Genomic DNA, 288,358 nt, shown 5'->3' on the forward strand with positions numbered 1-288,358 from the left:
ATAGTTCTTTGTGAATTTCATTGGTGAACCAGACGGGATAAGAACGTAAGCACTTAGGAGAGAAGGGAACGTAACAAGGAAGAAGATCAGATAAAATGGTATAGAAAGTGTTGCCTACTTGGTCACCCGTAAATGGAGAGAGGAGGTGGACCCAGTTGATTGATTTTAGGGCCGGGTTCAGACCTTGGAAGTTCGCCTTACGAAAGTTGAACTTGGTAGGCTTGCGAGCGACAGGAGAGTGGAGTCGGGATATCTTAGCACCGAACTCGAGAGCAGGATGATGGGCGTCAGGGACAACGTAAGACGGAGCATGAAAGGATTGGGAAAAACAAGGCACAGGAAGGTTAGAGAGGCTAAGGTCAAGAGTGCGATCTGAGTGGTTTTTGGAAAGGTAAAACTGGAGGGCGTCACATGTGTACATGAAAGTGGATAGAGGGAGGGAAGGGTGGGTCAAGTTATTAAGGGGGAGGGAAGGCCAGGGTGTAATGGGCCAGGAGAGCATAGGAGGATTAAAGACCTCTTATAATCTGTCGAAGAAATTCTCATACAGAGAAGACGGGCTTAGGCAGGGAAAATATACACACGATATGATAAAGGGACATACATTTAGCGGAAAGACACATATGGAGACAGAATCGTATGAGGAGGAGGAATAGATGATTTCGACACAGAGAGGGGACTTAACAGTTATTAGGGCTCTTACGCCAGTTGTCTTTCCAAGCGCAACTCAGTCTCTGTCACAACGAAAGACAGAGTAAACCTTCGAGGAGCTCAGAATCTAAAATCCTGTAAAAAATAGGCGATGACGGCTTTACGGTTTTTTACCAGGCCAGAGGCAACTCGTCAGACGCTGCCTCACCTCTGCCCTGGGAGCAGCGTGACCGAAGCGGCTCGTAGATGTTGAGTGCTCCGTTATATACTTCGCAGAACACTACATGACTACGAATTATATTGAGCGCAAATCCGCATTATTAGCCAGAACTTGACCAGAGCTGAAAATATAAATGAATAAATAAATTCCCAAAAAAATACGAAAATCCAGTCATCCAGCCAGGTTTCAGAACTGCAGATGACATGATTTTGGAATGCTAAGCCAGACAATTTTAAATCCGACAGCTTGGTCCTTAGACCCCTTACATTTTGATAAAATAGCGTATAGTTGTTGGAATCGTTCAAGTTCGGCGAGGCAGGCGGGCGAGCCGGAAATTTTCACAAAAGTTAGTCCTCTGATAAAATTTAACGAAGACCCCCTGTGGCCAAAAGGAAGGTTGGACGATAGCATTGAAGTCGTGGGGATATGTCACTTTGAAGGAAGCTATCACTCGGTCAGGAGAGCCATCCTTCGTCAGTTTCACACATGAAAGAGGTGACAAAGTTGAGTTGGTTTTGCTTCTGATATAGGCCAGAATTTAGTTGGACATGGTGGTCAAAGAGTAGTGTAGGTCCTAAGGCGAAACGTGGATTGGTACCCACGATGGAGCATAAAACCTGGGAAATGTCTGCTGAACCAACACCAACAGCTCTACTACCAAACCCTATCTCCACCTTCACGTGGTGACCGCTGGGAGCTCTTTCTAAACGAAAAGCTGTAAACGGAGAAGAATAAAGGCGAGTCTCCCCCGCCTAAAAACGGGACAAATTGTACCAACTGGGTTGGGGTTGGGTAGGGCTGACAACCCTACGCAGAAAACAACTTCTTACGAAGCGGCAACAGGTGCCTCAGACTGGACGGATTACACAACGACGAACCCGGCAACGACCACAGAATAGCCATTTGCGCATTTTCTCATGGAACGTGCGCTCCCTGTACAGAGATGGAGCTGACAAGCAGATAGCCGATACCCTGTCCCAATATAGGGCTGATGTAAAAGCGTTACAGGAGATGCGATGGACAGGGACCGGTTTCCTGGAGAAGAACCGCTACACCATATATTATAGTGGCCATCCAGTAAACCATGTTCTTGGAGTAGGTTTCTTAGTGAGCCAAAAAATGAAACCTGCTGTTATCGGCTTTGAAAACATAAGCGAACGGCTATGCACTTCGCACTCTGCGTTTAGAAATATAAGCCTCATTAACGTTCACGCCCCTACAGAGGAGACTACACTGAAACGAACCCTCAAAGCCTGTCCCAGATATGATATCAAAATCATACTTGGGGATTTTAACAGCCAAGTAGGGAAGGAGCCCGTATTCAGATGATACGTTGACTTCCATAGCTTACACCAAAATACAAATGATAACGGACTGCGGATTATTCAATTAGCAGTATCACACGAAATGGTTGTAGGATGTACCTGATTTGCGCGAAAAACGGTCCACAAACATACATGGGCCTCTCCAGACAGAACCACTTTTCAACTAAATTGACCACGTGTTGATGGAACGCCGTCACCTCTCAGCCTTCATGAATGTCAGAACATATAGGGGGAAACTCGGATTACTATCTCGTTGGCATGGTGTTCCGGGCTCGAATAGCAACCCCACCCAGAATCCTCTCTGACAATCAGGTGAGAGTAAACACTGAAACCATCCACAACACAGCCCTCCGCAACACCTATAAGAGGGAAATGGATGCCGCAATAACCGCAGTCAACAGAGGTCCTGGAGATGAAGCATCAATAAATGATCTCCACAACCACCTGAAGAACGTTATCATTGATACGGCCACAAACATGCTCGGCCCCAGCCGCAAAAGGAATCAGAACGGCTGGTTTGACGAAGAATGCAAGCTAGCAACGCAACGGAAGAATGCTGCATACCGAGTAATGTTGCATTCTCATATGAAAGACACGATCCACAAAGCGGCCTCTGCAACCCTCGGGGTCACCAAGCCGGGTAAGCGGTACATCAACCGAGATACTTGGCTTTGGAATGATGATGTTGAAATGAAAGTCCGTGAAAAGAAACGCCTCTACCACAAATTTCTCGACGATAAAACGCCTGCTAATTGGCAAATTTATAAAATGCCAACCGGGAAGCAAAGAAAGTGGCCGCTGTCACCCGAGCGAACCATTTCAAAAATCTTCACGATAAACTGGACACTCGGGATGGCGAGAGAGATCTGTATCGACTTGCTAAAAGCCGTGATGAACGCACACAGGATATCGAACACTTCTGTTGTGTTAATGACAAGAACAGTACTTTGCTTACCAACCGTCGAGCCGCAACGGATAGATGGCGAGAGTACTTCGAGCAGATTTCAACTGAAGAATTTGCTCATCCTCCACTTCCACAATCATTGAACTGAAGTCGAGGAGGCAATAAAACAAATAAAATCGGGGAAAGCAACAGGACCTGACGACATCGCATCTGACCTCTGGAAAGCGAAGAGCTGAGACCCAACACTGTGGCTCTGTGAATTCTTTAACCGGGTTATTCAGGAAGGAAGAACACCATCTGACTGGCAAGAAAGTACCACTGTTCCAATATGGAAAAAGAAAGGTAGTCCAACAGAATGTTGAAATTACCGTCCGATCCGGTTACTTTCCCATACCATGAAGATTTTTGAACGCATTCTTGACAACCGTATTCGCGAAATGGTTGAAATAACAGTGAATCAAGCCGGATTTGTCAAGAACTGCGGAACTACTGACGCAATACACACTGCGCGGTTACTCATGGAGAAACACCGTGAGAAGCATCGCCCTCTTTACATTGCCTTTCTGGATCTAGAGAAAGCGTTTGACCGTGTACCACACGAACTCATCTGGTATGCTTTACGACAACACTTCGTGCCAGAAGAACTCGTACGCTGGGTTCAATTGCTCTACCACGATCCGAAAAGTAAAGTTCGAAGTATGGCGGGTGTATCAGAACCGCTTCGTGTCTCTGTTGGAGTTCATCAAGGAAGTGCCCTCTCACCACTCCTTTTTGTCCTTGTTATGGACACCATCACACGGGATATCCAACATCCAGCCCCCTACACACTGCTTTATGCAGATGATGTTTTCCTAGCATCTGATGAAAATGATCTCGAGCAACTTGTTCAAAAATGGAATGATCGCCTCATGCAACACGGTCTCAGATTGAATTTAAACAAAACTGAATTTTTGACGACCGATCCTCATGAAACAGGCACAATCACTGTCAGCGGCAGTGATCTTTCCAGAACTGAGCGATTTAAACACCTCGGGTCAACGCTATCAGCCAATGGAGAACTGCGTTATGAAATTGCTTTACGCATTAACGCAACCTGGATGAAGTGGCGTTCCACAACTGGTTTTCTTTGTGATCGACGTATCAACGAACGTCTCAAATCTAAAATTTACCGCAATGTCGTCCGTCCAGTCGCTTTCTATGGTTCTGAGTGTTTGCCGACCATAAAAGACAATGAACGACGTCTTACGGTAATGGAGACGAAGATGCTACGTTGGACTAGTGGCGTCACACGTTTAGATCACATCCGAAATGAGGATAACCGCGATCGTTATGGGATTGCACCGATCGTGGAAAAGTTGCGAGAGAGGCGTCTTCGATGGTATGGTCACGCAATTCGTGCAAACGAGAATTCACTTGCCAAGATTGGTCTGAACATCGAAGTCGATGGTAAACGACCAAAAGGCAGACCTAAGCAACGGTGGCTTGATACGCTGGATGGGGATTTGAAAACCTCGAGATTGCACTCAGATCAGGCATTCGATAGAGCCAAATGGCGAAGCCGATCACGACGAGCCGACCCCGCTTGTGAACGGCACAAGGGCTGAAGAAAAATAAGAAGTTGCATTCTCAAAGGACGCGGGTACGAGACAAAGAGGGAAATCTGATTTCCGACAGAATGGGCATATTGGAGCAATGGGTTGAGTACTTTGATGAACTACTGAACAACCAGAACATCGGCGAGTTGGAAGTCCCGCCAACTGAAAACGACGGCCAAATACTGTCACCACCAAGTTTAGGAGAAACAGTCCGTGCAATTCATCGGCTAAAAAATCATAAGTCGCTAGGAGTTGATGGAATTACAGCCGAATTGATTAAATATGGAAACGACCAGTTACACTAAGTGGTAAATCAATTTGTGCTCAAGGTATGGGACAGCGAACCAATGCCTGACGAATGGCAACGAGGCATTATCTGTCTCATACATAAAAAGGGAGATATCACACAGTGCAGCAATTATAGAGGTATCACGTCGCTGAGTACCATCTGTAAGATATTCTCCGCTATCTTGCTAGGCCGGATAGTCCCATACGCCCAGAACATCACTTGTCCATTCCAAAGAGGCTTCACTCCAGGCAAATCAGCAACATATCAGATTTTCTCTCTGCGGCAAATGATGGAAAACCTGTTGCAATATGGACAACAGTTGCACCATCTATTCATCGACTTTAAAGCCGTCTATGATAGCATAGCCAGGGTAAAACTGTACACGGCCATGAGAGAATTAGGTATCCCGACGAAATTAATAAGACTGACTAGGCTGACCCTGACCAATGTGCGAGGCCAGATAAAAGCAGCAGGATCACTCTCAAGACCATTCGACATCAACAACGGTCTACAACAAGGGAATGCCCTATCATGCGTCCTCTTTAACCTGGCCCTCGAGAAAGTGATCCGCGATGCTGAGGTAAATGCAAGAAGTACGATCCTCTTTAAGTCCACCCAACTACTGGCCTATGCTGACGATATCCACATCGTAGGAAGAACCACGCACAAGGTACAAACTGATCGAGCAGGCGGTAATCGGCGCGAGATCTTGGGCTGCTCATCAATGAAGCCAAGACAAAATGTATGGTGGCAACGTCAGCGCCAAAAACCAACCAGCTAACAACATCAAACCGCACTGATCAAACAGGAAGAATAAAGATAGGATAATACAACTTTGAGACCGTTGATAACTTCTCCTATCTAGGGTCGAAAATGACAACCGATAACAGCTACGATGATGAAATCCGTGCACGGTTGTTGTCAGCCAACAGAGCCTATTTCAGCTTACAAAAACTGTTCCGCTCGAAACGTCTCACCATAGGGTCAAAGCTCTTACTGTACAAGACAATGATCTTGCCAAGCCTCATGTATTCCTCAGAAACTTGGGTTCTTAGCAAGAAAAATGTTTGGCCCCCTACATGAGGATGGACGATTCCGTAGTCTATGAGGGATACCATGACCGACCGGTTATGGATAAAATCCGGCTCAATAGGTTACGGTGGGCAGGTCACTTAATCCATATGGATGAGGATGATCCAGCCCGGAAAGTCTATAAGGGCAATATCTATAGTAGAAAAAGAAGACAAGGCAGACCCTGCCTAAGATGCAGGGATGGCGTAGGCGAGGACGCCAGACAGCTTTTGGAGATATCGAATTGGTGGACCTCGGCGCAAAACCGGGATGTCTGGAGTTCCTTATTAAAGCAGGCCTAGACCGGATACCGGTTGTTGCACCGTTGATGATCTTAATGGCGGAGCACTCTAGCCTTGCCCGAACAGCTGTTTAGGCGGCGAGGCGACGTTCAATTGGGGGCGGCTCGGGCGACATGAGGTCGGAAACGCCTGCAGTTCAGCGGTGGCGGGCGTCGATGATGCACAGGAGGAAACGTGTGGTGGTGCTAATGCAGCGACTGATGTTGGAACTTCCCCAGCATATGTGGTGATCGTTGAGATCACATCCTGCTATTACCCCCATGTGCACGGACGACCATGATTTTTTCAGATTTTTAGCCTGTGTAGTTTAGTTTCTGAAATCGGGTCCTTAAAATAATTGACCCATTTTGAACTCCCGCACTCTTCTCCTTTGCAGCGAATGTCAAAACTAATACCGGTTTTGGAAAGTGCTCATCGAGACCTTTCCTTTGATACCCCACATGACTATATTCAGTGAAAAGAATTTACCTCTCTCCCCCCACCCCTTTTACGTGTATAGGGACCCCACTAAACTCAATGTGAAACGATATTACTCACCGCATGCAAGGGGATTCACAGTTCCCACCCTTGCACCAAATTCCGTATCAATAGGGGTAACTGTTATAAGGAAATGGATGTCACAGGCAGACGGACGAGCAGATAGAGAGTAAACCGATTTTAATAAGATTTTGCCTTCAATAAAACCGTAAAAATGTTCAGGACAAGAAATTAAAATCTGCAATTTTGACCTTAGACCTTAGACTTTAACAATTTAAGGCGCCCGTGACGACATGCTACGAACTCACGTACCTCATTGCCCTCAATCTTCAGAAAACCAGAAGTCTCTTTGGACTCACATATCCACGCATATGAGCATACATATTTGCGGCACTGATTGACATCCTATGTGGATTCTAAAGAGCTAAGTCTCGATGTAGTCAATGAATGCATAATGGCACAAGACGCGATGCACTTTTAACCCCGAATGTGTCATGCAACCAACACTACCTGCATGAAACCCGACCGGGTTGCAATTTGGAAGGCGCACTTTCAAGAGTTTATCTTGGATGTGATCTTTTCTAGCAGAGTGAAAACTGTATGTGTATTTTAGTATAGCGAAGAGTGATATGACGTTGAACGGCACACTCAAAAGAATTGTTTGTTCCTTGAGAAGTGGCTGGCTGCCCCTGCCTCTGGCTCGAGCTGGGTGACTGGCTGGTTGGCCGCCTGCTTGCAGCCAGTCAACTTCATCATCATCTCAACACTCAACAATGAATTTCGACTTGGACTTTCATTCAGTCTGTTTTCGAGTGTCTTTTGCTAAGGGTGTTCGCTCGTCTTTAGTCTAGCGACTTGCAAGAAGCAAATAAACACGCGCTCTTTCGTCGATCCGTATTGTGTGCGTGTTGTTATAGGCCTAGTGCTTGTGGTTTTAGCAAATTCCCTGTTTCTTTCACACACGGTGGATATGAATTAATGCTCCCTAATCTGCCGTAACACAAATGTCCCCCATGTGATTCGAATACTATAGTTACAGCAAGCCCACTCGCCTGTAGGATCGTCTAATCCGGGTGGTTCGTGACGACGCGTCGGCTTCCGTTACTATTATTGATAAAGTGTTTAATTTGTGGCTTGAATCGAATTCGTTCTGTAACATGACGGGAACGTGTGCTTGTGATGCGAAATTTCTACGAGAAATAGAAGAGTAGCGCGAAAGGTCACATAAAATTTATTTGTTTATTTTGAAATTGCCGCCAAAATTATGCCCGCCTGAATTTCAAATTCAGAAATAAAAATAGAGGCCACGACGAATTCCCCGGTGCGCTTTGATTGCATGTCTTCAGTGAATGGTTCCACTCGTTCAGCGGCAAAAAAGAAGGACTTTCCAATTTGATCGCAGAACATACCTGCATTTCGTGTTCTTCTGGCGCCTCCATTGACGGAATGGCGATATCATTTCATCAGATCTCGATAGCTGACTGGCGTGACATTCACTTTGGTTAAAAGTCTACACATGTTAATCCCTTCGCTATCAAAAAGAAACGGTGCAAGTGGAAGGAGAACATTTTCCGGTACTCCAAGTCAGATTTCACCCCAATATCTAAAAACCCAATATCGTCACAAAATAGACCACGATCTATTCTAAGCATTCATCAAAATCACAAAATCCAGAGAACGGCCAGATAAACCATGGGAACCTTCCTGAAAAATTTTAAAACCCACAGAAAATTGAATTTGTTCAAATGCCCAAAATTCTACCGAACTAATTGTGATCTTCTAATTATCTCGATATTTCTGCAGATTTTTCTGCTCCTAGTGACCGTTATAAATTGTAGTGAATTTTATTTAATAGGTGGTAGCGGCAAATCGCTTGATTCGTCTATTAGTTATAGTGCCAATAGTAATAATAATATTCGAGTGAATAACATTAACAGTAACAATAGACCTGGCAGTGGTAACTTGCTGCTGCCTGTAGATGCCCAAGGCTCTTCGCCCTTACCTGTTGCCTCAAGCCATAGTACAATCCCAAATCCAAGATCTGTAACTATAGATACAAATAAAAAGAGTAATTTAAATACAGATAATATGCCTAGTAATTACCAGAGCAACCATAGCGATAAAAAAAGACTGATAGTTTTTAACAGTCACGAAGAAATCGAAATTGCCGTGGCCCACGAATCTCAACTTGAAAGTAACAAGGAATACAGCCAGAGGCTTTCAGCAATCACCGAAGTAGACTCAAGTATTTTGGACAGTACTAGGGAAGTAGACAAACAGGATGCTAACAGGAATAGCCATCATATGGACAGGGACAACAACGAGAAGCAGAAAATCGACCCAGATGATGAGGAGGACGAGGATAACGATGAATTGGATGCGGTCAAATTACAACAGATTATCATGCAAGGGCTTGGACTGAAGACATTACCTGATGCAAGTAAGGTATGGTTTTTTCATTTTTGAGTAGTTTTCAAACATGTTTCGAACCCTAAAATTACATTCGAATACCGATCAGAGGACAAGTAGCTAGTGTGAATTATGTAAATTTATTTGACCTAACTACATTCGTTAGCCCACAATGCTTGCTCCTTTGATCAAATCTATCGGATATAATCTCTGTTACTTAAAACTAAAAATAGCCACGGTGTTATCTATTCTGTTTGATTTGCTTAAGCTGCGTTATCTACTCTCCTCGATTTGCATAAACTGGAACGATTTCTAAAAGACAGATCTTCCTAACTTGGTTTAATTTTTCTTCAATTCTGAGTGCATCATCTGAACTGCAAAATATTGTATACGGTAATTAATTGATTGGCTAGTGAAGCTGCTGATACTTTACTTCCGGAAACAACCAAGTATATAAAAGTTTATTTTGATTTGGTTACCATAAAACCCCCAGTCAGCCAGGTATTTATGACTGCATCCATATTTTTTCGTGTATCCGGATGACTCAGGTAGTTAGGGCGCTAGTCTGTCGTAGTGGTTCAAATCTTTGATTTGTTATCGTGGCGGATGTCGGATTGTTGTGGAATCATATTTATTTGAAAAAATATTTGACAGTTGAATGTATATTAAATACAGTTGTAGTAAACTTAATTGTTAATTCACACTATGTATTACATTTAATGGTTAGTTCACACTGTTACATTTCTCCTTCCTTCAGTAATTTTATAATACATCTCTTCGACTAGTCTCTTGGGTCGATTTCTTAGCCGTTGGCTTCGCCGTACTGGATGTTCAATTTGTTGTGCTTCGGTGTGTTGTCCTTGTTCACTCATGTTTCCGTTTTCATGCGACGGTATAGCGGGCTGCATAGACTGCTGATGTTCCTGTTCATCATTTGCTGTCGGGCTTGCAGATTGGTAATGGAAACTGTTTCGCTTAAAATCTGAGACATCCCGGAAGTCGATTGATGGTGGTATTACCCTCCGTTCTCGGATATGATCTGCATGTCGTCTTCTTTCTACACCGTCCTTTGTTCGAACACGGTAGGAATATCGATTTGTTCTTTCGACTATGTTGGCTGGTTCCCACATTTTCTCGATGTCTGTCTTTACGAATACTGGTTGTGCTGGTTGGAACTCTCTGTTAGACTGCTCTGCTTGAAAATTTTGTTTTACATGTTTAAAATGCATCTCTCGCCGTACATTAGGCTTCAGATTGTCAAATAAAGTTCGCAGGCGCCGACCTAGCAAAAATTCAGATGGTGCCTTCCCTGTAAAGGAGTGTGGTGTGTTTCGATATGTAAATAGAAATGTACGCAAGCGCTGACGTTGTGATAAACCATCATATTCACTGGCTTTATGCGCTCCTTGAATGTTCGTACGAATCGTTCGGCTAGTCCGTTGGTTTTCGGATGGTACGATGAAGACGTTACATGTTTTATTCCATGACTTTGACAATAATTTCGAAACTCTTCTGACGTAAATTGACTACCATTATCCGACACGATAATTTCCGGATAACCAAATGTTATAAACTTCTCCTCTAGGAATTCGCACAAAGTTCTTGTGGTGGCAGCATAAAGTACATCTGCTTCTACCTACTTTGATAAAGCATCAACAAGCACAATCCACATTTTTCCTTCGAAGGGACCTGCAAAGTCCACATGCAGTCGTTGCCAATAATGCTCTGGCAGGGACCAAAAGTAGATTGGCAGTTCAGATTGTTTTGGGCGTTGCCGTTGACATGCCATGCATGATTTCACTGTATGTTCCACGTCCTTGTCGATGTTCGGCCACCATACATAGTACCTCGCTGACGCACGCATAGAGCCAATGCCTGGATGCCCTCTATGAAGATGCCTCAATGTTACTTCTTGAAGATTATCGGGCAGGATAATTCGTCCTTGCCACATAAAAATACCGTTTTCGTATGATAGTTCCTCCCGTTTGTCGTAGTATGGTTTCAGCTCGTTGTTGATACACTTCGTGTCTGGCCAGTGACGCTCAATTAACTCAATTACTCGTCGTAATATTAGGTTATGTTTCGTCTGCTTCCTAAGTTCCTGTTCTGTTAGTACAATATCATCAAGCTTCCGTGTTTGAATTACCGCATAAATTTTATGAATCTTCTGCGCTTCCTCCGAAATTGCTTCATGTGCGTTTGGTAAGCGTGATAAGCAATCAGCTAGAATATTGTATTTGCCTTGACGATACTGTATATCGTAATTGTATGCACCTAACATTAGTGCCCATCTCGTCAGACGGTTGTTTACGATTTTTTGCAAATTTCGTTTGTCTCCCAACAGGTGTTGAAGCGGCTTGTGATCCGTAATTAATGTAAACTTTGTCCCACGTAAAATATGGATCAAATTTCTTCACGGCGAAAAATATTGCTAATGCCTCCTTGTCAATGGTAGCGTATTTTTGTTCTGCTTCGTTCAATTTTCGTGACGCGTAGGCGATAGGTAACTCGTTGTTAGCCTCGTCCTGATATAAAACAGCACCAAGGCCTACATCGGATGCGTCTGTTGCCAAATAAAGCGGTTTTGTGTGATCGTAAGGAGTTAGATGACGGGCGCTAGCTATCATATGTTTAACATTATCAAATTGTTTCTGTTCCTTTATTGACCATCGCCATTGCGACTTTGTACCAGTTAATGCGTGTAGTTCGGAACATGCTCCATGTAAGTTGGGTATGAATTTCTCGTAAAAATTGACCAATCCCAGAAAGGATCGTAACTCCTTCTTGTTAGTGGGTATTGCAGCATTTTTTTATTGCTATCAGCTTGTCTTCCACTGGATAGATCCCTTTTCGATTGAATTGATGGCCCAAATAGTCGATACTGTCTTGAAAAAAACTACATTTGTTCTTTTCGATACGAAAACCAGCTTCACGCAGACGTTTAAAAACTTCTCTTAATGATCTTAAATGGCTATCTTCATCTGGACCTGTAATGCCTATGTCGTCGAAATAGATTGCAACGTTGGGTATGCCAGCAAGTAGATTTTCCATATAATTTTGAAATGTTCCGGGTGCACTCGATTTACCAGGAGTCATACGGTTATACTGAAAATACCCTTTGTGTGTGGATATGATTAGGTATTTTCTTGACTCTGGACTAATCTCGAATTGTAGATAGGCATCGCGTAGATCTAATTTCGTGTACTTCTCACCCTTGGCAAGCTGCTGACGGATGTTTTCGAATGTTGGTACTGGATGTCGTATTGTTACTAGTGCTGGAAAATCACCACAAATACGTATATTTCCGTTTCGTTTAACCACGTTGACAGTGGGTGTTGCCCATTCGATCGGTGTTTCGTTGGGGTCAACAGGTGAGATAATTCCAAGCTGCTGTAACCTTTCAAGTTCGAATTCCACGCTTTTTTGAATTCCGAATCGGACTGGCCTGGCTGGAATATGTATTGGTGTTGCTGTTTCCTTTACGTGAATTTTAACTTGGTAGTTATTAATTTTTCCCAGTCCTTCTTCGAATAGCTGCTTGTTCTGTTCCAATATGTCATTTAACTTCTGATGCAGTGGTTTCGTTGTTGGCTGCACGTGATTGTTGACACGATCTACGTTGTACACTAGTTCGGGCAGTGGCAAATTGAAGGCTTCATTCCACTCTAAGCCAAATAACATTGGATTCGCGTTGTCCACCACGACTACTTTCAAAGATCGCGTTCGCTTGTTCAGCGTCACTGTCACTGTAGCTTCCCCTTGGCAAGGTAAATCGAAATTGCCATAAGCCCGTAGTTTTGGCTTCCCTTTAAGCGTTGGTGGTCCGATCTGTTTCCAAAAATCTGTACTTATAATGGAAACTGACGCGCCCGGATCCCAGTCCATCGTACACGTGACACCGTTTATCTTAACGTCAATGTTTCTTTTCTTAGCAATGGCACTCATTACTTTAAAAACTTGCTCACAACTCGAAATAGATGTATCACTATTTTTTACGTTGTAAATACGCTGTTGTTTCTTTTTGTCTCTCGCGATCAATTTAGCTCTGCCTTTTCTTATACAGCACGACCCGTAATGTCCACGTTTGCCACACGCTTCACAATTGTGATTCGCCGCCTTGCAGTTGTCTTTTGAATGTCTTTCACGCGCACCACATCTTAAACATTGTTCTTCCGACAAAATTCGGATCTGCTTACCGATTTTCGCACGACGTTTTACTATCTTTTTCACTTCCGCGCATTCACTTTCTACAATGTCTTTTTCCGCCAACTCTCTTGATAGCGCTATTTTGAAAACTTCCGCGAACGACACTTCGTTTTCTATGCCTTCAATATCATCGAATGTTTTTAGCTCTGGCCACCTTTGTTTCAATTCCACTTCAAGTCGGGGATGGTTGAGACCCGTTGCAAACCGATCACGTAATTGACGTTCTAGCATGTCGCCGTCGTAGCCACAATCGCGACTTATGTCTTTTAGCCTGTTCGCGTAAGATTCGAATGACTCATCTTTTTTCCTCACACAATTCCAAAAATTCGTTAGAGCTTTGAAGCGCGTGGTTTTTCGTTCAAAAAGCTCCACGAATTTTTCCGCGATTTCCGTGTAAGTCAGGTTTTCAAATTTTTTCTTTGCGTCCGCAAATGCAATTTTTAGTTCACGATAGGTTTCCGGCTTTAGACATGATACGAATAATTCTCTTTTCGAACTTATATCATCCGCGATTCCCCACATGTGGCACTGGGCTTCAAAATAATCTACGAAAACACTAGCCGTTGTAACGCCATCATATTTCTCACATTTAAAGTTTTTTAGGATGTTTTGTTTTTTTACCTCTGTAGAGATGTTTTCTCTACCAACCGTCACGGTAGCGAAATTTTCAAGAATTTTTAGGATGGCGGTTTGTTGCTCCGCCTGCACACGTAAAAATTCGGCAAACTGTGTGGCGTCCATATTTAACTCGCGCTCGGAAAAACGAAAAACACGACCGTCCTCGTCGCCAGTATGTTGTGGAATCATATTTATTTGAAAAAATATTTGACAGTTGAATGTATATTAAATACAGTTGTAGTAAACTTAATTGTTAATTCACACTATGTATTACATTTAATGGTTAGTTCACACTGTTACACGGATGCCAGTCGAGTCAGCTGTGAATGAGTACCTGAGTTAAGTCAGGGTAATGATCTCGGGTCACCGCAATGCTGACCACATTGTCTACAGTGTACTGGAGTGTATCGTTACCGTCTTGAATGAAGTGATCTAACAAACTTCAAGGCCCTGGTTCAATATGGATTGCTGCGCCAAGCGATTATTATGCATTTTTTTTAATTTCCATGTCTTATTATTATTAATCAAGTTGTGCACTACGCCCTGATGAACTACGTATATTATACCCCTTCGAAGTGTTTTTTTTTTTTATGGATGGAGGTGGAAATCTTAGAAAGACGCTGCTGCGCCAGGTTGCAGCAGTGTGTGGGATTCGAACCCACTAAAACCACCCCCACTCTTCCGCCCCTCCCCGCCGGACCACCGTCAAGTATTACTTCGCAGGGGAGACTCTGATTCGCTATACCAGCTCGTCCATGTTACGTCTCCGTCGCGCCGCCTTCCGAGCTCGATCCAACTCCAGGAGATTTGTCTGCACCACGGTTACTGCCTCAATTTACCGCCATCCAGTTTTCCTCCGACTTCAGCATCTCTTCCACCAGGTTGGAGGGCTCGATGTCCGCCCCTAAGATGCTGTTCAACCTCCTTTTCTGTTGCAGAAATCTGGGATTGATAAGCTTCAGCAGCTATAATTTTTATATTAATATCCGGATTTCCATGTCCAATCAGAGAAGGCCGTATGGCTCGCGATACCATCTTCTATGCTGCTACAAAATTTAATATTCCTGGGATGAAATTAAGGGACATTTTTTGGTCAATTTCAATAAATTTATTAGAATTATGCGGGATACTATCTTCTATGCTAGGGGAGGTTTCCGGTCAACTTCCGATAAGTTGGTAATAAGTTTATTTGAGCATGTATCGGAATGGAACATATATATTTTGAGGGCTAAATTTTCATATAAGTGCATCGTTCTCAGTTTTCTCAGATTTAGAGTTGGGTAGTTTCTGAAAATGAGTTATGTCTCTTTTAAAATATGCACCCCCTCACTTACCCATTTTTCAATTTATGTCAAAGCTATATGAGTATGAGCTTGTGATAGTACCAATCGAGACCTTTCCTTTGATACCACACACGAGTGAAAAAAATTTATACCCCCGGCCCCTTTGCATGTATTGTGAGCCCTCCCTTAAACTCCATTTAAATTTATGAGAATTACTGAATGCATGGGATTTTAAGGTTCCCATACGTCCCAAAAGTTTGGTTTGAATCGATGCAGCCGATTTGGAGAAAAGCGCATGTGACGTTGAACTGATTTTAATAAGGTTTTGTTTTACACAAAGCCTTAAAAATGGCATTTATTTTACTGCAGCCTCGAATAAAATTAAGCGTTAGTAATGTATCTCGCAATGTGCAACACGATTAAATCTATGTGTAAACAACTGCAAGAAAGGTTAACGATTGTTTTTGAAATGTTAGAACATTTCTATATTAATCTTCAAAATATTTAAAAAATTTTGTTTTTCGGTAAGAAAGAGTTTTATAAATAAAATTGGGAAACAAAATTATCATTTTAAAAATTAAAAAATTAATATCCTATCGTAAAGCCTATTCAGCTTACTTCAGCTTACAAAAACTATTCCGTTCGAAACGTCTCACCATAGGGTCAAGCTCTTACTGTATAAGGCAATAATCTTGCCAGTCCTCATGTATTCCTCAGAGACTTGGGATCTTAGCAAGAAAAATTGCGAATTTTTGGCCCTCTACATGAGGATGGACGATTCCGTAGCCTACATAACGACGAAATGTATTGTTTGCTCAGGACGACAACTGTCTTGTTGACCGAAATCATTTTTTACTAGAGAATACTGATGAATACTGGACCGCTACCAAGAGTTTCCATTTCTGGAGCGCTAGTTAAACTTTTGGTTACGTCCCGAAGGGTGGTGAGTAATTGCGAAAACGTCAAGATAAACGGGGAAGTACCACACTGTTGGTCAAGAAAGTAGATACCACTGATTTAACTAGTATATTCTGCATCCGAATTCTTATTGCAAATGCCCGTAGACCCTCTGAGTCCTTTAGAGGTAGCGCTGCACCCACTATGACGATCAGCTTGAGAGATAGGGTAAAAGGATCCCTACAGCAACCATTCCCAAAGGTGTAGTATCTAGTGAAGTTCCATTCCATGTGAACGAAATGGCCAGTCACCGCGTGTGTGCAGAGGGACATAACCGAGAAACTATGTAATAGCTATTATTTGCATTCTCGATAATGAAATGGTTAGTAGTAGTGTATCCTGTTTAGTCCTCATTGGAGTATAGGGCATCCCCAGAGTCAGACAGTGCTTCAGTTTCACTTTCATCACACTTGAGGCTGTGCAAGTGGTAAGTTCACAGCACTGACAAAAATACAAGGCGACCAGATACACCTATAACGACTGGGGCTCGAACCCAGAGCAGCAAGATTGAGAGGCTAATGCTATACATCTTAACTATCGCCCCGTTAAGGTTTATGAGTAGTTTAGAAGTCAAGTATCTGCGTTATTGGTATTTTCAGTAGTAGTATCAGGTATAGTGTAGAACCGTCAAACAAAGTAGAAATGAATACTTTCTTCCTCAAGAATAAAGTGATGGGGACAGAACGCAGTTTTCAATCCCCTGAGCTGACTTTGGCGAAGCCTTCTCGAAAGCGATGCGTACTGCTTAAAGAAGTGGTTTGAGAGCTGTCTACATGGACTTTGGATGGTGTATTCCATATTCTTTCCGGATATCAAGAAAGAGAATTTCAGTGGGTCACGAATGAATTCCTTTGCCAGATAACAAGAGAGCAATAAGGCGGAGTGACTGAATGAATATTTTTGACGTCTATTCTGTCTCGACGCACTGTGCATTTCGTCGTTATTTTGAACCGTGTTCAATGCTTCTTGCAAAAAACGGTTTAGGGGCTACAGAAGTTACGATGAAAAGTAAAGATTGAGCCCATTAACTTTTAGAAGACGCCTGAACTTCCGTTATATTTTAACGTAGCATCGCGATTACTATGCGGTTATTTGGCATTTGCCTCACTATCTATGGAAGCGTGAATATGTTTGGATTTTATACGTGCTCTCACGTTGAGTTTCAATGTGGCTGGATGAAGCTTATTCACAGAAATTCATATGCACGTTCATCCATGGCTGAAGTTTTTGGCCAATAGAAACAATTAGAACAAATATTAGGGGAATTTCCACTATGAGATAAAGTTTTCTCGTTTTCAATTTGGAGTTTGCTGAAGTTACAATTCCAAATTGACGCGATGAAAACGGGAATGCGAATTGTGTTGCTTACAGTTAAAGTCCAGTGGGATTATGGACCAGTTTTGAGTAATGCAGGATTTGAGGGCTACCTTTGTGTGTTCAGCGATGAGCAAGTTTCGAGGACAGTTGCGATTGTTTGGGGGTGGGTGCTTTATTACTTATCACAGTTTTCCTTCCAACTACTGGTTTTGCAGCTCGAAGTTCAACTTAGAGAGATTGAATTTTTTCAGGATCTAGTGAGGGGAGCGTTACTCAAAATTGTTTGGGTTATATTAAGAATCAGCAGTGTCACACAGATGACGGAGCCGAGTAGAGAAGGAGTGTACCCTTCTCGGGAGCTTTAGAGAGGACATACCATCAATACAGAAACGCTATCGTGCAGGTGTGGTCGATAGACTATGCCCTATTTAGGGGCAATGGAATAAACAAATAAGAAAAAGTACTCCCAACGATAAAAAAACCGCACTGTATTTTGTTTTATTTTTGGCAGCGTGAAAAAACGTTAATAAAATTAAACTGAATCGTCCCAATTTCAAACAAAAGTTCGCACGTTGATTCATTCAAAACAAAACTATAAAGTAGCACCGCATTCAGGACAGTTGGGAGACTCGTCCAACTCGAAGCGATGCAAGTACTTCCTATAGCCACCATGTCCCGTAAGGAACTGTGTCAGATGGTAATTCAATTCTCCGTGCTTTCGGTTGACCCATTTCTCGATACACTGGATCAATGTATGGGTCCACCGGCCCTTGTCGGAGTTATCCCATCGTTGTTGCCACTTGCCACACAACTCTCTCCTGATGGCTTTCCGGAAATCCGCATTCACCTCGGCTGGATTTGCCTTCCGTTTTTCGTAGAGCCAGTGTGCCTCGCCCGCTAGAAGATCTATAGGGATCATTCCTGCCATGACACACACGGCCTCCGTCGACGCCGTCCTAAATGCCCTGCACACCCTTAGCGCAATTGGCCGGTATGCCGAACTTATCTTCTTCCGGTTGACAGCGTGGTTGAACGCTCCCGCCCAGACAGGGGCCGCGTATAGCAGGATCGACCTCACCACTCCTGCGATGAGTAGCCTGCGACTATACTTCGGCCCTCCCACGTTAGGCATCATCCTTGCAAGAGATGAGCTGGCATTTGCTACCTTCTCCCTCGCATAATCCAAGTGTCCCTTGAAACTCAGCTTGGCATCGATCATCACCCCCAGGTATTTGACAACCGATTTTGAGACAACCTCACGATTACCAACCTGGATGGTAACCGTGTTGTTCTTCCTACGGTTGGTAATGAGGACCGCCTCCGTCTTTTCGTCCGCCAGGTCCAGCTTGGCCATTCGTACCCATGACTTGATGGTATGAATGGCTTCATTTGCATAAAACTCCACGTCCTCGGGATACTTTGCAATTGCAACTACCGCCAGGTCGTCCGCAAAACCAATCAGCGTTGTCTCCTCCGGCACGCGAAGGCCAAGCACTCCATCGTACATTATGTTCCACAGCAGCGGTCCCAATACAGAACCTTGAGGCACACCTGCTGTCACAATGTACTCCTTCGGCCCGTCGTCCGTCTCTTACCAGATAAGTCTGTCCGAAAAGTAACTCTCGATGAGCCGAGCCAAGTGGCTAGGAACACCCAGTTTGGCCAAAGTGCCCTTAAACTAGCCCCAGTTTGCTGAGTTAAAAGCATTTTTGACGTCCAGCGTCACCAGAGTACAGCATTTGCCCATGGCCATTGCATTTCGAGCCAATTCCACGACCTTTGCTACTGCATCGATCGTAGAACGGGTTCGCCGAAACCCATATTGCCGCTCTGAAAGACCACCCGCAAGCTCGATGAACGGGAGCAGCCTGTTGTATATCACCCTCTCCAACATCTTCCCCATGGTGTCTAAGAGACAAATAGGGCGATATGGAGAGGGCACGCCGGGTGGTTTTCGGAGCTTCGGTAGCAACACCAGCTTCTGCCTCTTCCACTGGGCGGGAAACACTCCTTCCGCCATGCACGATTCGAATGTGCTTGCGAACCACCTTGGTCTGGCCTTGACCGCCACCTTCAGAGCCCTGTTCGGAATTTCTTCCAATCCCGGAGCCTTGCTGTCCCCAATACGTCTGCAGATTTCCCAAAGTTCCTCTTCGGTAACATCAGGAATCGAGAAGACGTCCTGCTGAGCTGCCAGTTGGGGTTCTCTTTCGTCCTGCTCCTTCTGTGAGAAAAGAGTTGTAATTATTTGCAATAAGAGCCGTGGGCATGTCACTTGAGGTGATTTTCGCTCGCGGATCTCCTTCATTATAACTTGGTAGGCTGTACCCCACGGATTCGTACTAGCCTCCATGCAGAGCTTCTGGTAGCATTCCCGCTTGCTTCTCCGAATGGCCTTCTTAAGGTTGCTTCGCAGATCCCTGTATTCCTGTATCCCTGTATTCCCTGTATTGTGCTAAGGTTACACTAGGAGGAGCGTAGCAGCTGTAAATATGGACACCGTTGACCTTCACCCTTATAAAACCGACCGGCGGGGGGGCCATGACTTCCTGAATGGCCTGTCTTCCGCACGCCCAGATTGCGGCGTTGCCAGACGCATCCACCGCCCAAGTCGCACCGCCGTGGTTTCTGTACGGCTCGCAAATAACCGCGACATCGACATTCGACTCTCGAATGGTTTGCGAGAGCAGGTCCTGAGCTGCCTCACAGTGATTGAGATTGATTTGTATCAATCTCATTTGCCTGTACGGTTCAGCTCCCTCCTATCTACCGGACATCTGCTGCTTCCCGCAACATGCCGGTTGTCCACGCCCTCTTTTCCACTACATAGCATACACCGTGGAGCTCCGGTGCAATCTTTGTTGAGGTGGCCCTCTTCCCCACACTTCCTGCAACTCCTCGACCTATCATGCTGGCTAGTGCATGCCGCCGCAAAATGGCCGAATTCGAGACATCTCAAGCATCTCTTTAGAGATATTTGCTCCCTGAGCCTGCACACGACCCAACCTACTCTTACCTTGCCCGCGGTAATTAACTTAATAGCTGATTCCGCCGGCAAACTAATAATAGCGGTCTGTGTGCCGCCATATGCCTTCTTCATCTTTTTTATGGCACTCTGGTATATATCGCTAAGGTTGAACTGTTGCTTTAGCGCAGCACAGATGTCCTCCCGTGAGGTGACCTCATCTAGGTCCTTGCATTCAACCACTATGTCCTGTTTCCGAGCTCTTACCTCAGCTTCCTCTCCTAGTACACTTTCCACCTTCCCGCGGAAGTCATCGGCCGACTTGTCGGCGGATCTACTTAACTCCTGCATCAGATCCCCTCTCTGTGTTCGCCTGATATGGCTCACACTATCCCCCAAATCCTTCAAATCCGGGTCTGACTTCACTTTTCGGAGGATGTCGGCATAGGACATATTTCCCTTCTTGGAAATAATTATTATTTCCGGGCGGAGCTTCTTTTTGTCCTTTTTCCTTGCTCACCTTAGTCCATTGTTCAGGCCTCCGGGCGTTGGTTTCTTGCACTTTTGTAGGTCTTGTGGCTGCAATCGTGAGATTACCGACTTTCGCGGGTACTCTCGCCGGCTCCGCCTTCTTTGGTGAAGAGGCTTTTTTCTTCTTCGGGACTTGCTGTGGTCCAAGAGACTCGCTGGTACCGTCTCTAGCCCGTTTTCCTGTCTTCCCGCCTGCCTTATCATGGGGAGACGTCACCTGCGTTTCCCTTGTGACCTTGCCAACTGACGCTTGGGAATTCTTTTCTTCGAGTGTCAATTTAGAGAGACAATTTAATGCCTCTTATCAAGGCTCGAATATTTTGGTGGATATTCCGCCTCTCCTTGATAAACTCGCACAGTTCACAGTTCCCCGAGTGTAACGAATGCCATTCCGGTATGTTCCCGTTTGCTTTCGCGCCTTGCGCCACAAGGAATGATGTCGATTAAGGGACTTTTCGTGTTTCTTTCAGAGTCCCGCGACGAATCTCGACTACCAAAAAGAACCATTGTTCTCGGTGATGATCTCCCAAGCTTCGAACTCCTCCTAAAAGGATCTGGTGTGGACCTAATTTCCACTCCACCATTATCTCTTGTAGCATTAGATGCCACAGTAGCCAAGTTTCCCACTACTGAGGCACTGCAGTCGTTGGATATCGACAGCCGGGAGCCCGCTTGCTCACTCCCAAAAACCGCCGGCACTGGGTTTCCGAAGCCCTGCACCGTAAAAAAACTACTTTTCTCCTCTTCCATATTTGGTTTAATTTCTGGGTGTCCTTCCCATAGCCAATTTTGATCCACGGGTGGGCGTTTACTTCCCACCTACCCGGCCTGCGCATAAGCATGCCCATACACGCACATCTCCGGGTGCGTGCATGTGCATGCCCATGACAAATTCGCCGAGCATTCCCTTATCCGCACGAAGGGACGCGCCTGATAGGAGATTTGGCAACTCCGCACAGGCAGGCGAAGTGGACATATATCAACTATAATGTATGTATGTTATTGAATTAATTAAGTAACCGACAGAAATTTTAGTATTCCACCTACTTTTAAGTACTTCAGCAAGTTGTCTCGTATTTTTGTTAGGCTCTTCTTCTTTTTCTTCAGCGTTTGTCCCGTTCACAAGCGGGGTCGGCTCGTCGTGATCGGTTTCGCCATTTGGCTCTATCGAATGCCTGATCTGGGTGCAATCTCGAGGCTTTCAAATCCCCACCCAGCGTATCAAGCCATCGTTGTTTAGACCTGCCTTTTGGTCGTTTACCATCGACTTCGATGTTCAGACCAATCATGGCAACTGAATTCTCGTTAGCACGAATTACGTGACCATACCATCGAAGACGCCTCTCTCGCAACTTTTCTACGATCGGTGCAACCCCATAACGATCGCGGATATCCTCATTTCGGATGTGATCAAAACATGTCACGCCACTAGTCCAAGGCAACATCTTCGTCTCCATTACCGCAAGACGCCGTTCATTTTCTTTTATAGTCGGCCAACACTCAGAAACATAAAGAGCGACAGGACGGACGACATTGAGATAAATTTTCAACTTGAGACGCTCGTTAATACGTCGATCACAAAGAATACCAGTTGTGGCACGCCACTTCGTCCAGGCTGCGTTAATGCGTGAAGCATTTTCATAACGCAGTTCTCCATTGGCTGATATCCGAGATATTTGAATCGCTCAGTTCTGGGCAGATCACTGCCGCCGACAGTGATTGTGCCTGTTTCATGGGGATCGGTCGTCTAAAATTCTGCTTTGTTTAGATTCAATCTGAGACCGTGTTGCATGAGGCGATCATGCCATTTTTGGCGGAGTAGTTTGGTAGAGCAATTGAACCCAGCGCATAAGTTCTTCTGGCACTAAGTGTTGTCGGAAAGCATACCAGATGGGTTTGTGTGCCACACGGTCAAATGCTTTCTTTATATCCAGAAATGCAATGTAAAGAGGGCGATGTTTCTCACGGTGTTTCTCCATGAGTAATTGCGCAGCGTGTATTGCGTCAATAGTTCCACAGTTTTTGACAAAGTTATTTCAACGATTTCGCGAATACGGTTGTCAAGAATGTGTTCGAAAATCTTCATGGTATGAGAAAGTAATCGGATCGGACGGTAATATGAATATTCTGCTGGACTACCTTTCTGTTTCCATATTGGAACTGTGGTACTTTCTTGCCAGTCAGATGGTGTTCTTCCTTAATAAATAACCCGATTAAAGAATTCACTGAGCCACAGTGTTGGATCCCATCTCTTCGCTTTCCAGAGCTCAGATGCGATGTCGTCAGGTCTTGTGGCTTTCCCCGATTTCATTCGTTCCTCGCCGTCAGTTGCGCTGACAGTTAAGTCCTTGAAGGTTTTACGTGAGCACCTGTCTGGAAGACTTAATCCCACGGTCTTCTTAGGACACGGATTGATTTTGTGATCACAAACAGAGCCCCGCTGTGACAAGCAACAACGGTACCAGTCTATACCAAGTGCATGGCTGAGCATTCGTACTGGTGGATGCAAGACCTACTTAAATCTCTACCGAACTAAGGAGTATGGCACCCGTGTTGAAACGCAACACCACGCCGAGGCCCAAAGGTCTCATCTCGCTTGATCATCACCACAACCCCCATGAAGCTCGCACTAGGGGGCCAACCGCAAACAACCGAGCTGTACTCACATACAACGAGAGTTCACCCGAAGTATGAGAGTCGTGAGGCTATCCCGGTTCTCATGGTACCAGTATACCCCCGTTTCGTGACTAATTTGCAACTTCAGACTCGGGTCTGATCGCCCTGATTAGGCCTTTGGAGCATTCGCCTACTGTATCATGGCCGGCAAGCCAAAGTGAGTACAGCGTCTCCCGGTGCCACCACTATGGAGGTTCTCCTCGGCCACTTGGTTTTGGTTAGGCCGACAGGGTTGCCGCCTCGTCTTCCTCACCGCCACCTCTGAGCACCAGTTGCGCTGACAGGTGGAACTGATCCAAATGTCGGCAATGATTGTGGGAGTGGAGGATGAGCAAATTCTTCAGTTGAAATCTGTTCGAAGTATTCTCGCCATCTATCTGTTGCGGCTCGACGGTTGGTAAGCAAAGTACCGTTCTTGTCATTAACGCAACAGAAGTGTTCGATATCCTGTGTAAGTTCGTTACGGCTTTTAGCAAGTCGATACAGATCTCTCTCGACATCCCGAGTGTCCAGTTTATCGTAAAGATTTTTGTAATGGTTCACTCGGGTGACAGTGACTGCTTTCTTTGCTTCTCGGTTGGCATTCTTATAAATTTGTTAGGCTACCGGATATAAATTCCTGCCATTCACGACAATTGGATATTAGCCCAGAATGTGTATAAAGATTTCACCGCCCTCTTGGTAGAACTTGTAGATAACGTTTTCTCAGTTTGCTTCAGTAATAGCTTAGACTGAAGTACCCAGTGGGTATACCTAGTTTTTTGTTCGTGCACGAAAGTGTAAAACTCTCGTTCGACACTACCGGGTTTGCCTCTGTTACTAAGAGAGCAGGGCGTTGCATCACCCTGGCAGCAAGGCCGTCAATCAACCAAACTCTCCTAACAAGTTTGCCAGTCGTGAGCACTGACTGCGCACCGAACGGCACGAGTTGCAGCTTACCCGAATACTAGCAGTTCGCAGATGAGAGCCGGGCTTCTTGGTTCTCAAATATAATCTCCCTGTCAAGATGCAGAGATTTTACTCGCATACCTAGACTCAATAGTCAAAAAAAACTAAACCCACCCGGGATAGGCTACTCTAATAGAGACATGAAGTATCAAGGCTGGTTGATACCACCCAAAAATTTCTTCAAATGAGTTAAATTGCTAAACGTTCTGATAAGGAAGGGGACAAAATCTCAAAAAAGCTAACATACGCAGGATGGACGAGGAAGGCCTAGCCCTTAGCGGATTCTGCCCCCTACGCGACGAATAACCCACTCTTCCTTTCTTTTTCAAGGGTGGTCTGATAACATAGTGGCCCTGTGGCGACCCATCCCCACCTAAATGTTCACCCTCTGCCGCTTTAAACATAATGGGAAAACCCTAATTATCCGGGAGGACTGAGGCTTTCCTGGAAGTGGCTAGAACAACATTTTGTTTTTCTACATATTATGGTAGTTTATATTGTTAATGCAACATAAGTAAACTAGTTACTAGTACAATAAATTATCGAAATAATTCCGATAAATGAAATAAGAAGTCGGAATCCGGTGATTCAGGTATCAAGGTTTTGTGTTCATCTTATGTGAGCAACTCTCTATCAATGTTTTTCCATTCATAGATAGCTAAGAAAGCAAATCATTCCACCATATATTGCCAAACAAAATATAGATATATACATGCAAATTAAAGACATAAATATTATGCACAAAATTGATCTCCACGCATTTCCATTTTACTATATGCAGCTTACATATGTACATACATGTCCATCTTATTGAACATTACCCGCAAATTTTATTAGCATATACGTATACACACACATGCCTGTCTCCAGTAATTGATAGTAATATTCAAATAACTAAAAAAATAGCTCAAAAAGAAAAGCGAACCGGCGTTTCATATAAATTCATTTTATACATATGATGATGACGTCATACACGTCCTAGAATGCAATAAATTTTCATGAAATGCAATAATTTGATTTCCGATAATTTTGTTAATAATAGCTCGGATAGCGTTCAGAATTATGTCCCCTATCTTCTAGGATGAACTTAAAGGGTTTTTTTGGGTAAATTTCTAAAACATAGTAATATATTATTATTAACTTTGTTTGTGTACATATCAGAACGGGATGTATTTTGAGGCCTAGATTTTGCAAAGCTGCAAGGCTGTGAATTTTTCAGCTTTTCGGTTGGAAAGGTACTGAAAACGGGACCTGTTTCACTTTTTGAGGCACATATTTGAGCCATTCACTCCCCTATGTTTCATCTAATATCAGAAATGAGATCAGTTTCGGAAAGGACTAATCGAGCCCTTTGATTTGACCATACTCCGTGACATTTTTTTTTTTTATTTACAGTGCATTCCCTAGGAATTTGAGTCCCAATTAAATAGAGGAGAAGGTCTAAATGTGGTCCCCCCTTTTGTTTTTCGAGCATGAAAAGAAAAATGAAGATCGGCATGTCAAGTTTCATGTGCTATGCATTTCAATATTCTCCTGGTCATTGATTCGTAAGGAAAAAACATGATAAAATTCCATATATAAATCGTATATTTCGACGTATCCAAAATTTTGGTTTTGATGTAAAGTGTGGGTAATATGGCACCCAGGGGGCCATATTGGAAGTATGAAAAATTCTTTAAAAAATATTCTCCAAAACTTAACAATTAAGTAAAAAATAAACAATAAATTACCTTCTTTTCTTAAAATTAAATCCATTAATAAAAAAATAATAATGAACATAATAAAAACGAAATCAAGATAAAATACATATAAAATAAAGTTATCGGCAAAAATCGCAAATATAATAATCTCCTTCGTTTCCCGCACAAACGCAATGAGCCCATAAATTGCATCCCTGGCATTGAATCCACTCCTCCCCTTGTTGGTCATTTGAATACCTTGCATCACAAAATAAGCATTCTGCATCTAAGCTCGTTGGTATTTTATCCTTCGTCGAAGCTGTCAGATTGTGTGTCTAAATGATTTTCATCTGAGACAGTGGTTTTCCCTCCACGGCTACGACTTTGGATATTGTCAGGATTCTGATTTCCATCTGAAGCACTTGATGTACCTGCCAGGTGTGTTCTATATGTAGAAGAAGTGAGTACTTTTGGTGTGGTATGTTTTCGCCCTCGATTCTAAGTTTTATTTTTAGGTTTTGGTATTGGTTGAATAATTTCTGGTGAAACTATGATGTTTAACTGATGATGCAACAACTCATCTCTTTGCGATGCAGTCAAATTTTCCTGTGTGTTGCTCCCTGGGCGGTTTTCGGAAGTGTTTTCATCGTTATAAACTTGAGCTTCTGTTAAAAAATCTGCGTCAGAAAAAATCTGCGGATTAAAGGGGTAGATTCCGGTGACGCGAAATCCATTTGCAGCGATTTCTCCTGTTGAGCTTCGTAGATAGGCTCGACCAAACAATTCGGCGATATCGTAGAGTTTAAGCAACCGATCGGAATGCAACAAGAAATTTCGGATTTCTTCACTATAATAGGTTTTTAGTGCCCCCATAAAGGTTTTATCCAGGGGCTGCAATTTATGCGTGGTGTGAGGTGGAAGAGTAACTATTGTTACATAGTTCTCATGAGCTAACTCCAGAAGTTCAATGTTACGAGTGTGGCTGTAATGCCCGTCGAGTATTAACAGTACAGGCGACTCCTTAGTTGGATTTGTTTTAGAAAGAAAATGACGAAACCAATCGGTGAATAAATTCGTTTGAATCCAGCCGGATGGGTGGACTTTGCCGATAGCACCATGCGGAGCTCCTTTCATAAGTATATCGGAATAATTTTTTCTGGGGAAAATCATCATGGGTGGTATAAAAAACCCGGAAACATTCATACAGCAAACCACGGTCATCAATGATCCTCGTTCCGCAGCAGTTAAAGCACCTATTTGTTTTTTGCCTTTCTTCCCAATTATTTGAGGAACTTTAGATTGAACGATTGTCAGCCCGGTCTCGTCAACGTTGAAAATGCGATCAGGAGGGTATCGAATTTTTTCCATTTCCGCCTTCAAAATCTCAAAAAAATCCTTTACTGCCTCACGGTTAAAGCCTTGAACACGGGCAAAAGATGTTCCTAATGGTTTCCTTAAAGAAAGTTCGTGTTTGTGTCTTCGTAGAAAAAGGTCTAACCACGAACGCCCTGCTATTTCCTTTGTAAAATTGTTGGATATGTTATTTTTCAAAGCTAACTGATAGGCCATTCGCCGAACATCTATTCGTGTTAGACCATAGTATTTCGCTTCCATTAGAAGAATATACTCCACGAGTTTCTTTTCTATATTAGGTGGAAGTACAGTTTTCCTGCCTAGCGGTTTTTCAACAATTTTTTCAGACTCTCCTAGATCGTGCACCAATCTTCTTAATGTAGTCCTCGGTACGCCAAACATTTTTACGCCTTTTTTGTAACCCATCGTCTTACTCCTGACTGCATCTATAGCTTTTTTCATTTGTTCCGGGTCCCATGTTTTACTCTTTTTGGCTACGGTTAACATAATGCTGTTCCGGGGCATCTATAGGAAACAATACAGCAGATTATGGCCCCCGGAGGCCATAATCGAAACCGAACGGGGGGCCATATTAGACTTATGCAATCACAGAAAAAAAAAGCAAAAAATAAAACGAAAAGTAAGCCGTGCTTCAGCATTACCTTGATATGTAATACTGCTGAACCTGTAAAAACTTTTTAGCACAAAACACCATTTAAACATGCCACATTTACAGGAATACCGACAACAAATATCTTCTTGGAAGAAAGTTAGAAGAACACAAAGAACAGAAACTAGAATACCATTTGTCATTTAAATGACATATGGATACATGAAAAAACAGCTGTTAAGATTGTGGTTGTTGCACAGTGGCGTTTTTATCTGTGGCTGTTTTGTGTCGCGTAGAATCGTAGGGGGCCAAAATACCAGCAGGGGCCAAATTTAGACCTTCTCCTCTAATATAAAACAGAAACTTCCAACTGATATGCATAGTAATAATGCTTTTCTTTTTATAGAAATTTTAAAGTAAAAAAAAAATATTCATAGTAAAATAGCAATAGTAACCTTTTATCCTGCATTTTTATTCGCCGGGTTCCGTGAATATTGTGTGTGCTTGCGATCGTGTTTGTTTTCACTTGTGGAGCGTTGGCTTCTAATCTGTGACTGTAAATGATCGGCGTTAAAGCTGTATTTTGAGGCTCTTGGTTCATAACTTTTCTATCCATCCATCCATGGCTGCGTCCCACGTGGGTGACTACAAGCAGCGGCCACTGGCGGCGCCCGAAAAATCAACAAAACTCGACAAGAGAGATTAATTAATGAAGGCAACCTTCTCGGCTACGAACCGTGACTTCAGCTCGACAGCAGCCCTGGCCTTTTCTTGCGAAAAGTAAGGGCGAATTGACAGAAATGGTTTTGGATTCCCAACAAACTTTGATTGCAAATCGCACAAGCCCTACACCGGGGATGGCAACGCAAGTCTGGTGGTTGCCGCAAAAAGGACCCATTCGCGTGGTTTCTACGCTTTTAGTCTGGTCTTCCTACGCAATTGAAAACACTAGTAATTCACCCGACCCCTCCGGACGGGAGCAAAACCGGTGCTTGCTATCCAAATGCTTTGTCGTTTGCCATTGGCATCGTGGATCCCGTTGTTCACTGCCACGGACTTCGCGTCGACTTTCGGTCAACGCACAATTCTGCTCGTTCCGCCTTCGAAATCGAACAGAAATCAAAAAGGTCCGCTGATACGGCGCCCAAGAAAATGAGGAATATTTCACTTTCTCTGTCATTAAAAAATATCCAACAACACTTCACCGTCCGTTCGCCATCGACCTTACACATTTTCTGCCCCTTGTGCCTCCTGCAGGCACAACAATAAATTTCCCTTCCGTAACCGAATTTTGACGACCCAAATTTGAGTCTTCAAACCTCGCATGCCGGCAAGAAAATTACATCGATGTGACAGCTCTCAGCCTCTAATAAAGTCTCCTTTTCCGAAAAATTATCTCGCAGTATAGTGATTTGATTATACCACCAATAGTTAGGTTGCGTACCGGGGAGCCCTGCAATATTGAACTCTAATAAGTCTGAAGTGTGAGACAAAATCGCTTACGTCGACCTGCACCGAGATCTGCACTTTATGGTCGCGTACCTTAACCTTCACGTTTATTGGCAGCCTTGAAACCTTACTGGTCGGCTAACAGGAGGCTTAGGCTACCATCAAAAGTCCTCTCTTCTATGGGACAAGTTGTTGGTTACTTCCCAAAAAGGTGACATATATGTACCTCGATTCAGGTATAAAGGTTTTGTGCTCATCTTTTATGATTAGCTTTCTGTGCAAGTTTTCATACTCATATATTGCCAAACTCAAAGATACACGTAGGTACATATTAAAGGCATGAATATTCTACTCATCCTAAACAAACAGCCATCCTCTATTAACACATACTGATGTATACATATATATGTATACATTTAAATTGGTCGAACGCATCCATAACCTACATAACGACGAAATCTATCAGCGATATCATGACCGTCAGATTGTGGATAAATAAAATCCGGCTTAGTAGGTTACGGTGGGCGGGTCACTTAATCCGTATGGATGAGGATGATCCAGTCCGGAAAGTCTATAAGGGCAATAACGATGGTAGAAAAAGCAGCCGAGACAGACCCTGCCTGAGATGGAGCGATGGCGTAGGTCATAACGCCAGACAACTTTTAGGGATATGGAATGTCGATATTTGCAGTTCCTTATTAAGGCAGGCCTAGATCGAAAACCGCATCCAAATATTTCCGCATTACGCGGAGAACAAAAGCATACATATATGTAAATAAATTGAATAATATTAATAATCGTTGGCACAATAATCCCTATTGGATCAAGGCTTAGAAGTGTGTTAGAGCACTTCATTCAAAACCGTAACGGCACACTACAGTACACTGTAGGAGGCAATGTGGTCAGCACTACGCTCGTCCGAGATTATTACCCTGCTTTGACTCAGGTACTCATTCACAGCTGACTCGACTGGTATCCGGCATCCATCAGTGAGATTTGAACCACAACCTTCCGCTACGATAGCCCAGCGTGAATTGAATAGCTAAAAAACAAACATATTTATTTTAACCTATAAAAATACAATTCTAAATTAACCTAACTCATGTACTACCTTAACAGCCTAGCTTAATCTAAGGTATAATCTATGGCTTAAACTAACTTATCGCTAAGGAATAAAAGGAAAAAATACATATTATGATATCTGGGGGAAAAGTCGAAAAAAACCTCCATTAATTAATTTTTTTATAAAAGCGGGCGGTCGGGGAAGGAACTAGGATGTGGGTTGGGATGGGGGGCATGCGGGAGGGGTTTGGGAAAGGAAGCTAGGAGTGGCGCTAAGGATGGGTAGGTTTTGAAAACTGGGATGAGGAGTATATACCGTTGTAGAAGATTACTCTACCGCCAGGGTCGAAAAGGAGGTTACGGGCCTGGAGAGATAAAAGGATTTGTGGGAACAGATGAGTTCGAAGATTCTCTTCGACGATCTCGATCTGCATGGCCTGAGAGATAAGTGGATTTGGGTGGGATATGGCTTTTTCAAGGAATTTGAGGGCATGACGGGCTAGGACGGCGTCAATGCGGAGCGTTTGAGAGGAGTCGTAGAGGATCTGGTTGGAGATGTATTTGGAACGGTCTTCATTCTTATATATGTTGGTGCAGTGGCGGAGGATTCTGCGTTCTTTGAGGCGGATTCGTTCGATTTGGTGAGGGAAAGCGTCGGACCAGAAGATGAAGCCGAAAACGAGGAGGGGACGGATAAGCTGTTTGTAGCAAAACAGCTTAACTTTCTGGGGTGTTGGGCTTGTGTATTTCAGGATTGGGTAGAGGGATTTGAAGGCACCTGTTGCACGGTTCAGTGCCTTCCTGATATGAAGGACGTGGGATAGGCGGGAATTGATTGTCACCCCAAGGTAGGTGACTTCTTTGACGGTTGGGATGGTGTCGTTGTGGATCTTTAGGGATAGGGTTGAAATGTCGTTCTTCATTTTCGGCGTCATCTTAGCGGTACCACGGAATACGATGGTTTCGCATTTTTGTGGATTTAGGGACAGTTTCCAGCGGGTGAAATACCGGTAGAGTTCGTCCAAATAGGAATTCAGGCGGGCTTCACCGGCAGGGATGTTTCTGGTGGAGGTGTAGAGGATGAGATCATCCGCGTATTGAAGGATTCGGATTGGATTTGGGTGTGGAGGTGTAGAGGATGAGATCATCCGCGTATTGAAGGATTCGGATTGGATTTGGGTGTGGAGTTGGTTTAGGAAGGTCTGCAGTAAACAGGGAAAAGAGGGTAGCGGAGAGGCTAGAATATGGGGAGGAGAGGTGTTCACGGAGTTGGACTTGGGATTTCCGCCCATCAAGAAAGCTAAGGATTAGCTTGCAGAGGTGCGGATGGAACTGGAGGACTTCAGAAAGCTTGTATGCAAGTCCGTATTACCATACGGAGTCGAAAGCCTTTTTTATGTCGAGGAGACGGCTATGGTCGGAGCGTTCCTGTTGAGGCCGAGGAGGACGTCCGATTTGAGCACGAGTAGCTCATGCTCAACTGAGTGTTTGGGGCGGTTGGCGAATTGGAATTGTGGGATTGATTGATTGGAGTCACAGTGCTCGTCGATAGTGGTTTTGATGACCCGCTCGAAAATCTTGGCGGAGGATGAGAGGATTGAGATAGGCCTGTAGCTATCGGGATTTAGTGGGTTTTGGATTTTCTTGGGGATAGGAACAATTCGAGCACTCTTCCAATCTGTTGGGAAGTGGGCGTTGATAAGGCAGTGGTTGATGATGAAGGACATAATGGGGGCAATGCTTGGGGCGCATTTCTTAAGGACGAAGGATGGGATTTTGTCAAGTCCAACCGATTTCTTGTTTTTGGAGGCGACGATGACCGCCCTGACGGAGTCTGGACTGACAAAGTGGATGGGGAGGATATTCTCTCGCTGACTTGGGTCGGCGAGGGCATGGGTGAAGGGATTTTGTGTGTGTTGGGGAATGAGGTAGGAAGGTTGGGTTAGGAGTTGGGAGATCTTTCCGTTTACCTCGTTATCGAAACTTGGTTCACGGAAGTGGAGGGTGCAGTGGTGGGCTTGCAGGAAGTGGTCAGCGAGGACTTTCACTTTTTCTGTGGGTGGGATGTTTTGGGGAAGGATCGCGTTTTGTTGGACTGATTTGCCCAAACGCGGGCAGGTCTTTCTGAGTTCCCTGTATGTGCCAGGGTTTAGCTCAGTGTTGGAGAGGGTGTATAGGGTGAGGATTCGTTCGCGAATGGACTTGTCCAGTTCGCGGATTTCGGTGAGGAGGTGAGAGGATTGCGGAGAGTATCCATCCCTAAATAATCTCCGCCTGAGGGTCTTTTTATATTGGATGTCGGATAGGATATCGTCGGGAAGGGTGATTAGGTTGCGATAATTTAAGGGACGGGAAGGGATCAATTCGTCGCATACTTGCCGAACAGCTTCGGTGTATTGACGAACTGTGAGGTCGATGGATTCGTTGGGAACTGTACGGTTGGATGGGAGTAGGAGAGGTTGAAGTTTGGTTTTGAGGGCAAGGTTGATATGTTCCCAGTTTGCACGCTGGAAGTCAGGAACTAAGGGTGGGGTGGACCGAACGACTCTATCCGGGAGTCTTATGTTGAGGATAACGGCATCGTGATCACTGATGCCGGGGACCGTTTCGAGGAAGGGGAAGGTATTCGGGTTGGGGATGACAGCCAGGTTACTGCTGATCAGGAAGTGGTCTAGGTAGGAATGGTAGTGTGGTTTGTTGAAGGTCGGGAGTGCCGGACTGAAGTGGGCTAGGTTGATGTTGGGATTTGAGGTTGTCAGGAACAGGTGGAGCTGATCCCCGTTGTGGTTCGACCGTGCATCGAACCAGGACGGATGTCTGGCGTTGGGGTCACCACCTATGATCAGGGAAAATTGTTTACCGGGAGAGCGGTGTAGGGACGCGCCGTAGGATTTGATGCGGAGAAAGTCTTGTGTGTCGAGGGATTGGTTGGGACAGTATACAGAGGCAACGAAGACCGAGGTTGAGTGGGATTCGAAGGAGATCAGTGAGATTTCCATGGATTTGAAGGTGTTCAGAGGTGAGTGGATTTGGGTGACTAGGAATTTGTCGGAGATAAGGACGGCCGTTCCACCATAGGTGCCGCGGCCTTGAGGATTGGACTGAGGTCGGTCAGTCCGGAAGAGGTTGAAGTTGGGAAAGGAAGGATTGTATCTATAGTTCAACCTAGTTTCACATAGGAGAACTATATCGGGTTTGTGCTCGCCAAGGAACAGTTCGAACTCATGTCTGCGGGCACGGCCGATGATTGAGTTGATGTTCAACTCAATTATCTTAACGTCCATTAATGGATGCCAAGATACCCACCATTGAGTTGAACTTCTGCAAGAATTCTTGCGATTTCCTGGCGAACTCAAGGAAGTCTGGATTGGAGATGGTAGTGGGTTGGACTACGTTGTTGGGAGTCCGGGGAGAGGTTCCACTTCGTTCGGCGTCGGCGAAGGACACGGACGGACGGGTGAAGGCTGGGTTCGTGATAGGATGACCAGCTGGGCGGGAGGTAGTTGAGGGGAGAGGGCGGGAGGGAAGGACACGTTTTTGTGCGTTCCTCCTTGCCACCACCTGGATGAACCGTGGGCACTTCCAGTAGTTGGCGGGGTGATCATTGCCCCCGCAGTTGACACACTTCGGTGCCTGCTCCACTGTTTTGGCGCATTCGCCAGGGCCGTGTAGTTGGTCACACTTGACGCACCTATAGATGAGGTGGCAGTTGGTTGCCGCGTGCCCGATGCGCTGGCAGTTCTTGCATTGCAGCACTTGCTTGTTATGGATTTGTTCGAAACGAACCACCATGTGCTGTACGGCTTTCACCTCGCGCAGCTGCTCCTCGTTGAAGGTTGCATCAAAGGTGACCAACCACAAGTCGAGGTTCACGTTGTTATTTCTTGCCCAGGTCGTGGCAAAGAGTTTCGCGCTCAGGGTGCTTGAGACTCCCTGAGCTCTCAATTCATCGACGATCTCCTGAGGGGAGAACGTCGATTCGAGGCCTCGTAGGATGAGGCTGGTCGTCTTATCCGATGGGAGGGTGTACGTGAAGAATTTATTGTTGTTCTCCACGAGGACCTTCTTTGTGGTAGCGTAATCCTCTGGTGTTTTAGTTAGGATTTGATGTGAACTACCTGATTTCTTTATCAGGTAGTTGGATTGAATAGCTTTGGTATTAACGTACATACATATCCTTTTTAATTAGACACTATCCGCAAACTTTATTAAAATATACTTATACATATGGCTGTTGGAAATAATTGATACTGACATACAAATGACCAGAAGTTTGACGCTTCAAGTATGAAAGGTTTTGTGTTTCCCTTCCGTGTGTACATAGTTAAAAATTCCATTGACCTCTATTTTTTAGAAAGCCATTTAAATAAATAATTTTATGGATATCACTGTATTGACAGCGGTCAACCTCATACGCTTTACACTCAGAGTTTAATATTATTAGCAAATGTGAATAACTTAACCTACAACAGATACAAAAGAGGGCTGGCTAGAAGTTGATTCCCCATGAATGGAATTTTAATATTCAATCGAATGCCAATTCTTCTCAGTAATTATGACGTCGGCATCTTATTTGTGTGGCTTAGGTTACGGTGAATTCGCAAGAAATTGATAAGTTTGAACTGTCAAAGTTATGCCACTAATAGTCTGATTTCCATGAAACTTGAGATGCATATGCACGATACTGTCCTCTATGCCGGTGCATTTAGTACTCGTAGGATGAACTTGGGGTTTTTCACTCAATTTCTAAAAGTTAAAAAAGTTAAAAAGGGCTGGGGAGAAGTAGACTCTTTTTAAATGCGACTTTAATATTTCACGCGAATGTCAATTATTCTCGTTATTTATGAAGTCAGCATCTTATTTGTATGACTTTAGAAGCAATAAATTCGTGTGAAATTGCTTCGAAGTTCGAATTGGTATATCGTTCGCGTTAATGGCTAGATTTTCATAAAATTTGGCACGTGTATGCGGAATATTATTCTCTATGTTGATGCTGCTGGTAGTCCTAGGATGAATTTAAGGGGATTTTCAGTCAATTTCCTAAAGCTGGCAATATACTATTAGTAAGTTTATTGGAGCAGATATCGGAATGGAATATATTTCAAGGCCTAGATTTCATCTAAGCGCACCTTCCTAATTTTTTTCGGATGTTTGGGTTGGGTAGTCTCCGAAAATGAGTCCTGTCTCACTTTTTAAGTGTGTACATTTTCACTGCTTACTCGCGCACTGTAGAATTCATGTCAAAACTAATGTCAGTTTCGGAAAGTACTAATTGATACCTTTCATTTGATATCCCACATGATATATATTATATTCGGTGAAAATTTTTACATGTAAAAATTTTTAAATTTATGTCACTCACTGTATGCGTGGGATTTCATAGTTTCCATATGTCCACCAAATTTCGTTTGGATGGTTTTAGCCGCTTTGGAAAAAAAATCCTGTGGCAAACAGGCAAACAGTGAATCGGCTTGTTTTAAGCAAAACCTTAAAAAAGGAAAACTAACATTTTCCCATGAACCTTGTCGTTTGCATGTGCTTTGCTTTATATGACGATGACATCATACAAGTCTTGGCCTCTATTCCTTTCGATCCAGCACCAGGCGTTTCGGATCCGCACAGACGCAGCACAGGACAGAATTCTTGCAAAGAATATGTTTTCCTGTGTTGGAAAGTGTCCCAGTAGCGAAATTGAAAAGCTATTCGATTGGAAGCGAAGAAGCAGAGACATGCACATTAGGTTTTTAAAAATTATTCCGTTGGAGGCCGATCTACATATATCAAAATATACCTTTTAAGAATTAAGTATAACCTTTAAAAATAGATATAAAGTGGTTCTATATCTATGTAGAGTGCAATGCGAACTTCTATTTTATCTATAATTGCGCAAAGATAAATAGTATTGTTGTCCCAAATCGTTCTTTTTTCAAGCTGAAAGAATGGTAGTTGCCTTTGTCAATACAAATTTTACATGCATTCATTTTTAAGGTTTTGTCTACAACAAAACCTTATTAACATCGGTTTACCGTCTGTCTGATTGTCTGTCACACGTGTTTTACTCGGAGACGGTTATAGCGACTGACACCAAATTTGGTGGAAAGGTGGGAACTGTGAACGCTTCCGCATACAACATTACCTCCCTTTACGTCGAATTTAAGAGGGGGAGGTGCCCATACATGCAAAAAGGGCATGTAATTTTTTTCCACCAAATATATTTATGTGGGTATCAAATGGAAGTACTTTCCGAAGCCGGTTTTAATTTTGACATTTGTTGGAAAGGTGGGGATTGCGAGGGGTCGAAAGTGATCATTTATTTAACAGGCCCATTCTCAGAAAATATCCAACCGAAAAATCTGAAAAAAAATCAAGAAGCTGACACTCTATGGTGCTTAAGCTCCGAAATACCTTCCATACCGATATCCCTTCGAATAAAGTTAATAATAGTATATTACTATAATTTTTAGTCTTCTTCTTTTTCTTCAGCCTTTGTCCCGTTCACAAGCGGAGTCGGCTCATCGTGATCGGCTTCGCCATTTGGCTCCATCGGATGCCTGATCGGGGTGCAATCTCGAGGCTTTCAAATCCCCATCCAGCGTCTCAAGCCACCGTTGCTTAGGTCTGGCTTTTGGTCGTTTACCATCGACTTCGATGTTCAGACCAATCTTTGCAAGTAAATTCTCGTTTGCACGAATTGCGTGACCATACCATCGAAGACGCCTCTCTCGCAACTTTTCCACGATCAGTGCAACCCCATAACGATCGCGGATATCCTCATTTCGGATGTGATCTAAACGTGTGACGCCACTAGTCCAACGTAGCATCTTCGTCTCCATTACCGCAAGACGCCGTTCATTGTCTTTTATGGTCGGCCAACACTCAGAACCATAGAGAGCGACTGGACGGACGACATTGGGGTAAATTTTAGATTTAAGACGTTCGTTGATACGTTGGTCACAAAGGACACCAGTTGTGAACGCCACTTCATCCAGGTTGCGTTAATGCGTGAAGCAATTTCATAACGCAGCTCTCCATTGGCTGATAGCGTTGACCCGAGGTATTTAAATCGTTCAGTTCTGGGCAGATCACTGCCGCTGACAGTGATTGTGCCTGTTTCATGGGGATCGGTCTTCAAAAATTCAGTTTTGTTTAAATTCAATCTGAGATCGTGTTGCATGAGGCGATCATTCCATTTTTGAACAAGTTGCTCGAGATCATTTTTGCTATCAGATGCTAGGAAAACATCATCTGCATAAAGCAGTGTGTAGGGCGCTGGACGTTGGATATCCCGTGTGACGGTGTCCATAACAAGGACAAAGAGGAGGAGTGGTGAGAGGGCACTTCCTTGATGAACTCCAACAGAGACACGAAGCGGTTTTGATACACCCGCCATACTTCGAACTTTACTTTTCGGATCGTGGTAGAGCAATTGAACCCAGCGCACGAGTTCTTCTGGCACGAAGTGTTGTCGTAAAGCATACCAGATGAGTTCGTGTGGTACACGGTCAAATGCTTTCTCTAGATCCAGAAAGGCAATGTAAAGAGGGCGATGCTTCTCACGATGTTTCTTCATGAGTAACCGCGCAGCGTGTATTGCGTCAGTAGTTTCGCAGTTCTTGACAAATCCGGCTTGATTCACGGTTATTTCAACGATTTCGCGAATACGGTTGTCAAGAATGCGTTCAAAAATCTTCATGGTATGGGAAAGTAACCGGATCGGACGGTAATTTGAACATTCTGCTGGGCTACCTTTCTTTTTCCATATTGGAACAATGGTACTTTCATGCCAGCCAGATGGTGTTCTTCCTTCCTGAATAACCCGGTTAAAGAATTCACTGAGCCACAGTGTTGGGTCCCAGCTCTTCGCTTTCCAGAGCTCAGATGCGATGTCGTCAGGTCCTGTTGCTTTCCCCGATTTCATTTGTTTTATTGCCTCCTCGACTTCAGTTGCGCTGACTGGTGGAACTGCTCCAAATGTCGGGAATGATTGTGGAAGTGGAGGATGAGCAAATTCTTCAGTTGAAATCTGCTCGAACTATTCTCGCCATCTATCCGTTGCGGCTCGACGGTTGGTAAGCAAAGTATCGTTCTTGTCATTAACACAACAGAAGTGTTCGATATCCTGTATGCGTTCATCAATCGTATGAGTGAGACCGTTTCTTCTTTCTTCTCACCAAGTCGCCACCATTTAATGCGCGGCGGGACAGTGCGTTCCTCACGCCGTTTTATCGCTGGCTTAATTCGCAGGACAGCAATCAACGGCCGATGTTGAGGTGCGATGGTCTCATAGGGAACGACTTTGCAATCAGTGACAGTGGTAAAATGTTGGCGTCTTATGAGAATATAGTCGATTTGCGTTTTATTGTTCTCACTATAAAATGTGGGAAGATGAGACAATCGTTTGATGAACCATGTATTCATAAGTACAAGGTCATGGGTGTCCGCAAAATCGATTATACGCTCGCCACCTTCATTGCGCGCTCCGAACCCCTTTCCCCCATGGCACCTGTTACCGTCTGCCTTTCCACCCACATGAACTTTAAGGTCGCCGGCAATGATTATGTAATCGTCAGCAGGCACGTGACAAGTCTTTTCATCGAGAGGTTGCCATAAGGCATCTTTCTCGGCATCAGGTCGGCCTGTCTGTGGTGCATACGCGGTGAAGAGGTGAATAGTGCGATCAGCTGATATAATGGTGAGCTTCATCAGCCGATCATCAAATCGTTCGACTTCTTTAATGGCATCACGGAAACCCTCTGAGATGGCAATGCCAACACCATATTGAGTGTGTGGGTTACTTTCTTGCAGAACGCAGATGTCAATGCACCTTTTCCGAAGGGCTCTTGCGAGTTCCTCCGTCTTTCCAGTTACGGTACCAACATTTAGCGTGCAGACACGTATTTGTTTTGTTCGTTGTGTGCGGACTAACTTGCTTACGTCCTGACGCCGTCCATGCGTCAAGAACCCTTGCCCATTTCTCGACAGGACCGGGGCCCGTCCTCCGCGTCGACTGAGGTGGACGCCCTAGCATTTCTCCGAGGCCTGTGACTTAATCCGATCATCATGTTTGTAACGACATTGTATGCATTTTCTTGGTCGACCTATCGCGGGGCCTGTCACCAAGAGAGATCAGGTAGGATTTAGCATAGTAGAATAACTCCAACTATACTCTATTTATCTCTTTCCCTGATCTCAGCATTTTATTTTTGTTTTACTGAGGATAGTACAGAGTACGTTGCCTCAAACCCTCCTCCTTTACCTGGGCTTGGGACCAGCATACTATGTTAATAGCATGGCGAAGTTATTACTATAATTTTTAGTAATTGGCTGCAAAACTCCCATTAAGTTCATCCTCGTACTACGAATGTAATGTTGGTTATAAGAGAGAGCATGATCCTACCAAGTTTGGTGGAAATCGCACTATTACTAACAGAGATATAATAGGTCAAAGTTGTCGTTTCTTTACAAATTTCAATCTATGAGTGTCAATATCACCCGAAAGTGGACACTTTCACATAATATATGCATATATTGCGTACTACGTACTAATGGGGCAAATGCACACTTAAATGTCTTTATATAAGAAATATACCATACGTTTCATACCTGAAGCGTCCAGCTTCCAGTTTCCCGACTTGTTCATTAGTTTGCCTTGATGGAATCATTGATGCAAGAACAAAATACTTGCACAAAGCCCCACTGGCATGTACGAGTACATGCGTAATAATTTTCGACCACCATAAAATTCAAGCCGAGAGACGAGTGTTCTTGGCTTTTACGATGTCGTGTCTGACACGCTCCATGCTGGACACGTATGAATACTCTTATAGTAAATGTATGAAACAATTCTTTTGTGTCTGATACCTTTGGTGCTGGACACACTACCTGCTGATAAGTACGAAGACTTTCATCTGTGCTGTGCTGAAAACGCTCTGTGCGCAGATTGTATTAAAGAATATCTTTAAAGCTTAATTGATAAAGAACAAGCTGGTTTTTGCTCTGGATCCACCTGCGCTGGCCACAATAACAATATGCGAATCATCCTGAAGCAATATGCGGAATTAAGATCCCTGCTTCATTTGCACGACGGGCACTTTAGAGACACCAATAAATGTTATCAGCAACATACGAATATAGCGACGAAAAATGTCATGTGCCGCATTAAGGTAAGATTTTTGAGAAATTTGAAGTCTTACACAGCTGCTTATCATCGCCGATATTGTTGCTTCTTCTTATCGGTGACATCCTCCTTGCTGCATTGTCTGGAGGCTTTGGAGAGCTGAAGGGGACAGTGACTTCTTTTTTCAAACAGCTCGGCTATGCTGAAGACATCTGCTCGTTCTTTCACCAGGTCATGAATTAAAGATAAGCGGGAATAAAATCAGAGTCTCCGTGTGACAGGTCATCGCATTTTCCTTTTTTGCAACAAGGAGCAGAATATTCCAGGTGTCGATTAACTCATTTATCTTGATACCGTTGTTTCTGCTAATAGGCGTTACTCACCCTAGAATACGTGATGCGTAAAAGTAGAGTAGTGTTAGCTTCTCGGGAAGACTTAGGTTGAGTTGTGGTTGACCCTATTTCGAAGATAATGTCAACCATTTATCATTCACGATTTGCGTTACAATCTCTATGAACTCCGGGTACCTGTTGCCGTCTGTAATGTACCTATGGTTCACACTCTACTTCTCTTTGAATAAGGTACAATTTGAGTCGGCTCCGTAGTCCTTACTGATGTAAGCCTCCGTTCCACCTTTTCCGCATTACTTGGAACTGGCATACGCGTTGGTATATGCTTTCGCTATATAAACAAGGCATTTGAAGCATCACTTCCATACTACTTTTCCCCGATACCGATACGTAACCTAGTCTTTTATTAATCTCCCTGCGGCTAATAATGTGTGCGCTGTCGCCTTCTGGTAGGTAGATGATAACAATGTAAATTCCCCAGTATTTAGTGGTTTTCTAACAAAAAATATAAAACAAACGGTTTCGTCCAGGGCAGAGGCAACCCGTCAGACGCTGCCTCATCTCTGCTCTGGGAGCAGCGTGGCCGGTTTTCTAACGTTGATTCCGGTAAGATGGAATTCCTTTTTCAAGACTTGCGAAATTTCTACTTTGTACTGATCTCAACTACGTTTTTGCGCTCTAACAAGATCTTCCGCCTATTAGCCCATATTTCTACTCCCCCCAGTCTTAAGGTCTTGGATTTGTTAATGCGGTTAACATATCCCCCGAGATCGGTGAGTTTTGAATCCACATTCATTCATCTGAAAATCTGGGTGTGTAGTCCTTCATCTTATTCGGAGATGCGTGGTCCTCTCCTTTTCTAATTCATTGCATCATCTGTTCTACTTTCCTAGGAATTAAGTCTTTTTATCTCGTGAGGTTTCGGCGTTATATTGATTCGCTTAACCGTTCTCAAAGTTGGCCCCAATTTTCTTCTATTCCGTATTTTGAGTAAACATCGCTTGTGTTACCTTGCTAGCTTGCTTAGCTTACCGCTCGACGCTTTTACAACTCTTTCGCCCTGAATCTGACCGACAACTTGATGCTCCATACCATAGCCCTTATATTGTGGTGAATGTTTCTACCTTCCTTAATAAATTTGAAGAGCATCGTAATCTTATTACCGAATGCAATAAAGGCGGCTTTCAATTGGTCGAGCCGCCTAGGCGGTCAAGCGTTATAATTTTCTTTTTTTGGTTTCTTCCTGGTGTACTCTCCCCCTCGCCCGGGGGCAGGGATCTACGAATAATAGAACTTTTTCCGAACAAATATGGTGAGGTGGTGGGCGCCTGCTTTGGAGCCATCGGTGTAAAATACCTCAGCATATCCCCCCGCACATTCTTCCGGTTCGCCCTAGTTTTGTCTAGTTATGAGTGTAGCTATATTTTCCACCAAAGAGATGTATGGAAATCCGAGAATCAGCAGACAATATAAGAAATGGATTCAGTTCTCCCAATATTCCTTGCTCTTCGCTATTTCCCTATCTATGAGTAACAGAAATGATCTAGTCTATGAGCTGCTGTCAGTGCAGTGCTCTGAATATATATATATATACATTTTTTTGTGCGTACAAACCGAACGGCGGAACAACAGCGGGCGCGTGTGGGATTCGCACCCACTAAAAACCACCCCCGGTCTCTCCAGCCCCAGCCCCGCGGGACCACCATTGAGGTATTACTTCGCAGGGTAGGTTTGCTCTTAGGCACTCATTCTTCTCCTATTTGCAGCTTTCCTCCTTCTTTGTTCCTTCTGCAACTCCTTTTGCATTTGGATGATTGCGGAGCCAACCGCAAGCCACTTCTCCTCGGACTCCAGCAGTAACCAAGCTCTCCGGGGTCCCGCTCCTGCCCAGCACCTGGTTTAAGCTCCTTCTCTCCATCGCAGATACTGCCTGTAGCAACCACCGTGTCCCGTGAGGAACTGGGTAATGTGGTAGTTGGTATCCCCATGTTTTCGCTCAAGCCACACCCTAATGTTGGGAATGAGCCTGTGCGTCCACCGACCTTTCGCAGACTCGTCCCATCTGCGTTGCCAGAGATCAAGCGACTCTGACCTTGCCGCATTTCTACGCTGTGCATGCCCCTCCATATGTCTTGCATTGTACAGGACACTCATTTCGTTGGCCAGAATGTCAACCGGGATCATGCCTGCCACCACCAATACTGCCTCATCTGATGTGGTTCTAAAAGCACTGCAAACCCTCAAAGCCATCCGCCGGTAAACCGAGTTCACCTGCTTCCGTCTCTGAGAGTTTGCAAGCGCCTCTGCCCACACAGGCGACGAATAGAGCAGGATGGAGCGCACCACTCCGGCTAGCACCAACCTCCGGCAATGTTTCGGCCCGTCAATATTTGGCAACATTTTTGCAAGTGCCGTGGTGGCACTGGCTGCCTTTTGGCATGCATACTCTAGGTGCTCCCTAAAACTCAATTTGGTGTCAATTATTACCCCCAGGTATTTGATAGCCGGCTTTGATACGACCGTATGTCCACCGACCTCCACTTTTACAGTGTTATTTTTCCTGCGTTTCGTTATCAAGACCGCTTCCGTTTTCGCGTCCGCCAAGGTCAGCCCGGCTGAGAGTCGCTCAACAACATCAAGGGCTCTTCGGGTTTTGGCGGCTATGCCGTCAACCACCAGGGACGGAAGACTTAGGGGTCGTATGGTTTGGACGAACCAACTTAATGAATTTATCGTCCGCGCCTATTATCGTGTCATTGATCTGGAACAAAATCCATCAGGATACAGACACCGACTACATCACGCGTTCATAAACCGATTTCCGAAACTAAGTCATGTTCCGGAACAGAACGTCGTCAACCAGTACCGGGTGATAGTGAACAACAACCGAGTTACCCTGTCAACTAAAAATAAATCTTGCACGAAGTTTTACTTGAGCTCGGTTTGGAGTCAACTTAGCGGATTCGTCAATGGAGCAAGACAAGTTACACCACCTTCCATGAACTCATTATTCAGGAGAAGCTTTAGTAACTGGGAATGTCGATTCAATTTATAATAAGGCTTTGACCGCATTCCAGATCGCATTCACAGAATATGCTGAGGTTCTCCCAGACGCTGGGCCAAAGATCCCAAAACTGAAGTTTACTTCGGCAACTACTAACATCATTGCTGCCGTTGACAGAATTTTGGCTGATCGTTTGGCTAGCGAGATTACTGCTACAGAGGTTCACAGCCTGATCTACGTTGCAGCTGCCACGGTTATTCGTCTCCATAATCAACATCTTAGAGCGAATAACAGAGGTATGCGTAGAAGGACTTTACCGTTCTGGGTGTTTCGACTCAACAAAAGAATTGAAAATTTCCGAAAGGAAATTGGTCGTGTCACGCAAGTACTTCCATTCATCCATCACCAAGAGTGCGCAGATTGGTTGCCAATATCCTTGAAACCGCCATCTGTCCAATGACGTGCCAGTCGAAGAAATCCTCGAGATGTGAAACCAGAAACTTGCGGTATGCTCCAGTCGCATCCGCAGGTAACAAAAGATCTAGATCAGGCAGAAGACTACTTGAGAAGTGTTTGAAGCGTACCTTGCCGTTGCAATTTAGAAGCAGCGTGCCTCCCACACCTCATGCATTCATGCGAGACCCTCCCCGAAATGGCCATGCCTGACATAACTGAATCTGACGTAGAAGTAAAACTTGAAAAGGCAGGTAATTGGAAGGCGCCAGGAATTGATAAGATGCACAAATTCTGGCTGAAGCCAAGGGCCCTCACAGAGTATTGGCAAATCATTTTAATCAGATGATTGTCTATCAAAAAGTAGTTGCACAGTTTTCACCAAGGGGACAAGGGGAGTTTTCTCATTCCCAAGGAAATGTCTTCCTACCATTTACAAGGTTCTCACTTCAATTTTCTGCGCGAGCATCTCAAAACATCTTGATGTTGATAAACTGATAGCTGAGGGGCAAACAGATGCTCAAAAGGCTTCCGAGGCTTTAAGGAGTACCTTATAATCGATGCAGTAGCTGTAAAGTAGGCTGTCCACCAAAAACGAAATATCTCAACTGCCTACATCGATTATAAACCAACCTTTGATTCCATATCACATTCGTGGTTACTACAAGTATTACGCTTGTACAAAATCAACGTAAATCTCGTTTTTCTCCTGAGAAGAGAGGTGAAGAATTGGAGCACGAAACTATCGGTATTCTCACAAACATCAGGAGAGATACCAATCAGACGTGGTATTTTGGTGGTTCTGTTTGGCTTTGAATTCGTTATCCCATCTTTTGCATGAAAGCAACTACGGGCTCCAAATTAAACATGACATATTGTAAAAATGTACATTATATCACTGACGTCATCAAATTGTATCCCAAAGACAAAGAATGAACTTCGCTCCTTGTTGGACATCACCATCCAGTTCAGAAGGGACATTGCCATGCGGTTGATTTTGGAAAACTGTCGCATCAAAACAATTGTTCGGGGAAAACACACCGACAACGAAGGATACAGCGATAATAACCTCCAAATTGAGGGTATGAATTCGAAAGGCCTCTACACATAGCAAGTGGCGCCGGCATACATGTGAAAGGTGTTTGTAAAATGGTAAAATGGAATATGGTCATGTTTGGCATCAAATGAAAGGGTTCGATTAGTACTTTTCGAAATTGATCTTATTTCTGATATCGGGTGAAACTTAGAGGAATGGCTCAAAATTTGCCCCCCAAAAAGTGAACCAGGTCTCGTTCTCAGAACCTAAAGATCGGACAAAAATCACAGTCCTGCGTCTATACGAAATCTAGGTCAGATCCATACGGTTTTATATCTGCATAAACCAAGTTATTAATAGTATGTTACTATATTTTGTAAATTTGCCCGTCGTGTATGACGTCATCATCGTATGAAGTGAACTTACATGAACAGCGGGTTCTGTGGGGATAATTTCGCTTTTCCTTTTTAGCTTTTTCCATTTATTTGAAGATTAGCATCAATTACAAACATGCAGAGTAAAGTGGAAATGCGACAAGATGCCTACATATATATCTACGCATCAATATACGGTGATAGGCAATGCTTGGATGGACACAATATTTATGTCTTTAATATGTAATGTGTACATATGTAGATACGTATATTTTGTTTGGCAATAGATGAAGAAATATTTTGCATTCTTAAATATATACGAATGGAAAAACTTGCTCACATGAGATGAAAACAAAATCTTTATACCTGAAACCCCGAGTTTCCGGCATTCCGTCTGTTTCTGTTGTAGATTAACTTCTTCGCATTTGCTATTGAACTCCTAGTGTGAAATGTATGAAGTTGACTAGTATCAATACAGTCCTTTCCAGATCAAATTACTTGTGTAAATTGCGTTTTAAAAAATGGAGGACAATTGAACTATGTACACATGGAACTGTGATGCACTCATCGTTCCTCACATAAGGAAACACAAAACCTTTTATCCCTGGAGCGTCTAGCTTCCAGTTTCCAGACTTGTTTGTTATTTGATCGATTTCTCCGTTCGTAATTGGTAAACAAGTCGAAAAACTAGACGCTGGGCGCTTCAAGTAAAAGGTTTTGTGGTCATCTTATGTTAGCAACTCTCTATGGACGTTTTTCTATTCGTACTTAGCTAAGAATATAAGATATTCCTTCATATTTTGCCAAACCACAAGATACACATGTATGTACAATACATATCAAAGGTATATGTAAATATTGTGTTCATCCTAAATAAACAAACATTCCATCTAATTGATCTAACTCATCTTGGTGCATTCCCACTTTATGCACGAAAGCATATGTTACATACGTACACCCATGTCGAACTTATTGAACTCTACCCGCAAACTCCATTAGCACATACATATTCATATACTTGCCTACCACCAGTAATTGATACTGACATTCAAATTGTTAAAAACAGCTAAAAAAATGAAAATGAGCCCAGATATTGGAAGGGGGTGTATTTTGAGGCTTAGATTTTGTATAGGTCCATCACTGTGATTTTTTCAAATTTTTCGGTTGGATAGGTTCTGAGAACGAGACATGCTTCACTTTTTGGGGGTCACATTTTGAACCCACACTCATCTATAGGGCCTTAAATTTGAAGCTTTATTGTGAAAAAATGGTTATACATTCATTGTTCAAAGTATTGCCCATCGCTAGCCACAACTTTCTTCCATCTTTCAGACAATTCATAGATACCATCGCGCCAAAAATTGGCCTGCTTGGCCGCTATCCATTCATCGAGCCATTTTTTGAGTTCGTCGTAATTGGAGAAGTGCTGGTCAGCCAAGCCATGCTGCATCGACCGGAACAAATGGTAATCAGAAGGAGCAATGTCTGGAGAGTACAGCGGGTGGGGTAGGACTTCCCATTTCAACGTTTCTAGATATGTTTTAACGGGCTGTGCAACATGTGGACGAGCATCGTCATGTTGCAAAATAACTTTATCATGCCTTTGCTGGTATTGCGGCCGTTTTTTCTTGAGTTCGCGGCTCAAACGCATCATTTGACGTCGGTAGAGTTTACCCGTGACCATTTCGTTCGGTTTTAGCAGCTCATAGTATACCACACCCAGCTGGTCCCACCATATACACGGCATGATCTTCTCACCATGAAGATTCGCTTTGGCCGTCGATGATGAGGCATGGCCGGGGTATCCCCACGTTGCCAAACGCTTGGGATTATCGTAATGGATCCACTTTTCATCGCCAGTAACTATTCGATGCAGAAAACCCTTCCTTTCTTGTCGTTGGAGCAGATGTTCGCACGTGAAAAAACGGCGTTCGACGCTTCAATTCATACGGAACCCAACTTCCGATCTTTCGGATCATTCCCGTTGCTTTTAAACGGTTGGGAATGGCTTGCTGAGTGACTCCAAGTGTTTTTCCAAGTTCTTCTTGCGTTTGCAATGGATCGTGGTCGAGCAATGCCTCTAATTCTTCATCTTCAAAAATTGTTGGCCGTCCGGCGCGCTCTTCGTCTTCTAAGTCAAAATTGCCACTTTTAAACCGTCCAAACCACCTCTGACACGTTCGTTCAGATAGAACATGGTCACCATAAACTTCCACCAAAATGCGATGACTTTCGGTTGCTTTTTTCTTCATATTGAAATAATGAAGTAGAACTCCCCGCAAAAACACATTTGGTACAAAATTGGCCATTTTCGTTGATGAAAAAAGTATTGTTGTTTACACTTCAATTAAATAATTTATACTGACGTTTGTGCCTATTGACAGTAGCTTTCCGATGAATGTTTGGACATGTGGATCAATGGAATAAAAAACAAGCTACGCCATCTATTGTGAAAACCGACAGAACTTATTTGTAGGCCTAATATGTTTCATCTAATATCAAAAGTAAGAAGGTTTTCGAAAAGTACTAATCGAGCCCTTTCGTTTGATACTCGATATGACCATACATTTACACAGAAGCAACAACTTTGACCAACCATCCACCAAATTTGGTAGGACCATCTTCTATTCTGGTTACTAAAAATTAAAGTAACATACTATTATTAACTTTGTTTGAACAGATATCGGTATGAATGGTATTTCGAGGCCCAGACACCATTTTGATGATGATTTTTTTCAGATTTTTTGGTTGGGTGGGTTCTGAGAATGGGTCCGTGAAAGAAAAGATCACTTTCGCCCCCCCTCCCCACACAGCCCGACTTTTCCACAAACGTCAAAATAAGACTGGCTTCGGAAAGTACTAACCGAGAGCTTTCATCTGATACCCTTAAATTGGACGTAGAATGATTCACAGTTTCCACTCTGCCATCAGTTTTAGTGTCAGCAGCTGTAACTACTTACCAGAAAAATGCGGGTCACAGACGGACAAACAGACATAGTATCAGTACTCCTAGGATAAACTCAAGGGTGGTTTCAGTCAATTTCTAAAAGTTGTTAATATACTATTAGTAATTTTATTTGAACAGATACCGAGTGGGACATATTTTGAGGTCTATATTTCATATAAGAGTTTTACAGAAAACCTTAAAAAGAGCTGGAGAGAAGTAGATTTTTCATAAATAGGACTTTAACATTTCACGCGAATGTCAATTATTCTGGTGAATTATGACGTCAGCATCTTATTTGTCGTAAGATGCAGTAAATTCGCGTGAAGTCGATAAGATACTACCCTCTCTATTCTGTTGCAAAGTTTGGTACTCCTAGGATGAACTTAAGGGGGATTTTCAAGGCAACTTAGAAAAGTTAGTAATATACTATAAGCAGGTTTATTTGAATAGATATTGGAGTAGGACATATTTTTAAGCCTAGATTTCGTATAAGCGCATCATCCTGATTCTTTCCAGATTTTTGGGTTGGGTATTTTCCGAAAATGGATCCTGTCTCATTTTAAGTGAGCAAATTGTTGGTTTCTTACTCGCACATTTTGTAATTTATGCCGAAACTAATACCAGTATACGATAGTAATCATCGGTTCCTTTCATTTGATACCCCACGTGACTATATAAGGTGAAAAAAATGGTTGCATCTCCTCTTTGCATGTATGGGGAGCCCGCTTTTGAACTGCACGTAAATTGATGCCACTCACTATATGTCCAAATTTCGTTTGAATCGGTCTAGCCATTTTGGAGAAAAGTGCGTGTATCAGACAGACAGTAAATCGATTTTAAAAGAAACGGGCAATACATACTACATGAAAATATTACTATATTATAGAATAAAATGTTATTATTATTATTCTGTTAAGGAAAAGTAGCACCGTGTCCTTAAAGAACTATTGTGTCCATTTTACTGGTTATAGTGTACCTGTTGATCATAGTATCTCAAGCAGGCCTGTAACCGTTAGGAACTTTAGTATGTTCCCCACTTCCAGAAGTTTCAGCTTTGCATCTGGTATTAAGTGTTCTCACAGATGTATCGACTTACTTTACACAAGTGCCGGACACTGTCCCAGGACGTGCATAGAGGTTTCGTCCTCCTCCTCACAGAACCTGCAGGCAGTGTCCGTAGATATCCCTAGCTTCCCTAGGTGATAGTTCAGCCGACAATGACCAGTGAGAATTCCCACTATGATTCGGAGGTTCCTTTTGGTGAGGTTTAAGCAATCTTTTGTGCGCATGGGTTCGTATCTCCCAATAAGCACCCTGGACTGCTCCATTCCTGGTAGGCCCGCCCAATATAGTTCCCTCAACCGTTTCTCTTCGTTTCTTAGATTCATAGCCATGAAACCGTTTCCGATTCCACAGAAGGGTTCTGGCCCGTGTAAAGGCATCCCTGCTCCCTTCTTGGCTAGTTCATCCCCTGCCTCATTGCCTTCCAACCCAGCATGGCCTGGAACCCAAAGTATCCAGACCTTGTTGGACGAGCCGAGTGTATTCAGTCCAGTTTAGAGTTCACCTGGTTGGACCTAAGTGCCTTGATTGCTGCTTGGCTATCGCTGAGAATAGCTATGTTCTGCCCCCTGTAGTTCCTTTGCAGATTAAAGGAGCCACATTTGTCTATGGCGTAAATTTCCGCCTGGAATATGCTAGTGTACCTGCCCATTGGCTCAAAGTACATTTTCCTTGGACCAATGACACCGGCACCCGCTCCCTCTGCTGTGAGGAATCCGTCAGTGTACCAAGTAATCAGTTGCTGGTTTAAGCCGTATGTCGAGCTCTTCTCCACTGTCGGAGTGTCACCCTCCTCCTCCGACATGGCGCTTTCTTGCGCGTCGCTGTCCACCCCGAGCCCTAGGAGTCCTAGGTCTAGGTCGTCCTGTTTCTGCTCTTCACTGGGCAGCAGGTCTATTTCCCTGGTTGATCCAGTTCTTTCCGCCTCTATGGCTTCCGCGACTTCTTCAGGGACCTCGGTAAGTTTTCCACCCGATGCCTCCTCCGAGGTCTCTTTCCTTGGCTTTTCCTTGTGCACATGCACGGGTATGTTGCCAAATCGGTAGTTGATATGACAATTCCGAACTTTAATTGCCTCCAGGGATCGGTCATCTACCCCGATCGTGAGGAGTTTACCCTTTCCCTCCACCTTGCTTCTGAAGACTCTCCATAGTCGAGTATGGAGATCTTCATTCTGAGCAATTAGGAGTCTCATAAGGTCTTCTGTTACTATTGCCGCGGCCTTTGGCAAAAAAACTGTCACCATGTGGGCTCCTGGTGTATCATCTCCAGCACATGTTGACAGTTCCACCCCTTCCCAGCCTGGCAATCTAGGAATTATGGTTCTAATCCATTCTGCGGTACCTTCCGTCGCGCAGTCCACCAGTATAACGCCTGGTCGAAAGCGTATCCCGGTGAACAGCAGTTTCGACGTCCAACCCTTGATCATCTGCTTGACGAGAAGTTCCTCAATGATTTCCTGTTCCTCCCGAGTGAGTATTTGCTCGGGAAACCTTTTTGGCAGTATGGCCAGTCGAATGCCCTTGATCGCACTAGGATAGCTAATGCCGGGCTTCCTGGGTCCTGCCTTCACTCCTGACCTGCCGTGGGTTCAGGTCTGGGTTTTTTGGGAGCATTCCCTTCATGCGAGCTGATCTCTGCTGCTCCTCGCTTTCTCGGTTCCGGTAGAGATGGCTTAGGTCTGTTCTGAGCCTTCTTAAGGGCCTCTTCTGGTTTCAGGCCTTCCTTCAGATAGCGCAGGTACCATTTAACCCCGGCGCCACTGAGACCTGTCTCCTTCCTGACGTCTGTTATATTTATCTCAGACGTGCTTTTGCTGGTCCCTGCTCTTTGAGCAGTGGTGTTCGTTGGCTGTAGTCCACGCAGTATACCAATGCTCACCTTGGATTCACTGCTTGACGTCCCAACTTCTCCCTTCTTGGGTGTAGTCACCTGGCTTTCAGTAATTCGGAGACATGCCTCCGCCTGATTAACCAGTTTTGGTGCGGTACGGGGCCCCGCTTTTTTGGTTTTTGTTTTCTTTTCTAGTTTTGTACTCATTTGATTCCCACCGTCCCAGAAGAGAGACAACCCATCCTTAGAGAAAGATAGGTTGGCCTCAGGGAGCTATGTTCCGCATCAGTCTATCCTGCAGTGCACTGCTTGACCCCGAATAAAATGTTAAGAATATTTGCTGAAAATTTCAGGGAAAAATATTAAAATGTAAGCCGTTGGCAGCAAATATTCGGAGACGTCTCCCAAAAAAAAGTCGGTGACGGTTGTAACTCATGACTCGATCATTTAAAGCAAAAACCAAAGTGATTCTATTGGTATATAAGTTTCTTCAAGGAACGCTCTCGAAATTTTCTTTTCCTAATGATTTTTCAATTTTTGGTAACACTGGAAAGTCAAAAACCGTGATTTTCCCTTAAAAAATCTGCATATTTGCTACTGTAAATTAAACAAGTCGGGAAACCGGAAGCTGGACGCTTCAGGTACGAAAGGTTTTGTGTATTTCTTAGTACGTAGCACGTAATATATCCATATATTATGTGAGAGTATCCACTTTCGGGTGATATTAACATTCATAGTCTTCAATTTTCAAAGAAGCAACAAATCTGAGGTATTATAACTTTGTTAGTTATAGTGCGATTTTCACTAAACTTGGTAAGATCATGCTCTATATTATAGCCTATACCACTGCATTCATGGTACTAGGATGAACTTAAGGGGGGTTTCTAACCAATTACAAAAAATTGTAGTAATATACTATTATTAACTTTATTTAAACAAATATCGGCATGGAAGGTATTTCGGAGCCCAGGCACCATACAGTGGCAGCCTCCTGATTTTCTTCAGATTTTTCGGTTTGGTAGTTTCTGAGAATGGCCCCCTTAAAGAAGTGATCACTTTCAACCCCCGCACTCCCCACCCTTCCAACGAATGTCAAAACTAAAAACTGCTTTGAAAAGTACTAATCGAGACCTTTAATTTGATACCCCACATGACTTTATTCGATGAAAAAAAATTTTACACCCCTCTTTTGCATGTATGGGGACCCCCCCTTAAATTCGACGTAAAAGGATGTAATTCACTCTATGCGTGAGCGTTCATAGTTCCCACCTTTCTACCAAATTTGGTGTCAATCGCTATAACCGTCTCCGAGAAAAATGCGTGTGGCAGACAGACAGACAGTAAACCGAAACCGAACCGAAAAAGTAACAACAAATCTAAAAAAGTCGACAGCGTTGCCTCGTGAATGATATAAGGAAAATTTGTTCCAAATTTCAAAAAGATCGGTGCAATAGATTTTAAACTACAGCCGTCGCCTTTTAAAACGTATGGGAAAAAAAATCGGTTCAAAGTCAAACAAATCGAGGGGAGCGACTCAGATTTTCGAATGGTTAAAATTTCATATCTTCATTAGTTTTGCTCCAATCGCTTTGAAAGTTATTTGACACAATATTCCTGAGAATATCTCAGGAGGCGCATTCATAAAAAAATATGCGGAAAAAAAAGTCCATCCCCTAGTTTGATTCCTCTCAAATGGCCCGTGGATTGCACGTTATAGCATGTGAAGACCAATTCTCCAGGGACTTTTTCGGTTCGTGCGTCGCTAAGATCAGTGACGCCTGGGAGGGCGTAAAGCTCAACGTCATCCCCCATGACAAATTTCCCAGGAGGCCGGTTGCTCGTATCTGGTTACCGAAGATCCGGATAAATAAGGACAAGTTCGTCCAATCCCTGTGCCTCCATAACGCCAGGATTCCCATGGACGACTGGGTAGTTATGAAGGAGGAAGAACCTCAGAGAAACAGCTCTGCTCCAGATAAACGGATCGACGCTGCCAACGAGCTGTTGGAGGAGATGGGGATCGACGGTCCACACGCAAGCATGCTAAGGGTAATACAGATAAATCTGCAGCCCTCGACGTGCGCCTAAGCTAATCCGCTTGTCTTCCTCCTAGAGGAATACATCGACATTGCACTAATACAGGAACCTTGGGTCGGAGGCGACAGAACCATCGAAGAGCTCCAAAGCAAATATTATAATTTATTCTACAGCACAGGAGACGCTGATCAGGACAGACCTAAAGCATGTATCCTCGCGCGGAAGAGTCTGTACGCTTTTCTGTGCCCGGGTCTGATTTCCAGCGACCTAATCGTGGTCAAACTGGAGCAGCTGGGGGAAGAGAACGTATATATTTCCGGCTTAAATGGTGGACGACCGATCAACACCGCCAGAAGAACTACAACATATGGCGAGCACCATAGCAACAAAGAAGGCCAACCTGAAGGCTGCCACGCCAATGCAAGGCAGACGCTTTAGGATAGCTCGGAAGTCAACGAGACAGTTGAGTGATTATTCGATTTTATTGTTACTACAAAACCTGTCGATGGGTAACAGGGGCACTACACCAACCTTCCATTTCCCCAGCTCGGAGAACTGTGATGGTTGGGAGTAGGTCCTTGATATCAGCCTACTAAGCGACAATGGGATTCTTAGGGTGGAGAACTGGAGAGTCTGATTAGAGATCTTTCTCAGATCAGATTTAGACACTTTTCAGTCTGGATCGCACCGTAGCGGCACTGCTAAATACATAAAAAAAACACTACCACTGTGGCGGAATGAAGATCTCTCCAGCGTAAGAAAGCTGACCAGAAAAATCTTCAACATCTGCTACAGACATAAATATTGGCAGCCATACAAGAACTGCCTGAAGAAGTACAAGTCGACCGTCCACGCCGCCAAGAGGCGGTCTTGGTTGGACTATTGTCAGAACTGATTAAATATGGATATGACCAACTACCATCAACTTCTGCTCCAGGTTTTGGACAGCGAATCAATCCCTGCCAACGAGGCATTATCTGTAGCATAGATTAAACTGAGGATATGGCACAGTGCGGCAATAATAGGGGTATCTCGTTCCTGAGTACCATTCGCCCATAAGTTGCATCATCTCTTACTTCAAGGCCGCCTATGATAGGATAGCCAAGGTAAAATTATAGATGAGTGAATTCAGCATTCCGACTAAATTGATTAGACTAACTTGGCTAACTGTTACCAATTTGTGAGGCAAAAACAGCAGTATCGCTCATGAGGCCCTTCATCATCAACAATGATCTAGGATATTGGTAATTCTCTAATATACGTCCTTTTTAACGTGGCCTTTGCAAAAGTGGGCCATAATGCTGATGTAAACGCGAGAGGCACTATCATAATGGGAAGCATAATCTAACTGTACAAGCTGTCTTCATCCAGTTCGAGCAGGGGATGATCGGTGCGAAACTTCGACTGCATATTATTGAAGGCAAAACGGAGACGGAAACTATCCAAACCCAAAACTCTGAAAAAAACAGGGTGTATGAAATCTAAGCCTCAAAATATGTTCCATTCCGATATCTGCTCAAATAAACTTCCTAATAGTATATTACCAGGTTTAACAAATTGACTGAAAAGCCCCCTTAAGTTTATCCTGCGAGTCTAGGGAATTCAGTGTCGCGCATAATATTGTCAAGTTTCATAGAAATCTGGCTATTAGTCTCAAAGTTATCGCAGTTCAAACATACAATTTCAAATTCAGTGCATCCTAAGCCATGCAAATAAGATGCTGATACTGCTAATTAACGAGAATAATTGTCACTCGACCCAAATATTGAAATTTAATTTATGAAGAATCTACTCAGTCTCAACTTTGCTATTTAATTCACAAAGGGGTAGGAAGGGGGCTGAAAAATGGTCATCTCTTTCACGGACCCATTCTCAGAATCTAAACCTACCCAAAAATACCCTAAATACCCGCCATACCGATATCTGTTCAAATAAAGTTAATAAAACTACAATATAGTAGGTTTTGTGTAAAACAAAAAAATAGGTTTTGTGTAAAACAAAACCTTATTAAAATCGATCCACGGTCTGTCTGTCTGTCTGCCACATACAGTTTTCTCCAAAACAGAACCGACGCATACAGTGAGTGACATAAATTTACGTGGAATTTAAAGGGGGGGGGGGGGGGTCCTCATATATGCAAAGGGGGGATACAATTTTTTGCCCAACCAATGTTCTCATGTGGAACATCAAATGAAAAGCCTCAATTAGTACTTTCCGAAACGGATATAAGTTGATGCACTTGCACACTTAAAGTGAGACAGGACTCATTCTCCGTAACATCCCAACGCAAAAAACAGGGTCATCTAGGCCTCAAAACATGTCCCACTCCGATATCTTTTTAAATAAACTTACAAATAATATATTAACAACTTTTAGAAACTGACTGAAAGATCCCCCCCCCCTCCTAATTTCATCATAGCAGTACTAAGTTTTGCACGTTTCATGGGAAATCCGGGTATTAGTGTCAAAGTTATACCAGTTCAAACTTATTAATTTCGGGCGAATTTATCGCATTCCAAGCCATGCAAATAAGATGCTGACGTCATAATTAACGGGAATAATTGACATTCGAGTGAAATATTAAAATTCCATTCATGAAGAATCCACTTCTTCACAGTCCTTTTTGTATCTGTTGTAGGTTATCTTCTTCATATTTGTTAATAGTATTGAACTCCTAGTGTGAAGCGTATAAGGTTGACTACTGTCAATACAGTGCTTTCCAGATCAAATTATTTGTATAAAAAAATAGGGGGCAATTGTATTTTTAACTTCCGGTTTTCTGACTGCAAAAGCCCCCTTAAGTTCATCCTGGAACTATGAAATTTTGCAGCAATTTTTAATATAGAACATGATCCTACCAAGTTTTGCGGAAATCGCACTAATATTAATAAGTCAAAGTTGTCGTTTCTGCGCAAATTCTAAGACTTTGAATTTTAGTAGCACGCAAAAGTGAATACTCTGACATATTATGTGCATATACATAATGTGCTAGGTGCTAATAGGACGAATGTACACAAACGATTTTATAAAAGAAATACACAAAACCTTTCATCGATTTCGATGTTCAGACCAATCTTTGCAAGTGAATTCTCGTTTGCACGAATTGCGTGACCATACCATCAAAGACGCCTCTCTCGCAACTTTTCCTAAGCAACGGTGGCTTGATACGCTGGATGGGGATTTGAAAGCCTCGAGATTGCACCCAGATCAGGCATCCGATAGAGCCAAATGGCGAAGTCGATCACGACGAGCCGACCCCGCTTGTGAACGGGACAAATAATAATAATAATCGTTGGCGCAACAATCCATGTTGGATCAGGGCCTTGAAGTGTGTTAGAGCACTTCATTCAAGACCGTAACGATACACTAGGAGGCAATGTGGTCAGCATTGCGCTCGCCCGAGATTATTACCCTGATTTGACTCAGGTACTCATTCACAGCTGAGTCGACTGGTGTCCGACGTCAAATCACGATACAAATTCCACTGCCACCAGTGAGATTTGAACGGGACAAAGGCTGAAGAAAAAGAAGAAGAAGACACAAAACCTTTCATACCAGCTTCCGGTTTTCCGACTTGTTTGGACATTTTCACATTTGCTAATAATATTGCACTCCTGTGAAGCATATGAGGTTGACTATTACCAATACAGTGTCTTGCAGATTAAATTATTTGTGTAAATGGTGTTTTAAATAGAGGACAGTTGAATTTTTAACTGTGCACCCATGGAAAGGGAAACACAGAACCTTTTATACCTGAAGCGTCTAGTTTCCGGACTTGTCTACTGGTTTAACAATAACAAAACCACTTAAATTCACACTTTCGCGGAAAGCTTCGTCGCTTCTACATTTGAATAAACTCTTCTTCTTTTTCTTCAGCCTTTGTCCCGTTCACAAGCGGGGTCGGCTCGTCGTGATCGGCTTCGCCATTTGGCTCTATCGAATGCCTGATCTGGGTGCAATCTCGAGGCTTTCAAATCCCCATCCAGCGTATCAAGCCACCGTTGCTTAGGTCTGCCTTTTGGTCGTTTACCATCGACTTCGATGTTCAGACCAATCTTTGCAAGTGAATTCTCGTTTGCACGAATTGCGTGACCATACCATCGAAGACGCCTCTCTCGCAACTTTTCCACGATCGGTGCAACCCCATAACGATCGCGGATATCCTCATTTCGGATGTGATCTAAACGTGTGACGCCACTAGTCCAACGTAGCATCTTCGTCTCCATTACCGCGAGACGTCGTTCATTGTCTTTTATGGTCGGCCAACACTCAGAACCATAGAGAGCGACTGGACGGACAACATTGCGGTAAATTTTAGATTTGAGACGTTCGTTGATACGTCGATCACAAAGGACACCAGTTGTGGAACGCCACTTCATCCAGGTTGCGTTAATGCGTGAAGCAATTTCATAACGCAGTTCTCCATTGGCTGATAGCGTTGACCCGAGGTATTTAAATCGCTCAGATCTGGGCAGATCACTGCCGCTGACAGTGATTGTGCCTGTTTCATGGGGATCGGTCGTCAAAAATTCAGTTTTGTTTAAATTCAATCTGAGACCGTGTTGCATGAGGCGATCATTCCATTTTTGAACAAGTTGCTCGAGATCATTTTTGCTATCAGATGCTAGGAAAACATCATCTGCATAAAGCAGTGTGTAGGGCGCTGGACGTTGGATATCCCGTGTGACGGTGTCCATAACAAGGACAAAGAGGAGTGGTGAGAGGGCACTTCCTTGATGAACTCCAACAGAGACACGAAGCGGTTTTGATACACCCGCCATACTTCGAACTTTACTTTTCGGATCGTGGTAGAGCAATTGAACCCAGCGCACGAGTTCTTCTGGCACGAAGTGTTGTCGTAAAGCATACCAGATGAGTTCGTGTGGTACACGGTCAAACGCTTTCTCTAGATCCAGAAAGGCAATGTAAAGAGGGCGATGCTTCTCACGGTGTTTCTCCATTAGTAACCGCGCAGCGTGTATTGCGTCAGTAGTTCCGCAGTTCTTGACAAATCCGGCTTGATTCACGGTTATTTCAACGATTTCGCGAATACGGTTGTCAAGAATGCGTTCAAAAATCTTCATGGTATGGGAAAGTAACCGGATCGGACGGTAATTTGAACATTCTGCTGGACTACCTTTCTTTTTCCATATTAGAACAGTGGTACTTTCTTGCCAGTCAGATGGTGTTCTTCCTTCCTGAATAACCCGGTTAAAGAATTCACTCAGCCACGGTGTTGGGTCCCAGCTCTTTGCTTTCCAGAGCTCAGATGCGATGTCGTCAGGTCCTGTTGCTTTCCCCGATTTCATTTGTTTTATTGCCTCCTCGACTTCAGTTACGCTGACTGGTGGAACTGCTCCAAACGTCGGCAATGATTGTGGAAGTGGAGGATGAGCAAATTCTTCAGTTGAAATCTGCTCGAAGTATTCTCGCCATCTATCCGTCGCGGCTCGACGATCAGTAAGCAAAGTACCGTTCTTGTCATTAACACAACAGAAGTGTTCGATATCCTGTGTGCGTTCATCACGGCTTTTAGCAAGTCGGTATAGATCTCTCTCGCCATCCCGAGTGTCCAGTTTATCGTAAAGATTTTTGAAATGGTTCGCTCGGGTGACAGCGACCGCTTTCTTTGCTTCCCGGTTGGCATTCTTATAAATTTGCCAATTAGCAGGCGTTTTATCGTCGAGAAATTTGTGGTAGAGGCGTTTCTTTTCACGGACCTTCATTTCAACATCATCATTCCAAAGCCAAGTATCTCGGTTGATGTACCGCTTACCCGGCTTGGTGACCCCGAGGGTTGCAGAGGCCGCTTTGTGGATCATGTCTTTCATTTGGTTCCATGTTTCTTCCGCATTCGTAATGGTTGGCAATCGTATGAGTAAAACCGTTTCTTCTTTCTTCTCACCAAATCGCCACCATTTAATGCGCGGCGGGCCAGTGCGTTCCTCACGCCGTTTTATCGGTGGCTTAATTCGCAGGACAGCAATCAACGGCCGATGTTGAGGTGCGATGGTCTCATAGGGAACGACTTTGCAATCAATGACAGTGGTAAAATGTTGACGTCTTATGAGAATATAGTCGATTTGCGTTTTATTGTTCCCACTATAAAATGTGGGAAGATGAGACAATCGTTTGATGAACCATGTATTCATAAGTACAAGGTCATGAGTGTCCGCAAAATCGATTATACGCTCGCCACCTTCGTTGCGCGTTCCGAACCCCTTTCCCCCATGGCACCTGTTACCGTCTGCCTTTTCACCCACATGACCATTAAGGTCGCCGGCAATGATTATGTAATCGTCAGCAGGCACGTGACAAGTCTTTTCATCGAGAAGTTGCCAGAAGGCATCTTTCTCGGCATCAGGTCGGCCTGTCTGTGGTGCATACGCGGTGAAGAAGTGAATAGTGCGATCAGCTGATATAATGGTGAGCTTCATCAGCCGATCATCAAATCGTTCGACTTCTTTAATGGCATCACGGAAACCCTCTGAGATGGCAATGCCAACACCATATTGAGTGTGTGGGTTACCAAAATAGAGAAGTTTGTAGCCATTTTTACCGCGTTCGCGTTCAATGTCGCAGCTTTTGGAACCAGACCATCGGGTTTCTTGCAGAGCGCAGATGTCAATGCACCTTTTCCGAAGGGCTCTTGCGAGTTCCTCGGTCTTTCCAGTTAGGGTACCAACATTTAGCGTGCAGACACGTATTTGTTTTGTTCGTTGTGTGCGGACTAACTTGCTTACGTCCTGACGCCGTCCATGCATCAAGAACCCTTGCCCATTTCTCGACAGGACCGGGGCCCGTCCTGCCGCGTCGACTGAGGTGGACGCCCTAGCATTTCTCCGAGGCCTGTGACTTATTCCGATCATCATGTTTGTAACGACATTCTATGCATTTTCTTGGTCGACCTGTCGCGGGGCCTGTCACCAAGAGAGATCAGGTAGGATTTAGCATAGTAGAATAACTCCAACTATACTCTATTTATCTCTTTCCCTGATCTCAGCATTTTATTTTTGTTTTACTGAGGATAGTACAGAGTACGTTGCCTCAAACCCTCCTCCTTTACCTGGGCTTGGGACCAGCATACTATGTTAATAGCATGGCGGAGTTCTACATTTGAATAAACTCCGGTAAAAATAAAAGCATTACCATTATCCGTGAGAATTTAAAGATTTTAAGCAGCTACTTGTCTACAGCCAGCACTTCTTATCCCTATTTCGTCCTTATTTCATAGTTCTATCTTGAAACGTTCAGGACCAACAACTAACTAGGTGAACTTATGATAATTTGGAATTCAGCCAGAGCCAGAGAGCCAGATATTAAGAAAACAAATGGAAAACCGGAAACTAGGCACTTCAGGTATGAAAGCCTTTGTGTATTTCTTATAGTACTATATTTGAGAGCACATTCCATTTGTACGTAGCTACTTATATACTGCGTACAGGCCTGGAACCTGTAACCGTTGTGATCGGAAGACGGAAGTGGCAGTGGATAGGTAACACATTAAGGAGAGGCAACAATTGCGCTGCTAGCTATGCCATGTGGTAGAACCTACTCTCCCAAGATGGCCGACGAGCGGGTCGCACCAAAGGCATTTGGTGCAGAACAGTAGAGAAAGAATGCAGTTATCTCCAGGAATCTTATGGAGAGCTGAATCGCATTTCAGGTAACCGCGAACGATAGTGCATAGGTGCGGTTGACGCTTTAAACCGCACTAAGCGGTAAATGGCAACCATATATATATATATAACTTCGGCAGTAATAATAGGATTTTCACCAAATTTATTAGTATCATGTTTTATATTATAGCCTCGATTACTGAATTTCCTGCCTCTAGGAGGGATCCTTTCCATTAAATTTCCAACAAAATAGTTATTTATTATTATTAACTTCATCTCTTCAGATTGGTATGGAGGGTATTTTGAGGCCTAGATTTCGGCTGGGTAATTTCTAAGAATGGGTCCGTGAAATACTTGATCATTTTCTAGTCCCCGCATTACCCCTTTTAAGATGAATGCCAAAACTAATACCAGTTTCGTTTAGTAATAATCGAACCTTTTCATGCGATACCTCACATGACAATATTCTGTAAAAAAATTGTACACCTGGATGAAGTGGCGTTCCACAACTGGTGTTCTTTGTGATCGACGTATCAACGAACGTCTCAAATCTAAAATTTACCGCAATGTTGTCCATCCTGTCGCTTCGAAGATGTTACGTTGGACTAGTGGCGTGACACGTTTTGATCACATCCGAAATGAGGATATCCGCGAACGTTATGGGGTTGCACCGATTGGGGGAAAAGTGCGAAAGAGGTGTCTTCAATGGTATGGTCACGCAATTCGTGCTAACGAGGATTTACTTGCCAAGATTGGTTTGAACTCTAAGTCGATGGTAAACGACCAAAAGGCAGGGCGAAACAACGGTGGCTTGATGCGCTGGATGGGGATTTAAATGCCTCGAGATTGCACCCAGATCAGGCGTTCGACCCCACTTGTCAACGGGAAAAAGGCTGAAGAAAAAGAAGAAGAAGAAGAGGTCGAGGTCCCTTTTACCTTAAGGGGTTAGGCCACTGTAGAAAAATCAAGTCTGATCAAATTCTTGTTTTTTTTTGCTGAAAGATTATCCCAACGCATTAAGTATGACATACTTAACGGATTCAAATGGAGAAAATATCTAAATACTTGAATTTTGAATTTTGGCGCAACCCCTCTTCATCCGATGGAAACATACCAATAACTTCAGACCCGTTTTTCTCGAATCTTCATGTTTCAAGGTGGCCGAGCTCATAACTCGAACAAATTTTGACCAATTAATTTGAAATTTTAACTGTATATTTGTAATTACATTCTGCGTGAAATTACTATAGATTTGTAAATTTTTTTTTTTTAATAAATAATTTCCCGACGTTTTTGGTCGGAAACGCGCGGTTTTTGTAGAAACCTGTATATCGAAAAATTCTCGTGAACTTCGCTAGCTATGTATGTGTACAATAGAAAAAAAAGTTTTTTGTTCACCCTAAATTAAAAATTGTAGGTGAAATTGGTTTGGGGGCGGGACCTTCAAAAAAGTCGTACAGTGATTGTATTCATTGCATCCTCAGGCGTTTGCAATATCAACCTTTCCACAAAATTTCGTTTCAATAGGTGTGATAATTTCTGAGAAAAGTGTGTGTGTGATAAAAAGACACGCGGAAAAACAGGGGGCAGGGAGGCAGGCAACCAATGAAACGATTTTAATAAGTTTTTGTTTCACACGAAATCTTGTCCCGGATCCACATGCATTACACTTGCCGCAAACTCCAAACATCCATAAAAAAAGTTTGACTTGATTGTGGGGAATCCGGCACGTTCTGTGCTGGACACTCTCCTCTCTGGTAAGTATGAATAGACTTTAATACGAATTTGGTCTGAAAATCCGCATGGGTAGCAACTTCGTCAACCTACATTGTTTTCTGTCAGAAGATAATTTTCGAATCCGCATATCGTTGTAAAATATAGTAAAATAGAATCCACTACCGCCAAGGTCAATTAACAAATATTTCAAGTACTTGGGAATCATCTTCAGGCTTGAAAACAGATTATAATCTCTACAGTAATTGTATCTATCATTCTATTCTTGTAACGCACATTACCGAACACATTTTTTGTTGTTCAGTTTCTAATGATCATTCCGCATATGAGATGGCATTATAAAGCAAAACATACCATAGCAGGTCCGTGGTCGAAACAGGTTTCTTGGAAGATAGCTATCAAATGATCATAAAACAGTACAGAACAAACATGAATGAGAGTAAGATAAAGACATTAGGCGACATAACAACAGTAAATGATTGAAATCTTAGAGAGACGGTACTGGTCAAATTACTTTTTTTTAGTTGTTTCTTGAAGACCAAAAAGGTGAAGACAAAAAACAAATAAGAAAATAATAATAGTAAAAAACGAGCACTTAGCCACTCACATACTGGGCCTTGTACATTTAGAAGTGCATATAGAGAGCATGGCTTTTGTCGTAATGATGGGACTAGTGAAGACACAAGTGCACATAGCAAAAAAACGTGCCCTCAACCTTGCATTCCACCTTGCTTCAATCTCGCATTGTTTTTTAAGGTTTTGTGTGAAACAAAACCTTATTGAAATCGATTTAATGTCCATCTGTCCGTTTGTCTGTCTGTCCGTCTGTCACATGAGATTTACACCGAAACGGTACGAAATTCGGTGAGACTATGTAGTCTCCGAACTGCTACACAGGCAACGAGGTATATCATTTTGTGTTGTCTTTAAAGAGGGGCTTCTCATATATGTGAAAGTGATGAGCGAAATGTTTTTTCACAGAATATGGTTATGTAGAGTATCACATGAAAGGGCTCAATGAGGATTTTTCGGAAAGGAGCTTATTTCTGATATTGGGTGAAACGCAAGAGAGTGAGGTACTTTTCATGTATTTCATGTATTATCAATTATTATACACTCATTACCAATTGGAGACACACATGCTTGAACCCTACAGCACAAATCATTCCATTACGTCACCAACTACTGGCAGGCTTCACGGTAATCGTATTGAAACCAATAAAGCTATAATACATCAAATCAATGCTTTTCGTCGGAGAATTATCACTACTATACACTCATTACTAATTGAAGGTACACATACTGGAACTACACCACGAGTCATTCCATACATCACCAACTACTACTTGGTGTTTATAACGCGATGTCGGGTTAAGCACTGTGGGTTCTAGTCTTTTGATGGGAGCCGTAAGAAACACCTTGAAATGAATATCGGGTATATTCAACGTATATACACTACAAGCTATATATAAGTGAAATCACCCTTTAGTCAAATAACACATCGTTCAATAAGTCCCGGGACTAACTATGAAAACAACATTTTATCGGCAAAATTCTTTATTATTCATCAACATAATCTCCTTCAAGGGTTATACAATCATTCCAACGCTTCTCTAACTTTTCAATGCCATGTTTGTAGAACGATTTGTCTTTTGACTCAAAATGAGCCTCAGTAGCAGCGATCATCTCCTCATTTGAGCCAAATCTTTTTCCTTGGAGTATCTTTTTGAGATCCGCAAAGAGCCAGCAGTCGCTGGGGGCCAGATCCGGCGAGTACGGAGGATGAGGAAGCAGTTGGAAGCCTAATTCGTTGAATTTGGTCATCGTTTTGATTGACTTGTGCGTTGTCTTGATGAAAGATGACTTTCTTCTTCTTCATGTGTGGGCGTTTTTTCGCTATTTCGGCCTTCACACGATCCAATAACACTATGTAGTAGTCGCTATTGATGGTTTTTCCTTTATCGAGGTAGTCAATGAAAATTATATCATTCGCATCCCAGAATACGGACCCCATCACTTTGCCGGCCGACTGTTGTGTTTTTGGACGCTTCGGGTGGCTTTTACCGGTCGTACGCCATTCAGCTGACTGCCGACTTGACTCCGGAGTAAAATGTTGAATCCATGTTTCGTCCACTGTCTCATATCGACGCAAAAAATTCTGTTTATTGCGAGTAAACAGTGCCAAACAGCTCTCCGAATCATTGATACGTTGTTGCTTTTGTTCCATTGTGAGCAAACCCGGCAGCCATTTGGAAAAAAAACCTTTTTCATAGCCAATTTTTGGTGCAAAATAGTAAATGCACTACTAGTTGATATGTTCACCATCTTAGCTATCTCGCGCACTTTCATTTTGCGGTCACCCATCACGATTTTCAATACTTGCTTGGTGTTTTCAGGAGTTACTGCCTCATTTGGCCGACCCGAACGTTCCGCATCATTTGTATCAGCACGACCGCGTTTCATGTCGAAAACCACCGACAAATGGTTGTTTTCGACGGAGTAGAGTTCGGATAACGTTTTTCAAGCCATTGCTGAGCTTGAACAGTGTTTTTTCCCCATTAGAAAACAATGTTTTATCAACACACGAAACCCGTTTTGGTCCATTTTTTCACGATTGCAAAGGTAGCGTCAGTTTAACCACTATAGCTTTCTTGGTTATGTTTCAAATTACATCAAATTTTGACACATCTTATCCGAAGGTTGGTACTTCTGAACCTTGGTATATAAATGGCATTATTAGCGCCATTTCTACGCTAGTCCCGGGACTTATTGAACGATGTGTTATTCTTACCTAAAAAATCAACAAAATATTTCATACCTGAATCATCGGACTTCCGGTTCCCAACTTGTTTTTGTTTTTACTCAATTATCAAATGAATTCATAAGAAAATAAATAGTACCCTCAAGTTTGATATGAATTCTACTACTATTAGCCAAATTATAACGTCAAATTCGTCTACTTCGTATGCACTTACTGCATTGTAAAAGATCAAAAAATATCAGCACTAGATTGAAGCCAATCTTGTGAAATATACTATACCAAAGTCTTGCTCATATAAAAGCCGAAAATGACCTTATTACCTGTAAACTATTGGAAAATTTCTTTAAAACGCTTTTAGTTGAAACAATTTACTAAATATATTAATTATTATGAGTAAACCCTATTTCTGAATTGGACAGGAAAAGACAATTACCAATTTCATACATGTTATTATTTAATACTAAACCAATTAAGGGGGTCAGCCCGTGTGAAAGCCGTTTTTTTTCGCTTTTTTTAGAAATTTTTTGGGAATAATTGGATAAACAGATATATTTATTAATATCTTGAGTATGCATAGTAATTTTTTCAGCCCAATAGCATAGTCCGTTATTATCTCCAAACAAGTCGGGAAAGCTTAACGCTTAAGGTATAAAAGGTTTTGTATTTCCCTATGTGAGGAACATAACGCAGTTCTTCATTGGCTGATAGCATTGACCCGAGATATTTAAATCGCTCAGTTCTGGGCAGGTTACTGCCATTGCCAGAACTGAGCGATTTAGATATCTCGAGGGGCAGGTTATTGCCATTGCCAGAACTGAGCGATTTAGATATCTCGAGGGGCAGGTTATTGCCATTGCCAGAACTGAGCGATTTAAATATCTCGAGCCAACGCTATCAGCCAATGGAGAACTGGGTAATGAAATTGCTTCACGCATTAACGCAACCTGGATAAAGTGGCATTCCACAACTGGTGTTCTTTGTGATCGACGTATCAGCGCACGTCCCAAAACTAAAATTTACTGTAATGTCGTCCGTCTGCCGCTCTGTACAGTTCTGAGTGTTGGCCGACTATAAAAGACAATGAACGGCGTCTTGCGGTAATGGTGGCATGACACGTTTTGATCACGTCTGAAATGAGAATATCCGCGATCGTTATGGGTTTGCACCGATTGTGGAAAAACTGCGAGAGAGGTGTTTTCGATGGTGTGGCCACGTAATTCACGCTAATGAGAATTCACTCACCAATATTGTCTGAATATCGAAGTCAATGCTAACCAACCAAAAATCCAGCCGAAAAAACGGTGGCTTGATACGCTGGATGGGGATTTCAAGGCCTCGCGATTACATCCTGATCAGGCATTTGATGAAATTAAATGACGAAACCGATCACGAGGAGTCGATCCACAAAGCGGCCTCTGCAACCCTCGGGGTCACCAAGCCGGGTAAGCGGTACATCAATCGAGATACTTGGCTTTGGAATGATGATGTTGAAATGAAGGTCCGTGAAAAGAAACGCCTCTACCACAAATTTCTCGACGATAAAACGCTTGCTAATTGGCAAATTTATAAGAATGCCAACCGGGAAGCAAAGAAAGCGGTCGCTGTCACCCGAGCGAACCATTTCAAAAATCTTTACGATAAACTGGACACTCGGGATGGCGAGAGAGATCTGTATCGACTTGCTAAAAGCCGTGATGAACGCACACAGGATATCGAACACTTCTGTTGTGTTAATGACAAGAACGGTACTTTGCTTACCAACCGTCGAGCCGCAACGGATAGATGGCGAGAATACTTCGAGCAGATTTCAACTGAAGAATTTGCTCATCCTCCACTTCCACAATCATTGCCGACATTTGGAGCAGTTCCACCAGTCAGCGCAACTGAAGTCGAGGAGGCAATAAAACAAATGAAATCGGGGAAAACAACAGGACCTGACGACATCGCATCTGAGCTCTGGAAAGCGAAGAGCTGGGACCCAACACTGTGGCTCAGTGAATTCTTTAACCGGGTTATTCAGGAAGGAAGAACACCATCTGACTGGCAAGAAAGTACCACTGTTCCAATATGGAAAAAGAAAGGTAGCCCAGCAGAATGTTCAAATTACCGTCCGATCCGGTTACTTTCCCATACCATGAAGATTTTTGAAAGCATTCTTGACAACCGTATTCGCGAAATCGTTGAAATAACCGTGAATCAAGCCGGATTTGTCAAGAACTGCGGAACTACTGACGCAACACACGCTGCGCGGTTACTCATGGAGAAACACCGTGAGAAACATCGCCCTCTTTACATTGCCTTTCTGGATCTAGAGAAAGCGTTTGACCGTGTACCACACGAACTCATCTGGTATGCTTTACGACAACACTTCGTGCCAGAAGAACTCGTGCACTGGGTTCAATTGCTCTACCACGATCCGAAAAGTAAAGTTCGAAGTATGGCGGGTGTATCAAAACCGCTTCGTGTCTCTGTTGGAGTTCATCAAGGAAGTGCCCTCTCACCACTCCTCTTTGTCCTTGTTATGGACACCGTCACACGGGATATCCAACGTCCAGCGCCCTACACACTGCTTTATGCAGATGATGTTTTCCTAGCATCTGATAGCAAAAATGATCTCGAGCAACTTGTTCAAAAATAGAATGATCGCCTCATGCAACACGGTCTCAGATTGAATTTAAACAAAACTGAATTTTTGACGACCGATCCCCATGAAACAGGCACAATCACTGTCAGCGGCAGTGATCTGCCCAGAACTGAGCGATTTAAATACCTCGGGTCAACGCTATCAGCCAATGGAGAGCTGCGTTATGAAATTGCTTCACGCATTAACGCAACCTGGATGAAGTGGCGTTCCACAACTGGTGTCCTTTGTGATCGACGTATCAACGAACGTCTCAAATCTAAAATTTACCGCAATGTCGTCCGTCCAGTCGCTCTCTATGGTTCTGAGTGTTGGCCGACCATAAAAGACAATGAACGGCGCCTCGCGGTAATGGAGACGAAGATGCTACGTTGGACTAGTGGCGTCACACGTTTAGATCACATCCGAAATGAGGATATCCGCGATCGTTATGGGGTTGCACCGATCGTGGAAAAGTTGCGAGAGAGGCGTCTTCGATGGTATGGTCACGCAATTCGTGCAAACGAGAATTCACTTGCAAAGATTGGTCTGAACATCGATGTCGATGGTAAACGACCAAAAGGCAGACCTAAACAACGGTGGCTTAATACGCTGGATGGGGATTTGAAAGCCTCGAGATTGCACCCAGATCAGGCATTCGATAGAGCCAAATGGCGAAGCCGATCACGACGAGCCGACCCCGCTTGTGAACGGGACAAAGGCTGAAGAAAAAGAAGAAGAAGAAGTAAATTTATTTGAGCAGATACCGGAATGAGACATGTCTCGAAGATTAGATTTCACATAAGTCTTTTACACAAAACCTTCAAAAGGGCTGCAGATAGGTAGATTTTTCATAAATGCGACTTTAATATTCGTTGTGAGAATGATGGGGTCCTAAGTCCGTATCAACTTAATGCTGGACCGGACCAAATGGGGAGCAACTTACTCCCTCTTTCCTGGTCCACGGACCCCTCGCTTAGGGCTTGCACCCAAACTTTTTAAAAAAAGTCAAGCGATGACGGCTTTACGGTTTCTTACCAGGGCAGAGGCAAATCGTCAGACGCTACCTCACCGATGCCCTGCGCTCAATACGCGCTACGAATTATAGCCATGTCGTGTTATACGAATTATATAAAGGAGCACTCAACATCTGCGAGCCGCTACGGTCACGCTGCTCCCAGGGCAAAGGTGAGGCGGCGTCTGACGATTTGCCTCTGCCCTGGTAAGAAACCGTAAAACCGTCATCGCTTGACTTTTTTGCGACTTTAATATTCCACGCGAATGTCAATTATTCCCGTTAACTATGACGTCGGCACCTTATCTGCATGGTTTTAAAAGTAGTTAATTCGCGCGACATTGCTAAGTTTGAACTGTTATAACTTTTCCATGAAATTTAGCATGTGTTTACGAAATATTATCCTCTATGCAGGTGCAAAATTCGGAAGTCCTAGGATGAATTTAAGGGGGTTTTTTCAGTAAATTTCTAAAAGTTAGTAATATACTATTAGTAAGTTTATTTGAGCAGATATCGGAATGGGACATATTTTGAGGCCTAGATTTCATCACCACCCTGATTTTTTTCGGATTTTTAGGTTGGGTAGTTTCCGAAAATGAGTCCTGTCGCACTTTAAGTGCATACATTTTGACTCCTTACTCATGCACTTTGCAATTCACGCCAAAACTAATGTCAGTTTCGGAAAGTACAAATCGATATCCTTCATTTGATACCCTACACGACTATATCCAGTGAAAACATTTTTTGAATCCTCCGTTTGCATGTATAGGAAACCCCCTTGGAACTCCACGTAAATTTACGCCACTCGCTGTATGCGTGGGATTTCATAGTTCCCATCTGTCCACCAAATTTCGTTTGGATCGGTTCGACCGTTTTGGAGAAAAGTGCGTGTGTTTTACACAAAACCTTAACAAGATGTTTTTCTATTGCCACGCTATAGGGCGCTGTGATCATCTTAAAAAAAAGTAAACGGCATTTTAACATACGGACTTAACCACAGTCCGCAAACTAGGATTATTAAAAAATTCTGAAAGGTAAATTTTTGCTGCCTTGCTAAACTTTTTTTTTTGTAAATTTTGGTGTTTTTTAAGGCTTTTTTAATGAATAAGAAAAAACTACCGAACGAATTGCAATTATCCTAGCTGGCGGGCCGTAGAAATATGTTCTGAATAAGTCGTGAAGATTTCAAAGAATTTCGTTAGCTAGATCTTGGGCTGGCAGCAGATTTTTAACATGCAGTTTCGAGAAAAACGCATTTAAAATGTAGAATCCGATTTGTAACCATAAAATCTTAATTGACCGTTAATCGGCTATACCTAGTCCATCAACACAGGTAAAGCCTTGGCTTCAATTATTATGATTTTACCGAAGTCATTCTAACGTCATTCGGGCCGATAAAAACGCGCTTTATTACGACAATCGACATAAACCTGGCATGTGACATTTACCTGTTTAATACTGTAATTTCCGAACGACTCCGAATATCAAAAAATCACTTTGCTTAGATACAATTGATGTCAAAAAAAAATTCGATTCCTCGGATCCGACACACGGGATGACCCCCTTAAGAGATGTTTGCCTTTTTTCGCTTTTCTGATTTTTATTGAGGTTTTGTGTCAAACTAAACAAAATGGGAAGTTGTGAAAGAATTTCAACTATTTACAAAGTTATAGAGGGTAAAATTTATCTATTTTATATGAATTGATTGCACATTAAGACCTGTATGACGTCATAGGCTAATCTGAAAAGCAGGAAGCATATGAATATCTTATTTTTACCTTTTTGAGCTTTTCTTAGTTATTTGTAAATCAGCATCAGTTAATCGAACCAGACACCCGTAGGTATATTCTAATGGACTTGTGGGTAGTGCCCAAATTAAATTGATATACATATTGTACGATACCACCAGCGGTATTCAATTTATTTTGCGCGCTGTGTGCATGCATATATACATACACATAACAGAAAAAGTCTGCTCTAATTTTTCCTTAAATTTCTGGTTTCTCAGTTTTTAAGCAAAAAGGCGACATTGAAATTTGAAGATAAAAAACCAACGTCTATTGTTAAGAAAGGAATTAAACACAATTATATACAAACACAACGGTTTTTTCAGCAGAAAAAGTCTGCCTTCCGTTCTTAGTATTCAGATTCCCATTAATTTAAATTCACTATCAGCTGAGGAAAATGTTGAAGAATGTATCATTTGAAGATTTTTTTGGAGATAAACAGTACCGTTTTATAAAATGGCTTTTATTTTCCATTATAATGGAAAATAAAAGCCATGAAATTTGTGTCGATGACCGGCAAATTATTGTTGAATTTTGGAAAGAAGGCAAAAAGTTCTGACAAATTGCTAAAGATATTGGTCGTCGATATTCGACTGTGCAGGTAGTTATACATAATTCCAAAGAAGACAAATGCACCTCACAGTGACCGCCTTCAATCCAAGGATGTGATATTGTCAACCAGGTGAAAGTTAACCCAAGAATAATAGCCTCCCAAATAGCTGAATACATTACCAACAAAATTAAAAAGAAATATGTCCTGACACCGTACGGAAATTTTTGAAAAAAGCAAGTATCAAAGCCGGGTTTCTAGAAAGAAGCACTAAATACACTAAAAAGATGAAGCTTTCAAGAGTTATTTTCTGCGATGAGAGTAAATTGTGTATATTTGAAATCAAGGGTAGAAAACTTGTTTGGAGAAGAGCTTGTACAGCCTATGAAAAACAAAATTTAATTCCAACGGCAAAACATGATAGTGAAGGTGTAATCTTTTGGGAGTACATGGGTAGTAATGGTGTCGGAAAACATGAATTTATGCAAGATTTTTTTGGATTAGAGTAGGTGAATGCATTTACGCATACAGTGTTGGACTCTCGGTTCGGTACGCCGTCGGACTACCAACTAAACACCTCCCCATCGTCAGAGAGCTAGGCTGGAACCGTGTGTCATATTACTTCGGGCTAGTCCCCGAACTCTCCCGCCTCGCGGAGCCTTCAAATCAGCAAATTCCTTTCACCAACGGGAGGGGAGAGGAGGACGGGAACTGTCAGTTCAAGGAACCCCCCGCCATCAGGCTTCTCCACCGGTCGAGCTCTATCTTCTTAGCAACGAGAAGAGCTCTACCTATCTGCATTCCCCAGCATCTCTTCGACAATGTTGTCTGAAGAGAGCTCCCCTATGTTTAAATACAGTTGCTGACGAACCCCATCCCACCTTCCACAAGAAAAAGTCGTTCACAACTCCATTGCAAAACACACAATCCGGAGATCGCGCCTATCAAATCTTGTGCAGGTAAGACTGAAAACTTCCATGCCCAGTTAAAAATTGGGTAAGGAAATAGTCAGTCTCCATGCTTCCGCAGTCCACCTGCCTCTAGTTTCATTTTGCCACGAGAGCTGCCACTCGTCTAGAGTGCGTTGCCGTTCTTCGCGAGCAACGACCTTCCTTGGCTCCTCTCCCTTGCACTTGTATATGGCCTGACGCTCCTTAGCAAGAAGGGCAACGCGGATCACTCCCGTGATCACCATCACGGCCGGTTCAGAGACAGTGCGGTACGCAGACACCACCCGCAAAGCTCCCCGTCTTTGTACTTGCGCGAGACGTTTACGATATACCTCCTTGCTAAGAGCGTCAACCCATACCTCTGCTCCGTAGAGCAGAACAGACTACGTTGAACTCATCAGGAGATGTCGCCTACTAGACGTAGGACCCCCAATGTTTGCCATTAGCCTACTTAACGCCGAAACTCCAGCTGCGGCCTTGTTCACTGCTGCTTTGATTTGCTCAGAAAAGCTCATATTTGAGTCAAGAGTCAACCGCTGATTTTGACTCGATTATCGACTTGCCGAACGATATGGGATGCAGGGTTGGAATTCTCTTTTTAGTCAGGATGACTACTTCGGTTTTTTCCCAGCGCAAGGTTGAAACCATGAGTAGTCTTCCATCCGCTTACCCGTCGCATTAATACGCGCTTGTTCGACAGTGCTTCCAGCAGCAATCACCGCGACATCATCTGCAGGCGCGACTCTTCTGGCATGTCGAGTTTAAGCAAACTATCAGTGTTTCATAGAGCAGGGAGCGGTTCCTCAGATAGTCCCTCCATATCCGTAAGAAATAGTTCGGCACGTTGAAAGTATTGGCTAATGTGCCTAGAATGTCTTTCCATCTTACAGAATTGAAGGCGTTTCTGACGTCAAGCGTTACGAGGAGCACCACCCGTCGAGTTCGGTGGCTATGTGCCTCCGCTCGTCGAACGACGTCCACGACTTGCATGACAGCATCAATTGTCGATCTCCCTGCTCTAAAACCAAACTGCCGGGGAGATAAATGGGAGATAAATCTCCAACAGCGCGTATCGCTTCAGCGAGTCTACTTCTGATGAGCTTTTCGAGCACTTTCCCAGCAGTGTCAAGCATACATAGTGGGCGGTATGAAGACGGCAATTCCCTTTATGGATCAGCGCAAGCCTCGCAACCTTCCAACGAGCAGGGAAAATGCCCTCTTTCAGACAAGCATTGAATGCGCCGAGCAGTAGGTCTGTCCGGTGTTAGAATACCAGTTTGTATACCTCTGTTGGAATACCATCGGGTCGTGGTGCCTTCTTGCTGTTCATAGGGAGGACTGTCTGTTCCAACTCTTTTATAGAGAAAAGTAGACAGTCCTCTGCGCTCTCCGCGCCGACGTCATCATCCCATACGGGGTCCGCAGGGAAGAGTGCCCTTACAATGCGGTCCAACTGCTCGGCCTTAAGTGAACAGGGTTTCCGCAGAGCTCCGATTTTTCGGGTTACCAGTTTGTAACCGAGTCCCCACGGGTCCCTATTCACCTCATCGACCAGATCTTGCCAGCAGCGAGCTTTGCCCTTGTTTATCGCGCTGCGGAGTCTCCTTTTGGCTGATTTGTAGTCCGTCATTATGGTACATGCCTCCTCCCGGTCGTTTAGACGTTGTGTTAAGCGGTGGAGCCTGTGACACTCCTTCCGGAGCTCTGCGATTTCCACTGCATGGAGGCTCCGCAGACCGTCGTTATTAGGTTCATAACTGAATTTACGACAGTGTTAGCTGCGGCGCCACCGTCCCGACGAGTACCCTCCAGCGTGGCCCCACCTGTTCCCAGAGTTTCGACAAACTTCCCGGTGTTCACCTTCGCGGCGTTCCATGCACAGAAAGATCGCCGGGCACACACCGAGAGTTTGTGTCCACCACTTCGAAAGCAATGTATTGGTGGTCGCTTGCCGAGAAGTCTTCCAGAACTCGCCACCCGTCCACCAGTGATTGCGACGCGAATGTTACATCTGGAATGTTTCCCTCGCAGCCCGGGCGCCGGAACGTTGGGGTGGATCCGATCTTTAGAACTACCAGTCCTTTTCTCGCCGCCATTTCCAGAATTCGTTTCCCTCTGGAGTCTGCATGAGGTATGCCCCATTCAAGTGCCTTAGCACTGAAGTCACCCCCGACCAGGATCCGCCCATCTGTGCCTAAGATAACGTCCTCCAAATTTATGCAAGATAAATATGTACCATGCTCCCAGGTAACTCCGAACACTGCCACAATCATTAGATCTCAATCCCATAGATCATCACTGGAAAAAAAATGTGCCAGCATAGAATTTCTAGCAAGAATATGTTGAAAAACGTCTTTAAGGTGGTGGGATAAAATAAATGCACAGGAGACTGCAACATTAGTTAAGTCCATGCAAAGACGTCTGGTAGAAGTTACTGAACGCAGAGCCTATCTGACAAGCTACTAAATAATAGATTTTAGCAAAATTGAATTGTTTCAATTGAAATACTAACAAGTGAGCGCAAAGTTTTTCTGTGGGAAAAACGGTTGTTTTTTATATAATTCCATTTAATTTGTTCTTTCTTAATAACAAATGTTAATTTTTTATTTCGAAATTCATTCTTGCTTTTTTACTTGAAATAAATAAGAAAATAGAAATCAGTTTCAGGAAAAATTATGAGCAATTTAGGAAAAATTTAGTGGGTGACCGCAGACTTTTTCTGCTAAGTGTATCTTTGCATCAGTATGCGGTAGTAGAATATGTTTGCTGGTTCGGGATGCACTATATTTATGACTTCAATATGTAAATATGTATATTTTGCAGTTTGGAAATATAAGAGGAGCCATTTTGAATTTTTAGCTATGTACGAATGGAATTCGCACAAAACCTTAAACAAAGCGGAATACCGTAAGCTTCAGGTTTAAAGGTCCTGCGTTCATCTCATGTGAGCAACTCTCTACGCACGTTTTTCCATTCCTCCATAGCTAAGAATATAAAAATCTTCAACATCTTCTACAAGCAAAAATACTGGCAGCCATATAAGGACTGCCTGAAAAAGTACAAGTCGGTTATTAGGACCGCTGAGAGGCGATCTTGGTTGGACTATTGTCAGATCATCGAAAGCTCAAGTGAATCCGCGAGGCTCGGTAAGATTCTGTCCAAGGAACACAAGAGCCCATTCTTTCTTAAAAAGTCGGAAGGCTCCTGGAGGGACTCTTCTAGCGAAACCCTGCAGCTACTGATTCCAACGCACTTTCCCTCCAGCGAGGAGGACTGTGAGTCAGAACCTTGCTTGGAGGGTTTGCGGCAACCCCAGCCATACGAGATTATCAAATCGGTAATTACCGAGGATAGGGTCGGCTGGGCTATAAACAGCTTCTCCGCATACAAATCTCCAGGCCCAGTTGGCATAATGCCAGTCATGCTACAAAAGCAGCAGGGAAGGGTTGTGCCGTGGCTTGTTTAAGATACGTACCGCAGTCCTGGAGGCGCGCACGAGTGGTCTTCATACCGAAAGCGGGCGGACGTGGTCATGAGTCCGCGGAGGACTTTCGACCAATCAGCCTGACCTCTTTCGTGCTGAAGACCCTAGAACGCGTCCTGGACCTTCACTTGAGGACGATCAAGTCCCAGCATGCCCACCTCAAAGGAAAATTCACAGAAACCGCCCTCCACGAGGTAATAGGCACGGTTGAGTGGTCGCTGCAGTACAAGCAGTATATCCTAGCTGCCTTCTTGGATATAGAGGGAGCTTTTAACAACGTCAGTACCAACGCTATCAAAGAAGCCTTGACCGGTATTGGATTGGAAGGGTATCTCACGCATTGGATTAAATCCATGCTAAGTACCAGGATAATCCAGTCGGATCTGGGAGGCAACCACTCGACCAGAGCTGTGAACAGAGGCACGCCCCAGGGTGGCGCCATCTCACCGGTTCTCTGGTTAATAGTAATGAACAAAATTTTACGTACATTGGACAGCAGCGGGGTGAAGGTGGTGACGTATGTCGACGGCTTGGTGATATTAGTATCAGGGATGTTTCTGCCCATTATGATGGAAGGAGCGTTGCGAAAGGTGTGCCTGTGGCCGCAAGATGCGGACTCAGCATAAACCCAAGCATAACGCAGCGGATGCTATTCACCACCAAGACAAGGATACCTGAATTCCATCTACCACGACTGAATGAACAAAGATTGGTTCTTTCCTCTAATGGAAAGTATCTGGGTGTAATCCAGAATCCTAAGCTAAATTGGAGGTTGAATATAGAACTGAGGGTTAAGAAGGCCTGTATAGCCTTCTATGTCTGCAAGAGAACCTTTGCAAAGAAATGGGGTCTCCGGCCGAGGATGGTTCTCTGGATGTACACCGCTGTAGTGCGTCCGATCCTAACGTACGGCTCTATTGTATGGTGGTAGGTTTTGAAGAAAAAATACAATAGAACGAAGCTAAACAGGATTCAAAATACCGCGTGTGCAGGTGCTACGGGGGCTCTGCAGTCGTGCCCAGCAGATGCTCTCAATGTACTCCTGCATCTCCTCCCCCTAGACCTCCACATCAAATATGTTGCAGCGTGCAGTGCCGTCAGACTACGTTAGTCCGGATGCTGGGCAGCGAAGTCCTACGGCCACAGCAATATTCTAGATGAAATACCTCGGGAAATCTGGGCATCCCCAACAGACTATGTCACACGCAAGCTGAACTTCACGAGAAACTTTGCTGTGTACCTTCCAACCAGGGCAAAGTGGAAGACCGGCGGTATGTTGCAAGACTGTGGCACGGCAAGATTCGCGGCGTTCGAAATTTAGGAGTTTGTGGCATCAAAAGCGCTAATTGGGCTCCTCGGAGCGGCCACTGATACCTACCCACCTACCTACATAAAAGACATATTCCTTCATATGTTGCCAAACTCTAATATATAAATATGTACATACATATTGAAACAAAAACAAAAATTGCGTATTATGCATCTCCACTCTAATTAACCCCGTGCACAAAAGCATACACATGCACTTAAGTTAAAGGGGTCATCCCGTGTGAAGGCCGTTTTTTTTTTGTTTTTTTAGAAATTCTTTGTGAAGAACTGGATATAGATACAAATAGAAATTTTTCACTAGATTTATTAATATCTTGAGCGTGCATTGTTCGTTATTGAAATACAGAGCAATTTATACACCCATCTCCAAAAAAAGGTGTTTTTCTGCTGCCACGTTAGAAAGCGCTGCCATCATCTTAAAGAAAAAAAAGTAAACGGCGTTGTAACGTACAGACTTGACTTAAAATATTAAAAGCTAAGTTTTTGGTGCCGTGTTGAATTTTTTTTTGTGAATTTTGGTGTTTTTCAAGGTTTCTTCAATGAATAAAAAAAAAACTACTGATTGAATCGCAATTATTCTAGTTTGCGGACCGTGGAAATATGTTCTGAATAAGTCCTGAAAATTTCAAAGAATTTCGTTGGATAGATTTTGAGCCGATTTTCAACATGCAGTTTCAAGAAAAACGCATTTAAAAAATTGAATGCGATTTTTAGCCATAAAACCTTAACTGGCCATTAATCTGCTATAGCTAATCCATAAACCTTAGGTTTCTAAATACGAGCTTTACGGCGATCGACACAAATCTGGCATGTGACTTGTCACGTGTTTAACACTATAATTTCCGAACAACTCCGAATATCAAAAAATCACTTTGCCAAAATATTCTCCACTATATATAGATACAATTTATGCCGAAAAAAAATTCGATTCCGCGGATCCGACACACGGGATGACCCCCTTAAATACTAATTGGTACTAACGTATGCACATGTCCGTCTTATTGTACACTATCCGCCAATTTCATTAGCACATACATATAAATACACATGTCTATCTGCAGTAATTAATACTGATATACCTAAAAAAGCTAAGAAAAGAGAACTAAAATATCTGAAAGCGTTCACTTTATCCGGTAATGACGTCATACACGTCTTAGAAAGCAATAAATTTACGTGAACTGCGAAACTTTGGCCTTCTGTAACGATTATGCTGCTACCACTAGAGTAAACTTGAGGGGGATTTCCGGTAAATTCTTAAAATATGGTAATAATATTATTAATTTTATTTGTGCAGATATCGGAACGGGATGAATTTTAAGACTAGATTTCATATAAATTCACCATTGTAATTTTTTTCAAATTTTACGGTAGTAGAGATTCTGGAAACGAGACCTGTTTCAAGCAGATGCATTCCCCAGTTATTGATTCTATCGAAATTTAAGGGGGTCATCCCGTGTGAAGGCTGTTTTTTTGCCTTTTTTTGAAAAATTATTTTGGAGGGTTGGATAAAGATAGAAACGTGATTTTTTTACCATATGTTTATTGATATCGCTAGTTTATGTGATAAATTTTTCAGCTTGATATCATAGCTAGTTTTCGAAATACGTGTCAATTTATGCACCCATCTCCAAAAAAGGTGTTTTTCTGCTGCCACGCTGGAGGGTGCTGTGTTCATCTGAGGAAAAGAAACTAAACGGGATTTTAATGTGGACAATATTCCACGGTCCGCAAACTAGGATAATTAGAAAATATTAAAAGGTAAATTTTTAATAATAATAATCGTTGGCGCAACAATCCATATTGGATCAGGGCCTTGAAGTGTGTTAGAGCACTTCATTCAAGACCGAAACGGTACACCACAGTACACTGTGGGAGGCAATGTGGTCAGCATTGCGCTCGCCCGAGATTATTACCCTGATTTGACTCAGGTACTCATTCACAGCTGAGTCGACTGGTGTCCGACATCCAGTCACGATAACAAATTCCTCTGCCCCCAGCGAGATTTGAACCGCGACCTTCCGCTACGACAGCCCAGCGCTCTAACCACTTGAGCCATCCGGAATTTTTGGTGGGCTTTTAATTAATTTTTTGGATTTTGGTGTTTTTTTACGGCTTTTTTTATGAATAAAAAAAAACGACCCGTCCGATTGCAATTATCCTAGTTAGCGGACCGTAGAAATATGTATTAAGGAAGTCGTGAAAATTTCAAAGAATTTGATTGGACAGATTTTGAGCTATGGTGGCAGCCGATTTTCAAGATGCAGTTTCGAGAAAAATGCATTTGAAAATTTAAATGTGATTATCAACAGTAAAATTTTAACTCACCATTAATCTGCTATACCTGGTCCACAGAGAGAACCCTCCGTTTCTTCAAAAAAGTCTTGTAAGGTCGATTGTTGCTCTCTGATTTCAATTCTGGCTCTTTTAGCGAGGTCAGTCGATCGTCGTTCGGACCGCCAAATTCGCGCTTCATTACGGCGGTCGACATAAACCTGACATATGTGACCAACTTGATCATAAAATAATCACAACCAGAAAAGTGGCTATTTCTACGACCTTGGCCCCAGAATGAAGGTGTTTAGGAGCGAAAGTCCAGATCAATGCATTTAACGACTCAGGATTTTCGTCTGTAGAACATTTATTTAAGAAAGTTTCCCAAATTTCTTGCTTCATTCCCTCTATCGAATTTGCGTGTCGACGAATAGCCAGTCCAAAAAATGTAGTGAGGTCCTTATCAGTAAGTTTTCCAGCCCCTTTTCCACCAATGCCTTTGTGATTCTTCTTTGAATTTCTAAGCCGCGTTCACATTCTTTTCTCGACATGTTCTACGCATTCCTTTTTTACTACTACGTATATTTTATTATTTGCGGAAATTTGCAGAAATATCGGAGAAAATTCCAGCAAAATCCAATATACAATATACAAAACTTGTCGCAATTGGAACATCCATGTTCATGCTTGCTAAAAGTTTCTTTGCTGATGTTGATGCGAAGTCCTTTTTCTTCTCTGATAAGTATCGATTCCCATGAAATACTCGTTTTTTAGTGCGAGCATGACGTTGATCGTTGAAGCGATCTCCTTTCGTACGATCCATTTAAAAAAATCACTGAACACACAAATAGCACAATACTTACAACAAAATATGACTGAGTGTAGCTTGAAAGCCTTTCAGTGCTCACTCTAGACTGGATTATCCTTTTTATTCCAAACAGCAAATAAGTTTTGACAATTGATTGGTTTTCCATCTTTTTATATTTATACCTGTGTTCGAATTTATAAGGCTCAGGCAAAAAACTAACAGATAAAAAAAGATTCGATGCTCTTTCTCATCGAGTACTCTAGCCGCGGCTGCAAACTCCTTACCTGTTTAACACTGTAATTTTTGAACGACTCGGAATATCGGAAAATCCCTTTGCCCACATGTTCTTCACTATATATAGATACAATTCATGCAAAAAACAATCGATTTCTCCAACCCGACACACGGGATGACCCCCTTAAGCCAACAATACGAAGAAGAAAGAGAAGAATCGTTTATGAACCTTTCTAGAGTTTTTCGTCTAGTAGTTATGTCTATGTCTATGCACTCAAATGTTGTCAGCTCCCGCCCATCCCGACACACTCCTGTAAAGTTTGACTCTGCTACCATTGTCTATATCTGATAACAAACTTCGACATTCCCTGCTCCCGCCCACGGCTCAACTGACGAGAGCGATGGCATGGTAATTATCACAAAACTCCAGATGACTCCCTTCTGACGCAATCAATCGCAGGTAATGTTTTTTACACGACGAAGCCATGTTTAACATAAACAACGGTGCTGATGATAGTCAAAGGGTTTTCTTGTTCTCGATGCAATCTACGGCAAGGCTGTCGGTGAGGTCACTGGCGTGCTGGCCAACTACAGCGAATAAATACCTGACCCTGAAAGACTATATTCTGCTACGGTCCGCCGGGCCCGAGGAAAAGAAACATCACAGTATACTAACGGACCTGCTATTAAGCAACGTGAGGTCTTCGCAACTTTAACGAATCGCCAGTGAAACATTACTAGTTAAATAGAAATCTTGCAATGCGGAGAGTCTGCTGAAGATTCAACCCACAGGAAACTGATAATCTGCTAAACAGTGAACCCCAGACCAAACTAACAGGGTAATAATAAATAATACCAGGGTAGTTTTCCATGTTCCATTTAATTTAGCCCTCAATCGTTCATATACCACTGCGGGAATCCTGGCAGGCTACAGTCTGGCAGGTCAGCTTCCAGATACCGCAAACGATCAAACGCAGAAGGCCAGAATTAATTGAAAACCCGACAAGGGCATGAATTACATCGATTGGAACCGCCTGGTTTGCACCTAGACTGGCTTTAGTTAACACAATAAAATTTTGTTTAAGCGAAGTATGGCGGGTGTATCAAAACCGCTTCGTGTCTCTGTTGGTGTTCATCAAGGAAGTGCCCTCTCACCACTCCTCTTTGTCCTTGTTATGGACACCGTCACACGGGATATCCAACCTCCAGCGCCCTACACACTGCTTTATGCAGATGATGTTTTCCTAGCATCTGATAGCAAAAATGATCTCGAGCAACTTGTTCAAAAATGGAATGATCGCCTCATGCAACACGGTCTCAGATTGAATTTAAACAAAACTGAATTTTTGACGACCGATCCCCATGAAACAGACGCAATCATCTGCGCAATCATCTGCCTGATCTGCCCAGAACTGAGCGATTTAAATACCTCGGGTCAACGCTATCAGCCAATGGAGAACTGCGTTATGAAATTGCTTCACGCATTAACGCAACCTGGATGAAGTGGCGTTCCACAACTGGTGTCCTTTGTGATCAACGTATCAACGAACGTCTCAAATCTAAAATTTACCGCAATGTCGTCCGTCTAGTCGCTCTCTATGGTTCCGAGTGTTGGCCGACCATAAAAGACAATGAACAGCGTCTTGCGGTAATGGAGAGGAAAATGCTACGTTGGACTAGTGGCGTCACAGTTTAGATCACATCCGAAATGAGGATATCCGCGATTGTTATGGGGTTGCACCGATCGTGGAAAAGTTGCGAGAGAGGCGTTTTCGATGGTATGATCACGCAATTCGTGCAAAGGAAAATTCACTTGCCAAGATTGGTCTGAACATCAAAGTCGATGGTAAACGACCAAAAGGCAGACCTAATCAACGGTGGCTTGATACGCTGGATGGGGATTTGAAAGCCTCGAGATTGCACCCAGATCAGGTATTCGATAGAGCCAAATGATCGAAGCCGATCACGACGAGCCGACCCCGCTTGTAAACGGGACAAAGACTGAAGAAAAAGAAGAATAAAATTTTGTTTAAGAATGAGTTATCCTGAGCCCGCCATCCGTCTGCCTGTCTATTTGGTGGGAAGTTATCGCTTCAAATATCTACTCAAATGTTTTTAGCGTCCATTTTCAGGAGACAATTTAGTTATATTATCGCCTCTGGTCGCACAGTGTTTTCTATTGTATTGTATAGTTCACATATTGAACTACATGATCACGTAAGAATTACTTGTAGATAGTTGTGGATGGCAACGTTAGTTTTTTTTTTTAATAAAGCCACAAAAGAAAAAATCTAATTTTGTTTCAAATGCAATAAAGATTAGTTTTATGTGCACTTGGTTCTTTATATTTAATAATTACGACTCGTAGATATCTTTACGACGCACGCAAGACTTGCCTAATTTTTATGAAAAATGCGTATATCTGGGAAACCACTTGGTGTCCTATTATTGTGATAACTGAAGAAATTTCAAACAATGATTTAAGAGGTCTATGAAAGAAAAATGATCATTAGCCCATAGAAAAAAAGCAAGCATTCACTTGAAGATTCTAGTGAGAAGATCACTGAAGAAGAACACAAGAATTCCGTTCTTTATTTGATGATGACTTCACCCTTTTGGGAGCTCAAACAACACTGCAGGGTCGAAAAAAGAGAGAAGTTTAAAATCTAATCGGAAGAAAATTACAACGATGTCAGCCCTAGCAATGTTCGTTCAAGGGGATTTTATTAGACGACTTTATGAATATAATTGAAAATACCAAAAAATCCTTTTTTTACCCAAAGATTGTATGAAGCTTGTGATCTTCTTGTCCAGAAATTCCAGGAGTGTGATAGGACCCAACAAGCCAAATATAACCTAAAATTTGACGATGACGTTGCCTCTAAGGCACATACATATCATATATTTTTTACATTTACAATTAGAATACTGCGTGGCAAAGAATTAAGTAATTTGGCAAAACTCCTAGAACCCGCTAAACCGAGATATTGCAGACCAATACGAGTTAGGTTTGTCATAGAAACTACCGATACTGCAAACGAGGAAAAACTTCCAATGAGTAAAAACATACTGAACTAACATGGGCGGAAGTTTTACCAACAAGTCAGCAGGATGAAGCCTTATACACCTCAATGCTCATCCTGACGAGACAAAGAGGGAAATCTGATTTCCGACAGAATGGGCATATTGGAGCGATGGGTTGAATACTTTGATGAGGAGGTCCCGTCAATTGAATACAAGGACAAATAGTGCCATCAACCCGTATAGGAGAAACAGTCCGTGCAATTCATCGGCTTAAAAATCATAAGTCGCCAGGAGCCGATGGAATTACAGCGGAATTGGTTAAATATGGAGGTGGTTCATCAACTTGTGCTCAAGGTATGGGACAGCGAATCAATGCCTGACGATTGACAACGAGGATTTATCTGTCTCATACATAAAAAGGGAGATAGCACACAGTGCAGCAATTATAGAGGTATCACGTTGCTGAGTACCATCTATAAGATATTCTCTATCTTCCTAGGCCGGATAGTCCCATACGCCCAGAACATCATTGGCCTATACCAAAGAGGCTTCACTCCAGGCAAATCAGCAACAGATCAGATTTTCTCTCTGCGGCAAATGATGGAAAAACTGTTAGAATATGGACAACAGTTAAACCATCTATTCATCGACGAAGCCGCCTATGATAGCATAGCCAAGGTAAAGCTGTATACAGCCATGAGGGAATTCGGTATCCCGACGAAGTTAATAAGACTAACTAGGCTGACCCTGACCAATGTACGAGGCCAGATAAAAGCAGCAGGATCACTCTCAAAACCATTAGACATTAAAAACGATCTATCATGCGTCTTCTTTAACCTGGCTCGAGAAAGTGATCCGTAATGCCGAGGTAAATGCAAGAGGTACGATCCTCTTTAAGTCCACCCAACTACTGGCCTATGCTGACGATATCGACATCATGGGAAGAACCACCCGAGACGTACAAACTACCTTCATCCAGATTGAGCAGGGGGCGCGAGATCTTGGGCTGCACATCAATGAAGGCAAGACAAAATATATGGTGGCAACGTCAGCACCGAAAACCAACCAACCAACAACACCAAACGGCACTGGTCAAACGGGAAGAATAAAGATAGGAGAATACAACTTTGAAACTGTTGATAATTTCTCCTATCTAGGAATGAAAATCACAACCGATAACAGCTACGATGATGAAATCCGCGCACGGATGTTGTCTCCCAATAGAGCCTATTTCAGCTTACAAAAACTGTTCCGCTCGAAACGTCTCAGGGTCAAAGCTCTTACTGTACAAGACAATGATCTTGCCAGTCCTCATGTATTCCCCGAAGACTTGGGTTCTTAGCAAGAAGAATTGCGAACTCTTGGCCGCGTTCGAGAGAAGAATCCTTCGAAGAATTTTTGGTCCCTTACATGAGGATGGACGATTACGTAGCCTACATAACCACGAAATCTATGAGCGATACCATAACCGCCAGGATGAGGATGATCCAGCCCGGAAAGTCTATAAGGGCAATATCTATGGTAGAAAAAGAAGACGAAGCAGACCCTGCCTAAGATGGAGCGATGTCGTAGGTCAGGACGCCAGACAGCTTTTAGGGATATCGAATCGGTGGGCCTCGGCGCAAAACCGGGATGTCTGGAGTTCCTTATTAAGGCAGGCCTAGACCGGACACCGGTTGTTGCGCCGTTGATGATGATGATGATGAATTCAATGAGCCACTGCTTGGTAACACTCTATCCAGTAGAAGCGTCCTTTGATTTTCTCTCTTGTTTTTTTTTTTGACGACCAAATGATGTCTAGTTTCGACATAATATAACTCTTGTAGTATTTATTTTCCATTTGGGAACTACTGGTAACTTTCTTAAAGTCTCGCTTTCTACACTTTTCCAAATCTAATTCATGCTGTTCCGGGTACTTAACTTAAGAGGCTTTTACCAGAAAATGCTTTCTTGCCTGTTTTTAATACAGTTTCCTTGCCCTGAATGAACTTCATCAAGGCGAAATTGGATTCCTAGATGTTTGAAGACGGTGCCCCTTTATTCAGTTCTCTCGCAATAATAGCATTTGGGTTTCCTAGAACATCGGTGTTTCCATGACTAATACCTTTTCGGTGCTATATAGTGCTCTTTTGCTGTATTTTCCATGCGCTAATGAATACACGTCGTCAACAAGAATTTGTTTATATTTTTCTCGGTTAAATAATAGGTCAAACTTGATCAATAGCGTCTGTTATATTTAAATCAATTGATATACCAATATTTCACTCCATTTACAAAAATTTTGGAATGATCATAAAGAATTGAATTGATTGAACTTTCCGTAATTATTCTTTATCGTTCGGTTTGTTCAATCACAGTTTCTTATTACAAATTACACTCACTGCGTCAATAAGCCTATTAACATAAATTATAAGACGCTTGAAACAAAATGAATTCACACAGGCCCGATGTGTTCTATGTCACGGTTGGAGGCTTATTTCCCTGCGGTCCTTTCTGTCCCAACCAACGGCACTTTCTCACGGCTAATTCTTCACTCCCGCGGCGAGTTCTAAAGTGAGCGCGCCATCTACCCGTCCGCATCGGCAACATTTGAAAAAAATTTCAAATGCTGCGGATCCTGCCGCGCCACACTCTCGTGATCTGTCCTACATGACATTTGAACTGTTACAGTTCTGCTCAACGGCTTGCTAAAATATCCAAACTCTCTATATTCCAACCTTAATGGATTGTGAAAAGATCCCTGCACTTCCAACCTTGCTAGCATGTTTTTCTGGAAATCCGATATTTCAGGATTGGTGCTACACACATGCGATTAATCCTCCCATCAATAATCTCATTGAAGGGGAAGTTATTTTTTTCAACACTAAAAAACTAGAAAAAATTTGACTCAGCCAAAAATGAAAGAATCCTATGGAACAAAGGGTAAAGCTTTAAATATCTTGTCCCGTATGTGAGTTGGGGTTGAAAAGTACACTTAAAGCGTTTGCTGCTTATCGTAAAAGACGACCAAAAGGGGCCGAAATGTGTGGGCTAGCTATCTGCAAATTTTGAAGTGGCCTTGTTGCCGAAGCCTGAACAACACCTTAAAGAGAAATTGACCTCATAGCCATGAACATGGGATAGAAGCTGGCCTAAGCGAACTATTATTGTAGAACTCGCGAGAGTACTCCTCTCCAAATTGCGGCACGGGTAGGTAGGTAGATATCAGTGGCCGCTCCGAGGAGCCCAATTAGCGCTTTGGTGCGCCGTTTTGATGCCACAAACTCCTAAGACCGTGACTGTTGTTATAGGAATAGGGAAACGGAGTCCAGCTGGCTCGGATCTTCAGAGCCAGCCCGTAGCATTCACGAAGGAAAGCAGCTCTCCGACCCTGAAGCTAGAAATCTCACTGCGGTCCCCAAAGAATGGTTTACCCAGTGTCCGCAGCCTGACTCGAGCCAGAGCTGGGCAATCGCAGAGAAAGTGCATGAGGGTTTCCCTTCCTTCTCCGCAGCTTCGGCAATGCGAGTTGTAGGGTAAGGCGAGCCTAGCGGCATGGTCCCCTACGGGCCAGTGCCCCGTGCAGACCGCCGTAATCTTGAATGCATTTGCGCGAGTCTGGCACAGGAGCTCTCGTGATCGGGCTATGTTATAAGCGGGCCAAATTCTCCTTGATTTGGCACAGCTTGTAAGCCTTCGCCATCTCAGGCCCGCGGCTGTTAGGTAGTGCGAGTAGACTCGGCCCCCGACAGCCGCCAGCGGAACACCGACTGTATTCCCCGAGAGACTGCCAAGAGCAGAGCCTTGCCTGGCCAATCCGTCAGCCCGCTCATTCCCCTCTATGTTCCTATGCTCGGGAACCCAGAGGAGAGTGATCTTGAGCGTGCCGCCCAGATGGTTGAGCGTGTCTCTGCACTGCGCCACCAACCGGGAAGATATCGTCGTTGAGTACAAGGCCTTGATGGCCGCTTGGCTGTCGGTCAGAATGGCTATGCTACGCTTGGGGCTCGAATCACGCTCCAGCCATCGACAGACTTCCAATATCGCCAGTACTTCCGCCTGGAATATACTGGTGAAATCTGGGAGACCATACGACTTGGATATACCGTGTGTATTCGAGAAAACCCCCGCGCCGACTCCATAGGCCATCTTTGATCCGTCCGTAAAGAATACCGTGTCATAGTCTTGCAACACGCCGCTGGTCTTCCACTTTGCCCTGGTTGGAAGGTCCACAGCAAAGTTTCTCGTGAAGTTCAGCTTGCGTGTGACATAGTCCGTGAGGGATGCCCAGATTTCTCGAGGTATTTCATCTAGAATGTTGCTGTGGCCGTAGGACTTCGCTGCCCAGCATCCGGACTCACGTAGTCTGACGGCACTGCACGCTGCAACATATTTGATGTGGAGGTCTAGGGGGAGGAGATGCAGGAGTACATTGAGAGCATCTGCCGGGCAGGACTGCCGAGCCCTCGTAGCACCTGCACACGCAGTTCTTTGAATCCTATTAAGCTTCGTTCTATTGTATTTTTTCTTCAAAGCCTGCGACCATACAATAGATCCGTACGTCAGGATCGGACGCACTACAGCGGTGTACATCCAGAGAACCATCCTCGGCCGGAGACCCCATTTCTTTGCAAAGGTTCTCTTGCAGACATAGAAGGCTATACAGGCCTTCTTAACCCTCAGTTCTATGTTCAACCTCCAATTTAGCTTAGGATCCAGGATTACACCCAGATACTTTACATTAGAGGAAAGAACCAATCTTTGTTCATTCAGTCGTGGTAGATGGAATTCAGGTATCCTTGTCTTGGTGGTGAATAGCATCAGTTGGGTTTATGCTGAGTCCGCATTTTGCGGCCCACAGGCACACCTTTCGCAACGCTCCTTCCATGATGTCGCTCATAATGGACAGAAACATCCCCGATACTAATACCACCAAGTCGTCGGCATACGCCACCACCTTCACCCCGCTGCTGTCCAATGTACGTAAAATTTTGTCCATTACTATTAACCAAAGCACCGATGGGGCATGCCTCTGTTCACAGCTCTGATCAAGTGGTTGCCTCCCAGATCGGACTGGATTATCCTGGTACTCAGCATGGATATAATCCAATGCGTGAGATACCCCTCCAATCCAATACCGGTCAAGGCTTCCTTGATGGCGTTGGTACTGACGTTATTGAAAGCTCCTTCTATATCCAAGAAGGCAGCAAGGGTATACTGCTTGTACTGCAGCGACCGCCCAACCGTGCCAATTACCTCGTGGAGGGCGGTTTCTGTGGATTTTCCTTTGAGGTAAGCATGCTGGGACTTAGAGATAGGCGTTCTCTCCATAATCGTCCTTAAGTGAATGTCCAGGACGCGTTCTAGGGTCTTCAACACGAAAGAGGTCAAGTTGATTGGCCGAAAGTCCTTCGCAGACTCATGACCTCGCCTGCCCGCTTTCGGTATGAAAACCACCCGTGCACGCCTCCAGGACTGCGGTACGTATCCTAAAGTGATGCAGCTCCGGTAAATCTCAACAGCTGGGGTTGCCGCAAACCCTCCAAGCGAGGTTCTGACTCACAGTCCTCCTCGATGGAGGGAAAGTGCGTTTGCACCAGCAGCTCCAAGGTTTCGCTAGAAGATTCCGTCCAGGAACCTTCCGACTTTTTAAGGAAGGATGGACTCTTATGTTCCTTGGACAGAATCTTATTGAGCCTCGCGGAGTCGCTAGTGCTTTCAATGTTCTGACAATAGTCTAGCCAAGACCGCCTCTTGGCGGTCCTGATGGCCGACTGTACTTCTTTAGGCAGTCCTTGTATGGCTGCCAGTATTTTTGCCTGTAGCAGATGTTGAAGATTTCTCTGGTCAGCTTCCTGAGACTAGAGAGATCTTCGTTCCACCATGGTGGCAGGGTCTTTTTGCGGCACAGTGCTGTTTATTCTGGGAAGCCTCTCGCTGGCGGCTACCGTCAGACGCAATCTCATAACCTGGTATCCGATTTCTAACAGAGCCTTACCTGCGAAATTCCAAGTTAGGGAATATTACAATTATCCAGTATTATGCACGAGCGGAAATTTCCGATTTAGAGGAAAAGGATACTTTCTATGAGCAATTACATGCAATTCAGGGAAACATTCCTAAAGACGACATTGCGATGATGATGGATGATCAGACTGTCAAGGTAGGCTCTGACAAAAACTTGCTCGAGCATGTGATGGGAAAACATGGTCTGGTGGCCGTAGCATCATCGGTGATAGGGTTGTAGGCTTCTTCGCTTCATCATTGGTGGCAAACTCTTCGAACGCACGGCCTGCCACGGTCAGTTGGGTTTCAACTAAGCGATAATGCGATCAGCAGTAGATTTAGAAATTCTCTACTGAATATGGACTACAAAAAGCTTCTGACTTCGACATTCAACTCGAAAGGGACCATGATCCAATAGTCGCGTGGCACAACCCGCAGCGCAGTTGGCACCCTTTCTCATGTGTGACCGCCCTATTGCCACTTCTGCCTTCTGATCTGAGTATCTGGCCCCTGTCAACGTAGTTCTTCCTTTGTTGTTACCTCAGGCCAAAGTACCCTGATGACACGACGCAGACATGTGTTCATGAAACTGGACGTTTTGAAATAATGAGTTTTGATTAATTTCCACGTATGTCTCCCTCATAGCAACACAGAGAAAATATTGTTGCAGGACAGGCCTAGCTTGATAGTGATGTAGACCCAGCGAATGTGATGTCCCGTCAAATTGAGATGTTTTTGATATTAATAGTTAATTTAATTTCTTGCATCTACTCGTTAAAAAAGTGAAAACTCCAAAGCATCGATTTGATGCTGCCAACAAGCAATTCTAGCTTTTTGTGTGGCTGCACCTAAAAGTAGTATTTACGGTGACGAAGATTCGGGATTCTATACACACCTACGCTAGAGTAGTGAGGTTATCCATTATAAATGGCTGTAACTTAGAAACAAACCTTCCAACCTAATACTCGTTATGAAATTTGGTGATTTCCCGGCTATAACAACTATATATAACCCCTTAATAAAGATTGGGGAAAAAAGACACCACTCAATAATGGGCTACTGAAATCAATAAAATTTGTTTCCAACTGATGACCCAGTGAGCCAGTGAGCAGTGGAAACTCTCGGAACTCTTTTGGAAAGGTGATGCCAGACCCAGTTGATGTACTCTCACGTGAGCCAGCTTGTTTACGCGCACAGATATCTGGCGGGGGAAGAGGAAGTCATGTGGGATGTCAATGGAAAAAGATTAAATAAGAATTTCTAATTTTGCATTTCTCGAATTTTTACGATAAAGACGTGTAGGAAGAGGGATCTAGAATCTTTGAGTCAGAAAGTTCGTACAGAATTCTCACATTTAAACTTCCGTAACACCAGCAAAATAGTTTTCTGTTATTTCTTCTTCTTCTGGAGCAATCATGTATCTCATCCACGTATCCATTCACACCTGCGATTTCAAAAACGTATTGGGTTATTGGTGGTTTTTATACTCAAACGAAAATAAATATAACATCCAAGATTTCGGGCATATCGGCATGGTCGCCACCGCAAAAATCCACTTCGAATATATTTTGTAGGTAAATAAATTTTCTCCAGTGCGATGTGGTACTAATCCAGCTAGATGTGTTGACGGGCTGATGGCGGGATATTGGATGCATTCTCAAATAGAAGAAAATGTTTTATGACGATACCAATTACGAAAGCACAATACTAAGCCGTAGTAGTGGTACGAATCGTTTGGTACCTTAAATATAGGAGCAATTTGTTTAGATATATACAATTATAATGGGGGAGCTATGCAGCATTTGGAGATAAACAGACTGGATGTGATTCAATTAGGAGCTTGACGAAATAGATCAATAGCAAGTTGTACAAAAAAGGTTCCATTTGGAATTTCAAAAAAATTAATATTTCCAGTTTTCCCTCTAAAATCAAAATATTCCCCCTTTTTAAGGTTTTGTGTGACACAAAAACTTATTAGAATCGATGCAATATCTGCCCGAACGTCTGTCTGTCTCTCTGTCACACTCGATTTACTCCGAAACGCCTGAAGCTATTATCACAAAATGTGGGGCGAACCTGCGGTCTATGAGTCCCTTTACATACAAGGAGTGACACCATTTTGGGTTTAATGGGGGGGTGGGCGTTAGACAGAATATAATCGTGCGTATCAAAGGTTGGTGGTTGGAAATACATTTATCTTGTCAGGATGTTTTGAATATTTAGGAATTCTCACACAAAACCTTTATGTCCGAAGCGTCCAATTTCCGGTATTCGGACTTGTTTCTCTCTAAAATGCTATTTCAATTCCCCAAAACTTAAGATCCTGGCCTAATTCACTTATAAATCTTAAAATATACAATGTTTATTCATTTTATTATGGGGCTATATTTTTTGAATAATTCCTGATGAGGATCATTTATAATTTATGACTGCTTTGAAAAATCATCGAAACTCAAGGGGAAAACCCTTTAATTGCAAGCACACTCTTAAATGCTACTTATAAATCCACACCATTTACTCATTCCATTCCGCCCTGCATTAAAATTCAAAGAATTCCATCCAGACCTCACCATATCTATATACCTCATCTATTCATAAAAGTAAATATTCCACATTGAAACACACTCTCGCATCCATACAAATTCACATACGATGAATTGAAAATCGTTTAAATATAATCTCGAGGAAAATCTATTATTATATGATTTTACGCTATTTTTAGCACAATTCCACATGATTTTCTTTTTTATTATTGACATTATTGTTGTTATTTTTAAGTATCCAGATATACATATATTTATATTTATAATAAAGTGGCGCCCACATACTCTTAGAATGCTCCCTCTTTAATATCTTTGCTGGCTAGAGGCATCTAAACATTGTGCTATATGTTATCTAGAAACCCAAAGAGAAAACCCACAAAAATTCCCGAGTTTATGGGAAAATTTATTAGGAAAACCAAAAAAAAAAAGAACCAACAAAATGTGTTTGAATGTATGTATATACAAATCAAAAAAGAAAGTGGAAAACAACTTGAAAAAATTGAAAAACTTTAAAGGAAACACCAACTAGGTTCTGTCGTACTCTAAGTGGATGAGATAGAAGATGGAAATGTTGCAATTTTCATATTTCGTTATGTTGAGCAAACTTTTCTCATCTTAAATTCATTCAATGAAAAAATTGAATATATTGTTAATTTTTATATCTGCACATTTATATAGATAATTATTGTGCTAAAAATGGCTTTGAAAAATTATATGTGACTTCATACCCCATAAGAAATTAGAGGGAATATTTAGTTATGATAAACATGCTCTACACAGTATATACAGATGGCATTATTAAGGATTTTCTAAATCAAAAGAAGATAGTTTCTGGCAAAATTTTTTCGAATTTTTGTAAGAAATTTACCAAGGTACGCCTTCAGAGTCCGTCCGGTTTAAATAACAGAAGAGGACACGGGGGGCGGTTATTTTTGTACTTTTGCAGAATGTGCTTCAGTCATATTTCGTGGGTAGGTAGCTGTGATATTATGAACTGGTAAGACCATGACTGCTGTGACAAGAGCCGGCTCAGATCTTCAGAGCCAACCCGTCGCATTCACGAAGGAAAGTAACTCTCCCAATCTGCAGCTAGAAATCTTTCTGAAGCCCTCATAGAATGGTTTCCCAAATGTCGCTAGAGCTGAGCTGAGCTCTTGCAAAGAAAATGATTGAGAGTTTCTCCCTCTTCTTCACAGCTTTTGCATGGTCTCCTACAGGCTAGTGTCCCGTGCAGATCGCCATACTTTTGTATCCCCCTTGTCTTAACGCAAGTGGTAAGCCCTCTCCTTTGGCTATGAAGTGCTAAGTGGAAGTTGATTGCACGCTTAACAGTCACCAGCGGGACACAGACTGTGCCCACTGAAGGACTATCAAGAACAAAGCCACGCTTCACCAGTCTGTCACCTTGACGGTGACCTTGAGCATGCCGCCCCAGACTATTCAGAGCTTTTATGCAGCGCCTCATCGGCCTGGAGGTTTTTGTCGCTGAGTACAAGACCTTAATGACCACTTGGCTGTCAGTCTGTGGGGAATACTCAGAGTTCCCGAGGTACTTCATCTAGGATGTTACTAACGCCGTAAGGCTTCACTGCGCACCATTTTCCTTTTTTTTTTTGGGTAGGGCAGGTGAATGCATTTACGCACACAGTGTTGGACTGCCGATTCGGTACGTCGTCGGACTACCAACTAAATACCTCCCCATCGTCAGAGAGCTAGCCTGGAATCGTTTGTCACATTACTTCGGGCCAGTCCCCGAACTCGCCCGCCTTGCGGAGTGTTCAAATCAGGTAATTCCTTTCACCAACGGGAGGGGAGAGGAGGACGGGAACTGTCAGTTCAAGGAACCCCCTGCCATCCGGCTCCTCCACCGGTCGAGTTCTATCTTCTTAGCAACGAGAAGGGCCCGAACGTAATGGGCAACACGGTTCCACCTGTCAGCAGTCCTCAGCATCTCTTCCACAATGTTGTCTGGAGGGAGCTGCTGACGAACCCCATCCCACCTTCCACAAAAAAAAAGTTTGGTGGGCGTCGCCCACAACTCCATTGCAAAACACACAATCCGGAGCACGCGCCTTTCCAATCTTGTGCAGGTAAGACTGAAAACTTCCTTGCCCACTTAAAAAATTGGGTAAGGAAATAGTCAGTCTCACCATGCTTCCGATTCAGCCACGCACCTAAGTTGCCGATGAGCCCTATTAAGCTTCGTTCTATTGTACTTTTTTCTCTGCGCCTGCGACTAGACAATAATACCGTACGTTAGGATGGGACGCACCACGAGAACTGTCTTCGCCCCGAGATTTGACCTCCTTGCAAAAGTCCTTTTTAACCCTCCCTTCTATGTTCACGATTATACGATTTAGCTTCGGACCCAGGATTACACCCTGATACTTTACATTGGAGTAAAGAACCAATTTTTTGCTCATTTAGCCGCGGAGATTGAACTCGGGTATCCTTGGCTTGGTGGTGAATAGCATCAACTCCGGTTTGGTTGGAATTCGGCACCTTTCCTAGCGAAGTAACTCATAATAGGGGAAAACATCCATGTCAACAATATCGCCAAGTCGTCGGCATATGCCACCAGAGAGAAGAGAAAGAGTATCAGTCAAGTGGCAACCTCGCAGATTGGACTGGATTATCCTAGTTCTTAGCATGGATATTATGGTACCAATGTTGTTGAATGCTCTCTCTATACCCTCAAATGCCTATAAAGTATCATCCTTGTATTGTAGTGACCGCTCAACCGTGCCAGTTACCCCGTGGGGAGCGATTTTTGTTAATTTTCCTCTGAGGTATGCGTGCTGGAACTTAGAGAAAGGCGTCCCTTCCGTAATCGTCTCTCAGTGGATGTCCAGGACGCTCGCTCTAGTGGCTTCAACACGAAAGAGATGAGGCTGATTAGTCGAAAGACCTTCACGGAGTCATGGCCGCGCCTGTCCGCTTTCGCTCTGAAAACCATGCGCGCGCATCTCCAAGATTGTGGTACATATCCCAAGAAGATACAGCTCCAGTACATTTCGACAAGCTACGGTACAACCCTTTTTTGCTGCTTCTGTAGACTGACTAGAATTATACCTTCTGGACTTGGAGATTTATATGCGGTATATTCTCCGCATTGATATGCTTACAGCCCAGCGGATCCTATCCTCTGAGTCTCGCTGACGGGGAAGCGCGCTTGAACCAGGAGCTCCAGAATTTCACCAGAAGATTCGATCCAGGAGTTTTCCGACTCCTATGCTCCTTAAACAGAATCTTATTGAGTCTCGCAAATTAGCTGGTGCTTTCATTGTTCTGACAACAGTCTAAACAGGACCACTTAGCAGTCTTGATGGAAGACTAGTACTTCTGCAGGCAGTTCTTGCATAGTTGGCAACATTTGTACCTGCAGCAGATGTTGAAGATCTCCCTGGTCAACTTTCCGAGGTTGGGCAGACCTTCATTGTATTTAGCAGGGCACGAGACGTTTTCCAGAGCACCGACCTTTGACTCCAGTTCGTCTGTCGTGCCAATCGTATCGAATGGTGCATTTCCTTAAGTCGACCCTCCTGAAATCTGTGAGAAGGTTGAAAATCTCTGCAGCGAATTTTAGACTGAAAAGTATCCAATTGTGGTCTGAGACAGTTCTCCAAGCTGGGAAAATGGTGTAATGCTCCTGTTACACCCCGATAGATTTGTATTAATAGTATATTCAAAGAATGTCTCACCTCTTTTGTTGATTTTCTTTGTTGCTATGGTGCTCGTCAAATGTTGTTATTCTTCTGGCGGAGCTGAGCGGTCTTGAGCCATGTAAGCCGAGGGAATATATACGTTCTCTGCCCCCGTCTGCTCCAGTTTCACCACGGTTAGGTCGCTGAAACCCCGGTCCGCACACAGAAAAGCGTGCCGGGGTTCTTGCTTCTCAAATATCATCTCCCTTTCAGGATACAGAGATGTTATCACGTGACTTGACTCAGTAGTCAACAAAACTAAACCCACCCGGGGTAAAGACGTGAAGTCCCGAGACGGATTAATACCACCGAAGATTTCATTCTCAAAGAAACTACACTGCCTAACGTTGCTAAGTACCATCTATAAGATATTCTCCGCTATCTTGCTAGGTCGGATAGCCCCCATACGCCCAGAACATCATTGGCCCATACCAAAGAGGCTTCACTCCAGGCAAATCAGCAACAGATCAGATTTTCTCTCTACGGCAATCGATGGAAAAACTGCTGGAATATGGACATCAGTTCCGCCATCTTTCCATCGACTTTAAAGCCGCCTATGATAGCATAGCCAGGGTAAAACTGTACACGGTCGTGCGAGAATTCGGTATCCCCACGAAATTGATAAGACTGATTAGGCTGACTCAGACCAATATGCGAGGCCAGATAAAAGTAGCAGGATCACTCTCGAGACCATTCAATATCAATAACGGTCTACGACAAAGGGATGCCCTACTATGCGTCCTCTTTAACCTGGCCTTCGAGAAAGTGATCCGTGATACTGATGTAAATGCAAGGGGTACGATCCTCTTTAAGTCCACCCAACTACTGGCCTACGCTGACGATATCGACATCATGGGAAGAACAACCCGAGATGTGCAGTCTATCTTCATCCAGATCGAGCAGGTGGCGCGAGGACTTGGGCTGCACAATAATGAAGGCAAGACGAAGTACATGGTGGCAACGTCAGCGCCAAATCCGAAAGAACGAACAACATTGAATCGCACTGGTGAAACGAAAACAATGAAGCTAGAACACTACAACTTTGAGACCGTTGAAAATTTCTCCTATCTAGGGTCAAAAATCAGAACGGATGACAGCTATGACGATGAAATCCGCACGCGGTTTTTGGCTGCCAACAGCCTATTTCAGCTTACAAAAACTGTTCCGCTCGAAACCATAAGGTCAAAGTTCTTACTGTACAAGACAATGATCCTGCCAGTCCTTATTTATTCCTCGGAGACTTGGGTTCTTAGCAAAAAGAATTGCGAACTCTTGGCCGCGTTCGAGAGAAGAATCCTCCGAAGAATTTTTGGCTCCCTACATGAGGGATGGACGATTCCGTAACCTACAGAACGACGAAATCTATAAGGGATACCACGACCTTCAGGTTATGGATAAAATCCGGTGGGCGGGTCATTGAACCCGCATGGATGAGGATGATCCAGCCCGGAAAGTATATAAGTATATTTCGTGCTACGTACTAATGGGCCAAATGCGCACTTAGATGCCTTTATGAAAGGAATACACAAAATCTTTCATACCTGAAGCATCCAGCAAATCTTTCCTTGATTTGAACTTTTTAAGCTAATTTATTCAAAGTAGGAAACAATTACAGTATTTTCTGTATATTCTCGATAATTTGGCACATTTTTCCCCAAAATTTTAATCATAAGTACGACTAGTACAAAGATGCTATACGCAGCAACACAAATTCGTATAAATAGGCATTTAGCATTGATTCAACTATCTCCCTAAATCTTCTTCCAGATTTTAATTTTTCCATGAAGCTGTAAACCAACGTCAATGTGTTTTCCCGTCGGTAAACTTCACAAGGCGCACGGGCTTAAATTGGTTCCTGTTTAGATATTAACTTCCGCGTATATGCAAAATCATCAGCAAAATTTCCAATTTTTCCCCAAACTACTAAAGTTTGAACTATGCAAGACTCCATCCCCCACGATCGAGATGTCCACTCTCTAACACAGCCGCAACAAAACTCTCTTCTCTTCCTCCCCCAACCGGATTCCCCAGCCATGTTGCGCGGCAAACAGAGCAGGGCAGCCACCACGATAAATTTCTCTTGCGTGCCCGAAACTTGACTCAAACTTGAAATTTCAAATTTGAATATTCAAAGCTCGAAAGCGGCCAGCAAAATTGTATCGAAGTAACAGAGAACTTTCACCCTTACACCTTCCCAGGCGTCGTTGTTCGATAATTATCTCCGACAGCCTGGCCTCAACCACACCTCCGACAATAGTTTCTCACTAGTGGAATTACCATTCGCAAGCGTCACAAGTAAATGACTCCTAGCCAAGGCATATTGCAGTTCCTGATTCGTCGACTGGTTGTTGCTGCATACCTGTTTGCAGGGGTTGTTTGGCGTCCAAGCCCTTGGTTTGCCTTCTGCTAGTTTCCCAGGCCATTGTTGTTATATTTATCAAGAATCGCCTGGTATTTAGCCAGATCGGTTTCATCCCGCTCGCTGACAGTACCGACCTCCTTCTATTTCGCAATCGCAAGAATATATATGGAATTCTGGTACTGGCTCGTGAGCAGGGCTCAAATGGACCTCCGCTTCTTTGCCGATTTCCGGTGACCGATATCCTTGCCAGCCCTTGCTTTTGATGGGATCACCGACGTAGACAGTTTCCTGTTAAGAGTACTATGTCTGGTACTCGCTACACTCAGCTCGGCGGTAGCGGATTCCAGTCTGGAAGCCACTAGCCCGTCTCGCTCCGGGAGGCCCCTGCTATTGCTTTCAGCACAATGGTTGTACGTAGCACCGACTGTACCGCCCTCGACGACTGGATCCGAAACAGCTCGTCCTCTGATGATACGCTTGGCATCACAATCTCTTCTTTTATCGTCTTTTTAGGGTCTTACGTGAAACAAAACCTCATTAAAATCCATTCAATGTCTGCCGGTCTGTCCGGCTGTCACATTCGATTTACTCGAAAGCAGCTGAACCAATTGTACCGAAATTTGATGAGAAGATGTGATTTTGTGTTGAGTTCGAAAGGGGCTCTCCATAAATGGGAAAGGGCGTGCATATTTTTTTCCACAGAATATGGCCATGTGAGATATCATAAAAAGGGCTCAATTAGTGCTTTTCGAAACTGATCTTATTTCAAATAAAGGATGAAACATAGGGAAGTGAGGGCTCAACATGTGTGCCCAAAAAGTGAAACAGATCTTTTTCTCAGGACCCATTCAACCGAAAAGTCCGAAAGAAATCAGAATTGTGCATCTATATTAAATCTATGCCGCTCAAATCAAGTTAATGATAGCATATGAGTTTACCCGAAAACCCCCAAGATCCCAAGATAATATAAGGCATAAGTTTGAGAAGTTTGAATGGAATCCAACTATTATTAATAAAGTTATAGAAGGTCAAAGTTTTGCATTTCACCTACATTGCACTCTAGGGCATGTATGACGTCATCATTATATAAAGTGAACTTATATAAACGACGGCGTCCATGGTAGCATTTTAATTTTCCTGTTTTAGCTTCTCTTGGTTATTTCCATATGGGTATGGATTACTCGGGACAGATATATGTATGTATACGTATGTGGTAATGAAGTTTGCGAGTAGTTTCTTCATTTAGTATTAGCAGAATTTTTGTCTCTATTATGTATGTATATTAGGTGTTTAGCAATTAACTAGGGAATATTTTGCATTTTTAGCTATGTATGAACGGAAAACAGTACATAAAAAGTTCGTCACATAAGATGAATACAAAACCTTTCTGCCCGAAACGCCCAGCTTCCGGTACCCTTACTTCTTTTGTGCTTGGTCGAGTCCATGGCTTGGTCCAACGATTAGTCCGGGGAATATGTCGGCCCTGGCTAGCCTGGCCACCATGGTAAGGGTCTTATGTGAAACGAAAGGTGCCCAAGATATGCATTTTTTTTTTTGTTTGGGGTAGGGTAGGTGAATACATTTACGCACACAGTGTTGTACTCCCGATTCGGTACGTCGTCGGATTACCAACTAAACATCTCCCCATCGTCAGAGAACTAGCCTGGAACCGTTTGCCACATTACTTCGGGCTAGTCCCCGAACTCTCCCGCTTTGCGGAGCCTTCAAATCAGGGAATTCCTTTCACCAACGGGAGGGGAGAGGAGGAAGGGAACTGTCAGTTCGAGCTCGAGTTCTATCTTCTTAGCAACGAGAAGGGCCCGAACGTACTGGGCAACACGGTTCCACCTGTCAGCAGTCCTCAGTACCTCTTCGACAATGCTGGGGAGAGATCCCCTGTGTTTAAATAGAGCTGCTGACGAACCGCATTCCACCTTCCACAAGAAAAAAAAGTATGGTGGCCGCCGTCCACAACTCCATTGCAAAACACACAATCCGGAGAACGCGCCTTTCCAATCTTGTGCAGGTAAGACTGAAAACCTCCATGCCCACTTACAAATTGGGTAAGGAAATATAATAGTTAGTCTCACCATGCTTCCGATTCAGCCACGCACCTAAGTTGCCGATGAGCCGCGCAGTCCATTTGCCTCTAGTTTAATTTTGCCAAGAGAGCTCCCATTCGTCTAGAGTGTGTTGCCGTTCTTCGCGAGCAACCACCTCCCTTGGCTCATCTCCCTTGCGCTTGTATATGGCCTGACGCTCCCTAGCAAGAAGGGCAACGGGAATAACTCCCGCGATCACCATCACGGCCGGTTCAGAGACAGTGCGGTACGCAAACGCCACCCGCAAAGCTCCCCGTCTCTGTACTTGCGCGAGGCGTTTACGATATACCTCCTTTTTAAGAGCGCCAGCCCATACCTCTGCGCCGTAGAGCAGGACAGACTGCGTTGAGCTCATCAGGAGACGTCGTCTACTAGACGTAGGACCCCCAATGTTTGCCATTAGCCTACTTAACGCCGAAACTCCAGCCGCAGCCTTGTTCGCTGCTGCTTGGATTTGCTCAGAAAAGCTCATCTTTGAGTCAAGAGTCAACCCGAGGTACTTTACCGCTGATTTTGACTCGATGATCGACTCGCCGAACGATATGGGACGCAGGGCCGGAATTCTCTTTTTAGTCCGGATGACTACTTCGGTTTTTTCCAGTGCAAGGTTGAAACCATCAGTAGTCATCCATCCGCTTACCCGTTGCATCAATATGCCGAGTCTGCTTTGCGCCTGTTCGACAGTGCGTCCAGCAACAAGCGCTGCGACATCATCTGCGTAGCCGACCAGGCCCGACTCTTCTGGCATGTCGAGTTTAAGCAGACTGTCATAGGTAGCGTTCCAGAGGTCCGGCCCTAGGATGGATCCCTGTGCTACCCCCGACGTGGCCTCCATCCACCTTTGACCCTCTAGTGTTTCATAGAGCAGGGAGCGGTTCCTCAGATAGTCCCTCAAAATCCGTAAGAGATAGTTCGGCACGTTGAAGGTATTGTCTAGTATGCCTAGAATGTCTTTCCATCTTATGAAATTGAAGGCGTTTCTGACGTCAAGCGTTACGAGGAGCACCACCCGTCGAGTTCGGCGGCTATGTGCCTCTGCTCGTCGAACGACGTCCACGACTAGCATGACCGCATCAATTGTGGATCTCCCTGCCCTAAAACCAAACTGCCTGAGAAATAAATCTCCGGCAGCGCGTATCGCTTCAGCGAGTCTACTTCTGATGAGCTTTTCGAGCACTTTCCCAGCAGTATCAAGCATACATAGTGGACGGTATGAAGACGGCAATTCGGGGTCGCCTTTCCCTTTATGGATCAGCGTAAGCCTCGCAACTTTCCAACGAGCAGGGAAAATGCCCTCTTTCAGGCAAGCGTTGAATGCGCCGAGCAGTAGGTCTGGCCGGTGTTGGAATACCAGTTTGTACACCTCTGCTGGAATACCATCGGGTCCTGGCGCCTTCTTGTTTTTCATAGAGATGACTGCCTGTTCCAACTCTTTTATCGAGAAAAGTGGACAGTCCTCTGCGCTCTCCGCGCCGACGTCACCATTCCATACGGGGTGCGCAGGGAAGAGTGCCCTTACGATGCGGTCCATCTGCGCGGCCTTAAGTGAACAGGGTTTCCGCGGAGCGGAAGCCCAAGATATGCATAGTCCGCATACTATAGACCCAGCTCCTCACTAGCCACGCAGGCGTGGGCGTATGCTGTTCCGTTTGAGGTCCATTTAGGACCTTTTCCAGTGCAGGGGGGGGCGAAACCCGGGCTGTTGCTCTGGCAGATCCGGTTGCCCTAACGCATGACCAGCAAGCAAACAGATCCTCATCAGTTGGATGGGTCTACTCCTAGCCCAGTCCTACATACTTGGCCCGTCCGAGGATGGTTTCCGGCGGCCACCCTGAGGAAGTCATGTGAGGACTTGCCGTTTTATTCAGCCTTAACCTGAAGCATAATCAAACCATGCCGTCACCGTATTGGGTATTTAGTCTCTTGTCAAAAGGATAATATGTGCTTTTGCGCTGTCAGCGAAGTTCCAAGTACTCATACTGGTACTGGTGTCCGACATCCTGTCACGATAAAAAATCCCTTCGCCATCAGTGAGATTTGAACCGCGGCCTTACTTAAATAATAAATAGGACAATTTATTACATTCAGTTAGTTTTGTTGTAAGAATAGAATAAAGTTGTTGTATGTAAAATATAGTGTTTATACCAACTCCCGATTCCAGACGCCTTGGATGAATTCCCGCTGAACACGCTTTCAGCTCGCTTCCTCCTTGTTCTGGTAATTAGGCTTCGACTCCTTTCTGCAGATTAAAGCTGGAAATACAATAGATGTGTGCGTAGTGCGCACGAGACAAGCTCCTATCTGGACGCAGCTTCAATGTACAATGAAAATTTCAGGTCGGCAAGGTTCAAATTATCAAAGGACCAATCTCAGGGTTCACGATCCTTGAGAGTGTGGTATTTTTACCCATTAAAACGACTAGCTACGACTGAGATAACCCCGTCTAGCAGGTTTCTTTGCATATTTAGATTTTGAGAGAAGACCCAGTGGTCCACCCCAGCTCTTTGGTTGGTTTCGCTAAGGAACTCTCCACTCGTCAGTAGCTTATATCTTTAGGTATCCGCTTGGTTCTACTCTTTTCAGTCGTCTCACTGTATTAGCGATATCAGTCAATTTTCGGACTTCGCTATTCTCATGTGTAATTGCTTGGTCATTGATGACTTCACTTACCAACTGTACTTCCAGGTCCTTATGCAAGTCCTCATTACGAACGAACCAGGGCGTGTCTACTATGCTTCTAAGCACTGTATTTTGGAACGTTTGCGTGACCTTCAGGTTTAGCTCTTTGGCACAGCTCCAGAGCTAAATACCGAACGTCCACATCTGCCTTAGGATCTGCTTATAGATTAGCAGCTTGTTGTCGATGGTTACCTGGCACTTCCTCCCCAATAGCCAATACATCTGTCAGCATTTGGTCCTTCTTTCGTAGGATGTGTCTTTTCCAGCTGAGCTTAGCATCGAGTGTCATACCTAAATATTTGTTATCACTCGCCTGTGGCACATCTTGTCTCTTTATGACAATTTGAGCTGGATTCTCTTTTTTTTGTGAAGTTAATGTATTTTGATTTACTTTCGATTAATTTTATTTTCCCTTTCTTGGTCCATTCTACAATGTTGTCAATGTTGTTTGTAACTTTATTGCTGCTTTTTCCGAAGTTTTACCTATGACAAGGATATGTCGCTATTTTGGTTTCTTCATGGCAAGGTATATCATTGAAATACAGGAGAAACAATTTTGGGCCCAAGACACTACTCAGCGATATAAACACAAAACCTTATTAGAATCGAGTCGATGTCTGTCTGCTGCCGAGCACACCCTTAGGACTGTTCTTCTGTAGATTGAACTCAGTTTGTTAGCGTTAAATGCAACCTGCAATGACTTTCCCTAAACTGGAACTGTATAGAGCAGGAACACACTACCCTAGCTATAAGCAACCTGGAAGCATGCCGTGGCCCGCCCACGTTCGGCATCATCCTTGTCAGGGCCACACTTGCAGTGGATGCTTTGTCATAAGCATACTGCAGGTGTTGCATATAACTAAGCTTGCCGTCTATCATCACTCCCAAGTATTTAATGGCAGGCTTAGAAGTGATGATATGATTCCCAATTCGAATTTGGTGATGAGGACCGCTTCCATTTTTTCCTCCGCAAGTGTCAGACCAGAACTTTCTAGCCAACCCTTAACAGCACTGATCGCTTCGCATGAGTATAACTCAACATCTTCGAGATGCTTTACGACCACAACCAGCGCTATATCGTCGGCGTAGCCCACCACCGTGGCTTCCTCCGGAAGAGGAAGATTAAGTACATCGTTGTACATGATGTTCCACAGCAGTGGGTCCAGTACAGAGCCCTGTGTGACACCAGCGGAGACAACGTACTCCTGGGGTCCGTCATCGGTGTCATACCAAAGCCTCCCTTCTTGTAAATAGCTGTTGACAATAGCTGCAAGATAAGCGGGAATACCAATCTTCGCCAGAGATACCCGTATTAGGCCCCAATTGGCCGAATTGAATACATTTCTCACATCCAGGGTCACCACCACGCAATATTTGCTGGTACAACCCCTTCCGTGAATTGCATTGTCGGCCAAGCTAGCAACCATTTTGATGGCATCAATGGTTGATCTGGCTTTACGGAACCCATACTGCCGATCTGAAAGGCCCTCCAGGCTCTCAACAACCGGTACTAATCTATCCAGCATTTTGCCCACAGTGTTCAAAAGACAAATAGGTCTATAAGAGGTTGGGCTCACCTGGAGGTTTGCCAGCCTTAGGCAGTAGCACCAACTTCTGTCGTTTCCATAATGCAGGAAATATTCCCTCGAACATGCACGCTGCGAACAACTCAGCGAACATGTCCGATGTGGATTTCACGGCAAGTTTAAGGGCCCTATTCGGAACGCCATCCAGACTTTGTTATCTCCTATTTTAGCGCGGATCTTCAGCAACTCGTCACTGGTGACTGGTGGTATTGCCGTCACATTCAGAGGTCGCTGGAAGCTGTCTATGCCCTCCTCTTGCTGGAGGAATAACCCTTGGATAATTTTTAACAAGAGTGAAGGTCACGTGATCTGCGGAGATGATCGGCCTCAGAATCGGCCCATCAAGATTCTATAGGCGCTCCCCCACGGGTTTACGTCCGCTTCCGAACAGAGCTCCTTAAAGCTTTCCCTCTTGCTGCGCTGGATGGTGAGCTTGAGGATTTTGCGGGCTTCCTTATAGGCGCGCTCTTTTTGCCCTTGGTCGATTCTGTCTATCGCTCTCTGAGCCGCTGTTCTGGCTCGGTGACAGGCCAATCCAAGGCTGGCCAGTTCAGTATTCCACCAGTAGTTTGGTCTTCTACTGGGGAATGAGGACCTCCTAGGCATGGACGCGTCACATACTTTGGTGATGCCAGATGGACGAGGCGCTTGCTTTATCAGGTTGATCTAACCACACCTCTACGAAGGTCTGCTCATCCAAAGATTTTGTAGAACAACCTGAAATCTTTTTCGGTTTCGGGCGTGATAGCTCTTTGCCCTGTGGCTCTACACATGTCTCAACGAAGATTGCCTGGTGATCGCTGTGGGTGTAACGTTCGCTAACGCACCAGGACATACCACGCGCCAGCGCAGGGCTGACAAAGGTCAGGTCTACAACCGAGCCTGACCCCCCTTTTTGAAAGATGTTTAAAGCACCTTCGTTAGGTGGGTGTTATCCCAGTTTTCGTTGTCCAACGATCTGCCTTCAGTTCATCTTTGTTTGGTCTTGTTACTGGTGTTCTCGGTAAGGTCGTCCTTCGCTTAAACACCTCCTTCTCCAGATCCAAATCACTTATATGCCAAGATGGTCAAGTTGTCCACCACCGAGGCACTGCGGTTGAGGGATATCGACACTTGCTCACTGCAAAAAGCCCTGGCCCGTAAGTTTTCTCCTTCCCTCGTCTTCCATGATAGTTTGATGTTCTGGGTATCCTTCATGGGTCCACCCCCATTCACAGTCAGAAAAGAAAAGTGCATGCGTGCGTCCGTCAGTCCGTGCGTGCGTCCGTCCGTCCGTGCGTCCGTCTGTCCGTCCGTCCGTGCATGCGTGCGTACGTGCGTGCGTCCGTGCGTACGTACGTGCGTGCATGCGTCCGTCCATGCGTCCGTGCGTACGTACGTGCGTGCATGCGTCCGTCCGTACGTGCGTCCGTGCGTACGTACGTGCGCACATGCGTCCGTCCGTCCGTGTGTACATGCGTGCGTGCGTCCGTCCATCCGTATGTGCGTGCGTACGTGCGTGCGTCCGTGCGTGCATGCGTCCGTCCGTCGGTCCGTGCGTACGTGCGTGCATGCGTCCGTCCGTCCGTGCGTATGTGCGTGCGTCCGTGCGTACATACGTGCGTGCATGCGTCCGTCCGTACGTGCGTCCGCCTGTCCATGTGTACATGCGTGCGTGCGTCCGTCAGTCCGTGCGTGCGCCCGTCCGTCCGTCCGTGCGTCCGTCCGTCCGTGCGTACGTGCGTGCATGCGTCCGTCCGTCCGTGCGTACGTACCTGCGTGCGTCCGTCCGTCCGTGCGTACGTGCGTACGTACGTGCGTACGTACGTGCGTGCATGCGTCCGTGCGTACGCACGTGCGTGCATGCGTGCATGCGTCCGTGCGTACGCACGTGCGTGCATGCGTCCGTCCGTCCGTCCGTCCGTGCGTACGTACCTGCGTCCGTCCGTCCGTCCGTGCGTACGTGCGTCCGTCCGTCCATGCGTACGTGCATACGTCCGTCCGTCCGCTCGTCCTGTACATGTGAATGGGGGGTGCAACAGTTTTTTTCATAAAATGTGGCCATGTGTACTTTTTGAAACTGGTTCCGTATTAGATATCAGGTGAAACATAGGGCTCAAAATATGACCACCAAAAAGTGTAACAGATCTCGTTCTCAGAATCTATCCAACCGAAAAATCTGAAAAAAGTCACAGTGTCATCACATCATACCAATCACGGTCACATCTCTGCAAAATCTAGGTCTCAAAATACATCCCGTTCCGATATCTGCATAAATAAAGTTAATCCGAGGTACATTAGCATTTTTAGAAATTTAGCATTTGTGTAAAGGACGACCATAAGGCACAATTTGGTCAATTTTGAACAAAATCCAACTATTATTAACAAAGTTATAGAGGGTGAAACTTTGCCATTTGCTGCGAATTTCGTGCATTCTACAACGTGTATGACGTCATCGTCCCATATCAATTCGTCAATACCACAACAAAGTCAGCTGATATGAATGGGGCGGTCACAATGGAACATTTTATTTTAAGTTTTTGGGTCATTTGTATATAAATATCAATTACTCCAGGGGGACATGTGTGCATGTAGTATGTATGCGTGCTAATGAAGTTTGCGGGTAGGTAATCCAGGCAGATATATTTCCACGGAAATCGACGTATTTTAATCTGAAAGCTGCATTTATTTGTAATAATTTGACTAGACCCTTTTTTGGCGATTCTTTTAGTATTCTCCTGTAATAACTTCATAGCAAGTAGCTTTGTTAGAAGGCACATTTGTTTTAATTTCTGTCACTCAGCTCATTCAGTTTTACAAGGAAAACGGCTTGTAATGGGTAATGGTCCACTTTTCTGACTGGCTTTAAGCATGTAGAGCTTGTGTATGGAACCACTTTCACGTATTACATCATGGAGCGGAGTTAGCTTACTTTAGCTAGGCCTCTTTCTGTCTACCCGCGGGGTACGTAACCGCGCCTTCCTCACTTCTACTTTTCATAGTTTATCCTGGATTGCTGCGATCATCCCAGTTGATCGCATCCCAATCATCTTGGCAAGCTCCCATTCTCCGGACAAAATTTTCTGATGATAGCACGTCACCTAGAATTTCCTCTAGTTTCCTCCTTTCTTGCACGAACCTAGGATATTGGAAGAATACGTTCGCTGGGTCTCCTAGGACCCCGTCGCAGTTTGGACAATCAGGTGAGGTGTCCAATTTAAACATGGACAGGTATTGACGGTATTCTGCATGGCCGGTCAGAAACTGGGTGGGATTATAATTGACCTCCCCATACTTTTTCTCCAGCCACCCCCGAAAGGAAGGAATGAACATGTAAATCCAACGACCCTTTTCTGGCTGGTCCCATCGCTTATGGATCTCTCCCTTTCGTCTTTTGCGCTAAAAGAGTGATGGACCTGGTGTTATATATATTCTTCATCTTAGTTGCCAGGATGTCAATCGGCATCATTCCCGAGATGACGAACGCTGCGTCATCTGAGACGGTCCTGAAGGCAGAACATGCCCTTAAGGCTGGTCTTCAATTCAATTTATATTCATTGCCTAAAACATGCAGCGCTTTCCCCAAACTGGGACTGCATACAACAAGATAGAACTCACCGCCTTGACTATGAGGACCCTGCAAGTAAGCCGCGGCTCTCCTGCATTCAGCATCATCGTTGCCAGAGCCCTGTCACCCGTGGAGGCAATGCACTCCTTGAGGGCATCATCGATATTATACCAGAGCGTCCGTTATTGCAAGCAGCTATCAACAATAGAGGTGGGAGATAGGTGGGAACACCAATCGCCATCGCCAATTGACCGAGTTGAATGCATTCCTCACGTCCAGGATCACCACCACAAAATATTTGCTTTTACAACCCGTTTCGTGAATTGCATTTTCGGTCAAGCCAGTAACCATTTTGATGGCATCAATGGTTGATCTGGCTGATTTGGCTCTGGACGACCTGGTGTGCTCCATTATAAATTATTTGCTCCAACATTTTCCTCATAGCGGAGACATATGGGTCGGACGGTTCCCCTGGAGGTTTGCCAGCCCTATGAAGCAGAACCAACTTCTGTCGCTCTAATGGTGCAGGAAAGATACGCTCGGACATGCGCGCTTCGAAAAACTGGGCGAACATATACGGTCTACATTTGACGGCAAGCTGAGGGCCTTATTCACTATGCCGTCCAGACCCGAGGCTTTGTTGTCGCCTATTCAACTGCAGATCTTCAGCAACTCGTCCCTGGTGACCGGTGGCGTCCCAGTCAAGGACGCTGGAAGCTGTCAGTACCCCCTTCTTGCTGGGGAAATAATCCCTGGGTTATTTTTAACAAAGGTATATAAATGAACGGCCTCTGAGTCGTCCTGTCACGATTTTATAGGCGCCACCCCATGAATTTATGCCCGCTTACTCTGCTGAATGGCGAGCTTGAGGCTCTTGCAAGCTTGCCTATAGGCATGCTCCTTTCGCCTTGATCGATCCTACTTGCTGTTCGTCTCGCTCGGTGACAAATTTTTCGAAACTTGGTTAGTTCACTATTACACCTTGGGTCTTCTAGTGGGGATAAGCACCTTCCTAGGCATCGAGGCGTCACATGCTTTAGAGATGCTTTGTGCGGCATGGAGAGCTCTATTGGTGGTGGTGCATGTTTTGCTAGGAAGGTCTAGCCATACCTCCACGAATCTCTGTTCATCTATCGCTTTTGCAGACCATCCTGGTTTTCTTTTGGATTTCGGCTTCTGAGGAGGGGTGTCCCGCCCTGCGGCTCCATTTTTTAGTTCAAGGGTGATTGCTTGCTGATCGCTGTACGTGAAGTCCGCGCTTACTTGCCAGGACATATCACGTGTCAGCACAGAGCTGACAAAAGTCAGATTTTCAACTGAACTAGATACCCCTTTCCGATGAGTGTTTACATCACCTTCGTTGGTCAACTGGGCGAATGCTTCTAATAAACACCTCCTCCTTGCGTTAGCCTCTTTGCTGCCCCACTCGGTGGCCTACGCATTAAAGTCACTTTTGGACCTCGTCCTCTTGTGACGTAAACGAGATCGTTTAACAGGTCTTCAAACTCCGGCGGTTTGAAGTTCGGTGGGGCGTAGCCGCTGTATACGAAAATATCGCTTATTTTTGCCCACACAAAGACACTAGTCGCCTGACCACTGAGCATTTTGTATTGAGTTTAAGGAGGGCTCCCTATACATGCGAAAAAGGGGTGCAGCATTTTTTCACAGAATATGGCCATATGGGGTATCGAGTGAAAGGGCTTAATCAGTGCTTTTCGAAACTGGTCCAATATTTGGTATCGGGTGAAACGTAGGAGAGTAAGGGCTTAAAATATGACTATCGAAAAGTGCAACAGGTCTCTTTCTCCGAACCTATCCAACCGAAAAATCTGAAAAAAATCACAATTGCGTATATAAACTAAAGTCCTCAAAATACATCCTGTGAAGCTTTGGGGTAATTCAGGTAGATATATTTGTACATTAAACCAGGGCTGTTCAATATACGTACTGTATATGTATATATACATATATATCTGTGTGAGTCAAAACCTTCTTAGAATCTATTCAATGCCTGTCTGCCTGTCTGTCATACGTGATTTATTCGGAAACGGTTAAAGCTATTGCCAGGAAATTTAATGAGAACGTGTGGTCTATGAGTCCCTTCGCATCCAGTGAGTGGCATTATTTTGCACTAGGTTTGAGGGGGTGGGGAGCTTTCCATACATACGAAAGGGGGTGAGAATTTTTTTTCCCACAGACAGCCGCGGGGCTCTGCCCACTGAGCCATCCGAACACAACAAAGTTATAGGAGATCAACTTTGTATTTGATGTGAATTTATTCCACCCTAAGACGTGTATGACGTCATTATCACCAGCGTATAAAGTTTTTTTTTTGTTTTTTTATTTAAGTCCGCATTAGGGTTTATTGGTTCTACGCTACATATTGTCTGACAAAAGCATAAAATTCAAATTCATTTTGGATGTATTCAGATTAGTTTATTTTGTTTATTCATTATTGCAAATTTTTATTTGACATATGTTCGCACTAACTATAGTGCCCAATTTCTAACAATAGCGATCCAATTTGTTTTTAAAATGATGTGTCAATTGGACCAGAGAATAACCCTAGCCGCAACCATAATATCAAGCAAAAACTGAATTTAGAATAATTTTCAGAAAAGCAAGAAATAGGAACGGCGATATTAATAAATATTTTTGACTGCAACGTAACATAGCAATAAACAAAGTATGCGTGCTTTATTTACCAGAAATGATTATATTATGACGATGATTCGGTAAAATCCCGTTTAATTCATTCAAGGAAACTGTAATGTACACATGGTTAGTGATTAAAAGATATTTCTTTTGCTTTTTCTTTTGTTTCTTTGACGGACAATATTGGAATTTAAAAGCAGAAAATCATAAAATCTGTTGTTTATATTCTTGGAATTCAAGGAATGCTTCAATAATTATTACATTTTAGCACCCAACAAAATTTTTAAGATGCTCGATATTACTCTTACGGCGCACTTAACTCTCATGTTAGACCCGAAATTCCTATCAAATATTGCATATTATATGAAATCTAACATAACATAATAACCGACTTTTGTTTTCTATAAGGGCCAGGTAGCTTATTTAAGATAATGTCTTCAATTTTGCCCGCAAATCGCACTGAAATAATACAAATCTGTTAAAAAGATAATTGATCCAACTCACGACGGTCCATCTAAAACGGTAGATTGTATTTTAAGAAATAGCAATAACTCCATCGCTGGTTATGTTATCCAATTAAATCTACTATACCAGAATAGGTAACGAGTGGGTCACCCTAGAAACATGTGGTGCAGAACATTGAAGGGGGGCTGTATGCTCCCTGGGAAGGCTTGCAAGGAATTGAAGTACATTTCTAGTAAGTGATAGCGATGGTGCGTAGGTGTGGGTAATACAATCTGCCCATTCAGGAGATACCGTCAACCATATAAATAATTTTCACGTAGATTGGCTAATTGGATCACTGAACAAAGTTCTGCTTTTGGCGAAAAAAAAAGAAAAACAGAAAATGAAGGTCATTTTGACTTTAACGAGTATGTAAGTAAGTAAAATTGTCATATGTGAACTACTGGAATTCCAAAAATATTAGTATTGAACAACCACCACGTATAATTATATACAGAACAGTAGCGCAGTACTGCGTTATTCGATCTTTCAGTTTCCTACTGTAGATGTCAATGGATGGACAACGTCGGCAATTGTGGAAACCCATCTTCAAGAAAGCCAGGGAGTGTTATTTCCTACAACCATCTAAATTTATTGTGCTTCTCATTATTTCCTGAAACAAGTCGGGAAACCGAAAGCTAGACGCTGTAGGTATTAAAAGTTTTGTGTATTTCTTTCATAAAAGGATTTGAGTGGACATATGTCCCATTAGTACCTAGCACGTAATATATCATCATCATCAACGGCGCAACAACCGGTACCCGGTCTAGGCCTGCCTTAGTAAGGAACTCCAGACATCCCGGTTTTGCGCCGAGGTCCACCAATTCGATATCCCTAAAAGCTGTCTGGCGTCCTGGCCGATGCCATCGCTCCATCTTAGGCATAGGCCAGTAGTTGGGTGGACTTGAAGAGGATCATACCTCTTGCATTCACCTCAGCATCACGGATCACTTTCTCGAGGGCCAGGTTAAAGAGGACGCATGATAGCGCATCCCCTTGTTGTAGACCGTTGTTGATGTCGAATGGTCTTGAGAGTGATCCTGCTGCTTTTATCTGGCCTCGCACATTGGTCAGGGTCAGCCTAGTCAGTCTTATTAATTTCGTCGGGATACCGAATTCTCTCATTGCCGTGTACAGTTTTACCCTGGCTATGTTATCATAGGCGGCTTTAAAGTGAATGAACAGATGGTGCAACTGTTGTCCATATTCCAACAGTTTTTCCATCGCTTGCCGCAGAGAGAAAATCTGATCCGTTGCTGATTTGCCTCGAGTAAAGCCTCTTTGGTATGAGCCAATGATGTTCTGGGCGTATGGGGCTATCCGGCCTAGCAAGATAGTGGAGAATATCTTATAGATGGTACTTAGCAACGTGGTACCTCTATAATTGCTGCACTGTGTGATATCTCCCTTTTTATGTATGAGACAGATAATGCCTCGTTGCCAATCGTCAGGCATTGATTCGCTGTCCCATACCTTGAGCACAAGTTGATGAACCACTTGGTGTAACTGGTCGCCTCCATAGTTAAACAATTCGGCTGTAATTCCATCGGCTCCTGGCGACTTATGATTTTTTAGCCGATGAATTGCACGGACTGTTTTTCCTAAACTTGGTGGTGACAGTATTTGTCAGTCGTCTTCAGTTGGCGGGACCTCCAACTCGCCAATGTTCTGGTTGTTCAGTAGCTCATCAAAGTACTTAACCCATCACTCTAATATGCCCATTCTGTCCGAAATCAGATTTCCCTCTTTGTCTCGGCAGGATGAGCATCGAAGTGTGTAAGGCTTCATCCTGCTGACTTGTTGGTAAAACTTGCGCGCCTGGTGCGGTTGCTCCCTGTATTTTTCAAGTTCGCAGACTTTTTGGTTCTCCCAGGCTTCATTTTTCCTTGCGTGAAATCGCTTCTCCGCTCGATGGAGTTCGTGATAAGTCTCTACGCCTGCCCGCGTTCTTTGAGAATGCAACATTACTCGGTATGCGGCATTCTTCCGTTCCGTTGCTAGCTTACATTCATCGTCAAACCAGCCGTTCCTACTCCTTTTGCGGCTGGGGCCAAGTATGCTCGTGGTCGTATCCATGATAACTTCAGGTTCTTCAGGTGATTGTGAAGATATTTGTTGATGCTTCATCTCCAGGTCCTCTAGGTCCTCTATTGACTGCGGTTATTGCGGCATCCATTTCCCTCTTATAGGTGTCGCGGAGGGTTGTGTTGTGGATGGCTTCAGTGTTCACTCTCACCTGATTGTCAGAGGGGATTCTAGGTGGTATTGTCATTCGAGCTCGGAGCACCATGCCAACGAGATAGTGATCCGAGTCTATATTGGCCCCCTATATGTTCTGACATTCATCAAGGCTGAGAGGCGGCGGCTTTCGATCAACACGTGGTCAATTTGGTTGAAAGTGGCCCCGTCTGAAGAGGCCCACGCATGTTTGTGGACCGCTTTCCGCGCAAACCAGGTACTTCCAACAACCATTTCGTGTGACCCTGCTAATTGAATAATCCGCAATCCGTTATCATTTGTTTTTTCGTGTAAGCTATGGGAGCCAACGTATCGCCTGAATACGGACTCCTTCCCTATTTGGCTGTTAAAATCCCCAAGTATGATTTTGATGTCATATCTGGGACAAGCTTCGAGGGTTCGTTCTACTGCCTCGTAGAAGGTATCCTTCTCCGACTCTGCAGTCTCCTCTGTAGGGGCGTGAACGTTTATGAGGCTTATATTTCTAAACTTGCCTCGCAAGCGCAGAGTGCATAGCCGTTCGTTTATGTTTTCAAAAGCGATAACTGCAGGTTTCATTTTTCGGCTGACTAAGAAACTGACTCCGAGCACATGGTTTACTGGATGACCGCTATAAAATACGGTGTAGTGGCTCTTCTCCAGGAAACCGGTCCCTGTCCATCGCATCTCTTGTAACGCTGTTATATCAGCCCTATATTGGGACAGGGTATCGGTTAGCTGCTCATCAGCTTCATCTCTGTACAGGGAGCGCACGTTCCATGAGAAAATGCGCAAATCGTTATTCCGTTGTCGTTGCCGGGTCCGCCGTTTTAAAGTCCGTCCAGTCCGAGGCTCCTGTTGTGGCTTCGTAACAAGTTGTTTTCCGTGTAGGGTTGTCAACCCTACCCAACCCCCAACCTGGAGGACCAGTTGGTACAATTTGCCCCGTTTTCAGGCGCGGGAGACTCGCCTTCATCCTTCTCCGTCTGCAGCTTTTCGTTAAGAAATAGCTCCCAGCGGTCACCACGTGGAGGTGGAGAAAGGGTTTGATAGTAGAGCTGTTGGTGTTGGTTCAGCAGGCATTTCCCAGGTTTTATGCTCCATCGTGGGTACCAATCCACGTTTCGCCCTGGGACCTATAATACCCTTTGACTACCTTGCATAGAATTGACAAATTTGACCTATTATAATTTTGTTAGTGTGATTTCCACAAAATTCGATAGTATCATAATAATAATCGTTGGCGCTGCAATCCATATTGGATCAGGGCATTAAAGTGAGTTAGAGCACTTCGTTCAAGACCGCAACGGTAGACTACAGTATACTGTAGGAGGCAATGTGGTCAGCATTGCGCTCGCCCAAGATTATTACCCTGATTTGACTCAGGTACTCATTCACAGCTGAGTCGACTGGTATCCGACGTCAAATCACGATACAAATTCCACTCCACCAATGGGATTTGAACCGCGACCTTCCGTACGACAGCCTTGTGCTCTAACCACTCAGCTATCCGGACACGGTACGAGCATGCTCCATGTTATAGCCTAGATTGCTGCAAAATAGCGTTATTCTAGGATGAACCGAAGGGAGTTTTGTAGTCAAATATTAAAAAATATAGTAATATACTATTATTAACTTTATTCGAACAGATGTCGGTACGGATGGTATTTCGGAGCCTCTTGATTTTTTTTCAGATTGTTCGGTTAAAAAAAGAAATGCCCCCCGCACTCCGAACCTTTGCAAGAAATGTCAAAGCTTAGACCGGTTCCGGAAAGTACTAACTGAGTCCTTTCATTTGCTGTCCCATATGACTACATTTGACGAAAAAAATGTACACCCTCTTCCCTTAATTTCGACGTAGAATGATGTAACTCATTGTATGCGTGAGCGTTAACAGTTCATACCTTTCCCTCAGATTGGGTGTCAATCACTATTGCCGTTTCTGAGAAAAATGTGTGTGACTGACTGACAGAGAGACAGTAAGTCGATTTTAATAAGGTTTTGTTTTATACAAAACTTTAAAAAGACTAATTACAGAAATTCAGCTCTAGTGTGGATCAGAGATCTCAAATCAGTTGTCTTGTCTGCAATGATGAAACGTCACTTTCTAGGTATGTCTTCGTCCATTGTCTCAAAGGAGGGGAAACTTCTTCCAAGTTTCAGAACGTTGCATCATTTGAAGCTTTCTGACCCTAACGAGAATAGTTAAAGTAAAGTCTGGATGTTATTTCTTGAACTTTCAAATCTTGGGCAGGTAAAGAAATCGTATTCCGCATCATTAACTACACTTTCGCACATTGATGATGATAATTCATTCAAACTGAAACAGTGAAGATACGTCCTTAGAGCACCGTGTCCACCTAAGAATCCCATCAAAACCTAGCTCGTCTCGCCGTGCAGTCTCTACGACCATTCTTCGCCTGATCCTGTACTGTTTGCCACCTAACCAGTAGCCTCATTTGCTCAGTTACTTTATCTATCTTTGCTTGTTGTTCTTTATACCGGGTGCGGCAGCATAACTTCCTTTTTTAAAATGCGCGCCACTCAGTTAGTTGATGTCATAGCGGAGCGCTAGTGGTCTCGTTCAAGAGGGGATACTGTAAAGTTTTGTCCCGACACGGTTCAGTCGCCATCATGCGTTGGAATAGTGAGGAGCGTGCCTTTGCCGTTGAGGTTTACTTTTCAAGCGAATGTTCGGTTATTGCAACACAGCGTGCATTTCGGAATCGCTTTAATTTAGCCCCGTTGGCTCCCGTCCCAGACCGCAAATCAATTGTTACATGGGTCACTACATTCAGACAAACTGCAACTGCGACAAAAGGAAGAACTGGAGTCCCTCGGCCCGTTAGATCACCTGAGAACATTGAAGCAATGAGAGCGTCAATGTTGCGATCGCCACGGCGTTCTGCGCGCAAACACGCATCTGCCCTTGGACTATCCGATCGTTCTGTGAGAAGAATTCTTCGTGATGATCTTCATTTTCATCCCTATAAGATGGCGATAGTGCAGGAACTTTCAGAACGTGACTTCAATTCTCGGATGAACGCGTGTGAGCTTCTTCTTGATGTCGTTCCCGAGGGTGCTATTGTTTTTTTTAGCGATGAAGCCCATTTTCATTTGTGTGAGTCGGTTAACAAACAAAACATGCGCTACTGGGCTGACACCAACCCTCGAGAATTGCATCAAACGCTTTTGCATTAACCCAAAGTCACAGTGTGGTGTGCAATTTCCTCAGCTGGAATTATTTTTCCCAGGTTTTTTGAGGAAAATGAGGTTACAGTGACAGTGAATTCGGACCGGTAGGTAAACATGCTACAGAATTTTTTTTCCCATGGCTAGAAAATTTGGATTTGGGGGACACTTGGTTCCAACAAGACGGTGCAACAGCACACACTTCAAGAGCATCGATGGCTGTTTTGAGGGAACACTTTCCAAAGCGCCTTATCTCAATTAGAGGCGATTTGGAATGGCCGGCACGCTCTCCCGATCTGTCCCCTTGTGATTTTTTTCTATGGGGTTTTTTGAAATCCCGTGTTTATGTGAACCGTCCAAGAAGCCTCCAAGATTTGAAGACCAACATCCAAGAAGTAATTGCCAACATAACACCTGCTATGCTAACAAGAGTCATGACAAACGCCAGAAATCGGTTTACGCAATGTATGGAGAATGGGGACGTCACCTAACAGATTTGATCTTCAAAACAATGTAAATAAAAACTTTAGACATGTACCTACATTATAAAAAATAAATAAATATTTTCCGATGCATACAATAGTTTTTATTGAGTTTTGAAAAAAGGAAGTTATGCTGCCGCACTCTGTACATGGTCAAGAATATATCGGGTTTCGTGGAGGCATCGAGTGTACTACATTATATCACATTATATGGATATGTATTACATATAAAATATTTTGGGCTATTGCTAAATCGATTTAACATGCGGCGGGTGGCTGCCTGGCTAGGTTCCGTAATCGTTGATATAACGGCTTTTCGACCCTTATTTACGTTAGCTCAACTTGTGCTGGGCTCTTTAACAATCTGGACCGGCTGGTACGTATTGGCTGACGAAAAATGACTAACAGGAGTACCATTCCCTCATAGCAATAAGGTGTCGGTGTGCTGTGGGTTGAGTTTCCAAAGTAATCCTAATATACTTCGTATCCAGCTCGTCGTAATAATCCGCTGCCGTTAAGTAGGTGGAGTCGCCGATTCGACTCGCCTAAACCAGCCACTCATCTCGTTAACTGCACTGATTACAGACTTTAGTTTCCCGCCAAATTCTTGCAGTCGATCAGAGACCGCTGAATGGTATCCCTCTACCCAAGCGCTCAGTAGGACTACTGAAGACCCACGATGATCGTTCCCGCTGTACATCTTGTGATTTACTCCGAAGAGAGCGGTAAGAAGCTTCCTTATTAACCTCTCCTTTTCTCTCTTTGCTGCCGAGACGTTGAGCACTTCCTCGACCTTCCGGACGATATCTTGTAATGAAATCGCTGGGTAGAATAATCAGATCGATCATCCTAAGTGGCCGACAACGACCTAGAGGGCAGAGCTATCCCAGAAACCTAAAAAAAAAATTGGCTAAGTTGACCGTGAAGGTCCGCCCGCAAAGATCGAAGCTCCATCAAAGTGCTCGCTCGACACATTCTTGCACGCCTCTGTGCTAGCCAGGCTCGGGAATGTGGGGGGGGGGGGGGGGGGTCCTTTGAGCGCTTTGTTCCTTCACGCTTCATTACTACAAATCAACGTGTCTATTCCGATGCGTGGGTCCGCACCGGATTCCGAAATAGACATTAATAAGGACTTCGCGACGGCCTATCGAATAATAACCAGAACGCGACTAAAATGGGAAAGTAAATAAAAAAAAACGGCTCGACCGCGCGCGTGGAGCCGTAAGTCTCCGGACCCGAGTGCCGCGATCAAGGAGGGGAAGATCCATGACGGATCACAATCCCAATTATTGCCTCTTCCGCCTCAGATCTCGTATGAGGCGCGGCCCCTGAGGCTCCCACTCTTCCTCGACATCCTCAGGCCAGTTTATCATTTTTGAGGATGTCCCTTTTGATAGAGGGTCTGCGGGAGCACGGAGGAAAAGAGAGGGAGGAAGTCCCCAAATTACGCCAGAGTTACTCAAAAATCATTTTGTATTACCATTCAAAAAAATAAAAAATAAAAACAAACATATAAATATAAATAATAACAAAGTAAAAAATTCAAGGAAGAAAAAAAACTAAAAGAAAAAAAAAATTTACCGAAAACCAAAAGAAAATTAAAAGAAAAAACTTACGCAGGTCGTCACTCCGAGCTCGATCCTATGAAAATTCTAAAATAATTTATAAAAAATTAATTCATTGATTGTGATTCTTCTCTGTTTATTTATTTTATTATCTACCGAATCCGCCAGGCGAATGTGTAGTTGAGGGCAAGGCTCCCCGAAAATTTCACCTCCACTGGAGGCGCCTCTTCTCCTTTCTTCTGCGGTTTCCTGATGCGGTCTCGAAGGCTTCCTTTGTCCGGAAGAGAGACGACAACGGGTTCGTGCCGTTCACGTCCCCGCCAACAGTGCACACAAAAAAAAAACAGCCTTCCTGGTCTTAGGCCTCTCCTTTTTCTTTTCTTCTCCAACCGATCACCCAAAAACAAAGAACTCTCGTTTTCTTCTGCCAACCGATTTCTTTTCCCAGCACCGCTCCCCTCCTCTTTTTTTCCAGCACCGCTTCATTGCCACTACATTGCCTTCAACTCTCTCTAGGCAATGTTGCGGCAACATGCGTATGCGCCTGCGGATGCGGCAAATCATTCGCCTCTTGTCAAGATCAATTCGCCCGAATGCATTCAATAATGTGCAATCTGCGGCGAACATTAGGGCAATTGCACATTATTAAATGCATTATTTAAACAAATTAATTAAGAAAGAGCCGAATGAGATTCCGCTCCCGTCGCGCAGCCGCAGTCACTACAATCTTCATGTCTGAATAGTAAATATGGCAACAGATCATCACAGGGAGTGGTTGACGCAATCCTTGGAAGTTTCCTTACACATCCTTCTGGTTGGCTCCAGGGCCTCCGTCATATCTTGGTGATCCTTGATGATCACCCGCATCGGAAAGTCCACCTCAATCCTCAGGCTTCCACGAACCACTTTTGAATTTCCCAGCTCTTCCACATAAAGTCCAACCTGCAGTGTTCATAGCTTGTAGTTGCTCGTCGTCATGTTTAACATCAACATCGTTCCGACTGATAACATTAGTATGGTTAGGTTAAGTAGTGCAGATACGCAGAAACACGGCGCTATCCTCGGACTGACTGTCGTCAGATTGCTGTGAAGTTTTCGTTTGACAGGATTCGGGATGGGCCGTGGTGCAGACCGCTTTAACTTAGTAGGGATTGCCCCGCAATATCCCCCATGGTTCTTTGACCCAAGCATAGTGCACCCACCCTTCAGTTCTCTGATCTTGCGTCCATTAGGATCGTGGTGGAAGAGTGTGCAAATACTCCTGAGACCACCTCTTCCAAAACGTTTGGTGACTTGTCTTAAGCTGCTGCCATCATTCATAAAGGCCCCGTTGAGTGCGATCCTCCGGGAGTGTATTAACTGGTCGTTGAGTTAGAAAGTGGCAAAGAATCAAAGCCTCAACGTCTTCCGGATTGCTGGAGAATGGAACGGGCGGAGAGTTCAGGCATGCCTGGATGTGGCGTAGTACAGTAGTGTATTATTCGAAGGCTGGAACAATTTTTGTTTCACCAATTACGCGTTTCAAGTCGTGTTTTGCAGCTTGTAACGACCGGAATGAACTTCCAAGTAACATCTTTGGCTGTCACAGTTGTTATCTTCTGTGATGTTGCTGTTATTGCTTCTTTCATTTCCTTATCAATTTGGGGTTCCGCTCCGGCAAAATTGGTCCCGTGATCGCTATAAATGTCGGAATACAGGTCTTGCCTTGCAATAAATCGTATGAACGCAACAAGAAATACCTCTGTGGAAAGATCGCCCACTAATTTGAGACGTACTGCCTTCGTAACCATGCATACAAAGCCATACCCCTTTAATGTATTTGAAGCTCAGCCTTTCGACATTCGTGTCCTGAAAGGGCTCGCATAATCCACTCCGCAGTGCAGAAAAGGAGGACTTGGCGGAACACAGACGGCCGGCAGTTACCCATGAACCGCTAATTTCATTGACTCGAGTATTTCGCACATGTAAGGCAACTGTGCAGCTCGTTTCGTATCACCTTGTGACCGTTGAGGATCCAATACCCATCCGTTAAATTCATTAGCAGGGATACGTAGATTTATTCAGTACTACCTGACCCGGCAGACTTCGTACTGCCTCAATCGATTTGTTAGCTCAAATGATAATATTATGGCTATCAGATGGCATCCGATCCAATGCTATTTTAAACATGTTTACTAAATTGTTATTCTGATGAAGAAACATTTGTAATTCATGGACAATGGTTCTCTTCACTGTTGTATTGTGAGCACAACGATTATCAACTTCCGCATCTGAATTGGCCATCAAATAAATTTGTAAAAATTGACAATCTGCATCAGGTACCGGTAACAGTGTCCCCAATAAGTGATAAATTTGTCCTTGTATCTGTAATTTTTAAAAATTGGATTAATTATTTACGATACATACATTTTAGTACATATTGAATATTATAAAAAAATATTCTGGTATGTAATACCTTGAAGTTGTCCTGTATAATATGTGTAGCGCCAAATGATGTCATCTGGAAACAGCTTTTATATTTCTGAATGTTGGCCAAGAAGTGCTTAGAATCATTTCCAATCCCAGAAACTAAAGATCGTAAAGGATCTGGTGGTGGGAGCAATTGTGGCAATTTTACTTTGCCTCCAGCACAACATAATCCAGTAGATTCATGAGTGTATTTTAACGCCTTACAATATTTACAAATTATTTTCATTTCCTCAATTGTTACCGATTTGTCGGCACTATAATCAATTGCCGGATCATAGTGGAATGCAGCTCGTTCAAGAATCACAGGAGCATTCCGTCTGCGGATTCGATCAATTTCATTATGTCCTGATTGCTGTTGTTGTGTTTGATGTGCACAAACTCGTTGCATTCTAAGCCTATCTACTTCATTATCACTCACTAAATAACGCAATTCTGACATAGCAATACGACTATTTTCTTGATCTGTCTCTCTCTGGTCATCAGTGCGGTTAGCACTCTTCGCACATTTGATTGACTGCGACGACCTAAGTCAGGTCGTCTTCTCCTCGGCATTGTAAATTGTAAATAATCAAAGTGAGAAAATTTTTCGCTCACTTAGCAGTAAAGTGTCACAAACGAAAAATATAAAAAAAAAAGAGCACATTTCCTGGAATGTCACTATCACAAAGGATCGCCAAAGTAAAGAAAGTTCTCGCGCACTCATAGATATCGTAATACTTCTTTTCGTGTTCTAAAGTGCAACAGGATGGATTGACATATTAGTTGGTTGTCAAATCTAATGTCAAATATTATCGTTGCGTTCAGAAATATAATTTGTAACAAAACTTAATATCTAGTCTAGGTCTAGGTAGTCTAGTTTGGTCTTGAAATATTTATGGAAATTCAGAGAAGGTTTAAACGATGAGAAACAAAAGTACTAAAAACAGAAATTCTATTTTCCAATACAACATGTTCTGAGCTGTGAAACATTTGATGTCTTTTGTCTTTTTAGAAATAAAAGATCGTCACTTGGTTGTAATATGAGGTCCAATGAACACAGTGAGTGATCGAACTTTATTGAATATCAATAAAGTTCAAATTGATTCTAAATTTTATTTAGAAAAAAACGTTTATATGGGAAGAAGAAAAGTGCTGTTTTTAGGGTTTTACCGGCAATTATTCGAATTTTTCTCACCTTCCCTAGACCTCCACTGACATTTCAAAACCAAGATAAGATAAATCCGTTCAGTCGTTCTCGAGTTTTAGCGCGACTAACGAACAGCAATTGATTTTTATATATAAGATATATTTATATATATTTATTTAGCACACATCTATAGAAACATGGACTTCGTCTATCTCATATCTCATTTAATTATCATAATAAATTCATTTACATGCCCTATAAGCATAATTCTTCATTGGGTTATTTACCCAATTGCTAAATTTGCAAATTAAATACACCGACCGGAAATATTTTACATATTAATATTACCTGAATGTGCAATTTTAGGTACAACTACTCGTGTTTTGCTTCCTACCAAAAATAAGTACATTGACCAACATTTGGATGAGCACAAATTTTAAGGTATTATGCGTTGACTGTAAATTTGCTGATTTGTAATTATTGAATTAATATAAATATTGTACGTAGCATTAAGAACATCAGTGCGAAATAAATAATTAAGCATTCAATAGCGGTATTTTTCTGGCAGGTTTTGCCATTAATTATAAAAAGATATTCTCTGAAATAACATTGAGACATCATCATCATCATCATCATCAATGGCGCAACAACCGGTATGCGGTCTAGGCCTGCCTTAATAAGGAACTCCAGACATCCCGGTTTTGCGCCGAGGTCCACCAATTCGATATCCCTAAAAGCTGTCTGGCGTCCTGACCTACGCCGTCGCTCCATCTTAGGCAGGGTCTGCCTCGTCTTCTTTTTCTACCATACATATTGCCCTTATAGACTTTCGGGGTGGAATCATCCTCATCCATACGGATTAAGTGACCCGCCCACCGTAACCTATTGAGCCGGATTTTATCTACAACCTGACGGTCATGGTATCGCTCATAGATTTCGTCGTTATGTAGGCTACGGCATTGTCCATCCTCCCCATTGTCCTTCGGACGATTCTTCTCTCGAACGGGGCCAAGAGCTCGCAATTCTTCTTGCTAAGAACCCAAGTTTCCGAGGAATACATGAGGACTGGCAAGATCATTATCTTGTACAGTAGGAGCTTTGACCCTATGGTGAGACGTTTCGAGCGGAACAGTTTTTGTAAGCTGAAACGGGATCAACAACCATGCGCGGATTTCATCATCGTAGCTGTTATCGGTTGTGATTTTCAACCATAGATAGGAGAAATTGTCAACCGTCTCAAAGTTGTATTCTCCTATCTTTATTCTTCCCTTTTGACCAGTGCGGTTTGATGTTGTTGGTTGGTTGGTTTTCGATGCTGACGTTGCCACCATATACTTTGTCTTGCGTTCATTGATGTGCAGCCCAAGATTTCGCGCCGCCAGCTCGATCTGGATGAAGGCAGTTTGTACCTCTCGGGTGGTTCTTCCCATGATGTCGATATCGTCAGCATAGGCCAGTAGTTTGTAATGATAAGAGTGTTCGGGCGCCCGCAACCGAAACAAAAGACTTTGGGATCCTCCCAACAGTCTTCAAACAAATGGCGCTCAACGTGGGGCCCAACATTTCCTGGATTCAGGTTTGCAGGTTTTCTGAATCAAGTGGAAGATAGCCTATTCCGGCTCACAACTTCGTTTGGTGGTGTCGGACAGAGAATCAATAGATTCTCAATATTGTTCCCGGCTAGGCTCCACGTACACTTGCCTTCAGATTTCTAGTTTTAGGTTTCACGCCTTTTTCCCCGGAAGCAAGTGTTCCTAAGCCTCAATTTCCTTTTCCATCTTGTAACGTAGAGTTTCCTGTCCTATCCTTGGTAGAATACCATAAGAGCTAGTCGTTTGTTGTGTTTGTCTTGAGATTTAACGTCTCGTAGGTGATTGCCTTCCAGAAGCCTCTGGATCTACGGGCCTTTGCGGCTATAAGCTGAAAGGTATTGCCGTCCGAGCTTCTGAGGAGTGTCCTTCCCTACCTTTATGTGAAACGGCTCTCTTCGTTTCAGAATTTGAAGAAAATTAAATATTCTTTCTTCTTCGTAGGGATGAAGTGACGGGTGAGATGGATCCTTGATGGAATACGGAGGTAGTCGGCTCTATGCTGTGCCGTTCCGTCCTCAATGATTCATCTTCACTTTGTTCTCTGACTCCAGACGAGAAAGATTGAATTCTCGCGATCCCTTTTTGCTTGTTTTTTTTATTAATATTCTTCGACGGGGAGCAACTCGATTGTTGTCTCTTCATGAAAAAAAACTTCCGCACACAGATGGAAAAAAATTTATGAGGTTGGGATGGCATTTTGATCATCCGAGAGTTCTGCGGGAATTGAATGTGGAGTTGACAATTTAGAGAGAGGGGAGTCCTCGTAATTCATTTTTCTTTCTTCTTTTACATTATTTTCTTTCTTTTGCCTTGTTTTTTTTCTTTTCTTTTTCTTTTCGTTCGTTCCACGCTACCTCCAGGTCAGCTGACCTGCCAACACGCCGTGACGACTGACGGTGGCATGAGGCGGCGAGGAGAGATCCTGTGGGTTGGGTTGATCCTTCCACGCGGGATGCTAGGGCGACAGAGACTTCATAAGTTGAAGGATTGGTTCGAGAGCAATTTGTTCCGGTTCGAGACTCGAACCCAAACACGCACTCAGTGCATCAAGCAGCTCATCATCAGCCTGCTTCAACTCGTGCAGTGCATTTTGCAGACAGACGTGACTATGGACAGAATAATGACAATTTTTACATACATGACCATAGACGTGACGTTGGTTTTTACGGACTTGACGACAGGTCCGGATCCGAGAACTTTCAACGACCTGACGACAGATCCGGACTCGACTATATGTACGACTTTATAGATTCTGACAAGGACGATTCGCCGTATGGATGCCAGGCACGACCGCTTAGTACCATGTCAGCGGATCATGTTTATTCAATTTTGGCATCCTGGAACTTGGTTTTGATGGCACATCGAAAACTTTGCCCATCAACCAATTCTTCAGAGTGAAATTATGCGGTGTTTCCAACGATTAATTAATTGAAATAATAAAACTTGTTGTTTCTTTTTCGTTGGTGTTGGTTTGTATTCTTGCAAATACCGATATTTCGGGAACCACTTGTTCCCTTCATCAGTGCAAACAAGTCGGTATTTGCAAGAATACAAACCAACACCAACGAAAAAGAAACAACAAGTTTTATTATTTCAACCAATTCTTGTTCCGCGTGGAGGCTTTGACCAACACAACCTTACAGGGGGATTTCGGCCTGCTGTGTACTTATGTACACACCCTTTTCAGAGACAGAGCAGCAGATTGGTACTGGGATTACCACCAGTCTGTCGGACGAATCGAGTAGGCCTCTTTTCGTGAGGCTCTTCGCCATGAGTTTAAGGATTCTCTAGATGACTGGGATATCCTTGAACTGATGAGGGAGCGCATGCAAGGCCCAACCGAAGATTTCGACAGTTACTATAAAGCTGTGCGTTCGTTAGCCAATAGGCAAGAAAATTCCTTAACGGAAGACAAGTTGGTAGAGTTGCTACGTCGCGGGCTGAGACCCGACGTTCAGAGGCAACTTCTCTATTTTCCGGCTAGTACGGTTCGCGAGCTGCGTAAGTTAGTGCAGCAGAGCGAAATTTTAGAGGAGCGTCTCTCAAGCAGGCTCTCTCACCAATTACATAGCTATTCTGCTGAATCTGAAGAGGGTATTGACATAAAGAACATCTCAGGTGATCATCAGTCTGAGATTCATGATCGTGATTTGGACTTGGTCTGCTGGAATTGTCGGCAGATTGGACATTTATTTGAAGACTGTTCGGAGGATCCCAAAGTCTTTTGTTTCGGTTGCGGGCGCCCGAACACTCTTATCATTACAAGTTGGGTGCCTTTCTTAAACTTCCTTTCTTTGTTGTGTGTGTGTGCTTTCTTGTTGTTTGTTTTGTACATCGCGCGACAGCGAGAGAATTCGTAGTCTCGTAGCTCGAAGGACAAAATGACAACGTGAGCTGCTGTAACTTTATTAGTAATAGTGCGATTTTGACCAAATTTGGGTACATCATGCTGCATACTATAGTCTATATTACTCTATTTTTGTAACTCTAGGATAAACTTAAGGGAGGTTTCTAGTCAATTTCCCCAAAAAATGGTGATATACTATTGTCAACTTAATTTGAGTAGATATTGATATGGAGGGTATTTTGAAGACACCATATAGAGGTATAGAGCCGTTTCTGAGAAAAGTGCGTATAACAGATAGACATGGAGCCGATTTTACTAAGGTTTTGTTTTACAATCATTCAATCCGGAATCAATTTGGATGACCGACCTCATACAGGGCCCAAGCTGCATTATCGCCTGGCTACGATAATGTTGAGATGGAGGCAGTATGGTTCATCAGATATTAAGATGTTCCACATGATTAACATGCATCCATGTCATTATCAAATTAAGTTCAATTGAACTCCATGAAATAATGAGAGAAGCAACTATTGCCAACTAGGATTATTGTGGAATCCATCGAAGGATGACTTCGGATTCAATCCCAGCTAAGCGGAAAATGTTATCAAACATTGCTGCCAACTACGATCCACTGCAGTGGCTTGTACTGCAATGACGATAGGGATTAACATCCCCCCTGCAGAAGATTTGGCAATCTGAAGTTGACTGGAATCACCTCCCCCCGGAAGATATATTGACAGAGCGGCGACGGTATGAAGCCGAGCTTCCAGAGATAGAATCCATTCGGATGCCGCGCCGGATTCATTATTCACAGAAGTATCGGTGCGAACTTCATGGTTTTTGTGATGCCTCGGAAGCAGCCTATGAGGCGGTTATCTATAGCAAGACAAAAATAGTCATGAAAAGGTTTCTGTATTATGATGGAAAGCAGAAGTGAATTGCTGGTGAGATTCAACGATGTTCTTGGATTAGATAAAAAGGGACCCAGAAAAGTTGAATAGTGATATCAGCAAAGAGATGAGCCACATAAAAGCTCTTGGAGAATATTCCTGGACTTGGGGCTCCATCAAGTCAAAAGACAACCCAGCAGATAGTCCTTCTAGAGGTCATTGCCAGTTTGATGGATCATCCATTATGGTGAAAGGGGCCACAATGACTAGCAGACAAGAAGAACACTCAAGAGGTCATCAGTTTCACCAGTGTCAATGCCAACTTTGATTTGTTGGAACGATTTTCAAGTTTTTCACTGTTGATGTTGTTACATTCTTTGGTTCAAAATACAACTGAGAAATCGAATTTCGCCGCAAGAATATGAGCAGAGTCGACTTCAGGTTCTCCGATTTGTACAGAGAACTGATTTCACTAAAAATATCGAAGATATCATAAAGGGAATTTCCAATTCCATACAAAAAAGGCTAGGAAACTTGCACCCATTCATAGATAACTAAAGGTTGTTAAGAGTAGGGGGGTAGACTGCGAAATGCAACGTCACAAATGACCATAAGCACCCAATACTCTTACTTCGAAATCATTACGCCACATTCCTGATAATACGAGAGGGTCATAAGAATACTTTGATTTGATTCGAAGCGAACTTTATCGTTGTTTGGCATGTGTTTGATATGCAAACCGAACTCAACAGCTGATGGCAGATATTCTTGCGGTTCGCATCATCCCAACCCACGGTTTTTGCATTGCGGAGTATACCACACAGGTTCATTCAGGACACGGATGTCCAAGAGTGCTGTCCTAAAGGGTTGTGTTTGCGTATTGATACGCATGGTGACCACGGCTGTGCACTTGGAAGTAGTAAGCGATCTATCGACCGCGGCGTTCGTGGCAGCTTTTAAAAGATTAACTGCAAGAAAAGGTCTCCACTCCGAGATCTACAGCGATCACGGTACTAATTTTGTGGGTGCAAGCAACCAGGTAGACAAGGATATAAGTGGCATCAAAGAAGATCTCAGCTATATTCGCGAAGGAGAATACCAGTTGAAAATTTATTCCGGTGGCTACCCCGCACTTCGGCGGTCAGCTAAGCAACATCTGAAGTGCGTACTCGACGAAGCAAATATTATTTCCACATTCGAATAATTTACGACTTTGCTGTGCCTGGTTGAGGCTCGCCTGATTCCAATGTCGAATGATTCTGACGATTTTGGAGCCTTGACGCCAGGTCATCCTTTGGTCCAACGACCATTGTTAGCAGTTCCTGAGGTTGATAACGGAGTCTCTACGAAAGGTTGCAGGTGGACCAGTGCATGTATACAGAATTTGGGGGCGAGAATAAAGTGGATTGACGATAGCTACGAATACAAGGACTGGATAGCTTATTCTTTTCTGGGAACGCGATATTCCGTCCACAAATGGTCCGTTAGCACAAATCCTGAAGATCCATCCATGAGATGACGGGAGAGTTCGAATCGTCACCGTCCACCGCAGCAATCTGATTCTGGTACAAGTGGTGGCTGGTGGTGGGCAAAACGTCCGAAGAAAGTATGAGTAGCTTCAGGCACCTGAGCACAAACATTGCTAAATATTACTATTTTGTCACTGTCGTTCGGGCTGGTGCTCTGAGGTGGCGGGGAGGAAGGAGCGGCAATCCTACCGGCTGAATCAAAACCAAGTGGCCGAGGAGAACCTCCACGTGGTGGCACCGGGAAACGCTGTATCGCATTGGCTTGCCGGCCGTGATGCAGTAGGCGAATGCTCCAAGGCCTAATTAGGGCGATCAAACTCGAGTCTGCACGGGGACTCATCTGAAGTGGCTTCGGCCACAAAACCTTACCAGGGGTATACTGGTACCATGGGAACCGGGGTAGCCCCTGGACTCATATACTTCGGGAGAATTCCTGTCCTATATGAGTACAGCTCGGTTGTTTGCGGGGTTGTTTCATGGGGGCTGTTGGTGATGCTCAAGCGAGAAGAGACCTTCGGGCCTCGGCGTAGTGTTGTATCTCAACACGGGTGCCGTACTCCTTAGTTCGGTAGAGATTTAAGTAGGTCTTGCATCCACCAGTATGAATGCTAAGCCATGCACTTGCATAAACTGGTGTCGTTGTTGCTTGTCACAGCGGGGCTCTGATTGTGGTCCCAAAATCAATCCGTGTCTTAAGAAGACCGTAGGATTAAGTCTCCACGACAGGTACCTACGTTAAAACCCCAAGGACTTAACTGTCGTTCGGGCTAATGTTCGCGCAGAACAATTCTACGAGCAAATATGAAATATGGAGCCCTCGTGTTGGGTACCACGTCGAAAAGCTTGGTCAAGCTAGAGTTATCCGAGCTAATCTGAGATTACAGCTCAACTTTGCAATTGAATCTTGACGTGACATGCCAGATGTATTCGGGTACTGAAGCGTTAAGTCAAACAACCCGTTGCCATAGCTTGGTTAAGCATCTTGCCTGTAAACAAAATTATCTTCCCCGTAAAATTGACGAGCTTCTGAATATACCAACTAGGTTCAAAATAGGTTTACTGGGGAAGGTATGGCCATCTGTATTTGGAGCCATTGAAGAAGTCTACGACGGCATCGATACTCTCCGGCATGATCAGCTTGCATTGGTACAAACGATGACCAACTGAATCTGCTGCTGAACAAGTGGATAGAAGCTTACAATTCCTCCAGCGCCCACAGGTTCCAACCAATTTGCTGAGAAAATGAATGAGATAATCAAGTTAGTGAATGACGTGGGCAAATGGTACATATAAGAAAGTCCGTCATGGAAGTTTAGGCATTCAGTTCGTATCTGGCAGTAGAATATTACGACGAACTGGATACTAAGTATGATAAGCTGATTGCTGCACTATATGGCCATAGGAATATTCTGAACCTGGTGACAATGGAGATACTGGTTAGCACCATCAACGAAGTGTTATCAAAAGGGCCCTTCTATTTTCTCTTTTATCTCTAAAAGACGAGTATCATCGACATGGAGACCAACCTGGCCACTGGACTAAGCTGAAACAGAACAAAGCACGTCCCTCATCCTGGTGAATTCATTAACAGAGAAACGTAGATTTATTTAATATAATCATATAGATTGATTTATTTAACACACATTCATAGATACAAAGATTTCGTTTATCTCATATATCATTTAATCGTAATACTAAATTCATTTACATGCCCTGTTAAGCATTCTTTATTCGGGCTTGAAAATCCTGTCTGACTGAAGCGGTCAAACAGGAAGTTTTCATCACCACCTTCATATAGTTTCGTACTGTGGAAAAGCCACGATGCAAGGTCAAGAAGAGAATGCAAGTTTTGCAACCTCTTCATGACTAAATGGCGGCAGCGCATATGGGTCCTTTCCTCCCAGTGATGAATGGGTATACGAAAGCCAAGACCTTTACCAGCTTTAAAAACGTTGACTAGCCCTCCAATAGATTTCATTTGTCGGCAATGCCATTTCATTGGCATTAGATTATCCTCTTGAAAGCTCGTCCGTCTTCAAGCCACGAAGTCCCCTGCCACTATAACTGATGGTTTAACAATTCAGTAGGGGAGAAGCGCAGTCCGCAGGTTTCTCCCTTAACTGGATATGATCCCAAACCCATGATTGCCCACTGAGTTTCCAGGTTTAAGCAACCCGTATGCGACACAGCTCTCTAATTCTGCAGGTTCGTTTTTAATCCATGCCAATCCGATTCTAAAGTCGGACCAAGAGCACACAGTACTTTCGTTTAGTTGTAACGTTAACCTCACATACTGCATCACTACATCAAGCAGCAAGGCAGCGTTCAGTTCCAGCTTCGGTAAGGTTTTGATGGCTTCACTTCTATTCTTGGCGCAGATCAAGGATATGGTCGCTTTCCCATTAGATTCGATAATCCCACAATACACCACAGCCGAACGGGGATTCTACCAGTATCCCTTCCGAAGAAACTCCATCCCAACCTATTCCCGATTTCCAGATCCTATGCACTAGGATTTTTGCCGCAACCGTTACCATTGAAGGGGGTCGAAAATTCCGGCAATATTTGATAAAAGACATCTCAACTTGCTTGATATATCATTCTTCGTGATTTTTAGATGAAAGTCATCCTTGGTTGGATTCCATATCAGGCCAAGAGCAGTGACCGTATAATCTTGTATAATCTCGTGTAACCCCATTTTCTTAGATTCCTCGAGAATTTCGCTGGAAGGGCGGGGATTATTCGGTACCTACTTGGGTAGGTTGAATCGTCCTGAGCTAAATATGTCCGACATTTGTTCGATCAGAACTCTCGTCCTCTGTCTGGTACATGCGCTACTTAGAAAGTTGCCAATATAGAAGCTGGTCCTCAACTTCTTTGATGCAAGCCAGAACCTCGTTTCCTAACCTTCAGCAAGTTGTAGGTTCTAACGGATAAAAATGTAGCAGGGGCCTCTTCAAATTAAACAGTTGTTAGTTTATACTCCTGGGCTGGCACATCCCTGAATGGCCTGTATAGGATACGTTGAAAATCCTGATGGTAACGGGATGGTGGGGAAGATAATACACGTCCCGATCTTCCCCAATATCCAATTGGATAAGCAAGCGAACGCTTGTTTCTGAACAATTGAACAATGCCACAATCTGGCTCCACACCGTAATTTGGCCAGTAAAGGTTGAAATCTGAACCGGCGGTAGTTTCGGTATCCCTTGGTAGGCCAAGGCTGACTTGCTGGCGTTGTAAGGATTTTCAGATGTGCAGCAAGGCATTGCGCCTGATCTTTCATGATTGCTCGCGTCGCCTCCATATCCACCTTAATGCTAAAGTACGAGTCTTCGGCTGGCAGACTTCGCCCCAACTTTTGGTGACTTCAGGAATTGGTCGCCATAAGTTCCTCGAGCTTTCCCGAAGTCTAGCGGACTGCTTCGTCCTTATAATTTTTCGACTTTATAGAAAGAATTAAGAAGGATGGTGTAGAAAATTTTTTGTCAAACCACCTCGATGGACCAAATGTTGAAAGCTTAGCTCCGTACCACTCCGGTATCTAAGTTAAGCTTCCTGGGAAATTAATACTATTTCCAATGGTTTCAGGAAACAATATCAATGATAAGCATAGGGTAGGATTGACGTGCGAACTATCTGTTTGTATTTAACGCTTTATTCACACTCGTTTCTTAATTCTAACTTATTCTATATATAGCCAAAGAATCGATTTGGTTATAGTTGATGTTGCCACGAATTCCAATAAATTGGTTGGCCAGGTTATGTTCCACAAGCAGTGCCACTCTTTAAATTAAATTAAACAGTGACACACTTTAAACTGCACAATCAGTGACATGTCTACAATATCATCATGCGGAACCCCCGGCTAATTCATACTTAGCGCGTGCTATGAGGGCACTGCACGAGTATTTCATGCCTGTATAGAAGAAGTATTATAATACATGGTCAAGAACATATCCGGTTTCTTACGAGCTTCGAGTCTACTACATTACAGAATTTTAACTGTAATTGTATGAATGATAAAAAAGAAATCATTCATCCAATTATATGGATAACATATGTATTACATTTAGAATATTTTAGATTAATGTTAAATGAATTTAACACTGTGCTACGAAAATTGGACTTCTGTTTCGCCGACTCAGATGACATCCCTTCCATCGAGTTCGAGCTTTTGGCACATCTCGAGTGTATTTTTCACAGCCTCTTTGACAATGGCCTAATTCTTAACGTTGCCGGTTTTTCATGCAGCAGGCGAAATTTCTGGACCATTACGTCACCCCTGACGGTATGCAACCCGACCCAGGCAAAGTGCAAGCGATCGCAAGCTTCCCGGTGTCAAAGACGGCCAAAGGTTTTAGAAGGTTCTTGCGTATGGCAAACTCCTAGTGTTGTTTCCTGCCCGAAGTCGCTCTCTACCAGCCCTTACTTAACGCCTTCCGGCCTGGTCTTACAACCAACGAATCTTAGAAAGTCTTGTGGTCTTCAGAAGCCGTCCAGGCGTTTGAAACAACCAAGAAACGCTGGTAGAAGCTACAATTTTGGCATCCCCTAAACAGGATGCACCTCTAGTCGTCGATGTCTCAGACATCGCAGTAATTGTTGCTTTTCACCAGATGGTGAACCAAAGCTGGCAACCGTTGGGTTTCTCCCCAAAGCAGTTGAATCCCCCTCAACAGAATTACAAGGTCCGTGCTCGTGAATAACTAGTACTTTCAATTTTTCCTTGAAGGCCGGTAACAACTATGTGCTTCCACAATATCTACCTCGATATTGTGGTGCCTTTGCGAGACTCGCACAGCTGCAAGTGTTGTCTCACAATCATTGATCGTTTTATACGTTGGCCTGAGGTCGTCTGTCGCAAGTGAATTCCGTGATTTGGTGCCCCCACCGTAATTATCGCAGAACTGCAGGTGGTCCATCTAGACTCCACTTTGTTCCGCGAAAGATATCTTCGTGCTTTACAAGCACCAGATTGAAACGCTTCTCAAACTGTAAGGTGAGGCAAAACTGACTGGATTTGATCGCATCCAATTTCCCAATATTAGTGAATAAGTCAGCAATATTGATTTCTCGGGTATCATCCTTGCACTGCGCTAACGTCTGCGTTGTCTCTTTTTTTACCTCCATTTTTACCTCCGGTGAAGATGAGGCGTGGCGTGAGAATCCTATGAGGTATTTGCATATAATATTGCAGAGGGATGCCGAAGTAAGCGGAGGGGACACCTCAGACCGCACCACACGCACAGCGGAAGCAAAAGAAATATCGATCGCGGAATTAGGTTATCAGGTATTCTCATTACCGCGTGCAGTAGGGCGCTAATATGCGGTCGATTGTCGTTACTTTCTATGGCTTAACGATAGCGCCGCAGTTGGCGTCAGACAGCCCTGATGGTCCTTCATAACAGCAGGCATAACACCATCCAGCGTTTTTTTAAGCCCTATGCTCGGATTTGTTCCAGCTTATTTGATATTTTAGCTGCTGTTCTTTCAATCGTGAATACTTTGAAATTCTGTATCTCCACGGTTGGCGCTGGTTTCACGCTGAATGTTCGGGCTTCACTTTTCAAGCTCGCAAGCGGACTTCGTGTTCCGGTTTTTCCGATTCCACTTATCGTTATTGTGGCCTGTTTGAAGGCGGGGTTTTCAACACTTCCCCAAAATTGAGCGATTTTACTGGAGTAATGACTAATACTTTGCTTTTGGATTTTGGCTTTTCGGATGGGTTCACGATATTCCGTGGGTCATCTCTTTTCTTGCTTTGGTGGCCTTCTTCTATTCTGGCACTTGTTTACGTATCTTTCTCGAGGTTTGTTCCCTTATTTTTTTATGTAAAGACGTTTTCCGTTTCTTTTTCGGCTCGCCTCGACTCCACATTTTCCTGGAAGTTTTCACGATATGATAATAAACGATATGGATTTGTTTTTGTCACGATTAGGTCTTTAATATAAGTTTGGACTGGAAATCTTTTTCAGCAATATTGTCGTCCTGGCTTCTGTGAATAGTAGCTTTATTCCGGTTGGAGCTTGTTCAGATTCCTTCTGAAGTGTGGCCGCTGGCAACGTATGATGTGGAGTCCTTCCCCTTCATATGCTTGCCTTTTTTGGCCATCAGTGTCCTCATCAACATTTGGCGAATTGGGACGGTTTCCCTACTTGACGGGCGATATTTCAACCTTTTTAAGGTTTCGTGTGAAGCAAAACCTTATTAAAATAGGTTGTCTGTCTGTCCGCTGGAGCTATCGTCACGAAATTCGGTGAGAATATGTGGTCTAACCGCTAGACGTGCGACGAGGTGTATCAATTTGTGTTGGGCTCAAATAGTACCTTTCGAAACTGGTTTTATTTCTAAAATTGGGCTGAAGGCAAGGTAGTGAGGGCTCAAAATGTTGTTGTCGTTCTCAGAACCTATCCAACTGAAAAATCTGAAAAAAATCTGAGATGTATCTATAAAAAATCTAGGCCTCAAAATACATCCCATTATGAAATCTGCACAAATTAAGTTAATGATAGCATATTACGAACCCCCTTAAGTTTAGAAGGTTAAAGTTTTGCATTTCACGTGAATCTATTGCTCTCTAAGACATGTATGCCATCATCATCATATAAAGTGAACTCATATGAATGGCGGAGTTTGAGTTTGGAGACATATCCAGGAATATTTTGAGTTTTTAGAAGTGTACGGGTAGAAAAACGTACGTAAAAAGTTTCTCACACAAGATGAACACGAGACCCGAAACGTCCAGTTTCTGGTATTCCGACTTGTTTAAGGGTTTGTATAACACAAAAACTCATTAAAATAGATTCAATGACTGTCTGCTGTCTGTGTGTCACATCCGATTTACTCAGAAACGGCTGAAGCTATTGTCACGAACTTTGACAAGCTGGACTGCGAATCCCTTTGTATACAGTAGACAGCGCCATTTTGTATTGAATTTGAACGGAAAAACAACAGTATAAGGGTTGCCGGTAGGCAGATTTTTAAAAAATATGCATCCATTTTTCCCTCCAAGAATACCACCTTACCCACGCCACCCGCCCCGTAACAGTCACCCACCATTACACTTCCCTCACCATATACATACAAAAGCGATTTGAGTTTGCTCAGAACTAGCTTTTGAATAAAACGTTTTGTAATGATGTACTCTTTGTCGGTGAGTCTAAATTTAATGTATTCTTCAGGATTGGGAAAGTATTATGCAAAAGTTGAGGAAGTCTTACACAAAACTGGAGCCGAAAAATCTGAAAATCACAGTAAAATACGAACTGTTACTGTGCGGTACTGTTACGGAAATAAATGCCATGGGTAATGTGGCATTCATAGAAGGGATTATGCGAATATATACATTGATATTTTTAAAAAACTCTGCGAGAGAAATTGGGTATTTGTCAAACATTCAAGATATGGCAAAACAGTCTCCCGAACATAAAGCGTGAAAAACACGCATGTGTTAGTATTTAATTGTCCGAAGCTACTCAAAATCTCTCCACAATCCTCGGACTGCAATATTATTGAAAGTCTGCGGAATTATGTCGATGATACGCTTCGCGAAGGTCCCATTTCGAACAAAAAATACTTAAGGGAACGTCTTCTCGAATAATGGATAAAAAATGCAGCTGAATATATTTAAGATTTCGTCAAATCCACGCCACAGGATGTACATCATGCTAAAAGTCTCCATAGTTTTAGCTAGTCATTTTTTAAATTTTTTAATGTCATTATTAACTCCGTCCGGATTTCAATTTTGCCTACGAAAATAGAGTTTTTTTTTGTTTTTCCCCCTCCGCAAGGTCTGTACGTTGCGTTCTGGCAAAAAATGGCAATAAAAATAAATGTGACCATATTTTTTTCAATCCTGTTATATGCTATTACCGAAGTCTTGAATTATGATACATTTTCAATTGACGAATTTGATAATCGTTTCCATTTGTCTTTTACGGTCAAAGTCGGCTTGTCTAAAAAAGTGGCTTATTGCTGGGAAGCACATTCCCATTTGTAGTAACCTGAAACCAACATTCAAGCGTTTTCTTCTTCTGTGTGTTTATCTCAATCGTCCAAAGCACGATTATAATTTTACCTTCATCATCATCAACGGCGCAACAACTGGTATCTGGTCTAGGCCTGCCTTAATAAGGAACTCCAGACATCCCGTCTATCTAGCGTCCTGACCTACGCAATCGCTCCATCTCAGGCAGGCTCTGCCTCGTCTTTTTTTCTACCATAGATATTGCCTTTATAGACTGTCCCAGCTGGATCATCCTCATCCATACAGATTAAGTAACCCGCCCAACGTAACCTATTCAGCCGGATTTTATCCACAACCGGACGGTCATGGTATCGCTCATAGATTTCGTCGTTATGTAGGCTACGGAATCGTCCATCCTCATGTAGGGGGCCAAAAATTCTTCGGAAGATTCTTCTCTCGAACGCGGCCAAGTGCTCGCATGAGGACTGACAAGATCATCTTGTCTTGTACAGTAAGAGCTTTGACCCTGACATTTCGAGCGGAACAGTTTTTGTAACCTGAAATAGGCTCTGTTGGTTGACATCAACCGTGCGTAGATTTCATCATCGTAGCTGTTATCGGTTGTGATTTTCGACCCTAGATAGGAGAAATTATCAACGGTCTCAAAGCTCTATTCTCCTATCTTTATTCTTCCCGTTTGAACAGTGCGGTTTGATGTCTTTGATTGGTTGGTTTTCGGTGCTAACGTTGCCACCATATATTTTGTCTTGCCTTCATTGATGTGCAGCCCAAGATCTCACGCCGTTCACCGCCTGCTCGATCTGGATGAAGGCAGTTTGTACGTCTGGGATCGTTCTACCCATGATATCGATAACGTCAGCATATGCCAGTAGTTGGGTGGACTTAAAGAGGATCGTACCCCTCGCATTTACCTCATCATCACGGATCACTTTTTCTAGGGCCAGGTTAAAGAGGACGCATGATAGGGCATCCCTTTGTCGTAGACCGTTGTTGATGTTAAATGGTCTTGATAGTGATCCTGCTGCTTTTATCTGGCCTCGCACATTGGTCAGGGTCAGCCTAGTCAGTTTTATTAATTTCGTCGGAATACCGAATTCTCTCATGGCCGTGTACAGTTTTACCCTGGCTATGCTATCATAGGCGATTTGAAAGTCGATGAATAGATGGTGCAACTGGTGTCCATATTCCAACAGTTTTTCCATCGCTTGCCGCATAGAGAAAATCTGATATGTTGCTGATTTGTCTGGAGTTAAGCCTCTTTGCTATGGGACCAATGATGTTGTGGGCGTATGGGGCTAGCCGGCCTAGCAAGAGACTTTTTTTGCGACTGGGGCCAAGTATCTTTCTAGCCGTATCAATGATAACGTTATTCAGGTGGTTGTGGAGATCATTTGTTGATGCTTCATCTCCAGGACCTCTGTTAGCTGCGGTTATTGCGGCATCTATTTCCCTCTTATAGGTGTCGCGGAGGGCTGTGTTGTGGATAGCTTCAGTATTCACTCTCACCTGATTGACCGAGGGGATTGTAGGTGGTATTGTTTTTCGAGCTCGGAGCACCATGCCAACGAGATAATGGTCCGAGTCTATGTTGGCCGCCTATATGTTCTGACATTCATCAAGGCTGAGAGGTGGCGGCGTTCAATCAATATGTGGTCAATTTGGTTGAAAGTGGTCCTGTCTGGAGGGGCCCATGTATGTTTGTGAACCGCTTTCTGCGCAAACCAGGTACTTCCAACAACCATTTCGTGTGACACTGTTAATTGAAAAATCCGCAGTCCGTTATCATTTGTATTTTGGTGTAAGCTGTGGGAGCCAACGTATCGCCTGAATACGGGCTCCTTTCCTACTTGATTGTTAAAATCCCCAAGTATGATTTTGATATCATATCTGGTACAGGCTTCGAGGGTTCGTTCTACTGCCTCGTAGAAGGTATCCTTCTTCGAAACTGCAGTCTCCTCTGTAGGGGCGTGAACGTTAATGAGGCTTATATTTCTAAACTTGCCTCGCAAGTGCAGAGTTCATAGCCGTTCGCTTATGTTTTCAAAGCCAATAACAGCAAGTTTCATTTTTTGACTAACTAAGGAACCTAGATAGTGGTCCGAGTCTATATTGGCCCCCTATATATTCTGACATTCATCAAGGCTGGGAGGTGGCGGCGTTCAATCAGCACGTGGTCAATTTGGTTGAAAGTGGTCCCGTCTGGAGAGGCCCACGTATGTTTGTGAACCGCTTTCCGCGCAAACCAGGTACTTCCAACAACCATTTCGGGTGATACTATCAACTGGATAATGCGCAAACTGTTATCATTGGTATCCCTATGTAAGCTATGGGAGCCAACGTATCGTCTGAATACCGGTTCCATCCCTACTTGACTGTTGAAATCTCCAAGTATGACTTTGATATCATACTTGGGACACGCTTCGAGGGTCCGCTCAACTGCCTCGTAGAAGGTATCCTTTTCCGACTCTGCAGTCTCCTCTGTAGGGGCGTGAACGTTAATGAGGCTTATATTTCTAAACTTGCCTCGCAAAAGCAGAGTGCATAGCCTTTCCTTTATATTTTCAAAGCCGATAACAGCAGGTTTCATTTTTTGGTTGACTAAGAAACCTACTACAAGAAGATGGTTTACTGGATGGCCACGAGAATATATGTTGTAACGACTCTTCTCCAGGAAATCGGTCCCTGTCCACCGCATCTCTTGTAACGCTGTTACATCAACCTTATATTGGGACAGGGTGTCGGCTAACTGCTCAACAGCATTCGTTCTGTACAGGGAGGGCACGTTCCATGAGAAAATGTGCAAATCATTAATCCGTTGTCGTTGCCGGGTTCGTCGTTGTGAGATCCATCCTGTCCGAGGCTCCTTTCGTGGCTTCGTAACATTGGTTTTCCGTGTAGGGTTGTCAGCCCTACCCGACCCCCAACCTGGAGGACCAGTTGGTACATTTTGTCCCGTTTTTAGGCGCAGGAGACTCACCTTCATCCTTCTCCGTCTGCAGCTTTTCGTTAAGAAAGAGCTCCAAGCGGCCACCACATGCAGGTGGAGATAGGGTTTGGTAGCAGAGCTGTTGGTGTTGGCTCAGCAGGTATTTCCCAGGTATTATGCTCCTTCGTGGGTACCACGTTTTACCCTGGGACCTATACTACCCTTTGACCACCTTACTGAATATTAAATAGCGGGGTTGTAGATCATCTTAAAAAATCGAGCGAATTTCCTATTCAAAATCAAGAATGAAAGCAACAAATTCTTAACGAAAATGCATAACCGTGGCTCAAACCAGAACTACCAATCTGTAGAATTTTGTGCAAAAATTTCAGCCCGATCGGTTGGACAGAATTTAAATTGTGCCTCCCACTACTTGAACATTTTCGCTTTGTTTACTCGTGCTCTTCTATTTGCTGTAATGTAATCTCGGGTTGAAATTTTTGCAGTGTACTCCCAACATATTCTGTTATCAAAATACATACAAAGGAGAAAATCGAGAAAATGGAAACCTTCACGGTTTGATCTGCTGTGAGACACTTGTTACTCTTGGTTTGCATTTAAAAGTGCGGATGGTTTATCCGGGGTCACTATTTAGATAGAAGAATCGTACGTTCAACATCTCATCGACCGCGAACTTTCTTTCTACTAGATCTAGTACTTAGTATATCTGCCCACTCTGATAAGCATAGCCATCGTTTTCGGAGGAGTCGGAACGGCTGGTTTGACGATGCATGCAAGCTAGCAACGGAATGGAAGAAGGCCGCATACCGAGTAATGTTCTCAAAGAACGCGGGCACGCGCAGAGACTTATCACGAACCCCGTCGAACGGAGAAGCGGCTTCACAGACGGAAAAAGGAAGCTTGGGAGAACCAATAAGTCTGTGAACTAGAAAATTACAGGGAGCAACCGCACCAGGCGCGGAAGTTTTACCAACAAGTTACCAGGATGAAGCCTTATACACCTCGATGCTGATCCTGCCGAGACAAAGAAGGAAATCTGATTTCCGACAGAATGGGCATATTGGAGCGATGGGTCGAGTACTTTGATGAGCTACTGAACAACGAGAACATCGGCGAGTTGGAGGTCCTGCCAACTAAAGGCGACGGACATATACTGCCACCACCAAGTTTAGGAGAAACAGTCTGTGCAACAAATCGGCAAAAAAATCATAAGTCGCCAGGAGCCGATGGAATTACAGCCGAATTGGTTAAATATGGAGGCGACCAGTTACACCAAGTGGTTCATCAACTTGTACTCAAGGTATGGGACAGCGAATCAATGCCTGACGATTGGCAACGAGGCATAATCTGTCTCATACATAAAAAGGGAGATATCACATAGTGTAGCAATTATAGAGGTATCACGTTGCTGAGTACCATCTATAAGATATTCTCCGCTATCTTGGTAAGCCGGATAGCGCCATACGCCCAGAACATCATTGGCCTATACCAAAGAGGCTTCACTCCAGGCAAATCAGCAACAGATCAGATTTTCTCTCTGCGGAAAGCGATGGAAAAACTGTTGGAATATGGACAACAGTTGCACCATCTGTTCATCGACTTTAAAGCCACCTATGATAGCATAGCCAGAGTAAAACTGTACACGGCCATGACAGAATTCGGTACCCCGACGAAATTAATAAGACTGACTAGGCTGACCCTGACCAATGTACGAGGCCAGATAAAAGCAGCAGGATCACTCTCAAGACCATTCGACATCAGCAACGGTCTACGACAAGGAGATGCCCTATCATGCGTCATCTTTAACCTGGCCCTCGAGAAAGTGATCCGTGATGCTGAGGTAAATGTAAGAGGTACGATCCTCTTCAAGTCCACCCAACTACTGGGCTATGCTGACGATATCGACATCATGGGAAGAACCACCCGAGACGTACAAACTGCCTTCATTCAGATCGAGCAGGCGGCAATTGGCGCGAGATCTTGAGCTGCACATCAATGAAGGCAAGACAAAATATATGGTGGCAACGTCAGCACCGAAGAAGAATCAACCAACAACATGAAACCGCACTGGTAGGGTCGAAAATCACAACCGATAACAGCTACGATGATGAAATCAGCGCACGGTTGTTGTCAGCCAACAGAGCCTATTTCAGCTTACAAAAACTGTTCCCTTCAAAACGTCTCACCATAGGGTTAAAGCTCTTACTGTACAAGACTATGATCTTGCCAGTCCTCATGTATTCCTCGGAAACTTGGGTTCTTAGCAAGAAAAATTGCGAACTCTTGGCCGCGTTTGAGAGAAGAATCCTCCGAAGAATTTTTGGTCCCCTACATGAGGATGGACGATTCCGTAGCCTACACAATGACGAAATCTATGAGCGATACCATGACCGTCCGGTTGTGGATAAAATCCGGCTCAATAAGTTACGGTGGGCGGGTCACTTAATCCGTATGGATGAGGATGGTCCCACCCGGAAAGTCTATAAGGCCAATATCTATGGTAGAAAAAGAAGACGAGACAGACCCTGCCTAAGATGGAGCGATGGCGTAGGTCAGGACGCCAGACAGCTTTTAGGGATATCGAATTGGTGGACCTCGGCGCAAAACTGGGATGTCTGGAGTTCCTTATTAATGCAGGCCTAGACCAGATACCGGTTGTTGCGCCGTTGATGATGATGATGATGATGCATCTTATCTAAAACAACAGAGGTCATCGTACGACTACTTAAACCATTCCGCCTTTCCTTTATTCTAAGTGAACTGCATAGCAATGCGATCAGTCCCAACGCAGTGGTCGCGAAGGAATATCTACAAGGAGTGTAAATGTGTAATTCCGTCTACAAAAAGTAAAAGGAAACACACTTCGACTGATTTTAGACAAGGTGTGATTAATTCGTGGGTTTATGATAAGAAAATATTATCGGAAATCATTTAAATCACAGAAAAACAACACGAAGTCAAAAGTCCAATAAATCGTGGAAAGTTATAAAGAAACGGGAACAGTGCAATATAAACAAAGGACAGGGCGCGCTTGTAAGTTATCTGAAAAGGAAACAAGTCGAGAAACGGGAAACTGGACGCCCGCTGCGGGGCAGGCTTTGAGAAAGAATATTTCCCCTCTGCCATTCATACCCCACTTTCCACCTGTGGGGATGGGATTCATAGTTAAAATTTACCGTTTCAACAATTCCAATTTGAAGTGCCATAATTTTTTAAGTGGGGATGGCCATCGTAATCTTTTGACGCAATTAGAGGACAGTCCTTTCTCTTTCTCTTGCATATCCCTTCACCCTTTATTCTTGAGGGGGTATGGTGGAAAATTAAAATATTACCGTGACGACATATCAAAAAGCTACTTTGAAGGGAAATAACTCTTTAAGGGGGGTGACCTAAATTTTCTTTCAACAGGATCGATAGGGATCGCCGCTCTCCCCTAAATAAACTTCCCAGCCTCTATGGGGCTGGGGTTGAAAATTCACTATAATTTTCATGGCGATCGGAGGAATAGTGTAGAAGTTACTCTGTCGTAGCGCCATCTAGTGGCGAGCTACAACAGGATGGATGGGACCAGAATATTTACATGCGGAAAACAAATTGCCTCAATTTTTATGGCAACCGAGTGTACGGTGTAGAAATTGATCCTGTGCAGCGTCATCTACCGGCGAATTAGGGCAAAGTTTATAGTGTATAAACCTTCCCTATTAAAAAATACATAAATATATGTAGCAATTTTCATATCGATCAGTTGAACCGTTTCGTAGTTTATTGATTACAAATAGATGTATATACCAACAGCATCCATTTTTAAGGTTTTTTTGTGAAACAAAACCTTACTAAAATCGGTTCAATGTCTGTTTACTTGTCTGTTCGTCTGTCACATGAGATTTGCTCCGTAAGGGCTGCACCTATCGTTAAGAAATTCTGTTAGAATAGGGAGTCTGTGAACCACTACACGTGCAATGAGTGGCATTATTTTGTGTTGGCTTTAAAGGGAGCTCCCCATATGTTCGAAAAGGGGGTGCGAAATTTTTTCTTCACAGAATATGGTCATGCGAATGAAAGGGCTCAATTAGTACTTATCTGACTCTTACTTATCTAAGGTCAGAAGGTCAAATAATAATGACAACATTTGTATTTCACGTGAGTTCATTGTATTCCAATAGCTCTGAGCCCGCCATTTACTAATGGCAGGTTGCGTTAATTTGTGAGAAGCAACTTGCACCGCTCTTCCATAGATTACGGGCTCAGGACCGCACTTCGCTAAAGAAAACTAGTTGTATTAGGTGAAACCTGTCGCTTTCGGACAATATGATTTGTACCCTTGTCCGGTTTTGAATTAAACAAAAAAAAGGCAAAATGGAGTGATCCTCTGTAACCTCCCTTTCACAACGCGATAATGAATGCCCTACCAATAAGTGTATTATTGCTACGGAAACAGCCCATTTTCGGGGTGCTATAACCTTTCAGCGGATTATAAACGCCACAATTCATCGAGGATATTAGGCAAGGGCTATCTTTCAACCGCCACGAGTTTTCAACGGATTTGAGCAGGGGGGACCTCTCCACAATAGAGTTTTCACCCCCTCCATAGATGGGGCTGAAAATCTGAAAATTATAGGAAATCTCACCCACAAAATCGAACTTTAAAAGATCATCTAGGTATGCATGGTAACTGTCAGTCAGTAAAACTGCTGAAGTATGTGGAGAAGAAGGCTCACAACTGATCAGGTCTAATCAGAGCCACTGTTTCAAGAGCTGCATAATCCGAGAACCTGCAAGTTTAAGTTTTCACCTCAAAGTGTAGCGAAACATATGAACAACGTTGTATAAGAATTGCAAATCTTCGAGTAAAATCGTCCACTTTCAGAGTTGCTGCAGTTAGCGATACTCAACATTGTGGCGCTGAACGTTCACTACAGGTTCCATCAATATCGAGACTCGATCCCCATAAAGCAGCATTCAATGACAATCACACTCACATTCAAAGTGCAAAGATAGTTATATCAGTAGTTTCTGCAAACACACATACTTGCAGAACAGGGACTGCCGGGTTCAGCGAGTCTATGATAAAACAAGTCGGAATACCGGAAGCTCGGCGCTTCAGATATGAAGGTTTTGTGTTCATCTTATTCTTATTATTTGTACATAACTAAGAATGCAAAATATATTGCCAGACAAAATATACATATGTATATATATATATTTTTTTTTTGTATGGATGGAGGTGGAAATCTTAGAAAGACGCTGCTGCGCCATGTTGCAGCAGTGTGTAGGATTCGCACCCACTAAAACCACCCCCACTCTTCCGCCCCTACCCGCGGGACCACCGTGAAGTATTACTTCGCGGGGGAGGCTCTGGTTCGCTATACCAGCTCGTCCATGTCGCATCTCCGCCGCGCCGCCTTCCGAGCTCGATCCAACTCCAGGAGTTTCGTCTGCACCACGGCTACTGCCTCATTTACCGCCATCCAATTTTCCACCAGCTTCGAAGGCTCGATGTCCGCTCCTAAGATGCTGTTCAACCTCCCTTTCTGCTGCAAAAATCTGCGACAATGGAACATAACGTGCTCCGGGTCCTCGGGTGTAGCACTGCATTCAGGACAGTTTGGAGACTCGTCCAACTCGAAGCGATGCAAGTACTTCCTATAGCCACCGTGTCCCGTAAGGAACTGTGTCAGGTGGAAATCCAATTCTCCGTGCTTTCGGTCGACCCATTTCTCGATACGCGGGATCAATGTATGGGTCCACCGGCCCTTGTCGGAGTTATCCCACCTTTGTTGCCACTTGCCACACAATTCTCTCCTGATGGCTTTTCGGAAATCCGCATTCACCTCGGCTGGATTTACCTTGCGTTTTTCGTAGAGCCAGTGTGCCTCGCTCGCTAGAAGATCTATAGGGATCATTCCTGCGATGACACACACTGTCTCCGTCGACGCCATCCTAAATGCGCTGCACACCCTTAGCGCAATTGGCCGGTATGCCGGTTGACAGCGTGGTTCAACGCTCCCGCCTAGACAGGGGCCGTGTATAGCAGGATCGACCTCACCATTCCCGCGATGAGTAGCCTGCAACTACACTTCGGCCCTTCCACGTTAGGCATCATCCTTGCAAGGGATGAGCTGGCATTTGCTGCCTTCTCTCGCGCATAATCCAAGTGTCCCTTGAAACTCAGTTTGGCGTCGATCATCACCCCCAGGTATTTGACAATCGATTTTGAGACGACCTCACGATTACCAACCCGGATGGTAACCGTATGTGTGTATATACAATCCTAAATTGGATACCATTTTTGGAAACTTCATGAAATTTCTTATAAATGGATACTTTTTCAATTGTAAAGGTCATCATCACTTCGAAGATATAACTGTGCAAATTTCAAAAAAACTTCAAAATCGACCTGAATTTCAATATAAATTACTGCAACGGTACTTTAAACTTAGAAAGATGCAAAGTTGACAAAAGTTGCCACATTATGTTAGCTTTCAAATGGTATGTAAAAATTATGGGCTTAATTATGGTAAATTTAGGAATATTGCACATTAAATGGGGAAAACGTGGTCTTGATATGGAGAAAATTCACACATTCAAATATGGTAGTTCTAGTTTTGGCGCATTAGTTTTCCATTGTTCGCACTGAAAACTACCATATTTGGTATACGTACACACATGTCCATTCTTATTACAACACTACACGCAAACTTCATTAACACATATATATACACACGCCTGCCATCCAGTAATTAATAATACAAATACAAATAACTAAAAAAAGTTAAAAAGGAAAATCGAAAATGTTCCCATGGATCTCGTCGTTTATATGAGTTCATTTTATATGACGATGACGTCATACACATCTTAAACTCAATAAATTTAGGTGAAATGCAAAACTTTGACTAGCTTTGTTAATAATAATTGGATTGCTTTCAAAGAATTGTGTTCTATATTGTCGCCTTTACCAATGCCAAATTTTGTACTATTAGAATGAACTTCAGGGGGGTTTTCAGGTAAATTTCGAAAATATAGTAATACACTATTATTAACTTTATTCGGAACGGGATATATTTTGAGGCCTAGATTTCGTACAGATGCATCAATGTGATTTTTTTCAGATCTTTCAGTTGGATAGGTTCTGAGAACGAGTCCTACTTCAATTTTCAGCGCACACTTTTTCGGAACTCACTCCCCTCTTTTTCACCTAATGTCAGAAATAATATCATTTTGGAAAAATACTAATTGATGCCTTCCGTTTGATCCCCCCCATTAGCATATGCTATGAAATTGACGCCATTTGCTATGTGTAAAGGGATTTACAGACCACACCTTCTCACCAAATTGCATAACAATCCGAATAAATCGGGTGTGACAGACAGACAGATATTAAATTGATTGGTTTTGTGGACGGGACGAAGGCTGAAGAAAAAGAAGGTTTTGTTTCACACAAAGATTAGGTACTAGCACTGATGAAGGAGGCACATGGTCTCCGAAACAGTTGTACGCGGAAGGAAAAGAAAAATATTTACAGTATGAGGAACAATACTCAGTTCTTTTCTTAATTTATATATTAACTGTAAAAAAAAAAATATGGACATCAATTTCAAGTCGGATAAGACCGACAGACATCGAATCGATTCTAATAAGGTTTAGTTTCATACCTTAAAAAGGGTGGTGGGCGTTGTCTACAACTCCATTGCAAAACACATAATCCGGAGATCGTGCCTTTCCAATCTTCTGCAGGTAAGACTAAAAACCTCCATGGCCACTTAAGAACTGAGTAAGGGAATAGTCAGTGTCATCATGATTCCGATTCATCCACGCACTCAAGTTTCCAATGTTGCTAGTTTCATTTTGCCAAGAGTGTTGCCACTTATCTAGGGTGCGCTGCCGTTCTTCACGGACAACCACCTCCCCTGGCCCTTTCCCTTCCGCTTGTATATGGCATGACGCTCCTTAGCCAGAAAAGCAACGGGAATCACTCCCGCGATCCCATCACGAGGGATTCAAAGACACTGCGGCACGCAGACCCCACCCGCAAAGCTCCCCGTCTCTATACTTGCGCGAGATGCTTACGATAGACCTCCTGGCCAAGAGCGTCAGCCCATACCTCTGCACCGTAGAGCAATTAAAGACGTTTCTGACGTCAAGCGTTACGAGCAGCGCTGCCCATCGAGTTCGGGGGCTAGTGCCTCCGCTCGTCAAATGACATCCACGACGAGCAGTGTCAAGCGCACAAAGTGAGCGGTATAAAGACAGCAACTCGGAGTTGCCTTTGTCTTTGCTGATCGCCGCAAGCCTTGCCACCTTCCAACAAGAAGAGAAAATGTCCTCTTTCAGGCAAGCATTGAAAACGCTGAGTAGTAAGTCTGGCCGGTGTTGGAATACCAGTTTGTACACCTCTGCTGAAATACCATCGGGTCCTAGCGCTTTCTTGCTTTTCATAGAGACGACTGCCTCTGCCAACTCTTTTATAGAGAAAAGTGGACAGTCCTCGGTGCTCTCATCATCCCGATGCGGTGCGCAGGGAATAGTGCCCGTACAATCCGGTCCATCTGCTCGGTCTTAAGTGAACAGGCTTTCCACAGAGCGCCAATTTTTCGGGTTACCAGTTTATAACCGCGTCCCCACGGGTCCTCATTCACCTCGTTCACCAGATCCTGCCAGCAGCGAGCTTTGCTCCGGTTTATTGCGCTGCGGAGTTTCCTTTTGGCTGATCTGTACTCTTTCATTATGTCACATGACTCCTCCCGGTCGTTTAGACGTTGCGTTAAGCATCGGAGTCTGTGACATTCCTTCCAGAGCTCTGCAATTTCCACCGTCCACCAATGCATGGATTGTTTGCCACGCCTCAATGCCCTCCTGGGCATGAAGACTCCGCGGAAAGTCGTTATCAAGTTCATAACTGAATTTACGACAGTGTCAGCTGTAGCGCCACCATCCCCAGGAGTACCTTCCAGCTCGACCCCACCTGTTCCAAGAGTTTCGGCAAACCTCCCGGTCTTCACCTTCGCAACGTTCCATGCACAGAAAGAGCGCCGAGGTTGCGCACACCGAGAGTTTGTGTCCACCACTTCGAGGGCAATGTATTGACGATCGCTTGCGGAGTAGTCTTCCAGAACTCGCTACCTGTCCACCAGTGTATCCGACGCGAATGTTACGTCTGGAATGCTTCCCTCGCTGCCTGGTAGCGGGAACGTTAGGGTAGATCCGGTATGTAAAGCTTCCAGTCCTATTCTCGCCGCCATTTCAAAAATTCGTTTCCTTCTGAAGTCCGAGTAAGGCATGCCTAATTCAAGTTCACTGGCATTGAAGGATCCGCTCATTTGTGCTTAAGGTAGCGTCCTCCAAAGCATCAAGCCTGCGTTGAAAGACCGGCATCGTCTCATTCAGCGTAAGATAGACTCTGAAAAGCGTTATCCCTAAACACCAAATCCAGACAAAGCCATCCCCTTGGCCTTGGGCAAGAACAGGCAATTTATACTCATCTCCAAAGAAAAGGTGCTTTTCTGCTGCCACGCTAGAGGGTGCTGCGATCATCTTAAAGAAAAAAGTAAGCAGCATTTTAACGTGCCGACTTAACTACAGTCAACAAACTAGGATTACTAAGAAATATTAAAAGCTTTTTTTTGTGAATTTTGGTGTTTTTTAAGGCTTCTTTAATGAATAAAAAACGAATCAGGAAACCGGAAGCTTGACGCTTCAGGTATAAAAGGTTTTGTGTTTCCTTTTGTGAGGAGCATACCGCAGTTCTCTATTGGCCGATAGCTTGATACGCTTTATGGGCATTGCCAAAGCCCTATATTGATAATAGTCAACCTCATACGCTTCAGACTCTGAATTTAATATCATTAGCAAATGCGATGAATTTAACCTACAACGTATACAAACAAGTCGGGAAACCGGAAGCTGGACGCTTCAGGTATGAAAGGTTTTGTGTATTTCTTAGTAGGTAGCACGTAATATATGCATATATATGTGAGAATATCCACTTTCAGATGATATTGACATTCATAGTCTTGAATTTGCACGTAAGCAACAACTTTGACGTATTATAACTTTGTTAGTAATAGTGCGATTTCCACCAAACTTGGTGAGCTCATGCTCTATGTTATACCCTGTATTATTTCATGCTAACATGAACTTAAGGGGTGTTTTGCAGTCAATTACTAAAAATTATAGTAATATACTATTATTAACTTTATTTGCACATTCATTATTGTGGCAGCCTCCTGATTTTTTTCAGATTTTTCGGTTTGGTAGTTTTATCACTTTCAACCCTCCGCACTCCTCACCATTCCAACAAATGTCAAAACTAGGACCGGCTTGGAAAAGTACTAACCGAGACCTTTAATTTGGTACCCCACATGAGTATATTTGATGAAAAAAAATTTACATCCCCCTTTTGCATGTATGGGGACCCCCCCCCCCCCTTAAGTTCGACGTAAAAGGATGTAACTCACTGTATGCGTGAGCGTTCACAGTTCCCACCTTGGTACCAAATTTGGTGTCAATCGCTATAACCGTTTCCGAGAAAAATGCGTGTGACGGACAGACAGACAGACAGACAGACGGTAAACCGATTTTAATAATAACAAGTCGGGAAACCGGAAGCTAGACGCTTCAGGTATGAAAGGTTTTGTGTATTTCTTTTATAAAGAAATTTGAGTGGGCATTTGTCCCATTAGCATATAACACGTAAAATATGCATATATGTGAAAATTTCCACTTTCAAGTGATATTGGCATCCATAGTCTTGAATTTGCAGAGACGCGACAGTTTTAACCTAGTATAACTTTGTTAGTAATAGTGTGATTTTCACCAAATTTGGCAGGATCATGCTCTATGCTATAGCCTTTATTGCTGCAAAATTTTGAATTCATAGGGTGAACTTAAGGGGGGTTTTCCTGTCAATTACTAAAAATTATAGTAATGTACTATTATTAACTTTATCTGAACAGGTATCAGTATGGAGGATATTTCGGAGCCTAAGCACCATAGAGTGGCAGCCCCCTGATTTTTTTCAGATTTTTCGTTTTGGTAGTTTCTGAAAATGGGTTCGTTAAAAAAATGACCACTTTCAACCCCCTGCACTCCCCACCTTTTCAACAAATGTCAAAACTAAGAACAGTTTCGAAAATTACAAACGGAGACCTTTAATTTGATACCCCACATGACTATATGTGATGAAAAAAAAAATTTACACCACCGTTTTGCGTGTATGAGGATGTAACACACTATATGTGTGAGCGTTCACAGTTCCCACCTTTCTACCAAATTGGTGCCAATCGCTATAGCCGTCTTCGAGAAAAATGCGTGTGACGGACAGACAGACAGTAAACCGATTTTAAACACAAAACCGTAAAAAGGGCTAGGGAGGAGTAGATTCTTCATGAATGGAATTCTCGTTAATTATGACGTCAGCATCTTATTTGTATGGATTAGAATGCGGAAAATTCACAATAGTAGTCGCATATCAATAAGATGGGGCATGTGTATACACGAGACGGTCCTCTATGTCGGTGCATTTTTATTACTCCTAGGATGAACTTAAGGGGGGTTTTTCAGTCAATTTCTAAAAGTTGGTAATATACTATTAGCAAATTTATTTAAGCAGATATCGGAATGGGGCATCTTTCGAGGCATAAATTTCACATAAGTGTTTTGCACAAAACCTTAAAAAGGGCTAGATAGAAGTAGATTTTTCATAAATGCGAATCTAATATTTCAGGCGATGACGTCGGCATCATATTTGCATGGCTTTAGAAGCGGTAAATTCGTGCGAAATTGCTAAGTTTGAACTGCTATAACTTTGGCGTGAATGGCCAGGTTTTCATGAAACTTGGCATGTGTATGCTCCTCTATGCTGGTGCGAAATTTGGTAGGTCCTAGGATGAATTTAAGGGTTTTTTTCAGTAGATTTCTAAAAGTTTGGTAATATACTATTAGTAAGTTTATTTCAGCAGATATCGGAATGGGACATATTTTGAGGCCTAGAACTCATCTAATCACACCAGCCTAATTTTTTTCGGATTTTTGGGTTGGGCAGTTTCTGAAAATGAGTCCTGTGTCACTTTAAGTGCAGACATTTTAACTCCTTACTCGCGCACTTTACAATCCATGCCAAAACTAATGTCAGTTTCGGAAAGTGCGCGATTATATCCGGTGAAATTTATTCTTAAATCCCCCCTTTCTATGTATTGGGAACTCCCCTTTAAACGTATGCCACTCACTGTATGCGTGGGGTTTTATAGTTCCCATCTATTCACCACATTTCATTCGAATCTGTTTAGCTGTTTTGGAGAAAAGTGGGTGTTACGGACAGACGACAGTGAATAGGGTTTTGTTTTACACAGAACCTTAAAAACTACCGAATGAATCGCAATTATCCTAGTTTGCGGACCGTAGAAATATGTTCTGGATAAGTCGTGAAAATTGTAAAGAATTTCGTTGGATAAATTTTCGGCTATGGTGGCAGCCGATTTTCAATATGACGTTTCGATAAAAGCGCATTTAAAAAGTAGAATGTGATTTTTAGCCATAAAATCTTAATTGATCATTAATCTGCTATACTTAGTCGATAAACCTTAGGTTTCTTCAGGATACACAGCCTTTGCTTCAATTCTTGTTCTTTTAGCGACGTCATTCGAATGTCATTCGGGCCGATAAATACGCGCTTTATTACAGTGATCGTCATAAATCTGGCATGCGACTTATTACGTATTTAACACTATAATTTCCGAACGACTCAAAGCCGCCCTGAGAACGACACGAGACAATAGATTTGGTAACGCCCACTACTTTTTCCAGTGCCAGGAGGGATTAGAGAAGTGGGCATATAATAAGATGCTGATGCGTATCAAAAAGATATGCATATCATAAAACTGCATACACTGCACTGTACCTACATACATATATGCATACAAACTTGTTGCAATTTTACAACTAGTATTTGATTAATTTCTTTATAAGAAATAAAATATTCATTACATAATTTATTATTTATTACACCTTCTCAACCCTCTTGCCCTGCAATTGTGTCAATTACAATTGTAAGCATTTTTAAGGTTTTGTGTAGAACAAATTTCATGTTACATACATACATATGAAAGGGGGTGTAAAATTTTTTCCCACCGAATATGGTCATATGGGGTATCAAATGAAAGAGTTCGATTAGTACTGATGGTGAAACCAATCTTGCTTCTGAAGTTGGGTGCAGCATAAGACAGTGAGGGCTCAAAATGTATGCTCCATAAACTGTAATAGATCCCCTTCTCAGAGCCCATCCAGCCGAAAAATCTGAAAAAAATCACGAAGGTGCACCTATACCAAATCTAGGCCCCAAAACGCATCCCATTCCTATACCTGCTCATATAAAGTTAATAATAGCATATTACCATATTTCGGAAATTTACCAGAAAGCCCTCCTTAAGTTCATCCTAGAAGTACAAAATTCGGTACCATCATAACTAATAATGTAATATACAACGGTCTAAGACAAGGAGATGCCCTATCATGCGTCCTCTTTAACCTGGCCCTCGAGAAAGTGTTCCGTGATGCTGAGGTAAATGCGAGGTGTACGATCCTCTTTAAGTCCACCCAACTACTGGCCTATGCTGACGATATCGACATCATGGGAAGAACGATCCGAGACCTTCATCCAGATCAAGCAGGCGATGCGAGATCTTGGGCTGCACATAAATGAAGGCAAGACAAAATATATCGTGGCAATGTCAGCATCGAAAACCAACCAACCAACAATATCAAACCACACTGGTCAAACGGGAAGGACCGTTGATAATTTCTCCTATCTATGGTCGAAAATTACAACCGATAACAGCTACGATGATGAAATCTACGCACGGTTGTTGTCAGCCAACAGAGCCTATTTCAGCTTACAAAAACTGTTCCGTTCGAAACATCTCACTATAGGATCAAAGCTCTTACTATACAAGACAATGATCTTGCCAGTCCTCATGTATTCCTCGGAGACTTGGGTTCTTAGCAAGAAGAATTGCGAAGTCCTGGCCACGTTCGAGAGAAGAATCCTCCGAAGAAGTTTTGGTCCCTACATGGTTTCACCGAATATAGTCATATTGGGAATCAAAATTCAGGTCTCTATTAGTACTTTGTGAAGCCAGTCTTAGTTTTGCCATTTGGTAGAGAGGTGGCGAGTGCGGGGGGTCGAAATTGATGATTTCGTTAATGGATCCATTCTCAGAAACTACCGAACCTTTAAGTTAATCCTATTATGATGTACAACTACGGTAAAGCAGCGAGCTAATGCAGTATAAATAGGTATAACTTTGGACCTAATACTCCGATTGCAACTGTATATAACCCCTTAAATCACACTGTACTGTTAAAATATATCTAAAGTCGTATTCTAAGTGGACCAGCTGTATCTTTACTGTTTCAAAACTATCAGGTTTATATATTGAGTCTGTTTGTTTCTCGAACATGAATATTACGTCATATTTTTGCAAATATATTGTTTCAATCTCAAAATGGTTTTTCTGATTCCTAAATGACCTCCAGTAGATCTGTTTTATTCTGTTATCAATGCGTTCTGTATCTCAACAGTTTCTTTTCCTTGTCTATATAGCAATTTACTTAACTGTAAGCTCGTTAACCTTTCCTATGATCTCTCAGTGTGTAGTTTTCTTTGAACCATTTCATAGATACGTATTTAAAAATATTATCATTAATAGATAATACGAGCTGCTTTAAACTTTATTAAAATCGGTTCACTGTCTGTCTGTCTTGGCTGTCTGTCTGCCACACGCATTTTTCTCGGATACGGTTATACGATTGACACTAACTTTATAGGAAAGGTTGAAACTGTGTACGCTCACGCATACAGTGAGTTATATCATTCTACGTTGAATTTAAGGGGGGTCCCCATATATGCAAAAGAGGGGTGTACATTTTTTGCTCCAAATATAGTAATGTGGGGTGTCAAATGAAAGGTCTCGATTAGTACTTTCCATGCCGGTCTTAGTTTTGACATTTGATGGAAGGGTGTGGAGTGCGGGGGTTCGAAAGTGATCACTTCTTTCACGGAAACATAGCCAGAAACTAACCAAACCACAAGTACGGAAAAAATCAAGAGTCTGCCACTATATGGCACCTAGGCTCCGAAATACCCTCTATACCAATATTTGTTCAAATAAAGTTAATAACAGTATATTGCTGTAATCTTAAGTAATTAACTGCAAAACTCCACTTAAATTCCCCTAGAATCACGAAATTTTCCAGTAATGTAGGCTATAAGATGGAGCATGATCCTACCTCCTGGTTTGGTAGAAGTCGCGCTATAACTAACAAAGTTATAATAGGTCAAAGTTGGCACTTCTATGCAAATTCAAAACTTTGGATGCAGTACCACGCGAGAGTGGATATTCTCACATAATATATGCATATATTACGTGCTAGGTACTAATGGGACAAATCATTAATACTCATGACAAAACAATCATCCATTTTATTTATCTAGCCAAGTTTTAATTTCCGGATAGCTCAGTGGTTAAAGCACTAGGCTGTCGTACGGAAGCACGCGGTTCAAATCTCACTGGTGGTAGTGGAACTTTTATCGTGATTTGACGTCGGATACCAGTCGACTCAGCTGTGAATGAGTACCTGACTCAAATCAGGATAATAATCTCGGGCGAGCGCAATGCTGACCACATTGTCTCCTACAGTGTACTGTAGTGTACCGTTACGGTCTTGAATGCCTACAGTGTACTGTAGTGTACCGTTACGGTCTTGAATGAAGTGCTCTAACACACTTCAATGCCCTAATCCAATATGGATTGTGGCGCCAACGATTATTATTATTATTAAGTCCTAATTTCATTGAAAACACAATTTTTCAAACATTTTTAAGGTTTAGTTCCGTCTATATGTCTGCCTGTTTGTCAGTCTGTCCGTCACACCCGATTTACTCGGAAACAACTAAACTTATTGCCACGAAATTTGGTGAGAACATGTATTCTGTGTATCCCTTTACATTTACATTCATTTTGCGTTGGGATTGAGGGGGCTTTTAATATATATGCGAAAAGGAAGTATGTAATTTTTTTCAAAGAATATAGTCACTTGGGTATCAAATAAAACGGGTTTGATTAGTAGTTCTCGAAACTGATCTTATTTTTGATATTACGTGAAATGCAGGGAATGGAGGGCTCAAAATGTGTGCTCAGAAAAGTGAGTTAGGCCTCGTTCTCAGAACTTATCCAACCGAAAAATCTGAGAAAAATCAGCAGGTTGCATCTATATGAAGTACATCACACACATTCCATATAGCAATATGTTACTATGATTTAGAAATGACTCTAGCCAGAGCTGGGCAATCGCAGAGAAAGCGCATGAGGGTTTCCCTTCCTTCTCCGCAGCTTCGGCAATGCGAGTTGTAGGGTATGCCGAGCCTAGCGACATGGTCCCCTATGGGCCAGTGCCCCGTGCAGACCGCCGTAATCTTGAATGCATTTGCACGCGTCTGGCACAGGAGCTCTCGTGATCGGGCTATGTTATAAGTTGGCCAAATTCTCCTTGACTTGACCCAGCTTGTAAGCCTTCGCCATCTCAGGCCCGCCGCTGCTAGGTAGTGCGAGCAGACTCGTTCCCCGACAGCCGCCAGCGGAACACCGACTGTATTCGCCGAGGGACTGCCAAGAGCAGAGCCTTGCCTGGCCAATGCGTCAGCCCGCTCATTCCCCTCTATGTTCCTATGTCCAGGAACTCAGAGGAGAGTGACCTTGAGCGTGCCACCCAGATGGTTGAGCGCGTCTCTGCACTGCCCCACCAGCCGGGAAGATGTCGTCGTTGAGTACAAGGCCTTGATGGCCGCTTGGCTGTCGGTTAGAATGGCTATGTTACGCTTGGGGCTCGAATCACGCTCCAGCCATCGACAGACTTCCAATATCGCCAGTACTTCCGCCTGCAATACACTGGCGAAACCTGGGAGACCATACGACTTGGATACACCGTGTGTATTCGATAAAACCCCCGCGCAGAGTCCATAGGTAATCTTTGATCCGTCCGTAAAGAATACCGTGTCATAGTCTTGCAACACGCCGCCAGTCTTCCACTTTGCCCTGGTTGGAAGGTCCACAGCAAAGTTTCTCGTGAAGTTCAGCTTGCGTGTGACATACTCCGTGGGGGATGCCCAGATTTCTCGAGGTATTTCATCTAGGATGTTGCTGTGGCCGTAGGACTTCGCTGTCCAGCATCCGGACTCATGTAGTCTGACGGCGCTGCACGCTGCAACATATTTGATGTGGAGGTCTAGGGGGAGGAGATGCAGTATACTGTGAGCGTCAAAAATAAGTAAACACCCATCTTTTTTGTATTTAAACTTTTATTGCACAGTGTTTATTGATAGAAATTAAAATGTTTTATCATAGCTTGAAAGGCTCATATAATAGAAGTTTATGTCAGCACAAACACTTAAACAAAACAAAACATTTTCAAAAATAATTCATCTTGCCTTAAAATACTCATGAATTTACGCGTCAAAAGAAAGTATACAGTGGCAACACTTCTCGTTTTGTTTTTAATTATTTCCGGGAATCACACAAATTTCTTTGAAACTGTTTATAAGTGAAGTAAGCAAATATAGTGCACTAATATTTTTCGTAGATTTTCTTTGTTTTTGTTTGAATAAGTGCAAAAGTATAACATTTAAGATAATGGGTAAGCAAACCACAAACGAAACACGAAAAATAATTTTAGATTTACATAAAGAAAAGAAATCTTTGCGTGAAATTGGAAAAATCGTTAGAAGGAATCATTGTACGATAAAAAAAATTATAGATAAATATACGACTCGTCATACTATTGAAAATTTACCGCGGTCTGGGCGACCTAAGAAGCTTACTGACTCCGAAGTGCGGACAATTGTACGAGAAGTAAGGAATAATCCAGTTTCAAGTGCAGTAAACATATCAAAGAAAATAGCTGAGACTTCAGGCAAATCAGTGAGTGCAAGCACAATTCGAAGAGCGCTCCACAAAAATGGTCTACATGGCAGAGTGCCACGTAAGAAACCCTATATTTCAAAAGCGAATCAAAAGAAGCGTATAAAATTCGCCAGAAAGTACCAAAATGAGGCTGCAAACTTTTGGGAAAACATTTTATACTCCGATGAGAGTAAATTTGAAATATTTGGGGCGAAAAAGCCACCAAAAATATGGCGAGCGAAAAATGAAGCATTTCTCGACAAGTGCGTTACAAGCACCATAAAGCACGGTGGAGGCTCAGTTATGGTCTGGGGATGTATGGCGGCATCCGGAGTTGGAAATCTAGTTTTCATCGAGTCTAAAATGACTAAAATAGACCATTTAAATATACTGAGGGACAATATCACTCCTAGTGCTGACAAATTGGGGCTGTCGGGAAACTGGATCTTTCAGCACGATAACGATCCGAAACATACGTCCCACATTGTTAAGGAATGGTTGTTATACCGAACGCCAAAAACCCTTGATCACCCACCGCAGTCCCCAGACCTTAATCCTATCGAGCATTTGTGGGAGCACCTTGACAGGAAAATCAGACAAAGAAGCATTTCCAACAAGGACGACTTAAAAAGGGCTTTAATCGAAGAATGGAACAACATTTCTCCAGATATTACAAAAAAGCTTGTCAAATCAATGCCTAAAAGACTGAATGCTGTTCTAAAGTCACATGGAAAACAAACTAAATATTAAAAATTATTTCTAATTAATTATTGGATATTATTTCTTAGAGAAGTAAATTCTGTATACTTTCTTTTGACGCGTAAAATCAGCAGTATTTTGAAGCATTAATAATTTTTTGAAACGGTATTTTGTTTTGTTTAACTTTTTTTCAGATTTAAACTTCTATTATATAATACTTTTAACCGGTGATGAAGCATGTTAATTTTTATCAGTAACTGCTATGAAATTAAAGCTTAAATACGAAAAAATTAAGTGTTTACTTATTTTTGACGCTCACAGTATGTGATAATATGGAAAGTTTAAAGGCAATCCAACTATTACTAACACAGTCATAGCACGTCAAAATTTGTATTCCACATGAATTAATTGTACTCCATGACGTGTGTGACGTATGACGTATGTATATTTTAGCAAAATTTGCGGCCAGTGTCTCATGCAGATGAATATTCATATATATGAAAGTTTCGAATTTTTAGCTATGTACGAAAAGAAGAACGGGCATACAAAATTACTGATCTAAGACGCACACAAAACCTTTATACCCCAAGCACTTAACTTCCGGTATTCTAACGTGTTAATATCTGGTACTGAGGTATAATTCCATATGTGATGTTCATGACTCTCCCGAGATTCAGCATACTCACTTTTTCTTTTGCTTTCATACCTCTTGTAATTGGTAGTATTTTTTTGCTAACAGTTTCTTCATTACAAGTTGGAATCATAGTTTTCAAAATGTCTCAATTTAAGGGTAATACCACTGTAGAATTTCCCAGTAATTGATTTTTTTATTGCCTAAAAAAACTCTTAAGAATATGAGGCAAAAAATTTTTGAAAAAAACCTATTTTTCGATGGAATTTCGGGTTTTTCCTATGCCGCCCGACGGGTTTTTCGACGACTATGGCGTCTTTAAAGACATTTTTATCGTACCATGAATTCATAAAACGCACGCAGCATAACTGGAACAATTTTTAATATTTTTGCTAAAAAATTTAACCACATCTTCACTAAAAAATTTCGGAGGAAATTATGTATAGTGGCAAAAAAATGTTCTCAAAGTTTTTCGAGATATTTTCCATTCGAAAACGAATGTATTTTTAAGCTTGTTATATCTGATTTTGTAGTATATCTTATATAGAATTAGATATATTAAATATATAGATATATATTAGGTGTACAAATAAGTTTTCGCGGTTTGTCAAAAGATTGCCCCACCAGAAGGTTATGGAGAAATTGTCAGATGTAAAACGTAATATCCCAAGTTTCGTCATCCGGCAACACCATAACCTTAAAGTACTAGTGATTCCGTATCAGCATCACGTAATTTTTTTCGTGCAAAAATGTCAAGTTTTGTGCCGAATAAGCATCATTTGCGGGAACTTTTGATTTACTTCTTTAATTTGAAAAAATCTGCAGCTGAGGCGCATCGATTGCTTCTAGAAGCATATGGTGAAGCTGCTTTAAGTGAGAGAAGTTGTCAGGAATGGTTTCAAAAGTTTAAGAACGGTGAGTTTTACGTGAAGGACAAAGAACGCAGTGGAAGGCCGAAAGTGTACGAAGACATGGAATTAGAAGTACTATTGGAGGAAGATTCGTCCCAAACGCAAAAAGAACTTGCACTTACATTACAAGTGACTCAACAAGCAATTTCACATCGTTTAAAATCGTTAGGAATGATTCAAAAACAAGGAAATTGGGTTCCATATGAACTAAAGCCGAGAGACGTTGAACGCCGATTATGCATGAGTGAAATGCTGCTTGCCAGGAATAAAAAAAAGAGTTTTTTGCATCGTATAGTCACTGGTGACGAAAAATGGATTCACTACGATAATCCAAAGAAGAGAAAGTCATGGGTTAAGCCCGGCGAACCATCAACATCGACAGCTAAGCCGAATATTCATGGAAAAAAACTTATGCTGTGTATTTGGTGGGATCAGCTTGGTGTCGTGTATTATGAATTGCTGAAACCAAGCGAAACCATTACTGGAGCTCTCTACCGAACACAATTGATGAGATTGAGTCGGGCACTTAAGGAAAAACGCGCCCATTACTACTCCAGACACGACAAAATTATTCTTTTACACGATAATGCTCGTCCACATGTTGCGGCGTCGGTAAAAACATACTTGGAAACACTCAACTGGGAAGTTTTACCCCACCCGCCGTATTCACCAGACTTAGCCCCTTCCGATTATCACCTGTTCCGGTCGATGGCACATGGTCTGTCTGAGCAGCGCTTCACATCATATGAAGACACCAAAAATTGGGTAGATTTGTGGATAGCGTCAAAAGATGAAGAGTTTTTTCGACGGGGTATCCGAATGTTGCCAGAAAGATGGGGAAAAGTAGTGGCAAATGATGGAAAATACTTTAAATAAAACGTAATGTACTGTTCCTTCACAATAAATTCCTAATTTTTTATAAAAAACCGCGGAAACTTATTTGTACACCTAATAATTTTTGAAAAAAAGATGTCATAAAGCAACCACTTTAATTATTTCCATTTTAGTCAAATTTTTGGGCAAAAAAAAGTACTCAAAGTAATTTTCTTAGTTTGTTGTTGATTTATTATTTTGTTAGAAAACAATTGCCCCAAAAGCTGAAACCCTTTATCGTTGAAGTGGTACAAAATGGCGCTGGTCACGAATACACGAACCCCGTTGCAAGAAAGAAGACAGCGGACATCCGAGCTAATCAACTGAGACCCAGAAACGTCAGAAAGTCTGTATTGTGTTAAAGCAATTGTGTCCTTGTCTCTCAGGCGACAAAACACTATTTCCCGAATCCTCTATTGACGGAAGCAAATCACCTGTCTACCCCATGAATTGCATCGGCTTGTGGAAGAGATCCAAAAAGAATGCGGGATTGTCAAAAAATTGATTTCTTCTACCAAAAAAGTATTTTAAAAGCACCGTCACGAGTAAAAGCATATACAGAGCTCGGTTGAAAGCTGTTTTGTTTTCTGTTGGGAATTTCCAACCCACAAAAAAAATAATCGATTAAATTGACAGTTCAGAAGCTATTGCAATTAAAGCAAGCCAGTTGGCATTTAATAATGCTTCAAACAAAATAAAGCTTCATAAAAATAGTTCCTTGGTTTACTATAGTTATTTTTAAGTAAAACTATTAAAAGGAGAGTGCGCCCGGATGGCTGAGTGGTTAGAGCACAAGGCTGTCGTACGAAAGGTCGCGATTCAAATATTACTGGTGGAAGTGGAATTGGTATCGTGATTTGACGTCGGACACCAGTCGACTCAGCTGTGAATTAGTACCGTTAGCGGTTATGGCGTTATGGTCTTGAATGAAGTGCTCCCTTATTTAAGGATAGCAGACACTTGTTTCGGGCACAACATGTATCCTCCTTCAGTACTGGTGTTGTCATAATTTAGTTCACTTGACTTTATAGTCTTGTATACCCTAACTAATTACTAACTAATACCGGTGTTCAATAACCTGGTGTTACTCTGTTTAAATATTGCCAGATTTTCTGAGGCGTCCTTAAATAAAATTTCTAGTTAAACTGAAAACTTTTCCTTTTAATAGTTTTACTTAAAATAATGAATCTATTGCACCACATTTCAGCAATATATCCGCCATAGGGAGACTAAAACCTAAAAACCTGCCTCTGGGTAAGTCCTTGGAAATATTGAAAATAAGTGGGAATACCGGAAGCTCGGCGCTTCGGGTGTAAACGTAAATTAAATATCGCTATCTTATTTTACACTACCCGCAAACTTCATTCGCACATACATTGTAATTGATACTGGTATACAAATAATTAAAAAAACTTAGAAAAAACCTGTCCCTTGGAACCCGCCGTTCATAAAGTTCCTTTTATATGATGATAACGTCATACACATCTTAGAGAGCAATAAATTTACGTAAAATGCAAAACTTTGACCTTCTATAACTTTGTTAGTAACAATTAGAACCCGGAACCCGGACAATTGGAACCCGGATTTGGTAAAACAGAGGAGAACGACAAGGATACTCCTCAATCGTGCTCTGAAGTGTGGTTCAACCGCTGGCTGGAACCGCTATAAGGAGGCACAGAAGGCTCTAAAGAAGAGCATAAGATCGGCTAAATGATCATCATGAAGACGCTTTTGCAAAGAGACTAATTCTCTTGAAGCAACCGAGAGACTGGAATCTGGCACGTAAAATAGTATCACTGGAGCGAGTAAAATGGGTTCCATAGATACAAGTCTGTAGGTCCGAATGGCATCATTCCTGTGCTAGTAATAGAGGGAATGGATGCACTCGGTCTGCATATTCGGAATAAATACCGTGCATGTCTGGCACACGCTTATATTCCAAGTAACTGGCGTGATGTGAAGGTTATATTTAGTCCCAAACCAGGGGAACCCACCTACATGAACGCAAAAAGCTCCCGACCGATCAGTCTACAGTCCTTTCTACTAAAAGGACTAGAAAGAGTAGTAGATCGGTTCATAAGGGTTACATACATTCCTAAGTGGTTACTTCACCATTCCATGAACTCACGGCGAAAATTGAAAAGACGATGTCCGAAAAACAACACACCGGCGCATTGATGGACATCGAAGCACTGTTAATCAGTTGGATCCTTCAAATCCTAGAGTGGAGAAAAATCCACATATTGGTCGACCAGAAGTCTATTGACGCAGGATGTCTCAGGGGCTGCCCACAGGGAGGAGTTATAACTACCGCGCGATGAATGCTACGCCGACTGCGTCACTTGAAGCTATCCTAAATCTAACCCCCATTCACTTGGAGGTGAAACGGAAAGCAGTCAACAAGGCATATACACTCTATACCATTGGAGTGTGAAAGGCGGCCAATTATACAGTCATGCGTCTATGTGGAAATTCCTTGACAAGCACCCGGTAGCTCTGATGCCGGCCGATCATATGGTTTCCAGATTCGTCTTTGACAAGAGAGAGTGTCGTAATCACCAAAAGAGAAGAATGGTCGATAAATGACCATGAGTCTTTTCAGATTACAGACTTAATAATCTTCACCGACGGGGCAGTCATGGAGGGCGGATCGGGCGCAGGGAGCCCGACCCTTCGGAAAAATGACGACCATAATCCAGGCGAAGATATATGCCATTTTATGGCATATGTCTGTGACAAAAATGGAGGGGTCACACCATTCGAATCTGTTCTGACAGTTGGACAAGATTATCAGATCTAAATAGCAAGGACATATAAAGTTGGTGTGGAGTTGTCATCAGGTACTGCTGAAACTTGGCCGACTGAGCGAAACATTCCTGATGTGGGTGCTGGGGCACTCAAACAGCGCTGGTAATGAGGAGGTTGACAGACTGGCTCGCCGAGGGTCTGGATCCACAATGGTGGGGTCAGAACCAGCTTTTGGAATCCGGGTATCGACTGTCAAATCTACTTTGAAGGGTGAAATTGCAAGGATTCACGCAGCCGAGTGTAGAAATTTGATCTCTTGCCGGCTGGCGAAAATTCTTGTGAAAGAACCTGGGGTCGCCAGATCGGCATTTTTGTTGTGCCTTGAGAGGTGGAACATGAAAACCCTAGTAGGGCTTTAAACGGGACACTGCTCCTTAAACTACCATATGGATGTGCAGCTAATGTAAGGAGGAAGAGGAGACGGATTTGTACTTTTTATGCAGCTGGCTGGCCACCTCAGATTTCAGACGAAGACAGATTGGTAAGGATTTCTTCAATAACAAATTAGATCAGTTTCGGAAAGTAGTGATTGAACCTTTTCATTTCATACCCCTCATGACTATATTTTGTTAAAAAAACTTTACACCCCCCTATCGCATATATAGCAAGCCTCCTCCCTTAATCCCAACGCAAAATGATTCCACTCGCTGCATATAAAGGGACACACAGATCACATGTTCTCACCAAATTTACCGATTTCCACGTTGTACCAATGAAGTCTAAGGATCTCTCGGTTCTGCGAGGTTGTAAATTTTGCACAAGGCCTCGAATTTGTTGCAGTTCGAAGGATAGGTCTGGGGAAAGAGAATGTTGTCGGACCTCGGTTAAGAATCGGCTCGTTTTTGTAGTGAAGCGTACGAATTGGTCTATGTCGATTTTGTGGATCATTTTAAAGTTTCCGTCTTGTATGTTTGTCTGTCCCACGTGAAAGGATATTATTTGAGAGTTGGAGAAATCCAAATCCAAATTAAGGAGGTTATGGAAGCAATTCTAAGAGCACCCTTCTTGTTAATAACAATATGTTCAGGAGCACAAAAGAAGAAAAGAAAATCCATTAAGAGCTCTTTGAGGTCCTCTGTTGACTTCCAAGCGACAATCCCGAATCCCGAATTTTGAAAACTTTTCAATTGCCGTTAAGACTCTATGTTTTTCAGGACTGAAAAGGTCTATGCCAATTATGTGTCCGGGGTAAGATGGAATCGGAGTAGGATTGAAGTAAGGTTTGTTTGGATGGCCGTCATATTCATTTTCCTTACAGGTCTTGCAGCGTTTAAGTAAGGTTTCGACTTTTCCTGACATTTTAGGAAAATAAAAATTTTCTACCAATTGCAACCTGTTTTCTTCAGCATTGCGATGGGCCCTTCGATATGTTTGGAGGATCTTTTCCTCTTGTTCAACCTCATTCGGAATATATTCTTTGAGTAAATCGTATTCGATAATTCTTATAGATAGAATAGATTTACAATTTACAAAGTTGTTCAATAAGTTTTACGGTTCGTTAAGAAAAACACAATTTTATGGTTTGAAATGAAAACCCTTTTTATTATATACACTTTTTATTAAGGCTTTGTGTAAACCAAAACCTTATTAAAATCGGTTTACTGTCCGTCTGTCCGTCACACGCACTTTTCTCGGAGACGATTATAGCCATTGACACCAAATTTGGTCGAAAGGTGGGAACTGTGAACACTCACGCATACCGTGAGTTACATCCTTTTACGTCGAATTTAATTTCGATCAGCTGTACTAAAAGGTTACAATAGTATTCAGAATTTATTGTTTTACCAGTTTGCAAGTAATCTACAAACAAAATTCCTTTCGTATCCTAAAAAACTGATGCTAACACCTTGTTGGCCGATTTCTTGACACGAACTCGTTTCGGAGCCGAACACCAGGTTCAATCAACTCTTTAGCCTCTTATTTTGATTCAGGATCATAGTGGTAGACCCAAGTCTCATCCATAGTGATGAATCGACCCACAAAAAACACTTTATCCTTTCGAAAACGCTCTAAACGTTGCTGAGAAAGTCGCATTTGAATATGTTTTGTTCCATTGTTCACGAATGCGGCACCCATTGTGCGCGCAGCTTCCTGAAACCCAATACTTCAGTCAAAATATTGATTACACTGCCCAATGAGATGCTAGGGTTTCTAGTAAATTCCTTTCAGTCACTCGACGATTTTATTCTACAATTTCTGGTGTTGTTGCTGTTTTTGGACGCCCTTGACGTATATCGGTTCATTGGTTGTAGTGCTTTTTTTGCCTTTGACCTTCGTTGTGTATGTCAGTTTCTCGTTTGGCTCAGAGAGAAGACTGCGACAATTTTCAATGACCTGTTGCAGCTTGATCCTGATTGAGATATGAAGTTCGGATGTTAATATTAATAACCGAAATGTATTGTTTCAGGGGAATATGCCATTTAGGGTGGATAGGCATATGGTTGTCCTTTGTATGGCTAACTGCGTTGATTTGCTTAAGTGTATCATCACCTATTGTAACCTCAAACGAGATAGGACTGGAGGGATAGGACTAGATAAGCGGGCAAGATGAAGAATTGGATTTTTCTTATTTGTGGCCCGAAAGGTTGAACAAATGCATAGTGTGAAACTTTTACACTACCAGCAACTGAGTTCGCAAATATTTTTTTTTATTTTTATTTATGAGTTTTTTAATGAAAGGATTATCAATATGAGGTTCATCACTCTAGTCAATGTAGTTTTTAAGAGTCTGATCGTAGTTTTCGTCTTACTTTGTCATGTTTTGTTCATATTGTTCTGCAGTAGAATCGTCTTCTGTAGTTTAAACGGTGTTTAATACCCTCTGAACTTTGTTAGGGGTATGCTGAGTTTGTCGAGATAATTGGTGAGGACATTTATTAAGTCATTGTCGATTTTGATTTTGCGGCCTGTTGGAGTAGTCCACGTGATTAGTTCTGACAGATTGATCAATGTCCATAGGTTACGGTCATGGCAGTGATTTGGGTGGCAGCGGGTGAAGGTAGAAATTTTGAGGTGCTCGTTGGAAAGGTTGTCTGTTCCTTTGTAGGCCTTATGGCTTTGGCTTAGGGATTATGTAAAAGTTCAGGGAAAAGATATCATCTTGGGGCTGGGATGGGTTTTGGGTTTGGAGATGTTGGGATATGTCCCCTGGGTGGGACAGGAGGTGGTGGTTGGTTGTGTACTCTATGTTGTGTACACTGCGAAATGTCAGCATGCTCGGAACGGTAGTCTACATTTATTTAACTTAAGGCTTAAATGTAGTGCCTGTGGTAAGTTCGAAGGTTCCCGAATACTCAGTAACATTGGCAAATCGCCCTTAATCCTCTGGCAAAAGTATCGAGTGCCATGTCCGGATAGGATCGGATCATAATACTCAATGACTCTTGACTCATATCTATTGAACCAAGTTTATTGAGTATGAGCGAAAAGTGGTGGTACACAGCCTGATGAAATTCTGGAATGCAACTAGAGCCTTGAACCAACGTTATCCTATGGTACTCCAGAGTGCCTAGATCCCTTTTATCGGCATAATGTGGAGTCAGACATTTGGAGATCTTGTCCCAATTTAATGGAGTGTTGTATGATTCCAAAGCAATATCGGCATGGCCCACGATTTTGTCACGTATTATGGTCAGAATGTCGTAATATTTAGGCGTGCCTTTAAGATATTCATATATTTTCATATTGCGATCTACGCTTTACCTACACGACCTAAACTCGCCTGGTCTGGGATTTTATCCATGTTACCATTGTCCATTGAACCATTTTCTTCCTTGTTCTTATAGGCTACGGAATCCAAATTCTTCGGGGGATTCTTCTCTCGGACGTCGCCAAGAGTTCGCAGTTTTTTCTGCTAACAATCCAAGGCTCCGCGGAATACATGAGGACTGGCAAGATCATTGTCTTGTACAGTAAGAGCTTTAATCCTCTGTTGAGACGTTTCGAGCGAAACAATTTTTGTAAGCTGAAATAGGCTTTGTTGGCTGCCAACAACTGTGCGCGGATTTCATCGTCATAGCTGTTATCGGTTGTGATTTTCGACCCTAGATAGGAGAAATTTTCAACGATCTCAAAATTGTAGTCTCCTATCTTCATTGGTTTCGTTTGATCAGTGCGATTTGATGTTTTTCATTCTTTCGGCTTTGGCGCTGACGTGGCAGCATTTGTATGTCGTCTTCAGTTGGCGGGACCTTCAACTCGCCGATATTTTGGTTGTTGAGCAGTTCATCAAAATACTCAACCCATCGCTCCAATATGCTCATTCTGTCGGCAATCAAATTTCCCTCTTACTCGGTATGAGGCATTCTTCTATCCCATTGTTAGCTTACATTCATCGTCAAACCAGCCGTTTCGACTTTTCTTGCGGCTGGGGCCAAGTATGTTTGTGCCGGTATCAATGATAACGTTCTTCATCTGTTAGCTGCGGTTATTGCGGCATCCATTTCCTCCTTATAGGTGTGAATGGCTTCGGTATTCACTCTCACCTGATTGTCAAAGCAGATTGTAGGTGGTGTCGTAATTCGAGCTCGGAACACTATGCCAACGAGATAGTGGTGCGAGTCTATATTGGTCCCCCTATATGTTCTGACATTTATCAAGGCTGAGAGGTGGCGTCGTTCGATCAGAACGTAGTCAATTTGGTTGAAAGTAGTCCCGTCTGGAAAGGCCCACGTATGTTTATGGACCGCTTTCCGTACAAACTAGGTACTTCCAACAACCATTTCGTGCGATATTGTTGACTGAATAATCCGCAATCCGTTATCCGTCCCTACTTGATTGTTGAAATCTCCAAGTATGATTTTGATATTATACTTGGAACAGACTTCGAGGGTCCGCTCAACTGCCTCGTAGAAGGTATCCTTCTCCGACTCTGCAGTCTCCTCTGTAGGGGCGTGAACGTTTATCAGGCTTATATTTCTAAATTTGCCTCGCAAATGCAGAGTGCATGGCTTTCATTTATATTTTCAAAGCCGATAACAGCAGGTTTCATTTTTTGTCTGACTAAGAAACCTACTCCGAGCACATGGTTTACTGGATGGCCGCTATAATATATGGTGTAGTGGCTCTTCTCCAGGGATCCGGTCCCTGTCCAGCGCATCTCCTGCAACGCTGTTACATCAGCCTTATATTGGGACAGGGTATCGGCTAGCTGCTTGGTAGCTCCACCTCTATACAAGGAGAAATGCGCAAATCGTTATTCCGTTGTCATTGCTGGGTTCGTCGTTTTAAAATCCATCCTGCCCGAGGCTCCGTATCATCGGTTATCCGTGTATGGTTGTCAGCCCTACCCAACCCCAACCTGAGGGACCAGTTGATACAATTTGTCCCGTCTTTAGGCGCGGAAGACTCGCCTTCATCCTTCTCCGTCTGCAGTTTTCCGTTAAGAAAGAATTCTCAGCGGTCAACATGTGGAGGTTGAGATAGGGTTTGGCAGTAGAGCTGGTGGTTCTAGTGTTGGTTCACCAGGCGTTTCCCTGGTTTTATACTCCATCGTGGGTACAAATCCACATTTCGTCCTGGGATCTATACTGTCCTGTAACCGCCAAGGTTCGACATTGCAGGAGATTAAAAAACTGACAGTTGTTTCTCGGAAACCAACAACAAGCAATTAGTGCACGATTGAAAATTAAATTAACAGAGAAAACAACAAAAGCCAACAACTGACACAAGTTTCTCGCAAACCAACAATAATCAACGAGTGCACAAACAAAAAATCAGAAAATAGATTTCCCGCTTGCGATTTTACCTATAGGCGATCCAAGAACTACAAAAGATCACGAATTGAGCGTTGATATTAAGCAACGACTTTGTAGAGAAATAGTCAATTAACAAGATGTATGCCCATATGGGAATTCCGAAACAAAACAGACGATCACACAAAATAATTTAGCACACTAGGAAAGATTTACATGAATTCACAAACTTTCCTTCACTGGTAATTTTTCCGTGCAACCGTTAAAGCTTTTAAAAGGAAATATACTATTGTATAACAATTCATAAAATATAGATTTTGTTTGGGAAAATATATTGTTGTAAAATTGACAATTTGATTAGTTTCCTTAATCATTGGATCCTGGTCACAACGATGTTGACATTGACGTTTCTTCGGAAATGACTTAGCCAGCCAAAGGAAGACTTATGCACGACCAGTATCCCTCACCCGAACTGTTTTACCGATTATTTTTCGCAGTGTAGCGAATCGTGATCCCTGCTCGGGCGCCAGTTTATTTGGCCTCAAGTCCTTCTTAACTGATTAACAATTAATAATACAAACATAATTACATTTAGTCTAATTATGCTGACGCCCGGTGTATCGATGAGGTGACCGATCGAGTAAATGTGCTAAACCATAAGTCAGCAAAAACGTGTTAGGCATGCAGGTAATAATGTCGCCCGTGCAGATGTCAACTTGCATCAGTATACGGTAATAGGCAATGTCTGTTTAGGATGAGCACAATATCTATGCCTTTAATATGTATGTACATATATATAGGAATTTGGCAATATATGAAGGTATATTTTAGCTATGGAGGAATGGAAAAACGTGCATAGAGAGTTCTTCACATAAAATGAACGCAAAACTTTTATACCCGAAGCGTCAGGCTTTTACTATTCCAAGTTATTTTCAATATTTCCAAACACTTACCTAAAGGCAGGTTTTTAGTTTTGAGTCTCCCAATATTGCTGAAACGTGTTGCAATTACAGCATTATTTTCTTTGAAGCATTATTAAATGCCAACTGGCTTGCTTTAATTGCAATAGCTTTTGAACTGTCAACTTGATCGATTACTTTTTTTATGGCCTGGAAATTCCCAGTAGAAAACAAAAAAGCTTTCAACCAAGTTTCCCACCGGGGTAATATTGGTTCTGGGGGTAGTGCTAGGTTTGGCAGTTCTTCTTTATATACTTGTACTCGGTGTGCTTTTAAAAATGTTTTCTTAGTAGGACAAATCAACTTTTTGACAATCCTGAATTCCTTTTTGATTTCTTACACAAGTCGATGCAATTCATAGACTAGACAAGTGATAACAAATTTGGGCAAAACACTTTCAGAGCTGTTGGTCAAGCTTAAATATTCTCTAATCAATAGAAGATTCGGGAAAAAGTGTTTTGATGGAATCACTTGTGAACCGAGTGATATTTGAATGATGTGTTTTATTTTTGGGCTTTTCCCACAACCAAAAGGAGGTTTTTTGGAAACTTTTCAACAATCAGATTCGCTATATATCGTCCACATGAATCTTCGAAAGATCGGCGCATATTTCACTTAGCACTTCTTCCCAAATAGGTAACAATTAGTTTTTTACAAATTGTTAATTCTTAAGGAATCTTTGGCAAAGTTCGTTTTTTGATTGATGAACTTTCTTTGTAATTTCCGATTAGAAAAAGTGAGTCATCAGTTGTTGGCGACTACTTGTAAATTTTTTATTTTGTAGCTACATACGGTGTCTCAAAAAGTATTGGTCTACTTATCTTTTCCGTGATTAATTTAGGATTTTCATAAGTAAATAAAAACAACAATATTCAACTCATGTCCTTAATTTTTCTTTATTATCCATTCTTTAGAAATAAAACGGAAAAATAAGCACTTCGCTCCATTATTACAAAGAAAAACCAAAAACACAAAGTAAATGTTATCATTACAGATCAAAAAAGTATTCATCTTTAGACATTTTCTCTTGGAATATTATAAGGCCTACAAATAAGTTCTGTCGGTTTTTTTTTTTAAATTTGAAGCTTTATTGTGAAAAATTCGTCTTCCAAGTCAAAATTGCCACTTTTAAACCGTCTAAACCACCTCTGACACGTTCGCTCAGGTAGAGCATGGTCACCATAAACTTCCACCAAAATGCGATGACTTTCGGTTGCTTTTTTCTTCATATTGAAATAATGAAGTAGAACTCCCCGCAAAAACACATTATTTGGTACAAAATTGGCCATTTTCGTTGATGAAAAAAGTATTGTTGTTTGCACTTCAATTAAATAATTTATACTGACGTTTGTGCCTATTGACAGTAGCTTTCGATGAATGTTTGGAAATGTGGATCAATTGAATAAAAAACAAGCTACGCCATCTATTGTTAAAACCGACAGAACTTATTTGTAGGCCTTATACCAGATAACGGTACTTACCAAAAAATTTTGGTGCCTAGTGAGTCGACATTGCGTTGTAGTCTATTCAGTATTACATATTAAAGCGTTGTAAGTTAATAATTAAGGAACTACAATACTGGACGAAAGGACTGAAAAACAAATATAGTAGAGCGAAGAATTGTAAATAATTTATTTAAACAAGATCGTACATTCAAAGAAATAAGTGAAAGCAGGCCAGTTAGAACTATTAAAAACATTGTCTACAGGTATCTGAAAACAGGAAAGTGTGAAAACGTCCGAAGATCTTTCCGACCACAAAAGGAAGTAAAAAATGGCAAATGGTGCGAAAAATTAACAAACATCGTAGGGAAATTGCGCCAAAAATAACTGCAGAGCTGACCAAAAGAGGTAGAGAAAATCGTATCGGATGCAACTGCACGGAATGTTTTCCGTGAAATGACTTACGAATTGCTCTTCAGGAAGAAGGAAGAACCATTTCAAAGGGTATTCCTAGGAAAATGTCGTAATTCCAATGCCAAGCTATTATTAACAATTAAGAAAAGAAATAACGCAATGCCGACTCATTACGCGCCAAAATGTTTTGGTAAGTACCGTTATTTGGTAGTATTCCAAGAGAAAATGCATAGAGACGAATACTTTTTTAAGATTTTGTGTAAACACAAAACCTTATTAAAATCGGTTTACTGTCTGTCTGTCTGTCTTTTTTTTTTTTCGGCGTTGGAAGGTGGAAAGGTTCAAAACCTACTGCTGGCTCCCGCCACGCAGTTATGTGAGACTTCTACTCACTAAAACCACCTCCTTCTCATTCCACTCTCCCGACGGAACTCCTATCAAGTATTGCATCGCGGGGCTGGATCAGCTTTTAACTGCGGCTCATTATGGTTCTCTCGCTTCCTTGTTTTCGTCGTAGTTCTTCCTGCCTAAGCTGTTGGTGAATAGCTTGCAGTTCCCTTACAACCTGGTTCCAGGCATCCGTTGATTGCAGCATAAACTCCACAATGTTTTCGGGAGTTAAACGCCTGTCTGCGACCGCTTCCATTCTTGTTCGGTGCGCGGTGAGCCTGGGGCAATCAAATATGACATGCTCCGCATTCTCAGCCACGTTACCACATCTTGGGCAGCATGGTGATTCGTCGTGACCAAATCGATGTAAATAAGCACGATAACCTCCATGTCCACTTAAGAATTGTGTTAACTCGTAGCTTAATTCCCCATGGTTTCGTTCAAACCATCTCCGAATATCCGGAATGATGCGGTATGTCCAACGACCAGTTTGGGACTCGTCCCATCGCTGTTGCCACCGTTCGATAGATTCCCACCGTGCCAGCTGCCGTCGAAATGCGCTAGACTCTCCGGCTGCATATGTTTTGTCGTAGAGTCGCCGATTTTCCTTCGCCAAGATGTCTATGGGGAGCATCCCTGTTAGTACATATGCCGCTTCTCCTGATGTTGTCCGATATGCACTGCATACCCGGAGTGCACTTAACCGATACCCCATTCCCAATTTTCGGCAGTTCACTTTGTTATTCAAAGCAGTTGCCCAAACTGGAGCTGCGTAGAGTAGCACGAAGCTGACTACCCTGGAGAGCAGAAGACGTCGACTTTGTCTTGGCCCACCAATGTTCGGTAGTATCCTCGAGATCGTTGTAGCGATGGAAGACGCTTTAGTTGCGGCGTACTCAATGTGTCTTTTGAAGTTGAGTCTTCTGTCAATAATTACTCCCAAGTATTTGAGCGATAATTGGGAGTAAATTGTTTTTCCGCCAACTTTGATTTTCACAGTTGTGTTCTTTCTTCTCTTGCTAATGAGAACTACTTCTGTTTTATGCTCGACAAGTGAAAGGCCAGAATTTCTCAACCAGGAATTGATCTCCCATATCGCTTCATTTGCATAGATCTCGATCTCGTCTTGGTGCTTTGCGACCACCGTTATTCCGATATCATCGGCGAAGCCAATAGTTGTCACGTTGTCCGGTGGGCGTAGCGTCAACACTCCATCGTACATAACTAGCCACAGCGAGGGACCCAGGACAGAACCCTGTGGCACTCCGCATGTTGTCGGGAATATTTTTAGCCCATCGTCCGAGTCGCAGTAAAGTCTTCTCCCAAGGAGAAACTCGACCACAATGCGTACAATGTACTTCGGGGCTTGTATCTTGTCGAGTGCCTCGATGATTTTTTTCCATTTTGCACTATTGAACGCATTTTTTACGTCGAGGGTTATTACTGCACAGCATTTTCCTTCTTCTATTGCAGCCTGAGCTAAGCCAGTCAGCATGCTGATTGCGTCGACAGTTGATTTTGCCTTACGAAATCCGAATTGTTTGTCGGAAAGGCCTCCTTCCTTTTCCGCAACAGCGAGCAGTCTGTTATATATTACTCGTTCAAATAGTTTGCCAATAGTATTGACCAGACATATCGGCCTATATGAGGAGGGGTCACCCAATGGTTTACCTGCCTTCGGAATGAGTATTAGCTTTTGTACCTTCCATTGCTCGGGGGATTCTCCTTCCCTAAGGCATGCCGTGAAAACTTGGACAAACATACCTGGTGCTGTCCTGGCGGCTACCTTCAGGACAATGTTAGGGATTCCATCTGTCTGTCTGTCTGTCTGTCTGTCCATCACACGCATTTTTCTCGAAGACGGTTATAGCGATTGACACCAAATTTGGTAGAAAGGTGGGAACTGTGAACGTTCACGAATACAGTGAATTACATCCTTTTACATCAAATTTAAGGGGGGGGGGTCTCCATACATGCAAAAGGGGGGTTTAACATTTTTTTTCATCAAATATAGTCATGTGGGGTATCAAATTAAAGGTCTCGATTAGTACTTTTCAAAACCGATCTTAGTTTTGACATTCGTTGGAAGGGTGGGGAGCGCGGGGGGTTGAAAGTGATCACTTCTTTAAGGGGGCCGTTCTCAGAAACTACCAAACCGAAAAATCTGAAAAAAATCAGGAGCCTGCCACTATATGGTGCCTGGGCTCCAAAATACCTTCCATGCCGATATCTGTTTAAATAAAGTTAATAATAGTATATTACTACAATTTTTTTTAATTGGTTAGAAACCAGCCCTAAGTTCATCTTAGTACCATGAAATTTTGCAGTGATATAGGCTATAATATAGAGCATGATCTTACCAAGTTTGGTGGAAATCGCACTATTACTAACAAAGTTATAATACCTCAAATTTGTTGCTTCTTTGAAAATTGAAGACTATGAATGTCAATATCACCCGAAAGTGAATACTCTCACATAATATATGGATATATTACGTGCTACGTACTAAGAAATACACAAAACCTTTCGTACCTGAAGCGTCCAGCTTCCGGTTTCCCGACTTGTTGATATGTAATGATGACACTTATTTTGTGTTTGTGTTTTTTTCTTCGTAACAATGGAGTAAAGTGCTTATTTTTCATTTTGTTTCTAAAGAATAGATAATAAAGAACAATTTGGGAAATTAATTGAATATTGGCTTTTTTATTTAGTTATGAAAATCCTAAGTTATTCATGGAAAAGATAAGCAGACGAATACTTTTTTGGCACACTGTAAGCAAACAGTATTCACATATTGAAATATCTGGTTTTTTATAAAGGTATACTTATTACAACTGAATTGTGTGAAACAATCAATGCCATACCTCCCACTCCTCCCATCTGTGCCTAACTCGCTTGCTAACGGTATCGATCATTATGATCTCCGAGTGCGTTTGGCGTGCACGTTGCTGTCTACAATCCTCCACCATTCCCGCGTAATACAATACGCCTAAGTAAAAAAGTAATAAAATATGCAATAACGTATATATAATATTGGGTTAGGGAAAAAGAAATGTCGTATTTTGTCAATAGATGGCGAAACTTAAACATATCTTGTGTTGTACTGATCAGATCATACTATACGGCAATTTGAAGACGACAATCTGTGCTACAAGTGTCTCATTGACAGTGTTGTGATGGTACGTTTCAGTCTCAAGTTATAGCCCGTCAAAAGATGGAGTCCACCAACCAAGAAATTCGTCATATTTTACGTTTTTACTACCTGAGAGGTAAAAATGCAACGAAGGCGACCGAAAAAATTTGTGAAATCTATGGGCCTGATACTATATCGATTTGCACAGCACAGCGTTGATTCGATCGATTTCGTTCTGGTGTAGTGGATGTTGAAGATACACCCCGTACTGGTAGGCCAATCGTTGTAGAAACCTACAAAATCGTCGAAATCATCCAAGTAGACCGGCATGTGAGCATTCGCTCAATTGGCCAGGAACTGTGTGTAGACCATAAAACCGTTTGGAACAATTTGCAGTAGATTGTATTCCAAAAAACCTCGATGTTGGGGTGCCACACGAGTTGACGCAAACAAATTTCTTGGACCGAATCAGCGCCTGTTGAAACGGAACGAATTCGACCTATTTTTGAAGCGGATGGTGACTGGTAATGAAAATTGGCGGCGAGCCGACCCAAACCATCGCCAAGTCGGGATTGAGGGTCAGGAAGGTTTTGCTGTGTGTTTGGTGGGATTGGAAGGGAATCATCCACTATGAGCTGCTCAACTATGGCAAGTCTCTCAATTCGGTCCTCTACTGTGAGCGACTCGACCGTTTGAAGCAGGCGATTGACCAGAAACGGCTAGAATTGGCCAATAAGAATGATGTTGTGTTCCACCAGAACAACGCTCGGCCTCACACATCTTTGATGACCCGCCAGAAGCTACGGAAGCTCGGATGGAATGTCCTAACGCACCCATTGTATAGTCCAGACCTGGCACCAAGAGATTACCATCTCTTCCGGTCCATAGAAAACGCTCTTGGGCTTACTAAGTTGGCCTCAAAAGAGGCTTCCGAAAACTGGCTGTCTGAGTTTTTTGGAAATTGAACGGGGGGGCGGGGGGGGGGGGGGGTTAATGAGGGGGGGAATATGAAGTTACCTTCTAAATGGCAACAAGTTTGCGAACAAAACGGCGCATATTTGACTTAAATCGGATTATTCTAAGTATGTTAAATAAAACGTCAAATTTCGATAACAAATACATTTCTTTTTCCCCAACCCAATATAATAAAAATAGCGTTTTATGCATTTTCATATGCAAATGTCAAATGTCTAAAACTTTTATCTAACATAATTTGATGGAAAGAACTTGTCATATCCAAAGTTGAAAAATATTTAGCTCTACAAAATTTATCCAATACATCTTCGACTCTAGTTTATCATTTACTTTTTAAGGTTTTGTGTGAAACAAAACCTTATTAGAATCGAGACGGTGTCTGTCTGTCCGTCTGTCCGTCTGTCTGTCTGTCTGTCTGTCTGTCTGTCTGTCTTTTTTTTTTTTTTTTTTTTTTTCCCGATGGAAGGTGGAAAGCTTCAAAAGCTACCGCAGGCTCCTGCCACACGGTTATGTGGGACTCTTACCCACTAAAACCACCTCCTTCTCCTTCCACTCTCCCCGCGGGACTCCCATTTGGTATTACGTCGCGGGGCTGGATCAGAATTTATTCTGCGCTCATGTCAACATTCGTGTTCCTCTCGCGTTCATTCTTTCGGATGACTTCCTCCTGCCTAAGCTTCTTTCCGATGGCTGTAATCACTTTTTCTACTTCGGTCCATATCCCCTTGGCTTTCACCATAAGCTCCATGATATTTTCGGGTGTAAAGTGCTCCCCGGTTGTAGCTTCTAATGTAGCCCTTTGGGTTTCGAATCTGGGGCAGTGAAAAAAGACGTGTTCTGCGTCCTCTGGAATGTTTACACACTGTGGGCAATATGGCGAATCATCGCGCCCAAATCGGTACAGATATGCTCGATAGCCTCCGTGTCCGCTCAAGAATTGAGTTAGGTCGAAACCTACTTCGCCGTGAGGTCGCTCGATCCATTTCCGGATATCCCATATGATTTTGTGAGTCCAACGGCCTTTTTCTGACTTGTCCCACTTCTCTTGCCATTCCGCGACAGTTTCAGCTCGTGCGAACTGTCGCCGACGGGCAGGAGATTCTCCGGTGAGGTACGTTCGATCGTAAAGTCGTTGTATTTCTTTCGCCAGAATCTCAATCGGGATCATTCCTGCTATCACGCAAGCTGCTTCATTAGAAATTGTTCTGTAAGCGCAACATGTTCGGAGCACACTTATGCGATACGCAGCTCCAATCTTTCTTTTATTTATTATATTTTCTAGTGCATCTGCCCATACTGGGGCTGCATACAGTAGGATCGAACTGACCACCCTTGAAATAAGGAGTCGACGGCTCGGCCTTGGGCCACCTATATTTGGTAGCATTCTCGCAACCAGCGCTCCGATGTTATATGCCTTGGTTGCTGCACCCTTCACATGCAATCTGAAATTCAACCTCTCGTCAATCATTACACCTAAGTACTTAAGTGCAGGCTTGGAATAAATTGTTTGCATTCCAACTTTGATCTTCATGGAAGTGCACTTTCTCCGCTTGGTAATAAGTACTACTTCCGTCTTATGCTCTGCGAGCTGTAGACCAGCATTCTCTAACCAGGATTTAATCTCATAGACTGCTTCATTTGCATAGAGCTCGACTTCCTCGAGAAGGCGTGCAACAACCGTCACACCAATATCGTCCGCGAAACCAATGGAGGCCACACCAGTAGGAAGGTCTAGGGTCAGTACCCCGTTATACATAATAATCCACAAGAGTGGCCCTAGGACAGACCCTTGCGGAACTCCACATGTCGTTTGGTAGGATTTCATTCCTTCATCTGATTCGCAGCACAGAGTCCTATCGATTAGGAAGTCGGCAACAATACGCACCAGGTACTTCGCCACGCCTAAGTTAATTAGGGACTGAAGTATCTTGCTCCATCTAGCGGAATTGAAGGCATTCTTCACATCAAGTGTAATCACTGCACAACATTTGCCCTCGTCAAGTGCGGTCTTAGCTATGTTTGCTACTAGGACAAGTGCATCCGTTGTAGACCTCCCCTTTCGAAAACCGAACTGATTTTCGGAGAGACCGCCATCCTTTTCGGCAATTCGAATTAATCTGTTATAGATTACTCGTTCGAATAGTTTGCCAGTATTATTTAGAAGGCATATCGGCCTGTAGGACGAAGCTTCACCCAAAGGTTTGTTTGGCTTGGGGACTAGAATTAATTTCTGCTTCTTCCATTGTGTAGGAAATACTCCTTCTTTAAGGCATGTGGTGAACGCCTCGGCAAACATATTTGGAGCTATTTTTACTGCTGCCTTCAGAGCTTTATTGGGAATGCTATCCAAGCCAGGTGATTTATTTCCAACAATTTTATCCGCAGCTTCGAGGACCTCCTTTTCGCTTACCGTGGGAACTTCCGCGGTGTCTATCTCGACAGTAATAAGGTTAGCGCTACTCACATTCTGTGGGAAAAGATCCGTTACTATTTCATCAAGCAGAGTAGGGGAAGAGATCGGTGGGGAGCGTTTGCCTTTAACTTTCGATATTACGGTTTTATAAGCGCCACCCCAGGGGTTCGTGTCAGCTTCATTACACAGTCGCTTAAAGTGTTCGCATTTACTTTTCATGATGGCCACATGTAGTTTCTTCCGAGCGTTTTTATATTCTTCATGTAACTGCTCGTATCCAGATCGGTTTCTATTTCGCTGACTGCGCCTTCTGGCCTCGAGGCAGGTCTTGCGGCATTCTCCGATTTCAGAATTCCACCAAAAGTTCGGAACTCGCTTCTGTGATACAACATACCTTGGCATGGATGCGTCACATGCTCGTCGCAACTTCTCGCCAATCTGCAGAGCTTTATTTTCTGCGCTTCCTTCAAGCGCTGTATTTTGCTGCAAAACCTCTCCGAAAATCTCCTCGTCAAACCTATTAGCTGCCCACCTTTCAGCTCTCGTCCGAGACCGTTTCATTCGTTTTCCATGTCTGATTTCAAAAATGATGGCCTGGTGGTCGCTATGTGTATATTCGTCACTGACATACCACTGCAGATCCTTAGCTAAAACATCGCTAACAACTGTCTGTCTGTCTGTCTGTCTGTCTGTCTGTCTGTCACACCCGATTTATTCGGAAACGACTAGACCGATTGTCACGAAAATTGGTGAGAGTATGTAATCTGGGGATCCCTTTACATGCAGTAAGTGGCGCCATCTTGTGTTAAGTTTAAGGGGGGGCTCCCCATACATGTGAATGTAAGGTGCAAATTTTTTTTTTTACAGAATGTAGCCATGTATCAAATGAAAGGTCTCAATTAGTACTTTTCGAATCTGGTTCAATATTTAATATTAGATGAAACATAGGGGAGTGAGGGTTCAAAATATGACCCACAAAAAGTGTAACAGGTCTCGTTCTCAGAACCTATCCAACCGAAAAATCTGAAAAAAATCACAGTGGTGCATCTCTACGAAATCTAGGCCTCAAAATATATCCGGTTCCGATATCTGTACAAATAAAGTTAATAATAGTATATTTCCACATTTTGGAAATTTACCCGGCACCCCCCCTTATGTTCATCCCAGAAGTACAAAATTTGGCATGTGTGTAATAAAGAACATAATGCACAGTTTGGTTAAGTTTGAAGAAAATCCAACTATTATTAACAAAGTTATAGGGGGTGAAACTTTACAATTTTTTGTGAATTTCGTGCACTCTACAACCTGCATGACGTCATCATCACATATCAATTCGTCAATACCACAACGAAATGAGTTCTTATGAATTGGGTCGCAGAGAATTATTTTGTTTTAGTTTTTTAGTTATTTGTCAGCCAGACATGTGTGTATGTAGGTATGTAATATATACGTGCTAATGAACTTTGCGGGTAGAGCCTAATTCAAATAGATATAAGAAGTAAATCGGAAATATGGATACGATCAATTTAGATACGTGCATATATGTGTACAGTATTCGGTAATAGGCAGTTTGTTTGTTTAGGGTGAGCGTGATATCTATGGCTGTAATATGTACGTATGTCTCGTAGTTTGGAAAAATATGAAGGATTATGTTGGATTTGTAGCTATATACGGACAGAAAAATGTGCGTTGAAATTTCTTACATAAGATGAACACAAAACCTTTATACCCGAAGCGCGAGCTTCCGGTATTCCGACTTGTTTTTGTTTAATTGCCTGAAGGATACAGCAAGTCGCCATTTCTTTTTGTCATTGTCACTCTTTCTAGTATGGACTTTCAGAATTTTCTATGACGCCATCCTCAAGTAATTTATGAACCTCTTGATCAATCTTCTCCAACTGACATTGCGGTAGTCTATAATCTTTTGTATAAACGGGGGTTTTGTCCAAAACTTTGAAATGTTGTGTATAAAAATTATTTGCAGATAATTGATCTCCTTCTAGATGGAAAATATGGGAATATTCTTCAATTATTTTCTGTAATGAATGTTCGGCAAGATGATTGATGCTATCAATATTAATTATCTGTAGTAATTTAACAAGTATTTTTTGATCTGTAATGTAATGTAATTGCCTCAATGTCAAAATCAAATTCAATGTTGTTCATTAGTTGTCTTTAAAATTTTTAATGTGAGTAATTCCTATATTTGGAACTATGCTATTACTCAAAAATATTCCTGGTTTTAACCGTTTGTTTAATATAGTACTGTCTTTATTCTCAAATTAATGGGTATATTAATACAATCATTTCTAAATATTTTTGATTTCATTGGGATTGTTATTTTCTCATTATCAACTACGTCATTGTATAGGTTTCATAATAATTTTTTGTTAAAAATTTCTTCAAGAAGTAACAATCTACAGCACATTCGTAAATGATAGAACCACGGTATTTTTTGGAACATTTCTTATAATTACTGATGAAAATGGTTATTTACATTCATTCATTCATATTCAAGTCGGAATACCGGAAGCTGGTGCTTCAAGTATAAAGTTTTTGTGTTCATCTGATGTGATTAACTCTCTATGAACGTTTTCCATTCATAGATACATACAAGGGTGCAAAAATATTCCGTCATATATTGCAAACAACAAAATATGCATATGTACATTCATACGAGGCTGCCTTAAAGTGGCTCCAGCAGGTAATCCCAACTTTGAGTTCCGGCGGTCGGCCCAAGTTCACTATTGTGAACACTGAGCTACGCAGGACAGAACATGTCGGATGTTGGCTACCGGGTCCTCGAAGGAAGGCAGAGGACATCATCCGCATGCTGGGTGAACAGAACCCGGGCATGGACTTTGCACACTGGAGGGTAAAGTTCATGAATGCCAGGAAGGACCAATCTACAAACGTGGAGGGCTTCAACTTGGTATTCGAACTGGATCAACAGAGTCTGAATGTGCTCAGGGGAAGTCACCATATGGTGCTCCACTTTTCCCTATATAGACTGAAATTCAGTCATATCAGGAAACTGTAGGGCATCATCTCCATTTTGAGAGCGAAGAACAATGATGGTCTTCCACTCACACAACATAGAGCAAATTGCAGCATCTTCGGTGCGCTCTCCCACAATGGAGACATGCGCGGAGGATAGTGCCTACAGGGGCGGAACCCCCGTATGGGGGCTCGCACTGGGGAAGGGACTACAGAGTGAATCCTACCTGCTAGTAACTTCTCCTACACCTTCCAAGGAACAGGCGGAAGGAAGGGACGCCAGAGACGTGAACGGAACTGACTTGATGCCAGTTCGAGTGATCGAATCTATGCAACCCGGACACTGCAAACCAATTAAGGTGCTAAGTGGAAAACAGACGAATGCTCTGCGGGATGAGATGAGATCTTTCGTGAATGAGAACATGGGAATTGCGGTACTTCTAAGTACGGCTTTTCTCAGAGAAATCAATCACGAGGGGATCGAGTCCCTGGCGGTATGGTGTGGGGGAAACCCCGTCATACGCGGACTGCCGCATACGCTTCTAACTGTTTTCCATAAGACAATAGACTAAGTTTATGTCGAAAAACATAAAAATTGGTCAAATCAACCTGCAGCATGCCAAAGCTCCCTCCTACCTGTTAGCAGCGAGAATGACAAAGTTACAGGATTTCCCCTATATCTTTCTGGTGCAAGAACCGTGGGTTCGATTTAACAGAATCTGTGGCATTGGATCAGTAAAGGGGGCTAGGATCTTCTACGACGAAAGATCCATAAGACGGAGAGCTTGCGTCCTGATGTCAAGACGGTTAGAGGCAACTATGCTGAGACAATATTGTTCCCAGGACTGAGCTACGGTCATCATACAATACCAGATAAATGGCGAGAGGAAAAACATCATAGTTGCCTCCGCTTATTTACCCTATGATTCTTTGTATCCTCCACCGATGCAAGAACTTAGAGATCTGGTGGCGTATGCAGAATCAAGTGGTCTCGAACTCTTAATAGATTGCGATGCGAATGCTCAACATATTTGTTGGGGCAGTAGCAAATGCAATCCAAGAGGAGAGAAGCTATTTGATTTCATCACTTCAGCTGGTCTTATGACTGCAAACGTAGGGTGCGCCCCTACGTTCGTGGGACCGAGAAGAAGCGAAGTAATTGACCTAACAATCTGTACCCCAAAATTGTTAGTGTTGATTACAGACTCACTGTCAGATCACCGATATCTAGAATTCAATCTGACTATTGCGGGCGAACAGTCTGAAGTACAAAGACGGAACCCTAGGAAAACGGATTGGGCAAAGTTCAATGAACTTCTTGGCAATAAAGTACAGTTCCCTAGGCGACTAAGGACTCCTTTGGTGCTAGAAGATGAATTGAAAACTCTGAACTGCACACTTTTAGAGTGCTATGAAGAGGCTTGTCCTATCTCCCGAGGCCAAAGCGGTTTATGTTCCGAGAACTGCAAAAACTCAGGAAATCAACCAGGCGACTTCTAAATCGTGCTTGCAAAAGTAACAAGAACGAAGATCTGGTTAAATTTCAGGAACTCACAACGTGAATATAAGAGGCTCGTTAGGTGCTCGAAACGAGACTCCTTTAGAGCGTACTGTTAGGAACTGGAAGGCGAAAAAGAGACTTCAAGGCTGTGCAAAGTCCTCAAAAAGGATGAGTCGGCCAAGTTGGATTCTCTTAGAAAACCCGACGGTACTTTCACGAGCTCCAGACTGGGCTCAGTACAGACCCTCCTGGAAGTACACCACCCGAGAGAACGGGTGAGAGAAGTGATAGGGGGAGAGTTGACGGTTCTTGCAACTCCTTCAACACGCAAGTGTTACAAGGGGAACTGGAACACTGCGAAAGCGGTTGTTACGCATGAAAAGGTGAGAACTGCCATACTGTCCTTTGAACATTTCAAAGCACCTGGCATGGATGGCATCTATCCGGCAATGCTAAAGGAGGGTATGAAGCATTTAGAGCGACCTCTAAGAAATATTTTTCGAGGATGTCTTGCTCTGGGCTACATGCCATCTTCTTGGCAACAGGTTAAAGTAGTTTTCATACCGAAACCTGGGAAAGATGACTATTCTAATCCAAAGAACTTCAGACAAATCAGCTTGACTTCATTCTTGCTGAAAGGTTTGGAGAGACTGGTGGAGCGTCATATTCGTGGAAACGCACTTAGGTCACACCCACTTAGTGAAAACCAACATGCTTACCAACGTGGAAAGTCCTGTGAGTCTGCTCTTCATTCTTTGGTCACAAAGATAGAGGATGCAACTTTGAATGGTGAGTACGTGATGGGGGTGTTCGTGGACATTGAAGGGGCTTTTGACTGTGCGCCTTTTTAAAAACTTTGTGATGCCGCCAGAGCGCATGGTGTTGATGATGCTTTAATTAAGTGGATCCATGCTATGCTAACGCAATGATTGTTGTGCGCTGAGGTAGGGGTCGATCGCTACCTGACTACGGAAGCAACGAAGAGCTGCCTCCAAGGAGGTGTGCTTTCGCTGCTTCTGTGGAGTATGCTGATCGACTCACTACTATGCGAACTGCAAAATTTGCCAATACACGCTCAAACTTATGCGGATGACGTGGCTGTACTTGCTGTTGATCGGGATCTTGGAACGGTGTGTAGGAATATACAGCGTGCCGTTGATTTGATAGGCAGCTGGTGCCTTAGACATGGTTTGTCAATTAATCCAAATAAAACCATAATGGTTTTATTCACAGAAAAGAGAAAACTGGATGGACTTTGTCTCCCTAAGATGAGGGATACTACCCTTCAACTCTCACTCCAGATAAAAAACTTCTTTGGAACAAACATGTAGAGGTAAAGATGAAACGAGCTCTCACAGCTTATGGGCTGTGCAGACGGACCTTTGCCTCGACATGGGGACTCAGGCCTCATGTGGATATACGTTGCCATCATTAGGCCGATGTTCGTATATGCATCCGTAGTGTGGTGGGTTAAGGTGAGACAAAAAGGTTTTCACCGTAAACTAGCCGCACTGCAAAGAACTGTTTGTCTGGGTATCACTGGTGCCATGAGCACAACATCCGGCGCAGCTCTGAATGCACTACTCAATTTGCAGCCACTGGATATATTTATTCAAAGCACTATAATGAGAGCAGCTCATAGGCTAATTCGATTAAATCTATGGGGAAACAACGGATGTGGGAGGCACAGAGCATTGGAAGAGTTACTGGGAGGACTGAATCCAGTTCTTACAATGCCTTCCGATTCTCGTGTCCCCATACATCTGTTTGGTAGAAGATATGTAGTTACCCTGAAGCGTAGAGAAGACTGGGAAGACCCAGAGGAATGCGTGGCGGGATATACGGAAGTCTTCTACACCGATGGCTCAAAAACAGAAGAGGGTTCTGGAGCCGGAGTCTACCTCTTGAATAAAAACGAGAAGTGGGCTTTTCCTTTGGGACAATATGCAACGGTTTTTCAAGCCGAAGTTTATGCGATCCTAAGGGTGGCAAACTGGGTGATTGACGAGCGGTTGAAGGGCAGGCGCATCGCAATCTGCAGTGACAGTCAAGCTGCACTGAGGGCATTGAGCAGTCCTTTGATCACCTCGAAAATCGTTCAGGAATGCAGAAACCGTTTGAACTCTATGTATAGATTCAATACGGTGGAACTACTCTGGGTACCTGGGCACTGTAGCATAGAGGGAAATGAAATCTCGGACGCTTTAGCGAAAGAGGGGTCAATCTCCCCTATGCCGGGACCGAAGCCAGCAATTGGGGTATCAGTAGTATTGGCTAAATCTGTTTTCAAAAACTGGGAACAAGTTTCCCATAATGACAGGTGGCAGAGCCTAAATGCTGCTCGACACACCGAACTTTTCCTGCCAGAACCCAACATACGTACCGCAAAGTTTATCCTGTCGAAAAGCAGGAGGACTTGCAGGTGTATTGTGGGCATTCTGACAGGCCATAATTCACCAGCTGGGCATATGTTCAGAATAGGAATTACCGAATGTTTCGGCGATATCCTAAACGGCCTCTTCCAGTGGGCTACCCTGCTTGGGCGTTAGCCAAGCTCGCGCACTAGCTCCTGGATTTGTATTTAGAGGACCGTGGTTGCTCTCGTTCCGGGCTGCCGAAACTTAACAGAAAAGGCTAAAAGGTTAGGAATTATACTTACGTTGATTGGCTTGGATTTAGTTAAAGAAAACACTCGCGTTTCCACTTCAACAAACCTTTTATTACTAAACACAATATTCTACTCTTTTCTTTTTAACAATTTCACTAATTAATTCTATAAGTGAGTTAAAGAAATTACCGCGCGAAATAAAGTGTTCTCGGTTAGAACACTTTAGCTCTGTTCAGAGGATTTTTGACTACTAAAAATTAAAAGTAATGCTATTCTTTAAGTCACCTATGTTTGACCCTTCCGTGTTTACCCATTGGTTTGAAAGTGTTTTTGTACACAACACAATAACACTTGTTTATTATTATAAATTTTCTTGCTGGCGGCAAATCGACACCTGCTTTTGCGCTGCGAATTGATGACACGGAAGAAAGTCATGTCGAGGCCAAATATACCATTTGGTAAGTAACATGCTGTTGCAATGGCGGAAAAGAATCTCGCGATGTCCAAACAGGCCATTTGCATAGCATGTGTGATGTAACGACGGAAGAGGTTAAATGCGCATGCAGACTGGGTTTCATGGGGCTAGCTCCAAAGATGCGGCTGCTGGAGAAAATCCGGCGAAATCGCTTAAACACCGAAGATGATACGTGTCCCTCCTGTAATGAGGAAGCGGAATCCACGGAGCATTTCCTATGTGAATGCCCCGCCTATGGACGCATCAGGCATCAGATCTTTGGTGCCGATGTTCTCCAATTGCGACGGGTAGCATCACATCCACTAACGGAAATCCTGCGATACGTTAACGAATCCGGAATATTCCGTTAGACGGGGGTGGCGAGTACAATGGGCCAACACGGCCTGAGTGCTCAGAAGCTGTAGCTTCTCCATCACCATACACACACACACACACATGTACATTCATATCAAAGTCATAAATATTGTGCACAAAATTGATCTAACGCATCTTCTCGCATTTTCACTTTACTCGATGCGTGAAAGCATGCATCCGTACACACACGTCCATCTTATTGAACACTACCCGAAAATTTCGTTAGCATATACGTATACACACATTTATACAAGCATGCCTGTCTCCAGTAATCGATACTAATATTCAAATAAATAAAAACACCTAAAACAGAAAAGCGAAGGTATCTGCATGGAACCCGCCTTTCATATTAGTTCACTCTATACATATGATGATGATGTCATATATGTCCTAGAATGCAATAAATAAAATATTTACATGAAATCCAATAATATGACTACCAATAACTTTGTCAATAACAGCTGGATTGCCTTCAAGCTTTCCAGAATGATGTACTATATTATCAGCTACACTGTCGCCAAATTTTGTGCTTCTGGGATGAAGCGCGTAAAAGGTACCTATTGAGCGTTGAAGCCGCCCTTGCCCGCGGTAACTTAAAACCCTTTTGGTCTCACGCTTGCAACCCTCGTAAGCCAACTCAATCTGTCCCTTCTTCTATCAGCTTCGCTGACTCCACTGCCAACTCCCCACAACAACCCTGCGACCTTCTCTGCACCTACTTCTTTTCAGTGTTTTCTCCCTCGAGCCCTTCACCCTCTACACCTTTCATAACCACAGACTCCTCTGAATCACTAGCCATTCCTCTTCTTACGCCTTCCTTGGTTGAGTTCCTCATTGGTAACCTTGACCCCAATGTCGGACCTGGCCCCGATGGGCTTCCTAATCTCTTCCTCCTTAACTGTAGAAAACACATTTCCCTCCCCCTGTGTATAATCTACAACAAAAGTGTAGACGAATGCTACTTTCCCCGTCTGTGAACTATCGCCCCATTTCTTTTCTCTCCTCTTGCTCCAAAATCCTAGAAAGATACGTCAACGACTGGTTGACCGCGCTTTTCGATCACCTCATTGTCAAAGAGCAGTATGTTTTCGTGAAACATAGATCAACGACTTCAAATCTTCTCGTCTTTACCAACTTTGTTGCTAAACGTTTGAATTCACGACAGGAGGTACATGCTGTTTATACTGATTTCTCCAAAGCCTTTGACACCGTTGACCATAACATTCTCCTCTCTAAACTTTCTTCGGTAGACTTCCCTCCCTCAGTCATCTCCTGGCTTCCCCAAGGCTCTATACTTGGCCCCCTACTCTTCCTGTTTTTTATCAATGACCTCGCCTCCATCCTCACCTGTCCGTATTTGCTTTACGCAGACGACCTTAAATTGTTTGCCTCTGTTTCGTCTCCATTGGATTGTGCTCTCTTACAATCCAATCTTGATAATTTAGCCCGTTGGTGTTCGGTCAACAAGCTAACACTGAATGTCAACAAATGCCACTGGATGCGCTATTCCCTTAAACCCTCCCCATCATCCTTTTCCTATTCTCTCAGTGGTCAACCCCTTTCACTACTGACCTCCTTCAAAGACCTGGGTGTAATATTCGACGATAAACTTCGTTTCAATTCCCACTTCGTTGACATCATCAATAGAGCTTCCAAAATGTCTGGTTTTATCCTACGTTCCTCGTCCGACTTTACCTCAATCCAGCCCTCCTTAACACTCTTCAATTCCCTTGTCAAAAACATCCTTGAATATTGCTGTGTAGTCTGGTCCCCCTACCGCATCCGTGACGACAGCGCTCTTGAAGCTGTACAACGCAAATTCACCAGGTCCCTCTTTTATAAAAAGAACCTTCCACGGGTTGATTATCCGTCACGACTCCGCACCCTCAATCTCCCCTCCCTACAGCAACGCCGTATCTTCCTTGATATGTGTACTCTTTTCAAACTCTGCAATGGTCTGGTGGACTGCTCCGCCAACTCGGATATTACTTTCCGTATCGCCTCGTCTCATAACACACGTAATGCGGACATTTTTGATGTACCCTAAATAAATAAATAAATAAATAAACTTAGAGGGTTTTCGGGTACATTTCCCCTTGCCCTCTGTGAAAAATAAATTTACACCCCCTCTTTAAACTCAACATAAGATCGCACCCTGCATATAAAGGGACACCAGACTTACCAAATTTCGTGACAATCAGTTCACCCGTTTTCGAGTAAATCGACTGTGACAGACAGACAGAATATAGACGGACGGACGGACAGATAGACTTTGAACCGATTTTTCACACAAAACCTTAAAAACCATTTGAATATTAAATGGGCTTGTGAGCGCTATTGAGCTACTTTGGTACGTGTAAGGAGAATAGATCGTTTGATGCTCAATTTTGGCCCAGGCATCCTTGATAGCCCTTTTCATTTCTTCAATGTTGTTAAAATGGGGGTAATCGTCGTAAATGTCCTGAACCATGATGTCCCATAGATTTTCTATTAGGCAAAACTTGAGAGTCATAGAATAGACACTTTCTTTAGCGGCAAGTCAGTCTTTTGTAGACCACGGAATATGGACTGACAAGTTCTTATGCATACAAATTAGCTCAGCCAATCGAAATCGTCTCAAATCCGGCAACAAGTTATGCCGCAGAATTCTTTGGCAGGCTTCGAAATTGATTCGGATATCGATGAATGCGGTGAACACCGTCGATATCGACTTGTCGAGCACCGGAAACGCTGCCCAAATCACAAAATTGTAAGGATTCAGTGAAAAAGCATGTAAAATTCCAAGTCGATAGCTTTATAGTTTCGGGTTTACAACATTTTAAAATGATGTCCCTCTTCACTTTGAATTACAAATTTCAAATATTTCAGCTCCATCCGCTGTTCCGAGCATCTCACGCAAAATGATGCAAATTACGATAATGTTTTTTGACCTAAAGTAATCGCTGGTACAGGATTGGGTAAATTGTAATATCGATACTGACAGAAATAACTAAAACGCTATATATTACCGAAAGTAATATCTGGTAATATAATGGCAACCCCCAAAGTGCATATTACTTTCAGCAAGATTTTATTATTATTATTCTGTTCTGTGCACCGCGTCCTTGAAGAACTATTGTGCCCCTTTTATTGGTTACAGTGTACCTTTAGTATGTTCCCCACTCCCAGATGCTTCAGCTTTGCATCTGATATTAAGTGTTCTCCCAGATGTATCGACCTACTTTGCACAAGTGCCGGACACTGTCCCAGGACGTGCATAGAGGTTTCGTCCTCCTCCTCACAAAACCTGCAGGCAGTGTCCGTAGATATCCCTAGCTTCCCTAGGTGACAGTTCAGCCGACAATGACCAGTGAGAATTCCCACTATGATTCGGAGGTTCTTTTTGGTGAGGTTTAAGCAATCCTTTGTACGCATGGGTTCGTATCCCCCAATAAGCACCCTGGACTGCTCCATCCCTGGTAGGCCCGCCCAATATAGTTCCCTGAACCGTTTCTCTTCGTTTCTTAGATTCATAGCCATGAAACCGTTTCCGATTCCACAGAAGGGTTCTGGCCCGTGTAAAAGCATCCCTGCTCCCTTCTTGGCTAGTTCATTCGCTGCCTCGTTGCCTTCCAACCCAGCATAGCCTGGAACCCAAAGTATCCAGACCTTGTTGGACGAGCCGAGTGTGTTCAGTCTCTCAAGGCACTCCCATACCAGTTTAGAGTTCACCTGGTTGGACCTAAGTGCCTTGATCGCTGCTTGGCTATCGGTGAGAATAGCTATGTTCTGCCCCCTGTAGATCCTTTGGAGATTAAAGGAGGCACATTTGTCTATAGCGTAAATTTCCGCCTGGAATATGCTAGTGTACCTGCGAATTGGCTCAAAGTACATTTTCCTTGGACCAATGACACCGGCACCCGCTCCCTCTGCTGTGAGGGATCCGTCAGTGTACCAAGTGATCAGCTGTTGATTTAAGCCGTATGTCGCAGCCACGTTCTCCCAGTTTGCCTTGTTACTCCAGCGTGTTGGAAACTTCTTATCGAAGTGAAACCTCGTTGTCATGTTGTCCCTCGGTATCAGTAATTCAGGATACCGCCTAGAAAGGATATCAATGTTCCTTCGATTTAGGCAGCTCCCCGCCTCACTCATACTACCGGCCATCCTGAATATTGATCTCCTTGCCTGCATCTGTATGTGCAGATGGAGAGGGGTTAATCCCAGAAGGACCTCCAGGGATGCCGTTGGGCATGTCCTCATTGCCCCACTGATACACACGCAAGCCAGCCTTTGGAGCTTATGTAATTCCCTGGCTTGTGTGCTGAGTTGGGTTCTTTCTGCCCAGATTACCACTCCACAGGTAATCATTGGCCTTACTATTGCAGTATATATCCAAAGTAGTATCTTCGGGCTGCAACCCCATTTTTTTCCTGCTATGGATCTGCAAGTCATCAGAGCCCTCGTGGCTTTCCGACATGTGTCTTCCAGAGTAATTTTTGGTCTAGCGTGATTCCTAAATATTTGACCTCTGTTTCTCGTTTCACCTCCATATCATGTAATGTTATGGCTTTCAGGTGATCCAGCTTACGCCTCCTAGTGAATGGTACTATGGTGGTTTTGGTTGGCAGCAAGATTTTACAATTGTTTTTGTTTCATTCCGAGAAATAACAAATTAAGACCACAGCGCTGACATATTTTCTACTGGGAGATTGTGTTTGGGGAATATCCACCAGTTTACTTAAAATCTGATACTGATGGCCTTTGTTCAATGTTCCACTAAATAATAATAATCGTTGGCGCAATAATCCATATTGGATTAGGGCCTTGAAGTGTGTTAGAGCACTTAATTCAAAACCGTAACGGTACACTATAGTACACTGTAGGATGCAATGTGGTCAGCATTGCGCTCGCCCGAGATTATTACCCCGATTTGGCTCAGGTACTTATTCACAGCTGAGTCGACTGGTATCCGACGTCAAATCACGATACAAACCCCACTGCCACCAGTGAGATTTGAACCGCGACCTTCCGTACGACAGCCTTGTGCTCTAACTACTCCGCTATCCGGACACTCACTAAATAACCCTTAAAATTAAACAGAAAAACCAGTCGGTAATCTGAAGCTGGACGTTTCAGATATGAAAGGTTTTGTGTTTTTGTTATGTGAGGAATATTCTGTCATTTATTTCCAAACTCCAAGATAGGCATATGTATCTACATATTGAAAGGAAAATTATTATGGCCATCCTCTACAAAGAAACAGTGCCCATTACCACTTACTTGTGCATACATACATACATATACATTGTTGTAAGGATCTTACTTGTGCTTACATACATACATATACATTGTTGTAAGGATCTAGATTGATAGTACGCCAGTCACTTGCAAATGGAAACATGCTTACTTTCATGTATTTATCTGAATTAGTCTTGGGAAACTGAACCTAATATGAAAACAAGTCAGGAAATCAGAAGCTGGATATTTCGGGTAGAAAAGGTTTTGTGTTTCTGTTATCCGAGGAATTCGCAATGTACGTTTCCTGAAAGGTAAAGTTCAATGTGTAGCGGCTATTTCAACCAACCACTCCTCTTTGTTCTTATTATGGACACTGTCACATGGGGCATCCAATGTCCAGCGTCCTATACACTGTTTTATATAGGTAATGCCTTCCTAGTGTCTGATAGCAAAAATAGAATGATCGCCGCATTCAAAATGGTCTCAGATTGAATCTCAATAAAACAGAATTTTTGATGACTGATTCTAACCAAACCAAACCAGCAGTGCTCTACCCAGAACTGAGCGATTTATCATCTATACCATTAAATTAATTTCAACCACAGTATCAAATCATGATGGTCAATTTCCGAATTTCCATTCTATCCATACAACTTGTACAGTGCGCGCAATTTCTATATACGCACCCAATATAATGCTCGTTGTGACTATATAGAAGGCTTGAGAAATAGAATGTTTATATGATAGTAAATATATCTTTATTTACGTTAGAATAACAAAAAAAATTAACAAAATACATCTTAATTTTTTTTTAAATTGCCAAAAATTACATTTTTACTGCGCAATTTCTATATACGCACTTGCGCTTTTAAGCTTATTGAAATAAATAAACGCATATTGACTAGTTAATAATATTTTGTTTTACCCTCATTGGACCTTATGACTTCGAAAATTCGATTTGGCGTTGAGGCTATTACATTTTTAAAGTATTTTCTTCAATTTGGTCCCAGCATTCTAAAACTTTTGTCATTAACTCAAGTAGGGAGCTAAATTAGCGTTCATTCGCATAGACTTTCCTGGCAAGTATCCCTCATATATTCTCTATAGGGTTAAGAACAGGACTTCGATTGGACCACCGCAATTTTTTTATTTGTTTGTGATTTAAAAGTGATTTCGTATATGCAGTAACGTGTACCGCGGCGTTGTCATGTTGGAAATTCCAGTCAATGTTATTATTCTCATCTAAATGCGGCATCAAAAAGGCTTCCAGAAGCTCAGTATAAATTACTGAGTTCATTTTGGTTGGTACGATTCCCTGTCGAAGGTTACAGAGAAAAGAAAGTGCCCCCAAATCATAACACTTTTTTTACACATTTTTTTTAGATCGTGCCAAAATGCGCTAAATCCAGCTGGGCCGTAAATGAATTTCTTCTCTTCCGAAAAAATTACTGCTTTCCATTTTTCTTCCCAGTTCATCCACGATCTATCCAATTTGAGACAAGCCTTATTTTTTGTCGATGTTAAATGAGCTACTTTAGCAGGTTTTTTATAGTTAATGCTGCTATCAGTAAGGAAAATCTGTTGTAACCGTCTCTTTTTAATAGGAAGAAGTAATTTCGGCATTAATCTAGAACGAACCAAATTTTATTTCAAGTAGCTTCCTCTTTAATCAGGGCGATTTCTCTTTTCCCGATTTTTTTTATTTTCACGCGGATGCTTTTTTGTACCATATTTTCCCTTTAATCTAAAGAAATTCCGCACAACTCCGTCGGATCTACTAATTTCCCTCAACATCGCTCTCATTATGCAGCCCGAATCTTCCATTCTGGCAAGGTGGGCTTTTTCTTCTTCGGTTAACACTTTTCCAATAGGCATCGCTATAATCTAAGCTAAAAAAGTTAAAGTTGAGCACCGTTTTACGTAAAACACTACAACATTTCACGTCACACCTTTTAACTACAAAAAAAAATTTCAAAAATAATTTTATAGACGCTTTAGCTACCTGCGTATCTAAAAATTGCGCACTTGCAAATGATCGCTTTCGATCAGAAACAGAATATCGTACATTTTTCAGCTAAACTAAATGCCGCTGTTACAACGAATTCTCAGGAAACCAAGGAACTTATATTCCCTTCAATTGTCTCACACAATCTTGGTATTCTATGCATTTTCTAAGAAAAAGAGGAAAAATGTGACTGCGTATATAGAAATTGCGCTCACTGTACTTCCGCAAACATTATGATTCACCTAACCACCCATGTATACTTATGCTCATCTAACCACGTATTTTATTACAACACAAGTCACGACTCAAGCATTAAAGTAAACAAATAAACATATTTTCCCTTTACTACATCCAAGCTTGGTCGACCTTGTCATCTGATCGCTGAAACTTTTTCACACGCTTTGTTGCACTTATGAAAAATGCATTTTTTGTAGAAATTAACGAAAGTCGGTTTTGCCACTTAGGCGAAAATTGTAAAGATAGAATATTGTAACATAAGCAGATTTTAAAATATAAATAAGTTAGAAATTAAGTTTAGAACCCAATTGTGCAGCAAAAAACACAGGAGTCATCGCAGCATTGGGATAGAAACAAAGATCGGTACATGTGCCACTGAGAAATGGGTTAGCATTGATCGCTACCGAACGTAGACATAAAGTGTATTTGCATTAATACAATCTTTTTTACACACACATTTCTGGATATTATAATTGACGAAGATCGTCGTCTTCTGTCCTCACCCACAACAGTGAACTGTGTTTTGAAATTACTTCACACATTAGTACAACCTGCAGGAAGTGACGTTTCACAACCGGTGATCGACATATCAACAAACGTCTCAAATCTAAAATTTACCGCAGTATCGTCTGCCCTGTCGCTCTCTGTGGTTCTTAGTGTCTGCCGATAATATAAGAAAATGAAAGGCACCTCGCGGTAATGGAGACGAAGATGTTGCGTTGGACAAGTGATGTAACACGCCATGATGACATCCAAAATAAGGGTATCCGCGATCGATATGGGTTTGTACCGATTGTGCAAAAATTGCGATGATCACGCAATTCACGCTAACGAGAATTCGCTTTTCAAAATTAGTCTGAACGTCGAATCGATGGTAAGCAACCAAAAGACCGCCCGAAAAAACGGTGGCTTGATACGCTGGATGCGACTGTATCGAGATCGGGCTTTCGGCAGAAAAAAATGGCACAACCTATCAAGACGAGCCGACCCCGCTTCTGAAGCGGACAAAGGCTGAAAAAAAAGAAGAATTTTACCAATTCGTACACAGCTAATAATTCAAAATATTTCTTCACGTATTTCCAAACCCCAATTTATACATGCGTATCTACATATTGAAACATAATTATTATGACCACCCCCAACAAACAAACATTGCCCATTTGCTACATACCTGTACATATGTAAATATATGTATCCGCATCAAAACATACAGTGGTTGTTATAAATAAGTAAACAAACCCGTGTCAGGAATTCTAATCCATATTTTTCAAGTTTTCTTTTGAGAAACGTAGCAATTGTTTTTGGGAATACAATCTTTCAGTAACTAAATAATTTAGATAAAATTTAATTTAAAATAGACGACTCCCTTATAAAAGGGGTTGCAATAAGAAAAGGAGAATTTTATGCGCCATAAATAAGTAAAAAAAAATTTTGAGCTCCACAACGGCCACCATATTTTGTGACTTCCTTCTGTACATATCTGGAGGAAAACTATGTCAAATCTCGAAAATTAAATCCTCCAATGCAGTCAAATTTCAGGGAACTCTCACATTTGCTTTGGATCACGCCCATCAATTTTCGATGGCTTTTAGGTAGCCACTCAACAATGATAAAATTCACCTTAGTTATGCATTTTTAAACAATTTTGGCCTTGTGAATTGGTACGTTATCCAGTTGCAGAGTAAAATCTACACCGATTAAAGGCCTTTCTTCCGGCACTATGATATTTTATACATATTAAATATAAGATTAACTTGGCAATTTATCTTGCTTTTCAGTACGACTATTTTGCCCACTTCATTTGCAGAAATACGCTCCCAAATTATCCAGCCAGGTTTGCTTTGCTTGTTACGTACTTGCTTTACACATCACTGGATTGCGTAGCACTAGACAAAAACTCGTTCTATAACTTTGATATAAGCGTTTATTTTACGCTGAATTATTCACGCATACTGCATAACAATTTCTTCAACTGGTACAATTCGAGGCGTTTTTATGACCGACGCGACCTGTTCTAAGTCGAGAACTAGACCGACTTCATGGGCAATTCAATTCAATTTATTCAAATAGTGACTTACAACTAGACAATGGTTACTTAATGCTAGGTTAAATAATGGCTAATTGATCTTAACTCTATCAAACGGGTGACTATTACATTGTTTGGCCAACCCGACCTTCTCTGTAATTTACTTTACTTAGTATATTATTCTTTATATACATGGATCTTGACAATTGTAGTATAAAACTGCGCCCGCACTAAAGACGCGAGAAGGTTGAAATTTACTTACTTAACCTAACTTATTTTAGCTTAACCTAGCTTCATCTAACATAATTACTCCTTAACTAATATATACAATGAGCACATTACAATTTTCTGTGCTTAGCCTCTATCCACTCCTACCAGGCAGGGAGTTTCAAAAAGGGTGCGGATTTTGGGTCTGTAGGATGAATTCCCGATTTAGCAGGGCCTTAAGAATGTGACCAATGGGGAGGTTTTACCCTGTTGGTAGAGATGCCGAATTAATGGTTTGGAGTGATCCTCCGTTCTTTCGAAAAACTTTTCCATTCGTGTGAGAACGTATTCTCGAAGTTGTTTGACTTTGGCTCGCCTATACACTTCGGCGTTTTTGCCGATCTTTTTAGTTTTCTAGTTGTATGACAAGCCGAATGACTCGCATTTAGCCATGGCTTGGTTGGAGCATGAGATCCAAATTGGTGCTCCGTAACAGATAACGGGTCTAATGAGGGCCTTATACAGTGTCAGTTTGGTTTTGGTGCTGAGACCTGCTGTCTTGCGAAGAAGAGAGTAGATGCCACTGACTGCACCGCGTGCCTTGCTGACAGCGAGCTGGAGGTGGGGTCTGAACTCGAGGAGTTCATGCAGAGTTACTCCCAAGTATTTGATCGAACTAGATCTGCTCACTGTGGTGTTCCTGATTATCATTTTCAAACGTTTAGCTTTCCTGTGGATGCCTCTAGAACCTAAGTATCTAGATTTTCTCCTTCCGACCCTTTTATACCAAGCGGAACATTCCAGAAAGACATGCAAACACTTCGCTAGAAAACTACTTTGCGCCTTTGACAAGATCTCCTTACTGTCATTAGAGTCATCTGTTAGCAATTATCCTAACTAAATATTCGCCCTACTATTATATAATTTTGGTGTCCTGGCTAATTGCCATTACTATGATTTAAATTGACGTCATACATCATTTTCCCAAAGTGATTTTCGTCACCATATATAATGGTCGCACACGACCATGTTTCCTGTGTTCATAGAGCTTTCTGTGAAAAGTGAATCAGGATACAAGTTTAATTAACATTTTTGGAGTAAAAGGCAGCGGATTCGTTGCTGAGATGCTTTTATTTCTTGTATCAATCCATTTTGTTGCAATTGTTGGTAGTCCTTTAGAATATCCGAAGGGTTCATCTTCCTTGCAAATTTTGACAACCTTGTTTGCAGTCGCCGTGATTTTATTGAAAATGTTGGCAATACTTCTAAAGATTTCACTTTTATTGTGGAGCACACTACATTTGGTACTTTTTAGCCTAAATTCCTAATTAACCTAAAAAATTGTGTTTTTAAATAAAATCTATTCTCATTTAGTCGAAAAACACTAGTTTTATTTTTACTTACTTGCTTAGTTTTTATTTATATTGACTAATTGTTTTTAATAAATGAAACTATTTTATTTTAATTTTATAAGCAAAAAATCAGCTAAACTTGGTTTGTTTAGTTATTTTTGACGCGCCCAAAAACCGCATCTCGGTACATCTTCTCGCACAGCAAACTAATAGTGGACAGAATTAATATAAATTTCACCTGCTGTAAGAAGTAACCGTATGATTGTACCAAAGAAGTAGACTTTCTTTGAAACGGATTTCTATGCTTACGGTAATACGAAGCAAATCCAAGGTGATGGGTTTGTCTAATTACTTATGACAGCCACTGTATATACATAGATGTTTATCGGATTTCATCCCGTCCTGTATCGAATATGTTTCCTCTTGAGAAACTGGGACTGATATACAAATAACTAAGAAAATATGTTGTCCCCATACTTCCTTCATATGCAGTGGAATTGAAACTCGGACGCTAAGGTAAGGGTGTACAAAGAGAACGTTCCTTAAAAGCTCTGATTTGTGTTAATATAAAATCCTTGAAAACCAAAGCAAAATCTATTCAAATTAATTTCTAAACAAGTCGGTATACCGGAAGCTGGAGGTTTTTGTGTTGATCTAAACAAAAAGCCGAAAAACGGAAACTAAAATGTCCCGATGGACCCCGCCGTTCATATAAGTCTCCTGGTTTGTTGGTTGTGGTTATAAGGTCATACACGTCTCTGAATGCAATAAATTTATCAGAAATGCATTAACCTCGACCTTCTGTGATTTTGGTTAATAATCTTGTAGTCAAACTTTTCAGAATAATGTCCTATATTATCACCTATACTTATGCCAAATATTGCACTTCTTGGATGAACTTAAGGGAGGTTTTCCGGTGAATTTCTAAGACACAATGCTACAGCTAACTTTATTTGTGCATATATCGGAACGGGATGTATTTTGAGGACTAGGTTTTATATAGATGCATCATTGTAAGAACTAGGCCTGTTTCACTTTTTGGGGCACACATTTTTAGCCCCGTCTCCCCACCCAATATCAGAAATAAAATCATTTTCAAAAGGTATTACTTGTTCATTTGATACATGACATGAAAAAGTTTTTACATCTCCTTTTTCATTCCGATGGCAATCATGTTTGAAGAAAGCCAAATGAAGAATGTAAAGAAAACAATATTCGGTCAACATGGAGGGGGATCTATGATGGTTTGGGGGTCTACATCAGCCGCTTGCCCAAGAAACGTGCATTTTATCGACTGAATTATGACCCCCAGCATAAGTATTTACAGATTCTAAAGCAAAATGTTGCCAGTAGTATCCAAAAAATTGTCATAGCCGGTTGTTTCAGCTGCTGCCAAAATAACGACCGGAAATATAAAATGTAAATTTTCAGATGTAGTTACTTTATGATTGCTGGCGTGTTCTTGATCCACTTGAGTGGGAGCGGGACCACCTCTCAATAAGATCTGTGTGTTAGAGCAAGATAGCACTGCGAGCTTTCAGGTTTATGCCTTGGGGGGGGGGGGGGGGGGGTCTTAGATATGGCTTGTTGCTTTTAGTGCGGGTGTGCACTGGTGGCGGGGGTTGTATCTTAGGTAGGTGCTTTGTGTCTTGGGGGTGTTAAGCTCTTTCTGATTTTTTCTTAGTACTTTTGGTGTGTGATTTGGTGTATACCAACCTATGTTTCGGTGCGATTCTGGGATATGCAGCTTTAATGTGCGTCTTGGGCAATATCTAGCTGTTTTTGGGTTTTTTCTGAGATAGCGAACTTTTTCGAGTACTTTTGCGGAGTGTCAAGTTATGTATGGTATCTTTATGTCGGGTATCGGTCTTTTTGGCGGGCTTTTTGCAGGTTATTAAACTGGTTTCATATGTATCTGAGATCTTTTCCGAGTGCTTCTCGGGGAGTGTCAAGTTGTTTTGGGTGTCTTTATGGTGTGTTTTTCGGAGTTAATTACCCTTGTTTTTATATTTTTCTGGATATCGGCCTTTGTGACGAGTGTCTTGTTTGAAATCGGTTTTGTGGGGTTACGGCGGCAGGCTATGGGGCAGGCATTAAATTGTAGGCTTCACTACGGGCTTGAGGCAGTTGGCTTGGCCGATGCAGATTTTACGGTTATCATTGCTAATCCAAGTAATAGGATTATGTTTAAATGAAAAAGTTCATTGACAAAGTTCATATATTTATTTTATTATACTTATTTATACACACATCATTCAATATTTTTAGAATTAACAATATGTGTACACTTATTTGTGTATCTTTCTAGATGCACACACAAATTTATTTTACAATATGACAAAGGAATTTCATATACAAATTATGAACTGTGATGTTATATAAAACACTCTGAATATTACGTTAAATTACAGTGCATAAGGTAAATACATACTATTTTGAATAAATTTTTTTTTAAAATAATTATGTTTCTGCCAATCCACTCCTTCGAAAACGAAATTGTGTTCCTGTATGGCGTTCAGCTCATCGATTTGCTTCTGGTTACGAATTCTTTCGGAGAAGCCGGGGGGTAACAAAAACAAAGTTGTTATTACTAAAATGGACTGTCAAAGGCTGTGCAAAATTAGTTTCTACAAGCTTGAATTCGATGATGAAATATTTTTTACCCACCTCTATACTGGAGATTGGCACATGGGTCTGGGGTAATGTTTCACTGACATTGTTAAGAATGTCGATATCATTCTAAGGAAACAAGCGACCCAAACTTGAAGTTGGCGCTCGGTTCTCTGGCGCTAAGAGCGCATTGAATTTTATTTCAAAACCAATTTACTGATAGTTTCCTGCAACTAAAAGCGATTCAAACATAAACTTGGCGCTAAGTTTTCTTGCGAATTTTACTTCAGAAACAGGTTTACTGATAGTTTTATGAAATTAAAAAGGATTTTTTTTGCGTTAAAAACACATTGAATCAATATTATAAAATCAAATCAATATTAAAAGACTTGCCATGCTTGAGCTCGTATGATGCAGCCTTGCAAATGATAATTGCGTCCGGAAAAAATTCCTTTTATACATGTAATCGCTACATGAGAACATAATATCGCGATCATAAAGATATCTACATAGCTCATGAAGAAATCATTTGCTGATACTTGCCTTATGATTTATCTAGCGCAGTTTTGCGGTATCTTCCCTGAAATTAATTACCCAACGTCTATAATTGTAAACTTCCTACAATTTCATAATACTAAGCGAATGAGAATACGCAGATACAAGTCTTATGGTTTATTACAACACTTCGCATAATTTGCAAAATGAAATAAGAAGAAACCATGGATTCAAGATATTGAGATGATGACCAGGTGTTGCTCGTCAACAAAAAAAATTATACATACTTATGGCTTGATTTTTTATTTATCCAGTGCAATTTTGTGATATTTTTATATGCTCTTATTAATTATCCAACATCTGTAAATGCAATCTTCCTACAATTTCATATTACTATGCAACCAAAAAGCTGCAAACAAGATTCATCAGATACTAGTCTTATAATTTATTGTAATATTTCGCATAATTTCAAAAATAATGCATAACAAATGGATAGGCCCAAGATATTGCGATCATAAAAGATATGTTGTTCGTCAACAGAATTACACATGCCTATGCCTTGATTTATCCAGTGCAAAATGATGTATAAGAATGCATTGGACTAAAATACTGCGATGATGAAGATGTGTTACTCGTGAACAAGATGCATTGATTTATCCAGTGCAGTTTTATGATGTTTTTATGCTCCCTGAAATTAATTACCCAACATCTGCAAATGTAAACTGCATACAATTTCATCGTACTATGCAACCAAGTGCTTGGGAACAATATCCTTGTTTTATGATTAATTGATTTATCCAGTGCAGTTTTATGATGTTTTTATGCTCCCTGAAATTAATGTTAAATTAATTAACAAATGAGCGCTCCGAATTGGTTTTTTAACGGATATGGTAATTTGGGAGGTGAAACTACTATTTGGGCGTAAAAAAAACATTGGCATTTTCTAGCGCGGGGAGTCTATTGATATATTTTTCTACTTTCATTTCAGACTGATTTAATTTGATTGTTGATCATATGATCATATGTACACTGCCAAGAATTTACCATTGACTTTTAAGCTAACGTAATACAATTGATAATTATTTTTTTAGCTCTTTCATTTTTTTCCTAAAGAAAAATTGGTAATAATGAAATACATTTCATTGTCTTAATCAAAAAAATACTTGACATATTTTCAAATTTACCGTTTGCTTTTGAGCGACGGAATGTTTGTTGATCCTTGATCCAATATGGATTGTTGCGCCAACGATTATTATTAATCTTTGTCGATAATGAGGTTTTCAGCTCTTTCAAATTAGATCTACAGCTCAAGGAGCTAACTCAAGGCCAATTATTATAGAAGAAGACTCCTCCGGAAATATAATTAACTCCCAAAGTCAGCCATTGTAAATGGACTGGTAGCTTTCACTTCATTGACATTAGCTGCTACTTGTGTTATGAATGCGCGTGGTAATAGCGATAATGAAAATTATCAAGTCGGTTCAGGATTAAAAGAAAAAATCAAAATAATTTCGAAAAAGTGATAAATTTCAAGAAATTTAACGTGAAATGGGTGAAAATGTTTTGAGTTAAAAGATCCTGCGAAAAAAAATATTGTGGAAGGTCTCAGAAATACCTTTAACAAAGTCATAAATGAAATCGTGGAAAGTTCTATGGAGGATAGTAAAATTTCAATGTATACTTCATTTCCAAACTCGCCGCATGAAAAATCTATACGGTTTAATTTAAGACCTGTAAGCGAATTAAATGGCGAACGCATTTTATCATTAATATCAAACATTAGTCAGTCGAATTCAACATTTCTTTCAGACGAAGTTATACAGATTGATGCAAATATCGTCAATTTTCCATTTGGGAAGGGCCGAATAAATCCAAAAGTGCCAAGTGAAGCTGAAAAACTAGCGTTGTAAATGTTGACAAATAAGGGGATATCCATTGTCTTCTGAGACGTAGTTGCTACGTTTTGGATAGTAAAATAGCCAAAAATTGTTTAGGTAAGGCACCTAAAAAAACTTTTTAAACTCGCAAGTGTAAATGTAAGTGAAATAAATGTCTGTAGCTTACTAGATCTGTATAATTTTAAAAGTATCTAATTAATTATTAGATTGTTGTGTTCAACGATATCACTGATCCAAATTCTATTAGGTTGTTGCAAATGAAATGATCGTTTTGGTACTAAAATTTGAAACGACTGTAAAGCTTATAAAAAATTATTTATTTAATCAAAATAAGTGCCAGTCAATTCAAAAGACTTCTCCTAGCGAGTTTCAAGAGCATCTATGCCAATTTCGTAAAAGTCCAACTGTCAGGTGTTGATAAATTCGTGGAAGGCAATTTTGAGTTTTTCCGCCACAAAATATCCAAATGCTTAAAAAAGTGGTAGTCGGTTGGCGAGAGGTCCGGTAAATACGGTGGATGAGGCAGAGTCCCATACTGCAATTCGCTCAGATTTTGAACCGTTGTTCGTGTCGTGCATTGTCGTGAAGGAGTATCGCACCATCTCTGTTGACCAATCTCGGCCGTTGAATACTCAATTTTTGGTGCATTTCCTCGGGTTGGGCACAGTATTTCTGTGCATTTATTGTTTCTTCAGGTGCCAAAAAAGAATAGTGGAGAACTCCAGGTGTAGACCACCAAACAGTCACCATTACCTTCTTCGGGTGGAGGCTCGGTTTCGGCATATGCTTCGGTGGCTCATTAGCATCTAGCCATTGTGCTGATCGGCGACGATTGTCATATGATATCCACTTTTCATCACATGTCACTATTCTGTGCAAAGGGATCGCTTCTGTTGCGGGTGAGTAAAGAACTGCAAATCTCCATGTGAAGCGCCATTTTTTGCTCCGTACGGGCATGCGAAACCCATTTGTCGAGCTTTTTCACCTTTCAAAGTTGTTGCAAGTGCCGGGAAACTATCGAATAGTGTACGCCAAGTTTCTCTGCAATGTCTCTCACAGATTGACGTGTGTCGGATTCAACTAGCAAACGCAGCTCGTCGTTGTCAATCGATGGTCCTGGATGTCCACGTGACTCACTTTGAAGGTTTACGTCGCCTGACCGGAATTTTTCGAACCACCGCCGTGTGGTTCGTTCTCTTACCGCATCAGTTCCAAATGTGCTGCTAATGTTCTTGGTCGCCTCCGCTGCTTTATGTCCGAGTTTAAACTCATACATAAAATATATAAAATTCGTAAAAATCGTACATATCTTACCAAATTCTTGAATTTTATTATTAGAGATAAAAGAGAGCATACGTGTAATGAGTACTTAACTGTAGTATTACTGCTAAACATGTTATAAAGTAGTTACTACATTCAACCATACCCGGGGAAAGGTGTAAAACAAAACCTTATTAAAATCGGTTTACTGTCTGTCACATGGATTTTTCTCGGAAGCAGTTGTAACGATTAACACCAAATTGGGTGGAACGATGAGAACTATGAACGTTCATGCATACAGAGAGTTATATCATTCTACGTTGAATGTGGGGGGGGGGGGATCCTCATACATGGAAAAGGGGGGTGTAAACTTTTTTTCATCCTTTTTCATATAGTCATGTGGAGTATCAAATGAAAGATTCTCTTTAATACTTTTCGAAGCCGGTCTTAGTTTTGATATTTGTTTTAAAGGTGGAAATTGGGGGGGCATTGCGCATAATTTTCAAGGTTTTGATGGACACTTTCTAATATCAAAACTTTGAAATAGATCCTATAATTAATGGCACCAAAATCAACTTACTTATCAAAATGTTAGTTTTATTGATTCTTTAAATTCTCTGCCATTTCCTTTATCCAAATTTTCTGATGTGTCTGGATTTTCATACTTCTTCAATCCAAAGAAAAATTTAAATTATATTCGGAAATACCCGAGACCAAAAATACATGGTTACAATTCAATGAAGAAAAAAGAGAGACAGAAATTTTGAGAATGGTACACTTCCAATTGTACAAAAATGGTTGATAATAAGAATGAAATGCTGCATAAATGATGTCACTATTTTACGTTTAGGATGCTTATTTTTTATCAAAGAATTTCTGAAAATAACCGGTATTAACCCTTTCACAGAATCCTCAAAAATATCTTGCCAAAAAAATAAAAATAAATATTTGAAAGAAAAGCAGTTTCTATTTGCTTCACTCAAATGGCTACATTTCCAAGGGATGAAAACTGTAGTTGAAATTGTCGTCTGTCCTAAATACTAGTGTAGGTATCATTAAGGGTAGTGAGTGCGAGGTGTGAAAGCACCATGAAAAAAATGTTCACCATTAGGAAGAATGGTTATAATTTGGAATACATTTGAGAAGGTGATTTCAAAGACTTTTTAGAAAGAAACCCTGTAGTAGACAAAGAAATAAGCGAAAATCTCGCATATCTTACTTTACTTTTAAGCCCCGCGACGCCGTTTATGGGAGAAGAACGGAAGTATTTAGGACTTATGCAAAAATTGATGGTCAAAATGAGGTAATTCGTTATTGTGATTTTACAAGCCTAAATATGCACCATACCTCATTCGGCACCTTACAATATTCAGAAACCAAACTTCGCCAGTTTCAGAAATTTTAGATATGCATGGATTTATTTCTTACTCTGTTCTCCCTCCTGATAATCTCTTCTTATCCGTTTTACCTTATAAATATGACAGGAAATTATATTTTCTACTTTGTAGAAAATGTACAAAAAATAACAACGTCTTTAAATGTATAATCGAAGAATGTGAAAGACAAATTACCGGCACATGTCTGAAGTAGCTTTGACAGTTAAGCAAGGTCATAATACACTTAGGGTTTTTGAAGTGTGGAAGCATGGTTACACAATATTTGATCCAAAAACGAAAAATGGTGGGTTATTCACCGAGTATGTAAACACATCTTTCAAGCAAAAAGTTAGCGGTTGGAGTAGAGAATGTGAAACAGAAGTAGATATAGAAAATTTTTTGAAAATATTTGAAAAGCGTAAAAGTATTAAATTGGATATAGAAAACATAAAGAAAAATTTTGGAAAGCGCCTGATTTTAAATTGTTTTTGGGGTAAGTTTGTTCAAAAAGAAAATAAATCGTTTACAAGCGTGTTCGGTGATTTCAAAGAGTTTTGCAATTTTATTCAATCACCAGGTACGGTCCACAAACAAACGTGGGCCTCTCCAGACGGGATCACTTTCAGCCAAATTGACCACATGCTGATCGAACGGGGAGAGCATATAGGGGGGCCAATATAGACTCGGATCACTATCTCGTTGGCATGTTGCTCCGAGCTCGAATAGCAACACCACCCAGAATCCCCTCTGACAGTCAGGTGAGATTTAACACTGAAGCCATCCCCAACACAGCCCTCCGCGACACCTATAAGAGGGAAATGGATGCCGCAATAACCGCAGTCAACAGCGATCCTGGAGAGGAAACAACAACAAATGATCTTCACAATCACCTGAAGAACGTTATCATAACTACGGCCACAAACATACTTGCCGCAGCCGCAAGAGAAGTCGGAACGGCTGGTTTGTCGATAAATGTAACCTGGCAATGGAACGGAAGAATGCTGCATACCGAGTAATGTTGCATTCTCAAAGAACGCGGGCACGCGCAGAGACTTACCACGAACTCCGTCGAGCGGAGAAGCGACTTCACAGGCAGAAAAAGGAAACCAACAATTCTGTGAACCGGAAAATACAGAGAGCAACCGCACCAGGCGCGGAAGTTTTACCAACAAGTCGTAATTCGACAGCACTTGTTTTCACGGCACTGGAGATTTTCTTCCTGTCACCGTTTTGGTTGTTGTTTTTTTTCTCGCTTTTAACTTCTTACTGTCAGGCTTCATCATGAACAAATGAAGTTGTGAAACTGGATCTAAAACATTTCGTTTTGGGTTTTTATACTCAGTTTTCATCCCGACAAGTACATAAATTTCCTCCTGTTATGTACATGATTCTTTCTTCTCTGTATAAAGAAACAATCTAATTGTCATTGCAAGTGAAATCATATAATGAAAATTGGTTTAGAAAATGTCTAAGATTTCGTTCCTTACAACAACCGTAAATATACATACAACAATAATACCCACAGGTGGATGAAAACGCACTTTGTAATCGTTCCTTATTATTCATTGTTACGGACGAATTAGTAGAAACTTTTAAAAAAAATTATTTACTGGGTATCCTCCAAATGAGTCACATGAATCCTTTTTTTCGGAAAAAAGAAAGCCACCCAATGAATGTCACTTTTGTAAGAAAGATCGGTATTAACTATCACACACGGTCTTTTAATTCGTTTCGGTAAATAATAACATAGAAAAACGCCTTTGAAGAATCGTGATGGTATATTCTTCGTTCTGAGATGTCTAGTTCGATTGTGTTCATTCAAGCAAGTTTCTGTGTTAATAATTTTTGAGTACGGTATTACATAGTGTTGTATAAATTCCTTCGTCATCTTGAACAAATGCGGTAGTAAATTTTGCCAATGTTTTATAACGTCTTCATCCAACCATCTCAGTTCCACACCTATTAGATTGCTTGTTATAGTAGGATTCCTAAAGGTGATATCTTTTCTGAACAACTTATTAGTACTACCAGAGAATGACACCTTTTTGAAGAAGGCTAAATCGCCGCCAAAGAAGATAGTCGGTTTACTAAACAGCTAATTTTCAAGTTTCTACAATTAGCATATGTATGTTCCTATATTTTATGTTATGAAATTCATACAATTAAATACCACTAAGAGTGCACATATCTCCGGCTTAAATTTGTTTTTTTGTGAATGGAAGCGATGGAATTAATGCAAGTGATATTAAAAATTAGCACATGCAAGGAAAATAGTGCCTTCCGCAGTTCTCAAAACGAATTCATTCAAATTAATTACATTCAACAATAACTGTCGAAAATAAAAGCACCGCCATATTGCAAATGACGTGAATTGTCAACAAACTATTATCTGTCACGCATCGCGTTCAATTTTCCGAACTTTTTTGCGTGCTGTATTGCGCATCGGACTTGTGGTATGTTGTTGAATACAAGTCGGTGTAAAGAACTCCATTTGTCTCACTCCGCATGCACGCAGTCATTTCGCTATTGTGTTTCGACCTAACGTCAGATAGCCGGCACTATATAAGTATATTGTATATATATTGAATAGCTTGTGAAAACGTTTTTTTATCCTTGTCTATCTAGATACTGCTATCATATTCTGCCTAAACAACGCATATGACGGTTTTCTTTAGAGCGTCTTTGAATTGCCGGTCGATTCTTATCATACCTTGGTTCAATAGACTTCAACATGTAGAATTATAGGAATTGTCCGGAGTTAGATCAAACGCCAACAAGAACGCTCTATTATCGAAGAATTCTTCTTGATATTTGATGAGCCTTGTCGAAATAATGTATTCCAGCACCCTTGAACAAGCTTAGATGTCCCCGCGTACAAATGGGAGTTTCATTTGAAAAAACCAACCTCTAGAGGGTCGTTTGGTTCTTGTACTCCATTAACTGATAAATTGAAACTTGTCAAATTATTGTGTTCAAAGTCGAATGAATTTTTTGACCGTTTTCCTTAATATGCTTCATTGTCTACCATACCGAACACTAGCAAGTTAGGTAATTGCCCAATCACCACATTATCGAGTGAAAATGTGTGTTTGCAGGTAGAATATATGTCTTCACTTCTACACGTTTATACGAGCATATTGCATTAGATCTTTGGAGACCACTTTCATGCGCAAGTAAGGTGTTTGATAGTTACATGGTTCATGTACATTGTCGCCTTTATAATTTTGATTAGTGATGGCTGAAAGTCGACTTTACAATACAAGTAAAATTCGGGATTTTCTAGCGAAAAAAATGGCACGCAAATCTACGCCGTTGATCAACTTATCTTCATTTAAAATATCTCCATAAACTTTACCCATAAACTCCACCACATTCCTGTGCGCAAGAAATTTAGATATTTTGCTGTATCCTTGGTTTGCATCAGGTGGTTTTCCCTGTCAATTATGTCCATCTAATTCTCATCGAGATACAGGGTGCGGCAGCATAACTTCCTTTTTTAAAATGCGCGCCACTCAGTTAGTTGATATCATAGCGGAGCGCTAGTGGTCTCGTTCAAGAGGGGATACTGTAAAGTTTTGTCCCGACACGGTTCAGTCGCCATCATGCGTTGGAATTGTGGGGAGCGTGCCTTTGCCGTTGAGGTTTACTTTTCAAGCGGATGTTCGGTTATTGCAACACAGCGTGCATTTCGGAATCGCTTTAATTTAGCCCCGCTGGCTCCCGTCCCAGACCGCAAATCAATTGTTACATGGGTCACTACATTCAGACAACCTGCAAGTGCGACAAAAGGAAGAACTGGAGTCTCTCACCTGAGAACATTGAAGCAGTGAGAGCGTCAATGTTGCGATCGCCACGGCGTTCTGCGCGCAAACACGCATCTGCCCTTGGACTATCCGATCGTTCTGTGAGAAGAATTCTTCGTGATGATCTTCATTTTCATCCCTATAAGATGGCGATAGTGCAGGAACTTTCAGAACGTGACTTCAATTCTCGGATGAACGCGTGTGAGCTTCTTCTTGATGTCGTTTCCGACGATGCTATTGTTTTTTTTAGCGATGAAGCCCATTTTCATTTGTGTGGGTCGGTTAACAAACAAAACATGCGCTACTGGGTTGACACCAACCTTCGAGAATTGCATCAAAAGCCTTTGAATTCACCCAAAGTCACAGTGTGGTGTGCAATTTCCTCAGCTGGAAGAGCTAGCCTGGAACCCTGTGTCACATTACTTCGGGCTAGTCCCCGAACTCTCCCGCCTTGCGCAGCCTTCAAATCAGGGAATTCCTTTCACCAACGGGAGGGGAGAGGAGCAAGGGAACTGTCAGTTCAAGGAACCCCCTGTCATCCAGCTCCTCCACCGGTCGAGCTCTATCTTGTTAGCAACGAGAAGGGCCCGAACGTAATGGGCAACACGGCTCCACCTGTCAGCACTCCTCAACATCTCTTCGACAATGTTTTTTGAAGAGAGATCCCCTGTAGTTAAATAGAGCTGCTGACGAATCCCTACCCAGCTTGCACAAGAAAAAAAAGTGTGAAGGGCGTCGTCGACAACTCCATTGCAAAACACACAACACAACCTCCATGCCCACTTAAAAATTGGGTAAGGAAATAGTCAGTCTCACCATGCTGCCACGCACCTAAGTTGCCGATGAACCGCGCAGTTCGGCTACCACTTGTCTAGAGTGTGTTGCCGTTCTTCACGACCAACCACCTCCCTTGGCTCATCTCCCTTGCGCTTGTATATGGCTTGACGCTTCCTAGCAAGAAGAGCAACGGGGATCACTACCGGGATCACCGTCACGACCGGTTCAGAGACAATGCGGTACGCAGACGCCACCCACAAAGCTCCCCATCTTTGTACTTGCGCGAGACGTTTACGATATACCTGCTTGGCAAGAGTGTCAGCCTATACTTCTGCGCCATAGAGCAGGACAGACTGCGTTAAACTCATCGTGAGACGTCGCCTGCTAGACGTAGGACCCCCAATGTTTGCCATTAGCCTACTTAACACCGAAACTCCTGCTGCAGCCTTGTTCGCTGGTGCTTTGATTTGCTCAAAAACGCTCATCTTGGAGTCAAGAGGTAGCCCGAGGTACTTTACCGCTGGTTTTGACTCGATTATCGACTTGCCGAACGATATGGGATATGGGAACTCAGTGTTGGGCTTCTGCCATACGTACGGCTTACCATCTGAACCATGCAAATTGAATTTGCCCTCATCAGTGAATAATACCCGCAATACAAGAGAAAAGGTTAAACATGATTCAAATGTGTCCGCGTAGCTGAGTAGTTAGGGCCCAAGGATGTCGTACGGAAGGTCGCAGTTTAAATCTCACTGGTGGCAGCGGGATTTGTACCGTGATTTGACTTCGGATACCAGTCGACTCAGCTGTAAATGAGTACCTGAGTCAAATCAAGGTAATAATCTCAGGCGAGCGCAATACTGACCACATTTGCAGTTTTCAATGAAGTGCTCTAACACACTTCAAGACCCTAATCCAATATGGATTGTTGTGCCAATGATTATTATTATTATGATTCAAATTATAACAATTTTGGGTAAATACCGTCTTTCAAAAGTCATTATCCTTTATCAGATACTCCTTACAGAACTTAACTGGCGAAACTCTATTCTTCTAACTGATGTAAGGCTTTCTCCTAGCTATTCGACCATGGACATTATGCTTTCTGAGCACAACCGTTTCAGCACAAACATCTTTTCTCAAATCGGTTTGGATCATATTTTTTAGTTTACGTTTTTAAGGTCTATCACACGCACTTTTCTCCAAAACGGCTAAACCAATCCGAACGAAATTTGATGCACAGATGGAAACTATGAAATCCTACGCTTACAGTGAAAGACATAATTTTAGATGGAGTTTAAAGGGGTACTCCCCATACATGCAAAGGGGGGATTTCTAATTTTTTTACTCCGGATACAGTCGTGTGGGGTATCAAATGAAAGGTACCGCTTAGTACTTTCTAAATCTGATATTAATTTTGGCGTGAATTGTAAATTGTATTGTAATTGTAATTAAATGGGGAGTCAAAATGTACACACTTAAATTGAGACTGGACTCATTTCTAGAAGCTACCCAACCCAAAAATCCGAAAAAAAAATCGGGAAGGTGCGCTTATATGAAATCTAGGCCTCAAAGTATGTCCCATACCTATATCTTTCTTACTAATAGTATATTACTAACTTTTAGAAATTGACATAATCCCCATACATGTAAAAGGGGGTTTAAACATTTTTTCACCGAATAGAGTCAAGTGGGGTATCAAATGAAAGGTCTTGATTAGTACTTTCCGAAGTCGGTCTTAGTTTTGAGATTTGTTAGGAAGGTGGGGAGTGGGAGGGGTAGAAAGTGATGATATCTTTAACGGACCCTACTTCTTCTTCTTTCACTTCTCGTTCCCCATTCTCAAAAACTACCCAACCGAAAAATCTGCCTCCATATGGTGCCCAGGCCTCAAAATGCTCGCCATATCGATATCTGTTCAAATTAAGTTAATAATAGTATATTAACATATTTTTGGGAAAATTGAGTAAAATCAGCTGTGAATGAGTACCTGAGTCAAATCAGGGTAATAATCTCGGGCGAGCGCAATGCTGACCACATTGCCTCCTACAGTGTACTGTAGGGTACCGGTATGGTCTTGAAAGAAGTGCTCTAACACAATATGGATTGATCCAATATGGATTGTTGCACCAACGATTATTATTTTCCGAGTTATGACAATCTCGGCAGATGCCGGATTTTACTTAATACTAGCACTAAGTGCCAAGCATTTAGGCTCGGACGATCCTACCTACTTAAAAACTAAAGGGGCACTGGAGGTGGTAGCCGGTGGTAGGTCAATGGGAGAATCCGTCGAGTACTCCCCGCAACATCGAGCGTATGCAGAATGGTGTACTTCTGCATGGTTTGAACCAGACTGTGCCAAAGTCCCAGGACATCAAGGGAAGCCGTGAGGGATTTAGGTACAATACCTGACAATATTATGGGAACTGCAACCACCCGCTCGAGATGCCAAATTTCTTTGATTTCCCGAGGCAATGGCTCATAGTTCACCTTCTTCTCCACGTATTTCCGTTCAATGTTGCTTATGGGGGATAGCAATATCAATAATATACGCGGAGCGACCCGTCTTGTCAACTAACAGTAAGTCAGGCTTGTTGTGTGGAGTATGGCGATCAGTCAGAACTTGCCGGTCCCAATACATGCTGTAAGCCGAACTATCAAGTACTGCTTGCGGTTCATATCGGTAAACCGGACATGTTCCCGTGATCAGCCCATGCTTGTATGCAAGGTTTTGATGGATAACCTCACATACAGCATTATGCCTGGTGATGCACCGCTGCCATAACAGCCCAGCCAGAAATGAGATGGCCCAACGTCTCTAACGCTGAACCACATATTCTGGACTGGTCGTTCTCCACGCCGTCCTGAATGGCACACATGAAACCCTCCGTCTCAGCAAAGAGCTCCCCAGCTCACAGCCATCTGTTCGACAAATGCAAATCGACAAATGGCTGCCAAAGACAATTCACGTGTTTACACCTTCGACTTCCATTCATCGATCCGCTCTTGGTCCGACTTCACCCCACTCAAAGGATTGAAAGATCGATCCTTCAGCCAACAGTCTGCCTTACAGACAGCCGTATGCAAGGGACTCGCCTGCTCTTTGAGGGTAAAAATAAGCGTGCAGCGAGTCGACTTGGCGATGATGTTGTGCCGACACGTCAACCACGCCCCTACCTCCGATTTCACGATCCCGCATCTGGTATAATCGATATAGCAACTAAAGAGGTTTCTTTGGCCTCTAGTTACTTGTCCTACAACTACCGAGTCGATAATGAGTTGCTCTTTGCCACCCCTTGACCCAACTCGGCAGCCCTTCTGCTCCTCGGACAGAATGTTGTTGGTCTCGAGGTGCGCATTGGAAGGGTGGAAATTCCTCCGGCCGACTCATGACTTTCTTATACTAGAAATTCTGCACCCGATCCAGACCTGGGCCTCTCCAGTTCTTCGAGCTGTTTATGGCTCGTCGAACTTCCTCTTCGGTAACATCCGCGAAATTCATATCAGGCGTATTGGCATGGCGGGTGTCTTCGGCGGTGATCCACTCAGTGTGCTCAGTATGCTGAGCGGGTAACCACCAAAGTTCACCCCAATATTCTTTCGCTTCCGTCACCGAAAACTGCACAGTCTGGATGCTCTGTTGAGATTCGTTGAGAGATCTGAAAAAGCTCCGCTAGTTCCTCGCGTATGTTGCATTCTGGACACTTCTGGAATAACTTTCGCCATACCGTCGTAACCGACTGCATATGACAGAAAGTTTCTGTTTTAGTGTGTCCAGAATTTCAACTACGGGTGTCTCACTGGGAATGGCATAATTCCGGCAAACCCTCTGCACTTTATTTCTCACCCGTTTGCTGGCATTGCCAGTGCTGATCTGAATCAGTCTAGCAATGTCCTGCCTTAGTGAGTCCCGCCAACTTTCCAGACGAATTTTCCATGGTGGATCTCTTTTGTCACTCAAACCAACAACACGAAAGCAAATCTTCTGACCGTGCAGTCACAAGTGATTGTAGTTGCAGCAGCGACATATCAACACACAGCCGAGATGCAATCTCACCATTGATTTGAGATAGAATTCCCGGAGTTGCTGGAGATGCATAGAGCCTGGGAATACCTGGTCTATGCAAAGGATCCATATCCGAGAATTCTATACCCACTCTTTGGAATTCGTCCCGAACCTCAGCGGAAATCTCAGCTGGACGGTGGAGAAGAGTGCTTCGACGAGTACTGAAATTGTTACCTGCAGTGCGGCGTGGTGTTGTTAATGCCGCCGCCTCTGCCTCCATCGACTCTCGGTCACCAGTTTCCCCAATGACTTGAAGTCGAACACGCTCCCTGATGGTGGCCGGGATTGTGTCGCTACGAGTAATAAAGCGGTACTGGTCTGCGACTCGCTGCACAGTCACGTGCGCGAACTGCGGAAAACGCTCGACGAATCTCTGGTGCAACAAGGGGCGGCAAGATGTTGTACCCGCCCCCGCCCTTATTTCGTAATAGGAGCGGATGATGAAGAGGTTCATTTCTTCAGTCCATTTCATCCGCTGCCTACGCGAACCTGCTGAAGTGGTCGCTACAGATTGTGGCGAAACAGCTGCAGCAGGCGGAGCTGTGCTCCTGTTCATCGTGGCGCCTAGAGGTCGAATCGCCCCACGACTAGCGGTTTCGACGCCGTGCTGTCCATTACGGGAACCCGACATAATCACCAAGTCAGAAGACTCCCGTACCGGACCTTAAATTCCTTCTTCTTCTCATAGTTGGATTTGCATTTTATACCTAACTGCCAGGTGTGGGGAGAGCTTCCTCAGTGAGTAATCTGCAAGACTGCAAAGTTCCTGCACTTTCCTCACCTACCCCCTGAGACACTGGCGTGGCGTACAGCCATTCCGACTGAAGCTATCCATCCCTTTTCCTTTCACAACCGGGCTTGGAACCGGCTTCGGCGGAGTTTGGTAGCAGAGCGTATTATTATTATTATAAAGGAATTTATTGAAGGATTCTGCTGATAGGTTTTCTGGTAATTTTCTATGTTTTTCATCTATGATTGGTCCGATTGTATAACTGTTGAGTTCTTCTGGTGTTGCGTTATTTAATTTTAATTTGTTTCCTTTATATCTATTGTGCAACGTATCTAGAATTGCTCCTAGCAGATGAAGTATGTTTCGACCGATTATTCCTTTGAATGTTTTTTCCGTGAGTATATTATATTCCACAGGATTTTTTGATTATATGGCATGTCAAATTTTTTTGGCATGTCTGTTTTTATTTGGAAGTGTACGTTAAAGTTTACTCCTAATCCATTTTTTGGTGTTAGAGTATCTAATTAAGGTTTTGTGTCAAGCAAAACCTTATTAAAATCGATTCAATATTTCTCTGTCCGTCTGTCTGTCGGTTACATCCGATTTACTCGGAAACAACTGAACCGATTATCACGAAATGTGAGAAGATGTAGTCTGTGTATTCCTTTACATGTAGCTAGTGGCACAATTTTGTGTTGAGTTTGAAAGGGGCTCCCCATACATACGAAAGGGTGTTGTACATTTTTTTTTCTCAAGAGAATCGATATTTTCACATAATATATGGATATATTACGTGCTAGATATTAATGGGACGAATTTCCTTTCATACCTGAAGCGTTCAACTTCCGGTTTCCCGACTTGTTTGTAGATTGTACTGGATCTTGGCGAATTAGTATTTGTTTTAAAGTTTTGCATTGCATTGTTGCATTGTTATATTTGTTTGGACGTAAAATTGTTACTATGAGATGGGTAATTTTGGGTTTTATTTGAAGATTTGGTAATTATGGTTTATGTTCGAATTATTATAATTGGTCTTTGAGTTGTGTTTGTAAGGTTTAAAATACTATTTTATTGTCATAAAATCAATTCGGTGTGCTATTTCTTTCAAATAATTATAGGCTTCCGTAATATTGTTCGGTTTAATGGTATTTATTGCGCACGATTCCGATCGGAGTTTTATTGCTTGGTATTTGCTACGAATGTTTTTGCCAACATTCTTGTGGTTGTAGGTAAGTGTTTCTAATTTATTGGGATGTTGTTCATATTTGAAAGGGAACAGGTTTTCTATGTTTAACAATCTATTATAAATTCCATAGATGGTGTAATTCCTTTTTTTTCATTAAATCTTGAGGTTCTAGTTAATTTAAGTAATAGAGATTTATAAAATTCCGACGCTCCGAAATTTTGTTCGAACATATTTCTTATAGAATCCTTATCGGGTAAACTTAAATATAATTTTTACGCTGTTCCTTTTATTCATTGGATCAGGATCGGATACACGAAATTCCTCTCTTCTCCAACTGCTGTCATTTGTAGAATTATGCCCACGTGAGCAATCCATGTGTGTGTTGAGATCCTCTGCCCCCTTCAAATACTGGTGCGTTTTCCGCCTCACCTATCAATTCAGTGTGTCAAGGGACTTACAGACCACATGTTCTCAATTTCGTGACAATCTGTCTAGCCGCTTCCGACTAAATCCGGTGCGACAGACAGACAGACGGACAAACGGACAGAATTGATTTTAGTATGGTTTTGTTTCACACAAAACCTGCTGCTGGGAATTTTCATCCTAACGTTTAACCATTGTGATCTAACGACTATCAGCCTCAGTGTAGTGTTGATATATCCTGATATTTTTAAAATGCTGATAGCATCTAATATAGGGCTGATGTAACAATGGAGAAGAGCAGCTACACCATATATTATAGTGGCCATCCAGTAAACCATTTGCTCGGAATAGGTTTCTTAGTCATCCAAAAAATGAAACCTGCTGTTATCGGCTTTGAAAACATAAGCGAACGGCTATGCACTCTGCGCTTGCGAGGCAAATTTAGAAATATAAGCCTCATTATACAAATGATAACGCGGGCACGCGCAGGGATTTATCACGAACTCCGTCGAGCGGAGAAGCGACTTCACAGACGGAGAAAGGAAGCCTGGGAGAACCAACAAGTCTGTGAACTCGAAAAGTACAGTGAGCAACCGCACCAGGCGCGGAAGTTTTACCAACAAGTCGGCAGGATGAAGCCTTATACACCTCGATGCTCATCCTGCCGAGACAAAGAGGGAAATCTGATTTCCGACAGAATGGGCATATTGGAGCGATGAGTTGAGTACTTTGATGAGCTACTGAACAACCAGAACATCGGTGAGTTGGAGGTCCCGCCAACTGAAGACGACGGACAAATACCGCCACCACCAAGTTTAGGGGAAACAGTCCGTGCAATTCATCGGGTAAAAAATCATAAGTCGCCAGGAACCGATGGAGTTACAGCCGAATTGGTTCAGTATGGAGGCGACCAGTTACACCAAGTGGTTCATCAACTTGTGCTCAGTGCCTGACGATTGGCAACGAGGCATTATCTATCTCATACATAAAAAGGGAGATATCACACAGTACAGCAATTATAGAGATATCACGTTGCTGAGTACCATCTATAAGATATTCTCCACTATCTTGCTAGGCCGGATAGCCCCATACGCTCAGAACATCATTGGCCCATACCAAAGAGGCTTCACTCCAGGCAAATCAGCAGCAGATCAGATTTTCTCTCTGCGGCAAGCGATGGAAAAACTGTTGGAATATGGAGAACAGTTGTACCATCTATTCATGGACTTTGAAGCCGCCTATGATAGCATAGCCAGGGTAAAACTGTACACGGCTATGAGAGAATTCGGTATCCCGACGAAACTAATAAGACTGACTAGGCTGACCCTGACCAATGTACGAGGTCAGATAAAAGCAGCAGGATCACTCTCAAGGCCATTCGACATCAACAACGGTCTACGACAAGAGGATGCCCTATCATGCGTCCTCTTTAACCTGGTCCTCGAGGAAGTGATCCGTGATGCTGAGGTAAATGCAAGAGGTACGCTCCTCTTTAAGTCCACCCAACTATTGGCCTATGGTGGCGATATCGACATCATGGGAAGAACCACCCGAGACGTGCAAACTGCCTTCATCCAGATCGAGCAGGCGGCAGGCGCGAGATCTTGGGCACATCAATGAAGGCAAGACAAAATATATGGTGGCAACGTCAGCACCGAAGACGAACCAACCAGCAATATCAAACCTCACTGGTCAAACAGGAAGAATAAGGATAGGAGAATGCAGTCTTAAGACCGTTGACAATTTCTCCTATCTACGGTCGAAAATCACAACCGATAACAGCTACGATGATGAAATCCGCGCACGATTTTTGTCAGCCAACAGAGTCTATTTCAGCTTACAAAAACTGTTCCGCTCGAAACGTCTCACCATAGGGTAAAAGCTCTTACTGTACAAGACAATAATCTTGCCAGTCCTCATTGTATTCCTCGGAGACTTGGGTTCTTAGCAAGAAGAATTGCGAACTCTTGGCCGCGTTCGAGAAAAGAATCCTCCGAAAAATTGTTGGTCCCCTACATGAGGATGGACGATTCCGTAGCCTACACAATGATGAAATCTATGAGCGATACCATGACCGTCCGGTTGTGGATAAAATCCGGCTCAATAGGTTACGATGGGCGGGTCACTTAATCCGTATGGATGAGGATGATCCCACCCGGAAAGTATATAAGGGCAATATCTATGGTAGAAAAAGACGACGAGGCAGAACCTGCCTAAGATGGAGCGATGGCGTAGGTTAGGACGCCAGACGGCTTTCAGGGATATCGAATTGGTGGACCCCGGCGCAAAACCGGGATGACTGGCGCACCTTATGAAGGCAGGCCTAGACCGTATACCGGTTGTTGCGCCGTTGATGATGATGATGATGGAACAATGGTTTGGTCTTCTCAGTTTTCATGATTACATAATTTACTCGTATCAGACTCCGTTGTGATTGTTTGATCTTGTGTTACTGGGGTCGTAGTCGCGCGCACAATTTGCTTATCATAATTTACGATATAATTATGTTACTCATACCCAGAAAATAATTCATGCTAATAAAATAAATTATAATTCTAATAAAGTGACGACCCCGATAAGGAACTTGTGTTTAAATTGTCGAGTTTATCCCAAAAAAATAAAATAGAAAAATATTAATTTTCTACGAGTTTTGTAAATTTGCCTGTAAATAATTGAAGTTCTGAAGATAAAGGTGCAATTCTTATGCTAAAGGAATAATTTCGAATTTAAGGATTAAATCGTTTCCAAGATCGGTTCTTTTTTTCACTAGATATGGTCATGTCGGGTATCAAATGAAAGTATTATTAGTACTTTTTGAAACTGAGGTTATTGTTTATATTGAGTGAAACACAGTGGAGTGAGGGTTCCAAATATGAGATCCAAAAAGGGAAACAGGTCTCAATCTCCGAACCTATCCAACCGAAACGTCTGAAAAAAATTCCCAAAGGTGCCTTTATATGAAATCTAGGCCTCAAAATACATCTCGTTCCGATATTTACACAAATACCGTTAATAATAGTATATTATCACATTTTAGAAATTTACCCAAAACTCCCCTAGAAGTACAAAATTAGGTAGAAGTATAGGTGATAATATAAGACACAATTCTGGAGCTCGATCTTAATGTTATTAACAAAGTTATAGAAGGTCAAAGTTTCGAAATTTTATGTAAGTTTATTGCCTTCTAGGACGTGTATGACCTCATAACCACATAAAGTGAACTTATATGAACGGCGGATTCCATGGAGACATTTTAATTTTCCTCTCTCAGGTTTTTGTAGTTATTTGGGTATGTGTTAACGAAATTTGCTATTGTATTGCAAGATGGGCATGTATGTACGTTAGTACCAGTGCTATTTAATTTACGTACATGTGCGTGGTTTTGAGCAGGGGGTCAAGTAGAAATATGTGGAGATGCATTAGGTCAGTTTATATATTATGCATACATATATCTTCTTCCTTTTCTTCAGCCTTTGTCCCGTTCACAAGCGAGGTCGGCCCGCCGTGATCGGCTTCGCCATTTGGCTCTATCGAACGCCTGATCTAGGTGTAATCTCGAGGCTTTCAAATCCCCATCCAGCGTATCAAGCCACCGTTGTTTAGGTCTGCCTTTTGGTCGTTTACCATCGACTTCCATGTTCAGACCAATCTTGGCAAGTGAATTCTCGTTTGCACGATTGCGTGACCATACCATCGAAGACGCCTCTCTCGCAACTTTTCCACGATCGGTGCAACCCCATAACGATCGCGGATATCCTCATTTCGGATGTGATCTAAACGTGTGACGCCACTAGTCCAACGTAGCATCTTCGTCTCCATTACCGCAAGACGCCGTTCATTGTCTTTTATGGTCGGCCAACACTCAGAACCATAGAGAGCGACTGGACGGACGACATTGGGGTAAATTTTAGATATGAGACGTTCGTTGATACGTCGATCACAAAGAACACCAGTTGTGGAACGCCACTTCATCCAGGTTGCGTTAATGCATGAAGCAATTTCATAACGCAGTTCTCCATTGGCTGATAGCGTTGACCGGAGGTATTTAAATCGCTCAGTTCTGGGCAGATCACTACCGCTGACAGTGATTGTGCCTGTTTCATGGGGATCGGTCGTCAAAAATTCAGTTTTGCTTAAATTCAATCTGAGACCGTGTTTCATGAGGCGATCATTCCATTTTTGAAGAAGTTGCTCGAGATCATTTTTGCTATCAGATGCTAAGAGAACATCATCTGCATAAAGCAGTGTGTAGGGGGCTGGACGTTGGATATCCCGTGTGACGGTGTCCATAACAAGAACAAAGAGGAGTTGTGAGAGGGCGCTTCTTTGATGAACACCAACAGAAACACGAAGTGGTTTTGATACACCCGCCATACTTCGAACTTTACTTTTCGGATCGTGGTAGAGCGCTTGAGTTCTTCTGGCACGAAGTGTAAAGCATACCAGATGAGTTCGTGTGGTACACGGTCAAACGCTTTCTCTAGATCCAGAAATGCAATGTAAAGAGGGCGATGCTTCTCACGGTGTTTCTCCATGAGTAACCGCGCAGCGTGTATTGCGTCAGTAGTTCCGCAGTTCTTGACAAATCCGGCTTGATTCACGGTTATTTCAACGATTTCGCGAATACGGTTGTCAAGAATGCGTTCAAATAATCGGATCGGACGGTAATTTGAACATTCTGTTGGACTACCTTTCTTTTTCCATATTGGAACAGTGGTACTTTCTTGCCAGTCAGATGGTGTTCTTCCTTCCTGAATAACCCGGTTAAAGAATTCACTGAGCCACAGTGTCGGGTCCCAGCTCTTCGCTTTCCAGAGCTTAGATGCGATGTCGTCAGGTCCTGTTGCTTTATGCGATTTCATTTGTTTTATTGCCTCCTCGACTTCAGTTGCACTGACTGGTGGAACTGCTCCAAATGTCGGCAATGATTGTGGAAGTGGAGGATGAGCAAATTCTTCAGTTGAAATCTGCTCGAAGTATTCTCGCCATCTATCCGTTGCGGCTCGACGGTTGGTAAGCAAAGTAGCGTTCTTGTCATTAACACACAAGAAGTGTTCGATATCCTGTGTGCGTTCATTACGGCTTTTAGCAAGTCGATACAGATCTCTCTCGCCATCCCGAGTGTCCAGTTTATGGTAAAGATTTTGGAAATGGTTCGCTCGGGTGACAGCGACCGCTTTCTTTGCTTCCCGGTTGGCATTCTTATAAATTTGGCAATTAGCAGGCGTTTTATCGTCGAGAAATTTCTGATAGAGGCGTTTCTTTTCACGGACCTTCATTTCAACATCATCATTCCAAAGCCAAGTATCTCGGTTGATGTACCGCTTACCCGGCTTGGTGACCCCGAGAGTTGCAGAGGCCGCTTTGTGGATCGTGTCTTTCATTTGGTTTCATGATTCTTCCACATTCGTAATGGTTGGCAATCGTATGAGTGAGACCGTTTCTTCTTTCTTCTCACCAAATCACCACCATTTAATGCGCGGTGGGCCAGTGCGTTCCTCACGCTGTTTTATCGGTGGCTTAATTTGTAGGACGGCAATCAACGGCCGATGTTGAGGTGCGATGGTCTCATAGAGAACGACTTTGCAATCAGTGACAGTGGTAAAATGTTGGCGTCTTATGAGAATATAGTAGATTTGCGTTTTACTGTTCCCACTATAAAATGTGGGAAGATGAGACAATCGTTTGATGAACCATGTATTCATAAGTACGAGGTCATGGGAGTCCGCATAATCGATTATACGCTCGCCGCCCTCATTACGCGCTCCGAACCCCTTTCCCCCTTGGCACCTGTTACTGTCTGCCTTTTCACCCACATGACCATTAAGGTCGCCGGCAATGATTATGTAATCGTCAGCAGGCACGTGACAAGTCTTTTCATCGAGAAGTTGCCAGAAGGCATCTTTTTCGGCATCAGGTTGACCTGTCTGTGGTGTATACGCGGTGAAGAAGTGAATAGTGCGATCAGCTGATATAATGGTTAGCTTCATCAGCCGATCATCAAATCGTTCGACTTCTTTAATGGCATCACGGAAACCCTCTGAGATGGCAATGCCAACACCATATTGAGTGTGTGGGTTACCAAAATAGATAAGTTTGTAGCCATTTTTACCGCGTTCGCGTTCAATGTCGCAGCTTTTGGCACCAGACCATCGGGTTTCTTGCAGAGCGCAGATATCAATGCGCCTTTTCCGAAGAGCTCTTGCGAGTTCCTCCGTCTTTCCAGTTAGGGTACCAACATTTAGCGTGCAGACACGTATTTGTTTTGTTCGTTGTGTGCGGACTAACTTGCTTACGTCCTGACGCCGTCCATGCGTCAAGAACCCTTGCCCATTTCTCGACAGGACCGGGGCCCGTCCTGCCGCGTCGACTAAGGTAGACGCCGTAGCATTTCTCCGAGGCTTGTGACTCAATCCGATCATCATGTTTGTAACGACATTCTATGCATTTTCTTGGTCGACCTGTCGCGGGGCCTGTCACCAAGAGAGATCAGGTAGGATTTAGCATAGTAGAATCATTCCAACTATACTCTATTTATCTCTTTCCCTGATCTCATCATTTTATTTTTGTTTTACTGAGGATAGTACAGAGTACGTTGCCTCAAACCCTCCTCCTTTACCTGGGCTTGAGACCAGCATACTATGTTAATAGCATGGCGGAGTTATATACATACATATATATGTAGTAATATACGGTAATAGGTCAAAACAAATAATGCCTAGCGATTTTACTAGCGTCTCTTGTTTTCTCACTTAGAAGTCTATCCCTGCACATCGCGAGTTCATTTCGGAACCCTAACTAACAGATTGGTTGCCTTTAATTATATCAACGCTAACAGAGCTTTATTAGATTTGAACTAGGTCACAGTTGTTTTAATATTATAAAGTTTCCCTTTTTAGCTTGATAAGATCAACGTCTTTAATTGGAAATTCTTTTCTAAATTTTTTTTCAGATGAATATCAGCCAAGAAGAATACGAGACCAAATACAACGAATATTTGACACGTGTCCGTGAACGTAGAAAACGTGAGCTTCTAGAGGATTACACCTTCGAATATTTAGAGGAAGTGTTAAACCCAGTTACCCTTTACAGTATAAAACACAATTTCAGTGAAACTAAACTTTATCAAATGAAGCATGAGGAAAATGGTAGCATGAGACGCCGAAAACGATCCCCCCTTTCGAATAACGATGCTGTCTACGTTCGATTTCCTATTGAATTTGACAGTGCTGAAATGCCAGACGATGTTGAAGAGGCTGTACTGAGATTATTGCTGAGCGCAAAGGATGTTCCTCCACAACAGCAGCAACGTCATTCTTATCCTCATCAGCATCAGCGATTTCACAGAAATCTTTCCCATGACGGGAGACTTACATTGAATGGGGCTGTCACCGTAAAGGTGTACCAATTAATTGAACCCTATGGACGAGTGTGGCTCGCCAGCCGAACAATTGAATTCGATAATATTAACGAACCAATAAGCAGTCGCTGGATCGAATTAGATGTTTCCAAAGCAGTGAATGGATGGCTCCTTAGCAAGCAGTCCAACCTCGGCTTAGAAATAGTCTGTGACAACTGCCACCAGTACAACATGTACATTATGGAGGACTACTCAGCGAACTCCGAGCCAGACTTTAGTCCAGTCCTGAATATCGTGGGACGTTTTGGTATGCACCGGGAGAAACGTTCACGTCAACATCACCATTTCATGCAAGCATCACGTCGTAAACCACGTAAAACTGATTGCGTTCAAGAGAATAACAAATGCTGTCGCCATAAAATGGAAGTGGTCTTCAGTGAGATTAAAGGCTATGATTTCATTATACAACCGAAAACATTTGACGCGGGCTACTGTCGTGGACGATGTCCACCACGCTATAATCCTGCCCATCAACATGCATTTTTCCAAAGTTTAATTTGGAAACAGGATAAAACTAAAGTTCCACGACCATGCTGTGCACCCTCGAAATTGGCAGAACTCGAAGTATTACATGTTGATGAGAAAAATAAGAACAAACTTCAGGTTTCCACATGGAAGGATATGCGAGTACAAGAATGCGCTTGTTCTTAGTGTTTTTGGGAAGATATTTTATAATTTCTATATTACATATTTTTTTATTTTCATTAATTTTTAGTAGCATTCCATTTATTTATGATATATTTTTGAAGATAAGTGAAGAGGACTGTCTAGCCCAGGACTTCTTGCTTTTGTACTTAAATATAACAATCCCTGTAAAGGTAAATGAACGTCCTGTGGCCTGAATTATGTTTTTCAAGACACTGCACGAGGACTCCCATACGAATTTCTTCTTTTGAAAGGCAACTTTCATTTGAAAACCTGCTCAATATGCCTGTTGTATATAATAGTTGGTAGTGAAGAAGCAAAACAGTGTTATATGTATTTCTTTAATATTTATTCTCATCATTATTTCGGTCATGAAATATGAATAAAATTCGAAAACTCCTTCTATCTTGACAGACAGAAATTTTTAAAACATGCCGTTAACATAAGAAATATTCTCATTGTTTCCGCTTCGAGCTTAAATCAGAAAAAGGGCAGAAGTCAGCCTGGATTATTATGTACTTAATGTAATATAAATCATGTAAATTTAGTGGAGATTTGAGTATTCTTTGCTGGAGAAATATTTAAATATTGCCTTTTCCACATATAAATGTCTCTTGCATAAATAACAAAATCTATTAATCATTAAACTGCAAAGGGGCGTAGCTGCTGTGCCATACTCATTTATATGCATAATTGGAATAGATAATTCATACACAAACCAGAGTTAAATATAAATCTATAGCATTCCACGAAGTTTTAAGAAGTTCAATTCGCGCCAATATTATCAACATTGACATACAGTGGGTCAAACGCATAATCGGACGAAGAGTGCTCCATGTTTTGATCATGTTTATTTGTATTAAATTATAAACTTTTTTCTCAAAATTTATATTGAGCTTTTAGATAATAAATTTACCTTTCAATAGATGTATATGACATAATATATTTTCATTCAATATTATTATGAAAAATAAAAACAACAAAGAATTGACAAAAAATTCACGCCAAACGAATAACCGGACACACAGACAAATCAGTAAAATTTCGCTATATACCCTTACTTTCTTCCTGGAATTACTTGTTACTGATAGGTACAAGTTTAGAAACAGTATTGAAGTTTTCTTCGAAAGGAAAAGGACAATAGCACCGACATCAGAACAAACAACTCCTGAAATACGCCACCTAATAATAAAGCTACTAGGAGAGGGTAAAATTGCCCGAACCATCGGAAAAATTGTTGGCCCAAGCCATATCGCGGTTTACAACGTTATAAAACGTTATGAAGAAAATTTTCGAATTCCTAATAGGAGCAGAACTGCTCAAGGGGAAAAATTTGATGATCATAATGAGCGGCGTATTCTGAAAGAAGTTAATAAAAATACTGTTTAATGACAAATGAATTGAAAAATATAGTACAAAACGATTTAAAAACAAGTCGGGACACCGGAAGCTACACGCTTCAGGTATGAAAGGTTTTGTGTATTTCTTTTATAAAGGGATTTGAGGGTGCATTTGTCCCATTAGCATGTAGCATATATTATGTGAAAATATCCAGTTTAAAGTGATATTGACATTCATAGTCTTGAATTTCCAGAGGGGCAACACTTTTGACCTAGTATAACTTTGTTAGTAATGGTGCGATTTTCACCAAGTTTGGCAGGATTATGCTTTATGTTGTAGCCTACATTGATGCAAAATTTTGTCATTCTAGGGTGAACTTAAGGGGGGTTTTCCTGTCAATTACTAAAAATTATAGTATTGTACTATTATTAACTTTATTTGAATAGGTATCGGTCTGGAGAATATTTCGGAACCTAGGCACCATATAGTGGCAGCCCCCTGATTTTTTCCAGATTTTTCGGTTAAGTAGTTTCTGAGAATGGGTTCTTTAAAAAAAATGGTCACTTTCAACCCCCGCGCACTCCCCACCTTTTCAACAAATGTCAAAACTAAGACCGGCTTCGAAAAGTACTAACTAAGACCTTTAATTTGATACCCCACATGACTATATTTGATGAAAAAAAATGTACAGCCCCCTTTTGCATGTATGGGGACCCCCCCTTAAATTGGACGTAAAAGAATGTAACTCACTATATATGTGAGCGTTCACAGTTTCCACCTTTCTTCCAAATTTGGTGCCAATCGCTACAATCGTCTCCGAGAAAAATGCGTGTGACAGACAGACAGACAGACAGTAAACGGATTTTAATAAGGTTTTGTGTTTACACAAAACCTTAAAAAGGATATTTGTGTCAAAATGGTTGAACATTTTCTTGAGAAATATGATTTTCATGCCAAAATAGAAATAAGTAAAGAAAAATTTCATGGCTTTGAACAAGGATATTCGCATTTGGAAAACAGCAAACACCCAACACCTTTATAATTCAAATCATTTTTAACGTTTTCGGTGATAATGTGGGTATTATTAATATTCGAGCCACTATCAGGCATGGTGGAGGGTCAGTCATAGTAAGGGGGCATTTTACCAGCACAGGGATGTGAAATAGTTATTTTATAGACGGTAAAATGCATACATTCCAATATTTGCAAATCTTAAGGGGGTCATCCCGTGTGAAGGCCGTTTTTTTGGTTTTTTTTTAGAATTTTTTTGTGAAGAACTGGAGAAACATACAAATACGAATTTTTCACCATAGATTTATTAATATCTTGAGCGTACATTGTAATTTTTCCAACCCGATAGCATAGTTCGTTATTGAAATACAGAGCAATTTATAATACAACCATTTCCAAAAAAAGGCGTTTTTCTGCTGCACACGGGAAGGCGCCTCGATGATCTTAAACAAACAAAGTAAACGACATTTTAACGTACAGACTTAACTACAGTCCGCAAACTAGGATTATTAAAAAATATTAAAAACTACATTTTTGGTGCCGGGTTAAACTTTTTTTTTGAATTTTGGGGTTTTTTAGGGCTTCTTCAATGAATAAAAAAAACTACTGAATGACTCAATTTGCGGACCGTAGAAATATGTTCTGAATAATTCGTGAAAATTTCAAAGAATTTCGTTGGATAGATTTTGTGTTATGGTGGCAGCCGATTTTCAACATGCAGTTTCGCGAAAAACGCATTTAAAAAGTTGAATGCGATTTCTAGCCATAAAATCTTAACTGACCGTTAATCCACTATACCTAGTCCATAAACCTTAGGTTTCTTGAAGAAACACATGTACGGCCTTGGCTTCAATTCTTGTCCTTTTAGCGAAGTCATTCGAATGTCATTCGGACCGATAAATACAAGCATTATTACCGCGATCGACATAAATCACGTGTTTACCACTATAATTTCGGAACGACTCCGAATACCAAAAAATAACTTTGCCCATATATTCCACGCTATATCTAGATACAACTGATGCGAAAAAAAAATTCGATTCCGCGAATCCGACACACGGGATTGACCCTCTTAAAGCACAATGTGAGGGAAAGTGCTGAAGAACTGAATATATTAGATATGGCTATTTCCTATGTTGCTGAAATGTTAATAATATATAACTGCCTGAAATTTCTGAAAACACCTTCGCAGTTACCAGATCAACGCGTTTAGGAAGAATTAGCACAAAAATTAGAGAAATTAAGACTTGAAAATGCAGAGCATTTTAACGGGGCTATTAGGGAATAGTGGGATAATACTTTTTCCAGAATTTTTCTCCAAATCTCGTGTGCTCTATAACCCGACATTTACAAGCAGGGATAAAAGTAAAAGAACATGCTCCAAAATATTTAAATCCTGTTTTTGAAGGGTTTATCTGATAATATGTTTGACTTAAATTGTTGGTTATGTTTTGCTGTTACGTTTTTATAGGAATATTTAATAAATATATATTATTCGTTTTGAGAATGATATTATGTTTTATACTTCTCTTGAAAGCTCTGTTCATTACCTAAAGGATGCAAATAAATTTTGAGACAAAAATTTATAAGTTAGTACAAAAACCATGTTCAAAACATAAATCACACTTGGTCCGATTATGTTTTTGAGCCATTGAACATATCATAAACACATATACACACATATCTATATTTGAATAAATGCATATCGAAGTTAGTGGGCAAAATTTCCTGCTAATTATTCCAATCAATCAAATGATTTTAAAAGATTCATAATAAGAAAATAGCGCGCTCTTCATTGATTTTTTGATTTGATTTTGATTTTTTATATTTAATTTATTCCTATTTATACCATAATGCTTCAATTAGACATTTCTACGTGGAAAATTTGATTATTTTTTTCTTTCTGCTCTAGTTTGAACAATATTCTTATTTAAAGAACAAATACGAAAATGTAAAATCGACCTAAACAAAATTTAAAAAAAAAAGGAAAACCTTAATTACTTCTCTATAAGTAAGATTAAGAAAATTTTAACAAAAACAAGAAATGAACAAAAAATTTAAGTCTAAGAACGCACATACACGAAAAGAGAACAAAGATAATTTATTTTGAATTATTTATAAATATTCGACATGTAATTAACTTTATTACATTGTACATGAAAATATATCATTATTATCAACGGGTAAATATAAGATATTTATATAAATATATATTTTTTAAACATATTGACGCAAACAGAAATAGAGAAAACAAAATAAAAAAACATGAAAAAATACCAAAGAAAAGAAGTTTTTAGAGGCGAAAAGAGAAAGAGTATAATAACTGAAATATAAAAATATAAATATATATATATTTAAAGAAAAGAAGGAATTTGAGGTCTTTTATTTTCCGCTGATTATTGCTTGACTGAAAATTTAGAATATTACGGAAACGGAAACTAGAAGTTTAGCATTTCAGGCATTGAAAACTTCGCTTTTTTGAAAAATTCGATTTTTTTCATGATTGAGAGGAGATATTCAATAAGTCGGGAAATCGGAAGCTGGACGGTTGAGGTATAAAAGGTTTTGTGTTGCACTACCTGACGAACTTTGAGTGCGTGGCAGTTGCACGCAAACAATTTAGGTAATCTAACGATTACAGCTAATTCCATACGCTTCATACTAGGAGTTCAACATTATTAGAAAATGTAAAGAAGTTCACCAAAAACAGATACAAACCAGTCGGGATACCGAAAGTTGGGCGCTTCTAGTATAAAAGTATTGTGTTCATTTTATATGAGAAACTTGCATTGGACGATTTTCCATTCGTACATAGATAAAAATACAAAATATTCCGCCATATCTTGCCAAGCTTGAAGCTGTTCATACTAAATAAACAAATCTTGTCTATTACCGAATGACGATGCATACATATATATGTGCGCATCAAAATATATCTAACGCATCCATATACATGTTATGTATGTAAATTAAAAGACCAACCAAGTTCACACATGTCTATTATACATGTTAGTTACTAATAATAATAACATAATAATCTTTGGCGCAACAACCCATATTGGATCCGTGCCTTGAAGTGTATTAGAGCACTTCATTCAAGACCGTAGCGATACACTACAGGGTTAAAGTACCCTGTAGGCTGCTGTGGTCAGCATAGCGCTCCCCCGAGATTATTACCCTTCACAGCTGAGTCGACTGTTATCCGACGTCAAATCACGATACAAATTCCGCTGCCACCGGGGTGGTTTGAACCGCGACCTTCCGTACGACAGCCTTGTGCTCTAACCACTGAGCTATCCGGACACATATTAGTTACTAACAGCAAAATTTATTAGCGCATGCATATGCATACACATGTCTACCTCGAGTAATCGACACTGATATCCAAATAACTAAAAAAAATCCAAAAAAGGAAAACTAAAACGTCCCCGTGGACCCCGCCCTTCATAATTTCACTTTCTATGATAATGGCGTCATACACGCCTTAGGGTGCAATGGATTTACTTGAAATACGAAACTTCGACTTTCTATAACTTCTCTATAACTCTGTTAATAATGGATTGCCTGCAAACTTTACGGAATTATGTCCTATACTATCGCCTATGCTCCAGTTCCCGGGAAATTTTTAAAACATGGTAATATACTACTATTAACTTGAATTTTGAAGCCTAAATTTCATATAGATGTATCAGGGTGATTTTTTTCAGATTTTTGGGTGGGATAGGTTCTGAGAACGAGACCTGTTTCACTTTTTGAAGTAAACATTTTGAGCCCTCACCCTTCTATATTTCACCCAATATGAGAAATAATATCAGTTTCGAAAAGTACTAATTGAGCCCTTTCATTGGATATCCCACATACATATACATATTTTGTGAAGAAAATAATAATACCCGCCTTTCGCATGTGTAGGGAGCCCCCCTTCAAACTCAACACAAAATGGCGCCATTTGCTAAATGTAAAGGGACACACAGATCACATATTCTCAGCAAATTTCGTTACAATCTGTTCAGCCGTTTCTGAGTAAATCGGGTGTGCAGACTGACAGATAGACGGGCAGATATTGAAGCGATTTTAAGGTTTTATTTCACACAAAACCTTAAAAAGGGCTTACCTAAGAGCGGCAAAGGGTAAAAGGGCTGGGGAGAAGTAACTTCTTCATATATGGGACTTTAATATTTCACTCGAATGTCAATTATTCTTGTCAATTATGACGTCAGCATCTTATTTGCATGGCTTCAAAAGTAGTAAATTCGCTATAATATCGTTGGCACTAATGGTCGGATTTCTATGAAACTTGTTATGCAGTGTTTTTAGTCAATTTCTAAAAGTTAGTAATATCCTATTAGTAAGTTTATTTGAGCAGATATCGGAATGGGACATATTTTGACGCCTAGCACTTATATGAAATAAGTGCACTTTTTTGATTTTTTTCGGATTTTTGGGTTGAGTGGTTTCCGAAAATGAGTCCTGTCTCACTTTAAGAGTGTACACTTTGACTCTTCACTAGTGCACTTTACAATTCATGTCAAAGCTAATATCAGCTTCAGAAAGTACTAATCGGAACCTCATTTGATACCCCACATGAGTATATTCCCATATGTTCACCGAATTTCGTTCTGGTCGGCCCAGTCATCTTGGAAAAAAAGCATGTGAGAGACAGACAAACAGACAGTGATTTGATTTTAATAAGATTTTGTTTTACACAAAGCAAAAAAATGGCCTACGTTCGGGTAGATTATTGTGAAATATTTTGATTTACTTCGAGCTTTTGGCGCCCAAAACTGGCAAATTTAGACAAGACCACCGGCGGACATTTTTGCTCATAGGTCTGATGTCTGATTCGTCTTTGAGAACTTTCCCCTTTACATAAAATATGTACTTTTACTTTCATCGTCTAGTCGCTTCAATTAAAGCAAAATACAATTCTAAATCCACTTTACCTCAATTAACTGGGTCTTACTGTTACTTTAAGATATTCCACGATAAAAAATAATGTTGCCGCGGGGCGGTCATTTCGATAGGGAAACACCAGCCGCCTGTCAAGCCGTCAGCTCTATCCGCAGTTGTTCAATGCGTTGGCAGAAATGAATTCACCACGGCGATGCGCTCGTGGTTGATGCCTCTGATGTGCCGCCACATCACTCCGCCTCCAGCTGAAACCGTGTGGGTTTAGCGGTGCAACCCGACGACGTGCTCCCGCCAATGCTGGGCGAATCTGACGCTTTTTGAAGCGTTCACCGGCTCATCGAAAGGTTTCAACCTCGATAAGGAGACCCACTTGCGCCCGCCTCGAACGTCGAACTTAAAAGAGTATTCATCTCGCTCCATAACTTTAAATGCGCACTCGTCTTGTAGTTGCAGCGGCCTCCGAGCAGCGTCCACCCAAATGAGGACCTGTGAGCACGTCTCGAAGATCCTGGGGGTGTCGACCGCGGTTGTTGTGTGTCGAAACGGTGGAGTCGACCGCATCTTCGAAATCGCATCTTTGAGTAAATGCAGCATTCTGAAGGCGCTTAACCCTGCTCTGATGTCCAGTATAGGGTCCGCGGGGAGGCGGAGACTTTCCTCGGAAGGCCAAGGAAGAGGAAAGGCAAGGACCGCGACCGGTTGTTGTGAATCATTAAGGCGGCCTTTAGCGCCAACGTCCCATTGGGTTGCGGATAGTATGCAGTAGTCCAGTGGCATTTGAAACCGTGGAACTTGCCTGATTAGATTCAAACTGCATTCCCTGGTCCGTGGCCCGATTAAGCTTCGCTTCCTCACTTACTGAAAATCGCCGTTCCAGTTGCTCCTTTAGACGGACCTAGGAGCAGCCCTTCAACACATCCGAAACTAGCCCGATGGTCCGCTTGTCGATACCGATGGCGTGGTTGAATCGCATGGCGTTTGCTGTGACGTCAGCCAGCGTAAATTACGAATTCAATTGGCGGAACCATGCCTCCAGATTGCGTCTCCAAAAGGGAGGCACCCTAACCGCGATAATAGGAATAACAACATAACAATCAAAATAACAAAATAGCAATAAAAATAACAACTCGGAAAAATAACTTCACCGTAGCCGGTATTAAACCCGGTTGTGGAAGAAAGACGGATAGATAGCTTCCGTCTAAATGGCTTTACGCCAACGCGGCGTCTCAGGGAAGATGAGGAAAGAGCAGGAACTTTGCAGTCTTGCAGATTACTCACTGAGGAAGCTATTCCAACACCTAGCAGTTAGGTATAAAATGCAAATCCATTTAAAAAAAAAGAAGGAGAAACTTGAGGTCCGGTACGGATAACGGGCAGGATTCGTTTCACTTGGTAACTGGGTCGGGTTCCCGTAATGGACAGCACAGCGTCGAAATCGCTAATTGTGGGGTGGTTCGAGGTCTAGGCGCCACGACGACCAGGAGCAGTGCTCTGCCTGCTGCAGCTGTTTCGCCACAATCTTTGGTAACCACGTGGGTACAACGTCTTACCGCCCCTCGTTGTACCAGAGATTCGTCGAGCGTTTCCCGCATTTCGCGCCCGTGACGGTACAACGAGTCGCAGACCAGTACCACTTTATTAGACGCAGCGACACAATCCTGGCCATCATCAGGGAGCGTGTTCGACTTGAGGTCACCGCGGAAACTGATGACCAAGAGTCGATGGGGCAGAAGCGGCGGCATCAAAAAACTCCTCGCCACAATAAAGCACTCTTCTTTACCGCCGGGAGATGACCACTCCGCTGAGGTTCGGGACGAATTCCAAAGAGCGTGTACAGAATTCTCGGAAATGGATCCTTTGCATAGACCAGGTATTCCCAGGCTTTACGCATCTCCAGCAACTCTGAGGGTTCTATTTCAAAAGAATGATGAAATTGCATCCCAGCTGTCTGCTGATATGTCATTGTTGCAACTACAATCACTTGTGTATTGTGGTGCATTTGCGGCTGTCAGATTGAAGATTCGCTTTGATGTTATTGGTTTGATCGACCAAAGAGATCCACCATGGAAAATTCGTCTGGAATGTCGGCGGGACTCACTAAGGCAGGACATTACTAGGCTGTTTCAAATCAGCTCTGGTAATGCCAGCAGACGGATGAAGAGTAAAGTGCAGAGGTTTACAGGAAATACACCATCCCCAATGAGACACCCGTATTTGAAATTCTGGACACACTAAGGCAAAAACATTCTGTCATGTCCAGAATGCGAAGTACGCGAGGAACCAGCAAGTTTTTTTTTTTTCAAATCTTTCAACGAATCCCAGCAGAGCGTCCAGACATTACAGTTTTCGGTGACGGAAGCGAAAGGAATTTGGGGGTACCCACACAACATACTGAGTATGATGAAGGCACCGGATATGTCACAACACCGGGCATGAATTTTGCGAATGTTACCATACAGCAGGTTCGATGAGTCATATATAGCTCGAAGAACTGGATGGGGTCCTGGTCTGGATCGGGTGCAGAATTTCTGGTATAACAAATTTACCCGTATACACAGTCAGTTCGAATATAGCATAAATCAGACCATTAGTTGGCCTCAGGAATTTGCGCCTTTCCTTACTGCGGGTATTTTCTATCTTGTCCCTAAAAAGACACGGTGCGAGACCCCCATATCGATTATGCCAAGGGTTTCGGCAGCGTGCCGCATACCTGGCTAATCGCTCTCCTACGTCTGTATTGCAATATAATAAATAATAAAGTCATGGAAGGGTAGCATACCACCTTATCAGGGTGTTCATCTGAGCGTGCTAATACCTCATAGCCCATCCATATCCGAAGCGGCATCTTCCAGGGGGATTCGTTGAGTTCCCTTTGGTTTTGCAAGGCATTGAACCCATGGCCACTGAATGATGCTAGAGGGTACGATTTTGCAATCAAATATGGCCTACGTGCTAAATGTGAACTGCTGCACTTGATGTCTTTAGAGGACATCAAGCTATATGCTACTACTGATGATCACCTTAGAAATCAGTTGCATGAAATTTGAATTAGACAAGTGTCAAATTCAAGCCATCCGCAAAGGTCATTACGAGCAGTATGCCGGGCATAGCATTGGTGACCTCCACATTCAAGCTCCGAGACAAACTTTTGCAAGTACCTAGGTATTCTGCAAGGAACGCATGCTCGAGTTGGTGATCTAAAGGATGTTCTGCTGTCTGTCCGGACTACTATATCCAAATTCCGAATGCATCACCCAAACTCTGCAGTGGAGTAAATGAACTTGCCTCGTGATATCGGAGGCAGGGGTGTGGTTCACGTGGCGGCACAACATCATTGCCAAGTCGACTCGCTACGCCCTTATTTTCACAGCAAAGGGCGGGAGTGTCCCTTGCATGCGGCTGTCTATAAGGCAGACTGTGGGCTGAATCCACTCAACTTCAAGAATCGATCTTTCAACCCTCTGAGTGGGGTGAAGACAGACCAAGAGCGGATTGATTAATAGAAGTCGTAAGCAATGCACGGTAAACATGTGAATGGTATTTGGCAGCCATTTGTCGATTTGTATCTGTCGAATAGATGTCTTTGTGCTGGATAGCTCTTTGGTGTGAGGGAGGGATTTATGTGTGCTATTCAGGACGGCGTGGTCGCCTCTCGAGCTTATAAAAATTCATAATGAAAGAACGCGAGGAGAACGACGAGTGCAGAATGTGTGGTTCGGCATTAGAGACGTTGGAATATCTCATTTCTGGTTTTACTGTTATGACACCGGTGCAATACACGAACAGGCATTAACAACTTGCATACAAGAATGGGTTGATCACGGGAACATGCCCAGTTTACCGATGTGAGCCACAGCCAGTACTTAGCCAGTTCTGCTTACAGCATGTATTGGGACCGACAAGTTCTAACTGATCGCCACACTCTACACAACAAGCCTGACGTACTGTTAGTTGACAAGATGGGGCGCTCCGCGTATATTATTGATGTTGCTATCCTCCATATTAGCAACATTTAACGAAAATACTTGGCGAAGAAGGTGAACTATGAGCCACTAACTCGGGAAATCAAAGAAATTTGGCGTCTCGAGAGGGTGATTTTAGTTGCCATAATATTTTCAGCTACAGGTATTGTAATTGAATCCCTTACTATGCAAAAATATACCATTCTGCATACATGCTCGATGTTGCGGGGACGGATTCTCCTGCTAACCTACCACCGCCACCACCACCAGCGCCTCTTTATAATTTATGTAGGTAGGGTCGTCCGAGTCTAAATGCTTGGCTGTTCGTGTTGGTATTATGATATATAAAATGGGACATTTGCTGAGATTGGGACAACTAAGAAAATAAAAAAAAACAAATTCCTGCCTGTACTCGTCGTAGAGTGGCGAAGGTCTGTGATGCCAACCCTGCGATTCGTAGCGCAGATGGAGTTGCATCCCTTCGCAAAACCGTCCAGTATATACAAGTGTATACTGTTCCCTTTACTAGCCACCAAATATAGCGCTGTATGGGTGACAACTGACTCCTATGTCGAACAGGGTAATGAGGATACCCTCGTTGATGACATGGTCGAGGTTCCCCACGCGTAAAGGGGTTTCGGTTGAAATCACAGTCGGTAATATGTGAGCTGTGCCCCCTGCAACGGTCAATTGCGAGTATGTGTAGTAACAGTTTACTCTGCTTCCACAGCCAAGGTGATTGCGATTGCGACTCTCTTGCAGGCGCTGGCGGAAGTGGCGGGGCTAAACTATATGAAAACTATGGCGTCCAGATGCTTCGCGGACGGGCGGCTTTGTCCCGGGTTGTTTTACGTTCGTAACTCACTAGAAAATTTCTCACACGCTGCCTCGGTAAATTCCAACGGGGCAGGCTCGGACCGTGCCAACGACCCCATCTGTCACTTCTTAGTTATATACTCCCAATGCTTCATACAAATTGAATCGCGGAATTCAACACAAAAATTCTCACACAGATCGACACTTTCACAGGCAAATTTTGCGTGTCAACCGCCCAACCAACTGTTTCTTGTTGTCATAAACGGGTAAGAAGCCAATTACGGATTTCGGATGTTTTTCAATTAGAGCAAATGCTAGGGGAATTTAGTTGGCTGAGTGAAGCGGGTTTTCTGTTTGACGTTTATTGCCCCTAAATTGTTGGGATCACCAACTTTGGGATGGGCCCCTTTAAATAAAGATGGGCTTTTCCTTTCATCGTCTATTTGTTTCAATTAAATCAAAATACAATTCTAAATCCACCTTTTGAAAATACAATTCAAATTCCACATTACTCCTCCTACATTAACTGGATCTCACTGTGTGTCCAGCTACTCAGAATAGCTCCATTGCATTCTTCTTCTTCTTCTTTTTCTTCAGCCTTTGTCCTGTTCACAAACCGGGTCGGCTCGTCGTGATCGGTTTCGCCATTTGGCTCTATCGAATGCCTGATCTGGGTGCAATCTCGAGGCTTTTAAATCCCCATCCAGCGTATCAAGCCACCGTTGATTAGGACCGCCTTTTGGTCGTTTACCATCGACTTCGATGTTCAGACCAATCTTGGAAAGTGAATTCTCATTAGCACGAATTGCGTGACCATACCATCGAAGACGCCTCTCTCGTAACTCTTCCACGACCGGTGCAACCCTATAACGATCGCGGATATCCTCATTTCGGATGTGATCAAAACGTGTCACGCCACTAGTTCAATGTAACATCTTCGTCTCCATTACCGCAAGACGCCGTTCATTGTCTTTTATAGTTGGCCAACACTCAGTACCACAGAGAGCGACAGGACGGACAACATTGGGGTAAATTTTCGATTTGAGACGTTCGTTGATACGTCGATCACAAAGAACACCAGTTGTGGAACGCCACTTCATCCAGGTTGCGTTAATGCGAAGCGGTTTTGATACACCCGCCATACTTCGAACTTTTCTTTTCGGATCATGGTAGAGCAATTGAACCCAGCGGACGAGTTCTTCTGGTACTAAGTGTTGTCGTAAAGCATACCAGATGAGTTCGTGTGGCACACAGTCAAACGCTTTCTCTAGATCCAGAAATGCGATGTAAAGAGGGCGATGCTTCTCACGGTGTTTCTCCATGAGTAACCGCACAGCGTGTATTGCGTCAGTAGTTCCGCAGTTTTTGATAAATCTGGCTTGATTCACGGTTATTTCGCGATTTCGCGAATACGGTTGTCAAGAATGCGTTCAAATAATCGGATCGGACGATAATTTGAACATTCTGTTGGACTACCTTTCTTTTTCCATATTGGAACAGTGGTACTTTCTTGCCAGTCAGATGGTGTTCTTCCCTTCTGAATAACCCGATTAAAGAATTCCCTGAGCCACAGTGTTGGTGTGCTCTTCGCTCTTCGCTTTCCAGAGCTCCATTGCATTGAATCTACAAATAGACTTCAATCGGTTTCTATATTCTTAAACGATCTCTGAGGCGATCAAAGAACTGGTCAATGCCCTCATAGCAGCTTCACTATTGCTGCAGATTACGATTACGATTGTCCTTTAATCGCTCTTCAACCACCGAGCTTGCGACTCTTAGGATCGTAAACACTTAAGCCTGAAAGGCCGTTAAATATTGTCCCAAGGAAAAAGCCTTCTCATTTCTATTCGAAAGGCAGACAAAAACCTTAGCATATTCTGCGAAGCATTCCCGTGCTTCATCCTAGTTTTCTCTACGTTTCAGGATAACTTCATATCTTCTATCAAATCGATGTATGGGAATCCGAGAATCAATATAGTTTATGAGCTACTCTCATTGCATATCTCTGAATATACTCGTATAAATTCAAATTAAGTAATGCATGCATACAGTTTACAGTGAGCTTTTGTTTCACCTTAACCCACCACATTGCAGAGGCATAAGCAAACAGCGCACCCCGCAATATATAGCTACATTACTACATGGGGCCATGTTGAGGCAAGAGTCTACCCATAAGCTGTGACCTCCTTTCATCTTTGCATCTACATGTTTGGTCCAAAGAATTTCTTATTTAGAATAACTCCCAGTTATTCACTTCATCCGAGAATTGGATGGTTGTATGTATCTTTGGAAGGCAAAAAACAGATTCCTCCTTTTTGTACATAATATCATTGTTGCTTTATTTGGATTTATCGTGTATGGTCATATTAGTTTCAACATTGGATACAAAGGGGAGGAGTGCGGGGATCCGAAAGGGGTCAGTTGCTTCAAGGACCCGTTCTCAGAAACTACCTAACCCAAATATCTGAAAATAGATATGATGGTCTCCTGTGTGGAGTTGCCAAATCTCCCATCAGGCGCGTCCCTTCGTGCGGATAAGGGAATGCTCGGCGAATGTGTCATGGCCATGCACATGCACGCATCCGGAGATGTGCGTGTATGGGCATGTTTATGCGCAGGCCGGGTAGGTGGGAAGTAAACGCCCACCCGTGGATAAAAATTGGCTATGGGAAGGATACCCAGAAATAAAACCAAACATGGAGGAGCAGAAGAAGAATGAAGTTACCGTGCAGGGCTTCGGAAACCCAGTGCCGGCGGTTTTTGGGAGTGAGCCAGCGGGCTCCTGGCCGTCGATATCCAACGACCGCAGTGCCTCAGTAGTGGCAACCTTGGCTACTGTGGCATCTAATGTTACAAGCGTACGGGAGGAACTTGAACTGGCTCCAGTGATGGATCCGTTCAGAAGGAGCTCGATTTTTCGCAGATCCCCTCCCACACGGGCACAAGCCCCCACGATCGCTACCCCCAGTGGGAAGCGTATAGCGGGAGTCTTCGATGAGGAAGAATCGCTGACACCGATTCACCCGAGCGATGTTTTGGGCAATGATCAGTCTGGAGCTGCCTTTACTGCCCTCGGTAAAAAGATCATGGAGCTGTGTGAGTTCATAAAGGAGCGCAGGAACATTCACCAAAATATAAGGGCCATGATAAGAGGCATCCGTTTGACGTACGGCAAGGCCCAGGATGAACGAGTAGGGAAGTCGCCGATTGGAAAAGTGAACCAGGCAACTCAAGTAACGCCGGTTCAAAACACAAAAGGGGAGAAACCGGGGAAGAGGCTGCGCGAGAAGCTGAATGACTCAACAGGCCAGCAAACCCCGAAAAGAAGAAAGGACTCAACTCCCAAAAAGGCGGAGTTCATGAAAATTATGTCTGAAGCTACCAGGGAAAATACTGCAGTGGCTACCTCGAGAAAAGGGATCGAACCTTCAAAGGCGGATGCGGAAGCTTGGAGGAAGGTAAAACCGCGGAAAAGAAACTATCGGAGGAAGATTAGACCGGAGGTGATTTTCATTTCCAAACGAGGCGAAGGGTCATACGCCGACATACTCAGGAAAGTGAAGGCAGACCCCGAACTCACCAATTTGGGAGACAACGTCAGCCGTATTAGACGGTCGCAGAAGGGAGATCTTATGTTGGAACTTAAGAAATCCAAGGATGTAACCGCGGACAAATTCTTAAGCCAAATCGGGAAGACTTTGGGGCAGGAAGCCGACATAAGAGCTAGCAGGCCGGAGATCGCTATAATCTGCAAAGATATAGATGAAATCACGACGAAGGAGGAGGTTCGCGAAGCGTTGGAGAAACAGCTCGATCTTGCCGGACTACAAGAGTCAGCGGTAAAAACTCTAAGGAAAGCCTATGGGGGAACACAAACCGCCATCATCAGCCTACCAGTGGAGAATGCACTCAAACTGTTAGCAGCAGGGAGAGTGAGAATAGGCTGGGTTATGTGTCGCCTTAGGGAACAGGTGGTGTTAAAACGGTGCTTTAGATGCCTTGGCTTTGATCACATTGCGAAGTCATGCACTAACCCAAATGACAGGTCAAAGCAATGCAGGAGATGCGGAGTGGAGGGCCACATCAGCAAGGACTGCGGAGCTGACCCAAATTGTCTACTGTGCAAAGGAAAGGAGGGTGTGGACCATCGGCACATTGCAGGCAGCAGCAGGTGCCCGGAATACAGGAGAGCCCTTAGCACAAATCGCAGATGAGGTTGATACAAATCAACCTCAACCACTGCGAGGCGGCGCAGGATCTACTCGCGCAAACCATCCGCGAGAAAAACATCGATGTGGCCATACTAAGTGAACCATACCGAAACCGCGGTGGTAGCGTTTGGGTCAAAGACCAAACGGGCCAAGCAGCGCTGTGGACTTGTGGAGAACAAGCCTTCCAGGAAATAATGGAGTACCCGGAGGAGGGCTTCATCAGAGCGAAGGTGAAGGGCATCCACATCTACAGCTGCTATGCTCCACCCAGCGCTACACTCGTCGAGTATGAGCGGATGCTTGCTGCTCTTGTTTTGGATGCAAGAGGACGTTGGCCGATCATAATAGGAGGCGATTTCAATGCGTGGGCTCTTGAATGGGGCAGCCGGATAACTAATGTCAGGGGACGTGTTCTCCTCGAAGCATTCGCGGAGCTGGACGTGGTACTGGCGAATGTTGGGTCTTCGTACACTTTCCGGGGAAGGGGCCTGGGGTCTATAGTGGACCTGACATACGTGAGTGCCACTTTAGCCAGTAGAATCGCTTGGCATGTCAGTGAGGACTATACTCACAGCGACCACCAGGCAATCTGCATAGAGATCAAGGGCGGATCGAGCTCGAAAAAGAGTTTTCGCAAAATGCCGGGTGGTATGCTTGGCTTGGCTTGGCTTGGCGTTCGAGGGGGACACGTTTTCCGCGGTGCTCAAATCCGACATATCCCTGAATGGTACGGCTGGAGAGAAAGCCACCCAGATCACTCGATGGGTGACGGAAGCATGCGATGCTACTATGCCCAGAAGGCGATTGCTCCCCAGTAGGCAACCCAACTACTGGTGGAACAATGAAATCGCAAGTTTGCGAGCCGCATGTTTTCGGGCAAGGAGGCTTTGCCAGAGGCTCAGGGGAAAACCCGGTGGCGACGGTCGAGAGGAGGCACACAAGCAATTGCGTGGCCGCCTAAAGGAAGCCATTCGGAGGAGCAAAAAGAACTGCTTCAAACAGCTGTGCGACCATGCCGACATAAACCCTTGGGGCGAGGCTTACAGAGTGGTGATGAAAAGGCTGCGGAAATCACCCCAGCTGACCTGTCCGCGCCTCCTGAAACAGATTGTTACCACTCTGTTCCCTCACCACGAAAATAGGGGAAGGCAAGTTTTTGTCCAGCCAAATGACGGCATAATACCGCCTGTAACTGTGGAGGAGCTGCGGGAAATATGTGGTAGGTTCGGTGACAACAAGGCCCCAGGTTTGGATGGCATCCCCAACCGAGATTTGAAACTGGCAGTGAAGACTAGGCCCGACCTTTTCGCCAACACCTTCGAGGCGTGCCTAAAAGAAGGAATATTTCCTGCCCAGTGGAAAAAGCAAAAGTTGGTGTTGCTTCCGAAGCCTGGCAAGCAACCTGGAAACCCAGCGTCGTATTGTCCTATCTGCCTGTTGGATACAATGGGGAAGATGATGGAGAGAGTCATCTACAACAGACTCCTGCCCTTCGTCGAAGCCAACAATGGTTTGTCGGAACGCCAGTTTGGTTTCCGACGCGCCCACTCTACGGTGGACGCAATTGGCATGGTGGTAAACCTGGCAAAAGGTGCACTGATTTCTGGCGGCTGCTGTGCCGTGGTGGCGTTGGATGTCAAAAACGCATTCAACTCGGCCAACTGGAATAGAATTAAACGGGCGTTGGCTGACATAGGTGTCCCCGGATAGTTAGCGAATTTGGTGGAAAACTACCTCTCAGAGAGGACTCTCTGGTACGGGACGGATGAGGGCCCCAAAGAGTACATTGTCACAGCCGGGGTACCACAGGGATCGGTACTTGGTCCCCTGTTGTGGAATATCAGGTATAATGGGGTGCTTGCTCTTCCCGTCCCAGAGGGGACTACGATTGTCGGCTTTGCTGATGACCTAGCTGTGGTTGTTGCAGCAAAACACCCAGAAGATGTGGAGGTTTACGCAACGGAAACAGTGAGAACGGTAAAGTCCTGGCTAGAAAAGGCCGGGCTGACCTTGGCGGACGCGAAAACGGAAGCGGTCTTGATAACGAAACGCAGGAAAAATAATACTGTAAAAGTGGAGGTCGGTGGACATACGGTCGTATCAAAGCCGGCTATCAAATACCTGGGGGTAATAATTGACACCAAATTGAGTTTTAGGGAGCACCTAGAGTATGCATGCCAAAAGGCAGCCAGTGCCACCACGGCACTTGCAAAAATGTTGCCAAATATTGGTGGGCCGAAACATTGCCGGAGGTTGGTGCTAGCCGGAGTGGTGCGCTCCATCCTGCTCTACTCGTCGCCTGTGTGGGCGGGGGAGCTTGCAAACTCTCAGAGACGGAAGCAGGTGAACTCGGTTTACCGGCGGATGGCTTTGAGGGTTTGCAGTGCTTTTAGAACCACATCAGATGAGGCAGTATTGGTGGTGGCAGGCATGATCCCGGTTGACATTCTGGCCAAAGAAATGAGTGTCCTGTACAATGTAAGACATATGGAGGGGCATGCACAGCGTAGAAATGCGGCAAGGTCAGAGTCGCTTGATCTCTGGCAACGCAGATGGGACGAGTCTGCGAAAGGTCGGTGGACGCACAGGCTCATTCCCAACATTAGGGTGTGGCTTGAGCGAAAACATGGGGATACCAACTACCACATTACCCAGTTCCTCACGGGACACGGTGGTTGCTACAGGCAGTATCTGCACCGCTTTGGGTTGGATGATTCTCCGAACTGTCCCAGATGCGATGGCATACCGGAGGATCCAGAGCATGTGATGTTTCACTGCCCACGATTTGCGATGGAGAGAAGGAGCTTAAACCAGGTGCTGGGCAGGAGCGGGACCCCGGAGAGCTTGGTTACTGAGATGCTGGAGTCCGAGGAGAAGTGGCTTGCGGTTAGCTCCGCAATCACCCAAATGCAGTAGGAGTTGCTGAAAGAACAAAGAAGGAGGAAAGCTGCAAATAGGAGAAGGATGAGTGCCTAAGAGCAAACCTACCCCGCGAAGTAATACCTCAATGGTGGTCCCGCGGGGCTCGGGCTGGAGAGACCGGGGGTGGTTTTTAGTGGGTGTGAATCCCACACGCGCCCGCTGTTGTTCCGCCGTTCGGGCGGCGGAGCTGCGGCGGACGTGTCTTTCTACCGTGTACGCACAAAAAAAAAAAAAAAAGATATGATGGTCTGTGCAGGCCCCAAAATACCCTCCATACCGATACCTGCTGAAATAAAGGTTAGTAGTATGAACATCTATGTTCTAATTCACTTTCATGTAAAAATCTTGCGGTTTTACGACTTCCGGTCTAGCACGCGTTATATATGCCGGCTTATTGCTGCAGTGGGATGATATGGAGACGCCGGCACGCGTATGTTTGTAGAGATGGGCGTGCTTCTTGCTGCAGTGGGGGGTGATAAGGTGAGGTGGCGCCTGGATTGAGCTGATTTTCTTGAGGTTGCTGATAAGGGGTGATCGTGTGAGCGCCGTGTGCGTATTGCTTGGGTGATGTGAATCGCTTATCAGGTTGACATATTGGGGAACGTACCAATATTAGACCGCAGGTGAATCTATTGTAAATTTGAAAGTGAAAGTGGTTTGTAGATTAAAATGTACTTGGGCTGTTTTTCTTGAGGTTGCTGATAAAGGGTGATCGTTTGAGTGCTTTTAAAATTTTCCGTTTGTTTTCTTTCCAGGATAAATATACAGAATAAATAAAACAGATGATTTTTTTTTGTTAACGTTTGTTTATTGTTCATTCTTTATTGTGTTTACTGATACAATATTTTTTTTATTACATTACACAGTTTGTAAGTCAGATATCTATAAATTATATGAAAACGTGGTTTTGAACAAAACCATCGAGACACCAAAATGATCAAATCAATGTGTGTTTCGTCATACCATTTTGGGGGATTTTTCAATGAAAAGTTGAAGGCTTCCAACTGCATCCAGCATGATAGAACTTTTTGCTTCCGATCTATGCACCTAATGCATGATGCAGCAATTTTAGCACCAGGTACTCCCTTTGTTCTTGCTGCTGCTAAGTTTCTGTCACATTGTTTCTCGAACTTTATCAACTCAATGATTTTTGATTTTAAAATGTTAGTTTGGTTCATTAGAATGGTTCTTTATCAGAAGCTATATTCATGTTTGGATATATGCAGTTCATGGGAATGAAAATGTTTAACAGCAGATGATTGTGTTGTAAATTTGAAACTGATGGTTTTTTGATTTAAAATTTACTAATATGAAATAATTTTGGATGATAACGACGGCAGGAAATATCGTTTACGAAGGGAAACGAACCACAGAAACTATTTTGTGAGAACGAAATGTTAGACTGCTAGAGATAATAAATTAATATAAATAGTGCACTTTATGAAAAGATTTTATCAGTGAAAAGTTGTCGTCAAGAATGGACTGGATTAACGAATTCTTTGGCTGCAACACGCTCATTTTTATTAAAACGTCAGAGTTGGAAGTGGGAAGGTGAGATCATATTACTGGAGGAGAAGGAATGGAACCACGGTAAGTAGATATGGGCAAGTCACCGTGGTGGATTTAGAGAGCAGTATTTTAATTTCATCTTCAAGCTCTCCCCACACCTGGCAGTTAGGTATAAAACGACCAGGAGCATTGCTTCGCTGCAGCTATTTCGCCACAATCTGTGGCGACCACTTCAGCAGGTTCGCGTAGGCAGCGGATGAAACGGACTGAAGAAATGAAGCTCTTCATCATCCGCTCCTACTACGAAATAAGGATGGGGGCGGGTACAACATCTTACCGCCCCTTGTTGCACCAGAGATTCGTCGAGCGTTTCCCGCAATTCGCGCACGTGACTGTGCAGCGAGTCGCAGACCAGTATCGCTTTATTACTCGCAGCAACACAATCCCGGCCACCATCAGGGAACCTGTTCGACTTGAGGTCATCGGGGAAACTGGTGACCGAGAGTCGATGGGGGCAGAGGCGGAATCAACAACACCACGCCGCACTGCAGGTAACAGTTTCAGTACTCGCGGAGCACTCTTCTCCAGCGTCCAGCTGAGGTTTCCGTTGAGATTCGGGACGTATTCCACAGAGCGTATATAGAATTCTCGGATATGGATCCTTTCCATAGACCAGGTATTCCCAGGCTCTATGTATCTCCGGGAATTCTATCTCAAATCAATGATGAGATTGTATCTCGATATGTCGCTGCTGCAACTACAATCACTTGTGTATTGTGGTGCAGTTGCGGCTATCAGATTGCACGGTCAGAAGATTCGCTTTCGTGTTATTGGTTTGAGTGACAAAAGATATCCACCATGGAAAATTCGTCTGGAACGTCGGCGGGACTCACTAAGGCAGGACATTGCTAGACTGATTCAGATCAGCACTGGCAATGCCAGCCGACGGGTGAGAAATAAAGTGCAGAGGGTTTACCGGAACTATGCCATCCCCAGTGAGACACCCGTAGTTGAAATTCTGGACACACTAAAACAGAAACTTTCTGTCATATGCAGTCGGTTACGACGGTATGGCGAAAGTCATTCCAGACGTGTCCACAATGCAACATACGCGAGGAACCAGCGGAGCTTTTTCAGATCTCTCAACGAATCCCAACATAGCGCCCAGACAATACAGTTCTCGGTGACGGAAGTGAAAGAGTATTGGGGTGGACTTTGGAGGTTACCTGCCCAGTATGCTGAGTGGATCCCCGCCGAAGGCACCCGCCATGCCAATACACCTGGCATGAATTTTGCGAATGTTACCGAAGAGGAAGTTCGACGAGCCATAAACATCTCGAAGAACTAGAGGAGCCCAGGTCTGGGTCGGGTGCAGAATTTCTGGTATAAGAAATTTACCAGCGTACACAGTCGGTTGGCACGCAATATAAATCAGGTCATGAGTCGGCCGAAGGGATTTCCACCCTTCCTCACTGCGGGTATTACCTACCTTATCCCTAAGAAGGACACAGTGCAGAACCCCCAGACACAAAACCGATCACTTGCTTACCAGCCCTCTACAAAATCATCACGTCCATTATTAGTGGAACGATCAACGTGCACCTCGAGACCAACAACATTCTGTTTGAGGAGCAGAAGGGCTCCCGAGTTGAGTCAAGGGGTTGCAAAGAGCAACTCATTATCGACTCGGTAGTTGTAGGACAAGCAACTAGAGGCCAAAGAAACCTCTTCAGTTGCTATATCGATTATGCCAAGGCTTTCGACAGCATTCCGCATACCTGGCTAATCGATATCCTACATCTGTATCGCATTGATCCGAAACTAATAAAGTTTTTGACGACAGTCCATCCGTATACGGAGGGGAATCTTCCAGGGGGATTCATTGAGTCCCCTTTGGTTTTGTATGGCACTGAATTCCCTCTCATGGCTACTGAATGATGCTAGAGCGCATGGTTTTGCAATAAAGTATGGCTTACTTGCTAAGTGCGAACTGACACACTTGATGTACTTAGATGACATCAAGCTGTATGCTGGTACTGACAACCATCTTAGAAGTTTGTTGCGAATAATAGACATATTCAGCCGTGATATTCGGATGGAGTTTGGATTAGACAAATGTCGAATCCAAGCCATCCGCAAAGGTCATCACGTGCCGCATGCCAGACATAGCATTGGTGACCTCCACATCGAGACAGGGATCGACTTGATCTCTTATTTCCAAACATATCATTACAAAGTGTTACGAGGAGCACCACCCGTCGAGTTCGGCGGCTATGTGCCTCTGCTCGTCGAACGGCGTCCACGACTTGCATGACAGCATCAATTGTCGATCTCCCTGCTCTAAAACCAAACTGCCGGGGAGATAAATCTCCGGCAGCACGTATCGCTTCAGCGAGTCTACTTCTGATGAGCTTTTCGAGCACTTTCCCAGCAGTGTCAAGCATACATAGTGGGCGGTATGAAGACGGCAATTCGGGGTCGTCTTTCCCTGTAGGGATCAGCGCAAGCCTCGCAACTTTCCAACGAGCAGGGAAAGTGCCCTCTTTCAGGCAAGCGTTGAATGTGACGAGCAGTAAGTCTGGAGATAGAGATATTAAAATAGGTTAAACACAACCTCTCGTTGGTTGTAAATGAATGTAGAAAGTAAATCACAATTTCCTCTGAAAATGGTTGTGAAAGAAACGCCTGTACAATAAGTGTAGCTAGTGGAATTATAATTTTGCAAACAGAAAATAAGCAGACCATTCAATATAAGGTTAAGAGGTTAAGACAAAACTTTTTCTTCTTCTTTAGTCTTTGTCCCGTTTAAAAGGGAGGTCGACTCGTTTGGATCGATTGTGCTTTTGATCATTTCCAAATATATTCGTATTCGAAAAAGCGAATACTTTGGCCATTTACGCAAATACGGCTGTATTCTCAGGTACGCAAGTGAATACAAACGTTGTTAGAGTTCTAAATTCATTTTTCTTTAATTTTCCAAATTCATATGTAAAAGATCAATAACTTCCATAATAGAAATCCCTTCCCTTTTTTCGTATTATGATTCAAAAGCCATCTTAGCATGTTCGCAAATCAGGTGTCATTTACCCATATCTACTTTGTGTACTTTACCTATTCTCAAGGTGAACGTATCATTTCCATTTATACGTAATTTTCACCAGAATAAAAAGTGCAATCAATTTTGTTGACAAATTTGAACGCGTGGGGAGTCGCATAGTCAAGTATACTTCAGCAACATTTTAGAAATACATTGAAGGTCGCAAAGTTTAAATGTTTTGTCCAGCGTAGCAATTTAAGAATATTGTGATTTAGTATTTAAGGGGTCATCCCGTGTGTCGGATCTGCGAAATCGGATTTTTTTTGGCATCAATTGGATCTAGATAGAGTGTAGAATCTATGGGCAAAGTGATTTTTTGATATTCGGAGTCATTCGGAAATTATATTGTTAAACACGTGATGAGTCACATGCCAGATTTATGTCGATCGTCATAATAAAGCGTCTATTTATCGGTCCAAATGACTTTCCAATCACTTCGCTAAAAGGACAAGAATTCTTGAAAAAACCTAAGGGTCATGGATTAGGTATAGTAGATTAACGGTCAGTTAAGGTTTTATGGTTAAAAATCGCATTCTATAATACTTTTTAAATGCGTTTTTCTCGAAACTGCATGTTGAAAATCGGCTGCCACCATAGCCCAAATTTTCATGACTTATTCAGAACATATTTTTACGGTCGGCAAACTAGAATAATTGCGATTCATTCAGTAGTTTTTTTTTATTCATTGACAAAGCCGTGAAGAAACATCAAAATTCACAAAACAAAGTTTAACAACGCACCAAAAATTTAGCTTTTAATATTTCTTAATAATCCTAATTTCCGGATTGTAGTTAAGTCTGTACGTTAAAATGCCGTTCACTTTTTTTCTTTAAGATGATCGCAGCGCCCTGTAGCTTGGCAGCAGAAAAACACCTTTATTTGGGGATCATCATCATCAACGGCGCAACAACCGGTATCCGGTCTAGGCCTGCCTTAATAAGGAACTCCAGACATCCCGGTTTTGCGCCGAGGTCCACCAATTCGATATCCCTAAAAGCTGTCTGGCGTCCTGGCCCACGCCATCGCTCCATCTTAGGCAGGGTCTGCCTCGTCTTCTTTTCCTACCATAGATATTGCCCTTATAGACTTTCCGGGTGGGATCATCTTCATCCATACGGATTAAGTGACCCGCCCACCGTAACCTATTGAGCCGGATTTTATCCACAACCGTACGGTCATGGTATCGCTCATAGATTTCGTCATTGTGTAGGCTACGGAATCGTCCATCCTCATGTAGGGGGCCAAAAATTCTTCGGAGGATTCTTCTCTCGAACGCGGCCAAGAGTTCGCAATTTTTCTTGCTAAGAACCCAAGTTTCCGAGGAATACATGAGGACTGGCAAGATCATAGTCTTGTACAGTAAGAGCTTTGACCCTATGGTGAGACGTTTCGAGCGGAACAGTCTTTGTAAGCTGAAGTAGGCTCTGTTGGCTGACAACAACCGTGCGCGGATTTCCTCATCGTAGTTGTTATCGGTTGTGATTTTCGACCCTAGATAGGAGAAATTGTCAACGGTCTCAAAGTTGTATTCCCCTATCCTTATTCTTGTTCGTGTTTGTGTTTGACCAGTGCGGTTTGATGTTGTTGGTTGATTCGTCTTCGGTGCTGACGTTGCCACCATGTATTTTGTCTTGCCTTCATTGATGTGCAGCCCAAGATCTCGCGCCGCCTGCTCGATTTGGATGAAGGCAGTTTGAACGTCTCGGGTGGTTCTTCCCATGATGTCGATATCGTCAGCATAGGCCAGTAGTTGGGTGGACTTGAAGAGGATCGTACCTCTTGCATTCACCTCAGCATCACGGATCACCTTCTCGAGGGCCAGGTTAAAGAGGACGCATGATAGCGCATCCCCTTGTCGTAGACCGTTGTTGATGTCGAATGGTCTTGAGAGTGATCCTGCTGCTTTTATCTGGCCTCGCACATTGGTCAGGGTCAGCCTAGTCAGTCTTATTAATTTCGTCGGGATACCGAATTCTCTCATGGCCGTGTACAGTTTTACCCTGGCTATGCTATCATAGGCGGCTTTAAAGTCGATGAACAGATGGTGCAACTGTTGTCCATATTCCAACAGTTTTTCCATCGCCTGCCGCAGAGAGAAAATCTGATCTGTTGCTGATTTGCCTGGAGTGAAGCCTCTTTGGTATGGGCCAATGATGTTCTGGGCGTATGGGGCTATCCGGCCTAGCAAGATAGTGGAGAATATCTTATAGATGGTACTCAGCAACGTGATACCTCTATAATTGCTGCACTGTGTGATATCTCCCTTTTTATGTATGAGACAGATTATGCCTCGCTGCCAATCGTCAGGCATTGATTCGCTGTCCCATACCTTGAGCACAAGTTGATGAACCACTTGGTGTAACTGGTCGCCTCCATATTTAACCAATTCGGCTGTAATTCCATCGGCTCCTGGCGACTTATGATTTTTTAGCCGATGAATTGCACGGACTGTTTCTCCTAAACTTGGTGGTGGCAGTATTTGTCCGTCGTCTTCAGTTGGCGGGACCTCCAACTCGCCGATGTTCTGGTTGTTCAGTAGCTCATCAAAGTACTCAACCCATCGCTCTAATATGCCCATTCTGTCGGAAATCAGATTTCCCTCTTTGTCTCGGCAGGATGAGCATCGAGGTGTATAAGGCTTGATCCTGCTGACTTGTTGGTAAAACTTCCGCGCCTGGTGCGGTTGCTCCCTGTACTTTTCTAGTTCACAGACTTGTTGGTTCTCCCAGGCTTCCTTTTTCCGTCTGTGAAGTCGCTTCTCCGCTCGACGGAGTTCGTGATAAGTCTCTGCGCGTGCCCGCGTTCTTTGAGAATGCAACATTACTCGGTATGCGGCATTCTTCCGTTCCGTTGCTAGCTTACATTCATCGTCAAACCAGCCGTTCCGACTCCTTTTGCGGCTGGGGCCAAGTATATTTGTGGCCGTATCCATGATAACGTTCTTCAGGTGGTTGTGAAGATCATTAGTTGATGCTTCATCTCCAGGTCCTCTATTGACTGCGGTTATTGCGGCATCCATTTCCCTCTTATAGGTGTCGCGGAGGGTTGTGTTGTGGATGGCTTCAGTGTTCACTCTCACCTGATTGTCAGAGGGGATTCTAGGTGGTATTGTTATTCGAGCTCGGAGCACCATGCCAACGAGATAGTGATCCGAGTCTATATTGGCCCCCCTATATGTTCTGACATTCATCAAGGCTGAGAGGTGGCGGCGTTCGATCAACACGTGGTCAATTTGGTTGAAAGTGGTCCCGTCTGGAGAGGCCCACGTATGTTTGTGGACCGCTTTCCGCGCAAACCAGGTACTTCCAACAACCATTTCGTGTGACCCTGCTAATTGAATAGTCCGCAGTCCGTTATCATTTGTTTTTTCGTGTAAGCTATGGGAGCCAACGTATCGCCTGAATACGGGCTCCTTCCCTACTTGGCTGTTGAAATCCCCAAGTATGATTTTGATATCATATCTGGGACAGGCTTCGAGGGCTCTTTCTACTGCCTCGTAGAAGGTATCCTTCTCCGACTCTGCAGTCTCCTCTGTAGGGGCGTGAACGTTTATGAGGCTTATATTTCTAAACTTGCCTCGCAAGCGCAGAGTGCATAGCCGTTCGCTTATACTTTCAAAGCCGATAACAGCAGGTTTCATTTTTTGGCTGACTAAGAAACCTACTCCGAGCACATGGTTTACTGGATGGCCGCTATAATATATGGTGTAGTGGCTCTTCTCCAGGAAACCGGTCCCTGTCCATCGCATCTCTTGCAACGCTGTTACATCAGCCCTATATTGGGACAGGGTATCGGCTAGCTGCTTATCAGCTTCATCTCTGTACAGGGAGCGCACGTTCCATGAGAAAATGCGCAAATCGTTGTTCCTTTGTCGTTGCCGGGTCCGTCGTTTTAATATCCGTCCTATCCGAGGCTCCTGTTGTGGCTTCGTAACGGTTGTTTTCCGTGTAGGGTTGTCAGCCCTACCCAACCCCCAACCTGGAGGACCAGTTGGTACAATTTGTCCCGTTTTTAGGCGCGGGAAACTCGCCTTCATCATCATATTTGGGGATGGGTATATAAATCTTTATCTAGTTCTTCACAAAAAATTTACAAAAAGAGGAAAAAAACGGCCTTCACACGGGAAGTTACAAATTTCCAAGTTATCAGTTCAAGTCATATAAGTCACCCTTCTTAAAGATCGATGATCCAACCGAGCTTAAACGCTGAAATATCCGACTTATGGTCAGATATTTGTTTTTGAAAAAATATATTTCGAACATTTTTTGATCCGTCGAACCGGTTACATTCGAACCTCCCAAGGGCCGGCACAGTACCCAATACTTTGAAATTCGACTAGAACGCCTTCAAGAAGCCTGGTGAAAGTGGAAATAATTCCACCCGACTGTGTATAACATGAAATTGCACAATCAAACGTTACTCAAAGATTACACATCGTCCTATGACACAGCCGAAAAAACGGCATTGGATTTGATGACAAGATTTAGGCAAGCCATCAAGGAACAAAATTAGGAACAGCGACCCCCTCAACACGTAGTAAGCCAACCAGCATAATTTTTAACAACATCTGGCAACGATCCCATATTTCTAGAATGAACTAAGATCCCAAAATTCGAAAAGGATTATCTAAAGTGGGCGGCCTTTCATGAACTATTCCAAGTGCTTGTTCATGAAAATTCTCAGCTACGGGATATTCAGAAACTGCAGTACCTACTCACCTCGGTAGGTGGAGAAGTAAGAGGTTTCGGAAACCTTGCCATGATCGAAGGCAACTACAGCAAAGCATGGCAGCTTCTACAGAATCGTTAGGGCAATAAGCGAATCATTTTAGCAGCATATCTGCAAACATGTATGGATCTACCAGTTATCAAATCAGAATCAACAGCCGAATACAGGGTGCGGCAGCATAACTTCCTTTTTTAAAATGCGCGCCACTCAGTTAGTTGATGTCATAGCGGAGCGCTAGTAGTCTCGTTCAAGAGGGGATACTGTAAAGTTTTGTCCCGACACGGTTCAGTGGGGTTCAGTGAGGAGCGTGCCTTTGCCGTTGAGGTTTACTTTTAAAGCGGATGTTCAGTTATTGCAACACAGCGTGCATTTCGGAATCGCTTTAATTTAGCCCCGTTGGCTCCCGTCCCAGACTGCAAATCAATTGTTACATGGGTCACTACATTCAAACAAACTGCAAGTGCGACAAAAGGAAGAACTGGAGTTCGTTAGATCACCTGAGAACATTGAAGCAGTGAGAGCGTCAATGTTGCGATCGCCACGGCGTTCTGCGCGCAAACACGCATCTGCCCTTGGACTATCCGATCGTTCTTTGAGAAGAATTCTTCGTGATGATCTTCATTTTCATCCCTATAAGATGGCGATAGTGCACGAACTTTCAGAACGTGATTTCAATTCTCGGATGAACGCATGTGAGCTTCTTCTTGATGTCGTTCCCGAGGGTGCTATTGTTTTTTTTTAGCGATGAAGCCCATTTTCATTTGTGTGGGTCGATTAACAAACAAAACATGCGCTACTGGGCTGACACCAACCCTCGAGAATTGCATCAAAAGCCTTTGCATTCACCCAAAGTCACAGTATGGTGTGCAATTTCCTCAGCTGGAATTATTGGTCCCTGGTTTTTTGAGAAAAATGAGGTTACAGTGACAGTGAATTCGGACCGGTATGTAAACATGCTACAGAATTTTTTTTCCCACGGTTAGAAAATTTGGATTTGGGGGACACTAGTTTTTATTGAGTTTTGAAAAAAGGAAGTTATGCTGCCGCACCCTGTACAAAAAAATGTTGGATACAACAAATTAGATGATGGCAGGAATCGACATAGAGGCGTCTACATGATATCCAATCATCATTAATATTCCGTCCCATAAGCTGGACTTGGGAGCGCGGAAAGAGTGGGAAGTATCTTGCGGTATCCAAACGAAAATTCCAATATGTAAGGATTTTGCAGACTTCTTGGAGAGGAAATTCAGGTCACTGGAAGTCATTGGGCGAAAAAAACTCATCAAGGCCGGACAATACGTCAGTGACAGGGCTAGGCCCCACACAGCGGCTCAGAAGATCATTGGATGCCCGCTTTGCAGAGAGCACCACTCAATATATAAATGTGGAAAATTACAGAAAAGCAGCATTGGAGACCACAGAGAACTCGTGAAAACTCATAACTTATGCTGCAACTGCTTTAAAAATCATCGAGTGTACGTGTGCAAATCAACCACTTTGTGCAAAATATGCAACAAAAAGCATAAGCCCGATACTACATTTGGACCCAGATCGAGCGAAGGATACTGATACCAAAGACGCGAGTACGCCCAATCAATACGCTCAAGCTTATGCTGATGACGTAGCTGCACTTGCTGTTGATCGGGATCTTGGAACGGTCTGTAGGAACACACAGCGTGCCGTTGATTTGATAGACAGCTGGTGCCTTAGACATGGTTTGTCAGTTAATCCAAATAAAACCACAATGGTTTTATTCACAAAAAGGAGAAAACTGGATGGACTTTGTCTCCCTGAGATGAGGGGTATTACCCTTCAACTCTCTGAAGAAGTGAAATATCTGGGGGTCACTCTAGATAAAAAACTTCTTTGGAACAAACATGTAGAGGTAAAGATGAAACGAGCTCTCACAGCTTATGGGCTGTGCAGACGGACCTTTGCCTCGACATGGGGACTCAGGCCTCATGTGGTAATATGGATATACGTTGCCATCATTAGGCCGATGTTCGTATATGCATCCGTAGTGTGGTGGGTTAAGGTGAGACAAAGAGGTTTTCACCGTAAACTAGCCGCACTGCAAAGAACTGTGTGTCTGGGTATCACTGGTGCCATGAGCACGACATCCGGCGCAGCTCTGAATGCACTACTCAATTTGCAACCACTGGATATATTTATTCAAAGCACTGCAATGAGAGCAGCTCATAGGCTAATTCGATTAGATCTATGGGAAAACAACGGATGTGGGGGCACAGAGCATTGGAAGAGTTACTGGGAGGACTGAATCCAGTTCTTACAATGCCTTCCTATTCTCGTGTTCCCATGCATCTGTTTGGTAGAAGATATGTAGTTACCCTGAAGCGTAGAGAGGACTGGGAAGACCCAGAGGAATGCGTGGCGGGATATACGGAAGTATTCTACACCGTTGGCTCAAAAACAGAAGAGGGTTCTGGAGCCGGAGTCTACCTCTCGAATAAAGACGAGAAGTGGGCTTTTCCTTTGGGACAATATGCAACGGTTTTTCAAGCCGAAGTTTATGCGATCCTAAGGGTGGCAAACTGGGTGATTGACGAGCGGTTGAAGGGCAGGCGCATCGCAATCTGCAGTGACAGTCAAGCTGCATTGAGGGCATTGAGCAGTCCTTTGATCACCTCGAAAATCGTTCAGGAATGCAGAAACCGTTTGAACTCTATGTTTAGATTCAATACGGTGGAACTACTCTGGGTACCTGATCACTGTGGCATAGAGGGAAATGAAATCTCGGACGCTTTAGCGAAAGAGGGGTCAATCTCCCTTATGCCGGGACCGGAGCCAGCAATTGGAGTATCAGTCGCATTAGCTAAATCTGTTTTCAAAAACTGGGAACAAGTTTCCCATAATCAGGTGGCAGAGCTTAAATGCTGCTCGACACACCAAACTTTTCCTGCCAGAACCCAACATACGTACCGCAAAGTTTATCCTGTCGAAAAGCAGGAGGACTTGCAGCAGTATTGTGGGTATTCTGACAGGCCATAATTCACTGTTCAGAATAGGAATTACCGAAGATGATACGTGTCCCTCCTGTAATGAGGAAGCGGAATCCACGGAGCATTCCCTATGTGAATGCCCCGCCTATGGACGCATCAGGCATCAGAACTTTGGTGCCGATGTTCTCAAATTGCGACGGGTAGCATCACATCCACTAACGGAAATCCTGCGACACGTTAACGAATCCGGAATATTCCGTTAGACGGGGGAGGCGAGTACAATGGGCCAACACGGCCTGAGTGCTCAGAAGCTGTAGCTTCTCCCCCACCATACACCCACACACACACACACACAAACACGCCCAATCAAGTCGAGATACAGAGTAATCACATCAATGGTGGAAGCATGCATAACATTTTACTGGCTACAACAATCATAAATATAAAGAATGTACATGGATAGTTCGTACAGCTTTAGGAGCTAATAGACCAGGGATCCCAAAATTCCTTCGTGACTGGGAAAGCAGTGAAACTATTGGGAATAAAGCGAGAGCACGCCAATGTCGTCATAAGCGGCATAGGATCATCAACGAGGAAGTCTTATCAAGAAATCTTATTGACAATACAAATTTGTTAATAAATCCAACAGTAAGAACGCATTGATTTTGGGTGGATTAACGTCTGATTTGCCTTCAACGACCATCAATCAGGTTAAGTGACGCTGCAGTACCGACGAGCTCGCTGATCTTAACTACCGCATCAGTGGAAAAAGGGACGTACTATTAGGAGCCGACGTTTATGGACGCATCATACAAAAGGGTTTACGGCTAGGACGCCCGCATTGGGATGGATTTTAACTGGTCTAATCGCTAACAGCACGCCTTTACACCAGACCATTACAATGGTAAGCTTAATGGAAAATTTTGGGAACAAGAGGAATCGGAACGGAAAAACCGACTAAAGAAGCACAGAAAATTGAGGATCCTTACCGCAGACCCATTAAACGACTTGAAAATGGAAGGTATTAGGTTGAGCTACCGTTTAAAGTGGACCCACATTTAAGCGTTTAAGCGTTTAATAGCAGATCCAAAGACGATGGATGAATATAACAAATGACTGCAGGAATAGTCCTGCACCAAATAGCTAAACCATATAGATGAAGTTTCGGTAATGAACCCCCCGCTCCCGTTTTACTATCTACCCCATCATGCCGTTATCAAGAAAACTAGATCTACTACAAAGGTACGCGTCGTGTTCAACGCATCCGTTAAAACTTCATCAGGAAAATCGTTAAACGATATACTCTTAGTAGGACCAACAGTTGAAGATACATTGGGGTCACTGCTTTTAAGGTGGAGGTTGCACCCAGTAGTCCTCACAGCCGATATAACGAAAACGTACCGGCAAGTTCAAGTTAATCCAAAGAATTCAGATTTCCAACGAATCGTCTGGAGTGCACACTCAACGGGCACATCAGGCACTACCGATTAAGGACGCTTACTTTTGAAGCAGCAGCTCGCACCTTAAAACAATTCACGGAAAATTAAAAATAACGTTTTCCAAGAGCAGTGCCAAGTGCAGAAGACTTCTATATAGATGACTTGATGACTGGGGTCGATACACCTGATGAAGCAATCTCATTGTATCGAACCGTAATAAAGTTTTACGAGAAATTCCCGTAGACGCCAGGGGAAGCGACTATCCATTGAGTCTCGGGATAGAGAATACAACAAAAACGTTAGGATTGCAATGGCACCCACAGCAAGACGTTTTCATTTTTAAGACGAGGAAAATTCAGCCGGGAGAAAGGATTCCAGCTCCATGGATTTTGTGACGCTTTGAGACAAACAATAGCAGCAAGGTGGTCAAAGGGTAGTATAGATCCCGGGGCGAAGCGTGGATTGGTACCCACGATGGAGCATAAAACCTGGGAAATGCCTGCTGAACCAATACCAACAGCACTACTACCAAACCCTATCTCCACCTCCACGTGGTGACCGCTGGGAGCTCTTTCTTGACGAAAAGCTGCAGACGGAGAAGGATGAAGGCGAGTCTCCCGCGCCTAAAAACGAGACAAATTGTACCAACTGGTCCTCCAGGTTGGGGGTTGGGTAGGGCTGACAACCCTACACGGAAAACAACATGTTACGAAGCCACAACAGGAGCCTCGGATAGGACGGATTTTAAAACGACGGACCCGGCAACGACAAAGGAACAACGATTTGCGCATTTTCTCATGGAACGTGCGCTCCCTGTACAGAGATGAAGCTGATAAGCAGCTAGCCGATACCCTGTCCCAATATAGGGCTGATGTAACAGCGTTGCAAGAGATGCGATGGACAGGGACCGGTTTCCTGGAGAAGAGCCACTACACCTACACCTACAGAGGAGACTGCAGAGTCGGAGAAGGATACCTTCTACGAGGCAGTAGAAAGAACCCTCGAAGCCTGTCCCAGATATGATATCAAAATCATACTTGGGGATTTTAACAGCCAAGTAGGGAAGGAGCCCGTATTCAGGCGATACGTTGGCTCCCATAGCTTACACGAAAAAACAAATGATCCGTTATCATCGGACTATTCAATTAGCAGGCTCACACGAAATGGTTGTTGGAAGTACCTGGTTTGCGCGGAAAGCGGTCCACAAACATACGTGGGCCTCTCCAGACGGGACCACTTTCAACCAAATTGACCACGTGTTGATCGAACGCCGCCACCTCTCGTTGGCATGGTGCTCCGAGCTCGAATAACAATACCACCCAGAATCCCCTCTGACAATCAGGTGAGAGTGAACACTGAAGCCATCCACAACACAACCCTCCGCGACACCTATAAGAGGGAAATGGATGCCGCAATAACCGCAGTCAACAGAGGCCCTGGAGATGAAGCATCAACTAATGATCTTCACAACCACCTGAAGAACGTTATCATGAATACGGCCCCAAATATACTTGGCCCCAGCCGCAAAAGGAGTCGGACGATGAATGTAAGCTAGCAACGGAACGGAAGCATGCCGCATACCGAGTAATGTTGCATTCTCAAAGAACGCGGGCACGCGCAGAGACTTATCACGAACTCCGTCGAGCGGAGAAGCGACTTTACAGACGGAAAAAGGAAGCCTGGGAGAACCAACAAGTCTGTGAACTAGAAAAGTACAGGGAGCAACCGCACCAGGCGCGGAAGTTTTACCAACAAGTCAGTAGGATGAAGTCTTATACACCTCGATGCTCATCCTGCCGAGAAAAAGAGGGAAATCTGATTTCCGACAGAATGGGCATATTGGAGCGATGGGTTGAGTACTTTGATGAGCTACTGAACAACCAGAACATCGGCGAGTTGGGGGTCCCGCCAACTGCAGACGACGGACAAATACTACCACCACCAAGTTTAGGAGAAACAGTACGTGCAATTCATCGGCTAAAAAATCATAAGTCGCCAGGAGCCGATGGAATTACAGCCGAATTGGTTAAATATGGAGGCGACCAGTTACACCAAGTGGTTCATCAACTTGTGCGCAAGGTATGGGACAGCGAATTAATGCCTGACGATTGGCAACGAGGCATAATCTGTCTCATACATAAAAAGGGAGATATCACACAGTGCAGCAATTATAGAGGTATCACCTTGCTGAGTACCATCTATAAGATATTCTCCACTATCTTGCTAGGCCGGATAGCCCCATACGTCCAGAACATCATTGGCCCATACCAAAGAGGCTTTACTCCAGGCAAATCAGCAACAGATCAGATTTTCTCTCTGCGGCAGGCGATGGAAAAACTGTTGGAATATGGACAACAGTTGCACCACCTGCTCATCGTCTTTAAAGCCGCCTATGATAGCATAGCCAGGGTAAAACTGTACACGGCCATGAGAGAATTCGGTATCCCGACGAAATTAATAAGACTGACTAGGCTGACCCAAGACCATTCGACATCAACAACGGTCTACGACAAGGGGATGCGCTATCATACGTCCTCTTTAACCTGGCCCTCGAGAAAGTGATCCGTGATGCTGAGGTGAATGCAAGAGGTACGATCCTCTTCAAGTCCGCCCAACTACTGGCCTATGCTGACGATATCGACATCATGGGAAGAACCACCCGAGACGTACAAACTGCCTTCATCCAGATCGAGCAGGCGGCAATCGGCGCGAGATCTTGGGCTGCACATCAATGAAGGCAAGACAAAATATATGGTGGCAACGTTAGCACCGAAGACGAATCAACCAACAACATCAAACCGCACTGGTCAAACACAAACACGAACAAGAATAAGGATAGGAGAATACAACTTTGAGACCGTTGACAATTTCTCCTATCTAGGGTCGAAAGTCACAACCGATAACAACTACGATGATGAAATCCGCGCATGGTTGTTGTCAGCCAACAGAGCCTATTTCAGCTTACAAAAACTGTTCCGCTCGAAACGTCTCACCATAGGGTCAAAGCTCTTACTGTACAAGACTATGATCTTGCCAGTCCTCATGGATTCCTCAGAAACTTGGGTTCTTAGCAAGAAAAATTGCGAACTCTTGGCCGCGTTCAAGAGAAGAATCCTCCGAAGAATTTTTGGCCCCCTACATGAGGATGGACGATTCCGTAGCCTACACAATGACGAAATCTATGAGCGATACCATGACCGTCCGGTTGTGGATAAAATCCGGCTCAATAGGTTACGGTGGGCAGGTCACTTAATCCGTATGGATGAAGATGATCCCACCCGGAAAGTCTATAAGGGCAATATCTATGGTAGGAAAAGAAAACGAGGCAGACCCTGCCTAAGATGGAGCGATGGCGTGGGCCAGGACGCCAGACAGCTTTTAGGGATATCGAATTGGTGGACCTCGGCGCAAAACCGGGATATCTGGAGTTCCTTATTAAGGCAGGCCTAGACCGGATACCGGTTGTTGCGCCGTTGATGATGATGAATAACAGCAATAAGAAGAAAGATACACAGGGTAAACCAATTATCAAACAGTGTATTAACCTCTAAAAAAAAGCGTGAAAGAACTGGCAGTTCAGACCACTCACCGTCTTGAATTGGCTAGCGCCTCGTTGTTAGTGAAGTTAATGGAACAAACAAGATCATTCTTTGACAACAATGTTGACATTCTAACATATTATTGGACTGTACGCAGAGCGGTAGTTAACTGGTGAAAGGTTGCGTTGTGGTTCTCCGCCTCGGGCTGATTTCAGTTAACCCGTTGGGGAGTTCCGTCCCCACGTACTCGAGGAGGGCGATCAGACCCGAGTCGGCAAGGGACTCATCTGAAGTGGCTCTGCCACGAAGCCTCACCGAAGGTTATCTGGTACCATGGGAACTGGGATGGCCCTCTGAGAGCATATGCTTCAGGAGAATTCCTGGAGGATGTGTTCTCGGCCCGGTTATTTGCGGTTGGCCCCCTAGTGGGAGTTTAATGGTGGTTGTGGTTATTCCTACATCGCGGGCAGAGCTCCTCGGAGCTCGAACGTGGAGTTGCGCTGTACAACTCGGGTGCCGTACCCCTTGGTTGCGGTAGAGGTGTTAGATAGGCCTCGCATCCACTGGTATGAATGCTGAGCCTGCACTCAGTATAGACCAGGGCCGCTGTGCTTGGATGGCGGGGTTCTGATTGTGGTCCCAAAATCAATCCGTGTCCGAAGCGGACCGTGGGATTATGCCTTCACGGCAGGTACTCACGTTAAACCCCCAGGACTTTCATATTATTGGACTGATTTAAGTGTCGTCCTCTCTTGACTTAGTGACCACCCCGCCCGTTGGAATACGTATGTCCCAAATCGTGTGAGCGAGATACATTCATTCAGCACCATCGTCAATGGCACCATATTTCATCAGCCAATAATCCAGCGGATTGCGCATCAAGTGAACTCTCACCAAATTGACTGAATGATTACGAGTTGTGGTCGACTGTCCTAAGTATCTTACATTCTCCATTAATTCCATTCCCGAAACCACCCCATAAGCACACAACTCAACTGGAGGGGAGAAAAACTGTCCTCATAACAAAATCAGAAGGAGACACAAACCTAATCCATAGGTTCTCAAGCTACTCCAAACTCATAAGAGTTGTAGCTTATTTCCAACGATGGCTGTCTCCTCATCAAACGCAACGGCGCAGATTTGAGCAGATGGCTCCAGAACTATAGGAGGCTAAAATGGTATGTGTTAAAAATGTACAGCGGGAAGTCTTCGAAGCCGAAATTAACAGATTGAGTAAGGGAAAACCAATCGACTAGAAATCAGAAATTTTGTCTTTGAATCCATATTTAGACACCGAGGTTGTCCCCAGGGTAGGCGAACGACTACAAAATGCGGCTATTAGCACAGCGGATATTGAGCCACCAAAGCAAGCTATCTGAAATAATAATCAACTATTTTCATCGGAAAACATTACGCGTGTCAGCACAATTAACTTTGGACGCGTGCGAAAGGAATTCTGGATAGTAAGACGACACTAACCTTGTCGTAGCTGGAATGGAATTAGGAATGATTTGCGGAGCCGTTGAAAACGAAACGGAAGCAAATTTAGCCAACGAAGGCATCATCTGGCATCATATTCACCCCAGCAGTCCACATTTTGGCGGGTATCATTGACGTTCACCCAGGAGAAGACGAACTCGTTCGTGTAGCAACGGTCAGTTAACCAAACGACCCATTGTGAAATTATGCCCCTTGTCCATTGAACCAGAAACTCTTGATTTCGGTCAATAAGTGAAGACCACGGACAGTGGCAGAGAAGGGGCTGCCACGAGAAAACGGAAACTAACAAGTACCAACTTGGGGATTATTTCATTGCCAGCTCTAATGTTAAGTCTTTTGGCAATCTGCATGATCTCGCTGCCAACAACTGAAGCTTAAGCAAACGTAACCCAACCCAACAGCACCTACAATCACTAACGGATGGCATACAGCGTGAAATCCAAACCATTCAATTTCTTCAAACCTGGCTACGACGCGGACCATTAGGAAGTTTTCTAATTAAAATCTTTGGAGTCAACGGCGAAGTTTATCACGAGACCAATCTTCTATCCGACAACTAGGTCAATATACTCCGAGCCGGTGAGAATCAAGAAAAGTTGATGTTAAAACCAACGAAAACCCCAGATAGCACGAATCAGCGCATCCACTCGCGGTGGGGTCCTAATTGCAATAAAAGATACACTCCCCGCCGAACTCGTCTTCTCCTCCTCTGGCTTTCGTTTTGACTGTGTTGCTTTTCGTGCTTCCCCGCCCAACTTCCCCCCGTTTATTGTATCTTGTGCATTGGTCCCCTGTGCTTGCCTTTCTCACCTGTATGAATTGTCTGACAGTTTGTCTGAACTGTCAAATTCCCTTCCCTCCCTTTCTTCCTTTGTGGAGATTTTAGCTATGCCCCACTGGCCTAATCATCCTAGCCTTTCAATTCCTTCCAACAACCTCTCCCATTCTTCCCTTTTACTTTATACATATATTAAACATATATTATAAAACTCAACATGGGATAAAGCTCGAAACACCTCTTGCAATATCCTGTTCGATCTCCTCTTCTGTTATGTCCCTTCTTCCCCTGCTTGCCTACGTTCGTACCCAACTTGGTTCGCAACGGAGATTCTTAATAATATTCGCCTGAAACATGTACTGCGGAATAAGTTTCCGGTTTCTAAGAATGACACCGACCTTGCTCATTTTAAGGCCCCACACTCCACTGTGAAGTCAATGATTAAAAAAGCGCATAAAAGGCACTTATTGAGCGTCGAAGTCGTCCTTGTCCACGGTAACCTTTTTGGTCTCACACTCGCAATTCTCGTAATCCCACTCAATCTCTCCCTTCTCCTAGTTTTGCTGACTCCACTGCGTCACTACAATCCTGCGACCTCTGTACCTACTTCTCTTCCGTGTTTTCACCCTCGACCCCTCCACCCTCTACTCCTCCTCTAACTGCTGACTGCTCCAAATCTCTGGCCATTCCTCTCCTTACGCCTTCCTTGGTTGAGTTCCTCATTGTTAATCTTGACCCCAATGGGCTTCCTAACCTCGTTCTTCTTAACTGTAGAAAACACATTTCCCTCCCCCTGAGAATAATCTACAACAAAAGTCTAGAAGAATACTACTTTCACTACTAACCTCCTTCCAACACCTGGGTGTAATATTCGATGATAAACTTCGTTTCAATTCCCACTTCGTTGACATTACCAATAGAGCTTCCAAAATGTCTGGTTGTATCCTAGGTTCCTCCTCTGACTTTACCTCAATTCAGCCCTCCTTAACACTCTTCAATTCCCTTGTCAGAAACATCTTTGAATATTGCTGTGTAGTCTGGTCCCCCTTCCATATTCGTGACTGGCGCGCTCTTGAAGTTGTACAACGAACATTTTATAAAAAGGACTTTGCACGGGTTGACTAATAGAAATCCCACATTATGTTTGAAAGCTATGTCAGTCTCAAAACGAATATGTCAGCATGTTTATAATAATTCAGTAACCTTTTTTCGCATTATACTTCAAAAGTCATCTCAGCATGTTCGCAAAACAGGTGTCATTTACCCATATCTACATTGTGTACTCTACGTATACACAAAGTAAACGTATTGTTGCTTTTACGTACTTCTACTGTTGTCACCAATTGTTACGATTTTCTATACGTAACCCCGTCCCTGTCAGCAACTGTTACGTTCTTAGCTATTCGTATTCGTCACTAGTTACGTTAATTGTTTTGCGTAGGCTCGTATCACTGGATTGCGTAGCACTAAACACAAAAACCCGTTCTATAACTTTAAAACAAGCGTTTATTAAACACTTAATTATACAACCGTACTGTATAATTACTTATAGAGTAATTCTTTAACTAGTACAATTCAAGGCGTATTCATACCCGAAGCACCTGTTCTAACTCTAGAACCAGACTGACTTTTTGAGCGGATTTCCGGCTCTTTTATACCCCGCGAAACATTCCGGGAAGAAATGTAAACACTTTACTAGAAAACCACTTAGCGGCAAGATCTTTTTACCGGCATTACAGTTCTCTGTTAACAATCATCGTAAATAAATATTCGCCCTACTGTTATACAATTTTGTTGTCTTGGCTAATTGTCATAACTACGATTCACATTGACGTCACGCATAATTTTCCAAAGTGATTTTCGTAACAGTATCAGTTCCATCCTATGCGGAATTGCATAGTCAAGCATATTTCACGAAGTTCGCTTCGAGATCTCGAGGCGAGCAGACGTGTGCTGCGAAGTAAATAGAAAAGTGAAGGTGTTAAAATTAAAAAAAAAAATAAGTGACAAGCGACGGAGCAGGCAGAGTGCTCTGCTAAAGCATAATAACAGTGACAAAGGAAGTATAGTGCGGTGAAATATACAGTGTATCTCAATATTATTGAGACACCGTATATTAAAGTACAATTTACATGCAATTGTTTTTTTTTAGGTTTTCTTTCAGTGAACCGGAGAATTTCTGACATCCACGCGGGACAGGCTTGGGGACAGGATGTCCGCCAAGAGGACGAAGACCGGGGGCCCTCTGACGAAGAGGGGGGCCCGAGCCCCGGAGACGAGAGTCGAGCAAATCTGCTCGAAATAATCAAGATGCTGAAGGAGGAGATCGCGGAGCTCCGGGCAGAGCTCAGAGCAGAACGGGAAAAACGGCAGGAGAAGGAAAACCTGCAAGCTGGACACCCGATTGAAGTGGACGACATCGTGGGATGTGCGTCTGCTTTCTCCGAAGCTGTCTTGATAGAGCCGAACACCGTAGAAGCCAGCAACATCGTAGCCGGCAACATCGAAGCCAACAACGTTGGAACCAACGAGACTATTATCAGCAATATCACTACCGCAACATCGGAGGACGAAGACCCATTCAACTTCGTCACAAGGCGTAAGCCAAAAAGGAGTAAGGTTAGTGCCAAAAGTGTTAAAATTAGTGAAAGCACTCCCCAGGCAAATATTACCCCAACCCCCGCTCAGAAACCAAAAAAGCAAAAAATACCGGTAATTACCGGATATTCATTAAATGTCCCTGTTCTGTTAAGGTCCCTTAAGGCAAAAGGGATAAAGGCAACTCTTAAGAACATGAGGGCGGATAAGACCCTCATTTTCGCCGAATCCATCGAGGATCACGGCAAAATCTTCGCTCTTATCAAAGAGCAAGGCTTAAACGCCACAACGAGCACCCCTCAATCCCTGAGGACGCAGTCCCTCATTATTCGAGGACTACATCGGGAAACCGATGCTGCAGAAATTCTGGCGGAGCTCAAAGCTGAGCATCCGCAGCTTAAAATCCGGTCTGTAGCCAACTGCCTGACAAATCAGGACAAAGCTCTACATAAGGAGAATCCTTTTCTCCCAATGAAGTCTCAATCGGGAGTTTTTATAGTGACCTTCGAGCCCTCTCAAGAGCTCAACGACGCCTTCAAGGTGAAATGCATTCTATACCAGAAGGTTACCTTAGAAAAAATAAGACCATTGTGACAGACTCAATGTTTCAATTGTCAAAACTTTGGGTACGTTGCTCAAAATTGTACATCGGTGCGTGAAGTGCACCACAAAACACCGGCGTGGCGACTGCCCACGCCCCTTAACGGAGGTGTCGCAATGCTGCAACTGCGGCAAAGTCGGACATCCCGCCAGCTTCCGCGGTTGGTCAGCATATAAAGATATGCTGGCCCGAAAAGAAGCTGCCAACCCGCAAATCTAAAGAAGCACAGCAGACCAAACAGGCGGTAGCACAACTATCGCAAAGTTTGGCCAAACCAGGCATATCTTACGCCCAAGCCATGAAACAATCACTGCCCCGGGTGGCCGCTGCACCTCCACCTCCAACAAAGTCTCTCCCAAACCAGCCGACTGTATTCTGTGAATTGGTGGGAGCCCTCACCTCAGCCATCACGAATGAACAACGGCAATTCGCTGCCATTAAACTTATTCTTAATTTATGGAGTTAAGTATCGTTACTTTTAACTCCGCGTCTCTTGTATCTCACGCCAAACGTGCCACTGCCCAGGTGTTGATCGACTCTCTGAAAGCAGACATTTATTGCGTTTCGGAGACCCATCTTAAGAGCAGGCATAACGTGAACTTCACCGGATATAATACCATCCGGGACGATAACAACACCGGCTCTGCCCTATTAATCAAAAAAGATTATGAATTCGAGGAAGTCGCCATAGACAACCTGCTAACCTGTTCCGCTGCGGCGGCCTTCATTAAAATGGCTGGCAATAAACGGATTCTCATTGTCTCCGTTTATATTAGGTGCCAATCTAGAAATGAGGAACTGGGTCATGACTTAAAAGTCTTGAGCGATCTCCAGTTGAAATCTAATTACCTTGTCTTTGGAGGCGACTTCAACTCCAGGCACACTCACTGGAACGACACGGCCATTAACTGTAATGGGAAAACCCTGCTCAAATGGATCCACGACCCTTTCTCGTCTACCAATCTCGTGATGGTCTTGCCGAATTCTCCGTCAAGGCCCAGTAGTCAATCTATATTAGACTACTTCCTTCTGTCTATGGAAATGAAGCAAAGCTTTCAGGTAATATCATGTGATACCTTACCTGGCATGTCCGACCATTTCGCGGTCAATCTCAAACTGTTCTCACCTCTTTCTCTGAAAAAGGGAGTAATAACCACAATTAGGTCTTTCGCCCACACTGACTGGGATAAATTCAGGGCTGAGTTAGCACCAAAACTCAACTTGAAAAAGCTCCCAAATAATCGCAATCTGTCGAACAAAGAAATCGACGAGGCTATTAACTTGGCGTCTGACGCTATTGACACTGCTACACGCAGGAACTCTAAGCTGATAAAAATCGATGAGTTTAAATTCAATTCTCTTCCACATGAGATAATGCTCCACTTGAAAGTTAGGCAGATTTGGAGGCGTAATCTCAAACGCAAATTTCACGAGCACGGGAATAAAATAAATGCGGAATATAAAGCATTACTCTCCCGAATTTACTGTCTCAGTACGCTAATCCGTGGTATGGTGGCGACCTTCCGTAGCAAGGAATTGACCCGCAAACTTGTAGACATTAAGCCTGGAGCTAATATGTTCCAAAATATCAACAGGCTAACGGGGAAATACAAAGCCCGCAACTTTGTTCTAACCCAAAACAAAGTGCGAGTCTGCAGTGATGCTGAGAAAGCAAAAACACTTGGGGAATTCTTCGAGCGGCAGCTCAATGCAACACCTCCGAGCAACAGAACGGCTCTCACTAAGACTATTGATTCAACAGTTAGAGATTTCACTTCTAGGAACTGCTACAGAATCACGTCTTTTTCTGCCCAGAACCCTTCCAATAAGCTTACTGATTCGAGCAAATTTCTGAGTTTATCACAACTCACTGCTATTACCCATAACCTTAACGGTAAAAGTCAGCAGGCCCAGATGGAATTACGAATTTCATCTTAAAAAATCTTCCAGTAGCCTCCATTAAGTTCCTGCTTGCGGTTTTTAATAACTGCATTAATAATGGCTACTTCCCATCCACCTGGAAAATAGCCAAAATTATAGCCATTCGGAAAGGAGGTGCCTCCTGTGAACCTGGTAACTTCAGACCCGTTTCACTTCTATCTAACCTGGGGAAGCTTTTTGAGAGAGCATGGCCCGTAGGGCTGGTCCAACACTGCAATCTTAACAACATTATTCCAGACCATCAGTTCGGTTTCCGTGCTAAACACGGAACACAGCACGCCCTGAGCTACCTCCACGATACTGTGGCCAGCAGACTTAACGTCAATAACAAAACCCACGGTAGCTTGCGCTCTGGATTTAAAAAAGGCCTTTGATTCCGTCTGGATAAACTGGCTAATCTATAAACTGATCAAATACGAATTCCCAATCCCGACGATCAGACTTGCCATCAGTTTCTTCGAGGATAGACATTTTTACGTCAGTGTCGGAAATGAGATTTCCGATCTCTTGCCGGTTACTTCTGGGGTGCCGCAGGGATCCATTTCTGGTCCTACTTTATACAACATTTTCACTGCTGATGTCCCCTCCCCTGAGGTCGGTACAGAACTTATGCAGTATGCCGACGACACACTCGTCTACTCCTCTAATTTTCGCCCAGACAAGGCAGTTAGCGATATAGAGGATTACTTGGTTGACCTCTGCTACTACTACCAAAGCTGGAGTATCAAAATTAACTCAACCAAGACACAAGTCTGTATCCTCAGGAGGAAATCTAGATACTGGGGATCTAGATCCAACCACAGGAAGGCTAAACGCCTGAAACTGGAAATCGGGAATACAATAGTAAGAGGGTCGAAATCGATCAAATATCTAGGAATTAATTTCAACGAATTCCTAAGATTTAACGATCATGTTAAACTCGCCATTGGCAAAGCAAATGGTGCATTGCGCAAGATCTACTTTCTTCTTCGCAAAAAAGTGGGTCTAAGCACCAAAACTAAGCTGATCCTATATAAGACTCTCATCAGGCCCATCATATGATACGGAGCCCCTTCGTGGATCACTTGCTCTTCGAAAACCATGGATAAATGCATGTCTTTCGAACGCCGTATATTAAGACATTGCACTGAATTGTCTTACAATTGGAAGACTAAGAAGTGCGGCAGGAACGCCATAGTATACCGGCGAGCGAATATAGACCCCCTTAGAGAATATATTCTCAACATTACGGAGCGGTTTTTCAATAAACTTGAAAACCATCCAAACTCAAAAATTAGAAGACTGAGCAGCATGAGCAGGGCGAAACAATCCCACTAGCGACTTTCCTTAGGCCGTGCCAGATACTGAACCCTGACCTAAAATCAATAATTCTGTCCCTCTTCGACACACCTTGCCTGGTAGGAGTGCAAAGAGGCTAAGCACTATATGAATATTAAATGCTATTGTATATAGTAGAATTAAGTATTTATGTAAGTAGAAATAAGTAGTAATAAGGTAGATGTCGGTAAGTAAAACAAAACCTTCTCGCGTCATTAGTGCGGACGCAACTTTGAAGATAGGTTAAGTAATGTTTTAATTAAATACAAAGCCAAGAAACGTTGTGAATTACAGTTTGTTTTTACACAATAAAGTTAATTACAGAGAAGGTCGGGTAGGCCAAACAATGTATAGCCACCCATTGTAATAATTCTAAGCTAGCTAAGCTAATTCTAAGCTACTCTTAAGCAAAATGTATCAGATGTAAGACACTAATTGGAAATAAATAAAATGAAAAATGAAAAAAGCATATTTCAGCAATATTTATGACATACATTAAAGGTCGCAAAGTTCAAATATTTTTCTTAGCGTAACAATCTAAGACTAGTTTAGTATTTCTAGAACTTTCCAAGTTATCAGTTCAAGTCATATCAATCACTCGTCTTAAAGACCGGTGATCCAACCGAGCCTAAGCGCTGGAATATCCGACTTATAGTCAGATATTTTTTTCAAACAAAGTAACAAAGTACAAATACGAATTCTGTTGGCTTAATAAGAGTATCTCCAAATGCGAATACGATTTTTTCTGTATTGAAATGTTAGTATTTGCTTGGATAACGAATATTTACGTCTTAATGACCTCATCATGTTCTACGTATGTATGGTGCACAAAAAAGTATGTACATATAAACTCGAAAAATATTTTCAAGCCTGAAGAATTGTTTGTGAAGAGAAAGCATTTGAAAGTAAAGACATCTTCTTCTTCCTCTTTGCCTGTGTTAGGTGAGTGTCTGTGCCTATATCAGACATCAGACAAACAAATGTCTGTGTCAGACAAATGACTGTTTAGATAGATATCTGTTGTATCAAAGCCGGCAAAAGAGAAAGCTCATGGGAGCTCAGCAACTGAAAAAGGTGAAGGAGTCAGTAAAAGGAGTAGTCTGGCCAGGACTCACCGAGAACGGAGCCCTGACCCAGAAGAACTACCTTTTATGCAGCTTGGGACTAAAATAGTTGAGCTGTCCGAATTCATCAAGGACAAGCACAACGTGCACCAAGCCATTAAGAACATGGTGAGAGCCATCACGGTGCTTTATAATAGGTCACAGGAAGAAATAAGAAAGCCTAAGGAAAAGCCGGACATCCCAGGCTCAACAGTGTCACAGGCGACCCAAGTGACACCCAAGCACAAAGTCGCCGACCTTCGCTCAAGTAAAAGAGTGAGAGACAAGGAGGGGGAAGCTTTGGCGAATCAACAGGCCCCAAAAAGGAAAAAAGGGGTCTTGACCAGTCCAACAAAGGGAACTTAAAGTTCAGAAGGGCCCAAAGTACCAAAAGTAAGAAAGTCGGCTAGCGAACCAAAACTGAAAGAAAATAAGAACGATGGTTGGACTAAGGTCGTGAATAAAAAAAAGAAATAAGAAACCAAAGGTGCGAATTCGCTCGGAGGCAATTGTAATCTCCAGCAGAGGACATCTAACATATGCGGAGATACTGAAGAAGGTGAAATATGACCCCGACCTAAAAGACCTAGGCGGAAATGTTAGCAAAATCCGGAGGACCCAGAAAGGTGATCTCATGTTTAAGCTGAAAAAAGCCAGCGTGGGTAAAACTGACGACTTTCGTAACCAAGTTTTAAACTCACTTGGGGAGAATGTCGCGGTTCGTTCCCAAAAGCATGAGATCTATATTCAGTGCAAGGATCTCGATGAGGTAACATCCAGAGAAGAGATCTGCACTTCCTTGAAGGAACAATTCAAGTTGGAGGATTTCAGGGAAGAATCCATCGTGAGCCTAAGAAAGGCTTATGGCGGTACTCAAACGGCCACAATGCGACTGCCAGTGGAGTCAGCGCAGAAGTTGTTGGCCGTGGGGAAGGTTCGGATTGGATGGGTTGTTTGCCGACTAAGGGAACAGATCTCCTTAAAAAGATGCTTCAAATGCCTAATGTTTGGACACTTCGCGAAGGCATGCACTAGCGGCATCGATCGGTCCGATCGATGTCGAAGATGTGGGGAAAAAGGACATATTGCCAAGGAGTGCAATAGAGACCCCAAATGCATTTTGTGCGAAGAAAAGGAGGGAAGGGATAACCGGCATATTGCCGAAAGTGGGAAATGCCCAGAATTTAGGAAGGCGTTAACTGCAGTGAAAAAATGAGGTTAATACAAATAAACCTTAATCATTGCAGGGTCGCACAAGATTTGCTTGCGCAGACCACTTACGAATCCGCAATGGAGATTGCTATCATTAGTGAACCGTACAGAAATCTTGACGGTGCTGTATGGGTCACAGATTCGACTGGTGGAGCGGCAATATGGGCGTGCGGTCGTCAAGCCATACAATATAGGATGGGTCAGGCGGCTAGAGGCTTTGTGTGGGCAAAAATAAGCGGTATATTCATATATAGCTGTTACGCCCCACCGAGCCTCACACTGCCCGAGTTTGAAGAACTGTTAGACGATCTTGTTCACGATGCAAAGGGACGGAGTCCAAAGGTGATAGCCAGTGACTTTAATGCGTGGGCTATCGAGTGGGGCAGCAAAGAGACTAACGCAAGGGGGCGGTGCTTATTAGAAGCACTTGCCCCTTTTGGATGTGGTTCTGGCCAACGAAGGCGATATAAACACTTATCGGAAAGGGGGAACTGGGTCAATTGTAGATCTGACTTTTATCAGCCCTGCGTTAGCACGTGACATGTCCTGGCAAGTTAGTGAGGACTTCATGTACAGCGACCACCAGGCAATCACCTTTGAACTAAGGATGGAGCCACAAGGCAGGAGGCCCGCACCCCGGAAGCCAAAATCCAGAGGAACACCAGGATGGTCTGCCAAAGCGATGGATGAGCAGACATTCGTGGAGGTGTGGCTGACTTGCCTAGCAAAGCAGGCACCTCCACGGATAGAGCTCTCCATGTCACACAGAGCATCGCTAAAGCATGTGACGCGTCGATGCCTAGGAGATGTTCATTCCCCACTAGAAGACCCAATTATTGGTGGAATAGTGAACTTGCCAATCTTCGATAGATTTGCCACAGAGCCAGACGAACGGCTCAGAGGGCAATAGGTAGGATCGATCAGGGGCAAAAGGAGCTTGCCTATAGGGAAGCTCGCAAGAACCTCAAACTCGCCATCCAGCGGAGTAAGAGGGAATGTTTTAAGGGGCTCTGTTCGGAAGCGGACATAAATCCGTGGGGTAGCGCCTATAAAATCGTGACAGGACGATTCAGAGGCCGATCGTCTCCGCAGATCACGTGCCCTATGCTCTTGTTGAAAGTAATCCAGGGGTTATTTCCCCTGCAAGAGGCGGGTGCTGACACCTTCCAGCGCCCCTTGAATGTGACGCCGATTCCACCAGTCACCAGGGGCGAGCTGCTAGAAATCTGCAGTCGAATAGGCGACAGTAAAGCCCCGGGTCTTGACGGCATACCGAATAAGGCTTTCAAACTTGCCGTCAAAAGTAGACCGGATATGTTCGCGGAGCTGTTTGAAACGTGCATGTCGGAGGGTATTTTTCCTGCACCATGGAAGCGGCAGAAGCTGGTACTGTTGCCTAAGGCTGGCAAACCTCCAGGTGAACCGTCCTCCTACAGACCCATATGTCTTCTAGACACTATGGGGAAAATGTTGGAGCGGGCCATTTATAATAGATTACTTCCAGTCGTCGAGAGCCAAGGGGGCCTTTCAGATAGGCAATATGGGTTCCGTAAAGCCAGATCAACCATTGATGCCATCAAAATGGTTACTGGCTTGGCCGAAAATGCAATTCACGGAAGGGGTTGTACCAGCAAATATTGCGTGGTGGTGACCCTGGATGTGAGGAATGCATTTAACTCGGCCAATTGGAACCTTATGCGAAAGTCTCTGGCGACGATTGGTGTTCCCACCTACTTCGCCGCTATTATCGATAGCTACTTGAAAGAGCGGACACTCTGGTATGATACCGATGACGGATCCAAAGAGTACGTTGTCTCCGCGGGTGTCTCCCAGGGCTCTGTACTGGGCCCACTACTGTGGAACATCATGTATAATGATGTGCTCAACCTTCCGGTTCCGGAGGAGGCTACGGTGGTGGGTTACGCCGATGATATAGCACTGGTTGTGGTTGCAAAGCATCTCAAGGATGCTGAGTTGTACTCAAGCGAAGCAATCAGTGTTATTAAGGCTTGGTTAGAGAGTGCTGGACTGGCACTCGCGGAGGAAAAGACGGAAGCGGTCCTCATCACTAAGCGCCGCAAAAGAAATTACGCCTGCATTAGAATCGGGAATCGTATCATCACTTCCAAGCCGGCCATCAAATACTTGGGGGTGATGATAGACGGAGGACTTAATTTTAAGCAGCACATAGAGCATACTTGTAAACGAGCATCCACCACGAGTATTTCTCTGGCAAGGATGATGCCGAACGTAGGAGGCCCACGGCATACTTGCAGGCTGCTCATAGCCAGGGTGGTGAGTTCTATCATGCTGTTTGCAGTCCCAGTTTGGGGAAAAGCACTGCAGGTTTTAGGCAGTACACATAAACTGAGTGCGGTCTACAGAAGAACATCCCTAAGGGTGAGTTCTGTCTTCAGGACCGTCTCAGACGATGCAGCGTTCGTCATCTCGGGAATGATGCCGATTGACATCCTGGCAACCGAAATGATGAACATTTATAACACCAGGTCCATCTCTCCCTTATCTCAGGTGAAAAAAGCCGAAAGGGAGAGATCCATAAGCAGGTGGCAACAGCGATGGGACCAGTCAGAAAAGGGTCGTTGGACTTACAGGTTGATCCCTTCCATCGGAGAGTGGCTGGAGAGAAAGCATGGGGAGATCAATTATAATCTCACCCAGTTTCTCACCGGCCATGGAGGATACCGTCAATACCTGTACAGGTTTAAATTGGACACCTCGCCTAATTGTCCAAACTGCGGGGTCCCAGCGGGCCCGGCGCACGTTTTCTTCCAGTGTCCTAGGTTCGTGGAAGAAAGGAGGAACCTGGAGGAAACTCTAGGTGAAGTGGTATCACCGGAAAATTTTGTCCGAAGAATGGTAGCCTGTCAGGAAGACTGGGATGCGATCAATTCCATGATCGCTGTAATCCAGGAAAAACTGCGAAAAACAGAAGAAGTGAGGAAGACGCGGTTACGAACCCCGCGGGTAGACGGAAGGAGACCTAGCTAAAGTAAGCTAACTCCGCCCCGTGATGTAATACCTAAAGGTGGTTCCACGGGGTAGGGGGGGAGTCGGGGGTGGTTTTAGTGGGTAAAAATCCCACACTCTGGCGTGGCCAGGCCAGAGTCTTTTGAAGATTTCCACCTCCTCAAAAAAAAAAAACAAAAGATAGATGTCTGTTTCAGGCATCAGACAGTCTATAGTCAGGCAGACAGATAGTTGGGCAATTGACTCACACGGTACGCGAATATAAATAATTGCCACTTATTCATATGTAAATATTTAAGTTTCTAAATGGGGAATAGAATAGGGAATACTCGTAGATATCCACCAGAATTCGTATTGACACTCGTAAATACGAATACGATTGTATTCAATTGCGGATGTGAGAATACAACCGTATTCGTATTCACTTGTGTAAATACCAAAATTTTCACTTTTTCGAATACGAAAATATTCGCGTTCGTATTCATTAAAAATCATCGTACACCATTTACTCGTATTCGTATTTACGGATAAAAATATTCCCAATATTGATTAAGGACGCCTCTCTTAAAATTTGTCCTCAGTCGGTTCAACTCCATATCGAACATCATCATCACCATCAACGAAGCAACAACCGGTATCCGGTCTTGGTCTGTCTAAATATATAACTCCAGACATCCCGGTTTTGCGCCGAGGACCACCATATCCCTAAAAGCTGTCTGGCGTCCTGGCCTACGCCATCCATCCATCTGCCTCCTCTGCTTTTTCTACCATAGATATTGCCCTTATAGACTTTTTGGGCTTCATCATCCTCATACATACGGGTCAAAAGTTCTTCGGAGGGTTCTTCTCTTGAACGCGTTTCTGTTGCTAAGAACCCAGGTTTCCAAGGAATACATAAAAACCGTGCGCGGATTTTATCGTCGTAGCTATTATTCGTTGCGATTTTCGACTCTAGATAAGAGACATTTTCAACGGTCTCAAATTTTAGTCTCCTATCCTCATTCTTTTCGTTTGACCAGTGCGATTCAATGTTGTTCGTTCTTTGATATTTTCGTGCTGACTTAGCCACCATGTATTTCGTCCTGCCATTAATCATTAACGTGCAGCCCAAGAGCTCGCGACGCTCGCTCAATCAATTTCGTCAGCGTAGGCCAGTAGTTGGGTGGACTTGAAGAGGATGGTCGGTCCCTCACACTTTTATGTCAGCATCATGAATCACTTTCCCCAAGGCCAGGTTGAAAAGGACGCATGATAGGGCACCCTCTTGCCTTAGACCGTTGTAGATGTTGAATGGTCTCGAGAGTGATACTGCTGCTTTTATCTGGCCTCGCACATTGGTCAGGGTCAACCTAGTCAGTCTTATTAATTTCGTCGGGATACCGAATTCTCTCATGGCCGTGTACAATTTTACCCTGGTTATGCTCTCATAGTCATGATGTCCATATTCCAATAGTTTTTCCATCGCTAGCGACACAGAGAAAATCTGATCCGTTACTGATTTGCCTGAAGTGAAACCTCTTTGTTATGTGCCAATGATATTCTGGGCGTATGGGGCTATCCGACCTAGCAAGATGGGGGAGAATATCTTATAGATGGTATTCAGCAACGTGATACCTCTTTAATTGCTGCACCGGGTGATGTCTCCCTCCCCCGACAGGTAATGCCTCGTTGCCAGTCGTCAGACACTGATTCGCCGTTCTACACCTTGAGCCTAATTTGATGAACCGCTTGGTGTAATTGGTCGCCTCCATATTTAACCCCATTCGGCTGTAATTCTATCGGCTCCTGGTGAGTTATGGTTTTTAAGCCGGTGGATTGCATGGACTGTTGCTTCTATGCTTGGTGGTGGCAGCGTTTGTCCGTCGTCTTCAGTTGGTCGCGCCTCCAACTCACCGATATTCTGGTTATTGAACAGTTCATCAAAATACTCAATGTTCCAATATGCCCATTCTGTCGGAAATCAGATTTCCCTCTTTGTTTGAGCAGGATGAGCATCGAGATGTATAAGGCTTCATTCTGCTGACTTGTTGGTGAAATTTCTGCGTCTGGTGCGGTTGCTCCCTGTACTTTTCGAGTTCACAGACCCTTCTTTGCGAATGCAACATTACTCGGTATGAGGCATTCTTCCGCCCCGTTGCTAGCTTACATTCATCGTCAAACCAGTTGTTCCGACTTTTCTTGCCGCTAAGGCGAAGTATGATTTTAGCCGCATCAATAATAACGTTCTTCAGGTGGTTGTGAAAATCATTTGTTGATGCTTCATCTCCAGGACATGTGTTAGTTCCGGTTATTGATATGTCTGTCAGAGGGGATTTTAGGTGGTGTAGGTGGTGAAAACGAGATAGTGATCCGAGTCTATATTGATACATTCATCAAGGCTGAGAGGTGGCGGAATTCAATTCACACGTGGTCAATTTGGTTTAAAGTAAAAGTAAAGTAAAGTCCCGTCTGGAGAGGCCCACGTTTGTTTGTAGATCGTTTTCCGCGCAAACCAGGTACTTCCAACAACCATTTCGTGCGATACTGCTAACTGAATAGTCCGCAGCCCTTTACTATTGGTATCCCTATGTAAGCTATGGGAGCCGACGTATTGCCTGAATACGGTCTCCATCCCTACTTAACTGTTTAAATTTCCGAGTATAATTTTGATATCATACTTGAGACAGGTTTCGAGGGTCCGCTCAACTGCGTAGAAGGTATCCTTCTCCGACTCTGCAGTATCCTCTGTAGGAGCGTGACCATTTATGAGGTTTATATTTCTAAATTTACCTCGCAAGCGCAGAGTGCATAGCCTTTTGCTTATATTTCCAAAGCCGGTAAGGGAAGATTTCATATTTTTGCTAGCTAAGAAACCTACTCCCAGCAAATGGTTCTCTTCTCTAGGAAACCGGTCCCTGTCCAACGCATCTCTTGCAATGCTGTTACATCAGCCTTACATTGGAACAAGGTATCGGTTAGCTGCTCAGCAGCATTCGGCCTGTACATGGAGCGCACGTTCCATGAGAAAATGCGCAAATCGTTATTCCGTTGCCATTGCCGGGTTTGTCGTTTTAAATTCCATCCTATCCGAAGCTCCCTCTGTGGCTTCGTAACTTGGATTTCGATCATAGATATTCTTATTATGGGTTGGATCTTCACATGTTATGCCACTAGTTCAACTCAACATCTTTATCTCCATCACCGCGAGCCGCCGTTCATTGTTTTTTATAGTCGATCTATACTCAGGACCACAGAATTCGACAGGACGGCGAAAATGCGGTGGGAGGAATATAACTAAATACTTACTCAAGTTAGCAGAGAGATTCGCAAAGCCAAAAAGGGACTCGTGGACGAAAGTCTGTGGGAAAATGGAAACACTTGCGGAAGGAATGCGACTTTAATCTTCTTGAGGATCACGCTAACATCGTACACGAAAAGAAAGTCAACTGGAAGTTAGTGAACTCGACCAGGAGAGAATAGGCGATAAACAGCAACTGATAAAAATATATGGAACACTTGGCTACATACCGATAGGATGGAGGCTGGTTAGAGTGGCTATCAGCCAATAATTTCCTTACCAAAACTTTGGCGAATTAAATTGAGAAAGACGTTTATGCATTTCCACCTACGAGTTCATTAATCGTGGAAATTCTGCGAGACAACTTTATATATGGTGGTCATTCACCTTTTGATGGGGTGTAGCCCATTAACCGCATCTATGCGCCATCGTTCGCCATTACCTGAAATGCTCTTCAACCCCCGCTTCCCACACTTAAGACTTCCCGTGACGCCCGCACTCCTTCTCTACTGTTCTGTACAAAGTGCTCTTGGGGCGACCCACTCGTTGGCCATTTCGGGAGAATGGGTTTCACTGTATGGCTTAAACATCAATGCAAGGTCGCCTCAACTTAATGTATGACCTATCCACTGCCACTTCCGCCTTCCGACCACATAACCCAAGGGTAAGTGGCCTTTGAGGGAGTAAGTTCTTTGTTTAAAACTTTACTACTAACGTTGCCACCATATTCCTCGTCTTGGCTGTATTAGTGTGCAGCGCAAGATGTCACACCGCCTGCCCGATCTTTGTAAAGGCACTTTTCTATTTTGGAATGTTCCAGGTTTTCACGGCGCTGACGTCGTCGATCACTTTCTCCAAGGCCGGGCCGCTATTGATAGGAAATGATCTAGATTGAATTCCTGTCGATTTTATCTGGTCTCGCACATTTGTCAGGGTCAGCCCAGCCATTCATATTAATTTTATCATGACATCAAAATTGTTTTATGGCCTGTACGCTTTGACTCTACGCTATGTGTTATTTTTTTTTTTCTTTGTATGAAGTAGATAGAGAGAGATACGAGTGCCTCGTTGCCAATGATCATGAATTCATTCACTGCCCCAAACCTTCGGCATAAGTTTATAAACTACTTGGTGTAAGTTATATTCTCCATATTTCTTTCTTTTTTTGTTTCGGCAGGATGAGCATCGAGGTGTATATAAATTCAACCTACTGATTTTCTGTTCGAACTTCCACGCTGTAGTTGTTCCCTGAACTTCACAGCTTTATTGGTTTTTCCCAGCATCCTTTCTTAATCATTGATGAAAAAAAAGAAAGTATACTTTCTATCTCTATTTAACGAATTATATCCGGATAACTGAGTGTTTAGAGCACAAGGCTATCGTAGGAAAGGTTGTGGTTCAAATCTCACTGCTGGCAGTGGAATTTGTCAGTGATTTGACGTCAGATACCAGTCAACTCAGCTGTGAATAAGTACCTGAGTCATCATCATCAACGGTGCAACAACCGGTATCCGGTCTAGGAATGCCTTCCCGATTTTGCGCCGAGGTCCACCAATTCCGTATCCCTAAAAGCCGTCTGGCGTCCTGACCTACGCCATCACTCCATCTCAGCCGGGGTCTGTCTCGTCCTTTTTTCTTTTACCATAGATATTGCCCTTATAGACTTTTCAGGTTGGATCATCCTCATCCATACGGATTAAGTGACCCACCCACCGCAACCTGTGGAGCCGAATTTTATCCACAACCAGATGATCGTGGTATCGTTCATAGATTTCGTCGTTATGTAGGCTATGGAATCGTCCATCTTCATGTAGGGGGCCAAAAATCTTCGGAGGATTCTTCTCTCGAACGCGGCCAAGAATTCGCATTTTTGTTACTAAGAATCCATACATAAGGAGTGGCAAGATCATAGTCTTGTACAGTAAGGGCTTTGACCCTATGGTGAGACGTTTCGAGCGAAACCGTGCGCGGATTCCATCGTCTTAGCTGTTATCGGTTGTGATTTTCGACCCTAGATAGGAGAAATTTTCAACGGTTTCAAAGTTGTAGTTTCCTATCCTCATTCTTTTCGTTTGACCAGTGCGATTCGTTGTTGTTCGTTCTTTGATTTTTGGCGCTGACGTTGCCACCATGTACTTCGTCTTAGACCGTTTGTTTAAACGATTTGGCCAAATTTTCTCCAGTAGCCGCATCTTTGGAGCCAGCCCAATGAAAACAAGTCTGCTTGCGCATTTAACCTCTTTCGTCGTTACATCACATGCTATGCAAATGGCCTGTTTGGACATAGCGAGATTCTTTTCAGTCATTGCATCACCATATTACTTGCCAAATGGTGTATTAGGCCTCGACATGACTCTCTTCCGTGTCATCACTTCGCAACACAACAGCAGGTGTCGATTTGCCACAAACAACAAAATACATAATAATAAACAAGTGTTATTGTGTTGTGTACAAGAACACTTTCGAACCAATATGTAAACACGGAAAGGTCAAAGATAGGTGAATTAAAGAATGACATTACTTTTAATTTTTAGTATTCAAGAAGTCTCTGGGAAGAGCTAAAGTGTTCTATTCGAGAACACTTTATTACGCGCGGTCACCCTTTGATTCGCTTATTAGGATTAATTAGAAAATTGTCAAAAAGTAGAATATTGTTGTTTTTTGGAAATAAAAGTGTTTAGAAGTGGAAACGCGAGTGTTCTTAATAAATCCAAGTGAGCATCAACGTAAGTATAATTTTTAACTCTTTAGCTTTTTCTGTTTCAAAAGCTTTGAATACCCCATCGTTCCGCAGTTAAGTTTCGGCAGCCCGGAACGAGAGCAACCACGGTCATCAAATTTAAATTCCAGGAGCTAGTGCGCGAGCTTGGCCAACGCCCAAGCAGAATAGCCCATGGAAGAGGCCGTCTAGGATATCGCCGAAACACCGTTGTTGATAAGGAATGGTCTTGAGAGTGATCCTGCTGCTTTTATCTGGCCTCGCACATGGGTCAGGGTTACCCTAGTCAGTCTTATTCATTTTGTCGGGATATCGAATTCTCTCATGGCCGTGTACAGTTTTTCCCTCACTATGCTGTCATAGGAGTCGTTCGGAAATTATAGTGTTGAACACGTGATAAGTCACATGCTAGATTTATGTCGATCGCTGTAATAAAGCTCATATTTATCCGTCCGAATGACATTCGAATAAGTTCTCTAAAAGGGCAAGAATTGAAGCCAAGGCTGTACATGTGTTTTTCGAAGACAACTAAGGTTTATGGACTATGTATAGCTGATTAATGGTCAGTTAAGGCTTTATGGCTAAAAATCGCATTCTACTTTTTAAATGCGTTTTTCTCGAAACTGCATGTTGAAAATCGGCTACCGCCGATATTTTCTAAATCCCTTGAGCTTCGTTATATCGAAGTTGCGCTACATTTTCAAAGCAGATTTCATTATTTGGCTGCGTAGGAAACCTATTCCACGCACATGGTTATTGGATAGCGCCTTTAATACATGGCATAGCCCCTATCTATCACATTTACTCCAACACAGGTATACTAGCATTGTACCCTAAGATAAAAAAATATCGAGAATTTATAAATAACACAAAAACGACTTAATTTTCTGGCAAATTTATTTAATCTCCTTCAAAATAACTTCTATCTGAAACAACATATATGCCACTGTTTCACCCATTCGTCTGAGTATCTTTGGTAGGCCGCCAAAGGGGTGGTTTTTGGCTCTTTCGCCGCATTCTATTTTTTCGGCTTCGGTTCGTCTTCGAAACGGCACTCAAAAGATTTTTGACTTGTTTGCATGCCAAACTCGTAGACCCACGTTTAATTACCAGTAATTATGCATTTCATAAAAGTCGAGTCATTATTCGCCTCAGAAACCATGTCCTCAACAGCCGCCTTTCCATGTTGTTTTTGCGCGAAATCCAGTTCTTTTGGGACGAGCCGGGATGTGGCACGTCTCATACGCAAAATTTTCACTACAATGTGCTAAGCGACTCCATATGCAGTGTCAAGTTCTCTCAGAATGTTATGACGATTTTTGAGCACAATTTCTTTAACTTTTTTGACGTTTTCATTTTAACTACTTTTGAAATCTTTACGCCACTCGTAAGCACGAGTTTTCGACAGTGCAAACTCCCGAAAGGTTTTTTGCAACGTTTTTAATGCATCAGCACAAGTAATTTCGTTAGCAACATAAAATTTCAAACAAACTCTTTACTAACTAAAACTCGCCATATTAATGGACGCCAGGCAGATTTTTTTTTTTTTTTTTGAGAGTAGGGTAGGTGAATGCGTTTACGCACAGAGTGTTGGACTCCCGCAGCAGCACGCTGGCCGACTACCAACTAAACACCTCCCTGTCATCAGAGAACTAGCCTGGAACCGTTTGACACATTACTTCGGGCTAGCCCTCCCGCTCTCCCGGCTTTGGGAGCCTTCAAGTCAGGGAATTCCCTTCACCAACGGGAGGGGAGGGGAGGAAGGGAGTTGTTAGTTCAGGGAACCCCTTACCGTCCGATCCCTCTGCCGATCGAGTTCAATCTTCTTCGTAGTAAGAAGAGCCCAAACATAATGCGCAATACGATTCCAGCTGCCAGCGCTCTTCAGCATCTCTCGCACAATGTTATCTGGAGAGAGCTCCCCTGTGTCTGCATAAAGCTCCTGGCGGAGGCCGTCCCACCTCTCGCAAGAGAAAAAGGTGTGTTCAGCGTCATCCGCCACTCTATTGCAGAACACACAATCAGGAGATCGCGCCTTCCCAACTCTGTGCAGGTAAGACTGAAAACCTCCATGCCCACTTAGAAGTTGGGTAAGGAAGTAATCAATCTCACCGTGCTTTCTGTTCAACCACGGGTCTAATTTGTCGATAAGCCGCGCAGTCCACTTGCCCCTTGGCTCATTTTGCCAAGAAAGTTGCCACTCGTTAAGGGTGCGTTGACGTTCTTCACGGGCAACCACTTCTCTTAAGTGTTCGCTCTTACGGCGGTAGATAGCTTTGCGCTCCTTGGCAAGGAGGGCAACGGGGATCACTCCTGCAATCACCATCACAGCCGGTTCGGAGACGGTGCGATAAGCAGACGCCACTCGCAAAGCTCCCCGCTCTGCACTTGAGCGAGGCGTTTACGATGCACCTCCTTGTCAAGGGCATCAGCCCATACCTCCGCACCATAGAGAAGGACGGACTGCGTTGCTCCCATGAGGAGACGTCTCCTAGTTGATATAGGGCCGCCGACATTCGCCATTAGCCGACTCAAGGCCGCGACTCCTGCTGCAGCCCTGTCCGCTGCTGCTTTAATTTGCTCGAAGAAGCTCATCTTCGAGTCGAGCATTAAACAAAGGTATTTAATCGCTGGTTTTGACTCTATAGTCAACTCGCCGATCGATATGGGACGCAAGGTCGGGATTCTCCTTCTGGTCAGGATGACTACTTCAGTTTTTTCCAGCGCAAGGTTGAAACCGCGAGCAGTCATCCATCCGCTTACCCGTCGCATCAATATGCCAAGTCTGCTTTGCGCCTGTTCAACAGTGCGTCCGGCAACAAGTGCCGCAACGTCGTCTGCATAACCGACCAGTCGCGACTCTTCAGGCATATCGAGTCTCAGCAGACTATCGTAGGAAGCGTTCCAGAGGTCCGGCTCTAGGATGGATCCCTGCGCTACTCCCGACGTGATTTCCATCCTCCTCTGGCCCTCTAGCGTCTCATAGAACAGGGAGCGGTCTTTCAGATAATCCCTCAATATCCGCAAGAGATAGCTTGGCACGTGAAAGGAGTTCTATTACGGAATTGAAAGCATTTCTGACATCAAGCGTTATGAGGAGCACTATCCGTCGAGATCGGTGGCTGTGTGCCCCGGCTCGATTAAACGCATCTACGACCTCCATAACAGCATCCACTGTAGATTTCCCCGTTCTAAACCCGAACTGCCTTGGGGATAAGTCCCCGGCAGCACGGATCGCTTCAGCGAGTCTACCCCTGATGAGCTTCTCGAGCACTTTTCCGGCGGTGTCAAGCATACACAGCGGTCGGTATGCAGACGGGAGCTCCAGGTCTCCTTTACCCTTACTGATCAACGCGAGTCTGGCCACTTTCCAGCGACAAGGAAAAATGCCCTCCTTCAAGCACGCGTTGAACGCTTCGAGCAGCAATTCTGGCCGTTGGCGGAACACCAATTTGTAAACTTCCGCCGGGATGCCATTAGGACCTGGTCCTTCCTGTTTTTCATAGTGAGAACCGCTTCTTCGAGTTCTCCCATTGTGAAAAGGGGGCAATCCACGACGCTTTCCGCGCTGTTTACATCAACCAGTACAGGGTGTCTGGGGAACAATGCCCGCACAATGCGGTCCATCTGGTCGGTGCTCAATATGCAGGGCTTCCCCAGAGCCCCGATTTTCCGAGTGACAAGCTTATAGCCAAGTCCCCACTAGTCATTATTCACCTCATTAACAAGCTTTTGCCAGCCGCGAGCTTTGCTTTTATTTATAGCGCTGCGGAGTCTCCTTTTTGCTGATCTATATTGTGCCTTTATGGCACATGCCTCCTCGTTGGCGTACAAACGTTGTGCCAAACGGCGGAGCTTATGACACTCCTTCCGTAGGTCGGCAATTTCCGCCGTCCACCAGTACATAGAAGGCTTGTCGCGCCTGGGGCCTCTCCGGGGCATGGAAGCCTCACACGCCGTCGTTATCAGATTCATCATTGAATTTACAACGGTGTCAGCTGCGACACCACCACCCCCCGGAGTGCCCCCCAGCGCGGCCCTACCTGCTCCAAGAGCTTCGACGAACCTTCCGATGTTCACCCTCGCGACATTCCACACGCAGGGGGAACGTCGTGTTGGTGCTCGCTGGCAAGTAGCGTCAAACACTTCGAACGCAATGTACTGATGATCACTTGCCGAGAAGTCTTCTAGGACTCGCCACCCGTCCACCGATGATGCCAGAGATTCCGACGCAAAAGTGATGTCGGGAATGCTTCCTTCACAACCTGGGCGCCGAAACGTTGGCGTGGATCCGGTGTTTAAAATTACGAGCCCGGTTCTCGCCGCAATTTCCAGAATCCGTTTCCCTCTGGAGTCTGATTGAGGCATGCCCCATTCAAGAGCCCTGGCATTAAAATCACCGCCAACCAGGATTCGTCCCTCCGTGCTCGAAACGGCGTCCTCCAGAGCATCAAGCCGGCGCCGAAAATCCGGAATCGACTCATTCGGCGTCAGGTAAACGCTAACAAACGTTATCCCTAAACACCGGTTCCAGACAAATCCGTCCCCCCGGCCTTCGGCAAGAACACGAAGTCGAACGTCGTCCCGAACCCAGATGGCAGCGGTGCCCGATAAGTCGAGATACCATGAGGAGGTCCTTATTTCGGTATTGCTCGCTAATCAGCACTAGATCAGCATTTACTTCCGCAGCGAACTTTGCTAGCAACTGGTGAGCGGTTGCACTCCGGTGCATGTTAATTTGCAAAATGCGGATCATGGCGTTCGCACCCTAGCCCTCTCCAATTCCGCCCTGAAGATTGGACACCGTCCCGAGCCCGCAGTGTGTGCGACGCTTTCGCCAGACGCGCCACGATCCCTGCAGAGAACACAACTCTCGCTTTCCTTGCAAGTCTTCGCTTGATGACCCGCTTGGCCGCATCTCCGGCATGCTGTCCTCTTGTCTGGACCCTTGCAAGCTGCTGACGTGTGTCCATAGTCCAGACTCCTGTAGCACTTGGTGGGGACTATCCGCATTCGTACCCTGCATACTACCCATCCGATTTTGATTCTCCCGCTGTTAAGGAGTTTCCTCGCATATTGCTCGGGGACATCCACCACGGCAAGTTTTTATCCTCGAGCATTTACAGAGGTAATACCTACCCGGGCATTGGTTACCTCTGGACATTCACGCTTTAGCGCCTCCTCTACTTCGACCTTTTCTGTGAGGCAGTCAAGATCCCGTATTTCTAGAGAGCACATGGGTTCTAGGCTGGAAACAAGAGCCTTCTCCCCCAATAGCCCCTTGACCGCTTCGCAGCACGTGCTCTTGCTGGTCGTCTTGGGACCCAGTTCGACGAGAACTCCACCACTCCTCGTCTTCCGTATCGAAGACACCTCTGCTCCGTTCTCCTCGGGTTTCATCCTGTAGCGGATTTCACTAAGGACTTCCGCAAATGCCTTGCCTTCCGTCGGCTTAATGAGCAGAGCCGACGGTCTAGTCCTTCTTCGTTTCCTCGTTTTTTTTCCTTGTTTTTGGACAGACGTGTTTCTGGCGACGGAGTCCGTTGTTTCTTTTTATCCTTTTTCGCCTTCTTTTTTGTGCCTTGGAGACTACTTCGATAAAGTCTCCTTCAGGCTCTCGTCCTCTTTCCGCTTTTTCCCTTGTTCACTTTGCAGAGGGCTATCTGCAGTCCGTTTGACGCAAGCAGCATTCTCAGCGGGGAGTGTGACTGTTTCTGCTCTACAATCGTCTTCCGCTGCTCTCCACGTCCGTCTATAAAAGGAAATGCGATCCAGTAGTTCCTCCAGTTCCATCAGCCCGTTTTTGACGCCTTTGCTGACGTTTCTCTGAAGGAACGTTGCCGACCGCATACATTTCACCACTGCTGCGCACTTTCTGATGAGCCTTTCCTCTTCGGCTCTAGCGAGGACAGTCGAATGCACTTCCACTCGATTTGTGTCCAAATCCATCTGCTCAGGACTAGCGTTTCTCACTGAGCTTACTTCCAAAACAGGGGCACTGCAAGGTAATGGAGTTGCCATCTCCGCACGGTCAGTCGCGCCACTTGATGAGGCTTCCTCTTTATTTAGGCGCCCCGGTGTCTCATCGGGTATATCAGCCCTCGTTGCCTCTTTCACTGATCGCTGCGGTGAACGACGCATTTTTGTGCTCCGCCCAAACGCACCCAGCTCTTCCTCCTTGTCTGTTGTTTCGTCGTTTTTTTTTTATAATTTTTTTTTTTTTTTATAATTATATAAAAAACGCCAGGCAGATATTAACGACTCATTGGTGCTAAAATATTAGCATGTATGTCAGTTAAGACCGTACCAAGTTGAAGAAGACGATAATATCCGGTTCTGCTATGCGCAGTTTGTTTAAATTAAAAATTCATGGTACTTTTTGATCACAGGTATTGTCACGGAGTGTCCAGTTAGCAGTTAAGCAACATTTTCTTAGCAAAAAGAATGGGTATTCTGTCCACTTTGGCCAATTTATAACTAAAGAGCCACACAGGATCAGTATATCCATGGATAGATACCAGACGGCCAGTACTTGAGAAATTACCGTCTCAGATCAGAGTACGCCACGACGAACACAATTCATCATTTGAGAAACCTTAGAAT

The 288,358-nt window shown here is 43.2% G+C and overlaps 1 protein-coding gene across 1 annotated transcript; it reads left to right on the plus strand.

Annotated features, from left to right (window-relative positions):
• Window positions 1-7,544: 7,544 nt before the first annotated feature.
• LOC119660941 (bone morphogenetic protein 4) lies at window positions 7,545-226,711 on the plus strand. Its single transcript, XM_038069942.1, has 2 exons — window positions 7,545-9,279; window positions 224,160-226,711. The coding sequence occupies exons 1-2, from the start codon at window positions 8,527-8,529 to the stop codon at window positions 225,276-225,278; spliced, it is 1,872 nt and encodes a 623-aa protein (XP_037925870.1). The 5' UTR covers window positions 7,545-8,526; the 3' UTR covers window positions 225,279-226,711.
• Window positions 226,712-288,358: the final 61,647 nt, after the last annotated feature.

The sequence above is a fragment of the Hermetia illucens genome, chromosome 7 (assembly GCF_905115235.1).
Source record: "Hermetia illucens chromosome 7, iHerIll2.2.curated.20191125, whole genome shotgun sequence".
In the NCBI taxonomy this organism is placed as follows: domain Eukaryota; kingdom Metazoa; phylum Arthropoda; class Insecta; order Diptera; family Stratiomyidae; genus Hermetia; species Hermetia illucens.

Coding starts and splice junctions, on each gene's coding strand:
- LOC119660941 (XM_038069942.1), top strand. CDS start 8,527: ATGGGAACCTTCCTGAAAAATTTTAAAACCCACAGAAAATTGAATTTG. Junction 9,280..224,159: donor CATTACCTGATGCAAGTAAG/GTATGGTTTTTT, acceptor ATTTTTTTTCAG/ATGAATATCAGCCAAGAAGA.